This window comes from Artibeus jamaicensis, unplaced genomic scaffold (assembly GCF_021234435.1).
Source record: "Artibeus jamaicensis isolate MK-2021 breed Jamaican fruit bat unplaced genomic scaffold, CSHL_Jam_final contig_1028, whole genome shotgun sequence".
NCBI classification, from domain to species: domain Eukaryota; kingdom Metazoa; phylum Chordata; class Mammalia; order Chiroptera; family Phyllostomidae; genus Artibeus; species Artibeus jamaicensis.
Window position 1 is genome coordinate 5083854 of NW_026521201.1, and position 286743 is coordinate 5370596.

The following is a 286743-nucleotide window of genomic DNA, read 5'->3' on the forward strand; positions in this document are numbered from 1 at the left end:
TCTTCAGAAATGTGTTCTCAAGCTGTTGAAGTCCCTCTGGGTGAAGACTGATTTTCCACACATGTCCTGCCCTTACCAAGGGTATTTAAGGGACAGAACTCTCATTCATTGACCCTCAGGAATGACTGTTGGTAGAAATGTTTCATCTGTCTGGATCCAGCTAGAAGAGATGCATATAGCTCCCTTCAAACTATGCCATATAATCAATCCAGAGCTCCTCTCACTTCCTAGCAATCCAGGCTGCTCTCTCTGGTCCTGCCAATGGACAGTCATTCAGGCTTGCACGTGAGTGGTGCAGAAAGAGGGGGTGTGGTCTGGGCCCATCTTGATGTGGGAAGGGTACCTGTGTTGTCTGTACTACAAAATCAAAGTCCAAAATCATATTAGTTTTATCACGTTGTTTAGTATAATTTCCATTCCTTTAATAAATTTTGTTTTTCCAACCTCTATGGTCATAGTTAAACAAATTATCCAGTATATGATACTGTGTTAATCAAGTGCAACCACATCTGTGTAATGAAATTCTTTCTTTTTTTTAAGATTTTATTTATTTATTTATCTTTAGAGGGGAAGGAGAGAGGGAGAGAAACATCAATGTATGGTTGTCTTTCGTGCATCCCCTGCTGGGAACTGGCCTGCAGGGAACGGGTCTGCAACCCAGGAATATGCCCTGACTCGGAATCAAACCACGATCCTCTGGTTTGCAGGCCTGTGCTCAGTCCACTGAGCTACACCAGCCAGGGCTTGTGTAATGAAATTATTTACAGCTGTCAATAACAAGATGTTTTTTAATAAACCAAACATTCATGCTATAATAAGTGGGAAAGTGGATTTTATTTGATTATTGTTATTATTTTAATTTTCTGACCACAAGTTTATTCACCACAAAATAACCCCTCCAACTTTACTGAGGTGGTTGACGCAGCCCTGGCTTGGGCTTCAGGGTCTGCACCAGGGGGCACAGCACTCCATCTGTAAATGTCTCTGTCAGCTTTCCCTTGTATGAGTCTTGCAGGTCACTTGTTCTCCAGACATGTGGGCTTTGGCCTGCCAATCTCAGGGCATCTGCAGTGCACGATCTTAGGGGGCAGGGAGAAGTAAACACGGAGATACTGGATGCCCTTGTTAGTAAGGTACCAGTAGAAATGCCTCTAGGTAAACTGTTCCATCACGTCGTGATTTGAGAGACTGCATGGCCTTCATAACGTGAAGATTAGGCACATTCTTGTCTGCCAGCTCAGGGTATTTAGCCATGTGCACATCCTTCTTAACTACCATCACTCCCTCCTTAAAAAGTTCATAAACGACAATCTGGTTCTTGGGCATCAACATCACTGTGGCGGCTGCATCTGGGGCCAGAGCTGGAAAGGAAGAGGGGAAAGTGAATTTTAAAAACAGCATATATAGGATGATCTGTTTTTGGAAAATAAGTTGAAAACATTTTTAAAGGTTTTATTTATTCATTTCTAGAGAGAGGGGTAGGGAAAGAGAAAGAGAGAGACATCCATCGGATCAGTTGCCTCTCACACACCCCCAACAGGGGACCTGGCTTGTAACCCAGGCATGTGTCCTGACTGGAATCAAACAGTGACCTTTTGGTTCACAGGTTGGCGCTCAACCCACTGACCCACACCAGCCAGGGTGAAAAATATTTTAGAACACTTATCTCTGACAGCTTGAAGATAAAGGATTTATTTATCTCATTTTTATTCTTTATTTTCTGTAACAAATGTGTCCTTGTTTCTTAATGAGAGGACAAAAGATGACTAGAACCATATGTCTAAGCTTTCTGTAACTTTTCCACAGGGTAATTTTTAAAAAGCCCTATAACTTAATAGCCTAGGTAAAAGTTGACAAGGACAGAGTCAAGGAAAAATTGTTTCCTAGTCTTCTGGGAAAAGGCAAATCTGCGTTTGAGACATTCCCAAGCACGCCCCGCCCCACCTTCAAAAGCATGTGCCAGCTGCTGTGGTCAACTAGTGTTCTGCTGCCTTTCCTTGTTTAATCTCTCCACACAGTATTTCCAGGTGTTTTTTCCTTAAGAAGGATCTTTACTCCATCATAGCTGAACTGAATCTTGTGTTTTAAAGGACAGATTTTTATTAAAGTTTAGAGTCTTTTTCCCCCTCTATAGAATAAAAGCAGTCTGTAATTTGATAAACACAATATTAGTTGTTATCTCTTCATCAAAGAAGAATGTGAGATGCAAATTAAAACCACAATGAGATACCACCTTACACCTACCAAAATGACTACCATCAATAAATCAACAAACGAGTGTTGGAGAGGATGTGGAGAAAAGTGAATCCTGATAACTGTTGGTGGGAATGCAGACTAGTGCAGCCACTGTGGGAAAACAGTATGGAATTTCCTCAGAAAATTAAAAATGAAACTACCTTTGACCCACTTCTGGGAATATATCCTAAAAATCCCAAATACCAATTTGAAAGGATATATGTACCACTAAGTTCATAGCGATGTTAATTTAAATAGCCAAGATCTGGAAGTAGCCCAAGTGCTCAACAGTAGACAAGTGGATAAAAACTTGTGGTACATTCACACAATGGAATTCTAGATGGCAGTAAAAAAAGAAAAAAGAAAATCTTACTTTTGCAACAGCATGGATAGACCTGGAGATTATTATGCTAAGTGAAATAAGCCAGTCAGAGAAAGACAAATACTATATGACCTCATGTGGAATCTAGTGAACAAAATAAACTGACAAACAAAATAGAAATGGAGGCATGGACACATGGAACAGACTGACAGCTGTCAGAGGGGAGAGGAGACTGGATGAAAGGTAAAGGGATTAGCCAAAGAACATACATGCATAACTCATAGACACAGACAATGCTGTGGTGATGACCTGAGGGAAGTGGGGACAGGGGCTGGGTGGAGGGGGGCAAAGAGGGGAGGGGAATGGGGACATCTGTAATAGTATCACTAAAAAGAGTGAAATAAGTAAATAAAATTCTAAAAACGTGTGAAAGACTCTAAAGGGCTTATCTGTGTCCCCCTCCCAAATTCAAGTTGAAGTGCTAATACCCAGTACGTTGGAATGCTGGAATTCCACTAGATTTGGAGATAATGTCTTTAGAGAGAGAAGTTAAAATCAGATCTTTCACGCCCTAATTCAATCTGACTGGTGCCCCTTTAAGCTTTAAGAAGAGGAAATTAAGATACAGACAACTCCCAGGGGACTCCGAGGACAAACCATGTGCAGACACAGGGAGAAGAGGGCCATCTATAAGCCCAGGAGAGAGACTTCAGAATAAAACCAAACTTGCCAACACCTTCATTTTGGACTTCTAGCCTCCAGAACGTGAGAACTAAATTTTTGTTAAAGCCACCCAATGTGTGGTATTTTGTTGTAGGAGCTCTAGCAAACTAATACAGTGTATTTCCACACTGAAATAAAACTATTGGTTTCCAGAGCCCAGTGGTTGAAGCCTTCTCCATATAACCTCAGAGTTTCTCTGAGATTCCCAGAGTATCTTTTGGATCAGGTATCTAGGATCTTCCTTTAAAAAATCAAAAGGAAGAAAAAAGGCTTATTCAGTTAAATACTCATTTTCAGTAACTCTGATACAGTATTTTAAAAATGAAAGTTAACGTAGTCATGTCCTGTGACCTTACCGGGGAATTAATCTCAGGTCTAATGACAGCTTGGCCACATACTAATTAGGACCTTGGGCACACTTATATTATGAGCCTCGGGTTCTTCGTCACTGTTTTTCATTCCAAACCCACTGAACATGTATGATGTCCTTGGCACTGTGCTCAGGTAGGCAGTACGGATAAATAGCAATGCCACAATCCCTGCCTCTCAAGCTAACAAGATAATGAGGGAACTAGACAAGTAACAACTTCCAGTTGGGAGAATTGTTGAGAAGACAGTTAAGATCTGAAAACCTAAAGGTGAGGTTTCTGTGGACCAATGCTCCAAAGAGAACTTTCTAAAATAACAAATGTTCTTTATCTGCCTGTCCAACACGGTAGTCAGTAGCCACATGTGCCTATTGAGAACTTGCACATAGCTAGTATAACTGAAGAACTGAACTGTGTTTTACTTTATTTAAATAGCTACACATGACTAATAGCTATGGCGTTGGACGGCACAGCTGTGTAGCATCCAAAAGATGTTGAGCAGGCAGGTAACACTTGCAGAACTAGGAAAAGAATCCAGACTGTGGCAGACATCAAGTTTAAAGGTGTAATGTGAGAGTTATTGAGCATAAAGAGTGAAAAAGATTAAAGTAAATAATGGGTCCCTGGAACACTGTATATACTCAAAACCTGGTGCTAAAATATCTTAATGTGCAAATTGTCTTTGTATAGGAGACCAGTTAAAAGCACTGTGGTACTTCCTATGATGAAATAATGTGGAGCACAGACAAGTATGAGGAAGGGCTATATTTATGGACATGGGAATATCTCCAAGATATATCAACTGAGAAAAACAAGCTACTGAACTGAGAGTATCATATGCTACTGTTTGTGCACAAAGGGTGGGAAATTACAAATACATTTTTTTTGCATAAAGAAACTGGAAATAAATTAAACATGGTTAACTGTACATAAGAATATGACAGGGCAAGGGAAACAAGGACACACGTGGAAGGAGGTTTTAATTATATACAGTCTTTAAACTTTTTCAAAAACCATATAAAATTGTTACTATTTAAAATTTGTACCTATATATCCAATGTATAAGACTACCAAAGGCAAAATCAGGATATTTTTCAGGTCATTGTTTTTTTGGTCCTCACCCAAGTATACATTTACTGGTTTTAGAGACAGGAGGGAGCAGAGAGAACATCAACTGGCTGCCTGACATCCAGGCATGTGCCCTGACTGGGAGTCAAACCCTCAACCTTTTTGGTGTATGGGATGCAGCTCTAACCAACTGAACTATCTGGCCAGGGCTTAAGGTCATTAAAAAAAAAAAAGAAAAAAAAAGAAAAAAAAAAAAAAAAAAAATTTTCATCTTACATTGATGTAATTTGTCCTGAACATGCCTTAGTACTCTAGAAATTCCATTTAGACCCCACTTCTAAAATATTGATCTAACTCCTGGCCCTGGTCTGTGTGAACCCCTCCTTTCCTCTCTGACCATTCTTCCTTCCTCACCTTCCTGCCCCCAGGCTACAGAAGAGCGGAAACTACTGGATTTTTACTCTCAGAATCCTTAAAAATCATAAGAGACAGAATCTGGGTAGATAGTTAAAATAACCTGAACTTGAGAACCACTACATTAAGCCAAAATGTGTAACAAAAGGTACCTGGAGCACTCCCACTGCCACTCCCTGCCAGCTTCACCCTCTGTGCACTTTCCACTCCTGGGCCACAGCCAGGCTAGAAGTCAATGTGCAAAGAAGCTTGCTCGGGCCCGATGGACCAAAAGACTAGGCACAGCCAGAACAAATCAGAGACGCCCATTTCATATTTTTAAAAACTTCCATTGACATAATATCAAGACTGTTTTTGGCCTGGGCTGTTCCTTCAAATAGAAACAGAGAGATGGGTACAAAATAAGGAATGTGAGGTAGGACTGGGATGAGGATTGAACATGGATGTTTAGTTACCCAGAAAAACAATGCTATTTTTTCTTTCTTTTCAACACAGTCCCTGGAAAACCATCCAAAATGGCTTTATATGGCCCTGGCTGGGTAGCTCAGTTGGTTAGAGCGACATCCTGATACACCAAGGTTGCAGGTTCAATCCCCATCAGGGCACATACAAGAATCAACCAATGAGTACATAAATAGGGGGTGGGCTGGGATGGGAGTAAAAGAAAACGATACTTGAAAAATAAATTAATTAAAAGAAAAGATGCTTAAAAAAGAATACATAAATAAGTGGAACAACAAATTGATGCTTCTCTCCCTTCCTCTCTAAAAATCAATCAAAAAACATTTTTTAAATATCCTTAAAATTGCTTTATGAGCATTTAACAACTACTTTGTATAACTGCATGGCTTAAAAAGTCAACTAGGATTCATTGTTTTAATGTTTTTTAAAAAAGAGATTTTCATTTATTTTGAGAGAGGGGGGAAGGGAGGGAGAAAGGGAGAGAAACACAGATGTGATGTGCAAGAAATACATTAATTTGGTTGCCCCTTGCATACCCCCAGCTGGGGACCTGGCCCTGCAACCCAGGCATATTCTCCGACTGGGAATTGAACCAGTGACCTTTTTGTTTCAGAGGCTGGCACTCAATCATTTAGCCACAGCTCCTCAGGCTGCATTGTTTTATTTTAAAAGAACGTTCATGAATATGATATTTGCCATTACTAAATGTTTACAATGCCAGACCCCAGGCATTTTACCTGGACTATCTCAATTAGTTTCTAAGCTCCAGAAATACTACTCTCCTCAGTCCTTCAGAAGAGTCATGCCATAGCACAACTTTACTGGATAGATTACAAGGTCCACTTGTTGAAATCATCCTGAGCCCTTTGTGACTCCCTCATCTGGATGTCGCAATCTGTGCTATTCATTTTAAAGTTTGTAATGTGCACCACTGGTCAGTAGATGGTGCCAGGAAACCATCTGTGGCATAATTAGGGGTTGCCAAAAGTTCTGACAGCACCGAAGACAAATCCTGCATTCACTATGGCATCCTTAGGTTTTTGTGAATGAGAGGAGTTATGTGTTGGCTGATAAAGTAGACTGTAAGACTTTTGAATATACACTGACTATGATAACTAGGAGACCTAAGTGGGTAGAGGAAGCAAAATAACATTCAGTTGGTCAACAACACGTCTGAGTAGTGGGACAGAATCTGGTCAGTCCTTGGCAAGCCCCTAGCAGGGGTCCAAGTGAGGAACTTTGAGAGGGCTACAGACTGGAAAGAAGCAGATCTTAGACATATGGCCTGAGGACACAGGCCCTTTCTATCCAGAGGAGAAGCTGGAGGCTCAGAAGGGCAGCTTGCAACACCTGATTTTCTCCGCAAAGCAAGATATCCCTAGTTATTGGGGGAAAGCAGCTTTAAGGTTATGCGCTTCTTTGGTGTGAGATTCTAGTTACCTATTTTGTGCACTTCTGCCACTCCAGAATGTCCCCTCTAGTTCCTTAGCTCAGGCCCCTAGGGTCTTTTCCTGAGGTCTGTGTTGTCCTCCCAGCACTATCTTCAGCCACAAACAACCCTTATCTATCCAAAAGGTAGCCAGAGAGTTCAGTTCAAGACATTTATGGGAATTCCAAATTATTGCCAGCATGAGTGGGGAGAATCATGTAATTCAAAAATTAAAGATGGTTGTATAATAGAAAATCAATCAACAGATGAGGAAAGAGGCATATGACAAATCACTAGCAGAAAAAGGGCCAGAACCCAGGGATTTTTCCCTCAGTTGACCCACTGCTTTTTTTCTGCACCCATCATGCTATGTAAAGGAAATGAACTGATGCTAGTTTGTTTCTTTTATGATCTACTAAACTTATAATCAAGAAGAGCCTTTTGCAGGTCTGTTTTAGATTTTTAAATTAACACTTGCTGATAGCTTGCATGTCAATAATCACTGATATTATTCCTGGTCACTGAAAAGTATATGAAACTGGTCATAAATAACCTCTTTGGCCACACATGCACCTTAGCCAAAAAGAATTGTGTGAGAAGCTGTAAAAATTAGACTTTGATTCTAGCTCTCATCCTGATTTTTAGGCTCTTCCTGCTGCTTTCCTGGGACTCACCAATATGACACTGATGAGGGCAGCAGTCTGGTACAGACTTGTGAACATACTTTTCTAAACTTGTCCACATAAGGTAGCTTTAAAATGTGAACACTTAAAGGAAAGAGATGCAGTCTATTTCACTATTAGATATTTGTTTTGCTGCTGAATCAGTAAGCAGTACAACAAAGATGATCTAGGAGAAGGACCAGTGCAGGTGTCCAGAATGAGATAAAACCCACCCTTCTGTGAGCCCCTCTAGGCCTGGCTCTCAGCTCCATTATCTATGCAGGAACTCTTGGTGACATTGTATGATGAGGCTACAGTCTCTGGAATGCAAACTTTGCAGTCTGCAGGCTCCCACATGACCCTGGTTTGAGTTTATGGTGTCCTTGAAGATTAGTTCACTGTTGCCAAGTGGTGACAGTAGGAACTATGTAAGAAATGGGGCTTTATGGCCTGGCTCCTGTGGCTCAGTAGATTGAGCTGGCCTATGAACCAAAGGGTTGCTGGTTCGATTCCCAGCTAGAGTGCCTAGGTTGCACGCCAGGTCCCCGTTTGGGAGTGTGTAAGAGGCAATCAATCTATGTTTCTCTCTCACATTAATGTTTTTCTTTCTTCCATCTCTCCCCTCTCTCTAAAAGTAAATAAATAAAATCTTTAAAAAAAAGAAATGGGGCTTTGAAAAGAACAATGGCAACACTTCCACTTTTATATAAAGTATTTATTTTTGTGGCATACAAAAAGTATAAATATGATTTACATAAAACCAATCACCTGCACATTCAAGCAGCAAATACATGAAGCAAGAAAATAAATGTCTCTGAGCCAGAGGAAGCAGAAAGGAACAGGATTAGAGCTGGTCAGCCCAGGAGGCTCCCCTTCTCCAGATGCTGTCAATTATTACAACCAGACATAGTGATCAGCTTTGTTTTCAAGGAGGACAGCTCACCTGACAGTACTTGAGGAAGGTGGTGCCAGAGGTCTGAAGGGCTTTGGGCACTTCTATGAAGGAGGCACTTGATGGAAGCATGCCTGAGATGGAAACCAATCATGACAAAACACATCACATAGGACTTTCAAGTGGGGAGAAGCCAAAGGACTTTTCATCTCACAGACCGCCTTCTGTCACAATGCTTTTTGATATGGAGCATGGAACAACAGGAAGCAGAGGCAAAAAGAGAGTCCACAGAAGGGAAACAAAATGGAACAATGACCACTGATATCTTGCCCCACACTGGCAAACAGCTCAATGCACAAAGGCTTGGGTGTTGAGCATTGCTGAATGCAGCACTCACAAAATTACTGGATTCTCAAGATTCAGGTACACTCTGAGACAGGTGAGCTGACAGCAGAGTCACATTATCAGCAGAGGTGCTAATAATCTGAACAACTTAGCAAAACTCATGATCTATGAGGAAGACAGGAGCTTCATCTGTACCAATGAACCAGGCTTTAGGGAGCTGATAATATTTATTTCAAGAAGAAAGGCCCCAAGTTCTGCCCAGTAAGGTCTGCAGAGCTCAGGAGTTAGCTGGTTGCCACCAAGCCTCTCCCGCCACCACTTTTGATAATGACAGAGTTTCAACACATAATAATCTCTTACTTCTTACATGGTCTACAGGTGTGTGTGTCCCTTTGAACCATCGCTCCATATTAATACAGCTGGGGAGGCACTCCTGGGTTGAAAATGAAGGCATCTGTCAAATTACTCTCAGTCTTAAGTAGACTAAGTCACCTCTGGAGTTTTTAGTCTGAACTGAAATTAAGACAATTATATAAAATTCTCACATCACCAGTCACAAATGTGGCCATAGGCTCTTTGACTGAACTTGGTGCCAGCCAATCTGCTCTGAGGAAAGAGGGGGACTGACATCAGTACCTTCCAAGCACCATGGGGACACCAAGCTAGCTCTAAGAAACAAATACTATACTCCCTGTTGTTAAAACAATACAATTCTAGATTTGTTTCCTAGTGAGCGCAAGTTCTTTTCTTGGGGAAGGTAAAGTGGCTGGCATTGTCTTCTCCTATAGGTGTGTCAGGCAGGTTAGGGGAATTAAGCCACCTGTGTGGACTCAAAATGATCGTGGACCTTGGAGTTTTCCAGTTCTGATGATGAACAATACTCTAGAAACCATCGTCACCAAAACAAGGTAGTGCTTTGTTAACAGTGAATGCAGCTGAGCACCTCTCTGGATCCAATCTGTAGGACTTCTCCATTTCCCACTCATACCGTTGCATAATAGGAGCCTCTTCTGGAAACGCCCAAGTCCAGAGAGTATAAAGATATACCTGAAGCAGAGGTTGGCAAACTATGGCCCACAGGCCAAATCTGGCTACTGCCTGGTTTTATAAAGTTTCACCAGAATAAGGCCACCCTCATCCATATATGAACTGGCCATGGCTACTTCTGCACTACAATGACAGAACTGAGTAGTTCTGAGAGAGACCATCTGGCCCTTGAGGGGAAAAAGTTTGCAGACCTAAAGTTAGAGACTAAAGTCAATTTAGGGAACTGTTCCTCTCTGAAAATGTCTTCAAAAAAGACACCCAAGTATTTAATTAGAACCTGATTCTAGCTACAAGTTTCCAAGGAAATCTGACTCTTGCACAGAATCTATAAGAGGCAATAACCTCAAGGGCTATCATTGTGCTCTGGACAAAAGCCTTCCTCTGCTTTTAATTAATAATTTCTCACGTATGTTAACCTATAGTCCTTGACCAGGTCTGTGAAATCCAGAGAAGTGGGGTGTGTGTGTCTACATGTGTATACATAACACATACATGTATGTATATACACATATACACACACATACATTCAGGGATTATTCCAAAAGGTGCAGATTGTCTCTCTTCATGTCCTGGGCCAAGAGCAAGGTAGGCAACTACCTGCTCCTGAAAGCTCTGTAGTGAGAAAGTCCAGCTCTGTGTGTGCTTTCCGTCTCATTCACACGCTAGCTTGCTGTCAAAGCTAGAAAGCCCAATGGCGAAGGCCTGAAGTGCACACAGTGGGTAGTTGTAATCCAGGGTGAACACGTCGTCTGCCACACGTCCAAACTGCATGACTATATAGTCAGCTGGAAACACAGAAAATATGATATTAGAAGATAATGTGGCTGTACTAGAAAAAAGCCTGTTAACATACAAAAAAAACAAATCCTCCAAATAGGGTAGGTAATCAGCAGATCTCAACCACAGAGATGAGACTACTCCTGACCAGCATGAAAGGGAAAGAAGAGAGATGAGTTAAGAGTAGCTTGCTGGGCACAGCACAAGTTTCACGAGCTAGAGTTGCCAAGGAACCTGTACCGAGTGAGCATCACTTGCATTTGCTTCTCAAACAGCCTCAGGCTTTTTAGTCCCCCTCAAAACATTGGTTCGGAAGTTTTACTGTAAAACTGTTGTTTTGTCTTTCCAAAGAAATCATTTCTTTCTGAGACAATTCTCTCCTGAATATAGCTTCCTATCAGTGATAGGAAATGTTCATTCCCCCACTGTGTAAGGACATCCTTCCTCCTGCGCCCATCCAGCCCTTCCTGTGGCTTACGGTCATTTTCGTGTACTATCTGAAAGTTCTTCACAGAAGCCTGAGTGACCCGGCCATGGAAGTTCAGGACATAGGACTGAGTGTCATCATTCCAGACTGGGGCCTTGTTGTGCAGCTCAATCAAGTTCTCCATGGTTTTGTTTTGCCATTTTGAAAGCAAGCTCTCATGGTCCTGTTTGAAAGGAAAATCACTGCTTTGTAAGAGAACCATAAGAAACCATTCATTCTCAACTCTGTGAGGGAGAAAGTAGAGTAGGGGAATATTTTCTCCATTTCAGAAAGGGTAAAAGAGAAGCAAAGTTATCAATTAAGCTGGGTTTTTTTATTCTTACAGATTGTTTAGCATTTGTCTTTGCAGACTGGTTGCAAATCAAGCACTCTAGCAACTAGTCTGTAATTGTACTTATCCTGAGGTTCTGGAGTGATGGATCTCCTAAATTGAAAGATGATGAGCAATACTCCAGTTTGGGGTTTTGGGTTGATGTTTTCTGTACTATATGCTTGTCTTTTAGAGTCCTTTACTGATTCAATATGTTCTTACGTTTCGTGGCCAAAATGGGATCCGTTGATGATTCATATTCATCCCTGGAATGATCACAGACATTTTCCTAGGACCTTTAAATCCAAGTACATTTGTTTCCTGGAAGACAGGTAAATAAGACAGAACTTGGAAACAGAAAGGAAAACAAGACCACCTTCCTTTTTTCTTTTCTATTACAGAGAGCAAGGGGTAGAGACAGAAACATTGATTTGTTATTCCACTTACTTATGCACTCATTAGTTGATCCTTGTAGTGCCCTGACCAGGGATCAAACCTTTAATCTTGACATGCAAGGACAATGCTGTAACCAAATGGCCAGGGCCAAGACCATATTCTTGACATAACACTTACCTGAGCCCTAAGAGCTATTTTATTATTACTATAGTTAAAGAGAGAGAGAGAATCAAGACCAGGAAAGTAATTATCCATCTCCCTCTTTTTAAACCTAATTGGAACACCTGAATTTAAACAGACTTATTGGTTTAAAATTTTACTCTTACTACTTAAATGAACTTTGAGACAACTGTGAGCAAACTGTCCAGTTCTTGTCATCAGTAAGTATTTATTCCTAGCCCTGGCCAGGTAGCTCAGTTAGTTGGAGCATCATCCCATATACCAAAAGACTGAGAGTTTGATCCCTGGTCAGGGCACATACCGAGGTTATAGGATTGATCCCCAGCCAGGGTGCATATGGGAGGCAATTGATTAATGTTTCTTTCGTCACCACCCCACTCCCCCCACTTTCTCTCTATCTAAAATTAGTAAAGATAATCCTTGGGTGAGGATTAAAATCTCAGAAATAAATCAATCAATCTTTATCTCCCAAAGAGAGTACAGCACTGTATGATCTACAGTGAAAATTACAGTGTAAATTAAATGGGGCCTGTATCAGGAGGTAAAAAACTCAAACGCCTCTCAAGCCAGGCAGATTATATATGAATAAAATAAGTACATTAAATATGAGGAAAGACCCAAAGACCCCATAATTATCTTGTTTATCTTGTTGAGGGTGGGCTCCTTATAGTTCAGGCTTCCCCCTTCCCCCATTAGGTTAGTGTTCTAGGAACACATCTGTATCAGTGTATCAGCTGGTGGTGTTGTGAGATGCTACATTCGGCTTCAGTGAATTTTTCCTAAGACTCTTTCTAGCATTTGCCCATTTCATCCTGGGTGATTTATGAGCATACTGACCCACACTGAGCTGAGTGTTCAGCAGGGGGTTTTTTTTTTTGTATTTTTTAAAAATATTTTATTTATTTATTTTTTGAGAGAGGGGAAGGGAAGGAGAAAGTGGGAGAGAAAGATCAATGTATGGTTGCCTCTCACGCGTCCCCTGCTGGGAACTGGCCTGCAACCCCAGGCATGTGCCCTGACTTGGGAATCGAACCGCGATACTCTGGTTCGCAGGCCCGCGCTCAATCCACTGAGCTATGCCAGCCAGGGCGTGTTCAGCAGTTTTTGACCCAAAAGTTCATGAACCTCATACCCTACCCTCCCTATTTACCCACTCTTGTCCCAAGTAACTTTTTTTTTGTTTCCCTGGGTAAAAGGAAACATTTGCCGATGTGGAAGAGGTGAAACAAAAAACAGCAGAAGCACTAAAAGGCACTAAAAGTGATTAGTTCAAAAACTGTTCTGAGCGGTGAAATAAAGGTTTCAGTAGGTATATTGCACCAAATGGAGAGTACTTTGAAGGGGACTAAAGTTCAAACACGTCAGAATACACAGTTTTTTTGTAAATAAATTCTGGGTTTTGGGGTCGCCCCTTGTATGTGGACGTGTGTGTGTTTACATACATATCCACATGCACACAAATGACAGTCATGCACAGTTAAAATGTTAAGACTTTGGGGAAAAAATGTTGAGGCTTTGAGATCAAGGAACAGCTGAGTTGGGTTAATACCTTCCTGCTTTCTTTTTTTTTACTTAACAATTCTGAGAGGAAGCAGTGGGTGTATACAGAAGAATGTCAACCATGTCTAGCGGTCAGGAAAGACTCCTCTGATGATGTCGGCTGATACGCAAAGGGCAAGAAGGGAAACTAGGGAAGGTTCTCAAGACAAGGATGATCTTAAGGTAGAACAAAGGATAACAGGAGGGAGGGCTGCTGTGGCCAGAATGATAGGAAAGGACAGGGAGAGTGCTGCTAGAACTGTCTGCAAGGAAATTTCAGATTTTATTCTGTACATAATGGGTAGTCTAAAAGATTTGAAGCAGGAGAACAATAAGATCAACTGGAATTCTGTTTTAGGAAGATTTGTCTGGCAGCAGTACAGAATAAACAGAAAAAGACTACAAGCAAAGAGATCAGTTTGTAATTTATTGTAGCCTCTGGCCAATGGGTTTAGAGGTAATAAAGGTCTATGTTAATCCAATGGCATTAGGAAAAGAGAAGAGCAGATAAGGCAAGACATCCTAAAACAGTAAAAAAATAAATGAACTTGGCAATTCATAAATACTTAGAACTCAAACATATACAGAAAATGATTCCAGCAACAGAAAAGGGGGATCAGTAAATAGAAACAAGCCCGGGAGGGAAGATAGTAAGTTTAGTGTAAGATGTCAGCAGGGAATCCAGGAAGTGAAGGAAGAGGTACTTCCAAGGACAGCACTTACGTAGCAGATGGCTGCCAGCTCCTGCCGGGTATAGGCCTTTTCTACCAGACCTTGAGCTTTGGCGGGGCTGACACCATGGTCATAAACTGTAAACTTGGTCCCCATGAGGTTGGATCTAGAATCAAAAGAAAAAGTCACCATAATGGTCTATATTTTTTCTCTTACACAAACACAGTCTAGGAGAGGTACGTAACAGAACGGAAGGCTACCTGCCTATTTTCCAAATGTCTAAGTGTTCCTCATCACTTTTTCAAAGATCTCTCATTAAAACAAAGAAAGGACTTAGATTTTCTTTTAACTTCTTTGTCTTTAGATTACAATATTAATAGATTATAACTTACAAAAGCTGATTGTAAAAAAGATATGGGTTGTCCTAAAACTACACTGTCAACCTAAAAATAAAAGGCCAAAGTGAGAGGCAACAAGCATTTATTTGAGATCAAAAAAAAAAGAATAGCTATTCAGAAAGCACTGATTCAGAGGCAGAAACCCAAACAGTATTCTGATTAGGAGACAAAGGCAAGAGTTACTTATGAGAAAGGGAAAAGGAACTTATTACCTCAGTACAAGTAAGGCACTGCTAATTGGTGCAGATAAGCTAACATAGTGACACAAGTTCTAAATAATGGTTTTAATTTTTAATCCTATGGTCATCAGTCTTATAGTCATAATATCTGCTTTCTTGTTATCTTTGCACAATACATTTTTCAGCCCAGTCCAAAGATTATTCTGTCCAGTTTTAACATTCCAAAGGTTTGAGGCATAAGACGATGCAAATCAATTGCTCTGGGATGGCAGCTCCAACTCCTCCTTTTTTTATCCTCACCCAAACACATGTTTTTTTCATTGCTTTTAGAAGGAAAAGTAAAGAGAGAGAGACATCAATGTGAGAGAAAACATCTATTGGTTGCCTTCTCGTATGCGCCCTGAGCAGGGATTGAACTTGCAACCTGCCCTGACCGGAAATCAATCCACGACTTTTCCGTCTATGGGACAACGCTCCAACAGCTCAGTCATACTGGCCAGGACCCTGACTTCATTTTTAAAGTGATTCCACTTATATTATTTTTTACAACAGGAATAAAAGTATAAGAAAGAATAGGACAGTGATACAGGGATGCTATCACCTGAGTTTGCCAATATAACTTTCTCCTTCACGAGATAAATCTGTTGGATCAGTAGAGATAAGGTAATTGGATGTTTTGCTCTTTTTTCGCTTTCTACCTGCAAGAAGAAATATCTGGGGGGAAAAAAAGTCAGTCAATAATGAAGTCAGAAGAATCACTATGGTTTATTTTGTCTACTTATTTAGTAAATGTTTAGCAATGGCTATCCCAGTATCAAGCAGTCAAATCTTTGGTTTTTTGTTTATTATTGTTAAAGAGGCTTAAGTCACTTTAATTTTTCTTGTATGGACTATGTAGTGGCCACAGCTGGCCCCTGGGTCCTGTGCATGGAGACTCTGGTCTGGGTCTTTACAAGATGGCGAACTCCTGCTGGGGAGACTTGGTGAACACAGTCTCTTTTCCAGAGGCTGGGGGTGAGACAGCAGTGGATCTTGGAGCCGGCATCAAAGCTGGCCTTTTCAAAGTTGCCTAGGGTGACAGTGTAGCCCTGCCCGAGGTATAGCAGTCCTCAATGCTGCCCAGAAGCTGAGACAATGCCAGCATCCCTGACAGTGGGGATGAGGCCACCAACACAGAGCAACACTGGCCAGGCACCTTGCAAGGGACAGTGTGAGGCTTGCCAACCTTGTTTCCCCAGTAGCCTCACCATACAAGGACTATGGAGAGTTTTGCCAGCATGAAGGCCCCATGAATGGCAGTGGCTACTTCCTTCTAACATGTAATACATAGACTGACATGGCTGTTCTAATTCCCAATGGCAATAAATGTCTTGAACCTGGTCTGTATTACACAGACATAATCTTCAAACCTCATTCTTGAGGGATGGCCCAGAAAACCCAACATTCTGATTCCTTGATGGACAGGCAGAAGAGAGAGATCCCCTTCAGAGAGCCGATCATGTCTGTGACCAGAGGACCAAGCTTAGTGAAGGGTATCCACTGCTTGTCCTTGGCCTTGCCTCACAAACTCCATGGTCTTGATCCCCAGCTTCGAAAGAAGCCACCAAGTCCTCCCATTCCAGGGCCCCCAGGATCTCACCCTGTCTTGGCACCAGTGTCGTCACCATCTGGTGTTTTCTCAGAGAAGACCGATCTGTGTGGGTCTTTAACCCTTTTCATAATAGCCCTCATAATGCTTCTAAGAATTCACAAGCAGTGTCTCCCAACTGCGCAACTTTTCTAAGTTTGCTAGCTTTATTCTCTACATAACTATTTACAACTTTATCCCTGAAACCTCCAGTGACTTTTAAAAAAAGCTTCATCCAATTCCATAAAAAAGAGAAACTTTCCAACTTAAGGAGAGACAGGATCCTAAATACCTACCCTTCCCATTCTTTACTACAACTGCATTCCTAATACTCCTTTTGGTATTTTGTTGGGGCGGGAGTTGTATTTTTTAAACTTTTGTGACTTCAGTGGTATGAACAGCCTCATATTTATGCTTCCTTGCTAAACCCTACTGGACTTGGGCCATAATGGGAAGCAGAAGAGTGCTAGTATACACTAAAAGAAGACTTTGGAATAAAAAACATGTGGGTTTGAATCTGGTTCTGCCACTTAGTGGTATGACCTGGGACAGGATATCACTTCCTAAACCATAAAGCAGGGATATAAATCTCATCTTACCAGGTTGTCATAAGGATTGTAAGTGATAATGAAGCATTTAGCACATGCCTGGTACATCATAAAAACTCACTAAACAGTGGTCATAATAACAATGATATCTATTATCATAATCTAATTTCTAGGATCCTTAAATCATCCACTTAGACCTGTTAATAATACAAAATATACTGTTTAGTAGCAAATATTAAACTGTCTCAAACTTAGGTACAAAAGTAAATTAGAATTTCTAGGGTAGAAACAAGACTTTTCACTTGTATATTCTTTTATATTTTCAATTTATCCTATTCCCTAAAACTTGTTCTTTCTTCCACAATGTCATTTTCTACCATAATAAAAGTAAAAACCAAAGAGCACACGGTAACAGCCCCCATCCCAAAAAAGGAACAGAAGTAAAAATAATTACATTCAAATATTCTCTTCCATTTTCTTACATTCAGAATAAAACTCTTTTTTTGGTGTGGAGGGAGATTTTTGCCTATTGGATTATGAGCTCTTTGAAAATAGTGAGAACATAGCAGCTGGCAATTAATAAATATAATCTATTACCTCTAGCTGCCTTGGTATAATACCAGTGTTATTCCCCTATCACAAGACCCATCAACAATCTATTCTCACATTTTTCCCCTCTCTCTCAAGATTTGTCTTAAAAATCAATTCTCAGGTTCTAACTAGGTAGGTCAGCTGGTTGACCTACCTAGGCAGCTCTACTAGGTAGAGCAATGTCCCAACAGGCTGATTGTGGATTTGATCCCTGGTCACGTACAAGAATCAATCAATGAACACATTCAAAAGTGCAACAGCAAATCGACGTTTCTCTTGCTCTCAAATCAATAAGTACAAATTTAAAATAAACAGAATCAATTCTCATACCTTCCGATTTTCATCCTTTTCCAAGTGCATATAGTAAGTGGGAAAGAGACCCCCATCCATTCCTTTTTTATCTCTGGTTATCCGACACTTGACTGTGATGCCTCGAGGGGCAGGACTATAAGCAAAGTCCTCTAAATTCTCCACTTCTCCCAGCTGGTTATCATTTTGTTGGGCTGAAATACCAGAAGCTCCTGTATCCTGAAAGAACAGCCGTATATAAGCAAGAGGCAGGGTTAGAAACACCTCCTATTCTCTCTGAGAAACACTTCGTGGATAAAATAACATTGATTTATCCCTGTGTCTTCAGTCTTCTGACAAAATAATAGAAAACTGAGAAGTTAAGTAAGTATATGGATGTTTGGAATAATGAAGGAGCTTAAGTACAAAAATGGGATATAGCTTCACAATAGCTGGCTTGAGACACAAGAAATTTAGAGAGGTTATGAACTTTAAATTTGCGTTTAAATCTTTTGAAGCAACACTCACTCCATAATGGTATTTAAACACTGAAGATATATTTAGGAAATAGTTAAATTACCTCCAAAGGAAGAAATTTCAGAACTACATACTGTGGTTGACTTCTGGCTGGATGAAGAACTAGATCTTTCTGCCCCTGAACGTGGTGAATGAGATCTTAATTTTTCTCCTTCTTCTTCCCCATCAGTCTCCTCATCAAAGTTCAAACTACCTGAGATACCTAGAGGAAAAGGAAGAACTGTCAACAAAACTGGTTTAAAAAAGAAACCTTTGAACCAAAGAGAATTTTAATTTTCTTGCTTAAAACATTGTAAGCTATTCTGACTGAAAACACAGCGACTTTATCCAAATTTTGACAATTCTTTCTTCATATTCTCACTCAAATGTACCCCTTTGTCTTTTTTTCCCACTGTTGCCACCCTAATTTAGCTCTTTAAGACATTATGTGTGTGGGAAAAATATTTGCAAATCATGTATCTGATGAAGGATTAATATCTAGGATAAACAAAGAACTCCTATAACTCAACAACAACAAACAACCCAATTCAAAAATGGGTAAAGGACTTGAATAAACATTTCTCTAAAGAAGATTCGTAAATGGCTGACAAGCACCTGAAAAAGATGCACATCACTAATCATTACAGAAATGCAAATCAAAATCACAATGAGATACTACTTCACAAGAATCAGGATGGCTGTTTTTTGTTGTGAACAAAAAACAGGCACTGGCCAGGTAGGTCAGATGGTTAGAGCCAAGGCTGCAAGTTCAATCCCCACTCAGGGCACGTCCAAGAATCGACCAATAAATTTTATAAGTGGAACAACAAATCAATGTCTGTCTGTCTCTCTCTCAAAAAAAAAACAATAAAAAATACATAAAAGTTTCTTTTTTTAAACTAAGTGTTGGTGAGGATGTGGAGAAATTGGAACCTCGTGCACTGCTGGTGGCAATGTAAAATTAGGCAGCCACTGTGGAAAACATGGTGGTTCCTAAAAAAATTAAATATAGATTTGCCACATGATCCAGCAATTCCATTTCTGAGTATATAATCAAAAGAACTGAAAACAGAGACTCAAACAGATACTTGTACACCAATGTTCATAGCAGCAGTCACAATATTCAGAAGGTGAAAACAACCTGAATATGGATCAACTGATGAACAGATAAGCTGTGGTATATACATAAAGGTACTATTACGCAGCCATAAAAAGGAATGAGGTACTGATACCTGCTACAACATGATGAACCTTGAAAACTTTACGTTGAGTGAAAGAAGCCAATCATAAAGGACCACATAGTGTATGATTCTATTTATATGAAATGTCAAGAATAGAGCCCTGGCTGGTGTGGCTCAGTGGACTGAGCACTGGACTGCGGACCAAAGGGTTGTTGGTTTGATTCCCAGTCAGGACACATGCCTGAGCTGTAGGCCAGGTCGGGCCCCTAGTAGGGGGTAAGAGAGAGGCAACCACACTGATATTTCTCTCCCTCTCTTTTTCCTTCCCTTCGAAATAAATAAAAATAAATATTTTTTTAAATGTCAGGAATAGGCAAATCGAGAGGTAGAAGTAGACTGGTAGTTGCCTGGGGTTGTAGGGGTTGGAGAGAAATACATAGTGATTGCTAATAGGTACAAGGTTTCTTTTGGGAATCACGAATATATTCTAAAATTGAGTGTAATGATGTTTGCAGACTTCTGTGAATATACTAGAAACCAATGAATCTGTTCACTTTAAATGGGTGAATTGTGTGTTATGTGAATTATATCTCAATAAGCTATTGTAAAAAAAATTATCTGCCTTGGCCAGATGGCTCAGTTGCTTGGAATGTCGTCCAGTACACCAAAAGATTGCAGGTTCAATTCCCAGTCGGGAACATACCTAGGTTGAGGATTCGATCCCCAGTTAGGGTGTGAAGAGGAGGCAACTGATCCATGTTTCTCTCTTACATCAATGTTTTTCTCTCTCTCTCCCCCTGCCCCCTTCCTCTCTCAATAAAATAAATAAACAGGAAGCAGCCCTTGGCCATCAGCAGATGAGTGGATAAAACAACTATGGGACATTTGCATAATGGAATACTACTCAGCTGTAAAAAATAAAGAAGTTTTACCCTTTACAACAGTTTTATGAACCTAGAGAACATTATGCTAAATGAAATAAGCCAGGCAGAGAAAGACAAATACCATATGATTTTACTCAGATGTGAAATCTAATGAAGAAACAGAACTAACTAGGAGAATAGAGACAGACTCATAGAGAGCAAGCAGGATGACAGCTAAGGGAGAGGAGAACAGGGAGTGGAGGGATTGAGCAAAAAGGAAGAACTACTCATGGACATGGACCACAGTGTTTACAGGGGAGGGCGGGAGGAAGTATACAGGGATTATTGAAAATTAAAAGTATAACAAAATGACTTCTGGCCAAGATGGAGGCATAGGTAGATACACTTTGCCTCCATGCGCAACCAAAAGAAGGACAACAACAAATTTAAAAACAAAAAATAACCACAAATGCCAGAAAATGGAACTGTATGGAAGTCCTATAATCAAGGAATTAAAAAAGAAACATTCATCCAGACCGGTAGGAAGGGCAGAGACAGGCAGCTGGGCAGAGTGGGCGGTCCCACTTGTGTGCAGATAAACTGGGAGAAACAACTGGGGAGTGAGACAGACCACACAACCCAGGGTTCCAACACAGGAAAATGAAGCCTCAAAACCTCTGGCTGAAAAAACCTTTGGGAGTTGAGATGGCAAGAAAAACTCCTAGCCTCACAGGAGTTCCTTGAAGAGACCCACAGAGTCCTAGAACGTAGACCAACCCACCCACCCAGGAATCAGCACCAGAAGGGCCCAATTTGCTTGTGTGTACCGGGGGAAGTGACTGAAAGCCAGCAGGAGAGCTGAGCAAGCAGCATTGTTCCCTCTCCGACCCCTCCCTCCCGCAGAGCACCAAAATGGAGCAACATGGGTTGCCCCGCCCTGGTGAACACCGAAGGCTCCACCCCTTACTACATAATAGGTGTGCCAAGACAAAGAAATAGGGCCCAAATGAAAGAATTGATCAAAGCTCCAAAAATACAACTAAGTGATGAAGAGATAGCTAACCTATCAGATGCAGAGTTCAAAACACTGGTAATCAGGATGCTCACAGAAATGGTTGAGTATGGTAGCAAAATAAAGGAAAATGTGAAGGCTATTCAAAGTGAAATAAAAGAAAATGTACACAGAACCAACAGTAAAGGGAAGGAAACCAGGACTCAAATCAACAATTTGGATGAGAAAAAAGGAAGAAACCTTCAACCAGAAAAGAATGAAGAAACAAGAACTCAAAAAAACAAGGAAAGGCTTAGGAACCTCCTGGAAAACTTTAAACATTCCAACACCAGAATCATAGGGGTGCCAGAATAAGAGGAAGAACGAGAAATTGAAAACTTATTTGAAAACATAATGAAAGGGAACTTCCCCAATTTGGCAAAGAAAATAGACTTCCAGGAAGTCCAGGAAGCTCAGAAAAGAAGAAGTCCAAAGAAGTTGGACCCAAGGAAGCACACACCAAGGCACATCATAATTATATTACCCAAGATGAAAGATAAGGAGAGAATCTTAAAAGCAACAAGAGAAAAGGAGACAGTTACCTACAAAGGAGTCCCATAAAGACTGTCAGCTGATTTCTCAAAAGAAACCTTACAGGAAAGAAGGGGTTGGAAAGAACTATTCCAAGTCACGAAAGGCAAGGACCTACATCCAATATGACTCTATCTAGCAAAGCTTTATTTAGAATGGAATGGCAGTTACAGTGCTTCCCAGACAAGGTCAAGTTCAAGGAGTTCATCATCACCAAGCCCTTATTATATGAAATGTTAAAGGGACTTATCTAAGAAAAAGATAAAAAATATGAACAGTAAAATGACAACAAACTCACAGGTATCAACAACTGAACCTAAAAAATAAGGAAAACTAAGCAAACAACTAGAACAGGAACTAGAATCACAGAAATGGAGATCACATGGAGGGTTCTCAGCAGGGAGGGGGAGGGAGGAGAATGGAGGAAAATGTACAGGGAATAAGAAGCATAAATGGTAAGTACAAAACAGACGGGGAGATTAAGAACAGTATAGGAGGGACTTCAGCCAAGATGGAGACGTAGATGGAGGATCCACCTCGCCTCTGTGCACAACCAAATCTAAGAACAACTATTTTTAACAGCAGTCACAACCAAGCCACACGGAAAATCGACAATACGGAGTCCAAAGGACAACTAGATACTCGGCTGGACCGGTACGAGGAGCGAGGCCAGCAGCGGAGCAGGTTAGCAAGAAAAAATTCCCGGGGCGGTGCGCGGTGCGCGCAGGCAACCGAGGGCGCTGATCGCCAGCGAGCTGGCTGCCGGAGCGCATAGTGAAGAGGCGTGGTGGGTCGGTCAGTCGCGCACATTTACGTGCGGAGAAACCAATGAGAAGGGAAAACCGCGCGGTGCAGCAGGCTCGCACAATTAGGATCGGATAAGCAAGCCCGAGGCGTGTGAGTGACTGGATGCGCTGGGCTAGCGGAGAGGAACGCCATTGCTCCCTCTCTGACCCCGCCCCCACACACAGCGTCACAAACCAGCGACCTGGGTCGCCCCGTCCTGGTAAACAACTAAGGCTTCGCTCCGCTCACTTAACAGCACGAATAGACCAAAAATGGCTCTAGGACAACTCAGAGCCCCAGAACCGATAGACCTAAGTGATGAAGAAATAGCCAGTCTTTCAGATGCACAGTTCAAAACACTGGTTATAAGGATCCTTACAGAACTGGTTGACTTTAGTCACAAATTAGAGAAACATATGGAAGCTAAATTAATTGAAATGAATGCGGATACAAAAGATACCAATAGTAATGGAAAGAAAATTGGGACTCAAATCAAGGGAGAGAACCAGAAGGAAGAAAAAAATGATCAAACAGAAAGGAATGAAGAAATAAGAATTCAGAAAAATGAGGAGATGCTTAGGAACCTCCAGGACATCTTTAAACGTTCCAACATCTGAATTATAGGGGTACCAGAAGGGGGAAAGGCACAACCACCAGTTGAAAAATTATTTGAACAAATAATAAAGGAGAATTTCCCCAAGATGGCAAAGGAAATAGACTTCCAAGAAATCCAGGAAACTCAGAGAGTCCCAAACAAGTTGGACTCAAGAAGGAACACACCAAGGCACATCATAATTACATTAGCCAAGATTAAAATGAAGGAGAGAATCCTAGAAGCAGCAAGAGCTAAGGGGACAGTCACCTACAAAGGACTTCCCATCAGACTGTCAGCTGATTTCTCAAAAGAGACCTTACAGGCAAGAAGGGGCTGGAAAGAGGTATTCCAAGTCATGAAAACCAAAGATCTACAACCAAGATTGCTCTACCCAGCAAAACTTTCATTTAGAATGGAAGGACAGATAAAGTGCTTCTCAGATAAGATCAAATTCAAGGAGTTCATCATCACCAAGCCCTTATTATATGAAATGTTAAAGGGACTTACCTAAGAAAAAGAAGATAAAAAAGATGAACAGTGAAAGGACAGCAAACTCACAGTTATTAGAACCACACCTAAAACAAAAGCAAACTAAGAGGATAGCTAGATCAGGAGCAGAACCATAGAAATGAAGATCTCATGGAGGGTTAGCAACAGGGGAGTGGGAGGAGGGGAAGGGGGGAGAAGGTACAGAAAATAAGTAGCATAGACAGTAGATAGAAAATACATAGGGGGGAGGGTAAGAATAGTAGGGGAAATACAGAATCTAAAGAATTTGAGACACATGTTCATGAACTAAAGGGGGAAATGGTGGGGGAGGGGTATGCAGGGTGGAGGGGAAGGGAGGGGGGAATAGAGGAAATGTAATGGCATAATCAATAAAAAAAATAAATTTAAAAAAAAAAAAAAGAACAGTATAGGAAATGGAGAAGCCAAAGAACTTATATGCACGACCCATGGACATGAACTAAGGTGGGAGAATGATATTGGGAGGTCGGATGCAAGACAGAAGGGAACAAAGGGGAAAAAAAAATGAGACAAATGTAATAGCATAATCAATAAAATATATATTTTAAACAGATAAATAAAAGTCATTCTAAGACCAAAATAAAATAAATAAAACATATACTTAGGTGAGGATTAAAAAAAGAAAAAATTATTTGGTTTGTAAAGGACATTTTTCTAAAATTTTGTGGGGGGGGGGAGTTGGTAGCAAAAAGGTATAAAACTCTTAATTAATGAGCATGCCCTTGGATGAGGATAAAAAAGAAAAAGATGGAGAGCAAATATTTCTCCCAAACTTGTAAGACAAGCAGACTGGGTCCAAGCAGATTGGATCCACTTAAGGGATATAATCTGCCAAACTGACACTTCTTAGATCCTAATCAAGAGTGCATTTAATGGGTTACTGTAACACACAAACTGTTGAGACAGGAAAAGGCACTGTATCTGGCACTGAGAGGCCAATTCTGAGAAAGAACACAGCGGTCACTTAGTAGGGCAGTGGAGAACAAAGAATTAGATAGGAAGAGAGAAAGAACTAGACTAAGGATCAGAAAGTCTAGGTCTACCACTACTCAGCTAGATAACTTGGAGTAATTTACCTTTTGGTTAAACTGTAAAGTTCTCTTTGCTCTTCTCTTCTTGTAATAATAGTGGTTGTAAAGTAATCAGGAAGTGCAATGATCACACTCATATTACAGACAGGGAAACTGAGGTAGAGAAAAGTTGTTTTTCCCCTTTGCCAGTCAGATGTGGCAGAGTTGAGATTCTAAACCAAGCAAGCTGGCTCTAGCGTTATGTTGTAATCCATTTCACTACACTGCCTTTACCTCACCCACACTCTAGTCATCAGTCCCAGTCTGCACAAACATCTTGTTTTTATAGCCAATGCCTTTGCACATGTTATTTCTTCTGCCCAAGTTTGCCACCCAAACTATCAGTGTGATCTTGGACAAATTACTTAGCCTCTTTCTTAGAACAAATTTTCTTTTTTTAATATATATCTTATTCATTTATCTTTAGAAGGGAAGGGAAGGACAGAGGGAGAGAAATATCAATGTATGGTTGCCTCTCATGCATCCCCTGCTGGGAACTGGCCTGCAACCCAGGCATGTGCCCTGACTGGGAATCGAACTGTGATCCCTTAGTTCGCAGGCAAACACTCAATCCACTGAGCTACACCAGCCAGGGCAGAACAAATTTTCTTACATGTAACATGAAGAGTCTAATATAAACTCCTCAAAGTACCATTACAAATATTAAAATAATTGAGGTAATGTATGTCAAATGCCCAGCATACAAAAGACATTCAGAAGTGTCAGTCTTCAGCTGCAGCACAGGTGATACCGCACTCAGGAGGATGTGTGTCCCCCACGGCTCAGTTAACCATCACTCTTCTGGGATGTCTTTCTTGCCCCCTTTTCACAAACCACCTCCTAAGCAATTTTCCTGCTTTCCAGACCTGCCCCACTTCCAATTTATTCTTTATAGTACTGAGTAGTTTTTCTACAGCCCAAATCTGATATGAATTCTCAGCTTCAAATCCCTTGTTGGTTCCTATTACTCTTCAGATAAAGCCCAAATTCCAAATACGGCCTATAATGTCATATATCATCAGAGCCCATTTACCTCTCCGGACTCATCGCTCCACATTCCCCTTCTAAAACCTCATCACATCACACTCAGCTACAGCCATTTTGAACTTGCCAGCTCCTTTTCCTGAATCAGGCTCTAGCTTAGACATCACTTTTTCTGAAAAGCTTTCTAAATCCTCAACTCTGGGTTAGACACCCCTTTCCATGCTCTCTTTGCTATTTAAGGGCATGAAGTCTCAATCAGAATAAATGCTCCATGGGGGCAGAACCATGTTTACTATTGTATCCTAAGTGCTTAGAACAATGGCTGATACATAGTATTTATATACTCAGTACATGTTTCCTAAATGAATGAATGTGTGAACTTGTGTGAATATACATCTATTCTAAAATTCTGTGGTATAATCTTCTCATTCATACAGCCCAGGACCTAGCAATGACTACCTATTAGAAAGTAAGCATCCAATAAATATTAATTCATTACTGGGCTTCAGTCTCCTCATCTGAAAAGTAGGCACTTAATTACTTCTCTTACATAATTATTTTTCTAAGAAGGAAAGAAGATTAAAAGGGATCTCCGAAATGCAAAGGAATATTTATGGAAGTGTTAACCTCAACTGGAAGAAAGTAGGTTCTAGTCAAAAAAAGTATTAGCTTACACTTGACAGCTGTCTCAAGTATTTAAAGAGTTGTCACTGGAAACAGTGACTGAAATTGTAGGTTATTTTTAATTTTCGTAAAAACAAACCAGCATTATAAGATAAAGTGTTAGCTTAAATACATTTTGATCTGATATGTGTTTCCATTAAGCTGGCTATTTATCTTTCCCCTTATCACTAGATCAATATAAACTGTGAAATGGAAGCACAGTATGGGACTGAGTGGCAACCTTGTCAACGGAACAGGGTAGGAACTAAACATAAAATATCAAAAAGAAATAGTCATATATAGTAGCTAATGCTGATGATTTGTCACATTTGATTTAATTATCTTATTTTTCTTAGGCAATAGGATAAATACTAACTACTATCGCTGACAATGACCAATTAGTTCTCAGACGTCAGAGATGCCTAACACTGTCACCTCTGCAAAGCCCTAAGCCACATTACAAGCAAGCTGAGTCATCTAAACCATTCATTGAAAAGGAAGTAAAAGACTATAAATGGCTAAGACAATTAAACTACCTTAAAATCATGACCAACCCTCACCATGTTTTTGGAGAATCTCCTGAAGATCTGGCTTAGACTCAGTATCCAAAGTGCTTTCCCCATCAACACTTCCTTCAGTATCCTCTTCTGTAGCAGAAGAGCCAACTGAGAGAACGTGAAATTTGGTTTCCACATCTTGAGCATCTGGCTTCAGGAAGGCAGCTGGACCATCAATGCCTAGGGTTCAAAAGGGGGGAAAAAAAGAGAATGCATAATCCACTATTGAGCTGTGTGGGTTTGGTATAAGTAAGCAGAATTAAGAACCACCAAATCATTTCACTTCTCTTTTCTAAATATCCCTGAGGACATTTGTTAACAGAGTAATTCTGGACTGGTGTTCATTTTACTAACATGCTGACTCTTACTAAAGTAAAATGTACTTGATGTTGCCTTGAGAAACTTAAGAATGAGACTCTGGAAACAAACTAGGTCCACCAAAGTTCAGATCCCAAACAATTCAGTAGCTCAGGGGGGCTTTATTTCGAAGCTCTTAATCCTGTTCTCCCTTCTTCCTCTCATCATCTCAGATGATCCTTTGAGTCTATCTATTGGAAGAACAGAAGCTCTCTACATACTCCTGGCTTCAAATTTAACTCTGCTCCTCAAATAGACTAGTTTGGACTAATTCATTTGGCATCTAAAAATATCAATTCTAGGGTGGACATTAACTTTACAGTATCTTCTACTGATTAGACCACTGCTTTTATTCTAACTCAAAGACCCAGAATTTGATTATAAAAATGTATGAAGGTACCCAATGACAATGCTAATATTATTCCTTTGATCCACCTAAGAATCCTCCTGCCTTCCTCTGGGTTATAAAACTGTACCCTAAAAGAAAGAGATGCCGCCTAAATACACACCATGTAGGATGACATTGTTGTGAGGGGTGTGAGGTTCCACCAAAGGAGTTTGCTCCTCACAACCTCTTGGCTTTGACCGACGTAGCCTGGCTTCTGGATTTGGCTGTACCATGAGTGGCTCCAGGCGCTTTTTTCTCTGTTTCTTCTCCAGGAGTGCTCGCTATGAAAAAATGTTGATGTTATAGCCAGGAGAGCTGTGATAAGGCCTATCTACTTTGAACATTTATAGTGTTTCACTGATTCTCACACAAAATCCTTGTGAATTAATTTTCCCACTTATGAGAACACTGAGGCACAAAAAAGGACAAGGATTTATTCATTTAATAAATATTTAGTAGACCTAAAAGACTGCATACTGTGTTTATCTTCCCAGGCATTGGTATTTTATCCTTATTTTAATTTTCTGTATTTCTTTCACTATTTTACTATTATTTTATTGTGTAAACTTCTTTGTGGAATAACATTGAGTAAAAATGTGATATTCTAAGGTCTGCAGTAAATGAAGGGCTGGCAGGTGGGAGCCAATGAAGAGAAATATGATTTTCTATTCTTTGGATTCAAAGGACTACTGAATTCTTACTTATAATAGCTCCAGATTAGAAATAGCCCAAATATCCATCAAGAGGAGAGTTAATAAATTGTGCTATCACCATATGAATGGAATTTTACACATCAACAAAGAGATCAAACTAATGATACATACTACAACATGGAAAGACTGTCCCCCCCTCCCCCACAGATACTTGCTGAGTAGAAGAAGCCAGACACAAAAAGAGTACATACTGGATGATTCCATTCATATTAAGTCCAAAAACAGGCAAAGCAAACAAACGAACTGAAGGTGATGGAAGTCATAGAGTAACTGTTGTGGGGCAGAGGCAATTTCCTGGGAAGTGGCAAGAAGAAACTTTGTAGGGTCCTAGAAATGTTCTGTACCATGAACTGAGCTGTTGATATTGAGTGTATGCACATGTAAAAAATCATCCAGGTGTAGATTTAGGATTAGTACACTAAATTTAGTGTACTAATTTAGGATTAGAACAACTTCTTGTGTGTATAAACCCGCCCCCAAAAGAGAACGGCTAATAATATGGAAATAATAATATTTTATTGAGCACCTATATTAATAATACATAAATGCATTCCATGATACAAATCTACTTAAAATATATATAGTAAGTATAATATCAACACATGTTTAAACTATATAAACATATAAGCATGGGTAAAAAATAAAACAACACGAAAAAAATATTCTCTGGGTTGTAGAATTAAATAATTAATTTCCTTTTTCTTCCTTTTTTAAAAATCTTCACCTGAAGATATGTTTACTGATTTTAGAGAGAGGGTGACAGGGACATTGACGTGAGTGAGAAACACTGATCAGCTGCCTCCCGTGTACACCTGGAACCGAGGCGCGTGCCCTGACCAGCAAACCCACAACGTTTGGTGCACGGGACAACGCTCCAACCAACTGGGCCACCTGGCCAGCACGTTCTGGTTTTCTGTATTTTTAATTTCTCTTACCTTGTTTTAATCCATGTTTTAATTAGCAAAAGAACAATAATTTTTGCTTTCTTGTTCATTTATTAATCAAACAAATTAGGGCAAAGGGCAAAAAGAAAAAATAGCAGTTGGAACTTTACAAATAGAAAGCATTCAATTTATGGATAGAAGATAAGGAACATGGTAGAAAGAAAAGTCAGGAAAAAAACATATGAGACTATGAGAAAAATACCCAACAAGATGGAAAGGAAGGTGCTGGTACATACATTATTTTTAAGCTTTGGCAAATAAGGCTTTATAATACATAGAAATTGTTATGGTTGTGGAATATCTCAGAATAGGAAAGTACCAAGTCTCAAGCTAAAAAATTAAGCCATTATTTAAAAGCAAAGATATTATAACCTACTTTATTGTTTCTTTGGCAAAAAGCTATCTACTTACTTTTCTTCATTAATACTGCTTTTAAAAAGTGCCACTAACAAGAAGAATTGCTCCAAGAGGTGGGACCCTCTATGGGAAAGGAAATATGCTTTTCCTGAACTGGCCAGATGAAAATCTGCAGGTAAATTCAGAAGACACAGAAGAAATAGGACTATTTTTACCCAGCTTTGTTTACAGCAGGTCCTCAAACAACATCATTTCATTATAATGTTGAAGGGATGCAGAGGAACTTAACTCTTATTTGTATCAATTAGCCTATGATAAAACTGGTTTTGCTATACGCCGTTTTGCTTAAAGTTGCAGAACCTAGACTTCCAGCCAAGATGGAGGCGTAGGTGGAAACACTGTACCTCACTGCACAACCAAGTTTAAAGACAACAAAGTTTTAGTAACAAAAACGCAACCAAAACACAGAAAATTGAACTGTACGCAAGTCCAACAACAACAAATCATTCGGCCAGACCGGTAAGAGGGGCAGAATCAGCGGCTGGCAGAGCAGGGTTACGCAAGAAAAAGTGGACGGACTGACGACCCAGAAGCACAGGCAGCGGGTTGGCAGATCCCAAGTGCAGGGTGGCAACAGGCGGACCCAGTGAGGGTGCAAGGCAGCTGGCTGACCGTGGTCACACATTCACACTCAGATAAACCAGGTGAAGGAGTGAACAGTGAGACAGACCACACAAGCTAGGGCCCCAGCGACGGAAATTAAAGCCTAAAAGCACCAATTGGAAAAACTTTCTGGGTGAAGGTGCCGGGAGAAGCTCCCAGGCTCAGAGAGAGTTTGTTGGAGAGACCCACAGGGTCCTCGAGGATACACAGGCCCACATACCCATGAGCCAGCACCTGGGGGGCCCAGTTTGCTTGTGGGAAGCAGCAGAGGGAACCGCAATCCAAGAAAGAACATGGAGCAAGCGCCACTGTCCTTCACTGACCCTGTCCCCACATAGAGCATCACAACCCAGTGACTGGGTCGCCCCACCCTGGTGAACACCTAAAGCTTCGCCCCTCATACATAATAGGTACGAACAGACCAAAACATTATGGCTCAAGAAGAGCTCAAAGCCCCAGAGCCAATACTTCTAAGTGACCGAGAGATAGCCAACCTATCAGATGCACAGTTCAAAACACTGGTGATCAGGATGCTCACGGAACTGGTTGATTTTAGTCACAAATTAGAGGAACAAATGAAGGCTAAACTAATTGAAATGAAATGCATAGGAAACCAATAGTGATGGAAAGGAAACTGGGACTAAAATCAAGGGAGTGGACCAGAAGGAAGAAAAAAATGACCAAACAGAAAAATATGAAGAAACAAGAATTCAAAAACATGAGAAGAGGCTTAGGAACCTACAAGACATCTTTAAACATTCCAACATCCAACTAGGGGTACCAGAAGGGGAAGAGGAAGAGCAGCCAAGTGGAAAACTTATTTGAACAAATAATAAAGGAGAATTTCCCCAATCTAGCAAAGGAAATGGACTTCCAGGAAATCCAGGAGCTCCGAGAGTCCCAAAGAAGGTGGACCCAAGGAAGAACACACCAAGGCACATCATAATTATATAAGCCAAGATTAAAATGAAGGAGAGAATCCTAGAAGCAGCAAGAGATAAGGGGACAGTACCTACAAAGGACTTCCCATCAGACTGTCAGCAGATTTCTCAAAAGAAGGGGCTGGGAAGAAATATTCCAAGTCATGAAATCCAAAGACCTACATCCAAGATTGCTCTATCCAGCAAAGCTTTCATTTAGAATGGAAGGACAGATAAAGTGCTTCTCAGATAAGATCAAATTCAAGGAGTTCATCATCACCAAGCTCTTATTATATGAAATGTTAAAGGGACTTATCTAAGAAAAAGAAGATAAAAAAGATGAACAGTGAAAGGACAGCAAACTCACAATTATTAACAACCACACCTAAAACAAAAGCAAACTAAGAGGATAGCTAGATCAGGAGCAGAACCACAGAAATGGAGATCACATGGAGGGTTAGCAACAGTGGAGTGGGAGGAGGAGAAGGGGGAGAAGGTACAGAGAATAAGTAGCATAGATGGTAGATAGAAAATAGACAGGGGGAGGGCAAGAACAGTATGGGAAATATAGAATCTAAAGAACTTGTGACACATGGACATAAACAAAAAGGGGGGGGGAATGGTGGGGGAGGGGGAGTGCAGGGTGGAGGGGAATGAAAGGGGACAATGGGACAACTGTAATGGCATAATCAATAAAATATATTTTAAAACGTTGCAGAACCTATTGAGGACATTAAGTGAGGACTTGCTGTATAAGAAAAAGAATAAATAGAGAATTTAGAGCAAAATGGAAGGAATAATTGGGGTTTTTGAGATTATTGAGAATCATGAATTAATATGAATAGATGGACCTTAATGTACCAGGAACACTAAATACATAGGAGATTATAATGCAGTCCTCCTCATGGAATCTACTGATAAGGTTCTTCTAGCATCTGAGAAGTCTTGTATAATGGATGGAAAGTAACCTGCCTGAAGATATGGTAACTATGAAGTATAAAGACAGGAGAAATTGTCACATCTTACCTATACAGCCACAGCCGTTTAGTGTCATGCAGTCTCCTAATTGTGAAACAATGGGTGAAACTGAAACACAAGCAACAGCTACTCCTATTAACATATATAAAGAAAAAAATGTCCTATAGGAGTATTCACTGTTTGTGGTCTAGAAAAGGGAAACCAAAGAGCTAGAATTTGACAAGAGTTTTTTATCCAGCCTGCCCAAGAAAGAGAAATACTAAACTTGGTAGACAAGAATATTTTCTTTACTGGAAGAGCGTACTCATTTTAAGCACAAGAAACTATAAAAGGCCTTGATGATCTAACTATCCCTCAGTATGATTTAATTTCATTTCCTCTGATCCCTTGCTTTCCAATCAGCCTTCTAATTTTCAGTTTAAATTCTAAAGCATCAAATCCCCAGTAACAGAGAATCACATACAGCAGAGTTGAATCCACAGTGGAAGAGTTAAGAGTTCTCACTGCAGATTAATGAAGTGATGTCTGCTTTCAGAACTGACCGGTTTAAGTTTTAACTAGTGTGTTTGTGATGTAAAAAAGGGAAGCCAAAGAGCTAGGTGTCACACGTTACATCTAGAGTCACTGAAAAAACCACATTCTTAGACCTGAAAAGGGCTAACTACACTCCTGATAAGATAGCTTATCAAGGTGCCTGGTGAAACCTTTCTTTGTCACACTTAAACTCACTTATATCAACAACTCAAGGGGGAAAAAACAAGTGCTCTCTTTTTCTTAAGTATGCCTGTGGCTCCCCCCAACCCTGTTCTTTCCCCCAGCATGTTTTTTGAGAGTCTGAACAAATCTTTAGCTGGATAAATGAGTCTGAACTTGTTCGGCTCTGAAGATAATGGGCACTTCCTTCCTCTAGCTCAAATCTCAAGTACTCTTACAAAACTAAGAATCTGTGTGGAGATGTCAAAGGGTATCTCACAGGATATGCAGGATAGGGAATCCCAATAATTGACTCGGCCAGAGACGTGCACAAACAGGCTGGTCACCTAGCTGTCTGAGTCCTCATGGTTGCATTAGACAGCCAGGAAGAGAACTGGGACACAGAGGACTGAGATGATTCGGGAGGTAAAAGCCCCTTGGAGCTCAACCCATAAGCAGCACACTTCAACCCACTACACAATATCCCTAGAAATTTTGTTCAGACACTTCAGATGTCAAAATAAAACTAAAATTAGTTTGTTAAAAAAATGTAGATTCAAACTGTGAACTTCACAGCCACAACTACTATATTACAGAACTGAATATATCCTATTATTGTCCAAGTTTGTAAATAGGAAAAAAACTCACAAAATATCTACTATGAAAATTAACAAACACAAACTTCATTCAAATGAAGTCAGGAGGGTGGAAGAGAACTCCCACACATCACTCAATGCACACCACTGACCCTAACAGAGGAGTTGGTAGGTACCTTGCATCTCTGACAGAGGTGATACTTCCCTACCTCAGCAGGAAGAAGAATCCTCCTTGTCTAGTAAGAGTTCAGCCAATGGGAGACTGCCATAACTCAGCCAGTGAAAACTCACTATACTTCCAACTTTCGGTGTCCTCCTAGGGAATCTTCATTTTTCCTTTGCGAATCCATAAAAGAGTGGTTCTTTCCTTTATTTCTCTGTACTTGCCCATGGTTTGCCATTAGACCAAATGTCCCAAACTGCAATTCCTTGTTGTTTCCTAGTAAACCCATTTGGCTGGAGACGTATCTGGCTATTCGTTTAAGGTAAACATTATGTATGGGCAAACTGCCACTTGGTAAAAACTGTCACCCGATTTAGCTTTTTTTTTTTTCAGGTTCACCTACAGAAACCTTGTTATGAATTTTCCTTCCTCTTGATAGTCAAGTTCCACCATCTTCTCAGTGCTCTGCCAAGGCCATGGACCAACCCTGGGTGATCCAAGGATCTCACCAAACCATCCAATCGGTAGCAGCAACAGGCAGTGTGTACGAAGGGCAGGGACTTAATCAACACAAGCTTATGACCCCCATGTACTGGAAATTCCTCATTCGTGGGGAATAACTGTAAGCCCTGATCCCCATAACGAATGGAGTTCATCAGGTTATCCTTGCCTGCTTGTGTAGGGCAGGCACAGGCTGAGCCCATCAGTGTACCAGCGCATGCAGCCCCAGACATCTGCGGGCATCACGGACCTGTTATTGCTCGACACCGCTTGTCCTTCTAAGAAGTTGGAATGATTCAACATTCTAATCATCCTCTCAGAGTGTGGAAGGGGGAGAAGAGAAGTGCTAACTGAGTTTTAATGTAACAATGTCAACTCCTATTTCTTTTGTTTTTTTTTAATCCTCACCTGAGGATATGTTTACTGATTTTATAGAGGAAGGGAGAGAGAGAGAACTATGGATATGAGGAAAACATCAATTGCTTGCCCCCCATATGTGCTGTGACCGGAGACAAACTGGCAGCTTTTTTTTTTTTTGGTAATGGGCCAACACTTGAACCAACTGAGCCACCAGGCCAGAGAACATTTGTTTTACCTCCCCTAAGAAGCTAAGGATGCTTTAAAGGCTGTATACACAGCCTTCCTACAAAGGAGTCAGGAAGAGAACCAAAGGTTCAATGCCCTTTATGCAATTAAAATATGCTGCCTTCAGGACTAAGTGCTATATAATCTTAAATGTCCCAATTCCCTTGGAAACTGGACAGTAACTCAAAGGATCCATTTTCTCCAGAATCTAATGGTATGCTCTACTCTATTTTCCCCGGGGTGGGGGGGGATATCAAATGGTGATTGATGGAGAAATAAATAAAGAAATAAAGGAGATGAGATGGAAGAAGGGGATATTTCCATCAAAGGGCTTAACTCAGGAAAATAATAAAGCTTACATAACCCTCAAATTAATGACAGCTTAATGTCACTGATTCTCAATTTTCCAAAGACTCCCTAGAGATGATGGGCTGGTTACATTATGGCAGTCTTGGACTAAACTGGCTGATCACAAGGTACAACCAACAAGTTCAGTATGGTTGCCTGATATCTATCAGTTTGGTTAAAAATAATTAGCTTCCCTGGCACAAAAAGTGAGATCATAGGAAGAAAAAAACTAAAAGTTCTAAATCAAACTTTTTAAAATACCAATTCAATGCACTAATGACTGCCTCTCCTTTAAGGGTGTGTACAAATAAGAGAGGCAACCTGGCCTAAAGAGCCTGTGTTACACTCAGATGCATCGTCCACCAGATGGCACAAATGTTCTCTACCTCATGTGTATCCAGGTCTCAGTAACATCACTAGAAGGGTCTGGAAATTTTTATATTCTGTAGGCAACTAAGGTGTCCACATACCTTAAAAATACAAACACCGTAGCAAAACTAGTAAAAATAAAAGCAAAATATATTCCATGGGAAAGAGAGCTTTTCAATAAATGGTGGTGGGACAGCTGGATAGCTACATGCAAAAGAATGAAGTTGGACCCTCATCTCACATCACATATAACAATAAACTCAAAACAAATCAGAAAAAGTGTAAAACTATTAGGAGAAAATAAAGTAGCAAGTCTTTGTAACCTTAGGCAAACAATGGTTTCTTACATATGACACTAAAAATACACATGACAAAAGAAACAGTAGATAAATTAAACTTTTGTGTTGAAGATGATACCCTCAAGAGAGTAAAAAGACAACCCATGGAGTTCGAGAAAAAAATATCTACAAATATTTCTAATAAAGAACTTGGGTTTAGAATATATGAAGATTTGCTTAAAATGTTCCCAGTATCTTTACAGGAAGCCAGGTGGAGGGAGGCTGCAGCTGGTATATTAACCTCAGCAGTGGTTTCAAACCATAAAACCACCATGGCTGGGCCCCCCCAGGGACTGTTCACCTGCACTGGGGTCCCCCACCTTGGACATCAGTCAGCTCATTCTGAAGGATCCCTAAGCCTAGAAGTGTATTTTACTGATCAATCCGGAGCTGGACATATGTAGAGATGGAGACAACCAAATGGTGGGATGGGACTGGCCCTCAAGTTATAGAAGGTAGGGTGGCTAGGCACTCCTGCAGCCTGGAGCAGGGGAGGTCTGCCCTATGCACGCCACCAGGTGTGGGGAGAGCTCAGAACACCAGCTGCAGGTCCTTGTCTACACGGGCTTGGCTGAGCCACATGGCTTATGAACTTCCACAGCATTGCTGTCATTATCCAGGCCCTTTAGGCCACAGGGTGGGACCACCAAGGCTCGAGGCTCACTACTCTCCACACACTTCATGATGCGGTAGGTGAAGAAAGCCCTGGCAAGCAGGCTTCTGGGGCAGCAGGGACTGGAGGTGATCGCTGTGGCCCTGAAGTGTAAGGTCTCCTATGGTGGCACAGGCTAGCACACAAGATCCCTGAAGACCAATGGGCACCTACTCCACCATCTGGGAGCCTGAAGGGCAGAAGGATGTGATGACAGTCTCCAGGGCAGTGCCACTGTCATGAAGGGTCTGGAAGGTGCCCTGCAAAGAAGGCCATGCTCAAGCACAAGCAGAAGTACCAGTGCGGTTTCAGGGACCAGGGTGGCATTCCCATCTGCATCTCCACTTCGCCCTGCTGTGGAGGGCTGCTCCACACATCCCTGCATGCTCTGCTGAGACCTCTTTCCTAGTTCTTTATGACTCTACCTTTAATTTATTATGCTAAATCCCACTTTTAATCCCAAAACCAACATAAAGAAGCAAGACAAAACTTCAGAGGTCTTTTTAGTTACCTATGGAGTTGAGACACTTTGATTGTTAATGGTCCTACATAGGTGGACTAGAGCTATAGAATTTTCTGAATTAAAAAACATTCATATGAAGTAGCAAATATTCTATGTTGGATATACGTTTTAGGCTGACTAATCACGATAATCAGACCATGTAAAAATACAAAACTCTGTTCATTTATTCCTTCCTTCACTCAAATATTTAATGAAGAATTATCATGTGCCCAGCACTATGCTATGAGCTTCTGACATAACAGTTATCATAGAAAAACTTGCTTCCTGTTCTCATGGAACTTAGTCTAGTGGAGGAAACAAATGTAAATGAAATCACTGCCCCCCCCCCAAATTTAATGTATAGCTAAAATTGGGACCAGTGCTGTGAAGAAAATTATTCTGCACATAATAGAAGTTTTTAAATGCAGCAGGATGGATAAGGGTAAGAAAAAAAAGTTGTAGTTAAATGAAATTACAGTGTACAGAGGTACTTAAGGACCAGATAAGCACATAATATTACAATGTTAACATTCTTCTAATTCTTTTGAAAGGTGCCCAGGGATTTTCAGTGATTACAAATTCAAGGCCAGTTTTATTGCTGATGTCCTCAAATCACTTTGGTCTTCCCATAGTACAGGGCCTTGGTTCAATAGCTACTAAGTCCAGACAATACTTAGTAACATCAAAGTCTTTTACTTTCAAGTCTTCTTTCTACGACCCTACCAAGACTTCAGAGTCAAGACCATCAGCATCAGGGCCAATACAGATCTTCACTTATTTCAAAAAAGCATACTGTGCTCACCTGATTATCTAGTTTCAGCTGTCGAAGCTTCATGGTCTCATCTTCAAAGGCACTGTTTAAAAAATATGAAAAGCAAGCATGTAATGAAAAAAATCCTTTTAAAACCATGTCGATTTCATCTTTTCCATGTATTACTCCTTTGGGCTATTTGGAACCAATGAATTTTGCCTTTGGTAGGACAGCAGTTTCTAGATGCTGCCCACACTGACCTCAGGAGGACTCGTCATCCTTAATGCCACATTTGTTTCACAAAGGACTTGATGAGATTGAAATACCCAAAGGACAAGAAAAAGATGTAGAACACAGACTCCACATGAGCAGGGATTTGTAAAAGCTTTTAAATCATACATCAATATAATGAATACACTCATTATATTCAGAAGCACTGCTAAATATTTTAATGCGTTGTTTCAGTTATTCCCCCAAAACAACCTTATAACTCAGATACTGTTATTTTTCACACTTTGAAGATAAAGTAACAAAAGACATGGAGAGCCAAGCATAAGACTGAACAGTAGAAACAGACCCTAACCCTGCTCTGTTTTCAGAGTCTAATTTTCACCTGAGACCAAATACACTTTTTATTTTTATTTTTATTTTTATTTTTGGAGCTAGTTCTAAAAAAGGAAGAATTAGATTGTGTATAACATCTCACTATATACCACTGGTTCTAGGTTTACTCTTCAAGTTTGCCATTAATGAAGCCTGCCAGTCACTGGAGACTATAAATATGGATGAACAGACTAGATCTAATACCAGTAGGGGACAGAAAAACAAAACAAAAAATAGAATGAATTACTGTCTTCAATTGACAAGCCAAACCTTTTGAACTTTTATTTTTTAATTTTTTTATTGATTATGCCATTACAGTTGTTCTATTCCCCCCCTTCATTGTGCTTCACCCTATCCCCCATCCCTACCATTGCCCCCTCTATAGTTTGTGACCATATGTCTCAAGTTGTTTAGATTCTATATTTCCCATACTATTCTTGCCCTCCCCCATCTATTTTCTATCTACTGTCTATGCTACTTATTTTCTGTACCTTCTCCCCCTTCTCCTCCGCCCACTCCCCTGTAGCTAACCCTCCATGAGATCTTCATTTCTATGTTTCCACTCCTGATCTAGCTGTCCTTTTAGTTTGCTTTTGTTTTAGGTGTGGTTGTTAATAACTGTGAGTTTGCTGTCCTTTCACTGTTCATCTTTTTTTATCTTCTTTTTCTTAGATAAGTCCCTTTAACATTTCATATAATAAGGGCTTGGTGATGATGAACTCCTTGAATTTGATCTTATCTGAGAAGCACTTTATCTGTCCTTCCATTCTAAATGAAAGCTTTGCTGGATAGAGCAATCTTGGTTGTAGGTCTTTGGATTTCCTGACTTGGAATACCTCTTTGCAGCCCCTTCTTGCCTGTAAGGTCTCTTTTGAGAAATGCGCTGATAGTCTGATGGGAACTCCTTTGCAGGTACTGTCCCCTTACCTCTTGCTGCTTCTAGGATTCTCTCCTTCATTTGAATCTTGGCTAATGTAATGATGATGTGCCTTGGTGTGTTCCTTCTTGGGTCCAACTTCTTTGGGACTCTCTGAGCTTCCTGGATTTCCTGGAAGTCTATTTCCTTTGCCAGATTGGGGAAATTCTCCTTTATTATTTGTTCAAATAAGTTTTCCACTGGTGGCTGTTCCTTTCCCCCTTCTGGTACCCCTAGAATTCAAATGTTGGAGCGTTTAAAGATGTCCTGGAGGTTCCTAAGACTCTCCTCATTTTTTTTGAATTCTTGTTTCTTCATCCTTTTCTGTTTGGCCATTATTTGCTTTCTTCTGGTCCACTCCATTGATTTGAGTCCCAGTTTCCTTTTCATCGCTATTGGTTTCCTATGCAATTCCATTCATTTCAATTAGTTTCACCTTCATATGTTTGTCTAATTTGTGGCTATAATCAACCAGTTCAGTGAGGATCCTGATCACCAGCGTTTTAAACTGTGCGTCTGAGAGTTTTGCTATTTCTTCATCGCTTAGATTTATAGGCTCTGGGTCTCTGAGATCTTCTTGAGCCATTTTTGGTCTGTTTGTGCCTGTTAAGTATGAGGAGCAGAGCCTTGGACTCCCAGGTCGCTGGGTTGTGACGCTGTATATGGGGGCGTAGTCAGAGCAGGGAAATGGCGACCCCCTCTGCTGTTTCGCGCGGTCAGGCTGAAGAATTTGTTGTTATCAGACTTCCGAAAAGTTCAATTTTCTGTGTTCTGGCTGTGTTTTCTGTTGCTAATATTTAGTTGTCTCTAAACTTGGTTGTGTGAGAAAGCATGGCATCTCCACCTATGCCTCCATCTTGGTGGAAGTCCCCTTTTGAATTTTTTAAAAATTCTCTCTGAAGCCCTTTCCTAACTGCAAGAGGTTTTAAATATTTTGTTTTAGATTTTATTTACTTATTTCTTTTTAGAGAGAGGAGAAAGAGGGAGAAAGAAATGGTGAGAAACATCACTGTGTGGTTGTCTCTTTCACACCCCCAACTGGGGACCTGGCCCACAACCCAGGCATGTGCCCTGACTGGGGATCGAACCGGCAACATTTTGGTTCACAGGCCAGCGCTCAATCCACTGAGCCACACCAGCCAGAGCTCCTACTTGAAGACTTTATTTTGTGACCCAGCATTCTTGGAAAGAATAAACTGTGAAACAAGGCAGAAATGATTCTCAATTACTTCTATTAAAAATGTTTACTAGCAGCTTACTGTGAGGAAAAAAAAACTATAAAAACAAGGTCCTACTGAAGAAGAAAATTGCCATGGCTGCAAAGGAAAGCATGGCTTTTCCTGCACTTGGAGTAAACACACAGCAGTATCTATCCATGGTGGAATGGTTTTCCATTACATTCCTACACTGTAGAAGGTTTTATTCATTTTAGTAATGCCTAGCAACTTGGAATGTGAATACTACCTCCAAGAATCTTCCTGTATATTAACCCTTTAACTATAGATGTGGAGGAGAATTCTGATTCTCTGACAATCTCCTCTATTAATTCCCTTATATCCTTTATGTTTAAAAAAACATTGGGTATTCAAAATAAACCATCTCCATTTTCCCTGCTCAAAAGAAAGACAAACCAATAAATAAAAAATACCAGAGAGCAACCCACTTGACTGCTACTTAACAGCAAGACAGATGCACTGACTATAAAAATTTAATTACCAGAGGACTTCCAACCAAGATGGAGGTGTAGGTAGACATACTGTGCCTCCTTGCACAACCAAAATAAGGACAAAAATTTAGAAACAAAATAACAACCAGAACTGATAGAAAATTGAACTGTATGGAAGTCTGACAACCAAGGAGTTATTTTAACTCCTCTACATACATTCATCCAGACCGGTAGGAGAGATGGAGTCAAGCAGCCAGGTGGAGCGGGTCACGGCAAAAAAAAAAAAGCCGTGACACGGGTCAAACAAGACAGCAGCAGGCGGACCCTCAGTGTGCAGGCAGAAGCTGTCAGACCCCGGGCGCAGGGTGGCAACAGGCAGATCCAGCGAGGCTGCAATTGTGAAGCAGGGTACTGTGCGCAAGGCAGCTGGCTGCCCAGGCAGTCCCACATTCGCTCGCAGATAAACCAGGTGAAACTGGGGAGCGAGACAGACTGCACAACCCATGGTACCAGCACCGGAAAATAAAACCTTAAAACACCAACTGAAAACACCTGTGGGGGTTGAGGTGCCGGGAGAGACTCCCAGCCTCACAGGAGAGTTTGTTAGAGAGATTCACAGGGTTCTAGAAGGTACACAAGCCCACCCACCTGGGAATCAGCACCAGAAGAACACAGGTTGCTTGGGGGAAGCAGCAGAAGTGACTGAAATCTGATAGCAGAGAGTGGAACAAGCACCATTGCGCCCTCTCAGACCCCTCCCCCACATACAGCATCAGTGCCCCACCCTGGTGAATACCGAAGGCTCCACCTCTTATACAGAATGGGTAGGTGAAGATGAAAAAAATGGCCTGAACAAAAGAACAGATCAAAGCTCCAGAAATAATACAACTAAGTGGTAAAGAGATAGCCAACCTATCAGATGTGCAGTTCAAAGCACTGGTGATCAGTATGCTAACAAAATTGGTTGAATCTGGTCGCAAACTACATGAAAAAATGAAGCTACACTAAGTGAAATGAAGGGAAATGCACAGGGAACCAATAGTGATGAGAAGGAAACTGGGACTCAAATCAATGGAGTGGACCAGAAGGAAGAAAGAAACAACCAAACAGAAAAGAATGAAGAAACAAGAATTCAAAAAAATGAGGAGAGGCTTAGGAACCTCCAGGACACCTTTAAATGTTCCAACATCTGAATTATAGGGGTACCAGAAGGGGAAGAAGAAGAAAAGTTATTTGAACAAATAATAAAGAAGAAATTCCCCAATCTGGCAAAGGAAATAGACTTCCGGGAAGTCCAGGAAGTTCAGAGAGTCCCAAAGAAGTTGGACCCAAAGAGGAAAACACCAAGGCACATCATCATTAAGTTACCGAAGATTAAAATGAAGGAGAGAATCCTGGAAGCAGCAAGAGAAAAGAACACAGTTACCTACAAAGGAGTTCCCATAAGACTGTCAGCTGATTTCTCAAGAGATCTCGCAGGAAAGAAGGGGCTGGAAAGAAGTATTCCAAGTCATGAAAGGCAAGGACCTACATCCAAGATGACTCTACCCAGCAAAACTTTCATTTAGACTGAAAGGGCAGATAAAGTGCTTCCCAGATAAGGTCAAGTTCAAGGAGTTCATCATCACCAAGCCCTTATTTGCTGAAATGTTAAAGGGACTTACCTAAGAAAAAGAAGATAAAAAACATGTATAGTAAAATGACAGCAAACTTACAATTATTAACAACCACACCTAAAATAAAAACAAAAGCAAACAACTAGAACAGGTACAGAACCACAGAAATGGAGATCACATGGAGGGTTAGCAACAGGGGAGTCGGAGGAGGAGAGAGGGGGAAAAGGTACAGAAATGAGTAGCATAGATGGTAGGTAGAAAATAGACAGGGGAAGGGCAAAAGTAGCGTGGGAAAAGCAGAAGCTAAAGAACTTATGACACATGGACATTAACTAAAGAGGAAAAGTGGGGGTAGGAGAGGGTGTGCAGGATAGAGGGGAATGAAGGGGGGGAAATGGGAAAACCGTAATGGCATAATCAATAAAATATATTTTTAAAAAATGCCAGATGAAATTCTGGCCTCAATTCTGTGGGTGTTGAGTTTCTCCTATATACGTTCCTGTTTTCCTTAATGTTGTCTATCCTCACTCACATATTTTATAACTTTAGTTTTATGAATATAGTGCTAGAATATTAGCATTCAGAAAATATTAGTATAAATCTGAAAAAGTTCTATGTGAAACAACTATGACAAAAAAATTGTGAATATTACATAGAAAAGGATATCTTGAAAAAAATCCACTGTTATGAACTAGTATTTTCAACAACTACTGCTATGATTCTGCTTTTCTTCCAACTCACTCTGCCCTCAGCTCTAAACCACATTTGCAAAACCCTCTGGCATGTAAAAAAAAAAAAAAAAATCCTATTATCCCCTCCTTCAAATGCTACAATAAAGCTAAATTCTGACAAATGACTAAAGTCCTTAAACATTTCTCAAGGCCTCTAATAGTGAGGAAACCAGGTGCATCTTCAATGCCTGGTCTTGATACCACTTACTCTTTCATCAAGCCTGGCAAGCTGAGCAATATAACTAAACAGGGTATAATCAAAGCATTTAACCTGAAGCTATGTAACTGTAATATTTAGATGCCTCTTATACATCAAAAGCTATACTTTTTCTCTGAGTTCTAGTGTTAAATTATAACTTAGCAAAAATAATAAAGATATTTTACATACTTATATTAAATCTGAACTAGAATTTCTAGTATAAACTGGAATACGATCTTACTAAAAACTTTCCTACTTTCCTTTAATATTCTCTTTTCTTCATTGCAAACTAAGCTGTTGAATAGCAAGCCTAACTAAACCTGGTTAGTAAATCAATACAAAACATGGAAGCTAATAGGAGGGGTGGAGATGTGCAATAAGCTCATCCCATAACCACATGTGGTAGATAAAAACTGGGAGGGATATTTCAGCTTGAAGGCCCTCCCTGAGGAGTGAGGGGTTTGAGCCCCAACCAGGCCCCCAAGCAGAGGGTTCTGATGCCAGGAAGAGAAGTCCCTATAACTTATGGCTATAAAAACCAGCAGGGACCCAGGCTGAGAAAGATGCAGTCCTTCTGGAGTGACAAGCAGTTCCTTTAAAAGGGCCTGCACAGACTTAAACCAACTTATTCCCTCTGAGCTCCAGTACTGGGCAGCAGCTCAAAAGGCCCCAAGGACTTAGGGGAGGAACTGAAGGGTCTTGTATCAGGATGGGAGGGGGAGGGGCAGCTTTCTCCCAGAGAGAAGTGCTGGCAGGGGCCATTGTTCCTCTGATGAGCCCTCCCCCCGACAAAGCTGGCAGGTGGATGCCATATCTTCAAGCATCTGGCTAATGCTGGCCCTGCCCTGGTGATTCTGATGCCCCACCCAATTTGTGGGCCCACCCAAGCCATCTCCAGTGGTTTTTCCACATGAAAGGCCTGTCTTGGCTCATGTGTCAGACTTTCCTAAAATCTCTCAACAAGCAGCATCTGGCCTCAGTGTACCCTACATCTCTCACTAAGTGGCCGCAGGTCCAGCCTTAGCAGCAGTCAGCCTTGGTAACGGTCAGCCTTGGTTCACAGCTTGGCTCTCCTGGGCATCTCCATGCCCAGCACAAGTAGCAGTCATCTGCAGATCACTTTGTAGCTCATGCCCAATGACTCTAGACAGAACACAGGTGGTGGCTGACTCTGGCCTTCACCTTTCCGAAGGCCCCACCCAGAGGCACCTAAAAGATTTCAGCCTTAGCTGTAGTTAATAAGCTTAAGTAATCAATGCACATGGAAAGCAGTTATACCAAGAACTGGAATGCTTGATTTAGGAGGCTGACAAACAATTTAACCATTGTGCCTCAGAGGTCTGCAAGTGATGGAAATAGTGTGTTTCAGGGAGGGACACAGATGAAGAATTGACAGATAAACAACTGGTAATCAACAGATAAAGTACTAGGGAAATCACAGCTGAACTGCAACTTTTTTCAGATTAACCTCCCCCCCCAAACCCCTTACCTACCCTATTTTCTTATAAAAAAGTCAGTTTGAGAGGACTTCTGCCAAGATGGAGGCGTAGGTGGAAACACTGCATCCTCACACAACCAGATCTAAAAACAACAAAGTTTCAACAACAATAAACGCAACCAAACCACACAGAAAATCAAACAATACGGAGTCCGAAAACAACGAACCACTCAGCTAAACCGGTGAGAGGGGCGAAGTCAGCAGTGGAGCGGGTCAGGCATAAAAGATCCCTTGACCCGGGCGGCACGCAGGCAGCCGAGGGTGCAGATCCCAGGTGCGGGCTAGCTACGGGTAAACCCAGGGAAGAGGCACGGCTGGCTGTCTGTGGTCGGTCGCACATTTGCGCACGGATAAACCAGTGAAGAGGTGAGCATTGAGACAGATCACGCAGGCTCCAATGGCCCGGGGCAGCAGGCTCGCACATTTGTACTCAGATAAACAGGCAAGCACGAGCAGTGACGTGGACTGGGCGAGCGAAGAGGACCACCATTGCTCCCTCTCTGACCCCACCCCGACAGACAGCCTCACAACCCAGCAACCTGGGTAAGCCTGCCCTGGTGAACACCTAAGGCGCCTCTCCTCATACATAACAGGCACAAACAGATCAAAACATGGCTCAAGAACAACTCAGAGCCCCAGAGCCAATAAATCTAAGTGATGAAGAAATAGCCAAACTTTCAGACGCACAATTCAAAACACTGGTGATCAGGATGCTCACGGAACTGGTTGATTTTGGTTGCAAATTAGAAGAACATATGAAAGCTAAACTAATTGAAATGAAGGGAAATGCACAGGAAACCAATAGTAATGGAAAGGAAACTGGGACTCAAATCAAGGGAGTAGACCAGAAAGAAGGAAAAAATGACCAAACAGAAAAATATGAAGAAACAAGAATTCAAAAAAATGAGGAGAGGCCTAGGAACCTTCAGGACATCTTTAAACGCTCCAACATCCGAATTATAGGGGTACCAGAAGGGGAAGAGGAACAGTCACGAGTGGAACATTTATTTGAACAAATAATAAAAGGGAACTTCCCCATACTGGCAAAGGAAATAGACATCCAAGAAATCCAGGAAGCTCAGAGTCCCAAAGAAGTTGGACCCAAGAAGGAACACACCAAGGCACATCATCATTGCATTAGCCAAGATTAAAATGAAGGAGAGAATCCTAGAAGCAGCAAGAGATAAGGGGACAGTCACCTACAAAGGAATTCCCATCAGACTGTCAGTGCATTTCTCAAAAGAGAACTTATAGGCAAGAAGGGGCTAAAAGAAGTATTCCAAGTCATGAAATCCAAAGACCTACAACCAAGATTGCTCTATCCAGCAAAACTTTCATTTAGAATGGAAGGACAGATAAAGTGCTTCTCAGATAAGATCAAATTCAAGGAGTTCATCATCACCAAGCTCTTATTCAAGAGACTTACCTAAGTCTCTTGAATGGAGAGGGACTTCAAGGGAAGTCCCTTGAAGGGACTTATCTAAGGGACTTACCTAAGAAAAAGAAGATTAAAAAAGATGAACAATGAAAGGACAGCAAACTCACAGTTATTAACAACCATACCTAAAACAAAAGCAAATTAAGAGGACAGCTAGATCAGGAGCGGAACCATAGAAATGGAGATCACATGGAGGGTTAGCAACAGGGGAGTGGGAGGAGAAGGGGGGAGAAGGTACAGAAATTAAGTAGCACAGACAGTAGACAGAAAATAGATAGGGGGAGGGTAAGAATAGTAGGGGAAATACAGAATCTAAAGAATTTGAGACACGTGTTCATGAACTAAAGGGGGAAATGGTGGGGGAGGGGTGTGCAGGGTGGAGGGGAACAGAGGGGGGAAATAGAACAAATGTAATGGCATAATCAAGAAAATAAAAATATATTTTAAAAAAGTCAGCTTGAAATGAGACACTAAGATGGTTTTTGAGGGTCCATAACCTGCCATCTTCTCAGATTGATACAGATCACTGGGGAGGAGTAGGAAGGGGCCATAGGAGTTATGTACTCTCTTGTGCCTGGCTGATTTGGTCAGGAAAATATTTTTGAGTTTTATTCACATCATTATACTTTTTAGATTTATTTATGTTATATTTATACAACTGTGCATAAATATAACATAAGCCAGTAAGGCAGGACAAATGGAAAAGGGAAACTAAGTAGACTATTAATTGGCCAAGCAGTTTACAGCCATTTAGTAAATGACAAAATCCTACCTTCTCTAAACCAAGGATCAATAAGAGTAAGTGGTTTACACTGCTCCTCTCCAACCACAGGGTAAATACCTTAAATCTTTCTGCTCAGGGAAATAGATAGTTGAAATCCAATTTGTGCTAACCACATCCAAAGATGAAAGACCTGGAAGACTCAAGTCCCTGAACATCAGCTAGCTGAACAATGGACTGGTACCAATCGTGTCCTGTTGACATCACATTCTTCCTTAAAGCTGATGGTAATCAAACCCTGGATCCACCAGATAAAGCAGGCACTGCCTGAGGAGGACAAAGACCCTACTGCTATGGTTGATGCTGAAAGGGAAAGCTGGACCTGCACTCCTGAAGGAGATTTGAAATTCCTCTTCTGGAAAAGGATAGTAACCCCCAATACAGGGTGGCAATGTTTCTTTTACTTTATTTCATATGCTTATAAAGCTAGGGACTTTTAGCTGTCAGATAAGACTTTGAGTATGGTCCTTCCCAGTGTGGAAAAGAACAAAAATTGAGAGTGAGTTATGGCTAAATCTGAATGAGTAAAGGCATATAGAAAGGTTGTGGATCTCTGGCCAAGATGGAGGCATAAGTAGACACACTGTGCCTCCTCACACAACCAAAAGAAAAAAAACAACAATTTAAAAACAAAAAACAACCAGAACTGACAGAAAATCAAACTATATGGAAGTTCGACAACCAAGGAGTTAAAGAAGAAGCAATCATCCAGACCAGTAGGCGGAGCAGGGACAGACAGCTTGGCAGAGAGGACACGTGGCTGGCCCGCCAGGCGGTTGCTTATGGACTGGGTGATCCCACATTCGAGTGCACATAAACCGGGAGGAACAACTTGGGAGTGAGAAAGACCACACAACCCAGGGCTCCAATGCAGGGTAATAAAGCCTCAAACCTCTGACTGAAAAAGACTGTGGCAGTTGAGGCAGCAGGAGAAACTCCCAACCTCACTGGAGAGATCCACAGGGTCCTAGAAAGTACACAAACCCACCTACCTGGGAATCAGCACCAGAAGGGCCCAATTTGCTTGTGTGTGGCATGGGAAGTGATTGAAAATGGGCAGAGAGCAGAGCAAGCAGCACTGTTCCTTCTCGGACCCCGCCCCCACATACAGCTTCACAACCCAGCGTGGGTTGTCCCACCCTGGTGAACACCTAAGGCTCCGCCCCTCACTATGTAACAGGTATGCCTAAACGGAAAAAGAAAAAAAGAAAGGCCCAAAGGAAAAAACAGATCAAACTCCAGCAGAAATACAACTAAGCGAGGAAGAGATAGCCAACCTATCTGATGCACAGTTCAAAACACTGGTAACCAGGATGCTCACAGTACTAACTGAGCTGGATCACAAAATGAAGGAACAAATGAAGACTACCCAAAATGAAATAAAGCAAAATATATAGGGAACCAACTTTGAAGGGAAGGAAAGTGGAGCTCAAATCAATAGTTTAGACCAGAAAAAAGAAATAAACATTCAACCAGAAAAGAATGAAGAAACAAGAATTCGAAAAAATGAGGAGAAGCCTAGGAACCTCCAGGACATCTTTAAATGCTCCAACATCCGAATCATAGGGGTGCCAGAAGGAGAAGAGGAAAAGCAAGAAACTGAAAACTTATTTGAACAAATAATAAAGGAGAACTTCCCCAATCTGGCAAAGAAAACGGACTTCCAGGAAATCCAGGAAGCTCAGAGAGTCCCAAACAAGTTGGACCCAAGAAAGAACACACCAAGGCACATCATCATTACATTAGCCAAGATTAAAATGAAGGAGAGAATCCTAGAAGGAGCAAGAGATAAGGGGATAGTCACCTACAAAGGAATTCCCATCAGACTGTCAGCACATTTCTCAAAAGAGACCTTACAGGCAAGAAGGGGCTGCAAAGAAATAAGTATTCCAAGTCATGAAATCCAAAGACCTACAACCAAGATTGATCTATCCAGCAAAGTTTTCATTTAGAATGGCAGGACAGATAAAGTGCTTCTCAGATAAGATCAAATTCAAGGAGTTCATCAACACCAAGCCATTATTATATGAAATGTTAAAGGGACTTACCTAAGAAAAAGAAGATAAAAAAGATGAACAGTGAAAGGACAGCACACTCACAGTTATTAACAACCACACCTAAAACAAAAACAAAAGCAAACAACTAGAACAGGAACAGAATCACGGAAATGGAGATCACATGGAGGTTTATCAGCAGGGGAGTGAGAGGAGGGGGGAAGGTACAGAAAATAAGTAGCATAAATGGTAAGTAGAAAATAGGAGGATGTTAAGAATAGTATAGGAAATATACGAGCCAAAGAACTTATATCTACGACCCATGGACATCAACTAAGATGGGGGAATGTGGGATGGGAGGGGATATGTAGGGCAGAGAATACAGGGGGGGAACGGGACAACTGTAATAGTATAATCAATAAAATGTATTTTAAAAAATAAATTATTTTTTTTAAATGTTGCAAAAGTTTTAAACCTGTAGGAAAGGAATCCTCCCTCTGGGATACAGTTATTCTTTAGAATAGTTAAACCAGTTGCTTGTTTCTTTGCTTGTTTTCTGATCTTATGGGAATGTGGTTCAAATTTTATTGTTTTGGGTACATCAGGAATGCTCTCTGTTGTTTGGCCATTGGTACCTAGGAGAGGTTATCTATGAAGCTGGTTGGAATGAATGCCTTTGCCATTTGGGACCTAGGAAGGGTCATTTAGTGCCAGTGGAATCTGGCTTGGGGCAAGAGAGCATGTCTCTGCCATGAAACTGGGTGGGAAACGTCATGTCTCTGCCAAGAGACCAGTGGATGCACTGGTAGGTGAAAGAGCACCTCTACCATTCAGGCTGTGTGCCATGGAATGTTGGTTGATGTACCAGCTGGGGCTGAGAGAGCAGTGGACACACTAGTGAGCGAATGCCTCTACCAGTGAGGCTTTGGGTCATTTGGGACCTAGGAAAGCTCACCTGTGTGACCACTTAGTGGGGCCAGTTGGGTATGAAACAAGATTCTAAGACCGATTCTAGCTGACCCTCTTGTGGAACTCTGTCTTTGCTTTGGATTTTGCTTCATTTCTGCTGTAGAAGAAAATTGAGATTTCCTAGAAAGAGTTAAAACTTCGTATCAAGTGGTAAAGGAAACTGGGAAGGTATTAGGCATGGAGATGCAATTTTAGTAGACATTAGGACAAGGATTTTCCTTCAGGCCTTACATTTTTCTCCCTACTTGATCACTCCAGAATTCAGCATTCTGAAGGAGTGTGCGATGACATAAGGTTTCTTTGCATAAAACCCATAAGACCAGTTTCTAATGGTGGTTTTATTAACCAAAACTTTGATTGGAATGTCATGCCTGAAGGTGGCCTGCCTGGACTCTGGTTGTTACCAGAAAGCCTGAGATTGACTTTCAAAACTAGTGAAAGCCCACTGAAGAAAAGGCCCGACACCTTGGTTGGTTGTGTGGTTCATGGCAAACCTCCAGGGAAGGAATGAAGGTTGCTTTCCTGAAAAATGGCAAGAAGGAACCTTATGACGTGATGGAAACCTCAAGGACTTGAAGGAAACAGGTACAGCAGACAAAGCAAGACAGCAGATGTGTGACTTGGTTTATGTGCCCTAAAGGATCATGCCCTTAAGACTGACATAAAAGAGTCAATCTAAAGGTTCCTTGTGTGAGGTCCAGCAAAGCAGACTTAAAGAGTGATCAATTGTTGCTCTTGTTGTGTTTATGCAAATGAACAGAAAAAAATTACAAGTGGACTTAATACAGTCCCTTTGAGGACAATGAGGGTGATTTTAAGGAGAATAGTGTTACAAAAAAATCACAATGCTCAGTGGTGGACACTGGTCTAATGTATCTGTCTCTAAAGTTTTGTTTTCACTTAGAAGTTAAACTGGGTTTGTGACATCATCACAGAGATGTTCAGAAAGAATCTGTCAGAATGTCACTTTTTAAAATCATTCCAGCAAAGGCCCTGCAACTGAATGTCTTCTCATAAGACAGTCTTGTGGAGTCAGAGACTGGTTTGTGATTTGATGTGTGAATTAACCTACATGTTCTCACTTCTGTTTTCATAGTGAATGATCTCATTATCTGGGTTATTATTTACACAGTACAGGCATCATTTGAGGAGACTAATCTGCACTGCTGCCTCCTGAGACTTAACAGTTTCGCTACACTGAGTGGTTGAGTCGGTGAAATATGGGGTAATTGGTCAGCTCACTTAAAACTGCTTTCCTTTTCTGTTCTAATGGTTTGACCAGAAAGGGTCCAGAAATGTTAAAAGAGGGAATCCTAGAATGTTTCCCCTCAACCTGAGTTAAGCATAATGGGAAAAAGGGCTTTGGACAGGTGTGATACACTTTGCACACCTTCCTCCAAGGAAGTCACTTTCTTAATCGGAGACACTGTAGAACTGGTCCCTACCTTTGTCAGTTAGTGGTAATGGTTCTGATTGTGCCTTCTAACACTCTTGCCCAATCTGTCACCTCCAGAGTAAGACAAGGATGTCAACTTGTCCAGTACTGCTATCCTTCAGATATTGCACATGCTGCTTCTCAGGGACAGCCAAAACTGACCTGGACTTTGCAGAGTTCTCCCCTTCTGGTGAAGGCCTCCCTCCACTCCAGGTCCCTTTTCTGTAAGGCATCTCTGGACCAGGGAATAGTAGGACTACTGCCCTGGACAACAGAAAGTTGCTACAGAAGAATGAGACCTTCGCCCATTTGCCTTAGGAAGATTACAAAGGTTCAGTAGTGTTCAAGGGGAGAAGTGATACAGAGATCTGATCAGATCTTTAGGGAGGAGTAGTAGGAGGTTGCCTGAGGCAATGGTAAACAGTCTAGGGTGGGACTAGCAGAGGAGCTGAATGCCTCCAGGGCACATGGAATACACTAGGCAGAGACTGGCTCTCTTCCTCAAGGACGCCTGGATGATCGTGCTGCAGCTGACTGCATTTCCCAAAGGATGGTATTTTGGATGGATGTTGAAAGGAAGAGAAAACTCTGGGTCTTGGCTAGGATGAGGCTGGCCTGGCAGAGGGTGGAAAGGTTATTATTCTTCTTTACCTGTTCTAGAGGGAACAACCTCTGAGGTAGAAGCCTGCCATTCTCCCAAAATTATGTAGATTTTGTATCTTATATTGTTTCAGTTTGTAACCGAACCCTATAAAAATATAATTAAAAACTAACAGGGGAAACCAAAAAATCATGGCTCAAATGGAAGAACAAATCAAAGCCATAGAGCCAATACTTTTAAGCGACCAAGAGATAGCCAACCTATCAGATGCACAGTTCAAAACACTGGTGATCAGGATGCTCACAGAATTGGTTGATTTTAGTCACATATTAGATGAACAAATAAAGGCTACACTAAGTGAAATGAAGGGAAAAGCACAGGGAACCAATAGTAATGGGAAGGAAATTGGTACTCAAATCAATGGAGTAGACCAGAAGGAAGAAAGAAACAACCAAACAGAAAAGAATGAAGAAACAAGAATTCAAAAACATAAGGAGAGGCTTAGGAACCTCCAGGACATCTTTAAACATTCCAACATCCGATTTATTGGGGTACCGGAAGGAGAAGAGGAAAAGCAAGAAACTGAAAACTTATTTGAACAAATAATAAAGGAGAATTTCCCCAATCTGGCAAAGGAAACGGACTTCCAGGAAGTCCAGGAAGCTCAGAGGGTCCCAAACAAGTTGGACCCAAGAAGGAACACACCAAGGAACATCATAATTACATCAGCCAAGATTAAAATGAAGGAGAGAATCCTAGAAGCAGCAAGAGATAAGGGGATAGTCACCTACAAAGGAATTCCCATCAGACTGTCAGCGCATTTCTCAAAAGAGACCTTGCAGGCAAGAAGGGGCTGGAAAGAAGTATTCCAAGTCACGACATGCAAGGAGCTACATACAAGACTGCTCTATCCAGCAAAGCTTTCATTTAGAATGGAAAGACACATAAAGTGCTTCCTAGATAAGGTCAAGTTAAAGGAGTTCATCATCACCCAGCCCTTATTATATTAAATGTTAAAGGGACTTATCTAAGAAATTAAAGATCAAAAACTATGAACAATAAAATGACAATGCATAACTATCAACAACTGAATCTAAAAAAAAACAATGAAAACAAATACTAAGCAAACAATAGAACAGAAACAGAATCAGAGAAATGACGATCGCATGGAGGGTTTTCAGTGGGGAGGGAGAGGGGAAGAATGGGGGGAAGAAATATAATTGGTAGACATAAAATAGACTGCAGAGGTTAAGAATGGTATAGGAAACAGAACTCAAAGAACTTGTATGTATAACTCATGAACATGAACTAAGGGGGGCAATGCTGGAAGGTTGTGGAGGCAGGGCAGAGGGGGTGTAAGAGGGGGAAATTGGGAAAACTGTAATAGCATAATCAATAAAATATACTTTAAAAAATAAAATAGAAATCAAATCACTAGTAGTGAAATTAAGCAATTAATTATACTGTATAATTGCAACCATATGGCATTCTGGAAGAGGCAATACCATAGAGAATGTAAAAAGATAAATGGAGGGATAAATAGGTGAAACACCGGATTTGAGAGCAGTGAAACTATTTTGTATGCTACTGTATGTATACTGGTATGCTACTATTTAACGGTATATATATACATGCCATTATACCTTTGTCAAAACACACAGAATGAACAACACAAACTCACTGACGAACTATGGACTTCAGTTAAGGATAATGTATTACTACAGGTGATCAAGTAACAATGAATCATCCTGGCGATACTGTATTCTCATCTATAACAGTCAGCCGCTCAAGCCTATTATTTTAGCAATATGAAAACTCACAGATACCAACAAGCAGTTTATTATGAATTATCTTCAGGAAAATGATTTCCCAAACATTAAACTGATTTTTCTCTTCCTGAGTTTTTTAAAATTTGATATATATTTCAAACAGCGAAATTTGTAGATACCAATGAGGAATTGTAGGGGAAAAAAATCAAACTCTTGGAATCAAACACTTAGAGGAAAGTTAAAGTAGTTATTGATAATCAGGAGTATATGGAACACAGAATTTGCAGATTCAAAGTTTAGCTTTTGGTTTCATTACTTACAAGTTGTGATTTGGGAAAGCTGCTTAACCTGACTTCATGTTTATTTAAAAAATAAAGGTGTTTTTTGAGGGTCAAATGATGTCTTTGAAAGTCTCGAGAAATACTTGTCTTTTTTTTTTTTTTTTAAACTTTTTTTATTGATTATGCCATTACATTTGCTCTATTCCCCCCTCCATTCCCCTCCACCCTGCATACCCCTCCCCCACCATTTCCCCCTTTAGTTCATGAACACGTGTCTCAAATTCTTTAGGTTCTGTATTTCCCCTACTATTCTTACCCTCCCCCCTATCTATTTTCTATTTACTGTCTATGCTACTTATTTTCTGTACCTTCTCCCCCCTTCCCCTCCTCCCACTCCCCTGTTGCTAACCCTCCATGAGATCTTCATTTCTATGGTTCTGCTCCTGATCTAGCTGTCCTCTTAGTTTGCTTTTGTTTTAGGTGTGGTTCTTAATAACTGTGAGTTTGCTGTCCTTTCACTGTTCACCTTTTTTATCTTTTTTTTCTTAGGTAAGTCCCTTTAACATTTCATATAATAAGGGCTTGGTGATGATGAACTTCTTGAATTTGATCTTATCTGAGAAGCACTTTATCTGTCCTTCCATTCTAAATGAAAACTTTGCTGGGTAGAGCAATCTTGGTTGTAGGTCTTTGGTTTTCATGACTTGGAATACCTCTTTCCAGCCCCTTCTTGCCTGTAAGGTCTCTTTTGAGAAATCAGCTGACAGTCTGATGGGAACTCCTTTGTAGGTGACTGTCCCCTTATCTCTTGCTGCTTCTAGGATGCTCTCCTTCATTTGAATCTTGGCTAATGTAATGATGATGTGCCTTGGTGTGTTCCTTCTTGGGTCCAACTTCTTTGGTACTCTCTGAGCTTCCTGGATTTCCTGGAAGTCTATTTCCTTTGCCAGGTTGGGGAAATTCTCCTTTATTATTTGTTCAAATAAGTTTTCCACTGGTGGCTGTGCCTTTCCCCCTTCTGGTACCCCTATAATTCGGACGTTGGAACGTTTAAAGATGTCCTGGAGGTTCCCAAGCTTCTCCTCATTTTTCCGAATTCTTATTTCTTCATTCTTTTCTGTTTGATCATTTTTTTCTTCCTTCTGGTCCACTCCCTTGATTTGAGTCCCAATTTTCTTTCCATTACTATTGGTTTTCTTTGTATTACCATTCATTTCAATTAGTTTAGCTTCCATATGTTTCTCTAATTTGTGACTAAAATCAACTAGTTCTGTAAGGATCCTGATAACCAGTGTTTTGAACTGTGCATCTGAAAGACTGGCTATTTCTTCATCGCTTAGATCTATCGGTTCTGGGGCTCTGAGTTGTCCTAGAGCCATTTTTGGTCTATTCATGCTGTTAAGTAAGCGGAGCGAAGCCTTAGTTGTTTACCAGGACGGGGCCACCCAGGTCGCTGGTTTGTGACACTGTGTGTGGGGGCGTGGTCAGAGAGGGAGCAATGGCGGTCCTATCCGCTAGCCCAGCCCGTCCAGTCACACCACTCGCCCTGGGCTTGTTTATCCGATCGGGAATTGTGCGAGTCTGCTGCCCCGCGCAGGCTTCCCTTCTCACTGGTTTCTCCACACGCAGATGCGCGACCTATGGACCACAGACAGCCCGCCACGCCTCTTCCCTGTGCACTCCCGTAGCTAGCTCCCGATCAGCGCCTTTGGCTGCTTGCGCACCACGCACCACCCGGGAATTTTTCCTTGCTAACCTGCTCCGCCGCTGGCTTCGCTTCTCATACCGGTTTACCTGAGCATTTAGTTGTCTTTGGGCTCCGTATTGTCGATTTTCCGTGTGGCTTGGTTGTGATTGTTGTTAAAAATAGTTGTTCTTAGATTTGGTTGTGCACAGAGGCATGGTGGTTCCTCCACCTACCTCTCCATCTTGGCGGAAGTCGAGAAATACTTGTCTTATTTATTTATGAATTTTTACTCACCTTTTTTAAAAAATATATTTTATTGATTATGCCATTACAGTTGTCCTATTTTCCCCCTTCATTCCCGTCCACCCTGCACACCCCTCCCCCACCATTCCCCCCCTTTAGTTTATGACCACGTGTCTCAAGTTCTTTAGATTCTATATTTCCCCTACTTTTCTTGCCCTCCCCCTATTTTCTACCTACCATCTATGCTACTTATTTCTGTACCTTCTCCCCCCTTCTCCTCCTCCCACTCGCCTGTTGCTAACCCTCCATGAGATCTTCATTTCTATGTTTCTGCTCCTGATCTAGCTGTCCTTTTAGTTTGCTTTTGTTTTAGGTGTGGTTGTTAATAACTCAGTTGGCTGTGTTTTCACTGCTCATCTTTTTTATCTTCTTTTTCTTAGATAAGTCCCTTAAACATTTCATATAATAAGAGCTTGGTGATGATGAACTCCTTGAATTTGATCTTATCTGAGAAGCATTTTATCTGTCCTTCCATTCTAAAAGAAAGCTTTGCTGGATAGATCAATCTTGGATGTAAGTCTTTGGATTTCATGACTTGGAATACTTCTTTCCAGCCCCTTTTTGCCTGTAAGGTCTCTTTTGAGAAATGCGCTGATAGTCTGATGGGAAGTCCTTTATAGGTGACTGTCCCCTTATCTCTTGCTTCTTCTAGAATTCTCTCTTTCATTTTAATCTTGGCTAATATAATGATGATGTGCCTTGGTGTGTTCCTTCTTTGGTCCAACTTCTTTGGGACTCTCTGAGCTTCCTGGATTTCCTGGAAGTCTATTTCCTTTGCCAGATTGGGGAAATTCTCCTTTATTATTTGTTCAAATAAGTTTTCCACTGGTGGCTGTTCCTTTTCCCCTTCTGGTACCCCTATAATTTGGATGTTGGAACATTTAAAGATGTCCTGGAGGTTCCTAGGCCTCTCTTCATTTTTTTTGAATTCTTGTTTCTTCATCCTTTTCTGTTTGGTCATTTTTTTCCTCTTTTTGGTCCAGTCCTTTGATCTGAATCTCAGTTTCCTTTCCATCACTATTGGCTTCCTATGCATTTCCATTCATTTCAATTATTTTAGCCTTCATATGTTCCTCTAATTTGTGACTATAATCAACCAGTTCTGTGAGCATCCTGATCACCAGTGTTTTGAACTGTGCATCTGAAAGTCTAGCTATTTCTTCATAGCTTAGATTTATCAGCTCTGGGGCTCTGAGTTGTTCTTGAACCATGTTTTGATCTGTTCGTGCCTGTTACATAAGTACGAGGAGGTGTTGACCAGGACAGCGCTACCCAGGTCGCTGGTTTGTGACTCTGTATGTGGGGGCGGGGTCAGAGAGGGACAATGGTGGTCCCCTCTGCCACTTTCCGCCACTGGGACCTGCACGGTCTGTCTCACTGCTTCGCTCCTTCACCAGTTTATCTGCGCTCGAATGTGTGACTGTGGTCAGCCCTCAGTGAGTCCACCGCCTTGCGCCCTGAGTGGGTCCGCCCGCTACTCCACACCTGGGATTCGCCTATGGCTGCTAGTGCGCACCTGGGTTTCACGCCTGGGTTGGTCCAGTGGATCTTTCCTGCCTGACTCCACTCTGCTGCTGGCTCTGCCCCTCTTACCGGTTTGGCTGAAGGGTTCGTTGTTGTCAGACTTCCGTGTAGTTCAATTTTCTGTAGTTTGGCTGCATTTTGTTGCCAAAACTTTGTTGTTTTTAAACTGGGTTGTGTGAGAAGGTACAGTGCTTCCACCTACATCTCCATCTTGGCGGAAGCCGATTTTTACTTATCTTAAAGAGAGAAAGAGGAAAGGAGAGACCAACATGGACATGAAAGAGAAAACATCAATTGGTTGTCTCCAGTACTCACCCCTCCCAGGTATCAAACGGCAACCTAGATATGTGCACTGACCAGGAATCAAACACACAGCCTTTTGGTGTATGGGATGATGCTTCAACCAACAGCCAACCGGCCATGGTGACAAGTACATATTTTATTAGCAGATAAGACATGTAGTATTTAGTGGGAAAAGTGGTGGCAGGTGCTATGCTTCCATAAACCCAGTGAAGTATCTGGTAAAGGACTGGTACAGGGAAAAGTACTTTTCCAGTACTTTACCAGTATCTGTACTTTTACCAGTACAGATACGGGTAAAGTATCTGGTACAGGGAACTTCAGATTTCATGAAGACGCTGCCCTCTCCCTCCAGAGTGTGACTGACTTTTGACTTATTCTTGTCCAAGGTCACAAGGATGGTTAGTAGCAGCCAGAATAAGGTCTCCTGATTCTAATCACCTGGTTTTCCTACTGCACCACAGTCATTCATTATTCATTCACTCATTAAAAACATTCTTAAAGAGGATAATTAAGTGCAAAGCACTGTGCTAGGTGCTGTGGGCAATACTGATTTATCAGACACAGGTCCTTCCTTCAAGGAACAAAGGGCCTGATGGGATAAGACTAAACCAAGGTTTAATAAACTGTTATGTGACTTGGTGAGGGTAAATGGAGACTTGGTGAAAGAGGTGACAATTCAGATGTGATCCAAATGGCAGAACAGATTTGTCACAGGGTTTAAAGTAGGTAGTTCAAGGTTAAGTACCAGCATTTTAAATATATATATTAACTGTAACATGTGTGCCACACTAATGCAAGGTGTTACTAATTGGGAAAACTGGGGAGATGGAGTAAGGGCATATATGGGAACTGTGTACTTTGTGTTCATGTTTTTATAAACCTGAAACTTCTCTAAAAATAAAATTTTTATTAATAAAAAAAAAGATAGTGTCAATAGTGTACTTAAAAGCACCTTCCGAGGTTTCTGGTGGACCCAGACAACCCCCTATCTCTGACAAGACTGGATCTCCAGGCCATGTCTTCATTTATTACACACAGTCCTGTTTCTATGGCCATAAACTGACAGACTGAAGTAGACACCTGACCCACACTGAAGTAATCAGACTCTCCTGGGATTTTTAATTGGATCTGAGATATCTGAGACCTGAGTTGGTAATTTAGCTAAGTAAAGTAATTCAACCTTTATCACTATGATACAGCTGAGGAAACTAAGGCACAGCTCAGTGACAGGACCCACAATCAGTGAACAATCAGCCAGGACTCAAACTCTGGCAGTCTAGTTCTAAAACCTGTGCTCTCAAGCACTATATTAAAAATAGTGTACTTCATATTTTATTTGTACCCAAAAATACTAAGATACCTACTAAAAAGCTAATGACACAAATTCATAGTACAGCTGCAACTGCCATCTCTAACTCTAAACAGAAAGGACAAAGAGTTGGGAGCTAAGAAAAAAATACATGAAGATACATAACTCCCCAGGAGAACAGAAAAACTAACTACATCATCAACCAATGCAAAGCAATATATTTTACTTCATTTTTTAAAGACATTTTCAAGATATAACTTTTTAAAATTTTCCTTTAGAGCTCTTCTGAAGTATCTAAATTTTCCATCTGCCATTCAAATTAATACAGCTAGTACTTTACTATATTCCCAATCACTGAGTCATGATATATTGTTACATTGTGATATCATGCACTTCCTCACTTCTCACTGTCAAGGAATTTTGCCACGTGTGCCTGTGAGATTACATACAGCATATGCAACGAAGAAATCAGAGTAACTCTGTAAGCTACATATAAGCTAGTTTCACTGCTTTATAAACATACAATAAACATTTATAAACTTGACTATGGGTACAAATTAATAAATAAAGTGCTGAAAAGCTGCAGATAAATGAAACAACAAAGTCTGAGCAACAAAAATGCAGCCAAACCACAAAAAATTGAACTACAGAGAAGTCCTACAACAAGGAACCCTTCAGCCAAACCGGTAAGAGGGGCAGAGCCAGCAGCAGAGCGGAGTCAGGCAGGAAAGATCTACCGGACTGACCTGGAAGGTGTGACCCAGGTGCACCAGCAGCCATGGGTGGATCCCAGGTGTGAATCGGGTGGACCCACTGAGGGCTGACCGAGGTCACACATTCACACGCAGATAAACTGGTGAAGGAGCTAGCAGTCAGATGGACCTCGCAGGCCCCAGTGGCAGAAAGTGGCAGAGGGGACCACCATTGTCCCTCTCTGACCCCACCCCCACATACAGTGTCACAAACCAGCGACCTGGGTCGCCCCGCCCTGGTGAACGCCTCCTCGCACGTATGTAACAGGCACGAACAGAGCCAAACATGGCTCAAGAACAACCCAGAGTCCCTGAGCTGATAAATCTAAGCGATGAAGAAATAGCTAGACTTTCAGATGCACAATTCAAAACACTGGTGATCAGGATGCTCACAGAACTGGTTGATTATAGTCACAAATTAGAGGAACATATGAAGGCTAAAATAATTGAAATGAATGGAAATGCATAGGAAGCCAATAGTGATGGAAAGGAAACTGGGACTCAGATCAAAGGACTGGACCAAAAAGAGGAAAAAAAATGACCAAACAGAAAAGGATGAAGAAACAAGAATTCAAAAAAATGAAGAGAGACTTAGGAACCTCCAGGACATCTTTAAATGTTCCAACATCCAAATTATAGGGGTACCAGAAGGGGAAAAGGAACAGCCACCAGTGGAAAACTTATTTGAACAAATAATAAAGGAGAACTTCCCCAACCTGGCAAAGAAATAGACTTCCAGGAAATCCAGGAAGCTCAGAGAGTCCCAAAGAAGTTGGACCCAAGAAGGAACACACCAAGGCACATCATCATTACATTAGCCAAGATTAAAATGAAAGAGAGAATTCTAGAAGAAGCAAGAGATAAGGGGACAGTCACCTATAAAGGACTTCCCATCAGACTATCAGCGCATTTCTCAAAAGAGACCTTACAGGCAAGAAGGGGCTGCAAAGAGGTATTCCAAGTCATGAAATGCAAGGACCTACAACCAAGATTGCTCTATCCAGCAAAACTTTCATTTAGAATGGCAGGGCAGATAAAGTGCTTCTCAGATAAGATCAAATTCAAGGAGTTCATCATCACCAAGCCCTTATTATATGAAATGTTAAAGGGACTTACCTAAGAAAAAGAAGATAAAAAAGATGAACAGTGAAAGGACAGCACACTCACAGTTATTAAGAACCACACCTAAAACAAAAACGAACTAAGAGGACAGCTAGAACAGGAGCAGAACCATAGAAATGAAGATCACATAGAGGGTTAGCAACAGGGGAGTGGGAGAAGGAGAAGGGGGGAGAAGGTACAGAGAATAAGTAGCATAGATGGTAGGTAGGAAATAGATGGGGGGAGGGCAAGAATAGTAAGGGAAATGTAGAATCTAAAGAACTTGTGACCCATGGACATAAACTAAAGGGGGAGGGTGGGGGAGAGGTGTGCAGGGTAGAGGGGCATGAAGGGGGTGAAATGGGACAACTGTAATGGCATAATCAATAAAATATATTTTTTAAAAAAGTAAATGTCTTAGAGGTGCAATCAGTCCATACATTGATGTTTCTCTCCCTGTCTCTTTCTCTTCCCCTCTAAACATAAATAAATAAAATCTATAAAAAAAAAGAAGGAACTCTTCCTGCCAGTGGGACTGGAAATTGGTACAGCCACAATGGAAAACAGTATGGAGGTTCTTCAAAAAGTTAAGAATAAAGTTATTACATGACCCAGCAATCCATCTTCTGGGTATCTACATGCAATTTCTGAAAAAGTTTATTCAAAGAATATATGTACCCCTGTGTTCACTGCAGCATTACATACATGATAGCTAAGACATGGAGACAAGCTATATATCCTTTGATGGATGATTAGATAAAGAAGATGCGAGACACACACACGGTGGAATATTACTCAGCCATAAAAGAAGAATGAAATACTGCCAGTTACATCATGGATGGATCTTGAGTATCATGCTAAGCAAAGTCAGTCAGATAGAAAAGAACAAGAAGAATTACATGATTTTGTAATCAACAAATGAAACAAGTAACAAGTAACAAATGAAGAAAGCAACAAATGAACAAACAAAACAAACAAACAAACTGGTAGGCACAGGCTACAGAAGGTGGTTACCAGAAGGGAGGGGAGTGAGGGGAAGATGAAGAGGGCAAAGGGGAACCAAATGCATGGTGACAGAGGGAGAAGAGACTTGGGGGGTGAGCACGCAATGCAATATAACAGTGATGTATCACAGAATTGTACACTTGGAACTCACATGTTATTAACCAGTGTCACCCCAGTAAAGTTAATTTAAAAAGAAGATAGACAATAAGAAGCGTTGGTGAGGATACAGAAATTTGGAACCCTCACACACTGCGGTGGGGAATGTAAAATGTCACAGCCATTTTGGAAAAGAGTCTGACAATTCCTCAAACTGTGAAACATGGACTAATCATATGACCCAACAACTCCATTTGGGTATATATGCAATAGAAATGAAAATTTATGTCCTGGAAAAAACATACAATAACAATAGTTAATTTTAATGAAAAAGATATATATATGTCCACACAGACGCAGACACTAACATTCACAGCAGCATTATTCACAGTAGCCAAAAAGCAAAAACAATTCAAATGCCCATCAAGTAATGAATGAATGGATACACAAAACATGGTAGAGCCAGTCATACAAGACAGACTACTACTATTCAGCAATAAAAAGGAGAGAAGTAGTGATATGTGCAACATATAGCAGGAATGAACCTCAAAAACATTTTGCTAAGTCAAGAAAGGCAATTACAAAAATATCACATATCACGATTCCATTTATATGAAATGTTCAGAATAGGCAAATCTACAGATACTTAAAGTAGATTAGTAGTTGCCTTGGACTAGGAGTGGGGAAGTGGGGAGAGGGAACAACTGTAAGTAGGCAGGACTCTTTGGGAGGGAGGTGATGCCAATGTTCTAAGATTAGATTTTGATAACAGTTACAAAACTCTGCAAATTTGCTAAGCACTACTGAATTACACATTTAAAATGTCACGTTACCGGTTGCAGTACTGCTCCATTTAGTGCCTGTTGTGTGCCAGAAACTACATTATATACTTTACATATCATTTCATCTAATTCTCGAAATAAACCTACAATCCCATTTTACAGAGGTACCTGAAACTCAAAGATGAAGCTACCTGCTGAAGGTCACACAGCTGATCAGTGAATGATCAAGAATTAAATCACAAATCTCATTCACCATCTCAGCATACTAACCTGCACCTCTGACCACCTATATTCAAATGGCCAGCAGAGAGTCTGGAATTTCACTGTTATCCTATTTCAAAATGTCTGACAAGAAATCTTTTCTGTAAAAGTGCCAGTTCATCTGGTATTTTTAGGTAGCAGAATTTCCAGGCCAGTAAATGGATTCTGAAGTAGCCCTTGGGAGCAACCTAGTGCAGTAAATATACTGAAAAAGGAGTCATCAGATTTCACTGTGTCCCTTGGGGCAATGGCTCTTCATAAAGTTAACTGTCTCTAAGTTCATTCAGAAATAGATTCATCTTGTCCAAATCCTAAATAAGACACCTAGAACACATCTGGCTGGAACAAAACATTCCTCCTGGGGAAAAGCACTCAAAGATCAAATTAGAACTGCCAGAAAAAGACTCCTTTGGAATCCATCCTTCCTCATCTGAGGAGAAATGTTAGTATTCTAGGCTCATCTGTCTTCTACTTGAATGACTCTGCAACCTGGAACTGAGGTCAGAGAATGAAAATCCATTTCCTAAGAGACCCATTTAGTAGAGGCAATCTCTTGGGGAGAGACAGGTGAGAAGGAAAAGTTGGCAAAAGATTAGACTGATTAGATCATTCATCTGATCCTAAAGAATGCAGCAAGGAAAAGTACTTTAAAGTGAACCCCTCTTCTTTTTACATGTCCCACATAGCTTATGTTTCTCAGTCAAACACTTCTCTCTGTTTTGCCTCTAGCTTGTATGACATACCAAATCACCATAACAAAATTATACTAGGTTTCAACAGGGAAACAAGTCAATTATTACACTTGTTTCATTCTAAAACCCAACATTAAAAGCAAACTATAGATTTATTGAAGTTTCTTGCTGCAAAGTTAAATAGAATGATTTATTTTTCCAGAAGTCCATCTGAAAAAAAATAATTCTTGTTCTCTTCTTACAGTCCTATTTTCTACACACTAATTATCATAGGAAATAATTAAAACTTGCGGCAACAATAGTTCATTTTCTAAAATCAGATCTTGCCCAGCATAAATGTAGATATTAGAGTTAAGAATATTATATTCTACCCTAAAACTCAAAGTCATCAAATTTTTAAGTCTGGAAAGGATTATTTAACACACATAATATTTGTGGAAGGCTTCCCTAAGAAACCTACCGATGAATGAACTAGGTGAAACAGAGACAATAAGACACATTTTTCACTTAATAACCTTTTGTACCTTTTGAAATTTGAGCCATGTGCAGCTCAGATGTATGTATTTGTTACTGTATTAATTCATTATAAATCACTGAGGGAACCTGAAGAACCCCTCACTTCCCAGAGGAGATAACTGAAGCTCCAGGAGATGAGCTGCTCAAGCTCACACGGCTAAGGAGAGAGGAAAAGCTGGGACTAGAACTCAGCAATGCAGGAGAAGCTCCCAGCATTTCCCGCCTCACCACAGAGTCATGTGTTAAAACAGCAAGTGCCATCTTGCTGTTTTCTATACAAAATAAAAGTCATCCTACAAGCCTTTTCAGAACTGTGATCCTCCAGAGGCCCAATGGCTCAAGATACAGTGCTCATCATGAATGTTCCCACAGAAGTTCTAAGGCAAAGGGCCAGAGATTCATACCAAATATTTGAGTGAATAAAAACACATCAATCAGCATGCAAATACTGTGTCTTCTCTTAGGCACAGTGAATTTAAACTTAGCCAGGCCAGGAAATGTTGCAGCTTTCATTCTTACTAATTAGTAAGGATGTCTGATGAGGCAGAATAGAGTTAGTAGTACAAAGAGCTTATTCCTAGTGAATTGACTCAGAAGAAATAAAGGAAAAGCGGAAGACAGGAAATTCGAACTTGAAAGAAGCCTTATTTAATTCCACTGTGGAATTACTCTCAAATAGGAAAACTAAGGGAATCGCCAATGCCCCTTCTAGTCGTTAAAACCTCAAACACAAAAAAGCAAGACAGTTTCAACTCCTCCTCTGAGCAATTCAAGTGTACTTTTCCTCTTGGTAAGAAAAAACAACTTTTTCTTTCAATGAGCACAAATGCAGGGAAACAGCAGAGTTCCCATAGTTAGGAATACGAGAAGCCAGAACTGAAAACTATTCCAAAAATGTCTGTCTGCATAAACAGAAGGATCTTGAAAGGAAATTTATTCTTTCCTTTACAGGTCTGTAGGTAATCTTCACAACTGGAGAAATACATACACGTTAGACATTATTAGGCCTTTACTCTACCTTTTGATATTTGCCAAACATACTGTAGTCGTGTATTAGTTAATCTAAGTATTTTAAAGCACTGGGTAGGTCTGTTTGCCAACAATCAGTTGATCTGGGGGGAGGGGGTATAAGGGGACTAAGTGATAATGGGAAAAAAAATTTTTAATTACGTTATCTTATGAAACATTTAAAAAAGGAAGAACATGATAACATGTCCTAAAAAAGGAAGACAGGATAACAAGCCTGGCCAAGATGTAACATCCAGCCACTTCTACTGCTCATATTTTTTAAAGAGAAATCAAGGCATATGGAAAAACCACAGATGAAGACATTCTTAGTCAATTATGGGTCATAAGGTCACACAACCCTGAGAAGTCTCTCTCACCTAGAGTCTTCAATTCTAGATCAGGAACAAAAGGCCAAAGAGGGCTCAAATTCTAGCACTAGCCAATCACTGTCATCTCTAGGGAATCTATAATATCAAATGCCTAGCCTCCTCAAAAGTTCTCAGCTCCAATTTGCGCTAAATATTTCAGACACAGGAAAAATATTTGAAATTTGTTAATTTTTCTACTTTGTTGAAAATAAATCCACCTCATAGTAAAACCGTCACAGAATTCAAAAAAGAAAAAATTACAGGAAATGTAAAGGTCAGATGTTACACTTCACACTGAAAGGTATTAATGCCATCCCTGCCTGGTGTGATTCAATTGGTTGGATGTCTCCACAAAATGAAAGGTTGTCAGTTGGATTCCCTAGGTTGCAGGTTTGGCCTGGTCAGGGTGTATATGAGAGGCAACCATAGATGTTTCTCTCTCTCTTTCCCCTCTCCCTCTCAGAAGGAAGGAAGGAAGGAAGGAAGGAAGGAAGGAAGGAAGGAAGGAAGGAAGGAAGGGAGGGAGGGAGGGAGGGAGGGAGGGAGGGAGGGAGGGAGGGAGGGAGGGAGGGAAGGGAAAAGGGAAAAGAGAAAAGGGAAAGGGCAAAGGCAAGGGAAAGGAAGGCATTAATGCCAAAAACTTGCCTTGGCTGGGTGGCTCGGGTGGCTCAGGTGGTTCCATTGGTTGGATAATCGGCCCATGCAACAAAAGGTTGCAGGTTCACTCCCTGTTAGGGCACACACCTAGGTTGTGAGTTACCCTGGCTGTGGTGTGGCGGGTATTGGTAAGCCATGAATTGATGTTTCTTTTTCTCCCCCTCCTTCACTCTCCCCTTTCTCTCTCCCTCCCTTTCTCTTTCTAAAATCAGTGAACATATTTTTATTCAGATGAGAATTTTTTTTGAATTTTTTAAAACCTTCTATCCATGTTTTTTATGAAAAACATTCAACTCACAACCTATAGCCAAAAAAAAAACCCAAGTCACATTCCACTCCCTCTCAACAACAAATGAGTTAAACAGTAATAGAGGATGCACTAACATTACCTAAGACAGGAGAAACATTTGGTGACTCATATATTCCCCTTTGATGTAAATTTCAAAATTAAAGAGCTAGTTTCTTTGGGGAAAAAAGGAGAGGAGAACTTTAAACTTGTCCTTTCAAACTTTAGATACAATAAATTAACCATTCTCAGTTTCAAAGTCAATTCCATTTCCCCCCCAAAATCATGAGTTATATCAAACATCTGATATCCATGAAATTTACTGCCTTAAATTCATTCAATTAAGACTTATTGAGTTCCCATTACCGAACAAATAACCATCTGAATTTAACAAAAACGCTCAATTTTAACTTTACCTCTCCTAGCCCCTCGATATTTGTATGTGTAAATATTTTTATATGTGTATATTATTTTTCTGTCGACTTGCAGAAAAAGTGCAGTGAGCAAAATTCACAGAGCACAGTCATCACACAAAGAAACCCTAATGAAAGCGGAAAATGGGTACCTCCTTCTGACAACGTTTTTAAATGGTTTAGAATTGTTTATATCTCTACTAGTCGACATATCAGACTAAATCATACTCTAAATGTTTATTTGCCTTGGTATGGAATAAAAATTGGGAAATGCAGTTGGCGTGTATGATTAAAATTTTCAGACAATGCCAGTTTTAAGTGGATGATTTTATGCCGCTCCTCATTAACTTTTCATTAACTGGGCAAACAAGAAATCGACATGCTGAGATTTCAGGTGTTTTATTTCTGGCAGAGGCAGATAAAGGGACGTGAGCGAGAAAGAGGAGCACAAAAAAGCGGTATGGTTAATGTTGCAAATAAGACAGCCAGTCCTGAATAAGAGACAATTACTACAAAGCGGATAGGAGCAAAAGAATACTTTTGCATTTTCAGCCCTTGGATTCTGCTCTAGAATTCAGCACTGCCTAGTAAAAGCAATGGCATTAGAGCAAATTATTAGATATTGCCCAACCTTCCACTTCGACGTCCTGAAGAAAAACTTCATCTAATGATGAAGTTCATCTGTTATGACACTCCAGGGCCATGAGTGAAGAGCAGGGCTAACGGGTTTTGGAAAAGCGAGGCCCACAGAGGGCAAGGAGAGCTCACAACAAAAATTCCAAGAGTTTCCCAAGCAGGGACTGAACACCAAGTCCCTCTAGCCGGTGCAGAAAGCGTGGCCGCCGCTCCCCACCGCCACCCCGGGCAAAGGGAGCCCTCCGCCGCGGAGGAATTAGGAGGCTCCAGATCAGCCCCTCCCACCCCGACCTGAGCCCACCGCCCTCTCCTTCAGAGATCGTCGAGTGGACTGCACTGTCCAGCTTCGGCCCTCCGCCCCGCTGCAGAACGAGACCAGCCTCCAACCCTCTCTGACCTGCCTCCGAGCGGTCCGAGTCGGCAGCGCGACGCCTCCATTCCCGCAGCTCAGAAAATACCCAACGAGACTCGACCCCAGTCACCGCTGCCAGAGCGGCAAGTCTGCCAGTACGCCGGGCCCCGCCCCCTAGCAACCGCACCCCACACTATCGCCACCATCTATTGGCCCACGGACCAGCCGCTCCTCTATCATTGGCTCTCGCCGCCTCCCGGCGTTGCGGAAGGGCTTCCAAGGGACGGAAGAACCCAGTTAGAGGCGCTTGCCCTGAGGCTGGTGTGCCGGGCCTGGGCTGGATGCCAGGACCACGAGCAGACACACAGGCCGGGGATGTGTCTCCAGCAGCGGTGTGGCCTCCCAGCCGTTGGGAAGCGAGTCCATTAGAGGATCCGCCCAGTCCCCACTAACCGCACAAACTGAGTGGGCTTCCCGCACTCAAACCGTTTGTACAGAGACCACCCAGAGCGCTTCCCGAGTCTGTACTGTTAATTAGGACTTACAGACCTCTGCTGGCTCCCTCACAGCCCGGGCCTTCCGAGGAACCACACTTGTTGCCTCTTCCAGCAGTTATTCCCAGTGAAGTGCATTTGCTCTCGCACTGGGACCACAAAGAACTCCCTTCAGCCTCCCCAGACTCCAGCCCAAAATGAGCATACCTAGACCTGCTGTACAAACTCTTAAGAATCTTTACCATTTACCTCACTCTACAGCCCACAGACCATCTCCAGACATCTAAATACCTTAAGGAAATCTGCTATATAAATCTTTACTCTCGTTTCCAATAAATCTTGTCCCCAACCATCAGGTCCCTTCTCACCACCAACTTACATTATAACACCTAGAAAAGTGCTGAAAAAAGTTATTGCAGTCAGTTTAGCTTATAGGATTCCAGGGTCAAAGTTGTTTCCACATTGGGCTTACATTTCTACTTCTTTTTTTTTTTTTTTTTTTAATCTTCATCTGAGGAGTTTTCCTTTGCTTTTAGAAAGGGAAACATCAATGTGAAAGAGAAGCATGGATTACTTGCCTCCCATAAGCACCTGGGCAGGGGATGGAACTTGCAACCTAGGCATGTGCCCTGGCCAGGAGTCAAACCTTCAACCCTTCAGCTACAGGCTGATGATCCAACTGAGCCACACCAGGTAGGACTGGTTTTGAAGTTCTAAGAGGCCTAGAACTTGACCCAAGCTAGGAGAGCAGAGCATTGCACTGGCTAGGTCAGCCTCCACAGTGTGACCCTAAACATGGCTCATTATCTGTGCTACAAATCCCCATCTATAAAATAAACAGAATAATTTTTGCTTGTCTAGCTTGGCCTGAACCTGACACAGAATTAGGTTCTTAAATTTAAGGGAATGGAGTTGAATGAGATGCTGTTTGCACTGGTGAAAGGACAATGGAGATATTTTGTTGACTGGGCAGTCCTACATTACATTAAGTAGTTTCTCTGAAAAGTTTCCACATTTATTTACATAAATTTTAAAGTTACTCCAAGAAATCATTTTGCTGTACTATTTAATATTTACAGATTTCTTTGGTTGGAAATAAAAAAAATCAAAACAGCAAACCTAAGCAACTTACCCACGGCCCCTTTACCTCCTGGATTCTACTGTAGTCACTAAAACAGGGCTTGCTGCCCTTTCTTCCTCTTGCCTTTCAGCTGAAGAGCCAAGGTTGCACAGATGGCAGTTCAACTATAAAGTCAAAGTTTGCTTTGCTTTTTTCCCAACTATTGAGTCATAGAGGAAGCTGCCACTGAGCCTGCCAGAGTTGGCACTCAAAAATTTAGAATGCATTAGTTTGAACATGGTGATTAAAGGATTAATGACTACTGGTTAAAGCATGCAATTAAGAAAGAACTTTAGTGGAGGTGGCAATGTTGCCTCATTATTGGCAAGAAGAGTTCTCTAAAAACTTTCTGCAACCATTTATTTATATACATCTTAAACAGTTACTACAGGATATTTTAAAAATGTTAACGGTTCATACAAGAAAAATATAAAGTGAACTGTCTGTAACACTAAAAACTGTATTTTAAAAAGCAAATCTGGGAACTGAATTCCCTTATGACTCCAAGGCTCTGGCTAAAATGCCTTTTTTCTATTGATATTATTAGTGTTATTTTTACTTTGTTCTATTGATGTACTCTTCTGACTCAGAAAAAAATGACTTTACCAACTCTATGAAGACCAGCAATCAATTTCTTGAGATTACTGATGTCTGAGAAATCCCATCAGTATTTCACAAGGAACTGACTTTTGTTCAGCTTCCCTCTCTCCCTGAGATAAGTAAACAGGTGCTTTCGTCTCCTCCAAGTGACCTTTACACCATACTTCTCTTCAGGAGTGTCTTTAACCAGAACTGCCCCAGGCTCTGGGCTTTCAGGAGTGCTAGTGTGAGGGGAGCAGCCTGGCAGGCTGTTTTCCCTCTGATCTGGGGGAACAGGCACCTGCTTCACAGAAGATGACTCTGGGGTCTGGATATCAGGTACAATAAACATATAAGGTAAGTTTTGAAGTGCATGTGCTGACAGTTCCTCACAGCTTTGAGGACTCAGGATTGGAGCTAAGGCCCTTCTGGAAGTATCCTTTTCTGAATGATTGGGACAGTCCTGGACTAAGGGGCTTCCAAGTGTGGTTGAACTGGAAGAAGGCTGTGGACTCTCAAATGTTAGATGTGCAAACTTGGAGGTGGTAGATTTTCGACTTGCATGTCTTGACTGGTCTTGATGATGATGTTTCCATCTCCTGTTGGGTGGGAACCAGCTATCTACTATTGTATCAAACTGTGGTAATACCTAAGGATTTAAAAAAAAAGAAAAGGTGAGAAGAGCCACATATCAAGTCCAAACCTAAAGGAAGAAGCTATTGGGTTGGCCAAAAAGTCTGTTTAGTTTTTTCCATAAAATAAAAGACAGTTTTCATTTTCACCAATAACTTTATTGATTTGGATATTTTGAGTATGTCAGCTCTCTCCCCCATGGTATAACACTGATTGTTCTCAACTAATGTCTCGATTTGCTCACTATCAACTTCAATTGGTCTTCCCAACCATGGAGCATCGCCCAGCAAGAAATCTCGATCATGAAACTTCACAAACCATTTTTAACACATTCAATCAGTCACAGCACCTCCTCCATACACTGAACAATCTCTCTTTGCATTTCAGTTGTGTTTTTACCTTTCTTGAAATAATAAAGCGTAATATGCTGAAAATGTTGCATATTTTCTTCAATTTTCAATATTAAAAAGGTCATACAAAAATTTGCCAATTTTGATAACTTTTTAAAAGAATGCACACTGACATGACAGCTGTCACAATACAATCTAACAAAAATGTTTCAAATGAAGTTAGAGACAACTAAGTGCTACTAGAGCCATCTTATGGAAAAAAACTAGATGAACTTTTTAGCCAACCAAAAATATACAATGACCAGATACTAGAATCCTAAATGGGACCCACTATTATAAGGGATACAAAACAAAAATACCTGTCTAATGGGGCATTAACAGAAAGCAATATGAGCTTTGGGCAATCTGTGCAATGTCTCTGGCTTTCAGTTTTCTCCTACGTAAGAAAGGGGATAATGCCTCTTTTTATTACACCATACAGCTGCAACTTGTATATCTTTAAACTTTGAGGGCAGAGACAAGCAGTCTTACTTACCACTGACTCCAGCACCTAGCAGAAGGCCTGCACAAAGTCCCCCCATTAAGACTGAATGCAAGAATAGGGAGATTGTGGATAGAAAGCAAGTAGCACAGGACCTGGCGTATGATGAGTTCTCAGTAAATGTTTATTCCTCTTCTCATCCACAGGAGCTTAACATTTAAGTTTCTTCACAACTATGAAACAAGTATTATGGTTCTCCTCAGCAATCCTGAACAAATTATATTTATGAAGCACTCCTAAGCAGATTTTATGCTTTTGTCTGGTCCTTTTACTATACTACTTCCCAGACATGTAGTGGCTATATTCTCTTCCCAGCGCTTTTAAACTGTTAAAACATGAATATACTATTTGGGGGGGGGGGGGGGGGGGGGGGGGGGTTGCAGGGTTTCGAGGTTCAATCTATCAAACAGTAAAGAGTACTTAGCTAAATACTTCTTCCATGAAGCTCAGGAAACAATCTAATTTTTTACTAGTTCTGCCATTTATCTGGCTGTCTCACCCAGCTACTGGATAATGAAACTTTTATACTAAACACTTTCATATGAATGTGGGATGTGGGGGTGGGGGGCAAGACTCCAGTTCCAACCAACTCGAGTTGGACTTTTCTTACTTTTCAGCTTGAACTTGGAGACATACCAGAAGAGATGGCTGACAACAGACAGAAAGAGTATATTGCCTCCTTATCTGTGGGGCCATGAATCTTATCCTTTGGAGGCCCTGGTTCATGGGGCAGACAAGTCAATGATCTGAGTTGCCTAACAGAGTAACAGTCAAAGTAAGAATCCCATAGCCTACCCAGGAAGTGATGGTGGTGTGATCAATGGGCTTGCTGGGCACCTGTCTAGTGTGGGTGATGGGAAGCTGCGGAGATCCATATTGGTGTTTGGAGCCCTCCAGTGGCTGTTGGTGAAACTGCAGTTGGGCTTTCCGGGACGTTTGGCGGCATTTTTTTCTGGGAGGCATCAATAGGTGAGTGAAGAGCAGTTAGTAACCACATGGTGTTGTTTGTAGTCAAGTACAGGGAGAGGCTCCAATTCCAACCCATACCTGCAGAAGAGAAACAAAAACTCTTTTTCATATTCTGTTAGCCAGTGCTACTCTCAACTTACCACTCTACCAAAAGCTCTGGGGAGTGCACCTTCCTAACCTACACCAAGTTAAAACATAGTAGTTTATTCAACAGTTGTTCAATGAACACTTTTTGAGTGAGCATGTGCTCGGAATTTAGTCTACAACATCATTTACTGAGTGCGAAGCACTTGTAGAGACACAGAGGTCAGACTGTCTCTGTTTCCAAGAGCTGAGGGTCTAGCAGCAGGAGACTATTACAATAACGGGACCAACGCCTGCACTCCAGGGGAGGCATTCTAGAGGAATTGACACCTATCCGAGCTAAGAAGGGCAAGAGAATGCCGAAAAGCAGGGAGGAGGGCACTCCAGGCTAAGGAGTAACACAAACAAAGCACAGTGACATGAAGGAGCATATGAATTCAGGGAATCACAGACCACATGTAGCTGGACACAGGGTATGAAAAGATGAATTACAAAAATGAGACTGGACATAAGGTCAGGGTTAGTTCAGAAAAACCAGGTGTACCAGATCAGTTTGGATTTTAGCCTAAGTAGTCAGTGAAGAATTTCAAACAAAATGATACAATCACACTTGGATTTTTTTCTTTTTTTTTGTTATTTTATTTTCACTTTTTTAAGTTTATTTTTATTGATTATGCCATTATAGTCGTTCTATTGCCCCCTTCATTTTCCTCCACCCTGCACACCCCTCCCCAACCATTCCCCCTTTAGTTTATGACCATGTGTCTCAAGTTCTTTAGATTCTGTATTTCCCATACTATTCTTGCCCCCCCATCAATTTTCTATCTACTGTCTATGCTACTTATTTTCTGTACCTTCTCCCCCCTTCTCCTCCTCCCACTCCCCCTGTTGCTAACCCTCCTTGAGACCTTCATTTCTATGTTTCCACTCCTGATCTAGCTGTCCTTTTAGTTTGCTTTTGTTTTAGGTGTGGTTGTTAATAACTGTGAGTTTGCTGTCCTTTCACTGTTCATCTTTTTTTATCTTCTTTTTCTTAGGTAAGTCCCCTTAACATTTCATATAATAAGGGGTTAGTGATGACGAACTCCTTGAATTTGATCTTATCTGATAAGCACTTTATCTGTCCTTCCATTCTAAATGAAAGTTTTGCTGGTTAGAGCAATCTTGGTTGTAGGTCTTTGGATTTCATGACTTGGAATACCTCTTTCCAGCCCCTTCTTGTCTGTAAGGTCTCTTTTGAGAAATCAGGTGACAGTCTGATGGGAACTCCTTTGTAGGTGACTGTCCCCTTATGTCTTGCTGCTTCTAGGATTCTCTCCATTTTAATCTTGGCTGATGTAATGATGATGTGCCTTGGTGTGTTCCTTCTTGCGTCCAACTTCTTTGGTACTCTCTGAGCTTCCTGGATTTCCTGGAAGTCTATTTGCCAGATTGGGGAAATCCTCCTTTATTATTTGTTCAAATAAGTTTTCCACTGGTGGCTGTTCCTTTCCCCCTTCTGGTACCCCTAGAATTCAAATGTTGGAGCGTTTAAAGATGTCCTGGAGGTTCCTAAGACTCTCCTCATTTTTTTGAATTCTTGCTTCTTGACTCTTTTCTGTTTGGCCATTATTTGCTTTCTTCTGGTCCACTCCATTGATTTAAGTCCCAGTTTCCTTTTCATTGCTATTGGTTTCCTGTGCAATTCCATTCATTTCAATTAGTTTCACCTTCATATGTTTGTCTAATTTGTGGCTATAATCAACCAGTTCTGTGAGGATCCTGATCACCAGTGTTTTAAACTGTGCGTCTGAGAGTTTTGCTATTTCTTCATCGCTTAGATTTATAGGCTCTGGGGCTTTGAGGTCTTCTTGAGCCATTTTGGTCTGTTTGTGCCCATTAAGTATGAGGAGCGGAGCCTAGGACTCCCAGGTCGCTGGGTTGTGACGCTATATGTGGAGGCGGGGTCAGAGTGGGGAAATGGCGGCGCCCTCTGCTGACGCTCCCGTGGGGCCTGCTCAGTCCCGTGGGGCCTGCTCAGTCCCGTAGTCTCACCGCCCACTCCCTCGCTTGTCTATCTGCGCACGAATGCGAAGCAACAGTCAACCCGCAGCCCTGCTCCCTCGCTGTTTCCCCGCAGTCGCTTGCTGTGTCGCTTACTAGGTCCAACCCTGCACCTGGGTTCCTGGAGCCTGAGTTTGTCTGACCGAGTTTTCCTGTGCAACCCCGCTCCCACAGCTGCTGGTTTCGCCCCTCTTACCGGTCAGGCTGAAGAATTTGTTGTTATCATACTTCCAAAAAGTTCAATTTTCTGTGTTCTGGCTGTGTTTTCTGTTGCTAATATTTAGTTGTCTGTAAACTTGGTTGTGTGAGAAAGCACAACGTCTCCACCTATGCCTCCATCTTGGCGGAAGTCTTAAGGAATGTCCACACTTGGATTTTTTTAACTTTTCACCCAGATGATTTTGAACATACACAAAAATAGACTAAATAATATGAGCCTACCTACCTCCCAGATCCAACAACGATCAACACATGGCCAATCCTGACCCATCCACACCCTCTACCTCTGTATTATTTGAATATAACATTCCCAGTCATTACATCATTACCATTAACACAACATATATATGTATATATACATATTCTTTAATATTATGAAACATTCAGAAATGTTCAAATTTTCAATTGTCTCATATATACCATAATTGGTTTTTGTTTGCTTTTTGTCTTTTGGACAGATCATCCTGGCAACAGTGTGAAAAGAGAAAACAAGTACCCTGGAAGTAGGAGGGCCAGTTTTAGGAAGGGCCTGTGTAACCTAAGTGAAAAATGATGAGGCCTGAACCTGGGCCATCAGTGGAGATGGGAGGCTGGAGACAGAGGCAGGGACAACAGGACCCAGAAAGTAATAAAAAGTCAGAAAAAGTACCCACTGAATTGAGTAACCAGATCAACTTTATGAACAGGTTCATCATCGTGAGGGTGGGACAGAAGCCCCACGAATGTGATAGGTAGAGAGGTAAATCGGAGGTGCAGCTGAGCATGCTAGACCTAGAAAGTCACATAACGGGGTAGATTGGTTCCACTCTACCTTCATGATTCTTTCTTTTGGTCAACAGCAACAGCAAAAATAACATCCTCTGACTTATGTCACTAGGTGGATACAGGTACGGAAAAAAAGAAAAAGTCTCTACACTCAAGAAACTAACATTTTAGGAAAGCCCTGGCTGGTGTAGCTCAGTGGATTGAGCATGGGCTAGGAACCAAAAGGGTCACCAGTTCAATTCCCAGTCAGGGCACATGCCTGAGTTGCAGGCCAGGGGCCCAGTGGGGGGCGCACAAGAGGCAACCACACATTGATGTTTCTCTCCCTCTCTTTCTCCTTCCCTTCCCTTCTCTCTAAAGATAAATAAATAAAATCTTTAAAAAAAAAAAAACAAAACCTGACCCCTATGTTAGACAGGATTGTCAGGGAAAGCCTATCTGAAAAAGTGATATTTGAGCAAAGACATGAATGAAGAGAGGAAGACAAGCAAACAGTAGAAAGATGTGAGCAAAGAATAGTCCAGGCTGAGAGAATGATAAGTGCAAAGATCACAAGGTGGGGTTATGTCTGACTCTTCAAGAAACAGTAACGTCAGCAGAGCTGCACTGGAGAGTACTGAGAGACAAGGAGCAATCCATGTGACACTGGGCTTCATCAGTAAGGTTAAGGACTCTGGATTTGATTATTCCTAATGTGACAGGAAGCCACTGAAAGGTTCTGGACAGAGGAGTAACATAATCTGATTTACACTTTGAAAAGTTAACTTGAGCACTGGCCATGTGGCTCAACTGGTTGGAGCATTGTTCCGTGCTCCAAAAAGGTTGCAGGTTTGATTTCCAGTCGGGGCACATACATAGGTTGCAGATTCAATCCCCGGTCCAGGCACATACAGGAGGCAACCAATGATGCTTCTCTCTCACATCAATAGTTCTCTCTCCCTTCTTCTCTCTCTTAAAAGCAATGAAAAGATGTCCTCAGGTGAGGATTTTTAAAAATTAAAATAAATATATTCTTGGGTGAGAATTTTAAAAAAAGAGTTTATTGGAGGCACTTTGTAAGAAAAGGGGGGGTTGGGAGGAGGGGTGAGGAAGGAAGCAAGAGCCCAGTGAGAAGGCTGTACTGCAGGGGTGATAGTGGTGGCAATGACTCCAGTGAGAAGTGCTAAAACTAACTAGCCTCAAGTGGACACTATGTTGAGCAACAATTCTACTGTTTATGCAGGAACTCGTTTTCCACAAAGATTACCTGGCAAGTTTTCCACTCTCTTAAAACTTTAGAACTCTCCTTCTCTCTCAACAAATGACCTATTTCCTACTGCACAAAGATTACAGGAGAGACATCAAGGTTAATACACTTTCCAGAAATCATGCAAATCTGCATATATCTGCATCCATCCTCTTTCTTCTGTAATTAGAGATCAAGTTCCCTTTGTTTTCTAAGGCCTTTCCCTCTGGCTGTGCTCTGGAGCCTTCCTCACACTCTACACCTTCTTTAGGCAATCAACTGCTCCCATTTCAATAACCACTTAGATGGAGATGACTTAAGTATTTATATATTCCGTTTAAATTCTCCACACTTGGGACCCATATACCCCACTGCCTATTTGATAGCAACTAGATGTCTCAAATGCACTTCAAACTTAACATGTTTAAAACTGTATTCATGATCATTTCCCCTGTACCTCCACCACAAAAGTGACTATCTTCCAGGGGAATGGTATCATTCATCCAGTTACGCATCCAGAAACCCTGGTATTTCCCCTTCCCCTCTCCCATCAGACCCAGCACTTCTTAAATGTGTCTTCAATAAGACCGCTTTTCCCCCTTTCTGTCTCTCTCCCTGTCTCTCCTCATCACCCTTCAGTTCTGACAATTCTGGCTTGTATAAATGTGATAATAGCCTAACTGCTCTATTCTAATTACTCTGGCACCCTCTGCAGAGACCTTTCAAAAATGCACATCTGGTTCAACCTTAGCACCATCTTAGAAACTGCACCATTACAGCCAAGTAGAGGAAGAAGTGAATGCGCCAGCTGAGGCGCAAAAGAGGCAGAGGTCCAAGTAAACCGCTAGCTTATGCACCCATGAAAGCCACAGGAGCAGAAATAAGTGAGGCCAGAGGCCAGGGACACTGGCACAAAATGCTGGACTGCAGGCCTGCTATCGACAACTTCTCAATAAATCTAGAAAATACAAGTAGTCTGATCACTGTGACAACCTTTTGAGAGACCCACCCTGCTCTTACAAAACCAGTCCCTAGTGGTCCTTTGTCCTGGACCTGTGACATTCTGAACTGGTTCTATTCTCAGTTGTGGATGAATGTAACGTGTACAATAAATCATCTCTTCTGTCTTAGCTGAAGAAAAAAAACGCACGTCTGATATTGACTCACTTATGCTTAAAATTTTTGAGTTTTGCATAAGGACCAACTCCTTAGTTTGGACTAAGGTCCTGCTTCCTGCAGACCTCCCTTCATCTCACACCACATTCATTCAGGTCTCAGTTCAAGCTCCTCAGAGGTTCTTCAGACTCCTACTCACCACACTCCCTCTTGCCACATAGCTTTCACACCTTAATCCCTTTGCTTTGAGGGTTTCCTTCTCTTTTTTTGCATAAAGATATCAGATCTTACCAAGATTTAGTTCCTGAGAAAAGGCTTTCGTGGCCTACCTACAGCAAGATCTTATTGGGGTACTCAGTTACCACTGACCTCTAATTTCTCACTTCGCAGCTATAACCCTCCACTAGCTTTTTTGATTCTTGGAAAACCTTTGTCCTGCCTCTTTTCTCCTCTACGATGGCGTCCTAGCAGGGCCTGGCACCTACTAGTAGGTGCTCAATAAAATTTGTTGAATAAGTTAACAAAGTACTTTAGTGTATATAGAAAATTGACTTTGGTCGGGGGCGGGGGTGGATGAGACAGATCAGTATTTGAAGATTTGGAGCTGAGGTAAGGTGTGCAATTCTTAAAAAGCTGTTGGAAACTTTAGTAAGATTATATACTGCCCTCAGAGACCCTCAATCTGGTCGGAGGAATTAGACGATCTTCGGTCGTTTGGTACATGGTATACAAGTTTCCCCAGGAAGGAAATCAACCAGGGTAGACATCGAAAAGGTAGAAAGATCTCCAGGGAGGCGAGGAGGAGGGTCTCTGGAGTGATCAAGGAAGCGAGAGCACTGCACGAGAGACAGCGGGCCCCAGCCGCCGCCGTTTCCCGAGGTCCCCGCTGACCCACCCTTGCCGGAGACCCGCGGGCATCAGGCCCGCGCCCTCCCAGACTCCCACCGCTGCTCCCTACCCACAAGCCGGCCCAGCCGCCTTACCAGCCTTGCAGCGTCTTGGCGGCTGGCTGCTACAGGGGCCGAGCCGAGTTCGACGCCGGAACCCGGAGACAAGGGCCGGCGCCGATTGGCGACGCTCCCTCACGTGACAGCAACGCTCCGCCGGCGCCAATTTCAAACAGCGGAACAAACTGAAAGCTCCGGTGCTCGACCCCACCCCTGGCCCCCGGCCCCGGGCCTGGGACCCCTCCCCTCCAGGGATCCCCCGGGATTCCCCACCCCTCCCGCATCTCCGGGGACCCGGCAGGCCTGGCGCGAGTCCCTGTCCGACACCCTGGCTCGGCCCCCAGGTCTGAGGAGCCCGGAGCCCACCCTAGGAGCCACAGTCCAGCAGCGATCGCGACTGCAGTCCGGAGGTGAGTGGGAACCGAGGTATGGAGGCTGAGGCCGGGTCCTGGCGCAGGCAGGGAGCAAGGTCTCGGGTGCCTCGGTCAGGGGGTCTAGCAGCAGGGCGCGGGACAAGAGTGGAGGTTTGAGGCCACTCAATAAGACGGTCTGAGCGAGGGTGCAAATATTTCCTGCATCCAACCCCCTAGCCTGTCATTTCTTTCTCAAAGCACCCCTTGACTTTACCTGGATACTTGACCTCTGCACCCTGCCTGCAGCCTGGAGAGGGCTGAGGTGGCCTACTTTCCTCCTAGGCAGACTGTGGCTGTGATGAAGGCCGAGCTGACTCTGCTTTAAGCCAAAGACAGACCTGCCTGCACAGTCCTCTGCCTCCAGATGCTCTCACCATTAAACCACACTGCCTCCACTCCAGCCTCTTAAAGGACCCTTCTGGTTTTTGAGAACCCTGGTCAGGATGGGGGTGGGTCAGAGGAGTCATTCCAGAAGTTTCCTGGGCTAAAGTGTTGGCAATGATAGGAAGATGCTGGTCAGAGATTAGAAGGGAGAATTAAGCCTTAGAAGATATCTTTGGGGGGGGGGGGATAATAGTATCTACTATTGATGAGGGAGAGAGAGAGTCTTGGTGAGATGGGAGATGGACGTAAAACTGAGATTTGAAGGTAAAGGACACCTAGATATAAAGGAAAGGGAGAAGTCAAGAGTGATAAGGGCCTGAGAACTTGAAGCAGTTGGCAAATGTCATGAGTGTGACAGTCATTTTTAGGGTGATATCAGATGTCCTAAAAAAAGGACAACCTGTTCCTTTGTCAAAGTATCTCTAAATAAGATTACACAATTTTACATAGTGGTAGAGTATAGTATATATCTATTAAAATCAACAAAGCACAGCCCTGGCTGGTATCGCTCAGTGGATTGAGTGCTGGCCTATGAAACCAAGAGTCTCCAGTCTGATTCCCAGTCAGGGCACATGCCTGCGTTTGCCATTTGGGGGTGTGTGAGAGGCTCTGGCACACTGATGTTTCTCTCCCTCTCTTTCTCCCTCCCTTCCCCACTCTCTAAAAATAAATAAATAAAATATTTTTTTTAATCAACAAAGCACAAATTGTTAGATAAAACTATTTTTTAACATTACACAACCACCTTAGCACATTGTTGGCAGCACATTGCAAGTATAACAGCCTGTGAAACGAATGGGACTCCCTTCTGTTACGCAGTGTACCATCTGCTCAGCTTCGCCTTGACGTGAGCAGCTTCTCTTTTACCCTGTGGGCTCCCGCTCCTGGTCATAGGAAGAGGAATACTTCTCTCTAACAGAACTTCCTTATCCTAACATTTCTCTTTCTGCTGTTCCTTGCACTTTCCAGGGTCCATGCTTGTGATTCTCAATGGAGAGTGAGAGCACAGATTCACAATGAAAACCAGCCCCCATCGGCCACTGATTCTTAAAAGACGGAGGCTGCCCCTTCCTGGTCAAAATGGCCCAGGTGAAACAGCGGAGGAGGAGCCTAAGAGGCCCCCTGCCCAAAAAGAGCCTAGTCAAGCACAGGCCTCCAAGGAGCTGGCACAGTCCTCCTCTTGCAAGTTTCCAGCCGGGATAAAGATTATTAACCACCCCACCATGCCCAACACCCAAGTGGTGGTGATCCCCAACAATGCCAATATCCAGAGCATCATCACAGCATTGACTGCCAAAGGAAAAGAGAGTGGCAGCAATGGGCCCAACAAATTCATCCTCATCAGCTGTGGAGGAGCCCCCACTCACCCTCCAGACCCCCAGCCTCAAACCCAAACCAGCAATGATCACAAGAGTACAGAAGTGGTCACTGAGACCCTGGGACCGAAACCTGCCTCTACAGATATGAATCTTCCTAGACCACCAGGAGCCCTTCTCGGGCAGAGATGGGAGAACTGTGGTATGTGGTCTGCAAGGCAAAGGTTTGAGGAGCTTAGCCTTTCCCCTTTGGTGGCAAGGTAGCCATAGTAGTCATGTTGATGCCTACAATAGATGGGCATGTATCCTGAACCAGAGGAAAGTCATTCTGAAACCTTGACCCAGATCCTTTGGGCAATGTCCAAAGGTTTGTAATTATTATTTAGGGCTCCTAATTGCCTTCTTTAAGATATTGGAAAAAGGTTTCTTTATTGTTTCTGTTTATCCTTCTAATTGACTGTGTAAAGAAGTAGGAATTTTTCTCCATCTTAATAAAAGAGAACACTGAATGAAGCATGAGGAGGAAAAGTGGTTTTCTCTGTGTAGATACTGAATAACTCTTTTCTAAGGTTGCTTTGACTGATCTCTAAGGCTCAATGTGGTCCAGATTGAAATGCACCTTAAACTATGCCCCTGAATTTCTCCTGAGATCCATAGTGGCATGGAGTACCTGAGGGCCACAGCATGTATTCCCTTGTCTCTGAAGGTAGAGCACTTGGAGAGGTGGTTCCTGAAGCACCAATCTCAGTGGGCCCATGGGGCATCAGCCTAGACAGCTAAATGACATCTTGGATTATTTCCCCTCTAGCTGGCGGTGAGGCAACAGGCTGCACTCTTAACAACAGCTTGACCAACATCCAGTGGCTTGGAAAGATGAGTTCTGACGGACTGGGTCCCTGCAACATCAAGCAAGAGATGGAGGAAAAGGAGAATCTGCACTTGGAGGAGAGTCAGGACAAGGTGAACTGTTCTGTCACTCACTAGGGAAATCAGAGCCCCTGCAGGGAACTTCTAAGAAGGGAAGTGGATCGAGTGGCCTGTGCAGCAGAACTTCCAAGTGCTGCTATTAGCACTCAGCACAATTCTGTATAACTTTTGAGCTACAATTCTGCTGGAGATCTTTCTCTTCAGTCTGGGAAATTTGCTTGAGGGCGGATTCCTCTGGCTCTCTCTGTTCCATTAGCACTGAGTCTAGTACTCCACCCTTAGTAGGTATTCAGGAAATGGTGAGGAGCTCTTAGTTTGGAAAGCCACTTAAACTTTAAAAGAGCAACTCAACAATATGAACGGAATACAGCATTTTTAACCAGATAGTTTTCTTAGAAGTTATACTAATAGAAAATAAAGTGCGTTAGATGTGAATTTTAAATTTTTCTGCAGCAATCTAAATTGATTTGACCCAATTATGTAGCCTGAGGTGGTTTTTCACAGTTGCTGCATACCTAGATTCTATTGTATAGTCCTTTTAATCATTCATTCCACAGACTTTTTTTTTTTTTTAAGATTTTATTTAGAGAGAGGGGAAGGGAAAGAGAAAGAGAGGGAAAGAGACATCAGTGTGTGGTTTCCCTTCATGTGTCCCCAACTGGGGACATGGCCCACAACCCAGGCATGTGCCCCAACTGGGAATTGAACAGGCAACCCTTTGGTTAGCAAGCCCACGCTCAATCCACTGAGCTACACCAGCCAGGGTTCATTTCACAGACTTTAAAAGTGAATGTTTACATGGATATACACATTCATAAAAATTGAGCTGTTCACTTAAAACTTATGTACTTTATAAAGTTATTTATATAAATATATAAATACAAACCTTATATACATATATTAGTAAATACACAAACTTATAAATATAAGAAAGCTCAATATTTTATTTACTTTTAAAGCTTAATATTTTAAAATATGAATAAATATTCACATTAACAATATTTTATTTTTATTTTTAAAAATATTTTATTTATTTATTTTTAGACAGAGGGGAAGGGAGCGTCTCATATGGCCCATGCCAGGGAACCTGGCCCGAAACCCAGGGGTGTTCCCCGACAGGGAATTGAACCTGCGACCCTTTGGTTCACAGGCTAGCATTCAAGCCACTGAGCTGTACCAGCCAGGGCTTAACATTAGTATTTTAAAATGTGAATCAGATACTTGCCTAAGATGTAGTCAAATGTATCCTTTGCAGACATTTTTTTCTCCTGTACTCAAAAATATTTCTGTCACACAAACATTGAAAGAAGATGGGTTTACTCACATCACATCAGGAGAAAGGATTGAACTAAGACCTTGGCCCCCAAGGTCTGGAAAATGGGTGTGGTTTTAGGTAAAATCATTGTTTTAAAAATCATAACATATACCCAAACTTTTCTGAGAGGTTTCAACTACCTCTTTGGACAATATCTTCAACAAAATGAATGAAGACAGAAAATTGGGACTGGACTGGACCATCTCTAAGATGCTTTCTAATTCTAAGCTTTTATTCCATGGAGTATTGATCTCAGATGAGTTTGTTTCTAGTGTGATTTTTATGGGATAAGAGGTTTCTCTAGGGAATGTTCTTCAAGGTGGGCTAGAGGAGGTCTGCGAACTCTTTCTGTCATTCCCTTTCTCCTCCCCTCGGGTTTCTCACAACCCTCCTCAGGTTGAGGAGCCCCCAGGACCACCGACACCCTGGCAGGACTCTGTGTCTGAGCGACCCCCATACTCTTACATGGCCATGATACAGTTCGCCATCAACAGCACCGAGAGGAAGCGCATGACCTTGAAAGACATCTACACTTGGATCGAGGACCACTTCCCCTATTTTAAGCACATGGCCAAACCAGGCTGGAAGGTACCGTGTTCCAAAACAATCCAGGTTCAGGTCGCTTTAGCCTGACAGTTGGTCTCCACAGACGTGCAGCAATTGGTGTCTGGTGTGAGGGAGTGCTGAGTGCAAAGGGTGCTAAAACTGTACACAGTCATACCTTTCGGATTAGGACTTAATCCTGCTGAGTCCCACAAAATCGTCATCGTCAATGAGAACACTGCAGCCACTTCATCTGTCACTACCTAAGGTTTACCATTGACTCCTCAGTGTAGTGCCAAGCCCGCTTTTGTGCTACATTGAAGAGCAGTGGGAATGACTAAGTAGCTTTATGAAAAGAGCTTTTAAAAACAGTGCTGCCTTTGAGCCTCTAATGTCAGGTAATATTTCTATAAGGCAGGGGATTTATCTTCATCTTATACATGGGAACACAGAGGTGCCTGGGAGTCCCTGTGGCTCTCGATGTCAGAGCCGCAGCTCAGGTCCTCTGACAGATACTCAACTCCGAGCCAAAAGTTTCTTGTTCTGTTCTCCCCACAGAGAGCCTTTCACTTCAGCCCCTTACCTCAACTAAATTTCCTAGTTTCTTAATTTCTTTACTCACCTATCTTGCTATTGATTATTGCTTCATAGTCTCAGTCCTCTTTCCAGGCCATTGACAGCTATCCAGGTCTTTTCTGTAACCTCCACCTAAGAAATGGCAATGGCCTTTATCCCCACAGGACAGAGAGGTTATGGCTGAGGCTGGTGGCGCTACAGCTCGGAGGTCAGGGAGAGAGTCGGACACTGGTCAGAGCCTGTACTGGCTACAGCGGATGAAATCTGAGGCTGGTTTCCCCTTAGGAAACTTCAATGGTGGTGTTTCTGAATCTAAAGTAGTTGATTACTTGTTGTCTCTTCTTTCAGAATTCCATTCGCCATAACCTTTCTCTCCATGACATGTTCGTTCGAGAGACATCTGCCAATGGCAAGGTATCCTTCTGGACCATTCACCCCAGTGCCAATCGCTACTTGACCTTGGATCAGGTGTTTAAGGTGAGTGTCCTGATTTCATCTAAATGGAGCCAGAGTTGGAGGTTGCAAATCCACCTCAGGAGGAAACAATTGGTCCTCAGGATGATCTTAGCTGATCTGGGAAAAGTTAGAAGGCAGCCAGCTCGTGGGTGATTTGCATAAATCTCACTGAATTGAGTACAGTTGACAAATATCAGATGCTACACTTCAGTGCCAGACCAGGCCGTGGAGAGGACCGCTTGCATCCAAGTAAGAGGACTTCTTGGGGCAGTGTTTCCCTACCTGCCCTGTGGGGAAGGACGGCCTGGGATGCTTGTTAAAACACAACTTCTCAAGCCCCTGTTGTGGGGCTTTTGATTTAGTGGGCCTGGGATGGGCCTAGAATTATGTGTGTTTAACAAGCATCTCAGGTGATTATTATGAAATCTAAGAAAACTTGTTTGTTTTTAAGAGAAAAAAAACAAAACCCTTCTATAGGCTGGAGACCAGAAACTGAGCCAGCAGAACAACTCTTCAGAAGCGATTGTTTTGGGATTTCAGAGTGCCCATAACTGTTCTGCTGGGAGGGACAGTTGTCCAGCATGGTCCTCAGCATCAGGCAGGAATAGATGTTTTTCCCAGTGTGGTCAGACTGGTTGGCCATGCTGGTTGTAACTTCATCTCATTTCTCTCCCACAATGCCTGACCGCCACAGCCACTGGACCCAGGGTCTCCACAATCGCCCGAGCACTTGGAATCAGTAAGAGTCTTTCCCTCTGGCTCGGGGCTTGGCCTTGTTTTCCTTTCACTGCTTGGCATGGCTTTAGTGGAGAGGGACAAGACTCAGCAGGGGAAGGGAGCCTGTGGCCTTGTGACTGCCAACCCTAAACGCAGAGCACCCGAGCTTCTGGGAGTGAGGAAGTCTGTGATTGTCTTCTCATCTCCCCAGAAGAGGGCTCATGCCCACTTCTCCCCCCTCACACAGCATGATAAAGGTACGCTCAGCAGAGTGGGCATAGCAAGAGGACATGCCACAAGTTTGGTGCAAGCAGCATCCACAGCACATGGCTTAGGCCTAGCAGGAGGCCATATTTCTTTTCATTTTCTTTGCCACTCATAGAGCTACATGCTTCAGCATCCCATGGGGGTGGTGAGGTCACATGGATGTGATGTTGGGACCTGCCACTGTACATCTGCATGCTGTCCACCTTTCCCACTAACCAGACCTCGGTGGCAGCGCTCACCTGCATCCTCCCAGAACGGCTTTGCTTTCTGGGCTGTCAGGGAGCTCAGCGCATGGTACCAGAGCAGCCAGTGGGTTCTCCTGCCTTCTCCCCCCTTATTAATCCAGGTTTCTTTCTCTTCCTATCTGCCACACACAGCAGCAGAAACGACCCAATCCTGAGCTCCGCCGGAATGTGACCATCAAAACTGAACTCCCACTGGGCGCACGTTAGTATGGGAGAGTGGGCCTCAGGCCTAATCCTTGTTCTGGGGGCATATCTTTAGAGGATCAGACTCCAGGATTCTATACCTAGCTCAAAGGGATCTGAATCCAAAGGAGACCACAGCTCTTGGGACTCAGAAGGGACATGTCCCTGGACCCCTACCCCTTATCTCTCCTATTTCCTTCTAGGGAGGAAGATGAAGCCATTGCTACCCCGGGTCAGCTCCTACCTGGTACCCATTCAGTTCCCAGTGAACCAGCCACTGGTGTTACAACCCTCAGTAAGGGTGCCATTGCCCCTAGCAGCTTCACTCATGAGCTCAGAGCTTGCCCGCCACAGCAAGCGAGTCCGTATTGCCCCCAAGGTGAGTGGCTTCTGTTTTCCCTGGAGGATTAAGTGCATTGTGCCTATGTCTTGCAGCTGTACTCTACTAAGTGGTTCTGGAGAAGCTCATAAATTTAGCTGGGTAGATAAGGCATAAAAACAAAGGAAAATGTAATACCATTATGAAATCTAAAAAGGAATCTGGGTTACAACGTAAGTATTGTCAGAAAGCCCATTACATACTGATGAGTTTATAAGAATTCAGACAAGGTCATTATGATAGATGGGCTGGGTGGTTCAGGAAGTGTTTTCAAAGGAAGTGGTTTTTACAAACAAGTGGATTTGGGTAAATAGACAAGAGGGGAGAGAGTATGGAGGCAGGAAGTGCCAGTTTGTACCCAGTAATAGTGGAGTGAACCTGTCAGTCCAGCTCGGAGTTTCTCAGCCTTGAGAAAAATTTATTTTTCTCAGCTGGACACTTATGCCAGCACCATATTAGATGCTCTCTCTTTTCCCCTGTAATTGAATTACCACCTTCATCGTACTATTGACATTTAGGGCTGGATAATTCTTTGCTTGGGGTGAAGTGCCCTGAAGGATGTTTACTGACATCTCTTGTCTCTCCCAACTTGATGCCGGGAGCACCTCCCCACCAACCAATGTAAAAATTAAATGAAAATGTCTCCACATGTTGCCAAAGGCCCCTGGGGGCAGGGTTGTCCAGGTTAATAAGCATCATTGGTCTAGTGTGAGAGGAAGGTGAAGAAGGTAAGTTAAGTCTGTACTTAGATGGGCTACCAAATCCGGACCTAGCCTTCTAGAGTAGTTTTTGTGAGCAGGAGCTGACCTGTAAAAAAGTAGGGAAAAGGCTCCACCCCTTTCACTGAGTTGGAAACAGAATGGGCTCTGGAGTTTAGAGACTTGAGTTTGCTGGGGGTTTTTTTAATTATTTTAAAAATATACATAAAATTATACATAACACCACACATAATTGTACATACATACAGTATTGTGACTGTAGCATGTGTATCATTTTGTTTTCGTTAAGTCCTTACCCCCTTATTTTTGCTTCCCCTCCACTTCCCCTCCCCCAACTTCACCTACATTACCCCTGCTCCTCAAGATAACCCACATTGGCACTTTACTATGCCGTCTTACATATTTTATCCATACTTAGTGTAGCAGACATACATCCATAGCCACAGCCATTGTATCTGTACACACATAACACACAGAACAATGAAAATGGGATTATATTGCAGATACTTTCCTACCTCATGGAAATTCTTCCAAGTCACTTGGCATAGCTCCACCTCATTGTCTTTTGATGGGCACGCAGTATTCCACGGTGTGGCTGGGCCATAATTTTTCTAACCCTTTCACTTTTATGGGCATGTTTTGTTTCTAGTGTTTTATCCCTATGAACAACATTGCAATAAATATCTTTGCAAGTATTTTCTTACCAGTGCTTTTATTTCTGTGGGGTAAAGTCCCAGACATGAGATTGCTAAGTAAAGAGGCATTTTGAATTTTACTAAATATTATTAGATTGCTTTCCAGAAAATCTGTGATAACTTACATTTCCACCAGCAATATACGACAAGACCAGTGTCTTTGCTAGCAATTGATGTTATTAATCTTTTCAATATTTGCCCGTCTAATGCACATACAATTATTTCATATTTCTTTGTTTATCAGTTAAGTGTGAGCACCTTCTCGTTATGTTTGGTCGCTTGGGATTGTTCACTGTGGGGTGCTTGTTCATGGACATTGCCTAGTTTTCATAGGGCTTTGTTAATGATTTGTAAGAGTTCTTTGTTATTAAAATGTTAACCTTTTCTTTTATGTTTAAGATTTTTATTTTACTTCTATTGTTTGTTTCCTAAATTGGTTTGTAGTTTCTCTTGCCACAGTAAGATTTTAAAATTTTATATAGTCAAATACGTCTCTCTTTTCTCTTACAGCTTCTGGGTTTCCAGTCTTGGTTAAGAAGGTCACCCCACCCTCAGATTGTACATATAGTCTCCTAGATTCTTTCAGGATTTGTATGATTTTAATTTTTCTTTTGTCTTTGTATGTGGTATAAAATAGGCACCAAACTTTAGTTTTCTCAGCTAGAGACTTATGCCAGCACCGTATTAGATGCTCTCTCTTTTCCCCTGTAATTGAATTACCACCTTCATCATATATTCTCATATACAATAGTTTTTATGACTTGAAAAAGAGGATTGGTAGCAGCATGTCATTTATTTCAGCCATCATCTCATGTCCTGCCTGGTGACTGGGTTCACCCAGTGAATTCCAAGGCTTCAAGAGCTCCCTTTCACCTTGTCCCTGCTTCCTTTTCAGGTGCTGCTAGCTGATGAGGGGATAGCCCCTCTGCCCACGGCAGGGCCAGTGAAAGAGGAGAAGCTCCTGCTTGGGGAAGGGCTGTCTCCTCTACTTCCAGTTCAGTCCGTCAAGGAGGAGGAAATCCAGCCCAGAGAGGATGCGCCACACTTAGGGAGGCCTGTGAAGGTGGAGAGCCCGCCCCTGATAGAGTGGCCCTCACCATGCCCATCTGTCAAAGAGGACCTGTCTCAATCCTGGGATGACTTGTCCCACTCTCCCACTCCAAGGCCCAAGAAGTCCTACAGTGGGCTCAGGTCCCCAGCCCACTGTGTCTCTGAAATGCTCATGATTAAACGGAGGGAGAGGAGGGAGATGAGCCGGTCTCGGAGGAAGCAGCACCTACTGCCTCCCTGTGTGGATGAGCCTGAGCTGCTGTTCTCAGAGGCCCCCGGGACTTCAAGACGAGCCACAGAGCTCGCTGTTCCCTCAGAGCCCTCTGTGCCTTTCTCCCAGTTTGACTACTCTCAGGAGGAGGGAGGACCTTTTAAGACACCCATTAAGGAGACTCTGCCCATCTCCTCTACCCCAAGCAAATCTGTCCTCCCCTTGACACCCGAATCCTGGAGGCTTACACCTCCAGCCAAAGTCGAGGGGCTAGATTTCAGCCCAGTGCGAATCCCCCAGGGTGCCTTTGGACCGCTACCTGATTCCCTGGGGCTGACGGATCTCAGTGCCACCCCACTGAAAAGTATCCCCCTCTTTGACTCACCCCGAGAACTCCTCAATTCTGAACCCTTTGACCTCAACTCTGGCCCCTTCAGCAGCTGTTCACCCTCAGATAGGGAAGTCCCCAAGCCAGGCTCCCCCGAGCCACAGGTTGCCAGTCTTTCAGCCAACCGCTCCCTGACAGAGGGCCTGGTTCTGGACACAATGAATGACAGCCTGAGCAAGATTCTGCTGGACATCAGCTTCCCTGGCCCGGAGGAAGACCCCCTGGGCCCTGACAGCGTCCGCTGGGCTCAGTTCACTCCTGAACTGCGGTAGAGACCTGACCTGACCCTTGCTGTTCAAGCTGTCCACTCTTCTGGGCACTCCTGTGGCTGGGCCATCCTTGGCCTCTGAGTGAGGACAGCAAGCAGAGACTGTCCATCTGCACCTCTAGCCCCTGGCTATGCCAAGGCTGACATCATGCCACAGCTTCCATTGGGCCCTCTGCAAACCTCGAGGCCCTGGTGACTAGACTCTGTGCCACCCTACGCTCTGCTAGAGAAAATGGTTCCTCACTCTCCCTGCAAGAGCTGAAGGGTGGACATAGCAGAAACAGGGGTGAAAAGAGATTAGGAACTCCCAAAACTTTGCATTCTGCGCCCAGCAGTCTTGTCTCCCTTGCTCCTTGGAGGGTGCCCTTGTAAATAGTACATATCCTCCAAGCTATCCTCTAATTTTAAATGCAAGCTTATTTCCTTAGATCATTATCTACAGACAACCAGAAGGTGGGTAGGGTGACAGAAATTTCAGTTTGCCTCTGTTCCTGGCTTTCCTTTCCTAGAGAAGGGGGGACCTGCAGTGCACGGTTTCTTCCAGGCCCAAGGCACCTGCCTCGAGTCCTTTACTGTAAGCACGCAGACAAGTAGATCCCTTGCCAGGGCCCCTGTTATTGCCCCTCCCTCCCAACTCCCCATCTTTCCAAGTCAGCTTTCCTGCAACTAGAAATCCTGGTAAAAATGTCCTTTGTAATAAATACATCAAGAGTTGGATTCGGAGTGGGGGATGGATACATCTGAAGCAGAGTGTGCAGGCCCTGATGTGCACCCATGGACATTTCTCTGATACTGTCCTTAATTATGCCAGAGAGACTAGCACTGATGGGAACTTGGCCCAAGCCCTCAGAAAGCTAAAAGGGCCCTGGCCAGCCTGGCTTCTTTAGCATACACTGTAGCTTTGCAGAGAGCCACCCGAGGCCCCAGCTGATCACATGCATGTGAGCCAGCTCAAGAAACACTACTGTAACTACTATTCAATAAAATCCAGGGTGGAAATGTCAGTCTCTGGTGTGTTGGTGTCTGGTCCCAATGGCATAAGGAGGGATTGGAAAAGAATGTGGGTGATGATTAAGATGGTAGAGCAAGGCCTAAAGCCAACATGAAGCACTTGAGTGCAAAGGGCTTTGGTGTGGATCATCCCCCACACCCTGCACAGGCACACAGCCTTTCTAGCACAGAAATCTGCAGCTTTTCCATTACTGTTCTTGTAGTCAGTCCCCCAAAAGGGAAAGGAGGACATGCGGGCATACCTCCCAGAATATTAAGAGAGGATGGGTCCGGTTACAGTTACCTCATGACCACTTCTACTCCCACCCCAAGTCCTAAAAGCCTGCCCTGCTTTTCTTCCCAGGCCTCCCTAAGCAAGTCCCGCCCCAGAAGAGCTCTCATTACCATCTCTCCAAGTCAGAACTTGTTTCTTCCCCAGCTGTCTCACTTGAGACAGCCAGGGGCCAAGGGCCTAATGAGCCCTCCTCCCTTCATCACCACCCAGGAAACATCACCATAGCAACCCCAACAGCAAACAATGCTGCTAGTAAAGTCTTCCCTACAAATCTGCCTCTCCTGGCAATCGCCAGAAGCACAATGGCCTCTAGGCCAGGAAGATCAGCTAGAGGGCGGGGTGATGCATCCCTTGTCAGAGAACCCTTCCTGCAGGTAGGGAGTAGGGCCCCATCTCTGAGGCCTACTTTTTTGTACCCGCATTGGGCTAGTGACTCTCCCCCTGGTCAGGTAGGGCATACTTTCTCCAGGGAAGCCGATCTTCCAGCCCATGAACTCTACTGTCTTCCTCTCTTGGTCCTACACTACTGTGAACACAGCTCAGAACAGAGGAGAGGAGATGCCTGGTTATTACATCTCCTGGACCGACCCACTGGGTGATCACATAGAAATGATTTAGCAGGCTGGCCCCAAGAAACAGGTGAGTTTTTAGAACAAGAAAAGTCCTAGGAGTGGACAGGAGGGAGAGGCATTTTCAAAGAGCACAGTTCACGATCAGTGCAGACAGATGACCAAGGTTCCAGCTCTGCTGGTCACTCACTTGGTACTTTGGGTGAGTTATTCAGTCCATTTTGCTTTTTGCATCTTTGAGATGAGGACCATACATAACACCTGCTCATAGGGTTGTGAAAATTAAATGAGATGTGGATACATATTTAGCACAGTGCCTACATATTTGCTACTATTTATTTCATAGGGGTTGGGGCACAGAAAAGGTAAGAAACCAACAATCTAGATGCTTTCTATACTTGCTTGTATTTTAATGAGAAGCACAATGTACCAATGACAGCAAAACAAGTAATAGGAGGAGTCCAGGTGGGAAAGCGCCCAGGCTCCATCCTCTGGAGAAAGATTTCCCTTCAAAACTTGGCTTGGTCTGAGGCAGTTTGTCCTCAGGGTTTCCTCAGGCCTGATGTGCCCTGCTAGGAGCACAAGTTCCTCGGCAGGGATGTGGGGGCACCAAATGAAGAGGAGGGTTGAAGAGTGGGAAAATTCAAGTTGAAGGTAGGGGCGGGAATGAAAACCCAAATCTGGTAAAATGGAAAGAGAACAGAAGCTGAAAGGCCCATGAGAATAATATGGAGCTGTGGTAACTATTGGTGGTCAGGGCAAGAGCAGAGACCTGGCTCCCTGCCAGGCCATCAGTGTCCTGAACAGAGTCCTGGGTCTGGAGGAGGCGGGCAGCTTGTTTCCTCTGGGGCTGCCCCTGCGAAGGAGAGCAGAGTGCCCCCAGGCTCCCTTTGTCTCTCTCCAGATGGTCCAGGTGAGTGAGCCTCTCCGGACCCCCTGCATGCGGGCACAGCGTGAGTTTCTCCTCCCCGATGAGCCCTGGGAGTTGCCCGGCTTCACTCCACAAGTCTACCACCAGCTGGCCCTGAAGCTGCCACCCTGCACAGACATGAAGTCCAAGGTGCGCCACCGACTAATCCACCCTTGGAAGAATGAAGCTGAGCACACCTGGGGCTTTCACACATGGCTTGACGTGGGACAGTTGCCCGCAACCTTTCCCACCAGGCCCGACAGGCCCTATGACAGCAATGTCTGGCGCTGGCTGACAGACTCCAGGGCCCACCGCCGGCTCCCAGCAGAGCCCTGCATCCCCCCTCCCTCCTGGATGGGCCAAAACAGCCTTCTAACTTTCATCAGCTGTAATCCTATCTTCTTGGACATGAAAAGGAAGAACCGGGTGATTCTCAGGACAGTGAAGGAGCTAAGAGAGGTGGAGAAACTCAAGCTGAGGAGTGAAGCAAGGGCACCTCCACTCGACACCAATGGGAACATCCTGCCACCAAAGGACTTCAAGAAGTAAGAGGCACTCCTTCCTCAGAGAGCTCACACACTGTCCACCTGCAGGTGACCCCTCCCTCTCTGATTCCTGTTTCTCTAACCTTCCCACCTCTAGTCATCTAAAAACTAAACTTTGGAGGGAAGGGATGGAGGCAAGGGAAGGACAGCCAAGGAAGGGGCTCAATTATTTAGCTAACAATAAGGAAATACAACTATGTTCTTAACACCTGCTATAGACCCTGGGGATACAGAGAAAGTCATTCAATCCCTGCCCTTGAGGAGCTTGCAAAAGGCAGACACCGACACACATGCAAGGAAAGACAGCTGTCAATGCAAGCTCACACATGCTAAGAGCTTAGTGTGAGGCAGAGTGGATGTTGTAAGGATGTCAGTCATTAGTGGAAAGAGCTGAGAGCTGGAGTCAGAAGCTTGGATTGTTTAGCTTTTCTGACTCAGTTCCATCATTGATAACACAGGGATGGTAAATACCATGCCTTCCTAAACAGGTGAATATAAAATGGGTTAATGAATGTACAAAAGCACTAAACAAAATATAGATGTTATAACAGAAATTCAGAAGAGGGAGGGAGGGATTGCTGTAGGCTGTAGCATCCCCCTCAGGAAGGCATCGTGGGTGGGAAGCCTTCAGAAAGTGGAAAGGAGGGGTGGAGGGCCGACTGCAGTGAGCAGGGACAGGAATGCAGAATCGAAAGGAACCACTGGAGAACCCTGCAGCTCCCTTCCCACCCCCAGCCCCCACCCGCCCCTGCCGTCATGGGAATTCACTTAGCATGAGTGCCAGGAAAGGGGGAGATGAATAAGAATAGAACGTCTCAAATTCCAATCCCAAGGGCATTAAGAGAAGCATTGAGGGGTTAGGGGGTTGGCTGTGGAGATGTGTAAACTTAGAAAAACTGCCAATGACTGATGATTTTGAGAGAAGATTATTTAGGACCTTGGACTTCTCTCTACTGTCCCTGCAATGAAGATTACTGATGGCTAATGTGTATCAATACCAGGCAGACAATTGTGCAGGAGACTTAGATCACTCCTCAAAACTTGGTCAAATGACAGGGTCAGATGTTCTGTCATCCCTTTTAAACAGCTCTGCGAGGGGTTAAAATAAGTTGTTAAAGTGGCTCTACATCCATGAAAGAGCACATTCTGGGCACGAGAAACCTAGAGTATTTTAGACATCAAGATAGTTTTGATCTTGCTGGGAAATAAAACATTTACATGCAGACCCAGCCATTCTCAACTCTGGTAGTGCCTGACAATCATCTCAATCATCTCGGCCTCTGTAGAAAAATGTTGAGGTTGGAGCCCCTCCTGGGAGACTCTAACTAACTTAGCCTGGGGCAGCCTGCGGCATGGTATTTTTTTAAAAGCTCCTGAGGATGTTTCTGATGTGCAGCCAAGCCTGAGAACCTCTTATGTAACCAAAGATAGCAAACAGGGCCCATCTTCTGAACCAGGTGCAAAGCATGTTGAGCCACAGGAAATATGCCACTACTCAACCATGGTTTTTACAGAGCCAATTTCTCACTGTCAGCTCTAACACTGCAGACCTGTCCAAGAGGGAGCTGTCAGACCAGGTGTCAGAAGGCAGCAGTGCAGAGCAGGAAGGGCTCTTGGGTAGCAGTATCACATTAACCAGTGACGAGGGGAGCATGTGTGCTGCATTCATCTGCCTCTCATGAGCCCTGTGTCAGTGAAGGAGGTGAGACTTGAAGAGTGGTTAGAATCTGGATAATGATACGACAATCAATATGGCAAAAGGATGGAAGATTGACCAGCCAAACACAATTATTCCAGCCCAATGCAAAACACATGCAGGGTACAGGCCATTTGGAATAGATCAACATCCAATTAGGAGATGGAAGAGATTCCCTACAGGTCCATTGCTCATAGCTTATGAAGAGCTGCCTCCTGCTCTCCCATCTCACCCCTTACACCATTCCTGATCTCCCCTTTGACCTCCCTGTTCTCTCCACACCCTTGCTCCCCAACAGGTACCAGCATATCTCAGCTGGTGGAAGGTTAGAACCCCTCGGCCTCCAGCTCCTACCCAACCCACTTCCCAATGATTTTGCCAGGAGCTGGCCCTGCCCGAACCCTGTGCCTCATTACCAGGAGAAGGCGCTAAAGCTGGCCTTGCTGCCAAGGGCGCCCCTGACACAAGACCTCGTGAGGAATTACCAAACCCTGATAGAGGACCGCATTGCCTTGCCCCTCCACTATCTCTCCAAGGCACAGCCCAGCAAAACTTTCTCAAGGAAGAGAAAGAGAAGATCTGGACATACCTAGAAAATCCTCGATGGATGGGGAGCATGGTGGGCTCCAGTGTTCTCAACCAATGTTCCTTAAGCAAGAAGGCTTTGAGGTGGCTGGACTCTGGCTTCTGCAAAACAGACTCTCTCCACCAACCCCTCCAACTTCAAGCCATCTTTGTAGTCCAGACTCCTTGAGATGCTATTGAAACTCTAAATTGTTATGTCTTCCTTGGAGGACTCTCATAGCAAGTGGGAGGAATGGGGGAGGGGAGTGGGGAGAGCAGAGTGGGGATCCCATTCCTAGGGACAGAATGAGGAATGGGCAGGAAGAAGGTGTGTGGTTGGGGAGGGTTGGAGGGAAGAGACACTCTAAGAAGTGTGGGTAAGAAGTTACCTCCACTCCCATAGCCCACTGGAACAAGACTGGGATTGGTCAGAGTACAGGAAGGTTTTGAGGCAAAAATAACTTCAATTCCACCTTTCCATGGACAATTTGATGTCTGGACAAAGACTGGAAGCAACCCTGTTGGGTTGCAGGTCCTACACAGGATTTGGGGGAGCAGGGGTCAGGCCAAGGCTGGTGCTAGAGGATGGCAGAGTCAAGTCTGAGGAAGGCTGACCAGGTCTCCTGTAAGGGACAGGAGAGAAACAAGGTAAAGGTCAGACTGATTCCCCTGGAGCATCACGTTAGGGCCTTGGGCCTGTGCTGCAGGTGACCCAGATTCCTCAACTTTTCCAATGTGGTGTCAGGGACAAGTGGCCTAAAATGGGAGCAGGCAAACTATACCAGTCAGAGAGGTGCTGCCCCGAGTTGGGTGGAGATTAGGTAGGAGAGGGCCTGCAGGAGACCTGGTGGAGGTGGCAGTGGGGAGGCAGCTGGGAGGCCTCTGAAGAGAAAGCCACCTCACCTCTTCTTGTCCCCATCAAACCCCAAATATTCCCCAGTGGGGCTTCTCTTGGCCTCCTTCCCACTGCCTCTTTGGCTCTACTTTTCTCAAGCCCTGCAGGCACTTGGGAATCAAAACACCACAGGGCTCCAGTCCTGGTTAACCATCTGCTAACCAACTATGTGACCTTTGGGAAGGTCATTGGTCCCCTCAGATTTTCAGTTTTTTCATGTGCATCCAACAGCCACTAGGGTATAAATTGGTGGAATAAGTAAAATCACATAAATGAGGTCCCTGCAAAGTGTCTGGCACATTGTAGACCCTCTGTAAATAAAGCTATGAACCATTGCCCCTAGAATAAAAGTAAAAAATAAATGTATTACATATTCATAAAAAGGAATGAAGTACTGATTCATGCTACAATGTAAATGAACCTTGAAAACATTGTACTGCAACGAAGAAGCCAGAAAAGGCCACCTATTGTATGAATCTATTTATATGAACTCCATGTATTTGAGCAGGCAAATCCATAGAGACAAAAGGTAAACTGATAGTTGCCAGGCGCTGGGAAAGGAGAAGATGAGAATTGACTGCTTAATGGGTTTGGAGTTTGGGAATGATGAAACTAGGTAGAAGGAGTGGTTATACAACAACACAAGTGAGTGAAATGCAACTGAATTGTTTTCCTTAAGTGGTCAATTTGATGTATATTTCATCTCAGTTAAAAATAATTTTATGCCCCAGCTGGTATGCTCAGAGGATTGAGTGCCAGCCTATGAACCAAAGGGTTGCAGGTTTGATTTCCAGTCAGGGCACGTGCCTGGGTTGTGGGCCAGGTCCCCAGTAAGGAGAGCTTGAGAGGCAATTACACAATGATGTTTTTCTCCCTCCCTTCTCCTCTCTCTAAAAATAAATAAAATCTTTTTTTTTAATTTTAAAGAATTTAATAGTGTGTGTATACAGAGTTTCCAAACTTCCTTATGGTCCCAAATCTATGACTCTATTCAACAGTCCTTTTCTTTGCCACCTTTCTCCGTGGTATGTGTATGGGGTAGATACAGAGGAGTCAGGGGGGAAGGAGAATTTCCTGAGTACTCTGGGGAGGTGCAGGGAAGTACTCTGGGAATAGACCCATTCTCCCAAACTTTGGATTGGGAGTGATGGTAGAAAGAATGAGGTCCCTTTACCTAGGATCCTACTATGTCAGAGCTGGTAGGCAATTAGAAAACAACTTCTCACTGGCTAGAGGCCAAATCAAGGCCCATTGGAGAAGTGACTAGCTCCAGGCCACAACCACAGGCAGTCCCTGGCCCCCTGGTCGTAGGATAGGAAGCATAGGGCTGTGCTCCAGGAGGACTACAGGGCCTGTGTTCCCATCCTGCTTCTCAGGCTACTTGGCCAGGGTTTTGTCATTTCCACAGTGACAGGCCTGTGGATATTTAGAGGATTAATATGAAGACTCAGGAGGTGGAAGGAAGGAGGCTATCAGAATTCTTCAGAGAAAGCTGTCCACTCTCTGACCTACAGCTAGTGGAGAGCACAGAGGTAAGCTGCACTTGTATAGACTCAGGCCTTGGCACAGCCCAACCACTCAGCAGCTGCCAGCCTCACATCAGCAGGACTTCCAGGCCCCACCCCCCCAATCACTTTTTCACTCTCCTCTCCAGACAGCAGCCTCCTTCCTGCTGGCAGGTGGACTCCAACATTTCAGGGACCCACTCGTCTAGCAGCCAACCAGATATGTGAAAGCAAGGATCCTGAAATCCCTGACCACCAGTGGGCCACGCAGATCATGGGGGACAAGAATAACATCCATCCATACGTTGTCCTGGGCCTGAGAATTTTTGTAAGGCAATCCCCAGCTCAGCCAACCAGCAACTGTGAGCACTACCCTCTGCCCCCCCCCCACATACCCTAATGAATACGGAGTTCTTGAAAGCCTTTGGTAGGGTGGAGTTGGGGAACCCTATAACTTGAGTCTGCCTTAAAGACCTGTTCACTCATTGCAACTTTTCAGAGTATATCTAAGAGGGTGGTGGGGATGGACCTCTGCAGAACATGCTGTGTTCTGCTGAATGCCACCAGCTTCACAGACCCTAATTAATCCCAGCACGGAGGCTTTCAAAGCCACTTCTGGGTCAACGCCTCCCCTTCTGCAACCTCACCTTCCCTATGCCCAGGAATAGTCTCATGAGCTGGGTTGCTGAGGTCAGTTCAGGTTCCCAAGCTGCTGGAGGCCTGAGGAATGGTTGGGGGTCAGCAACCGTTAGAACTTGTGGGGGCTAGGAACCCCTGGGAGAGATGCAGGGCCAGCCACTTGGCCAATCATGATCTTTGGTCTTCAGCTGTCTGTCTCCCATCTGAATGCCATGCCTCAAAAATCCCCATCACTGCTCCCTGAGATGACAAATCAGAGCCAAGATCCTCTCTTCAGCCTTCCCCAGCCTCACTTCCACCCTCCCCAGGACACTCTGGCCTCTTGTTTCTACTCATCACTGGCTTGCTTGCTTAAGCCCTTTGTCTTCATGCTTCTCTTCCACCTTTGAGCTCTTTCCTAGTTGTACTGTCCAATGAGCCACATACATTTACTCTTTTCATCACCCCATGGAAGTAATTGCTACTCCCTATTGCTGTATTTAGTGGTTCTGTGTTTCAAAAGAGTTGGGCAACTTTGCCAGATTCTCTGAGGGCAACTGCCAGATGAAGATTAGGGTACAGGGCCCAGGGGCTGGCAAATAATCCCCATGGGTGGGAGGGAAGGGGGATGAGTAGGAAGGGTGATTGCCTTTCATTGAATGCCTGTGGCATCAGCTGGATTCTGTGACTTCAAAAATCGGATGAAGAACACAACAGGCTGTTCCAGTGTCTCATCATCTCAGTAGCTACAGAGACAACAGCCTGTTTCCTCCTGCTCTCCTGGAGTCCTGCTGAACAATTCATCAACAAATTTTGGGTAAGAAGAGAGAGAAGACACACACACACGCACACACACACACACACACACACACACACACCCTACCCTGATAAGGCCGAGGATCTGGTGGGAAGATGGACAAATAAACAATTAAAATAGGGTGAGAAATAATGTACTAGACACCCAATTCGGTTGTCCTATGAGAGCAAAGGGGAGAGGCCTGTGTGTGTGCATGTCCGTGCAAGCACAAGTATGCATATGTATGGTTCCCAAATAACAGCCAGTGTCTATTCGCACTTACTGTGTCTTATATAACATGGTGAGAGCTTTTCACATGTCACTCCATTTTGATCCTCACAACACAGTGAGGTGGGTGCCACTATAATCTCCATTTTGGAGATGGGTAAACTGAGGCATGAGAGGCATTTTGCTTCTGCTTCTTATTTACATTTCACAGCAGTTCTACAATCCCATGTTATTTCAGTTTTATAGATGAGCACATGGATTCCAAAAGATTAAGCACTTCACCCAAAGTCACCCAGTTAGTAAATGACTGAGTTGGAATACTTGACCAAGCTTGTCTGAGTTCATTTCAATATCTTCTGTTTGGTCTGCTTTCATCAGTAAATACAAATACTTGGCCTTGTTTTGCCATCTGTAAACTTGGAGAAAAACATCTTAGTGTCAAATATAAAAATTTTCCTTAGCCTGAAATCTTCAGAAAATCTACCTTTGGGCGTAGAGGTAAGGTGATAAATTTTCAAAATTGGCACAGACCTTCTGAACAGGAGAATTCTGGAAAACAGCTTCATTCCTATCAGCAGATCTGACAGGGCCCAGAGGAGAAAGAGAAACAGAACTGGGGCCAGGTTGAAATAGAACTGGCTGCCCTTCACCTCCATGGGCTCAAGGGAGCTGTTAGTGTGGCTCTGAATAACCCATTCCATGAAGAATATGCTGGGAATTTCCTTATGTGGCAGGGTATTTGACTGAATGATTTCACTGTGCCAAATGAACTCTCCTTCCCATCCTACAACCAGAGATAAGAATTGGCACTGTTTAGCCTTGAGGATGAACATTAAAAAGAAAAGGTATAAAGACATTTAAAGGCATAAAAGGTTATCATGAAGAATGTGGGAACCAATTTTCTTCTGTCTCTACTGTGGTTTGGACAAAAAGGAGAGATTTTGAATACAGTTATAGAGATTTAGATTAGCTGTGAAGAACTTCCCAATACAATGGAGAGATGCTAGAGTAGATTATATCATGTTTTTAAAATATATTTTATTGATTATGCTATTACAGTTGTCCCAATTTTTCCCCCTTAGCCACCCAGCACCCCCTATTCCCTCCAGCAATCTGCTCCCCTTAGTTCACGTCCATGGGTCATTCATATAAGTTCTTTGGTTTCCCCATTTCCTATACTGTACTTAACATCTCCCTGTCTATTCTGTACCTACCAGTTTGTACTTCATAATTCCTGTACCTTTTCCCTCATTCTCCCCCTTTTGCCTCCCAACTGATAACCCTCCAAATGATCTCCACATCTATGATTTTGTTGCTGTTCTACTTGTTTGCTTTGTTTGTTTTTTAGCTTTGATTATTGTTAATAGTGAATTTATTGCCATTTTAATGTCCATGGTTTTGTTCTTGTTTTTCTTAAATAAGTCCCTTTAATATTTCCTATAATAATGACTTGGTGATGATGAACTCCTTTAGTTTTTTCTTGTCTGGGACACTCTTTATCTGCCCTTTGATTCTAAATGATATCTTTGCTGGGTAGAGCAATCTTGGCTGTTTAGTCCCTGGTTTCATGACTTTGAATATTTCTTGCCAGTCCTTTCTAGCCTGCAAAGTTTCTTTTGAGAACTCAGCTGACAGTTTACAGCCATACAACCCTGAATGTACCCACTCTCATCTGATCTCAGAAGCTAAGCGGGGTCAGGCCTGGTTAGTACTTGAATTGGAGAAATCAGCTGATGATGTTATGGAAACTCCTTTGTAGGTAAGTCTCTGCTTTTCTCTGCTTTTAAGATTCTCTTTATCTTTAACCTTTGACATTTTAATTATGCTATGTCTTGGTGTGGGCCTCTTTGGGTACAACTTGTTTGGGATTCTCTGTGTTTGGGATTCTCTGTGCTTCCTGAACTTGTATGTCTACTTCCTTCACCAAATTAGGAAAGTTTTCTTTTATTATTTTTTCAAATAAGTTTTCAATTTCTTGTTCTTCCTCTTCTCTTTCTGGTACCCCTATGATTCAAATGTTAGTATGTTTGAAGATGTCCCCGAGGCTCCTTAGCCTATCCTCACTTTTTTTTTTTGGATTCTTTTTTCTTCTTGCTGTTCTTTTTTTTTTTTTTAATTTACTTATCTTTAGAGGGGAAGGGAAGGAGACAGGGAGAGAAATATCAATGTATGGTTGCCTCTCGTGTGTTCCCTGCTGGGAACTGGCCTGCAACCCAGGCATGTGCCCTGACTGGGAATCGAACCACAGTCCTCTAGTATGCAGGCCCGCACTCAATCCACTGAGCTACACTAGCCAGGGCTCTTCTTGCTGTTCTGATTGAATGTTTGTTTCTTCCTTATGTTCCAAATCATTGATTTGATTCTTGGCTTGATCCCCTCTGCCATGTCCTCTTCCAACCATGTTGTCTGACAAGGTCTGGACATGGAGGATTTGAGTTCAAGGAATTCGTCTCCCTGGAAGAGAATGTGGCATCCAAAATGGGTTAACAATTGATTGTTTTATTTTAATTATTATACTCTTGCTACTGCATATAGGCATTGTACTGTACTTACTTATTCCTGTGAAAATCACCCAAGAGGAAGGGACAGTTCAGGGGAAAACATTAGTATTCCCCACGAAACTGCCTGAAAGGATGGAAAAATCCCCACAGATTCCCCTCTCCCTTTTATACAGGGGTGTACGCCAGCCAGGGTAATTTAATTGTTAACCATAAGGGAAAACATGTCGAGTTGTATAAATTACCCTGGTTTGAGCAACTTAAAGTGATCAGGACAGCCATGGTGTACCAGAAATAAGAAAAACAAGTTCGATCTCTTAAATCAACAGATAAGGCCAGTTAATAAAGAACCAGGTTATTGTTGCAAACACAAGTTGTGCTGCCAACAGTTGAGGCAATGGAAGAACAGATTAGAAAGACTTTCCCACGACTGTTCCTTACCCACAGATACAAAGGGTCTTCCAAGAAATAAGTAAAAACTATATAGACCCCGACCCACAGTCCAGGGATATGGTCAGGACGGTTGAGATGCATCTGCAAGGCAGAGGCAACTGTGGCTGGATTTCCTGTCTAGTTCTCTGTACATGTTTGTTTGGGTGATCAAAAGGTGGTGGGATTGTTAGACACTTGTATTTCAGGTTCATTGATTCGCATAATTCCAATGAAGTGGTACAAAATAATTTCTTGACCAGAGAACAAAGTCCCTGTATGTCTAAAAGTTGTTGGAGTAACAGCCCCTCCTTTACTTTGAATAGAAATATATATCAATTAGACAGGCAAAGAAATAAGAAAAGCTGGTTAGCTATTACAAACTAAGTATGTAGAAACAGTTACTAGGGAGTCAGAGTTTGTAGTACACAGAGAAACATTTTAGATAGAAAAGGCTAGATAGCTAAGTTAGACATCACAAAGGCCTTATAATAAATTTCCTATTACCTCTACTCAATCTAGCATATCCTTTTGCCCATGACAAATTCTGAGAACTTTAATATACAATAAGACATTCAAATTCTGTACATACAGCTACTTCTAATTGCCTGATTTATGGTTCTCCTGGTCAAAATAATCTTTGTTTAATATAACTGAATCTATGGGAACTTTTGTACTTTTCCTGGTTACCTTTGTATTGATTTTTTTCTGCTTAACTGATCATGCTATGCACCTGCAAATGTTAATCACTACCTAAAATGAAAATATAAAAACCTGCTTGTGCTTGCAATAAACAGAACAGAGCTTCACTGTTTTTTGAGGCATGTTGTCATCTGTTACCCATTGCCGACGCCTTACCCACCTTTCAGAAACCCCTGGACCCTGCTGTGGCTGGACTGTGGCACCCCTCCACTGTTGGTTCCCTGTAATTTTTTCTTTATTTCACTTAGTGTAAACTTCATTTCTGCCTGGGTCTTTTTTATGCTGTTGAAGTACCCAATGAGTTCCTTGATCATCCTAATAACCAGTGTTTTGAACTCTGCATCTGGTAGATTGCCTATCTCCATTTTGTTTAGTTCTTTTTCTAGAGTTTTGTTCTGTTCTTTGATTTGGGCTCTATTTCTTTGCCTCTTAATTTTGGCAACCTCCCTGTGTTTGTTCCTGTGTATTAGGTAGAGCTGCTTTGACTCCCTGTCTTAGTAGTGTGGCCTATTGTAGAAAAGCTCCCTGTTAAGTGAATGGGGGAAACTTGATGTAATTGACAGGGTAGGGCAACCCATGGGGCGCTTCTGTGGCTCTGTATGGGGGAGGGCTCAAAAAGGGGACAATGCTGCTGCCTGGCCTCTGTAGTTTTGTCCAGGAGGAAGTTGTCTCGTGGTACTCACCCTGATGCTAGACACTTCACTTTCTCCCTGTATGCCACTGGTGCCCTTCTAGCCACTGCCCTGGTTGCTAAAGCCCAGAGGATGTGAGTCTGAGTAAGTCCTAAGTCCACTGCAGTCCCTTTAAAAAAAGACTCAGGAGAATCCTTCAGTTTCTTTGGCCACCCCAATCCCCACTGGTCTTTACAGACAGCAGTTATGGGGACTTATCTTCCTGGTGCTAGAACCCTGGGGTGGGTGGTCTGGTGTGGTGCTGGGAATCCCTCATTCCCAAGGTATCCCTCCTGATTTTTATCCATCACACATGGGTGTGGGACTGCCTATTCCACTTCTCCACACCTCTCTGCACTTCTCCACGTGTCTCACATCTCCATGCCTCCTACCTGTCTAATGAATGTGGCTTCCTTAATTCCTTGATTGTTGGGCTTCCATACAGCTTGATTTTCTGGTGATTCTGAGTGATATTTGTTTTGTGGTCTAGTTGTAATTTTTGCTGTGGTTGTGCAAGGAGGTGAGTCATGTTTACCTATGCATCCATCTTGACCAGAATTCAGATTATATCAGGTTTAAGGAAATGAGCTGTGAATATATTTAGAACAGTGCTGGCCAACAGAAATATTGTGGAGCCATATATATAACTTTAATTTTTTAGTGGCCATCTTAAAAAAGTAAGAAGAAACAGGTTAAATTTCATTTTATTATATATTTTATTTAACCCAATAGATCCAAAATATTGGCAACAAAATAATGTAACCAATGTAAAAGTAACTAATGAGATATTTCACATTTTTTCAGATTGTTTTCAAAATCCAGTGTACTTTACACTTATAACAGATCTCAACACAGACTAGCCACATGTCAAGTACTTAGTAACTATATGTGGCTTGTGGCCATTGTATTGATCAGCACAAGTCTAGAATTGCTAATGACAGACAACCAATGGCAAATACAAGGTATTGTCTGGTCTTATCTAAATACAGAAAGTTCTCTAGAATGACTGAGGGCTTATGTGGGTAAAGGCCAAGAAAACCTTACCTTTTTGGAGGCTTTCTCAGCCTTCCTCATTGCTAGAAATATGAAGGCACATCGCCCACCAGCAATTTTTGGAACCTACTTGGCAGTGCTCTATGCTCTTCTTCAGGTCTGTCAGAATCAGTGTTTGGGGAAGGTTAACCCAGGTGGGAGGAGCACTGGGCCCAGAAGATCAAGGAAACAGTTTCATCCTGGGAGAGACAGGTAGCTCTGTTCTCTTCTTACCCCGCCTTTCTGTCTTACTCGTGTGAATAACTGCTCACAGGAGGAGCCAGCTCAGACAGAGAGGATGGACAGGATGAAATCTGGCTTGGGGTGCAGTGTGCAACATAAGTCCTGTCCTGGCCTATCCTGCACTGTTTCAAGTTCTCTGTCTACAATACCCCTTCTCCATGTACCTGCATGACTCTCCCTCACCTTGTTCTTATCCCTGCACAGTGTCATCTGCTCTAAAAGAGCCACCCCCAAGCCCCATCCCATCACGCTCTCCTCTCACCCAGCTTTACTTTTCTTCAGCTCTTACCACTACCTGTCATTATGATTTTAGTTGTTCACTATCTGCTTTTCTCATGAGAATGTGAGCTCCAGGAGGGTAGGGACTTCATCTGGTTTACTACTACATGCCAAGGGTCTACCTCGGTGTCTGACACATAGTAGGTGCTCAATACATATTTTTTGACAATTCATTTTGAAAAGAAAACTTGTTATAATTCAAAGGAGAACCAGTGTAGTGAGGGAGTCATATAGCACATTCCCATTTTTTTCTCATAGTATTTCTGAATTTGGGTCCATTCACTTCTATGTAAACCACAAGATGAAATAAATAAGAGCAATCATAGATAGCTTCCAATCATCTTGGAAAGGAAAAACCTCTGCTTCTTTACAATTTAGAATGGTCTAATTCTCCTTCACAGTATTCTTGTAATTCTGTCTCATCATTAGAGTTCAATGGATAAAAAATGAGAGGAAGGATCCAAGATGAATTACTGGTAAAGGTACAGACAACCCAGCTGAGGTTACAGACTTGCTATAGTACATTCCCTGGTACTCTCCACCATCCTACCAAAAAAAAATGTCTTTAGCCCTTGATAAAAAAAAGAGCTCAGAATATTGTATTGCAAGAACATTCCTGTTCACCCTGCAACTTTGGGTAAAGAACAAATTTGCAAAGGAAGAAACCAAGGGACACAAAAAGTTAAAAGAGCATCTCCCTACTTCTGAGTCCCACCCCAAGATGGTGAGATAGATAATGAGTGAGGTAGTCCTAGTTTGCAGAACATGCAAAATTCAGGGTAACTTAGCTACATTCCAGAAAATGGCATTTCCTGAGCAAACATGTTTCCTAGGGCCAGGCAACAAAGGCTTTATCAGACCCACTGCAGAAGAGAAACTGATGTCCCCAACCTCACCCCATCCAAAGGCACATTTAATCTTCCCTGGAATGCAGTCTGCAGACTGAAGTGCACCTGAGTACACAGACATCTCATCCATGTTACCAGGCTGGCCCAAGGCAACCCTGCTAAGCACCTGGAGTCATCTCACTCTTGTTCATTGAGAGTGTTACTCCTCCAAAATTGAATTAATAAAGGACTCTTGAAGATTTTGAAGAATTTTCAAACCTAAGAAATGAATTGCTGAGAACAAAGTTGGAGGAGATACCTTTCAGTGTTGGGGTCTGCACAGCATCACAGTATGCAGGTTACTCACTGACCTGTCAATGCACACCATTAATCCCTTGGAAACCACCACCAGAAACCAGCTCAACATGTCAGTGGATCCTCTTCCACTTCTGTTCCAGGCAAATGTGTGGCATTGATGGATATCAAAGGCATGAGAGAGAACTGAAATATTCCACTAAAACTGAGTTTAATTGAAGCCAGGATCTGGTGGGCCGGAGCTTGATAAATGGAATCATACCATACTTTGGTCTTCATTCCATGCTTATCATTTCTGTCAGTATTCTCCTTTTGGCATAATGGAAACTGAGCAAGACCTGGTTTGGTACCTAGCTCTGCCCTATAATAACCGAGTCTTGGGCAAGTTTTCTAAATCTTAGTGTATAAGTTTCCTGGGGCTGCCATAACAAAACACCAGAAACAGGCTGGCTTCCAGAAGAGAAATGTATTGTCTCACAACTGTAGAGGTTAGAAGTCCAAGATCAACGTGTTGGCCAGGTTGGTTCCTCCTGAGAGCTATGAGGAAGGATCTGTTTCATGTACGTGTCTTAGCTTCTGGTGGTTTGCTGGCAATCCTTGGCATTCCTTAGCTTGGAGATGAATTACCCATTCTCAGACTTTTTACACAGAGGTATTCTTCCTCTGTGTCTCTGTGTTCAAATTTCCCCTTTTAATAAAGACATAGTCGTATTGGATTAGGACCCACCTTACTGATCTCATTTTAACTTGATTACCTCTTGTAACAACCCTATCTCCAAACAAGATCACCTTCTGAGGTACTGGAGGTTAGGACTTTAACATTTGAACTGGGTGGGACACAAATCAAAGCATAACACATAGCTAGTTCCCTCATCTGTAAATGGGGATCATGATACAACTCTCTCTCATACTGTTGTAGTGGTTGTGAAAGTGCCTCAAAAAGGCTTGGTCCATAGAAGACCAGTGGGCATCTGGTTTGTCTGAATGTGCATGTGCCGTGGTGCTGCCTGCACCAGACTATGTGCCTAAGGAGCAGGGCTTTGGTGGGGTACTCATCCTGTGAGTGCCCAATATATGTGAGCAGGTGCTTGACCAAAGCATTTTGATGATGGTGAAGACAAAAGGCTGGAAGAGAAAAATCTGAAGACAGATGAGCCAGGGTTATAAAAAGTCCAATGTAAGTGCTGGCGAGGAAGTGAAGCCCCAGAATCCCCTTTGCTACTGACTGGAATGTACACTGGTATAAATACTTTGGAAGGCAATTTGGAATTATGCATAAATAGGGAAACAATTCCACTCCTTAGGTATATACTCTAGAGAAATGCTTATACATGTCCCCAGGAGAGATGTGCAAATGTTCACAGCAGCACTGGTTGCAAGAAAAAGAATGAAAACCTAAATTTCCTAAATATGCTGTCTTCGTATAGAGGGATACTGTATAGCAGTTAAAGTGAATGAACTAGAGCTATGCATACATACATCATGGATGAATCTCACTAATAAAATATTGAACAAAAAAGGACAAGTTGCAGAAGAATAAACACAGTAGGTTAGGCAACACTAAATGCTCTGTCGCTCAGGACACACACAGATGTATGTGCAAGAAGAGAATAAAGACAGGTGTGGGAATGACAGTTGTCAAATTCAGGAAAGACAGGTGGGGAGAAGGGAAGGTGTAAGCAGAAATTCAGCTATATTTGTAGCAGTTTATTATTTTTTAGGAGGCTCCCAAGTAAAGGTTATTGGTTCTTCTTTGTAACTTTATGCATGTTTGAATTACAGCAGTTTTTTTAGAGCCATGACTGGAGGAGCCTTACATAAGACAGAGGAGAGACTGGGCCTGCTTGTGGGGAGACTCAGAGCTGCTCTTGCCACCCCTGGAACTGAGACCCCACAGTAAATAAAATAAAGATGACACAGGCCACACTGAAAGGCTAAGACTAGAAAGGTCTCTTATTGAGGGGGAGGAAAGGAGGGAAGGACATTTTCATGCTGCCCCCTCCTCCCCACCCCCTTCCCCCCCCCTCCGGCACCGTCTGGTTCCGAGCCTAGTGATTGGCCGGTACTCTAACCCCTGGGCTGCAAGAACCCTGTGTGGAGGGAGGGGTGGTGGCTGCCAAGCCTGCATATCCCACTCACACCAGGCACATCCACACAGGCTGCCACCCCCACGCGACACACACCGCCTTTCAAACAACCTGGCATGGGCATCCTGACAGTCCACAGCACTTTTACAGCCCCTCACACACGCACACACACGCACACTCCGCCTTCCACCACCTACCCTGGCCAGGCCCCCAGAACCGGAAACGCTGCAGAGCCCGCCAGTTGCAGGCCCTGCTGCCCTCTCTTTAGTGCTGGTTTTTTTCCAGCGGAGCCTCACTCCCTCTGCTGAGCTCTGTGAGAATTGGTGTCTGACGCGTTGCTCCTGAACTTTATTTATTTATTTATTTATTTATTTATTTATTTATTTATTTATTTATTTATTTCCTCCTCCTCCCTCTGAGACCCTCGAGCCAGGAGAGCTGCGGCTGGGGACAGAAACAGGAACCACAGGGACACAGGAGGCAGAGAGGACAGAGGGGAGGAAGCCTCAGAAGCTCCCACCCGGCTCATCAAGCTCAAAAAGCCTGGCAGGGGCCATGAGCACCAGGCAGGAGGCCAGGAGAGAAGGGGGAGACTCCAGCAGGAGGGGACAAGAGGCAGAGTTTCGGGACCGAGCCCACCTGAGCCAGCAGCGCAGGCTCAAACAGGCCACCCAGTTCCTGCACAAGGACTCCGCTGACCTGCTGCCCCTGGACAGCCTCAAGAGGCTGGGCACCTCCAAGGACTTGGTGAGGCAACCCTCTCCCCATCCCACCCTGGAGAACTCCTCTGGCCCTTTCTCTCCATCTCCCCGCCCCCTACCCTGAGGGTGAGGGTAAGGACCCTTAAGCACAGACCCTGAGCCTTCAGATTCCCCTCCCTCACTGAGAGTGGGAGACAGGCAGTCCCCCCAACCCAAGGGGCTCCCTTTGGCCATTCTCAGCTCTTCACTGGGATATTTCCCGGACTTGGTGGCTAAGAGACCCCATTCTCATTGCTCAGCTTCCCCTCTCAAATCCAGGGTTTATGTTGGAGTGAGCTCCGCTGTTTAGGAGTAGAGGTTTTTAGGCACACAGGAGCCTCTGGAGCGGTCATTTACAGCTGAGAGGGCCGCAGGATTGGCCAGTCTAGGGCTGTGATTGCCTTACTCTCCCTAAACCGTACTCCCTCATACCCCGGGCTGGCCACTCATTTGCCTTTTCCCCTCTGAATGAAGCATTGAAGTCTTCCATCCTTGCCAAGGCATCAGGATTCCCTACAGCTCCTGTGAGGCCACCCAGCTTCCTTGGGTGTCCCTTTCCTCCCCCCAAACCTCCCTCTAGGCTCCTTTCCTTCCATTCCCTACAGCAATTTTGGCCTCCAGAAGGAGTGGGGTGGAGCAGTGACAGTGAAGGGGTGAGTGGGTCAGGGGACAACTGCATGTATATGTTTCCCTGGGCTTTGAAAGCCATGTTGCTTGGATTCAGGTCCTGCTCTGACACTAACTGAGGCAAGTTACTTTATGTCTCTGACTCAATTTCTTTGTTTATTAAATGAGGATAAAAGTAATAGTATCTACCTCATAGGGTTGTTGCAAGAGTTGCATGAGCTAATACCCATAAAGAACATAGAATAGTGCCTGACTGAGAGAAAGCACTATCCAAATGCTGTTATTCATTCAGCTACTATTTCATTTAGCCTGAGAAAGGAAGCTCTGTAGGGTCCAGAGAACATAAAATCATATCTAGCTTCTTGTTTATAGAAGAAAGATTTTTGTACTAAGGTTTGGGAGCATTCTGTTCACTCACCCATCTCCTCATTAGAGGAGCTGAGAGGAGAGTGGAAACTCCTGCAACCTGATGGGTACAAAGCCATTTCTGGGGGCCTCGGGCCACTCCAGCAGCCCCTGCCACCTGGAAACCTAGAGGTAATCACCGGCCCTCACTACCCACTGTGCCCTAGCCCTTTCACCTTCCTCCTAATTGAATGTGTCCCCTCCTGGAACGCTGCCCAGAGGCTAGGAATCTCCCAGCCTTATCCCAGCAGCCCCCCAAAGGGAAAAGCGATCAGACTGAGATTTCAATTTAGAGAAACTCCAGGGGCTGTTCCTCCTTGCAAGCATAGTAAGCACAGCTGAGAAACGAGGGAACAGGGAAAGCAGGTTCTCTGGCTCCCAGTGGCTAGAATCTTATAGCCCCTATTCTTTGGGGACCATCCAATATGATTTCTGGAGAAGGGTCATTCCCATGGGAAAGGTGGGAGGAGAGCTGAAAACTGCAGGGCCGCTCTTTCTGGCCAGTCCCAGAGCTCGCTGCCCTTTTCCCAGAGTTGGGTCTCCTGCTGGCAGCCTTGCTCATGGGAGCAGCCTCAAGGGCCTCATTAGGCCGTGGGTGGAAAAACAATCTCAGGCTCCCACAGAGAGAGGGCAGGTGGAGAACCATGCATGGAGGCTGGCAGGATACATTATTCTTCAGCAAGCATTTGTCGAGTAACTACTGTACACCGAACTAAGCCTTGGAATATAAAAATGTATAAGATACAGACATGATCTCAAGGGCTCTCTAAGTTAACGGGGGAGATCCACAAATGACATCTGTGAGAAACGTGACTAAGGGAGCTACCCTAGCCTTGTGTGTGGAGGGAAGAGCACAAAGTCAGAGAGGGCTTCCTGGAGGAGATAAACCTGCACTAATTACCAGATGCACATGGAATCCCAGCACCCTCTCTGGAATAGTTAGTTCCTAAACAAAGATTGTTGAGCTAACTATCCAGTCTCAGGAATAGGGGAGAGGAGAAGCAGGGATGGAAAAACAGCCTGGTGCAAGCAGTAAAAGCAGGGTGGCTGGGGCAGGTGAGCCAAACAGTGTGTGATGGGAAAGGGGAGAAGAGGAAGATTTGGGCAGTTACCAGGTTATCTGAGCTGTGGATTGCCTTAAAAAGTTTGAGCTCTACCATGTAAGCAATGGGGAGAAGGGTGCTTTCATGGATTTTAAACCTGGGAGTAACATGGTTAGCTTTGTTTTATTTGGGTGCTTCTCAAACTCTAATGTGCACAGGAATCATCTGGGGATCTTGTTAAAATGAAGCTTCTGATTCAGTAGCTTTTCTGAATTTCTAACAAGCTTCCAAGTGATGTGAAAGCTGCTGGTGTGAGGACCACACTTTGAATAACAAGGGTTTTAGATAACCATTGACTTGGAGCAGGTGTACCTGAGAGGTGACAGTACTGGAGGCAGGTTCTTATGAACATAAGGAGGCACCCCAGTGATCCAGGAGAGCTGAGGTGAGTCTGAAATAAAGGCAGTAATAGAAAGTAGGGATGTACTATGAACACAGGAGGCAAAACTGGTAGAATTTAGGAAGTGATTGGAAGGGTGTGGGGGTTACGGGTGAAGGAGAGTCAAAGGATGACTTCCAGCATTCTAGTTTTAAGGATTTTAACTTTATCCTTTTTTGTTGTTGCTTTCACTTCTTTTCATTGCACCATTAACCCTAGGACCTGCAACCCATTGAAGAATGAGCTCAAAGGGGGAAACATGTCCCCCCAAAAAATAGCTTGTTGTAGATCTGAAAGAGAATTTCTCCCAAGCATAATATTAGTTCCTGAAATGTCCTATGAGCTGATATTAATCAGTCTAAACTAGATGGACTGTTCTCTTTCCATTTCTTCATCACTGAGCAATCCACTGGGGGCTTAGAAAAATGGCAAAGTTTGATACTGGGGTTCACTCTGCTTTGATGCTCTGGCTGCTGGGAGCCTCCGGTAATGGGCTTCTGCCCATTTCTTACTCCTTTGAGACTCAGGATGGGGCGGGGTTGGAGACAGCACCCTGGGATATCTGAGGTGGGGGAACCGAGCAGCCTGGATATTTGGCTTTAGACCTATCTACCTTCATTGTTCTGTGATGGAGCCAGCAGCCACACAGTGTGATCCAAAGACGCCTGGTAGAGAGAAACCAGAGCTGGAGTCAGGGGGAGTCTCCCCTGGAGCAGGCCCTGATTCATGGCCAGGAGAACAGGAGGAAGACTAGCACACCAGAGATTCCAGCTCTTCTAGTCAATTGCAAGGTGAGAACCTCCCAGGCCACTGGCTTTCATGAACTATCCTGCCTGCGACTGGCTCACTCCACCCACTCCTTTCTGCCCTGGGTGGTGAGGGAAGGTGGAAGGAGAAAAGGAACCTCTCCCCTAAGCCTGGAAAAAAAATGGGATCCCCTATCTCCTTTATTCTCTGCCTCCGACCATCTCCCCTCTGCAATTTCAGAGCACCACCATGATTCCCCTTTCCTTTATCAAAGTACGGTCTCTGCGTGTGATGTGTGATGCCCTACAGAGTGCTCTGCATAACGAACCACGCATGTGTGCGTGGATAGAAAATGCAATCATCCTGCAAAAGCTTATGTGAGGGCCTCGTTATCTCTGGAGCCGTTTGACCACCAACCAGCATCGAACTTTCCTAATAAATTAATAAATGTGCACTGCTCTTATGCCATGGTGTTTGCTCAGCATTTCCTCTGCCTGCTTTGCAATCATTTTATATCCACATTCTACAGTCTTTTAAGCTCAAAGGTTACCTCCTCCTTGGAACCTTTTGATTTCCCCAGTAGGAAATAGCCTTTCCTCCTTCTCACTGTTTTGGGCACTTTACTGGCAACCCTTTCTACCATACGGTAGTTCTGTTTCACTTCCCCTAGATTCCAAAAGAATAGTATTCATTGCTGTGCCTTCCAGCAACATCTGTGTATAGTATATGCCCACTAAATGATTGGAATGAGAAAACTACATGTTTGTGATACCCAAGCATAACCCGAAATGTCTGTATAAATCCAAAAGAAAACGAACGTGTCTCCCTTTGCTTCCCATGGTTGATGCCTCTCTTTCCCACATTTGAATTTCCTAATAAGGTGCCCCAGTCTCCACACTGCTCCTCTACTCCCAACTAGATTCTCTAACTGCATGGCCCTCAGCCTACCAAGAATTCCTCTAAACAAACAGATTTCCATTCCTTATCAAATTGTTTCCAAACAGATGGACTCACCACAAAGTGCAGCTCATTTAATTTTTTTTTTGGATCCCCTTATTTGAGCCAATTTTGCCTCAATTGTATGAGTCCCACAAAAGCCTCTTAAAGATTCAGTTCATTCCCTTTACTGGTTTCTGCAAGGGAACCACCCAAGGCTAGGAAGTTGAAGGTCCCAGTCTATTCTCCTGGGACTAAATCCCCACAACCCTCTTTCTCAGTGCCAGGACCAGGTGCTTAGGGTGGCCGTGGACACAGGCACCTACTACAACCAGATCTCCACTGGATGCCTCACCCGCCTGGGGTAAGAGTATGGCCCAAAATAGTAAATGGGGGATGGGGCTTTTTTTTAGGAGTGATGATATTCTTTTTTTTCCAACCTTTTATCTTATTTTTTTTTATTTTATTGATTATGCCATTACAGTTGTTCTATTCCCCCCTTCATTCCCCTCCACCCTGCACCCCCCGCCCCCACCATTCCCCCCCTTTAGTTTATGACCATGTGTCTCAAGTTCTTTAGATTCTATATTTCCCATACTATTCTCACCCTCCCCCCTATTTTCTACCTACCATCTATGCTACTTATTTTCTGTACCTTCTCCCCACTTCTCCTTCTCCCACTCCCCTGTTGCTAACCCTCCATGTGATCTTCATTTTTATGGTTCACTCCTGATCTACCTGTCCTCTTAGTTTGCTTTTGTTTTAGGTGTGGTTGTTAATAACTGTGAATTTGCTGTCCTTTCACTGTTCATATTTTTATCTTCTTTTTCTTAGATAAGTCCCTTTAACGTTTCATATAATAAGGGCTTGGTGATGATGAACTTCTTGAATTTGATCTTATCTGAGAAGCACTTTATCTGTCCTTCCATTCTAAATGAAAGCTTTGCTGGATAGAGCAATCTTGGTTGTAGGTCTTTGGATTTCCTGACTTGGAATACCTCTTTGCAGCCCCTTCTTGCCTGTAAGGTCTCTTTTGAGAAAGGCACTGACAGTCTGATGGGAAGTCCTTTGTAGGTGACTGTCCCCTTGTCTCTTGCTGCTTCTAGGATTCTCTCCTTCATTTTAATCTTGGCTAATGTAATTATGATGTGCCTTGGTGTGTTTTTTCTTGGGTCCAACTTCTTTGGGACTGTCTGAGCTTCCTGGATTTCCTGGAAGTCTATTTCCTTTGCCAGATTGAGGGAGTTCTCCTTTATTATTTGTTCAAATAAGTTTTCCACTTGTGGTCATTCCTCTTCCCCTTCTGGTACCCCTATAATTCAAGTTGGAGTGTTTAAAGATGTCCTAGAGGTTCCTAAGTCTCTCCTCATTTTTTTGAATTCTTGTTTCTTCATATTTTCCTGTTTGGTCATTTTTCCCTTCCTTCTGGTTCACTCCCTTGATTTGAGTCCCCGTTTCCTTTTCATCACTATTTGTTTCCTGTGCAATTCCCTTCATTTCAATTAGTTTAGCCTTCATATGTTCCTCTAATTTGTGACCAAAATCAGCCAGTTCTGTGAGCATCCTGATCATCAGTGTTTTGAACTGTGCATCTGAAAGTTTTGCTATTTCTCGGTCGCTTAGAGTTATGGGCTCTGGGGCTTTGAGATCTTCTTGAGCCATTTTTGGTCTGTTCGCACCCGTCAAGTATGAGGAGCCGAGTCTTAGGTGTTCACCAGAGTAGGGCTGCTCAGGTCCCTGGGTTGTGACGGGGTCAGGCTGAAGAATTCATTGTTATCAAACTTCTGAAAAGTTCAATTTTCTGTGTTCTACCTGTGTTTTCTGTTGCTAATATTTTGTTGTCTCTAAACTTGGTTGTGTGAGAAAGCACAGCAACTCCACCTATGCCTCCATCTTGGTGGAAGTGGGAGTGATAATATTCTGAAATTAGGTAGTAGTGAGTATACTCTGAACATACTAAAATCCACTTGATTGTACATTTTAAAAGAGTGACTCATGGTATATGAACTGTATCTAATAAAGATGTTATTTACCAAAGTGTTGATGGGGCTCTGGCAGAGAAAACAAGGATTTAGACCCTGTGTGGAGCCAGGGATTTTATGAGAACCCAAATTGTGGTGGGGAGGGAGGGACATTAGCTGACAAAAGGGATGGGCGTAGGATTGTAGTGGCCATAACCTTGCTTACCAACCATACAGGTTAGGGAAGAAGGTCCTAAAAGCCTCAGGGGGGGACCTGGCCCCTGAACCCCCAACCCAAGTGGAACAGCTGGAGCTACAGCTAGGTCAGCAGACTGTGGCATGCTCAGCCCAGGTAGTGGGTAAGTCCTCCCTTCATCAACAGCCCCACTTTTCATCTCTCCTTTCTCTCCTGGGTGAGGCAAAGGCAGCCTTCAGCCCTGCCAGCACCAGACAAGTTGTCCCCTGACTATCCCCAATATCTGTGCCAAAATTCTCAGACCTGGGATGGGGGGAAAGGCAAAGAAGAGGTATGTCCTGACAGGAGGGCAGCAGTGTCCTCCAGGTATTCTCCAGAACCTTCTGTTTTCAAATGGCTCCTGCAGATGTTGAGAGTCCTGAATTATCTCTTGGACTGCAGACTCTGCTTTCTCTCAAGGTAAGGAGGATGCTAGCACTTTGGGGCCTGACAAAGGGCTGGGAAAGAAAGGAGAGAGGTGTGGGTCAGGTTTTGATGATAAAGATGCAACTGCACCTTTGCTTCTTTAGAGGCTCCTGATCTGCCTGCCCACAAGTGAAAAATGTGGAGAACGGGATCCCTCACTGACAGGGGCCCAGGAGAATGGACACAGGGGGAAGCAAGGAGCAGGGGAAAGCTGTGGGAAGTGGGAGGAGAAACAAAAAGAGGGGGCTGGGAGGGAGGTTACCTGCTGGTGCAAGCTCACATTTCCTGTCCACACCCCACAGTGCTGTATCGACCTGGAGCACGGAGTGCTGCGGCTGCAAGCCCCCTTCCCAGAACTGCCCTTCCTGCCTTTGTACCAAGAGCCTCGCCAGTGACTGCTGTCCCAGTCAGTCCCCAAAAGGAAGCACTGTAACTTAAGGGAACAACCATGTGAGGAATGAGGACATTACTACAGCCAGGTAGCTGGGGACTACTTTGTGCCTTTGTCACCACCCTGACCCTGCTGTTCCATTGCCCTGAGTTGGCCACATTCCTCCCTGCTTTTTGGCAACTTCCCTATCCCCCAGGAGTTTTCCCGGAGCCGGCCCAGGAGCTCAGGGCTCTGCTTTCCCTGTTTTCTCTCATTGCCCTTCCAAGAAGAGCAAAGCCAAATCAGGACTGCAGAAAATGACACAAGCAAAATGGGGTTCCAGGTGGGACCCCTGGCATGGTAGAAGCCGGCCAAGTCAAGGATTGTAGCCTACTGTTGTCCTCCACCTGTGCCCCAGCTCCCGCCAAACCTTCTCCACTGCCTTCACTCCCACATCTCTCACTCCACCTCTGGGCTATCTTTCACAACTAGACACTGCACCTCACCAACCGGTTCCCTGGTCTGGCTGGTGCCTACCTTTCTGATTCTGCACACATGTGCTCACAGTTCAGTGGGGTAAGAAACACTGAACACAGTAATTCAATACAGTAGGAGTGTGGTTTGGTAGAGGAATGCCAGCTCACAGGACTAGGAGCTCTGTTAGTTACCTTTTCTGAGCTTGCAAATGTCTGAAGTCAGTTACTGCTTGATTACCCAGTGCGAGCCCTTGGATATACCTCTAATATCTGCCCCAGATATTCATCCACTGGGCCCCTGAACTTTGGGGTATGTGTACAAGAGCCCTATAAAGAGCTGGCCCCAAAGGTAGTTGGGATAGTAGACTTGTCAGTACTCAGACTTTACCTAACCCATATTCCTTATTTCTAGAACTATCCACCCCATTAGATCTTCCTTCTGCCCCTCATCTCTGGCTTCCATAGGTGGAGCTTGTCTTGTTTTGGAATCAATGGCTTTCTATCCCCTACAGGTCTAAGCCATAGCAAAGAGACAAGGAGGCTCTTCTGACATTACTGTGAAGAGAGGAACTCAAACTGTAAGAAGCCAGACCCAAGTGTCTTCCTGGCTGGTTTGAGCCTCTTGAATCATGGATGTGGGCTTGAGGAAGAAAGTGGTGTAACTAACCTGAACTAGGGAACTAGGACCTCAGGCTGGAAACAAAATCTTGAGCATGGGATAGGTTAGAGAAGAACCAGGATGTAAGAAGCTGCTCTGTGACACCTGGCCTTACCTTTCTCCGTCAAGTCTCCTGCCCTCACAAGGAAAGGAGAGGAACTCACTGTCACATGTGTCATAGATAGTGCCCTGGTCCTTCGCTGCCTTGCTCCATGACCTCTGCCTTCTTGATCTCACCCTGTTCCTTTCCCTTCTGCCTCCTGCTGCTTCTGTAGGTGCAGACCATAGACCCCCAGGCCCTATGGTAGACTCTCAGCTCAGCTGCTCACCCACTTGAATAAACATGTTTCTCCACGGTAATGTGCTTCTTTGGTCTTCCCTCATGCCCACGAGAGGCTGATAACTCTACCCTATTCCCTTCACAAAGCAAATGTGGATGTGGACCCTTCCCCAGGTTGATCCATTAGGCCAGAGTCAATATAATTGAGAACAATGGCTTTCAAACTCTTTTGAACATAATTCAAAGCAGGAAATATGAAATATATTTTATATTATACTCAGTAAACACATACAATTAAAGCGAAACATTTCCCTATATTGAGAGCTATATATGTTCAATTCTATTGTATTGTATTTCATTTATTCAAAAAATGCTGATTGCAACCTACAATTTGAAAGACACTGATTTAAAGCACACAGAATTAAGAACAGAAAAAATATAAATGGACAAAATATAATTCTGATTATGGTCTGGATCATAAACCTGCACTAGATTTTAAATGTCTATTGTCTGAGAGAATAGGCATTTGGGGGAAATGAGTGGGTGAGAAAAGGAGCAAGGCTTATGAAGCTGCACATATTGAAGAATATGGCAAAATGAGAGTGCTGGCCCAGTTTTTTCAGAAAATAGAGCAAAATCATCTCAGGATTGCTGGGGACACAGAAAAACAAGACTGTCAATTGTCTTGAAAGGCCCCTCGGGAAAACCCCAAACAATCTCCCATTCCTGTAATAATCACTCCTGTCGATGATCTGGAATTGTGATGTGGAAAATGGTGCTTGGGGTTGGTGAGAGCCCCTACCTCACTGCTCCACTGGCGCCAAAGCCTAGTTCCTTCCAAATGTTGGGGCCACAAGCAAGTCTCTTTTCCATATAAGAGTGGGTTAGCTCTGGGGAGGAAGCAGTCCCAGGTGGTGTGGAATAAGGCCAGGGTCCTACAGACCCGCTGATGTGATGGGTAAGGTACACAAGCAAACAGGCAGAGGGTCAAGTAGTCTCTTCTTTCACCAAGAAGACATGAGATCTATAGTTCACAGTCACCCTGGGGTTGCTGCCTCTGTCCATGTACCTCTGTAATGTGTATTCCCTGTCCTGCCAATACTATGGATACCTTGGGGGTAGGGAGGTTCAGGAGGATCCTTCCTCAGCTAAGAGGGAAAGTCCAACTAGGTGGTATCCTGGAGGCTCGCAGGAGCACATTGTGGTGGCTGGTCAGGATGGTAGAGGGTTCGGTGAACCAGAGTGCGGACTGCTGGGAGGTCATCAGGATCTGAGGGCAAGAAAGGGGCTGGTAAGAGGCTGTGGCTTTCCTGGGCCCCTGATTGTCCAGCGCTGCAGCTTGCTGGGCCTCACCTGTGCCCAGCTCCTGCAGCAGGCTCTGGTACTCTGGCTCGGCCTCCAGCAACTTCAGCAGATTGGTAGACTCCATCCGCTCGAGTTGCACCTCCCAGTACACATAGATCTTCTGGTTGAAGGTGACATACACGAGGCAGGGGCTGTTGCGGCCCTCTTTGCAGGCATATAGGCCTGTGAGATGTGGGTGGTGAGACAAAGGTCAAGAAGTTTCGTCCGGTGGTGGGAGGTGAGAATGAGATAGGGGCTCTAGAGTCAGTGGTTCTGGCCCTCCCACAGATGTCAAGCAAAAAACTAATGGCTCTCTTTCTAGGTCTACTCTGTTGGAAACTCGGTAAAACAATAAACAACTTTGCCCATTCCAGATATAGAAAGACTATAGAAACAAAACTCAGGCAGAAGAGCACCCAAAGATGTGATGCCTGATTTTGTCATCATAGTGATGGCCCTGGAGTAACGACTAGTCTTGCTAGCCCAAGGGGTAGATCACAAACTGAAGCTTCTCTGAGGGCAGCCCCTCTGCAAAGGCACAGGGTTTGCTTGACCTGACCTACCTCTCAGGTCCCTGGACTGCGTGGGCTAGAACACTGTTCAATTCTCTTCATTTCAGTGACCACAGATCTCTCCATGCCACCCCAAAGGGTGAGTGCTGGCTTCCAAGGTCCTGATTTGGAACTAATGGGAACGCTCTAGGACAGCAGTTTTCAATCAGTGTGCTGAGGCCAGCACACTAGCGTGCTACAAGAATTTTTAAAACATGCAATTCCTGTCTATTTAGTCAGGGGCGCTGATCTCTTTTCCCTTAAGACTGTCAAATTAAAAAAAAAAAAATGACTTACCCAACATAACAACAGCCTTCCAGTGTGAATAAATCAAAATTATACCTATTTTTATCAGATCGGTAAAGATCTATGTTTTGGTGTGCTACAGAATTTTAGTAATTAGCTTATGTGTGCCATGAGATGAAAAAGGCTGAAAATCACTGCTCTAGGAGAATGTTCTTCACAGAGTTCCAATATACTCAGATGGGAAAGAGCTTTCTGATGTCTTCACACAGGTAGATGATAAGATCTCATTCCATTCTTTGAAATATTCAGAAGTGGAGATCTCACTATCTTTTACCTTTCCTTATTTAAAACTGTAAAGATGGCAATTTAGTATCCACTCATCACACTCTAATGAAAAAGCTGAAGAACACAACTGTGCAGACTTCCACAAGGGGACATGCTGAGAATAATAGTAGGAGGCAGATGAGTGTGGTCAGTGGGGGCCAGGGGCAGGGGCCCACCTGCACAGAAGGCTCGGACATTCTCATCCACTTGGAAGCGGACAACTGTGCGGTTGTGATCGATGATGTATGTCTGTCCATCCCAGGCACAGGCAACAACCTCCTCATGCCCATTGCCCTGAAAAAGGTCAGAGACAAGATTGCAAGGGTGTCCAGGAACCATTTTAAAAAGGGATCTAGCCATGGAGCTGGATTAAATACAAAGAAGCTGTAGACTTTGCTCTGGGACCAATAGCTGGCTGAGAAAGAAAACAACCATATGTCTCTTACTGAACTTCTCCCATGTGCCAGGCACCAAAGGGGCTGCTGTCCAATGAGCCACCTCACATAGTACTCACAACAACCCTGTGAAGTAGTCAGTATTATTCCCAATTTGATACTAAGGGAACTTCAGCTTGTAGAAATAAAATCATGCACCCAAGGTCACTCAGCTGGGAGATGGTAGAATCGGGCTTCCAGCCCAGGCCTGGCCTACCTGACCTCACAGCCTTGTGCCTCCTCTCCTATGTTTTCGAGCATGTGTGATAGCAGCACAGAGGCAGCCCCCATCTGCCTCATTCAGCAGCAGACTCAGGGGCCACAGCCTCAGTAAAGACAGACTCACATGGGACAAGAAAAAAACTTCATATGCATCTGGAGTTGGGACTGAGGACAAACTTCTGGACCCTAGTAATTACTTGGTTCTCTTTGGAGCTTTTTCTGCTGCTGAATGGTGCTGAAGTGTGAGGTCCCCCAGAGCACAGACAATAGTGCTGAGCACTGTAAAATGGGAACAACTCATTTCAAAGGGAGTTAGACCTGGCTAAACAGGGCCTTAAGATAAAGGTTCAGAAGATGTAGGTGTAGGTGAAAACACTGTGCCTTCTCGCACAACCAAGTTTAAAAACAACAAAGTTTTAGCAACAAAAACGCAGCCAAACCACAGAAAATTGAACTTCACAGAAGTCTGACAACAACGAACCCTTCAGCCAAACCAGTAAGAGGGGCAGAGCCAGCAGCAGAGCAGGGTTGGGCAGGAAAGATCCACAGACCAACCCGGGCTTGCGACCGAGGCTTGCAGGCAGCTGTGGGCGGATCCCAGGTGTGGAGTAGCAGTGGGCAGACCCACTGAGGGCACAAGGCGGCTGGCTGACCACGGTCACACATTCAGCACAGATAAACCAGTAAAGGAGCAAGCAGTGAGATGGACCTCCCAGGCCCCAGCGGTGGGAAGCAGCAGAGGGGACCACTGTTGTCCCTCTCTGACCCTGGCCCCACATACAGCCTCACAACCCAGCAACCTGGGTGGCCCCACCCTGGTGAACACCTATGGCTCTGCTCCTCATACTAATAGGGCAAACAGATCAAAACATTATGGCTCAAGAAGAACTCAAAGCCCCAGAGCCCATAACTGTAAACGACCAAGAAATAGCAAAACTTTCAGATGCACAGTTCAAAACACTGGTGATCAGAATGCTCACAGAACTGGTTGATTTTAGTCACAAATTAGAGAAGCATATGAAGGCTAAACTAATTGAAATAAAGGGAAATGTACAGGAAACAACTAGTAATGGAAAGGAAACTGGGACTCAGATCAAAGGACTAGACCATAAAGAGGAAAAAAATGACCAAACAGAAAAGAATGTAGTAACAAGAATTCAAAAAAAATGAGGAGAGGCCTAGGAACCTCCAGGACATCTTTAAACGTTCCAACATCCGCATTATAGAAGTACCAGAAGGGGAAGAGGAAGAGCCACAAGTGGAAAACTTATTTGAACAAATAATAAAGGAGAATTTTCCCAATCTGGCAAAGGAAATAGACTTCCAGGAAATCCAGGAAGCTCAGAGAGTCCCAAAGAAGTTGGACCCAAGAAGGAACACACCAAGGCACATCATAATTACATTAGCCAAGATTAAAATGAAGGAGAGAATTCTAGAAGCAGCAAGAGATAAGGGACAGTCACCTACAAAGGAGTTCCCATCAGACTGTCAGCTGAGTTCTCCAAAGAGACCTTACAGGCAAGAAGGGGCTGGAAAGAAGTATTCCAAGTTATGAAATCCAAAGACCTACAACCAAGATTGCTCTATCCAGCAAAACTTTCATTTAGAATGGAAGGACAGATAAAGTGCTTCTCAGATAAGATCAAATTGAAGGAGTTCATCATCACCAAGCCCTTATTATATGAAATGTTAAAGGGACTTACCTAAGAAAAAGAAGATAAAAAATATGAACAGTGAAAGGACAGCAAACTCACAGTTATTAAGAACCACACCTAAAACAAAAGCAAACTAAGAGGACAGCTAGATCAGGAGCGAACCATAGAAATGGAGATCACATGGAGGGTTAGCAACAGGAGAATGGGAGAAGGAGAAGTGGGGAGAAGGTACAGAAAATAAGTAGCATAGACAGTAGGTAGAAAATAGATAGGGGGGAGGGCAAGAATAGTATGGGAAATATAGAATCTAAAGAACTTGAGACACGTGGTCATAAACTAAAGGGGGGAGTAATGGGGGAGGGGGCGTACGGGGTGGAGGGGAATGAAGGGGGGGAATAGAACAACTGTAATGGCATAATCAATAAAATATATATTAAAAAAAGATAAAGGTTCAGAGTTTAACTATGAAGTCATAATGGCCTCACTGAAACCTTGTACCTCCATGTAAAGAAGGTGAGAATGTTGTTCTCCGCCAGGTTTTCTACCCACCGTGACATCCAGTTTCTCTAGGGCGAAAAGCTGGTGATCCACCTGCACGGACCACAACAGCTTGTCTGCTTCCTCCATAAGCTTCAGTGTCCCTGCAGGGGGAGAGGCAGGTTGGGATGGGGAGAACAAGACTCCCAAGCAGACCCCTCCAGCACACAACCTCCCACTGCAGCAGGGCCCTGTAGCTGACCCAGGGAACTCACCATCCAAGGTGCAGAGCGCAAAGAGGCCAGAGCCACCACTCTCGGGGATGTGGCCTGTAGGTGGGACAGAAGGACCAGAAGAAGAAAATGTGAAGGTCAAGGCAAGATCAGAGCATACAGGGTGAGGAATGGCCAAGGGCAGGGAGGGAAAGAGGGACAGGACTAGAAATGAGAGAAGGTCCCACATCTCTTCCAAAAGTAATGTTTGCCCTCAGCAACCTGCCTCATCCTGTAACCCCCTCACCTCGTTTGATGTTGCCAATGAGGTGAGTAGACACATTCTTGTTGTGGATGCGGCCGGACATCTGGTGCAGCACGACATCTCGGGCAGCCAGGGTCTCCCTGTGGGCAGGAGACTGGGGGACTAAGTGGGAGACCAAGTGAGCTTAGTTCTCTGGCACATTTGTGGCCCCATCTCCATAAGAGCTGCCGAGATGTGAATCAGCTACAAACCTATAGCTGTCCCTTGTGTGGCAAGTTGGAAAGAGAGGGACAGAGCTACCAGGCTGGAATCTTATAACCTCTTCCAGATGCTACAACATTAGATCCAGGACTCCCTGGCTCCCAAAACATAGGTCTTCCCTTACTAGGGCAGAGGTGCTTGTGCTGAAGCTAGCTGAAGCAGCTCTGTCAACTGCAGACCCATCCACTGCCATGTATATCCAAGACCCCATCTTGCTCCCATGTACCTACCCCACACCATCCACAGGCCTGCATCCCTTACCTATTGCTTTCTGTGGTCCCCTGAGAGGTAGCAGAGTGCCCAGTGTCCTTGTTCCATGTACACAGTAGAACTGCATAAGCACAGCCTGGCTGCGATACCATCAGCTCAGGAACACCCAGTGATCCTGGAGTCACCGAGAGACTGTCTACCTGCACCAGGGAACAAAGGCTTAAATGGGGCTGGAGAGAGAGGAAGTGGGACTCTGCAAAAAACAGGGAAGAGAATCAGAGTAGGGGCCCTGGAGGCAGCCCCCCAGGCTTCAAGGGCAGCAGCAGTAGGAATTCCAGAGTTCACAGGGCTCCTGCCCAGGGCCATCCTCTCCAACTATGCCATCTGCTTTCCTCCGTGCTGTCCTCTGCGAGATCCAGATCCTGACACGGACATCATGCCCACCCTCAATCCCAATTCCTAGCTCTCAGTTGCCTCCTATTTGCCATGACTAGCAACTTGCCCTAAGACTCTGATTTGAAATGATCTTTGGATCTCTCTCAGCAAGATGATTTTCCCTTCTTCCCACCCTGTATCATGGCCCACAACTGTTCTCCCACAACCCCCCTTCAGGATGCCTTCCTCCTTGCTCTCTGAGCTCTGGGGTCCCTCTACTCAACTTCTCACCTGACCTTCCAGTGTCCATTTCTGGAGTGACACCAGCTGCCCTGTCAGATGTTCAGTGCCCTCGCCCAGATCTTCCCAGCGGAAGGCTCGTACCACACGGTCTGTGTACCCTACCACCAGCTCACAGCACCCATCTCCATCTGTGGTCCAGAAAATAAGACAAGCTTGGAGCCAAAGCTGCATTCGTCAGCTTGAACCCTACAAGCATCCCATCCCTACTCCTCTATTAACATCACTGTTGGGATTTTGACTTCAAGCCCAACCTGTTGTGGAGCCATCTCCCCTGCTCTGAGTCCGGCGCGCCTTCTGCCCTTCCTGTACTGACAGCACCTCCCTGTCCCTTGGCTCTACCTACCCACCTGCTCCACAGGCCCTGCCACTGCTTCCCTCAGATATGCACCTCAGGGTGTCCAAATGCATCCAATACACACACCACCAACTTTGAGACAGCTTCTGGCCAAAATATCAGCACAGTATCTATATAGCTCACTTCCTCACCATCTTCAATTTTTGATCAAATGTCACCTTCTCAGCAAGAACTTCCCTGACACTCCATGTAGAATTGCTACCTCTACCTCTACACTCTCTGGGTCCTTTCTGTGATTTACTTTCTCCATAGCGATTGCACAAATGAATACTGACCCCCCACCCCCACTGAATCCCTTGAGATCTGCTCTGTTATCCACTGACTCTTATTGCCCCAACTGCCTGCAAAGATAGCCATGCCCACCGATGTCGCTGATCAGCATGACCTTGGTGTTGGCAGGGATGTGCTGCTTAAAGACTGGACGCTGCTCCTCTCTCATTAGGGTCTCATGGTGCCAAGAAGCATCCAGGGTCCTGGCAGGAGTCAGGTCACACAAGTGAAACCAGCCCTCAGCACTCACGGCCACTACCAGGTTCTGCAAGAGATAGAGATAGGGGAGAGGTGGACTAGGGAGGGAAGTTTGAGCACACACTGATCATTAGAACACAGAAGGTAGGGCTAAGGCCATTAACTCTCAACTGGTTTCCACCTTGAGACAGAGATCCATCCAGCTAAGGCCTTGGAGTTACACTCAAGTCCCAAGACCCCTGGAAGTTCTTACCTTTCCTTTATTACATATATCTCCAACTCCAACACAAGTCAGCTGCAAAAGAAGAAAGGGAGGCTCAGGGTGACCCAGGGGGAGACTACTACTTCCTCATCTCCATGAAGCAGGAAGGAGCAGGTTTTCTCATTACTAGCATGTTCTAGAAACTGGTGCCATAGGACCTGTGTGATGGTCTGCATTAACCGAGCTACTGTGCTATAGGTTTGGTTCAGTTTACACACACAGTAATATGAAGACCTGAAGTAAAGGCCATTTGGGCTCAAAACAAAATCTCTACAAAACAAAACTCCAATTTAGCAAGACTATCATGTCTAGACTTATTCAAATACTACCCTCATTATCTATTATACTCTATGAGACCAGACAACCTAAGCAGTTTTCCTAAAGTATTTAGGGAGTCTCGTGTGTGTGTGTGTGTGTGTGTGTGTGTACATGCAAGTGCTGCCTGGGAGCTTCCCTCACTGAATCAAGTGACCCCCAAACCAGTGGCTAAGCTGAGTAGCCGTTGAGTGAGGACACACTAGTGAGCTCCTGTGTGGGTCTCAGCCTTGACAGTTCCTGAACAGAAAAAAAATCCCTTCCCCCGCCTTCAGACCCAGGTAGTTGAATACTGACCATTCCCTGGCAGGAACAGGTGAGCCATGGCCGGCTGTCATCATTCTTATACACAGACAGCTTCCCACTGGTGTCTCCCACCACCAGTTCATTCAACTTCAGATGGAGAAAGAGGAATATTAGCATAGGTCCTGCTGACCCACCTCAAACTCTTCTCTACTGCGCCCATCCTGGGGAAATCACAGGACATCTACTTGAATCTTCATCAAATGTATTAAAAATCTTTTGTGACCAACACAGCCATGGTATTCCAGGTTTCTTTATTTCCATGGGGAAGGGGTGGTGGTGTATATGTGCGTGTGCATGTGTGTGTCAGGGACAGGGAAGGCCAGAGGAATGGATGAACACGGACTCCATCCTGGAGAAGTTTGACATTTGAACAGCTCAATGGCCCCCATGCTTGACTTTGGCTCTGATTCGTCCATTATAAATAGGACATACAGGGAGGGGCAAAAAGTAGGTTTACAGTTGTTCCTATGGAAAGTAAGACAATAATTAATAAATAATATAGGAATAAACTCTCTGTTCTGCATACTAACAACTATAAACTTTCTTTTGCCCCACCTTGTATTTTGGAAACAACCCAAAATATTCAACTTTTGGGGAATTTAACTCCAAACCTCATATTCTATTAGGGCCAGGGGGGAAAAAAGGCAGTTCTGGGGGCCCTCCCTCCTTTAGCAAGAACATTTGATCTTGGTGTCCTAGGAATGAATAGAGAGGGATGGAGGTGCCAGAGTGGGGCACAGCAGGAAGGGGCTGCTGGGTGTCAGCATCATAGAGTTCTGGGCCTCTGGTGCCCCTAAGTGGTGGCTAAGCTCTCAGATGGCAGGCTCCCTGCATGAAGCCTCTTCACAACTATTGGTATCTGAATGCTCCACTTCCCAGGTGGTAACAATGATGATAAGGTTGCTACAAACCCTATTTCTACTAACAGCTTCAGGATTTCCCGCTGTGGGGACATCCAACACTCCCTTCCTTTCCTCAAACTAGGGTGAATATTAGAATCCCAGAAGATTTAATTTTAAAGGCAACAAAGACAAAAGGAAAACAGAAATGAAAAATGAACAATGAATTGGAATTTATCAATAATGATTTACTTGATTTGAATCTTACATTAACTATTTTTTAATAGTTATTGGAATTACTTATGGGAATATTAGATCATAGAAGCATAAAGCAAATTTATTTACATTAAACCCTCTACACCTGATGTTTCTATTACAGAAATGGACATTTCTATTCCATCCTCAGAGAACTTTGGCAGGTGCATAGGAGAGAAGCTGCATGGCACAGAGGTTCAGAGGGCAGCTGCCTGCATTGGATTCCAGTTCTCTATGCCTATATTTCAATTGTAAAATGAGGATCATGCCCTGATCAGTGTGGCTTAGTTGGGTGGGCCTCGTCCTGCAAGGTGAAGGGTCACCCATTGGTTTTCCTGGCAGGGTGGATGCCTGGGTTGTGGGTTTGGTCCCCGGTCAGGGAACATGCAAGAGGCAACCAATGGATTGTTTTTCTCTCACACTGATGATTCTCTCCCTCTCTCTCTCCTCCCTTCCCATCTCTCTAAAAGTAAATAAATATTATCTTTAAAATTCTTCTTAAAAAATGAGAATCATAAGAATAGCTACCTCATAAGGTTGTTGCAAGAATTGAGCTAACAGAAGAAAGTATTTAGAAGTGATTAGCATACAGTGAGTACTAATATCAGGTGGTTTTCAGCCTCTAGTTAAAACACCTGCAAAGCTAGGGATCTTAGCATCTTTCATACAATCCATTCTTTTTCTTATACATTCATTCAACAGATGAGTCTATAGTAGTCCTCGATAAAATGGTTACTTAATAGACAAACACCAAAAAAGATTGTTTTAAGACACAAAGAAAAATCAGAATGAAAGAGAATGTGCAGTCAGCCCTTGAGTTTTCAGGTAAAGCCGGGCAACCAGTGAGGGATACAAAGATAAAATGTCACAGACTCCCTGCTGAGAAGGATCTCACAATTTAATAAGGGCATAGACACAGGAATAAATCACAAAACAGTGTGGAAGGTGCAGTGAGCCAGGCAGAGAGAGAGGCAATGGCACTGGAGGAGGACATTCCCAGGACAGCCTATCTGCTCTCTGGCGGCCACCGTCATCCCCCCTTATCCGTGGGGATACATTCCAAGATACCAGTGGATGCTTGAAACTGAAGAGTATACTGAACCTCATACAGGGGTGGGCAAAAGTAGGTTTATTCTGCCATTGTGACATTCTTTTGAGTTAATAAAGCTGTAATAATAATCATAACCTGCATGTCTTTTTCCATATGAACAACTGTAAACTTACTTTTGCCCACCCCTGAACATAATGTTTTTTTCCTATATATACACACTATGGTAGAGTTTAATTTATAAGGCATAGTAAGAGATTAACAACAACTACTACTAAAATAGAATAATTATAACAGTATACAGTACTATCATAAAAGTTATGTAAATGTGGTCACCCATTTCAGGGGGTCTCTTGTTAAAGTCTTCACATAGTCTCAATGCTTTCTGGTATGACATGTTGCCATCAACTGACATGTATTTTCTGCTCAGGTCTCCTACCCACAAATTCAATGCCTTTTCTACCTATCACACACTGTGTCCATCACTTTTGCAATTTCAAGTGTGACAGCAAAACAAGCACAAATTTCTTTTTCAATTACATTTTACATTTCTTGCTCTTCCTTTTCTTCTGGCCCCATGATTCAGATGTTGGAATGCTTAAAGTGTCCCTAAGTCTTTCCTCTTTTTTTTTTTTTTTTGAATTCTTGTTTCTTCATTCTGTTCTGGGTGAATGTTTATCTCTTCTTTCTGGTCCAAATCGTTGATTTGAGTTCCGGTTTTCTTCCCTTCACTGTTGGTTCCCTGTACATTTTCCTTTATTTCACTTTGCATAGCCTTCACTTTTTCCTCTATTTTGGGACCATACTCAACCTGTGAGCATCCTGATTACCGGTGTTTTGAACTATGCATCTGATATGTTGGCTATTTCTTCAACACATAGTTCTATTTTTGGAGTTTTGATCTGTTCTTTCATTTGGGCCCTATTTCTTTGTATCAGTGCACCTGTTACATAGTAAGGGGTGGAGCCTTAGGTATTCCCCAGGGTGGGGCAACCTGCGTTGTGGCACTGTATGTGGAGGAAGGGTCAGAGAGGGAACAATGCCGCTTGTTCAGTTCTTCAAAGGCTTTCAGTCACTTCCCCCACTACCCACAAATAAATTGTGCCCTTCTGGTGCTGATTCCTGGGTGGGTGGGTTTGTGTACATTTTAGGACTCCATGGGTCTCTCCAATGAACTCTCCTGTGAGGCTGAGAGTCTCTCCCACTGCCACAACCCCACAGATTTTTATAACCAGAGGTTTTGCGGCTTTATTTCCCCATGTGGGAACCCTGGGTTATGCAGTCTGTCTTACTCCCTGGTTGTTCCTTCCAGTTTATCCACATACAAATGTGGGACCACCAGCTGCTGTCTTGCCCAACCGGTCCTCCAGCTGCCACCCTGCTGTGCATATTCTCTGCCCTGGTTGCTCATCTCTGCCCCTCCTACCAGTCTGGATGAGTGTTTGATCTTTAACTCCTTGGTTGTTGGACTTCCTCACAGTTCGATTTTCTGGCAGTTCTGGTTATTTTTTGTTTTTGAATTTGTTGTTGTCCTTCTGTTGGTTGTGTGAGGAGGCAAAGTGTATCTACCTATGCCTCCATCTTGGCTGGAAGTCCTATTTTTTTTTATTGTTTGTTTTCAATATAAGTCTTTTTCTTGCCCCAAATCTCCAAATGCTTGCCTGGGGGACCAATAACAAAATTTCTATGCATACTTATGCAGGCTGAGTGTACCATACTTAACTACTAGCCAACCATCTCAACTACTTGTCCTTCTTTCCATTATATTTATTAATAACAGGCAGAGCCCTTCAAATTGCTTTGAGATACATAATCACATTTGCTTTTCATAACAATCCGAATTTATTCAACATTTACTCATTTACTGAGTGCCTACTATGTGCCAGGCACTATTCTGTGTTGGGAATATAGCAGTAAAAACAAAACAAAACAAAACAGCAGCAACAACAAAAAAAGATAAAAAATTCCTACCCTAATGGGAAAAAATATAAATATTCCTAATATTGCATAATTGAGTGTATAACAGTGTAATTCACTTAGAAAAGTACAATTTCCAAAAAAGCTGGTGCTATGAAGCTATAAAAAAATGCATGAATTTTTTTCTTGTAAAAAAGAAAACAAACAGATCAAAAGGAAAATGATGCACATCTAAAGTCATTCTGTCAATTTACTATTTAAAAATGCCTCCCTTGATTTTCTCATAAAAATTGTACTGCTTGGCATATGAAGAAATATGAAAGCCCAGAAAACATAATACAAACTGATGAAAATAACATTTTCCTCCCCAGAGAGGGTAGAGCCAAAGGCAGCCTCACTAAATACCTCTCCATCACAGCACAAAGAAGTCTGGAAAAAAGGGAAGGATGTTTTAGTCCCCCCCTTTTTTTTTCAGGGAAAAGATAGCACAGAACAGCAGGGAGGCAGACTAGGAAGATGGGACAGAGGATAGGAGAGAAAGGTAATAAGGTGTTGTGTATTAAAAATATTAAATAGAGATAAGGAATGAAAAGATAAAGTCTGGGGGAAAAGATTGTTTCACATTATCAGTAGCCCCTGTTCCCTTTGATGCTCCACTCTAGACTATTTTACATATTTTAATCAAAGCACCTCCTTACTATCATTCCACCTGGTTATGAGCTACCTGAGGGCTGGGGCTGTCTTGCTCATTTTTGAATGTAGCAGAGTCCTTGACACATAATGGACAGTTTAATAAGTATTTGCATTAAAATAGAATCAAATACTAACAACAGGCTAACACTGACTGAGCTGTAACAGCGTGCCAGGTATGATGCTTCCTGCTTTACCTGTATTAATTCATTCAAATAAGGAATGACTATGGTAGATGAAAATTATTTTTGTCACTTAATCAAGGTGTAGCACTTGAAAGTTTCCAGACATCTGCAGGTAGTATGGAGCAGGTACCACAGTAAGACATTAAGATTGGGTTGGTGAGAACATCTGTTGCCTCAGGGAGGAGCATATTCTACCAGTTGGAAGGTGAGGCAGATAGAGCAATGTATTCCAGGGTCACCAAGGGCCAAATGTAAGAGCAGAAGAGGGGCTTTTTTTTTGGAGGGGGGGGCAGTTAATCCTCACCATAGGATATGTTTATTAATTTGAGAGAGGGAGAGTGAGAGTGAGAAACAACGATGTGATCGATTGCCTACCGTATAGGCCCGGACCAAGGATCCAACCAGCAACCTAGGTACCTGCCTTGACCAGGACGAACTACAACCTCTAATGTACGGGATGACCCTCCAATCAACTTAGCGACCCCGCCAGGGCAGCAGAGGTACTTTTAAAGCCTATTTTGAAACTTTGAAAGGTAAAGTGAGGAAGCCTAATAACAGAACCAGTGAACCTGGAAATCTGGCCACCAAAGTTTACTAGGCTCTTTCGGTGAATAAGTTCCTTAATTAGACAAAGAGAAAGTTACCCATGCTCCTAAAAGAGTACTAGACCCGTGCACCAGGCAAGCTCGGTCAGGATGACCGAGACAGGGACACCTCGGTCAGGTGTCCCACTGAAACATCTGTAAAGTTCTTCCCTAGGCCTGCCACGCAAGCTCTATTTCGCAAGCGTCACTCGCGCCTTTGCCTCCTTCCACTTTCCTGGACCCGCCCCAGCCAAGCCCTGCGCAAACCTGGGCTGCGTCTCTTGCAGTGCGCATGCACTAACCGTGTCATTGTCGACGTCTCCAAGGCAAATTGCGTGCGGGAACAAGCTTCCGCTGAACTCTAGGGCTACGCGCTGCACATAACTAACGGACCTCATCGCACTACTAAGAGCTAGGGAGGTCGAGAAGCCCCGCTAAGTGTTTCCCGAGCCTCTCCCGGCACCTGCCACAGCAGATGGCCACCGACAGCGGGAAGTTACGTCACCACCAGAGCTTCCAATCCTTGCATTCCTCGCTTAATCTTAGCAAGGAGGTGGGTCTTCCGATACCTCTAGGCTTGGGGCGGGCTTGCCCAGTTACTAACGTGAGTGACGGGGGCGTAGGCCACTCCTTTTCACGTTAGAGTTACAGCGTTTGGGTAGACCAACCCTAACCGGACTCATCTATTCTCTGGGCAGTAGGACTCTCAAAGGCTTGACCTAGTAACCTTGACCCCTTCCTTTGTTGTCCTAGCAATCAGAGTACCCCTGAGAATCATAATAATCGTAATAACTGACAGTTCTGTGCTTTTCAGCAGTGTTTTTTTTAGCAATTACCCGTTAGGAATTGTGAAAACGATGTAGTGAACTAGCATTTAAAAACATGAAGAGGATAGAATAGAAAATATCAAGTGATCCATGTTGTTCTTATGAAACCTTTGTTTCAATTGTATATTATTTATATGTGTATATAATGGCTAATGTATATTAGAAAAAAAATTTAACGGTGTGTGTGCTCTGGTCAGTAGTTTGAAAACCACTTGATGCAAAGCACATTTCACATATGTTACTTCATGTAATTAACACAACAAACCTGTGAGCTTGTATTTTTATTCCAGTTTTGTGGATGAGGAAAATAGGTTCAGTACGATTAAGTAACAAGGCCGAAAATGGTAGAGGTGGAGCTCAGACCAGGATTATTTGATCCCAAGCTTCAGATCTGTCCTATCATTTGTTTATGTCATAGTTCCTAGAAAAGTCCTGAGGCTGCAAGTCAGGGTTGCTTAGATGCTGGATCTGCCCTGCCCTGTGGCCCCACCACAAAGCTCTTGCCTCCCTCCCTCAGTGACCTCACTCTGTAGTGTAAATGGGACTCCACCATCATGGTTGGCCTCTTAGGGAAACTTTTCATATGGGGGGGGTGCATGCTACCTCAACTTGCCATACCACATCTTTATTGTCTCATCCTAACTCAAACACCAAGCTTCTTCTGAGGTTTTAAGGGATGGAAAAACAAAAGCCAGTTTTAAAATATTAACCTCTAGATGTCAAGTTAGTTTGAATTATGTTTCTTTTCACTAATATTTCTACATTGTTTTTTCTTTTTCCAACCTATGAATGAAATTGTAAAACAAACAAACAAAAAAAGTAATTCAGCACAAAGTAGATGAGAATCACCCTGCTTCTCACCATGTGCCCTGGCCTGACCCAGTTCTCTGAAATCATACTCTGATCCAGCTCTCCACTGCCTTAGTTTTATCTTCCTCATCACTTGGCCTCTTGTTCTTGACCTTTCTGTGCCTGGTGGGTACCTATTTTTGTTTGTTCGGTTTTTGCCACGAAGGTCATGTCATTATGATCACAACTTGGATACCCTGCCTTTTGGCTTTTGCTAAGAGAGCCAAATAAAGTTAGAAAGGGAGGAGAGTTGAGTTTCCAGATACATAAGGCATGAATCAAGTCTTTTCACTTTTATGCCACTCCCACCTTGTATCAATTACTTTAACTGCATGGGGTGTTAAATTCATAGTAAGTGGATTACAAGACTAGGCATTGCAGAGTCATGTAGACAGATCCCTGGCTCTCTGAGGAGCACTCTTGTTTATGGCTCTCTCTAGTGGGATGGTTGGTCAGTCTCCATGTGTACTATCTACTGCCCATCTTGTTTCAGCCAAGCAATCTTTCAGCATGGGTTTTGGCTTATTCCCCAGAACTGCCTAACCAGGCTATCTTCCTGGTTAGATGACATGCATACAGTTGTGTGGGTGATATATATATATATATATATTTTTTTTTAAGATTTCTTATTTATTTATTTTTAGAGAGGAAGGGAGGGAGGGAAACATCAATGCGTGGTTGCCTCTTGAGGGCCCCCTACTGGGGACCTGGCCCACAAGCCAGGCATGTGCCCCAACTGGGAATAAATGACTTTGGATCGCAGGCTGGCACTCAGTCCACTGAGCTACACCAGCCAGAGCGGGTAGCATATTCTTTACAAATCAACCAAACAATAGCTTCAGTAGAAACCTGCTATGGGAGGGGAGGCATTAAATGGGAAATATTTCTAGGGAGATTCTTTGTCCTCTTATTCCTCCAAGAGTTGTTAGAGGGGGAAAATCTGTCTGCTCTGGATGCCGAGGTAGGAAATGGGACCTTTACAGCTTTTTCTACAGGTGAGGCCCAGAGCATTCACTATCCTGGGGGCAAGACCTAGGGCTTTTCTAATGGACTCAGTTTGAGAACTCCTTCATTCCTTTTCCCCCTCTAGTTCACAGTGTACCTTAGCATACTGAATATTGTGAGAACTCATGAAGTACAGAAACCTGATTCTCAAACTTACTTGACCTAAAAATTAGGCAGAATAGTGTGGCCAACCCTCTGAGTGAAATGCTGTAATTCAGAGCTTTACTTCAAGTCCCATTTATTGCAAGTTTGGCCCTATCAGAAAGGACTGACACTGGAAAGCTTTGATCCTAGAATCTATCAGGTTTGTTGTCTGTTCAAAACTCTGTTGGCCATTAACTGAAGGATGATAAGTAGTTTTATTTTGTTTTAAGGTTTTATTTATTTTTGGAGAGAGAGGACGAGAGTGAGAGAAACATCAGTGTAAGAGAGAAACATCGGCTGCCTCTAATTACGTGCCCCAGCTGGGAACCAAACCTGCAACCTGGGCATGTGCCCTGACCAGGCAATAAACAGGTGACGTTTTACTTTGCAAGAAGATGCCCAACCAACTGAACCACACTTGTCAGGGCAATAAGTAGTTCTTCATTGTCACTGAAGAACATGAAGAAATAAGTTTAAAACAGAGAATGATGAACATGTTTTAGAACTACATTGGGTGTACAACATTGTAATTGGATTAAGTGCTGCTGAATTTAAAATGGTTAATTTTTTGTTATGTAAATTTCACCTCAATAAAAATAAAATCACTACCATTTTATGTGTGAAGCACTTCTAACCGTGGAACAGGCAATTCTAAGAATCATACATGTTTTGGGTGTTGGTAATAGGGTATGGCCGGTCTCTTCTAGCCAAAGAACTCAAATTTTGTGAAGGCATTGCTTTTTCTTGATCATTCCCCTTCAGAAACACTTTCTGAATCTCATTCTTACTTTATTTCTCAAGGCATATTTAGTGTTCATTATATGATAGTAAGATTTTATTATGATTCTTAGATTTAATGAGGATAGTTGGTGTGTTCAAGTTATCTGAGGTCGACAAGCAGCTGGGGAACTATAGCCACAGTCAGCAATAATACTTTCCTGAAAGAGGACAAGTTTTTCTTAGAATGCCTTCCAAGTCTTACATTGTCTTTGTTCAGCACCGCCTTTAGCCGATTGTCATTTCAACTTAAGGGTTACAAGGCCCTGAGGTGTTCTGCATTTGCCAAGGGAAGACTGGTCATTGAGACAGAAGGAATAAGGTATGAAAGTTTCCAGTTTTTCTTTTTTCTAAATGAGCCAGTTGTTTATTTTATGTCATATGCTACCAACAGTATTATCTGTCTGGATGTTCTTTCATGAATAAATTGAGAAGTAGATGATGAATTGATGACAAGTGAATTGACATTTGGATAAACAGACTAGATGGATGGTTTACAATTTCACCCAAAGTGTATGAGGCTTCCCTTTTCTCAACACCCTTGCCAACATTTATTACTTATTGACTTTTTGATAACAACCATCCTGACAGATGTGAGGTGATAGCTCATTGTGGCTTTCCAATGTGTAATTCTCAATTTTCCAGTATGTTTTCTAAAAAGGTACTATTTTTTAAGAGATTTTATTTACTTTGAGAGGAGAAGGGAGGGAGAAAGAGAAGGAGAGAAGCATCAGTCAGTTGCCTCTTGCACATCCCCAACTGGGGTTCTGGCCTGCAACCCAGGCATGTGCCCTGATGGGGAGTGACCCTTTGGTTTGCAGGCTGGCACTCAATCCACTGAGCCAACACCAGCCAGGGCAAAAGGTACTATTTTTTACTAGTCCCACCGATAATGTCTTTTACAGATTATTTCTCCAAGATAATACAATTCACCCTTAAACTCACTCTCAGGATGGTGTAGCTGATAGAGAGTGGAGTCCAATGTGAATTATGTGAGTAAGGTAGGTTAGGCCACACCTTAAAGGGGTTTGTGGCCCGTGATAGATTCAGATCTTATGCATAAATGGGATGGGAAATCACTGACAGTGTGTTAAGCAGTTGGAAGTATATAATTTGAATGCTGTGCAGAGTGAAATGTAGGTGGGCCACGAGGGGATGCAATATAAGTATTGTAGGACACAAGAGCAGGCTGGAGGTGCAGTGATATTTGGGAGGGACTTTATAGGATGGAGAGCCTGGAAATACAGTACTTGGGAGATAAACTTCGTAGAACTTGATGATTTAACTAGCACTAGAAAGATAAACCTTATTTAGACTTTTCCAGAAACAACCTGAAAATTTGCACAAACAGCTGAAAGTACTGGTTGCTATTAGTTTTCCTCATTCGAGCACATCCTCTCCATATGGAAAGATTTAAGGGTTGGTGAGGAAAGTGCAACTACCTGGGAAATGAATTTGAGCATTGACCCAGAGCAGTTGAGTATCTTTAACCTTAGACTTCTGGCCAGTTTAATGAAACAGCCTCACAAGACAGTTAGAATGTCACATAAACCAAGACTTGTCCAGCTACAGGGTGCTACACAAGTGGTGGTTTTATTTTTTTATTAAAATTTTTTTTTACTTATTGCCTTGACTGGTGTAGCTCAGTGGATTGAGCATGGGCCTGCGAACCAATCACAGTTCGATTCCCAATCAGGGCACATGCCTGGGTTGCAGGCCAGTTCCCAGCAGGGGACACAGGACAGGCAACCATACATTGATATTTCTCTCCCTCTCTCCTTCCCTTCCCCTCTAAACATAAATAAAATCTTCTTAAAAAATTCACTAAATTTTCTTTTTTACTTATTGATGTTACAGAGAGGGAGAAATATCCATTCGCTCCACTTATTTATGCATTCACTGGTTGACTCCTTTATGTGCCCCGAGCTGGGATCAAACTCACAACCTCAGTATATCACGATGATGCTCTGAGCTACCCAGGTAGGGCACAAGTGATTGTTTTAAATTCCTGGACTCCTATAGAAGCACTCCAAGCTGGGAGGAACCTCACGAGCCCTTTGTCCGTTTCCCTATTTTTGCAGTTGACTCAACTTGCCCAAGGTTACAGGAATCTCATGGCTGACTTTGGATTTGCTTGAGATCTCACATTCCAGGAAGACCTTTCCAGTAACTTCTCAGCCTTGGTTTCCTCATCTGTAAAATGGGGCGATACATCCTTTGTAGGATGGTTTGCAAGGATGTGAATCTGCATGAGGCTCTTCACCTAGTGCTAGGCTTATACCATGCTTAATGAGGGCTAGCTGTTATCGTTGGTTTCAGGGCCACATCTAACTTTGGAATAACACAAAGACACAAGTGCCAAGCCCAGGATGATGATGTGAATCCATCAAAAGAGAAAGTGAGGACACCGGCAAAACAGAACCCCCAAATTTTAGTTCTTGCTCCAGCACCAGCCATGCTGTATGAATCGGCAAACGTAAGTTCATCTTCCATAGTCAAAGTATGAAGGAAATTCTTCCGGAAGGAACTCTGCAGGCATGTGGGTAGGCATGCTATCTGTCACTGTGTAGGAATTTAACAGCCCACACAGGATAGGGGCATGGATGTCACTCTGGCCTGCTGCCTGTGCTCCTTGGCTTCTCCCCAGGACCCCATGCTATAGGGGTGAAGGGTCAAAACAACAACAACAAAAAAACCATTACGTTTTTTCCTGTTAGGGCCCAGAAAGAAGTTGGAAAGTGGCCCTAAGCACCTGTGTTCCCTGGCTCGAGGACTTCTTCCTGCTTCATCTTCATCATGAAAAGGTCTCAGACAGGAGGTGTTAGTGACTTTTGGGATTTTAAAGAAGCCAAGGATGCTTGTGCTTTCTGCTCAGTCAGGCAGAAACAGACAAATCTAACCTCAAAAATAATTACAAGTAGCCCCCATATTTTAGATGTTCACGTGTTCCTCTTTGTGTTTGGAAAGATGACCAAGTGGCAACATTTCCGGGCTGCTGGGGGCAGTGCTGGAAGCGATGGCCAGGCCTCAGCAAAGGCACTGACTGCAGCCCATGTGGGGCCCAAAAGGCCAACTACAGCTTCTCTACCAGGTGCTGCATTTGAGCAGGACTGGGGATGTGTATGGTGGGTAACTCCCTTAATTTTATCCCCAGTATGGCCACCAATGCCCACCCTCTGAGGCCCAAACAAAAAGGGATGCCTGACACAGGTTTTATTGTTTCCACTTTATTGCTCAAGTGCAGAACTTGAGATGGGCCTGGACCTTCAGCAACGTGCAGAGAGGCTGAGGTGGTAAGGAGGGTGGGGGGACATGACCTGGCTGAGAAGGCAAACAGGTCTGAGAGGAAATACTGGGAGGGAATAGAGGGGGTGGTCATCATGACACCAGAAGACATCAACCACACCATCAGGGTAAAGAAGGGAACAGAGAGGTAATGGGCACAACAATGGTTTTTCCCATGCCCCTGGCACCCACATGGAGGCCACGTGTTTTGAAATGGACAGGAAGGAGGAAAATGGCTGCCCAGGAGGTTTCCCTCTACACCCTGGTTTCACATCTGACCCCACATCCATACCACTAACCCCCTTCTACCATTTGACAAATTGACAAGCCAAAAAGCGGAAGCAAAATAAATTAACATCCTTATGAGTATGTGTGGATGGACATTGGTTCATGTGTAATGGGGGAAGGGGGGGAAAGGGGGAGGGGAAGAAGGGGTAAAACACCTAAAATGATCCCCTACCTCAATCCCCCAGCCTGCTCCTTTCCCCCTTCCCCCAAAGCCACCATCCAACCAGATAGAAAAATAAAGGTCTAATTCACTGAAAATTCTTCAGTTTTTTACAAAACGAACAGGGTGGAGCAGAATAAGGAGCAGGGGAAGCAGGCAGCTGCAGGAACAGGGCTGGAGGGAGGCTATGCTTCTGTTTCCACTTGAGACTGGCTCCCTGCCACATCCTTCTGCTCATCCTTCATCTCTGCATCAGCATGGTCCCCTGCTGCCTTGGCCTGTGAGAAGAAAGAGGATGAATTCCAGTTCTCATTTGGTCCAGTCACCTGATGAGAAAGGTGACTTTTATTCCATGCCCCCACTCTTGCCTGCCTGCACTCAGCCCATCTGATGACACATACCTAGCACCCTGACACCACATATATATAGTGTGTACCAACGCATACTCATTCCCAAGTAAAAAAAAAAAAAATACACATTGTCCTCGCTGGTGTTGCTCAGTGGACTGAGCACCAGTCTGCAAACCAAATGGTCACCTGTTCGATTCCCACTCAGGGCACATGCCTGGGTTGCAGGCTAGGCCAGGTTCCCAGTTGGGGAATGTGTGAGAGGCAACCACAAACTGATGTTTTTCTCCCTTTCTTTTTCCCTCCCTTCCCTGTTTAAAATAAAACCTAAACAAACAACCAAAAACAACAACAAAATATACCCCCCAAAATGTACATATTAACTTCTAGCAGGATTACACAGACACAGCAATTTTCGAGATGTGTCATGAAGATACATTTGCACATGTTTAAAACTATGAATTTATAAAATGATTTCTTACAATACGGTTTAGAACTGTACTTGTCCACCATGGTAGTTACGTGTGGCTACTGACCACTTTAAATATGGCTAGTTCACACCCTGGCTGGTGTGGCTCAGTGGACTGAGTGCCGGCCTGTGATTCAAAGGGTCACTGGTTTGATTCCCAGTCAGGGCCCAGATCCCCAGTGGGAGGCGTGCGAGAGGCAACCACACATTAGTGTTTCTTTTTCTCTTTTTCCCTCCTTTCCTCTCTCTAAAACATGAAAAAGAAATCTTTAAAAATTTTTAAAAAATATGGCTAGCTCAAATGGATATGTTTTAAGTATAAAACAAGCATTGAATTTTGATGACTTAGTCTAAAACACATGAACTCAATTTAAAAGAATTACACATTGCAATATTTAGATGCCCTGAGTCAGCTAGAAAGTATTAAAATTAATTTCGGCCCTGGCTGGTGTGACTCAGTGGGTTGAGTGTTGGCCTGTGAACCAAAAGGATGCCAGTTCGATTCCCAGTCAGGGCACATGCCTGGGTTGTGGGCCAGGTCCCGGTTTGAGGGTGTGTGAGAGGGAGTCAATTGATGTTTTTTCTCTCTCCCTATCCCTCTATCTAAAAATAATAAAATCTTAAAAAATTTAATTTCACCTGTTTCTTTTTCTTTAGTACAGCTACTAGAAAATTTAACATTATGTATGTGGTTTGCATTTTATTTCCATTGGACAGTGCTGGTTTAGGACACTGACTAGAAACAGGGCACTGGGTAAATGAGGTGTGATGTTGTCTGTACAATCAAATACTAACTACATAAGCATAAGGAAGTGAAAGCTCTTTTGGTTACTGATGTAAAATAAGCACCCAAGTATGATACCAAGAAAGCATGGTATAAAAAACAGGTAGAGCATGTTGCCTTTTATTAGGGAGAAGGGAGTAAACATCAATGTGTCTGCTTATAAATGTGTTCAATATCCTGAAATGATACAAAACTGGTAACATCAGTTGCTTTTGAGCAGTGGTAGACTTTTTCCTACACATTCTTTTTTTTAAAAAAAAAAATATTTTAGTGATTATGCTCTACACATTATTTTTGTACAATTTGAATTTAGCTATGTAACTGCATTACTATTTTAAAAAGGGACTGAGAACACACGTTGGGAAGCACAATGGGCAACTGACTCCAGACCTCTAGGACTTGCAAGTGGTTTCCTGCCCTGACCACCAAGGAATGCTAGCTCTGACAGCAGGGGTTTTTACTCAGAGAGAACATCCATGCCACTGCTCCAGGGATGAGGGCAACTTCTGGTTTCCAGAACTGGCATAAACAACCACAGGGACGAAGAGCCCACACCAGCTATATTGGGCTCGGGACAAGGAGATGCACAGAAGAGACATTACCTTGTCCCTACACTTGTCTAAATCCTTACCTTGCTCTCCTCCTCAGCCAGCCTCTCAAACATATTGGCATAGAGCTTCTTCTCCCGTGCAAGCTGCTTTCGGATTCGCTGCTGGCAGACAGCCAGCTGGGCCTTGGCAGCTTTGTTGCTGGGGTAGAGCTGCAGGACCTTCTGGAAGTCAGCCCGTGCCAAGTCAAAGTCATTCACTGCCAGGTGGGCCTCTCCCCGGCGGAAAAGGCCCTTCTCATTGTTGCTGTCCAGCTCTAGGGCCTAATAATGGAGGAGGAATCAGCAGTGAGACCTCAGCTCCTGTAGCTCACCTGGCCAAGACTGGGTTTCCAAGGTACCCTCAGCAGGATGGTGGGGAATGCAAATGGCTGGCTCCACCCGTAAAAGAATGAGTCTTGGGACATTAAATGGACAAGACCAAGGCCTACAAAGGAATCTCTTCCAGTCCAAGAGGAGGCAGAGAGGGAAGACAGGTCTTCAGATGGAGAAGAACCTCTGAATTCTTTAGAATAAGGCAGGTGTGTAAGAGGGAGAGGCTAAGAACCAGGGTGAAGCAAACACTTAAGTAGCTCTTCCCATCCAGTGTGTCCTTCTAGCTCTGGGCCACCTGCCTCCTTCCACTGAAGTGCTTACTTTTTTTTTTTTTTTTAATTTATTTAGTTATTTTTCAAGTACAGTTTTTTGTCTACTTGTCCCATCCCAGCCCCCCCCATCCCGTGCTCCCCACCTCCCTCCCATTTCCACCCCCCTTAGTTCTCGTCCCTGTGTCCTTGATATTTGTTCCTCCAAATCCCTCCCCTTTTCCCCTTAAAATTCCCTTCCCTCTCCCCTCTGGTCACTGTCCCCTTGTTCTCTATTTCAGTGTCTTTGTTTTTATTCTGCTTGCTTGTTTGTTTTGTTGTTTAGCTTCCTATTAAAGGTGAGATCATATGGTATTTGTCTTTCAACACCTGGCCTATTTCACTCAGCATAATGCTTTCCAGTTCCATCCAAGTTGTTGCAAAAGGTAGTAGCTCCTTCTTTCTCTCTGCTGCATAGAATTCCTGAAGTGCTTACTTCTCATCCCCTGCCTCTGGGTCCTGAATCGCTGAGCTCCCAATGGTCCATCCTGATTATTCCTGCCTTAGTCACTGAGGGCAACTTTTAGACATGCCGGCAGCTCGCCCCCAATCTTGCCTGTGAAAGTTGCTCCAATGTGTCTTTAAAGGGGCCTCACCTTGTTACAGCTCTCAATGGCAGCTGAGAAGGCCTGAAGCTTCAGATGACACATGGCCAAGTTAAGATGGGAAGCTAGCCGAAGGGCCCATGCCTTCTGTGCGTCCTCATCAGAGAAACTTGACTCATATTCCAACCAGGACACAATCTTCTTGTACTGCAGTAAAGCCTGCTTGTACTTGCCTTCCTAGAATGGGAATGAGGCTCAGTGGCACCAGGCTGTCATACCTCGCAGTCAACACAGACCCGTGGTCGAGTCCTGCCCACCCCAATGCCCCCAGGCAACACCAGCTGTCTTGTACTAAGTGAAGACTACAGGTGCCACTTGTCCACTCCCTGGCAGAAACTGACCTCAGCCACCAGTGGGCAAAGGTGGGCCCAGAGGAGCCCTCCCTGGGTGTGTCCTCAGGACCACTGCTGCTGGCTCACCTTGAAGTACACAGTGCCCTGCTCTTTCACTATGGAGCTCTGCTCCAGCTTCTCCTCCGAATTCATCTCCCAAGACTCCTTGGCCTGCCCAAGGGAGAAACACAACCGTCAGTGACCCCAGGGAGTCACCTCCAGGGTGGGAGGTGACTTCAGGATGGGGAGGACTTTGAGCCAACTCACCTTCTCAAAACTCTGGAGGTGGATTTCATATTTCAGGTCAGCGTTTGGTGGGATTTGGAACTTTTCCTTCCCAATACTGCCAAAAGCATAGCTGTGGGGTCAGAAAAAGCCTCTAAGCCATCTCATCAGCAGTTAACCTGCTCTACACTGAAAAGACTTTCTGTTTCCCAAGAAGTACCTCCATGTCCTATGTGGCAGAATCTTCCCTGACCTCCGAACCAATTAGTTATTCTCTCAGTATCTTACACATCCCTGTGACAGCTCCTGCTGTACATACACTGGCATGATTACTAACTGAACTGGCATCTCGCTGAAAAATGAGTCAGTAGGTGGCAGGAACAATGTCTGAGAAACTAGACATTGTCAGCACCATGCATGGCACAGAGTAAGTGTGCTTCCATAAAAGTCACCAATGAGTGAGTGAACCAATGGAGCACGAAATCCTTGATGTCGGTGAAGGAGAGAGTCTGCAGCAGCAATGACTGAAAAGATTATGCTTTGATTCAAGGAGATGTGGACAGTTGTGGCCATGCTCCTAAATACAGCGAAGAGACCATAACGGCCTATGTTTGGTGTACCCAGAGGCACAGTGAGCACGAATGAGGCTGTGGGGGCAGTGAACACGTACTGAGAAGAGGATACACATGGCCAGCCATTTAACTCACTGGGAACATGTAGATCTCTGACCTTGATTCACCCACGGGCTCTACCAAGCCCACTCCTTACCTGGGCTTGAGGTACACAATGGAATGTTCTCCTTTTTCCATGTGCTGAATGGCTTTCTCCAGCCCACTAGGCAGATCCAGACTCTCCCCCTCGCCGATCTCAAAGCGGAGCTCCCGCTGGTCGAATATCTGGTCCTTGTAGTGCCCTTCCAGTGCGACTGGCATGCAGGAAAGGCAATGGACCAAGTGCATGAGTGGGGGGGGGGGGACTGAAGAAGGACGCCATCAGCATCCCTCTATGGTCTCATCACTTCCTGCCCCCAAGACGCCCTGGTGTTCTCACCTTCCACCACAGCACCCTCATTGGGCCTGGCATAGCCTTCGCCCCGAGTCCGTATTCTCCGGATGATTCCTCCATCTTCTTCCTCTGTTAGGTCCTCCCCCTTGAACTCGCACAACTCTACCTGTGAAACAAGGTAGGGCAACAAGTCCTGTCAGCACTAACTTGTCAACAGTGAGACACAACTTCTCTCTCATTTAGAAAAGTCCCTCCTAACTGCCAGACCAGGTCTGACCAGGAGGGCAGCCACACTAGGAGCGAACGAAGTGGCACTTTTGCCAAGTTCTCAGGATTTTCCCCGGTATCAACTTTGGTAGATTTCAGGTAACCTCAGGAGATCAATCTATGTGCTACCTGCTCTGCACAGTAAGGACAGGTTCTAGTCCATCCTGACTCAGCTACTTGAGAAGCCCAGTCAGTGTTAGAAATGACCCAACATCTTTCAGCAGTCTTCTGAACATCCTCCAAGTCGTAGGTGGTGATTAGGGCTCAACTACTTGCAAAATGACCAGTGTCAAGTCCCACCTCCTCAGAGGAAACTTTCCTCACCTCCCTGACCCACAGGGGGCGGCATCTCCCCCCTCCTCTTATCTCTAGGCGCCAACATTCTACACTGTCATTTGTAACTGCAAACACATTCTGAACTCCTGGCTCCTTTCAAATTATACCCCATCTCCTCTGAGCACCACTCTTGAGATAAACGTGTCTCTGCCTATACAGCCTTGACTCTGAAGAGGGATTCATGGGCATCTCTTCCCACCTGAAACCTCCATCGTAGCCTCAGTTCTGGCAACAGCAAGCTGTGGGCACAGCAAAGCCAACTGCCAACTGCCCTGGCCCTTTCTCTGACCCTTAAGGCCAGACCCTTAGCTTTGGCTACATTGTCTCCAAGCTGTAGGAAGGACTGGAGGGCAGCCAGGCCCTGAGCTCAGGTAAAGCTGGCTCTATGCCTTGCTCCCTGGCTGGGCACTTACCTCAAACACAAGAGTGGCATTGGAAGGGATTTTTGGAGGGCTGCCTGCCAAACCGTAGGCATATTCTGGCTTGCAAGTGATGCGGCATATTTCTCCCACCTTCATGGTTGCTACAGCAATGTCCCAAGCCTTGATGACCTCCCCTGTAGGTACAGAAAGGAAACAGGTCCTTCCTCCTTGGCAGGGAACTGACTGGGCTTGGTGGCCCTAGAGTATGATGCCTGAGGGGAAGCTGGACACTCTTTAGAAATAGGACCAGAAAGGTAGAAACATGTGGCTGCAATCAGTGCTGTCATCTCAGACCCCCTAAAAACCAAACTGCTCAACTCTGGAACAAAGATATTCAAGAAACAAGGCAGTCCCTTCTGAACAGGAAGTGAGGTACTCAGAGTGATCAGAGCAAGGAGAGGAATTAGTGGAGTTACTGAACAGTGCGAGAAAAAGGAGCAACAGCAGCAGCGAAAGCAGCAGTTTGCACTAAACCATTCCTCCTCAAGCTTCTGAAAACATGGTCCCTGCTTGTGACCGCTTACATCCTCCCTGAAACCTAGCTACCAAGCCTAGGTTTGGCCTACCTTTTCCCAGATCAAAGGAGAATTTGTCTTTTCGGTCCAGACTGGAGTCAAACTTGGTGCCATCTAACAACCAGCCAGTGTAGTGAACTAGGACTCGGTCCCCAGTCATGGGCATCTCTGTGCCTGTGCCCTCTCGCTTGATGACCTGGGAGGAAAGGGGAGAAGGTGAGTACCCAGGGATGGGGATGGGGACAGAAAGAGGCACAAAACAGCCTGCATGTTTCTGACAGGTACATAGAGGGAGTCTCCTGCCTCCTTGTAAATAGAGTCAGGGGACCAATGTCAAAGGATTCTGATACAAAGCTTGGCTAGAAGCCAAATGACCTCCCATCTTTCTTGAGGTGTAACATGACTTGCTTTGAAAAGATGCAGACAAGCCCTGGCCACACAGTGCAGTCAGTTAGACTGTCGTCTCGACCAAGGTTGCAGATTTGATCTCCAGTTGGGGCACATACACAAGCAGCACCCAATTAAGTGGAACAACAAATAGGTCTCCCTCTTAAAAACAAACAAAACAACAACAAAGAAAACAAACCCAGGAGACAAAAGACTCAAGTTCAAGTTTTTGCTGTATGATCTCGGACAGTCACTCAAACTCTCTCTACCTTATTTGGAGTAATGACCATCTCTGTCAGAGTTGTTGAAGGACTCAATTGGTAAAGTTTATCAGCAGCAAAGGAAGAAAATATTTACGCTCTATGTTCTCACTCCTCTTAAATGCCAGTGACCCTCTGATCAGAGTCGGGTTTGGAGATGAGGAGAGGAATGTGAGTAATGAAGCCTGTGAAAGAGGGAATCTGCCACATTATGGACCAGCACTGGGGTTCCCAATCTGGCCCTTAACTCAGACTCTGGACACAGCATTCCTGACTGGTAGGATAGTTCGAGTCCTTTATTTTGGGGCTAAGAGTATTTCCCAGGAATTCACAAGACGAGGCTTCTCTTTCTTAGCATTTATCAAAGGTCCCTCCATGGGCCATCTGGTAGGTGTGTCATGCCCTCTAAGGAAAGGTTCCACGATAGAACAGACAGGGGATTGAGTAGAAAAATTAAGGGAAAGGAATGGAGGATAAAAGGGACCTGGAATAAACACTTGGTAGAAATCACTAGGACCCTAGAGAGAGAAGGGAAAGCCACATGCCCACCGGCAGAGCAGACTAAGATTCCAAGATCTTGGGGGAAAAGTCACATGCATTTGTGGAGCAGATAGGGACTGCAGGAGGTTTGCCTATCTCACGCACAGCAGCAGGCTCCCAAGCAAAGCACCTCCTTTAGGTCCCAAATCAGGGAGGTGGGGGACGGTCCGAGGTGCAAGGAGGAACTACAGGTCCCGGCATGCACCGCTCCCTCGGTTTCCCAGGGTTGGGGGAGGGGATACAGCAAAGCCGTGCGGGTGACCTAGCTAAGCCCCAGCCTTTAAAAAAGGACTACCTAAAGGATGGAGGGTACCAGAACCTTCCTCGAGGCCAGGTCCGGGGAACAAGTTGCACAGAAGGCTCTGGGTGAGGAAATTACTCTTGTGACCGCTTCTGGTCCTAGCTAATATTTAATCGCCAAGGGTTGGCAAGCTCTCGCGCCACCAACGGTGAAGGCGGCCCGGGCCTTCCAGGCTGCGGCTGGCAAGGATGGAGCTTGCAGTTTGGTCTCAGCTGCGGGGTCGCAGCAGGCCTCGCACCGGGTGCACGCTGCCCAAGGGACCTAGCTACCTCTCGGCGTGCACCGGCGAGCCCGTCCCTCCCCTACTCCCCCGCCTCACTGCACCGGGAACGCCGCAGTAGGCGCTGCTGAGCTGGGGGCCTAGGTCCGGACCACCGGCCTCCAAGGGGGCTGGAATAACGGCCAAAAGTAGGTCCGCGCACCTAGGCTACCCCCTTCAGAGCCTGAGGCCGTCCTCAACTCCCAAACTATACAGCCTAGTTCAGAAAGGCAACGCAACTGGCCGCCGGCTGCACGAGCACTCCACGACCGGCCCGGAGCCAGCAGAGGCGGCCATCCCCGCCCCGTGTCTCGGCCAGGGGCTTCCAGACTCGGCGGGAAAGCGGCTGCGATGGACGCTCCGGGCTCGGCCGCCCCCAGCTGGCTCCGTGCTCCCCCGGCGTCCCCGCCCTTACCTTCAGCACGCCTTCATCCTGCTTGGGACTGATGTCCACTCCCTCGATTCCGAGGGGCGCCGGCTGCACCCCACTTTCGGCCGCCTTCATCTCCTCGGCGGTCATGGCCGCTCCGAGCGCCGTTTACTCTGGGAGCTGGGCAGAGGGCGCGAGACAAAAGCCCTCTCAGCCGCCGGCCGGTCTGCACCTGGGTGCGAGCGCCGGCTTCTCAGCCTCCGACCTTCGAACTAACTGGTCCAAGGCTCGAGCCCCTCAGGTTCCCCGCGCGCTCGCCGCCCGCTGCAGAGGAGGCTGTGGAGGTGCAGGAGGCGGGTTCTGAGCCGCACAGGGAGTGATTGGTCCCACCCGCAGCGGGGGGAGGGGCTGGGAGGAGCCGGAGCTGGAGCGCGGGACCGAGGGGGTGGGGGTGAAGACGTTTCTCGAGACGCCGGAGGCTAAGGGGGTTAGGACTATAATGATGTGGGGGCTAAAGTGAAATTTTCTGTTTGTGGTTCATTCCTCCAGCTGGCTGCCTGGCCCTCCTCCCCCCACTCTAGGGCTCCTCGGAATCTGAGGACCGCCCTTCCCACCCCCCGACACCACGCTCTCCTGGGCTCTTCCGCTTCCCGATCTAACCGGATTCTTCCAGATCCTTCTCCAAGCCCCTCCGTCATCACTCCAGTACTTAGCCTGCCAAGCCAGGTTCTCCCCGTACTCGGCAACCTGCTTCGTGGTTTGCACAGAGAGTGGTTTGCGGGACGTCACTGGCAGCGCGTCCGTCTCCCTTGGGACCCCAGATGAGCGTATTTATAAATGCCGACAGTAAATACAGTCGGTCGGCCTCCCCGCGTTCGCTCGGCAAGGACACTTAACGATTGGGGAGGAAGACCGGAAGGGTACAGGAACTGGGGAACTGGTGCAGGCGCAGTGAGTGAGGAGCGCTTACCCCAGTGCACAGAATTGGACGAGAACAGCGTCAATTTTCCCAGAGCCGGGAAGATGTACCTCCTTCAGCTCTTTGAAGAGCAGTCAGTCGATTTGCACGAAATGACTCGCTGAGCTAAGGATTCTTATACGGGGCACGTATTGGATGATCCGTCCCTGACAATAATTAAACTGCTCATTAGGTTAATATTTAAAAACAAAAAATTGTTTCAAGTTGTGAAAGTCGTTCCATTTTACTAAAGGCTGTGGCAAGGTGTATTTTCTTATTATTTGGTTACCAACTGTTTATGGATCTGTGGAGGGTAGAGTGCCAGTGTGGTGGGTCAAAGCTCTGCAGCACCTAGTTACTCAATTGCTTTTTTTTTTTTTAAGATTTTATTTACTTTTAGAGAGTGGGGAAAGGGGAGAAAGAGAGGAAGAGAAACATCAATGTGTGGTTGCCTCTTGCACACCCCATACTTGGGGCCTGGCCTGCAACCCAGGCATGGGTCCTGATTGGGAATTGAGCTGGCGACCCTTTGATTCGCAACCCGTGCTCAATCCACTGAGCTACACCAGCCAGGGCTCAAACAATTGCTTTTTGACGAAAAGATTCTTGTAGAGAGGATCTTGATTTTGGTAAGCACTTAACCTCAATTTAGCATAGTGCCTGGTTAGTGGTATCAAATAATAATTGGCTATATGAATTTTATTACAATAATACATTTTTTGAGCACTGGCTATGGGCCCGGCACTGTGCTATTGTAGGCAAACTGTCCCATTTAGGTTAGGTAACCAAAAGGGCCGTTTACACGTGCACTTTCAGTACCTTAACATAATGTGGTAATTCAATTCATCATTATCCTCTCTGAAACTTTACTGAAAGGAGATGCAGAAGAAGTAAAACGGGTGCCTCCAGCAATTTACAGCAAGTGAATTTAGCCACAACTAAGACATTTCTCTTTCCTTAAAAAATTTTTTTTGTTTACTAATTTTTTTTAGAGAAAGGGAATGGGAAGGGGAAAGAAAGGGAGAGAAAAATGGATGTGAGAGAAACATCGGTAGGTTGCCTTTCGCTGATCCCCCAATCTGGGACTTGGCCCGCCACCCAGTCATGTGCCCTGATAAGGAATCAAACCCGCAGCCTTTGGCTTTGCAGGACGACCATCAATAAGCCACTGAGCTACATCAATCAGGTCAAGACATTTCTTCTTAGATGACTGGGGATATCATCGAAGGATATGGTATTAAAACCCTCCAAACTTCCAGGTGGTAGGGATGGAGGGTAGGCTGCTGGCTCGCAGGTGTGGCAGTGATCTTACTGTTATCTCATGCACCTGCTTAGTCTCAGCATGTGCTAGTTTTTAATGCTAGGGCCATTGTGTATTATTCAGCAGAAAAGACTGGAATGGAAGAGACAACTTCACCTTTAGAGTAATGCTTTTCTGCACCTTTTTTTTTATTGGGAGCAAACAGCATAAGTCCATGTCTTTTTGATTCCTGTCAGCAGATATTAATTGAGCACTTAAGATGAGTCTGTCATTGCATAAATGGGTAACTTAATAGCAGTAGAAAGAACACCTGCATGGGAGTAAGCACAGACTCGGGTTGCCCATGTACTAACCGTTTGATCTGGGGCAGGTTATTGGGGCAGTAACATTGCTAATGAGGGCAGTTGTGATGGTTAAAGAAGAGACAGTGTATGTCAGCTCTCTGGCATGGTGCCCACCTTCAAGCAGGTGGACAATACATAAGGCTCCTCACCCTAACGTGATCAGTGCAGTGGTGGCAATTGGGACAAAGTGATAAAAATATGGAGGCCTATAAGAGAAGGGAAAATTAGGGTAGAAGGGAAAGGGGAAGGACAAGAAGGAAAAGTTTTCAGCAAGAAGGCTCTTCACCCACTCAGTGAGTGGCTATGGGGGCTGGAAGATGGGAGGGAGTGGGGAGTATGGGGAGGGAGTAGGCACTGGGTGCTTGAAATTCAGAGCAGGATTCTAGTTATTTACATTACATTCTTCTGATTGTAATACTTACACATTCTTCTGACTGAAAACTTACGCATATTCAGTATAGAAGTGCACGGGTGTTTGGTTTTTGCTCCTGTTCCTTACCCCTTTCCTAGCTCGTTTCAATTAGTGGTCTCGTCAGAGATATTTAACAGTCTAGTTATTTTCAATGGTATCATGCAATCATTCACAATCCTTCTGAAATTTTCCCCTTTTTGCCAGAGAGAGAGAGAGAACATACTTAAAAAAAAATCATCCACTGTACCCTGTAGATGAGTCATGCTAAGGTCAGAAGTTTTGTCATTGCCAAAACAAGCCATCCTGAGCTCATCTGGGTCATCTCTCTAATGCTAGGCTCATCCTTCACACATGAGGACACCTTGTTTTTTAAAGGCGCTATTTGTTCTTCACAGATTGTCAGTGCTCTTAAACATTTAAAAAATATTTAGTATTTGGATCACTCAGAAGAATGCGAGATGAGTGTGTGCGCAGATATGTGTGTGTGTACATTAGATAACACAGAATGTAATGAAACTTGGCAGGAGAGCACCGAACTGAAGAATTAGAACCTTACCAGCATGACTTGTGTCAAAACTGTAATACCAAACATGGTAAGGACGCTTCCATAATTTCTTGCTATGTTTGTTCTCTGTCGACTGAGAAAACACAAACTATACCACTGGTAAAAAGCGCTACTATACATTTCATGAAACATTTATGGATTTGCGTATTTTAGTGGTGGCAGCTCTGTTTCACACATTTGAAAGATAGTAGACCTCTATGTGAGGCCTGCACATAATGGAGATCTTCATGGTACAAAAGATAAGCTCATGGACACTGGATTGGGTTTACCAGAGTTCAAATCTCAACTTTGTCACTGAACACATCATGAGTCCTTGGGGATGTCCAGTTGTTCTACCACTATTTGTTGACTCTACCTAATACATAGAAACAAACACAGGGAGGCTGCCAAAATGAGCAGAGAAACACAGCCTTCATCAGAATTTTATCTTTTCCTCATATAGGTCTTGTACATATGTTGTTAGATTTATATCTAAGTATTTCAGTTATTGGGGCTGGTGCTAGTGTGAATGGTATATTCTTCATTTCAGATTTCAATGGTCCATTTCACTTTTTCCAAGCTGGTGTTTGGAAAAGCAATGAACTTTTGTATGTAAACCTATATCCTGCAGCCTCGCTATAATAGAATTACATATTAGTTTTATTAGGATTTTTGGTGGTTGTTGATTATTTTTGGATTTTCTACATGGATGATCATGTCATCTGAGAAGAAAGATATTGACTTTTTATGTGTCTTGTTTAAAAAAATCTGTCTATTCCTTGTTTAATAGCATACCATTCAGCCTCCATGGTTTTGGGTGCTTTGAGTTTTTTCCTTTGGGGTTGGTTTCCAATTTCAGTCTCTTGTGGTCAGAGAAAATGCTTGGTATGATTTCAATTTTCTTGAATTTTTTGAGGCTCGTTTTGTGTCCTATCATGTGGTCTATTTTTGAAAATGTTCCATGTGCATTTGAAAAGAATGTGTATTTAGCTTCTTTGGGATGAAGGGCTCTATATATATCAGTTAAGTCCATTTCATCTAGGGTGTTGTTTAATGCCGCAGTATCTTTGTTGATGTTTTGTTTGGAAGACCTGTCCATTTTTGATAGTGGGGTGTTAAAATCCCTTACTATAATTGTGTTGCTGAGTATCTTTTTTGAAGTCCTCTAACATTTTCTTGATATATTTGGGTGCCCCTATGTTTGGTGCATATATATTTATGATGTTAATGTCTTCTTGGTGGATTCTTCTCTTGAGTATAATGAAGTGACCTTCTGGGTCTCTCTTTATGGCCCTTTTTTTGAAGTCTATTTTGTCCGATATCAGAATTGCTACCCCAGCTTTTTTTTCTTGTTCGTTTGCTTGGAAAACTTGTTTCCAGCCTGTCACTTTTAGTCTGTGATGGTCTTTTGTCCTGAGGTGGGTCTCTTGTAGGCAGCATATGTGTGGGTCATGCTTTCTTAGCTATTCAGCTATTCTGTGTCTTTTGATTGGAGCATTTAATCCATTTACTTTTAAGATTATTATTGATAGGTACTTATTCACTGCCATTTTTGTACCTGTATTCCTCTCTGTCTCCGTCTTTTCCTTCCTTCCCTTAAAGTAGTCTTTTTAGTATTTCTTGTAGGGCTGGTTTGGCGTATTCTTTTAGACTTCTTTTGTCTTGGAAGCTCTTTATTTGTCCTTCTATCTTGATTGAGAGCCTTGCTGGGTAAAGTAGCCTTGGTTGTAGGGCTCTGGTTCTCATTACTTGGAATATTTCTTGCCATTCTCTTCTTGCTTGGAGTGTTTCCATTGAGAAGTCAGTAGCGAACCTTATTGGGGCTCCCTTGTATGTTATATCCTTTTTCTCCCTTGCTGCCTTTAAGATTCTCTCTTTGTCTTGGAATTTTGCCATCTTAATGATAATGTGTCTTGAAGTGGGCCTCTTTGGATTCCTCTTGATTGGGACTCTCTGTGATTCCTGGATTTGTGTGACTTTTTCTGTCAACAAATTAGGGAAATTTTTTCTCATTACTCTTTCAAATAGGTTTCTATCCCTTGTTCTTCTTCTTCTCCGTCTGGTATTCCTATGAGAAAGAAGAACAAAGTAGGAGGAATCACAATATCTGATATCAAATTGTATTACAAGGCCACTGTAATCAAAACAGCCTGGTACTGGCATAAAAACAGGCACATAGACCAATGGAACAGAACGGAGAGCCCAGAAATAAACCCAACTCTCTACAGTCAATTAATATTCAACAAAGGGGGCAATAACATAAAATGGAGTAAAGATAGCCTCTTCAACAAATGGTGTTGGGAGAACTGGACAGCTACGTGCAAAAAAATGAAACTCGAGCACCAACTTACACCATACACCAAAATAAATTCAAGGTGGATAAAAGACTTAAATATAAGCCATTAAAGTCCATTAAAGTCCCAGAGGAGAACATCGGTAGGAAAATCTCAGATATTTCACGCAGCAACTTTTTTACTGATAAGACCCCTAGAGCAAGGAATATAAAGGAAAGAATAAACAAATGGGATCTCATCAAAATAAAAAGCTTCTGCATGGCTAAAGAAAACAGTATTAAATTAGCAAGACAACCAACTGTATGGGAAAACATATTTGCCAATGATACCTCAGACGAAGGTTTAATCTCCAAAATATACAAAGAACTTACATGACTCCACTCTAAGAAGACACCCAGCCCAATTAAAAAATGGGAAAAGGACTTGAACAGACACTTCTCCAAAGAGGACATACAGAACATCCAGAGACACATGAAGAGATGCTCAATATCATTAGCTATCAGAGAGATGCAAATTAAAACCACAGTGAGATACCACTTTACACCAGTCAGGATGGCTATCATAAACAAAGCAACAAACAACAAATGTTGGAGAGGTTGTGGGGAAAAGGGGTCCTTAGTCCACTGTTGGTGGGATTGCAGACTGGTACAACCATTATGGAAAACAGTATGGAATTTTCTCAGAAAAATAAAAATCAACCTGCCTTTTGACCCAACAATTCCACTGCTAGGATTATATCCTAAGAATCCTAAAACATCAATATCAAAGAACCTGTGCACCACAATGTTCATAGCAGCACAATTTACAATAGCCAAGAGTTGGAAGCAACCTAGGTGCCCATCAGTAAATGAATGGATCCAAAAATCGTGGTACATATACACAATGGAATTCTATGCTGCAGAGAGAAAGAAGGAGCTACTACCTTTTGCAACAACATGGATGGAACTGGAAAGCATTATGCTGAGTGAACTAGGCCAGGTGCTGAAAGACAAATACCATATGATCTCACCTTTAACAGGAAGCTAAACAACAAAACAAACAAGCAAGAAGAAAAAAAAATCACAAAGACACTGAAATAGAGAACAAGGGGACAGTGAGCAGAGGGGAGAGGGGAGGGAATTTAAGGGGAAAAAATGGGAGGGATTTAGAGAAACAAGTATAAAGTACACATGGACAAAAACTAGGGGGTGGAAATGGGAGGGAGGTGGGGTGCATTGGGTGGGGTGGGCTGGGATGGGAGAAATAAACTATACTTGAAAAATAACTAAATAAAAATTTTAAAAAATGAAAAAAAATCTGTCTATTCCATGGTTGTGAAGATAGTCTCCTTTTTGTTTTTTAAATTCTAGAAACCTTTTTTAAAAAAACTTTTTTTTATCAGTGTATGGTTGCCTCTTGTGTGTCCCCTGCCAGGAACTGGCCCGCAACCCAGGCTTGTGCCCTGACTGGGAATCGAACCGTGATACTCTGGTTCGCAGGCCTGCGCTCAATCCACTGAGCTACACCAGCCAGGGCTTAGAAACTTTTTTTTTAATCTTTTACAGTTAGGTCTGTGATCCTTCTCAGATTAATTTTTACATGTGGCGTGTGAGGTGGAGTCAGGTTTATTGTTCTTACATATGGATGTACAGTTGATCAGGTCCCATTTATTGAGAGATGACTGTCCCTCAGTGAACTGTGATGGCTCCTTTGCGGTCCATCAGGTGTGACCATGTATTTGTGTCTGTTGGCAGACTTTCCGTTGTTCCAGAGGTCTGTTCCTCTATCCCTGTGCCACATGGTATCTTAGTTGCTGTAGCTTTAAAATGAGTTTTGACATCTGGTAGTGTAAGTCCTCCAGCTTTGTTCTTCTATTGTTAGGATCACCTTGTAGATTCAACACATTTTGTTCAACATTTTGTAGGTTCAACACATTTTTTTGTACACATTAGAATCATTTTGTCAGTGTCTAAAAAAGTGCTGGTGTTCTGGTTGAGATTCTATTGAATTTATACATCAAGTCAGGGAGATTTGGCATCTTAAATACTTCTAAGTCTTTTAATCCAAGAATATTATATGTGCCTCCATTTATTTAGATATTCTTTATTTATTGTCAGCATTGTTTTAATATTTTACATTTTTCAGCATAGAGGCCTTGCACATCTTTTGTTAGATTTGTTCCTATGTATTTTTGGTTTGGGTGCTATTGTAAATGCTATTTTATAAAGTTAATTTTCTAATTGTTTGTTGCCAGTATATGGCTTACAATTTGATTGTGGTAAAATATATATAACATGAAACTTACCATTTTAACCATTTTTAGGTGTGTAGTGTTGTGGTACTAAGTACATTCACATTGTTGTACAAATAATTTATGCAAATAAATTATCTAAGATAATTTGCAAATAATTTCTTTTAGTAAAAGTTTTACTGAGATATAATTCAGACACTGTATAATTCACACATTTGAAGTACACAATTGGGTGCCTCTTAGTATATACACAGGGTGGTGCAGCCATCACCATAATCAAATATAGAACATTTTCATCACCCCAGGAAGAAATCCTGTGCCCTTTAGAATTCACTGCCCAACCTTCCCCAGCTCTTAGCCTCTGGCAACCAGCAATCTATTTTTGGTTCATCTGTTCCCTTCTTAGTTTGCAGGTATTTAAGAGGTTTGAGAGCATGACTGGTGCTTCATCATCATGCATGCGCAAAGCTTGAAGAATCCCACAGACAGCTTTAGCTGTTCCTGCACTTCCACCAGCCTTTTAGACACTCACATTGTTTTGTTTGCTTATCTCCCTGGGTCTTAGCTTTCTTTTTCTTTCTCGTTTTCTGTTTCTTCTAATGAAAGAAAGGGGTGTATCTATTTTTATTTTCTGAGAGAGAGAAAGAGAAAAAGGTAGACAGAGAGGGAGAGAGGGGAAGAGTGGAGGGGAGAAAGAGAGAGAGAGAAAGAAGGAGAAACATCAATTTGTTGTTTGACTTATTTATGCATTCACCAGTTGAGTCTTACATATGCCCTGACTGGGGATCTAACCCACAACCTTGGTGCATAGGGACAGTGTTCCAACCAACTGAGCTACCCAGTCACGGCCAAAAGAGGTGTATTTCTCACATTTGACACACACACTCTCTCTGAACATGGAGGCAAAAAATCCCACTCTTCCTTGGTGGGTTATTCCAACCCTGAACCACCATATGCGTTCATGTGGCTTGCTTCTCCCTAGTTCATTCTGCTGCTGCTTGAAAACATTTATTTTTCTCCATTTTTACTGAACAAGTTTTCTTTCTCTCATGCCATTGATTTTTAAAGCCAGTTTTACTGAGGTCTGATTTACATGTGCTAAATTGACCAATGTTAAGTGTATAGGTGAGTGAGTTTTGATAAATGCACACAGCCATGCAGCCACTGCAACCACCACAGTACAGAGTCTTTGCTCCCCACCCAGAGTTCACTCGTGACCCTCACAGTCAGACCCACTAGACCTCCTCCCTGGGCCCTGGTAGCCAGTAACCTGCTTTCTCGTACAGCTTAGTCTATTGGAGAACTTTATGTGAGAGAATTTTGCAGAATGTATCCCTTGTGTCTGGCTTCTTTCACTTAGCGTAAGCTTTTGAGATTTACCTATGTTGTTGTGTGTATTTGTAATTTGTTTTTCTTTTTAAATTCCTGAGTAGTATTTCATTGTATGGATATGCCACAGTTTGCTTATCTGTTCACCAGCTGAAGGACTTTTGGGTTGCATCTAACCGGTGGCTTCTGGGAATGCGCTGCTGCAACATCCTTGTAAAATCTTTGTTTGGAAATATGTTTTTATTTTTCTTCATGTCCTCATGAGGAGCAGGCTTTGCTAGGCTATATGGTAAGTACATATTTAACTTTATAAAGAACTGCTCAACTGTTTTCTGAATTGGCTGTACCATTTTGTATTTCCAGCAGCAGTGCATGAGAGTTACATTTGCTCTGCATCCTTGCCAGTTCTGAAGTCTTTTTACCATTCTAGTGGGAATGCAGTGAAAAGCCTAGTGAGTTGGTAAGTCTCATTTCCCTAGTGAATAATAATGTTGAGCATCTTTTTGTGTACTTTGCCATTTTGTCTCTCATTTTTGGTGAAGAGCCCCTTCATATCTTTTACCTATTAAAATCAGATTTCTTTAAAGTATATTTTATCGATTGTGCTATTTATTATACTTGTCTCATATTTTTTCTTCCCTTTATTCCCCTCTGTCCTACACATTGCCTCCCACCAGCATTAACTCACCTTCCCCTTATTTCATGTCCATGTGTGGTACATACTAAGTTATTTGGCTTCTCCATTTTCTGTATTATTCTTAACCTCCCCCTGTCTATTTTGTACCTACCATTTATGCTTCTTATTCCCTGTACCTTTTCCCCCATTCTCCTCCCATCCCTCCCCCACTGATAACCCTCTATGTGATCTGCATTTCTGTGATTCTATTACTAGGTTACTGTGATTAATATTACTGTGATTCTAGTTGTTTGCTTCTTTTTTTTATGTTTACTTGTTGATAGTTGTGAGATTGCTGTCATTTTACTGTTCATGGTTTTGATCTTCTCTTTTTTCTTGGATAAGTCCCTTTCACATTTCATATAATGGTTTAGCGATGATGAACTCCTTTAACTTGACCTTATCTGGGAAGCACTTGATCTGCCGTTTCATTCTAAATGATAGCTTTGCTGGATAGAGTAATCTTGGATGTAAGTCCTTGCCTTTCATGACTTTGAATACTTCTTTCCAGCCCCTTATTGCCTGCAAGGTTTCTTTTGAGAAATTAGCTGATAAGTCTTATGGGAACTCCTTTGTAGGTAAAACTGTCTCCTTTTCTCTAATGCTTATAAGATTCTCTCCTTATCTTTAATCTTGGGTAATGTAATTATGATGTGCCTTGGTGTGTGTTTTCTTGTATCCAACTTCTTTGGGACTCTCTGAGCTTCCTGGACTTACCAGAAGTCTATTTCCTTTGCCACATTGGGGAAGTTCTTGTGTATTATTTTTTCAAATAAGTTTTCACTTTCTTGCTCCTCATCTTCTACTGGCACCCCTATGGTTTGAATGTTGGAACGTTTAAAGTTGTCCCAGAGGTTCCTAAGTGTCTCATTTTCTTGAATTCTTATTTCTTCATTCTGTTCTGATTGAATGTTTTTTATTTCCTCCTGGTCCAAACTGTTGATTTAAGTCTCAGATTCTTTCCCTTCACTGTTGGATTCCTGTATATTTTTCTTTCTTTCTTTAAAAAAATTTTTTATTGTTGTTTAATTACAGTTGTCCCCATTCCTCTGCATTGGTCTCTCTGCCCTCTCCACCCAATAATTCTTTTTAAAAATATATATTTTATTATTATACCATTACAGTTGTCCCATTTTCCCCTCTTCACTCCCCTCTGCCCTGCACACCCCCTCTCCCCCATTCCCCCCCTTTAGTTCATGTCCATGTGTAATAAGTTCTTTAGCTTCTACATTTCTCACACTACTCTTGCCCTCCCCCTGTCTATTTTCTCCCCACCATCTATGCTACTTATTCTCTGTACCTTTTCCCCCTCTCTCCTCCTCCCACTCCACTGTTGCTAACCCTCCATGTGATCTCCATTTATGTGGCTCTGCTCCTAATCTAGCTGTCCTCTTAGATTGCTTTTGTTTTAGGTGTGGTTCTTAATAACTGTGAGTTTGCTGTCCTTTCTTTTCTTTTTTTTAAAATTTTATTTCTTTATCTTTAGAAGGGAAGGGAAAGAGAGAAACATCAATGTATGGTTGTTTCTGGTGCATCCCCTGCTGGGAACTGGCCCCTGCTGGGAACTTGCCTGCAACCCAGGCATGTGCCCTGACTGGGAATCGAACCACGATCTTTTGGTTCCCAGGTCCATGCTCAATTCACTGAGCTACACCAGCCAGGGCTGCTGTCCTTTCACTGTTCATCTTTTTTATCTTCTTTTTCTTAGATAAGTCCCTTTAACATTTCATATAATAAGGGCTTGGTGATGATGAACTCCTTCAATGTGACCTTATCTGAGAAGCACTTTTTATATGCCCTTCTATTCTAAATGAAAGCTTTGCTAGACAGAGCAACCTTGGATGTAGGTCCTTGCCTTTCTTGACTTGGAATGCTTCTTTCCAGCCCCTTCTTGCCTGTAAGGTCTTTTTTGAGGAATCTGCTGACAGTCTGATGGGAACTCCTTTGTAGGTGACTGTCCCCTTATCTCTTGCTGCTTTTAGGATTCTCTCCTTCATTTTAATCTTGGCTAATGTAATGATGATGTGCCTTGGTGTGTTCCTTCTTGGGTCCAACTTGTTTGGGACTCTCTGAGCTTCCTGGACTTCCTGGAAGTCCATTTCTTTTGCCAGATTGGGGAAGTTCTCCTTTATTATTTGTTCAAATGAGTTTTCCACTGGTGGCTGTTCCTTTCCCCCTTCTGGTACCCATAGAATTTGGATTTTGGAATGTTAAAGATGTCCTGGAAGTTCCTAAGCCTCTCCTCATGTTTTTGAATTCTTGTTTCTTCATTCTTTTCTGTTTGGTTGTTTCTTTCTTCCTTCTGGTCCACTTGATTGATTTGAGTCCCAGTTTTGCTTCCATCACTATTGGTTCCCTGTGCATTTCCCTTCATTTCACTTAGTGTAGCCTTCATTTTTTCATCTAATTTGCGACCAAAATCAACCAGTTCTGTGAGCATCCTGATCACCAGTGTTTTGAACTGTGCATCTGATAGGCTGGTTATTTCTTGGTTGCTTAGAAGTATTGGCTCTATGGCTTTGATTTGTTCTTTCATTTGAGCCATAATTTTTGGTCTGTTTGCACCTGTTATGTATGAGAGTGGTAGAGCCTTAGGTGTTCACCAGGGCAGGGCAACCCAGTTGCTGGGTTGTGATGCTATATGTGGGGGCGTGGTCAGAGAAGGAACAAGGGCACTTGCTCTGCTCTCTCTTGGATTTCAGTCCTCTCTGCTGCTTCCCACAAGCAAATCGAGCCCTTCTGGTGCTGGTTCCCGGGTGGGTGGGCTTGTGTGTGTTCTAGGGTCCTGTGGGTCTCTTCAATGAACTGTCCTGTGCGGCTGGGAGTTTTTCCTGGGACCTCAACCCCCACAAGGGTTTTCAATTATGCTTCTAGGCTTTATTTTCCAGCGCTTAGGGCCCTGGGTTGTGCAGACTGTCTTGCTGCCCATTTTTGCCTGGTTTATCTGCATGAGAATGTGTGTCTGTGGTCAGCCAACCACCTTGCACACCTCAGTGGTTCTGCTAGCCCCATGCTGTCTATGCACCCGAGTCTGCCAACCACCACTTTTGCCTACTGCACGACCCCTCTTCAGCGGCTGCCGACTCCATCCCTCTTACTGGTCTAGGCAAATGGTTTGTTGTCGGACTTCTGTACATGTCAGTTTTCTCTCTGTTCTGGTTGTGTTTTTTTTTTTAAATATATATTTTATTGATTATGCCATTACAGTTGTCCTATTTCCCCCCATCATTCCCCTCCACCCTGCACACCCCTCCCCCATTCCCCCCTTTAGTTTATGTCCATGTGTCACAAGTTCTTTAGATTCTATATTTCCCATACTATTCTTGCCCTCCCCCCTATCTATTTTCTACCTACTGTTTATGCTACTTATTCTCTGTACCTTCTCCCCCCTTCTCCTTCTCCCATTCCCGTTGCTGACCCTCCATGTGATCTCCATTTCTATGGTTCAGCTCCTGATCTAGCTGTCCTCTTAGTTTGCTTTTGTTTTAGGTGTGGTTCTTAATATCTGTGAGTTTGCTGTCCTTTCACTGTTCATCTTTTTTATCTTCTTTTTCTTAGGTAAGTCCCTTTAACATTTCATATAATAAGGGCTTAGTGATGATGAACTCCTTCAATTTGATCTTATCTGAGAAGCACTTTATCTGTCCTTCCATTCTAAATGAAAGCTTTGCTGGATAGATCAATCTTGGATGTAGGTCTCTGGATTTCATGACTTGGAATACTCCTTTCCAGCCCCTTCTTGCCTGTAAGGTCTCTTTTGAGAAATCAGCTGACAGTCTGATAGGGACTCCTTTGTAGGTGACTGTCCCCTTATCTCTTGCTGCTTTTAGGATTCTCTCCTTCATTTTAATCTTGGCTAATGTAATGATGATGTGCCTTGGTGTGTTCCTTCTTGGGTCCAACTTGTTTGGGACTCTCTGAGCTTCCTGGACTTCCTGGAAGTCCGTTTTCTTTGCCAGATTGAGGAAGTTCTCCTTTATTATTTGTTCAAATGAGTTTCCCACTGGTGGCTGTTTCTTTCCCCCTTCTGGTACCCATAGAATTTGGATGTTGGAATGTTTAAAGATGTTTTGTAGGTTCCTAAGCCTCTCCTCATGTTTTTGAATTCTTGTTTCTTCATATTTTTCTGTTTGGTCATTTTTTCCTTCCTTCTGGTCCACTCCCTTGATTTGAGTCCCAGTTTCCTTTCCATTACTATTGGTTTCCTGTGCATTTCCCTTCATTTCAATTAGTTTAGACTTCATTTGTTCCTCTAATTTGTGACTAAAATCAACCAGTTCTGTGAGCATCCTGATCACCAGTGTTTTGAACTGTGCATCTGATAGGTTGGCTATCTCTTGGTTGCTTAGAATTATTGGCTCTGGGGCTTTGAGCTGTTCCTGAGCCATAATGTTTTGGTCTTTCTTGCCTGTTATGTATGAGGGGCGGGGCGTTAGGTGTTCACCAGGGCAGAACGACCCAGATGGCTGGGTTGTGATGCTGTATGTGGGGGCGGGGTCAGAGAGGAGCAATGGTGTTTGTTCTGCTCTCGCTTGGATTTCGGTCCCCTCTGCTTCTTCCCACAAGCAAATTGGGCCCTTCTGGTGCTGGTTCCCAGGTGTGTGGGCTTGTGCACGTTCCAGGACCCTGTGGATCTCTCCAACAAACTCTCTGTGAGCCTGGGAGCTTCTCCCAGCACCTCAACCCCAAACGTTTTTCCAATTGGTGCTTTTAGGCTTTAATTCCTGTCGCTGGGGCCCTAGCCTGCATGGTCTGTCTCTTTGCTCAGTCCTTCACCTGGATTATCTGAGTTTGAATGTGTGAACATGGTCAGCCCGCTGCCTTGCGCTCTTACTGGGTCCGCCTGTTGCCACCCCACACCTGGGATCTGCCAATTGCCGCCTGCACTCCTAGTTCAGTCCAGCTGATTTTTTCTGCCAGACCCCACTCTGCCAGCCACTGACTCCATCCATCTCACCGGTCTGAATGATTCTTTGTTGTCGGACTTCCATACAGTTTCAATTTTCTGTGTTTTGGTTGTGTTTTTGTTTCTAAATCTTTGTTGTCCTTAAATCTGGCTATGTGAGGAGGCACAGTGTTTCTACCTACGCCTCCATCTTGGCCAGCTGTATATTTTTCTTTATTTCATTTTGTATAGCCTTCACTTTTTCCTCTATTTTGAAACCATACTCAACCATTTCTGTGAGCATCCTGATTACCAGTGTTTTGAACTCTGCATCGGATAGGTTGTCTGTCTCTTCATTGCTTAGTTGTATTTTTGCCGTTTTGATCTGTTCTTTTATTTGGGCCCTATTTCTTTGTCTCAGTACACCTGTTACACAGTAAGGAGTGGAGCTTTAGGTATTTCCCAGGACGGGACAAACTGCATTGTCATCGCTGTATTGTGGCACTGTATGGGGGGGGGTGCGTGTCAGAGAGGGAACAATGCTGCTTGCTCGGCTCTGGGCAGGCTTTCAGTCACTTCCCCCACTACCCACAAGCAAATTGGGACTTTCTGGTGCTGATTCCTGGGTAGGTGGTTTTGTGTATGTTCTAGGATCCTGTGGGTCTCTCCAATAAACTCTCCTGTGAAGCTGGGAGTTCCTCCCGCCACCACAGCCCCCAGAGTTTTTACAGTCAGAGGGTTTGAGGCTTTATTTTCCTGTACTGGAACCCTGGGTTGTGTGGTCTGTGTCACTCCCCAGTTATTCCTCCCAGTTTATCTGCAGGCAAATGTGGAACTTCCTGGTTCTCTAGCCACCACCTTGCTGCATGTCCTCTCTGCCCTGGCTGCCTGTCTCTGCCCCTGCTACCAATCTAAATGAATGTTTCTTCTTTAACTCCTTAGTTGTTGGACTTCCACATAGTTTGATTTTCTGGCAGATCTGTTTTTTTTTGTGCTTGAATTTGTTGTTTTTCTTTTGGTTGTGTGAGGAGGCAAAGTGCTATGTACGCCTCCAACTTCAAGAAAATTAGATTGCTTTGTTATTGACTTGTGAGAGGAAAATGCGTGTGCTTGCATGTGCATGGCACAGTGCTAAGCTGAATAATGGCCCTCTGGAGAGATGTCCATGTCCCAATCCCCAGAATCTATGAGTATGTGACCTTGGATCTTGAAACGGGGAGATCCAATGGATCCAATGTGGTCACAGCAGCCTTTGTGACAAAGGGAGGAGGGTCAGCCTCAGAGGTGGAGATGTGACAATGGAAGCAGAAGTCAATGTGCCGTGAGGCTGTGAGCCAGGAAATGCAAGCAGTGTTTGGAATCTGGAAACAGTGAGGAAGCAGACTTTCCCTGGAGCTCTGGAAGGAACGCAGTCCAGCTGACACCTTGATTTTACCTTAGTGAGACTGATCTTGAACTTCTGACCTCAATTATTATAAACCAGGGGTGTCCAAGCTTTTGGCATCTCTGGGCCACACTAGAAGAAGAGTTGTTTTGGGCCATGCATTAAATACATTGTGACAAGTAATCACAAAAAAACTCATGTTTGAAGTAAATTAATGACTTTGTGTTGGACTGCATTAATTCATAGCCATCCTGAGCCATGAGTGGCCCGCGGGCCACAGGTTGGACACCCCTGCTGGGAACTCATGAAGTTAAATGACTTTAAGCCACAAAGGTTGTGGTAATATGTTATATCAGAAATGTAGGGGCACTCAGTGTTTATGGAATGATTTGAAGCTAGTTTCTTTGCTTCTAAGTCCACTGTCATTTTGTTTCTACCCTCTTGTTCTGGGTGGAGGGAGCAGGATCTTTCAGGTGGTGCAAACAGTTCAAGAAAGCACCCCCCAAGCAGGACCTGAGCATCCAGGGCACAGAGAGTAGAGGAGCCTTAGGTGGTGGAGTGTGTTGGAACTTGGGAGAGGAGATGATTGGGTGGAGAGTACTAGATTTTGAAGGCAGAGGACTTTGGGCTTGAGATGCTCAGAAACCACTTAGAGGCTGGAGTATTTAGGCTTTTCATCAGAACTGTGGGCATAGGGGCGGGGGCTGGACCAGTGTGAAATAAGCATTGAGAGAAAAGGCTCTCCAGCCCCTTTCACTCTGTTCTGAGGGGCTGGCAAACCTGGCCTGCTCTTTGTTGTGATCTTAGAGCAGCGCTGCACAGTTCTACAGCCCAAGCTGATTCTGTGAATGTGGGGAAGGGAGTCAGGTAGGTCACAGCCACCTTCTTCCTTTGGGCCCCTCAGGTTTATTGGATGGCCCAGCATGCCCCACCCATCACCTCCTCCAAACTGGCAAAGACCTCACTGATGACATTGAGATGACACTGTCATACTGGTCAGCACTTTCTCTTTCTGCATGGCCATGGGGTTTCCTGTGGGGTGGGTGAGAGGAGGGGGAGGGAAGCCCTGGCAAAGGTGGCCAAAGTATACTGTGATCTGGGAGCTGTTTTCTTTGCTGCTTCTGCCCTGGTGGCACAGATCTCACTAGGGACATGGGGGCAGGTAGGTTGACTCCCCTTTACACCATGTCTCCCCACTCTAGGAGCTCTGATGACATCCCTGTCCCTGGATCTCATGATGCTCCCATTCTTCTTCCTACTTATGCTTAGCTTAGGACAGTTCAGACCCAGGCTCCTCCCCGATTGCTCCCATAACTGAAATCACCTCTTTGACACACATTTTCAGTGCCTGGTGTCTGTCAGTTTCCTATTTCATTGTGTCTTACATGGTTCTCTAATCATCCTGGAGAAGTCAGTGCCGAAGGATATGGTGTCTTCCACTGAGATCCCAGACTTCCTGGGGATGGAAGCAATCTTTCTGCACCTGTGCTGTGTCTCACTGAACACACTGTCAAACACTGGGGGGGCAGCTATTGCTTTACTGAAGGTGACGTTCATGGGGCTGTTGAGATTGTTGTTCAGAGAACTCTTCAGGGAAAGGATAAGTGGACAGGAACTAAGTGAGAGGAAAGGAGGACTTTGAAGCTCAGGAGAGATTATTTGTTAATTGAAAAAGATATTTCAGTGCTCGCTTCGGCAGCACAAATTGGAACGATACAGAGAAGATTAGCATGGCCCCTGCGCAAGGATGACACACAAATTCGTGAAGCGTTCCATATTTTTGCAGTAATCAAAAAATTCCCATCACACAAAAGCCCTGGACCAGATGGGTTCACAGGATAATTCTACAAAGCATTTAAGGAAGAGCTAACCCCTATTCTCCAGAGACTATTCCAAAAAATCCAGAAGGATGGAAAACTCCCAAATTCTTTTTATGAAGCCAGCATCATCTTAATTCCAAAACCAGAGAGAGACACAACAAAGAAATAAAACTTCAGGCCAATATCGCTGATGAACATAGATGCTAAAATCCTCAACAAAATATTGGCAAATCGCATCCAACAATATATCAAAAAGATCATACACCAAGACCAAGTGGGATTCATCCCAGGGATGCAAGGAGGGTTCAATATTCGCAAATCAATAAATGTAATACAGCACATAAACAAAAGCAAAGACAAAAACCACATGATCATATCAATAGATGTGGAAAAAGCTTTTGATAAGGTACAACACCCATTTATGATAAAAACACTCAGCAAAGTGGGAATACAGGGAGCATTTCTCAAAATAATAAAGGCCATATATGAAAGACCTACAGCCAATATCATACTCAATGGGAAAAAACTAAAAGCTTTTCCATTAAGATCAGGAACAAGACAAGGATGTCCACTTTCACCACTTCTATTCAATATAGTATTGGAAGTTTTAGCCACAGCGATCAGACAAGAAAAGGAAATAAAAGGCATCCAAATAGGAAAGGAGGAAGCAAAACTGTCACTGTTTGCAGATGACATGATAGTGTACATGGAAAATCCTATAGACTCTACCCAAAAACTGCTCGAACTAATTAATGAATTTGGCAAAACAGCTGGTTACAAAGTCAATATCCAGAAATCAAAGGTATTTTTGTATACCAACAATGAATGAGCAGAAGCAGAAATCAAGGAAAAAATCCCATTCGATATAGCAAAAACAAAAATAAAATATCTGAGAATAAACCTAACTAAGGAGGTAAAAAACCTGTATGCAGAAAACTATACACCCCTGAAGAAACAAATCAAGGAAGACACAAACAAATGGAAACATATACCTTGTCCATGGATTGGAAGAATTAACATCATCAAAATGTCCATACTACCCAAAGCAATATACACATTCAATGCAATACCTATTAAAGTACCAATGGCATATTTCACAGACATAGAACAAACACTTCAAAAATTTATATGGAACCATAAACGACCCAGAACAGCAGCTGCACTTTTGAGAAAGAAAAACAAAGTAGGAGGGATCACAATACCTGATATCAAACTGTATTACAAGGCCACTGTAATCAAAACAGCCTGGTACTGGCATAAAAACAGGCACATAGACCAATGGAACAGAACAGAGAGCCCAGAAATCAACCCAACTCTCTATAGTCAATTAATATTCGACAAAGGGGGCAGTAACATAAAATGGAGTAAAGATAGCCTCTTCAACAAATGGTGTTGGGAGAACTGGACAGCTACGTGCAAAAAAATGAAACTTGAGCACAGACTTACACCATACACCAAAATAAATTCAAGGTGGATAAAAGACTTAAATATAAGCCATTAAAGTCCATTAAAGTCACCATTAAAGGTGACTTTAAAGGACACCATTAAAGTCCTAGAGGAGAACATCAGCAAGAAAATCTCAGATATTTCACGCAGCAACTTTTTTACTGATAAGTCCTCTAGAGCAAGGAATATAAAGGAAAGAATAAACAAATGAGATCTCAATCAAAATAAAAAGCTTCTGCATGGCTAAAGAAAACAGTATTAAGTTAGCAAGACAACCAACTGTATGGGAAAGCGTATTTGCCAATGTTACCTCAGACAAAGGATAATCTCCAAAATATACAAAGAACTTACATGACTCCACTCTAAGAAGACACCCAACCCAATTAAAAAATGGGAAAAGGACTTGAACAGACACTTCTCCAAGGAGGACATACAGAACATCCAGAGACACATGAAGAGATGCTCAATATCGTTAGCTATCAGAGAGATGCAAATTAAAACCACAATGAGATACCACTTTACACCAGTCAGGATGGCTATCATAAACAAAGCAACAAACAACAAATGTTGGAGAGGGTGTGGGGAAAAGGGGTCCTTAGTCCACTGTTGGTGGGATTGCAGACTGGTACAACCATTATGGAAAACAGTATGGAATTTTCTCAGAAAAATAAAAATCGACCTGCCTTTTGACCCAACAATTCCACTGCTAGGATTATATCCTAAGAATCCTAAAACATCAATATCAAAGAACCTGTGCACCACAATGTTCATAGCAGCACAATTTACAATAGCCAAGAGTTGGAAGCAACCTAGGTGCCCATCAGTAAATGAATGGATCCAAAAATCGTGGTACATATACACAATGGAATTCTATGCTGCAGAGAGAAAGAAGGAGCTACTACCTTTTGCAACAACATGGATGGAACTGGAAAGCATTATGCTGAGTGAAATAGGCCAGGTGCTGAAAGACAAATACCATATGATCTCACCTTTAACAGGAAGCTAAACAACAAAACAAACAAGCAAGCAGAAAAAAAAAACAACAAAGACACTGAAATAGAGAACAAGGGGACAGTGACCAGAGGGGAGAGGGAGGGAAGTTAAGGGGAAAAAGGGGGAGGGATTTGGAGAAACAAATAGAAAGGACACAAGGACGAGAACTAAGGGGGGTGGAAATGGGAGGGAGGTGGGGAGCAAGGGGCGGGGGAGGCTGGGATGGGAAAAATAGACAAAAAAACTGTACTTGAAAAATAACTAAATAAAATTTTAAAAAAAGAGAAAGTGTTAGAAGAAAAAAATAAGTTCATCAAAATAAAAAATAAATAAAACTAAAAAAAAAAAGATATTTCATGTTAAAGGTGAGATCATGTGGTATTTGTCTTTCACCGCCTGGCTTATTTCACTTAGCATGATGCTATCCAGTTCCATCCATGCTGTCATGAAGAGTAGGAGCTCCTTCTTTCTTTTTGCTGTATGACATTCCATTGTATAAATGTACCATAGTTTTTTGATTCATTAATTTACTGATGGGCACCTAGGTTGGTTCCAGCACTTGGCTATTATAAATTGTGTTGCTATGAACATTGGGGTGCATAGGTTCTTTTGGATTGGTGTTTCAGGGTTCTTAGGATACTAATCATCAAAACAAACAAGCAAAATATAACCAAAGACACTGAAATTGAGAACAGGCTAACAGTGACCTAAGGGGAGAGGGGAGGGAATTGCAGGGGAAAAGGGTTGAGGGTTTACAGGAACAAGTATAAAGGACACATGGACAATAACAAGGAGGGGGATGGAAACAGGAGGGAGGTGGAGAGGCCTGGTGGGATGGGGTGGGGTGGGGGAAAAGGCAGAAAACTGTACTTGAACAATAAAATAGAAATTAAAAAGAAAAAGATATTTCCTTTCTATAGGGATGGATTCCAAAATTGAGGGCAACCCTATCAGGCAGCTCTAATTTTCTACACTAGAAAAAGACAAGCCTCTGGTTCCTAGCCCCTTTTGCTTTCTTCCTGTGTTCCCCTCTCAGTTTTTCAAGTTATCAGGTGTTTATTGAGCACTTTGTGTGATAAACACTGAGGACTGAAACCAAGATGAACAGTAGGTGATCTTTGCCTGCAGATGGTTGTCTTAGCTGCTCTGAGCCTTTAACTCTACACATTACTCCCAAACTTCTGTCTCCTCTCCCAAACTCCTCCCCCAAATCCATGTCCCATATTATGTTAGACAATTTTCCAGATTTCAAAGTACACTCAGACCTGCAGCCCCAACAGGAGCAGAGATAGTGCTTCTCTTTGTGGGGCTGAGGGAGGGTGGGGGAGGGCAGGGGGAGGGTTGGTGCATTATGTCACATGACTCGCTGAAGCCATGGGAAGGAGTGGATGTAGAGGCATCCTAACTGGTGTTTGGATTTGGGGGAAAAGTCAAGAAACCCAGAGCATCAGAGACAACTTCCTACCAATATGAAGCTGAGTTAAAATCAAGAGAAGTGAGCAGTCAGTTCAGAGTGTTTATATTCAGGATGGGGCAAAAGTAGCTTTATAGTTGTGAGTATGCAAAACACATTTTCACTCTTGTATTATTATGATTAATTTTCATATTGTTCTCCATACAAATAACTAAACCTACTTTGCCCCATCTTATACAAGAACAAAACAAATGCTTTACAATGGAGGAACAATTAGCAATCACAAACTAAAATAAACAAAAGCAGCAGTAATAGTGACAAGACAAAGACAACAAGCCAGAAGGAGAAACAAGTAAGATACCATCCGAAGAGTTTACAGTTTGTGGGGGAGGACAGGCTCCCTCCAAGGATGCGCCCCTCCTTCTGGAGCACTGACTGGCTCGTGCACCCTGGCTTTCACATATGGGAGCTGACAAATGTACCACTCCAACACCTGAATGGAATTTCTTTCTTTTTTTTACATTTTTGGGAGTATGTTCATTAAAGCTGGGGGCAGTGAAACAAGGCTGGGCTTAGAATAGAAGAAGCAACAGGAAAGAGCCTGGGCAGGTCTGTGTTGGCTCACTGAGGGTCAGACAAAAGGGGGCCTTGGAGACAGGCTCAGGGAGTTAGCCTGGGACAAGCTGCCACTGCCCACTGTTCCCCTGGTTGCAAGTCTCATGGGGACTTCTAGAGTTTAGGAGAAGCTTTCCCAAGAGGGAAGAAAGGTGTGGGCATGCTTCTGGGAGGCAGAACACCATCCAATTAGTCCCTTTTGACGGTTCATCAGTTCCCCCATTCTGCATCAGCTCCTTTTTCTGCTTTTCCTTCCACAGCTACTTTCGTGGGAGGGGCGGGATGTCTGGGAACAAAGGGCAGGAAAGGGTGATGTCTGTGGTTCGGCTGATTCCTCATGTTGCCAGGAGAGGGCAGCAGATCATTTCCTCTACCACACTGCCATAACCTCAGTTCTGTCTAGGTTCTGGTCACTTTTTTCAGTGGTCACTGAGGTGCACTTTGTACCAGTCTCTGTGCTGGGCACTGGGGAATGCCACACTGACTGAGCTATGAGCCCTGGCTCCAGAGGAGCTCGTGGTCTGTGAGAATGAGACAGCCATGGACACACAGAGCACCAAACAGTGGGCTCTTCAGGGGACTGCGAAAGGGGGAAGGAGGGGCATCCAATGAGCCTCATAAGAGGAGAAGTTTGAACTGGGTCTTTTTTTTAAAATTTTTTTATTGATTATGCTGTTACAGTTGTTCTATTCCCCCCCTTCATTCCCCTCCACCCTACCCCCCCGTCCCCACCATTACCCCCCTTTAGTTTATCTAAAGGACATGTGCCTCAAGTCCTTTAGATTCTATATTTCCCATGCTATTCTTGCCCCCCTATCTATTTTCTATTTACTGTCTATGCTACTTATTTTCTGTACCTTCTCCCCCCTTCTCCTCCTCCCACTCCCCTGTTGCTAACCCTCCTTGAGATCTTCATTTCTATGTTTCCACTCCTGATCTAGCTGTCCTTTTAGTTTGCTTTCGTTTTAGGTGTGGTTCTTAATAACTGTGAGTTTGTTGTCCTTTCACTGCATTTTCTTTAACTTCTTTTTCTTAGATAAGTCCCTTTAACATTTCATATAATAAGGGCTTGGTGATGATGAACTCCTTGAATTTGATCTTATCTGAGAAGCACCTTATCTGTCCTTCCATTCTAAATGAAAGTTTTGCTGGATAGAGCAATCTTGGTTGTAGGTCTTTGGATTTCATGACTTGGAATACCTCTTTCCAGCCCCTTCTTGCCTGTAAGGTCTCTTTTGAGAAATGAGCTGACAGTCTGATGGGAACTCCTTTGTGGTGACTGTCCCCTTATCTCTTGCTGCTTCTAGGATTCTCTCCTTCATTTTAATCCTGGCTAATGTAATGATGATGTGCCTTGGTGTGTTCCTTCTTGGGTCCAACTTCTTTGGGACTCTCTGAGCTTCCTGGATTTCCTGGAAGTCTATTTCCTTTGCCAGATTGGGGAAATTCTCCTTTATTATTTGTTCAAATAAGTTTTCCACTGGTGGCTGTTCCTTTCCCCCTTCTGGTACGCCAATAATTCGGATGTTGGAACATTCAAAGATGTCCTGGAGGTTCCTAAGACTCTCCTCATTTCTTTGAATTCTTGCTTCTTGACTCTTTTCTGTTTGGCCATTATTTGCTTTCTTCTGGTCCACTCCATTGATTTGAGTCCCAGTTTCCTTTTCATTGCTATTGGTGTCCCGTGCAATTCCATTCATTTCAATTAGTTTCGCCTTCATATATTTGTCTAATTTGTGGCTGTAATCAACCAGTTCTGTGAGGATCCTGATCACCAATGTTTTAAACTGTGCGTCTGAGAGTTTTGCTATTTCTTCATCGCTTAGATTTATAGGCTCTGGGGCTTTGAGATCTTCTTGAGCCATTTTTGGTCTGTTCTGGCCCTTTAAGTGTGAGGAGCGGAGCCTTGGACTCCCAGGTCACTGGGTTGTGAAGCTGTATGTGGGGGTGTGGTCAGAGCAGGGAAATGGCAGCCCCCTCTGCAGTTTTGTGCCACTGGGAAGGAGCAGAGCCTTAAGTGGTTCTCCAGGGCCGGGCCACTCAGAGTCGCTGGGTTATGACGCTATATGTGGAGGTGGGGTCAGAGCAGGGAAATGGCGGCGCCCTCCCTGCCGTGTGCCACAGGGACCGGCTGGGTCTTGGTCCAATCGCCCACTCCCTTGCTTGTCTATCAGCGCACCAATGTGCAACCACAGTCAACCCGCAGCCCTGCTCCCCCGCTGTTTCCCAGTGGTTGCTCGCTTGGTCGCTTGGTGGGTCGCTCACTAGGTCCAGCCCTGCGCCTGGATTCCGTGGGCCTGAGTCTGTCTGGCCGAGTTTTCCTGTGCAACGCCACTCCACCAGCTGCTGGTTTCGCCCCTTACCGGTCAGGCTGAAGAATTTGTTGTTAACAGACTTCCGAAAAGTTCAATTTTCTGTTTTCTGTTGCTAATATTTAGTTGTCTCCAAACTTGGTTGTGTGAGAAGGTACGGCTTATCCACCTATGCCTCTATCTTGGCGGAAGTCCTGAACTGGGCCTTGAAAAATGTTTTTTTTTTTTTTTGCAGTGTACACAGTCAGGGAGGGTAACCAGGGCAAGCATGAAGTACATGGCACAGGGTGGTAGGGAGGGGACTGGAGATGCAACTTGGGGAGTTGGTGGATCATGGAGGGCTGCCATGCTGAGGAGCTTGGACTAAAACCATGAAGGAAATGGGAGGCCATCGTGGAGGTTTATTATAAGTATAACACAACCAGAATTCCACTTCTAAGACATTCGCTATTCTAGCTGTGGGGATGATGGCCAGAGGAGGGATGTAGGAAGGTCAGGCCTGAAGGCTGATGGCCAGCTAAGATTTGCCTGAAATGAGTAGAGTGAGAGATGGTGGTGGTCTGAACATAGGTGGTAGCAGTGGGACAGAGAGGAGGGACTGGACAGGAGATAGAAAGGATAAATTTTGGTCTGTGATTAGATGGAGCAGAGTGAGGGTGGAGGTCTCCTACATTTCTGGCTTCAGTAGCTGTGGTAGATGCTGGTGACAGCTGAGGAGATGGAGAACAGAGGGGTGGGGGAGAAATCTGGGGAGAAAGATTACGAGTCATTGACAAATATGGGGTATCATGTCCTGTGCTCCATTTGATTCCCACCATACCCCCCAGTCTAGAGCCTTCCTACTTCTTGCTGGTTCTGCAAGAACAGCTACTTGAGGGATTTTACAGTGTTTAGTCTGTTTCGATTGGAATAGCTTATGAATGCTTTCCTTTAATACATATTTATTGACAGCCTATTATGTGCAGGCACTGGGACAGGTGCTTTCACCCCCAAGAGCTTATGCTCTAGTGCAGAAACATCAATCTCTTACCTCCCAAATGCACCCTGTTCAGGGACTGAACCCCTAACCTAGGTGTGTGCCTTGATGCAGAATAGAACCCGCAACCTTTTGGTGTATTGGAGGATGCTTCAATGAGCTGAGCCACCTGGCCAGGACTGTGCAGGTACTTTGAAGATGTTATAAGAAAGCATTTCTCTTCAGGATTCATAATGGGGGAGGGGCCCTCCATTCCACCTAAAGTTTTTTAGAATAGGAGCTGGTTGGTTAATTACAGGTTGAACATTCTAGGCTTGGTTGCTAAGATGGGAATATTTCTCAACAGTTGGGGAGCATTCTCAGGAGACACTGTGTCATCTGACTTCTTCCTCATAGTACTGTTTGTCCATCTGGTGTTGGTGAGAAAAGTAGAAATAGACTGAGGCCTAGAGTCGAGGTCAGTGTGAACGTGGGGGAGGAGCTTGGATAGTGGTCTTGTGAGGACTGGAAAGGGATGGTTTCATAAGTAGAATTCTGTGTCCTGGGAGGGCTGTGGGTGGTGTGTGAAAGGAGTTAAAGATGACCAAAAGCTTTAGCACACCCTGGTCTCAGTGCTATAATCAGTCCAATATGGGAATGATTGTCAGAAATGAGGAAGTCTGAAATATAGGGATGAGGGTTTGCATCTCCAACAAGACCCGAGAGATACAGGTTTTGTTGCTCTAAGCAATATTGTGTTCATTCTGACTATATTTTCTTTTTTTGTTCTTCTTCTTTTTTTTTTTTTGCAGGGTCAAAAGGCAGATCCATTTTTATTTATGTTTAAATATATTTTATTGATTATGCCATTACAGTTCTCCCATTCGCCCCCTTCATTCCCCTCCACCCTGCCCCCCGCCCCCACCATCCCCCCCTTTAGTTTATGTCCATGTGTCACAAGTTCTTTAGATTCTATATTTCCCATACTATTCTTGCCCTTCCTCCTGTCTATTTTCTACCTACCGTCTATGCTACTTATTCTCTGTACCTTCTCCCCCCTTCTCCTTCTCCCACTCCCGTTGCTGACCCTACATGTAATCTCCATTTCTATGGTTCAGCTCCTGATCTAGCTGTCCTCTTAGTTTGCTTTTGTTTTAGGTGTGGTTGTTAATAACTGTGAGTTTGCTGTCCTTTCACTGTTCATCTTTTTTATCTTCTTTTTCTTAGGTAAGTCCCTTTAACATTTCATATAATAAGGGCTTGTTGATGATGAACTCCTTCAATTTGACCTTATCTGGGAAGCACTTTATCTGTCCTTCCATTCTAAATGAAAGCTTTGCTGGATAGAGCAATCTTGGTTGTAGGTCTTTGGATTTCCTGACTTGGAATACCTCTTTCCAGTCCCTTCTTGCCTGTAAGGTCTCTTTTGAGAAATCAGCTGACAGTCTAATGGGAAGTCCTTTGTAGGTGACTGTCCTCTTATCTCTTGATGCTTCTAGGATTCTCTCCATTTTTTAAAAAGTTTTAACAACTTTTTAAAAAAAGATTTTATTTATTTATCTTTAGAGGGGAAGAGAAGGAGAGAAGGAGAGAAATAATCAATGTATGGTTGCCTGTCATGAGTCCCCTGATGGGAACTGGCCTGCAACCCAGGCGTGTGCCCTGACTGGGAATCGAACCGTGATTGTGTGGTTTGCAGGCCCAAGCTCAATCTATTGAGCTACACCAGCCAGGGCTCTCTCCTTCATTTTAATCTTGGCTAATGTAATGATGATGTGCCTTGGTGTGTTCCTTCTTGGGTCCAACTTGTTTGGGACTCTCTGAGCTTCCTGTACTTCCTGGAAGTCCATTTCCTTTGCCAGATTGAGGAAGTTCTCCTTTATTATTTATTCAGATAAGTTTTCTACTTGTTGCTCTTCCTCTTCCCCTTCTGGTACCCCTAGAATTCAGATGTTGGAATGTTTAAAGCTGTTCTGTAGGTTCCTAAGCCTCTCCTCATTTTTTTGAATTCTTGTTTCTTTATTCTTTTGTTTGGTCATTTTTTTTCCCTTTTTCTGGTCCACTCAATTGATTTTAGTCCCAGTTTTGTTTCCATCACTATTGGTTCCCTGTGCATTTCCCTTCATTTCAATTAGTTTAGCCTTCATATGTTCCTCTAATTTGTGACTAAAATCAACCAGTTCTGTGAACTTCCTGATCACAGTGTTTTGAACTGTTCATCTGATAGGTTAGCTATCTCTTGGTTGCTTAGAGGTATTGGCTCTGGGGCTTTGATTTATTCTTTTGTTTGAGCCATAATTTTTGGTCTGTTTGCACCTGTTATGTATGAGTGGCAGAGCCTTAGATGTTCACCAGGGCAGGGCAACCCAGTTGCTGGGGGCAGGGTCAGAGAGGGGCAATGGCATTTGCTCTGCTCTCTCTCAGACCTTGTTCCCCTCCACTGCTTCCCGTAAGCAAATTGTGCCCTTCTGGTGCTGGTTCTGAGGTGTGTGGGCTTGTGCACCCTCCAGGACCCTGTGGGTCTCTCCAACAAACTCTCTGTGAGCCTGGGAGCCTCTCCTGGCACCTTGACCCCCACAAGTTTTTCCAATTGGTGCTTTTAGGCTTTAATTCCCATCTCTGGGGCCCTGGTTTGCGTAGTCTGTCTCACTGCTCACTCCTTTGCCTAGTTTATCTGGATGTGAATGCGTGACTGTGGTCAGCCAGCCACCTTGCACCTCACTGGCTCTGCCCATTGCCATCCCATGCCTGAGATATGCTAACTGTTGCCTGCACACCTGGGTTGGGTCTGGCTACTTTTTCCTGTGTGACCCCTCTCCACCAGCCGCTGACTCTGCCCCTCTTACTGGTCTGACTGAATGGTTTGTTGTTGTCTGACTTCCATACAGTTCAATTTTCTGTTTGTTTTGGTTGCGTTTTTGTTACTAAATCTTTGTTTTCTTTAAACTTGGTTGTGCGAGGAGGCACAGTATTTTCACCTAGGCCTCCATCTTGGCAGGAAGTCCTATATTTTTGTAGCAAAGTTTACATTTTATCAATTCTCTGTATTCATTTGAAACAAGCTAAGGGTCTCAATCCCTTGATTGCCCTGGAATCGCACCTTCTCATCTTGTCTGTTGTGTTGGCTACTGTTGTACTTCCATCATGAGTTTAAGTCCCTCAAATTAGGGGTGATTATTGCTGTATTTTAAGAGTTAAGAATTATTTAGATTTGCCAATTTCATTGTTTGGCTTCTACATGAAAGCAAATTACATACTCAAATAAGGATAATTCCAGGAGAGATTAATCAATAAACTAATTAATTAATTACTTATAACAGCTCTTTCTAATGGGTATACATGGGTTAGAGGTTTAGAAAGTCACAAGAGGCAGCTTAATGGGCCAGAGCTAGTAACCACAAGAGTTTAGCACTGCTAGGCCTGAGGGGATTTAGGAATGGAGCTGTCCTGGAAAGCTGAAAGCAGAGATGTGCACCCGGGGTTATTCTGAGAGAAGCAGTGACCTCAGAGGTATACACCCGCACCAAGGATCATCATGTAGGAGAACAGGAGACTCTGTACTCTGACCGCACCATCCTCCCTTACTAGGATGTCCTACTAGGGCTCTCCATTGCAAAACCCAATTGCCAGCCAGAGAGCAAGGGAGCTTGTTTGGTGTGGGCCATCCTGGCTAGCCTCCAAGAACTTGCCAGGCGTGGAGAAGGGTGTAGGGCTGATCTGGAGAGCCAACAGAAAATATTCAGGATACCATGTGTTTGGCTAAGTCTTTAATACATAATTTCTTGCTTCCTAATCCTCCTTTCCAGGGTTATTTTATTACTTTTCTTCTTTTTTTTTAATTTTTATTTTATTGATTATGCCATTACAGTTGTCCTATTTCCCCCCTTCATTCCCCTCCACCCTGCATCCCCCTACCCCCACCATTCCCCCCCTTTAGTTTATGACCATGTGTCTCAAGTTCTTTAGATTCTATATTTCCCATACTATTCTAGCCCTCCCCCTATCTATGCTACTTATTTTCTGTACCTTCTCCTCTCTTCTCTTCCTCCCTCTCCCCTGTTGCTAACCCACCATGAGATCTTCATTTCTATGTTTCTGCTCCTGATCTAGCTGTCCTCTTAGTTTGCTTTTGTTTTAGGTATGGTTGTTAATATCTGTGAGTTTGCTGTCCTTTCACTGTTCATATTTTTTATCTTCTTTTTCTTAGATAAGTCCCTTTAACGTTTCATATAATAAGGGCTTGGTGATGATGAACTCCTTCAATTCGATCTTATCTGAAAAGCACTTTATCTTTCCTTCCATTCTAAATGAAAGTTTTGCTGGATAGAGCAATCTTGGTTGTAGGTCTTTGGATTTCCTGACTTGGAATACCTCTTTGCAGCCCCTTCTTGCCTGGAAGGTCTCTTTTGAGAAATCAGCTGACAGTCTGATGGGAACTCCTTTGTAGGTGACTGTCCCCTTATCTCTTGCTGCTTCTAGGATTCTCTCCTTCATTTTAATTTTGGCTAATGTAATGATCATGTGCCTTGTTTCTTCTTGGGTGTTTCTTGGATGTGTTTCTTCTTGGGTCCAACTTCTTTGGGACTCTCTGAGCTTCCTGGATTTCCTGGAAGTCTATTTCCTTTGCCAGATTGGGGAAATCCTCCTTTATTATTTGTTCAAATAAGTTTTTCACTGGTGGCTGTTTCTTTCCCCCTTCTGGTACCCCTATAATTCAGATGTTGGAGCGTGTAAAGATGTCCTGGAGGTTCCTAAGCCTCTCCTCATTTTTTTGAATTCTTGTTTCTTCATATTTTCCTGTGTGGTCATTTTTTCCTTCCTTCTGGTCCACTCCCTTGATTTGAGTCCCAGTTTCCTTTTCATCACTATTGGTTTCCTGTGCAATCCCCTTCATTTCAATTAGTTTAGCCTTCATATGTTCCTCTAATTTGTGACTAAAATCAACCAGTTCTGTGAGCATCCTGATTACCAGTGTTTTGAACTGTGCATCTGAAAGTTTCGCTATTTCTTTGTCGCTTAGAGTTATGGGCTCTGGGGCTTTGAGATCTTCCTGAGCCATTTTTGGTCTGTTTGTGTTCATTAAGTATGAGGAGCAGAGCCTTAGATGTTCATCAGGGTAGGGCCGCTCAGGTCGCTGGGTTGTGACACTGTATGTGGGGGCGGGGCCAGAGCAGGGAAATGGTGGCCTCCTCTGCTGCCTCCCACTGCTGAGGCCTGCTCGGTCCTGTCTCACTGCCCACTCCCTCACTGGTCTATCTGCGCAGGAATGCACAACCACAGTCAACCCACTGCCCTGCACCCTTACTGGGTCACCGGTGGCTCACTGGGTTGCTCACTGGGTCTGCCAGTTGCAACCGCACGCCTGGGATTCATGCGCCTGAGTCTGTCTGACCGAGTTTTCCTGTGCAACCCTGCTCCGCCAGCTGCTGGCTTCGCCCCTCTTATGGGTCAGGCTGAAGCATTCGTTGTTATCAGACTTCCAAAAAGTTCAATTTTCTGTGTTCTGGCTGTGTTTTCTGTTGCTAACATTTTGTTGTCTCTAAACTTGGTTATATGAGAAAGCATGGCGTATCCATCTTGGTGGAGGTCTGGGTTATTTTATTACTTGCTGAAGGAAGTATATCCTTGTTTCTCTCAATGAGGGCTTATGAATAATACATTTCTTAGTATATCTGAAAATTTCTTCATTTTGCTATTACTCTAGAATAAACTGACTGATATAGCAAGTATAAATTTCAAGATAGATAGATATTTTCTTCAAAACTTGGAAGCTATTTTTTCCACTGTCTCACCTACTGTTACTGATGAGAAGTCTGCTGTTGGTCTGGTAGTCTGTCTTGAAGTTGATCTTCTTTGTCAGAACTTTTTATGATTCTCTCACTTTTCTTGATATTTTATTTTATTGCAGTGGATATAGATATTAATTTTTTTCTCCTGTGAAAGACTTGGTGTGCTTTTTCAATTTCAGGATTCATATCTTTTTTTAATTCTGAAACATTCCCAGCCATTATCACCATTAACTCCTGCCCACACTATTTTTCTTGGAACTCCCATCAAGAATATATTGGAGTTTTTCATGCTGTCCTCCATCTCTTTAAACACATATTTTCTTCATCTCTTTTTTTGCATCTATTCATGTTATTTACATGTATATTTGTACTTGTGCTCATTGACATTTATAGTATTTCCCCCTCAAGCAGTCATGACAGCCTTCAAGGCAGACCAAGGCCTGTGACATTGAGGTGGTATTTTTTTTTAATTCAGAATTTTTTTCATTTTTGTTCAACTACAATTGTCCCTATTTCTCCCCATATCTGTGCTGTATTCTCAGTCACTTTAGCCTGTGTTCCAACTCACTTATTCTCTACTCAGCTAGGCTACTCTGAAATCTTTCTACTGAGTTGTTTACTCAGTCATTTTTCCTTTCTGCATCTATCTGTTTTATGAATATATAGTTCCTTATTCATTTAATGTAAAATCCTGCATTTGCCTTATTTGTCCTTAAAAATTCCTTTGCTGTTAAATTGCATGAACCAAGTACATAGACCTCAGTGATTCCTCACTGATCAGATACATGTCTGTGTCACCAGCATCCAGGTAAAAAAGTGACATCACCAGCACCCTAGAACTTTCTATTGTGACCCTTTTTGGTCACTACTCCCAGGTTAAGCCATGAAACCTTTATAAAAATCACTCCCTTGCTTTTCTCTAAAGTTTTACTACCTAAGTTGGCATTCCTAAACACAGTAGTTTATATTTGACTGTTTTCAGCTTTTTATAGACATGGTAATGAAGTATGTATTATTTGGTGTCTGGATTTTTTCCCTCATTGTATAATTATTAGATTTGTACATATTGTTGCACAAGATTATAGTTTGTTTCATTTTCACTGCTGTATAGTATTCCACAAGATGAGTGATATATACATATATAAAATTGCTTTATCTATTATGAACATGTTAGAAATTTGAGATGCAGTTCGGGGCTATTATGTATAATGGCACTCTGAACAGTCACATGTGTCTGTTGCTGTAAGCAAGCATGCATTTCTGCCAGGTATGTACCTAGAAAGGGATCATAAAGTAGATAATACCAAATTGTTTTCCATAGTGGCTGTGTTATTTTACATCCCCACCAATAGTATAAGGAAATTTCCTTGTTCCATATCTTTGGAACACATGTCACTGTAAACCTTTTAAATGAAGGCATTCTGGTGAGTGTGTAGTGATGCATTTTTGCTGCTTTAATTTTCATTTTCCTAATATCTAGTGAGGTTGAGCCAAACTTTTTTTTTTAAAGATTTTATTTATTTATCTTTAGAGGGGAAGGGAAGGAGAGAGGGAGAGGAATATCAGTGTGTGGTTGCCTCTCATGCGTCCCCTGCTGGGAACTGGCTTGCAACCCAGGTATGTACCCTGACTGGGAATGGAACTGTGATTCTTTGGTTTACAGGACTGCAGTCAATCCACTGAGCTACACCAGCCAGGGCCAAGCCAAACTTTTTTTTTTTTTATTGATTATGCTGTTACAGTTGTTCTATTCCCCCTTTATTCCCCTCCACCCTACCCCCCCATCCCCACCATCACCCCCCCTTTAGTTTATGACCATGTGTCTCAAGTCCTTTAGATTCTATATTTCCCATGCTATTCTTGCCCCCCCCCCCATCTATTTTCTATCTACTGTCTATGCTACTTATTTTCTGTACCTTCTCCCCCCTTCTCCTCCTCCCACTCCCCTGTTGCTAACCCTCCTTGAGATCTTCATTTCTATGTTTCCACTCCTGATCTAGCTGTCCTTTTAGTTTGCTTTCGTTTTAGGTGTGGTTGTTAATAACTGTGAGTTTGTTGTCCTTTCACTATTCATGTTTCTTTAACTTCTTTTTCTTAGATAAGTCCCTTTAACATTTCATATAATAAGGGCTTGGTGATGATGAACTCCTTGAATTTGATCTTATCTGAGAAGCACCTTATCTGTCCTTCCATTTTAAATGAAAGTTTTGCTGGATAGAGCAATCTTGGTTGTAGGTCTTTAGATTTCATGACTTGGAATACCTCTTTCCAGCCCCTTCTTGCCTGTAAGGTCTCTTTTGAGAAATGAGCTGACAGTCTGATGGGGACTCCTTTGTAGGTGACTGTCCCCTTAGCTCTTGCTGCTTCTAGGATTCTCTCCTTCATTTTAATCTTGGCTAATGTAATTACGATGTGCCTTGGTGTGTTCCTTCTTGGGTCCAATGTCTTTGGTACTCTCTGAGCTTCCTGGATTTCCTGGAAGTCTATTTCCTTTGCCAGATTGGGGAAATTCTCCTTTATTATTTGTTCAAATAAGTTTTCCACTGGTGGCTGTGCCTTTCCTCCTTCTGGTACCCCTATAATTTGGATGTTGGAGCATTTAAAAATGTCCTGGAGGTTCCTAAGACTCTCCTCATTTCTTTGAATTCTTGCTTCTTGACTCTTTTCTGTTTGGCCATTATTTGCTTTCTTCTGGTCCACTCCATTGATTTGAGTCCCAGTTTCCTTTTCATTGCTATTGGTGTCCTGTGCAATTCCATTCATTTCAATTAGTTTCGCCTTCATATATTTGTCTAATTTGTCGGTATAATCAACCAGTTCTGTGAGGATCCTGATCACCAATGTTTTAAACTGTGCGTCTGAGAGTTTTGCTATTTCTTCATCGCTTAGATTTATTGGCTCTGGGGCTCTGAGATCCTCATGCGCCATTCTTGGTCTGTTCAGGCCCTTTAAATGTGAGAAGCGGCGCCTTGGATTCCCAGGTCGCTGGGTTGTGAGGTTGTATGTGGGGGCGTGGCCAGAGCGGGGAAGTGGCGACCCCCTCTGCCGCTTCTCACAGCTGGGTGCGGAGGAGCAGTGCCTTAGGTGGTTCACCTGGGCCAGGCCACTCAGAGTCGCTGGGTTATGACGCTGTGTTGGAGGTGGGGTCAGAGCAGGGCAATGGCAGCGCCCTCCACTGCCGCTTGCCGTGGGGACCTGCCGGCCCGGTCCGACCGCCCACTCCCTCGCCCGTCCACCCTCGCACAAATGCGCGACCTCAGTCAACACGCAGCCCCGGGCCCGGGTGTCCCCCCCTCGGTCGCTCGCCTGGTTGCTCACTGGGTCGCTCACTAGGTCTGACCCTGCGCCTGGATTCCGCGGGCCTGAGTGTGTCTGGCCGAGTCCTCCTGTGCAACCCTGCTCCGCCAGCCGCTGGTTTCGCCCCTTACCAGTCAGGCTGAAGAATTTGTTGTTAACGGACTTCCAGAAAGTTCAATTTTCCGTGTTCTGGCTGTGTTTTCTGTTGCTAATATTTAGTTTTCTCTAATCTTGGTTGTGTGAGAAGGCACGGCACATCCACCTATGCCTCCATCTTGGCAGAAGTCCAAGCCAAACTTTTTAATGTGTTTATGGACCATTTGTATATTCTCCTTTATGAGTTTCTCACAAGTCTCTTACCCATTTTTCTACTTGTATTTTTCTTGGATTTTCAGGAAATTGGTATATATTTTGGATATGAACCCTTTGTGGATTTTTGGGTGACATTTATTTTCTTTCATGGTGTAATTTGCCATTTTTACTCACCTATTGGTGACTTTTTGATGACTCGTGGGTTTCCATTGCTCTCCTGACTTTTTATTTGAAAAAATACCAAACCTGTAGGAAAGTTGAAAGAACAGTACAATGAGCACCTATTATTCTTCAACTTATAGTCATCCATTTGCTGAAATATTTTTCTATATTTGTGCTCTGTCTCTTTTCATCAATCTCTCTCTCTTCACACATACTAACAGATATGAATCATCTCAAAGTAAGTTCAACTTTATATTTTGTTACTATAAATATTCCAGGATGTATCCCCTTTGAAAGAAATAAATGCCAATAGCATTATTATACTCCAGGAACTTGACATTGATACAGTAACACTGTCATTATAATATAGTGTATGGTCAAATTTCCCAAGTATCCTCAAAATGTTTATAGCTGTCTTTTCCCCCACTAAGTTCCAATCGGAGATCAGGAATTGCATTCTTCCTTTATCTAAAATACTCCACCAATTTTTTGTCTTTCCTTGTCTTGTAGACTGTCCCATAATCTGGATTTGACTGTTTCCTCATTATAGACTCAGGTAAATATGTTGGGCAAAAATATTACATGGGTGATGTTATATATATTTCATTTGCATCATCAGGAGGCTCATGATACCAGTTAGTTTCATTATCAGTGTTCCTAGTTTGATCACTTCCTGCAGGTGGTGTTCATCAGCTCTTTTCATGTAAAAGTACCTTTGTTTTCCTTTTGCAATTAATTAGTAATATGCATGGTGATAGGTATGGTGAGGCCATGTGAATCTCTTGTTTCATTGATGCTTCTTGCCTGCATCAATGATTTCATTTGTAGTAGTAATTCTCTTGTTTCTTCTATATTTATTAGCTGAGTTTTTTTGAAGTAGAATCACCCACCCCAACCTTCATGTATTTTTGGTTATAATTTGGACTCATGTGTGGTTTTTTCATTCAGTGGGCCTTAATCCATCATCCTCATTATTCTTTTTGATGTTCAAATTGTTCCCCACTTGGCCAGTGGAAGAATCTTTTTAGCTGGACCTCTGTTCTTTTAAAGTATACCCATTAGTTTATGAGCAGTTACTGTTCCTGGCATTAAAAGATGCTCATATTGAACTTTTTCTACTCCCAACCAGTAATCAACTATTTCTCCAAGGAGCCCTTTCTTTTTAAAGAGTGTGGCATGAATGATATACTAAAAAAAGTAGGATTTGGGTAGTAGGTGTATTCTTTGCTACTGGAGTGTCATTGCTTGCCTCGGCCCGCGAGGCAGTCAACGGGGTCCGCCGATGTACCTGTAACGGATGAAGGGGGATGGGACAGGAGGCGCGAAGAATGGCAGCAAGACAAAGGATTCTGATCAAGCTGCAAATTTTATTTCAAAATGGAGGGAGTTATATAGAGGAGGGCAGTGGAGGAAGTGCAGTGGATGGGTGGCTTCAGAGCGTGCTCTAGCCTGCAATTGGCCGGGGGGTGCATGGCGGGCGCGTGATCAAGGCTCTGATTGGTGTGCCACCCGCGTGTCCAGGAGGGGGGAGTTCCATGGCTCCTAACCGCAGCATCCTGTTATTCAGGCGCAACCTTCAGGTCGGATTGTATCAGCCTGTTTCAGGCTTATCCCAGCCCCCAACATCTCCTCCCTTATTTTTATTTTTAAGGTGAGGAGTGGACTTTAACCGGCTAGGGGAGGCAGAGGTCTGGCTCCTCCTGAGCTCGTCCCGAGCTCTGAAGCACCCTTTTCGGAGGAGAGGGTTGGGGTGCTGACCTCTATGCAAGCCGACTTGCCTTTTTATTGCTTTGAGGACGAGGAGAATGTAGATAGGGTAGACTTTAACCGGCTGGGGGAGGCAGAGGCCAGACTCCTCCTGGGCTCATTCTGAGCTTTTGGGTACCTTTTGGGAGGAGAGGAGTTGGGTACCAACCTCTTTGCAAGTCAGCTTACCTCTCAGGAGACTCGAAGTGGCCGTATGTACAGGCCTCTCCTTGCAGTGCTTTGCCTTGCACCCAGCGGTGTCTATCACAGCTACTTGGCTGTGAAGCATATCTTCGAGGGTTATGCTGCTCCCGCAGGAGGGGAACCTGGCAGGAATCGTGGGCTAGCACCCCAGCAGCTGTACAGCTCAGAGTCCGCTCCATGTTCTAGCATTTCTAATTGTTGATAGTGTACCTGAATAGGTCTTCCTAGTACACTGTTAAGTTGGTCTTTGATTAAGTTGGCTATACGTCTAAGAATCCAGGGAGCAAAGGAGAGGATGAGGGTGATAGAAACTAAAGGTCCTAAGAGGGGAAGGGGGTAGGGGAGAATTCCGTTAAGTCCACCCCAAAGGGTGTGTTCGGAAAGTTCTTTTCCTTTACAGACGCAGGGTTGTCCAAATAGGGCGAGGCAGGGGTTTTGGGGTGGTCCTTCTCGTCCTCCGTCTGTCTTTAGGTATGGGAGTGTTCCGAGTAGTATAATGATGTTTATTCGGTGCGTTCTGTTTCCTGTAATAGAAAGGAGAGAGAAGTCCCTCAGGGAGTATGGCTTATCCCTGGGCTTGATTAGATGCCGGAGCAGAGGCGAACATAGTCACAGAGCTCTCCTTGGCGATAGGGGCGGATGGCATTTTGGCAAGCGGGGTTGGCATTTTATAAGCTAAGTGTTTAACGAAAGCGTTTTTACTTTCGCCCGCGCCAAAGAGCCTCTCAGCTAATTCCTGTAAACGACTTATAAAATCACTGTATGGCTCATCTGGGCCTTGTCTTATTTTTGCAAGAGAAGTGGTTGCGGTACCTTTTTGTGGAAGGCGCCTCTATGCTTTAAGACCCGCGGACTGGATTTGGGTTAAAAGTCCGGGGGAAATTGAGCTTGTCTCTCATTGCTTTGATAGGGGGCGGAGCCAAGAAACTTAAGGATGGTCCAATTTTTAGAGGAGGATTTTCGCATATTGCGCTGGACAAACTGTTTAGCGGTGTCTTCATATTCGCTTTTCTAAAGAATAAAGTCACCTCCGCTCAGCGCTGCCTTTGCTAGAAAGAACTAATCATTGGGCGTGAGCCAGCGCTCACTAAGATTTTCAATTAGGGCAAGGGAAAAGGGAGCTGTGGGCCCGTAGTGTGTTACAGCAGCTTTGACTTTTTCTAGTGTTTTAAGACTAAGTTTTTTATACGTGTGAAAATAAGCTTGGGGGGTCGTAGTGTCTCTTATACTGGGCTGTGCTTCGTCTATATCAGAAGGGGAGCTGTCAGAGTCTTCCGGGTCATCACTGTCAGGAAGGGGGGTAGCTGCAGCCGCAGCTGAACTATCTACGTTCTCGGTCTTATCTGGGCGAGTCTGGGATCTAGTAACAGGGAATGCTAAGGTTTCGTGGGGAGGGGGGACTGATCGTAAGAGCGGAGAGTTCATTGGCAATGGTTTTGATATCTCGGATGAAAGAGAGGGTTTCCTGAAGGAAAGGCTTTGGAAACGGAGTGAGTGCGGCGGTGGCCGCCAGCGGCAAAGCAGTGGGTGCCTTGCATGCCGCGGGCGGAATGGCGGAAGCGCCATGCACCGGAGGCGAAATGGCAGCGGCGGGTGCGTGACAGGTACTATAAGGAGGCGGTTTGAATGGTGGAAGGACTGCCGCTACGAGCGGCGGCCAGTCGGGATTATTGTAGCGAGCGGCCTCGTACTCTAACTCTGCCTGTTCAGAGGGGTCTAACTGGTTGCCGGGGTCCTGGGAATTGGGGGGTGGAGCAGAGGAATAGAACTCCTGAAGGGGAGGGTACAGAGAAGGGACTTGAGGGTCTGCATCTATTCGGATGGAAACAGAAGGACAGTTTGAAGGCGCTCGTGAGGGGGGTCGCGAAAGCGAGTCAGCATGAACGTGGGGAAGGCCGTGGACTGAGGGGGCTTTGGAGGGGGCCGGGGAGTGACTGCCGAGAATTTCTTGCCCTTCCTTGCAAAGGCGCTGTATGTCAGGGGAATTATTGTGGTTTTTAAGGATGTCTGTTATGAGGTTATAATAGTCAAAGGCAGTTATAGGGATAGTCTCGGGGCCAAAAACCTTATAATAGTCATTTAGACAGTTGCCTACACGGCGCCAGACGCGGGAGTCAATGCTACCCTCCTGAGGAAACCATGGGCAGATTTTAAAAACGAAAGTGAAAAAGGAATTCAAATCTTTTTTACGAACTCTTATCTTGCGCACCTTGAGAGACTCTTTTAATTGAGCGACGAACGAATCATGTTGTGAGCATGCCTGTCCCATGGCTGGGTCTTACCTTTTGAAATGCCGCTGTCGGGGGAACGGGGGTCTTCAGGGAATGCCGGCGCGCGGTCGAGTGGTCGCGGTGAGCCGGGCGAAACGCTGCGATCGAGGGGGACAGCGGTCCGCACAGGGCGATCAGCGGGGCCCCACGTTGGGCGCCAGTTGCCTCGGCCCGCGAGGCAGTCAACGGGGTCCGCCGATGTACCTGTAACGGATGAAGGGGGGATGGGACAGGAGGCGCGAAGAATGGCAGCAAGACAAAGGATTCTGATCAAGCTGCAAATTTTATTTCAAAATGGAGGGAGTTATATAGAGGAGGGCAGTGGAGGAAGTGCAGTGGATGGGTGGCTTCAGAGCGTGCTCTAGCCTGCAATTGGCCGGGGGGTGCATGGCGGGCGCGTGATCAAGGCACTGATTGGTGTGCCACCCGCGTGTCCAGGAGGGGGAGTTCCATGGCTCCTAACCGCAGCATCCTGTTATTCAGGCGCAACCTTCAGGTCGGATTGTATCAGCCTGTTTCAGGCTTATCCCAGCCCCCAACAATTGCTTCCAGGCCTTTTCATTGAACAGAGATACCTGAAATGATGAATTCTTATTTATATTTCCAATTCAAATTGGAACATCATAGAGCTTCTATTACATATTTTCATTTCCCACCTTCCAAGGTAAGAATCCTTCCCAAAAAGCATCATTATATTTAGGACAATATACAGAATAGTTGCAGTATTCCTACTCCAATAACACTTCCAATAACAAACTCATTATGTAAAGTTCAGGTTTCTGGGCAGGTATTTTTACCACTAGAAACATCACTCTGACTTCTGGTCAAGATGGAGGCATAGGTAAAAACAGCTCATGGCCTTGCACAACCACATCAAAATTACAACTAAAATATAGAACAACCATTACTCAGAACCAACTCAGAAATTGAGTTGAATGGGACTTTGACAACTATGGAGTTCATGAAACCACATGCATCCAGACTGGTGGGAGGGACAGACATGAAACAGGCTGGTCCCACATGCCCATGTGGTGGATAAAAACTTGGGAGGGGTATCTCAGAGGTGAGGGTTCCAGCTACACACCAAGCTAATCAGGCCAGGTTTCTAGTGCCAGGCAGATAAGTATCCATAACTTGTGGCTGCAAAACCCAGCGCGCATTGAGTCAGTAGAAGAAACTTGTGGAGTCCCGAGAAGTTTGCCTTAAAGATCCCATACAAGGACTTGCTGAGACTCATTCCCTCTGAGCTCCAGCACCAGGGTAGCAGCTTGAAAGGCAAGAGTGGCATACAGGGAGAAACTGAAGGGTCTGGATCCAAGGTAAGCACTAGGGGACAACTTCCTCCCAGAAAGAGAGGTGGGCAGAGGCATTGTCTTTTTTCCGACCCCTCCTCTAACAGAGCCACAGAGGCAGCAGGCAAGTGCTATATGTGAGACTCCATCAACCTGGCTAACACTGTTTGCCCCACCCTGATAGCACTGTGTCTCACCCAACTTATGGGTCCACCCAAACTGTAAACTGTGACTTTTCCATATAACTGGCTGGTCTTGGCTCCTGCTTCACAACTTTCTAAATCCTATCAAACAAGCAATAGCTGACCTCAGTAATCTCAAGCCCCTGTAACTCTTGCTCAGGGCCCCAGGCCAAGTACTAGCAGCAGCCAGCCTGGATTCATAGCTTGGCTTCAGTTGGGCATCTCCAAGACCAGCACAAGTGGCAGTCTACTCAGATTGCTGTATAGCTCAGGCAGGGTGACTCCAGGCAGAACACAGGTTGGAGCTGACCTTGGCCTGCACCACCCAGGAAACCCCAGAGCTCGTGTACCCAGTGGGCAGTTACAGACCATGTTGGAATACCACCACCCTGCCCCTGCACAGCAGAACCTCCACAGCAAATCCCCCACAGAGGGAAGAGGTTGGGGTCAGTGGTCACAGCTAGTTCTTGCTGCTGACTGGCCTGGGTAAATCCCTCCCATTGACCTGCTAACAAAATCAAGGCTCAACTACAAGAAGAGAGTGTACCCAGTCCACACAAATGGTGCACTACAACTACCCAGCTTGGGTGATAGGGGAGGCTGGGCCACTGGAACCTATAGGACACCTACTGTATTAGGCCACATTACCAAGACAGGGAGCCATGGCATCTCTACTTAATACATAGAAACAAACACAGGGAGGCAGCAAAAATGAGCAGAGAAGGAAACATGGCCCAGATGATAGAACAGATCAAAACTCCAGAAAAAGAACTAAATAAAATGCAAATAAACAATCTATGAGATGCAGATTTCAAAACACTGGTTATAAGGATGCTCAAGAAACTTAGTGAGGACCTCAACAGCATTTTAAAAAGTCAGAAATGAAGGATACATGAATTCAAATAAATTACAACTTACAGGGATACAACAGTAGAGCAGAGGAAACTGAGAATCAAGCCAATGATTTGGAATGTAAGGGAGCAAAAAACAACCAGATCAGAACAAGAAAAATAAGAACCCCCAAAGGGTAGTGGAAGCAGCCTCTGAAAATTTGAAGAGGTCCAACATTTCCATCATAGGGGTGCTAGAAGGAAAAGAGAAAGAATAAGAAATTGGAAATCTCTTTGAAAAAATAATGAAAGAAAACTTCCCTGATTTGGTGAAAGGAATAGACATGCAAGTCCAAGAAGCACAGAATCCCAAATAAGACAGATACAAAAAGGCCTACTCCAAGACACATCATAATTAAAATACCAAAGGTTAAAGATAAAGAAAAAATCTTCAAAGCAGCAAGAGAAAAGTAGTTAGTTACCTACAGGGAGGTCCCATAGGCCTGTCAGCTGATTTCTGAAAAGAAACTTTGCAGGCTAGAAGGGATTAACAAGAAGTCTTCCAAGTCATGAAAATCAGGAACCTCCCACCAAGATTGCTCTCCCTTGCAAAGCTATCATTTAGAATCAAAGGCCAGATAAAGATCTCCCCAGACAAGAAAAAAGTAAAGGATTTTATCACCACCAAACCATTATTACCTGGAGTCTTAAAGGGACTCTTTTAAGAAAAAGATCAAAACTAGGAGCAAAAAAATGCCAAAAATGCATATCTATGAACAATTGAATCTGAAAAACAAACTAAGCAAACTAAAAGAACAGAGACAGAATCATGGATATGGAGAGTGTTTTGGTAGTTACTAGATATGAGAGAGGGGTATAGGATAATGGGTGAAAATGTGAGGGGATTAAGAAGTACAAGTAGGTAGTAACAGAATAGCCATGGGGATATAAAGTACAGTATTGGAAGTGGAGTAGCTAAAGAAGTTTTACTCATGAACCTTGGACATGAACAATGGTGTGCTGATTGCCTGAAGGGGTGGGGGCTGCAGTGTGGAGGGTGCTAAGGGGAAATATTGGGACAACTGTAGTAAGATAATCAATCAAATAGAATTAAAATGTCTTAAAGAATACATCACACTAATGGTATATAGTTAGAATTTTGTGTTTTAAATACTTCAATTATTTTTTCTACCTAGCTATGTAATCAGGTTTGTTTGCAGTTAGATTCATTATATGTGTTGTATTTAGTTTTAGGGTTTGCTCCTTTTGATCCCCTTGGTTTTTTTATTTTTGAATATGTAAAGCATTAGTGTGATTGAAAAGTCAAAATTTTATGATGAGGTAAAGCCAGAGGATTCTTAATCCCATCATTATCCATTCTCTTCTCCCCAACACCACAATGTTAATCATTTTCATTAGTTTCTGGGTTATCTTTTCTGTGTTTCTTTTTCACAAAAATTAAACAAAACTATACATCTCTATAGGAATATGTATATGTTCCCAAATATATACTTATTCTTATTTTATTTATTACTTTAAAGGTAAATTTATTTATCTATCTAAATTTATTTATTATGCTAATGGTAGCATAATTCCTTGTCTTTTCATAGACATCTTTCCTATACATTAGCTGCCTAATACCATGCTAGGGATTGTGCCATAGCTTATTCATCCAGTCTCCAATTCATAGGCATTTAGGTTGTTTCCAGTATTTTGCTGTTACAAGTAATACTAAAATGAGTAACTTTGTCCACATATTGTTTCATATTTGTGGAGGAGAATTTACAGGGTAAATTCTAGAAATGAAAGTTTCCTAAAAAGAGTAAACATTAGGATAATTCTCTCCAGGGCCATGCCTGTTTGCACTGTTACCAGTCATACCCGGCAAAGCTTGTTTTCCCCAGGTTTTCATGTTTTTTAACATTTCGTCAATCAGGAAAGGAGAACAGGAATCTTGGTGTGGTTAAATAGTTTCTTTTTCATAGAACTTGTAATGAATTATTATTTTGTTGTTGGATTTAGGTTAATTTTTTTCTTTTTTAGAGGGGAAGGGAGGAAAAAAGAGGGAGAAACAATGATGTGAGAGAGATAAACATTGATCCCTGGCTTCTTGAGTGTGCTCCAACCAGGGACCCAGTTTGCAACAAGGCACCTGCCCTGACTCAATTGAACCACCCACCTTTCGATTCACAGGATGAAGCCCAACCAACTGAGCCACACCAGTGAGGGCTTTAGTTTCTTTTCTTTTTTTGGGGTAAGATTTATTTATTTATTTATTTTAGAGAGATGGGGAAGTGAGGGAGAAAGAGAGGGAGTGAAATGTCAATGTATGGTTGCCTCTAGCACACCCCACACTGAGAATATGGCCTGCAACCCAGGCATGTGCCCTGACTGGGAATCAAACTGGCGATGCTTTGTTTTGCAAGCCTGAGCTCAATCCACTGAGCTACACCAGTCAGGAAGGCTTTAGTTTCTTATTTTGAAAAAAGATATTCACACCTATAGCCATGAAAAAGATTGGCCTTTTCTTTCCTTTCTTGAACTGTGTGTTTAAAGTTTTAGTATAAAGATCATGCTAAGCTCAATAAATGGATTGAGGCATATATTCTTCCCTCTTTTTCTATTTTCTAGAAGTGTTTGTATATAATTGGCATTTATTCTTTCTTTAAATGTTTAGCAGAGTTTATTAATGAAGCTGTTCAGGACTAAAACTTCTTTGTAGGGAGGGTATTAATCATTGATTCAGTGTTTTGTAGCATTAGGACTATTGTGATTTTTCCACTTATGTCTATTTTAACAGATCATCCTTTCTCTAGGAATTTGTCTAACTTACCTGAAGTCTGCACATTTATTGTCATAAAATAGTAACCTTTTGGGAAAAACTTTTTCACTCAGCACAGTTTCTTCAAGATCCATCCAGGTTGTTGCATGTATCAATAGTTTGCTTCTTTTTCATTGCTGAGTAGTACTCCATGGTGTGGTTATACAGTAGTCCCCCCTTACCCATGGACACTATGTTTCAAGACCCACAGTGGATGCCTGAAACTTCAGAAAATATCGAACCCTATATATACTATGTTTTTTAATATACATATATCTTTGGTAAAGAATAATTTATGTTAGGCACAGTAAGAGGTTAAAAACAAGAACTAATAATAAAGTAGAACAGTTATAACAATATACTAGAATAAATGTTATGTGAATGTGGTCTCTCTTTCAAAATACCTTATTGCGCTGTACTCACATCTTTACTTAAAGGAAGCACTTCATGGCTTCTCTTTAGCATGTCTGAATTGCTAGCATCACTGCTTTTGCACTTTGGGACTTGAAAGCATGACTTGAACTTGAGCTCTAGGGTACTGTGACAGTCGACCTGACACCCTGAACAGCTACCAAGTGACTCACAGGTGGAAGCTGTCCAGCATAGATGTGCTGGACAAAGGGATGATTCACATTCTAGGCAGGACAGAGAAGGATGGTTTGATATTTCATTATCCTCCTCAAAAAGGCACCCCAATTTAAAACTTATGAATTGCTTCTTTCTGGAGTTTTCCATTTAATATTTCCAGACCTCAGTTCACGGTGGGTAACTGAAATGGTGGAAAGGGAAACCACAGGGAAGGTGGGGCTGCTGTACTACGATTTCTTCAGCCATTCTCCTCTTGAAGGATAATTGGTTGTCTCAGCTTTTGTCTGTTGCAAATAAAGCTCCTACGAACATTGGTTTTGCTGGGTAGCTGGCAGGCCAAGGATGGTATCAAGGAACCACAGGGCTGGGTCTACCAAGAAAACTAACTCGGTGGTGGGTACCACTGTGTGTCTCCCACAAAGAACTGAAGGACATCCTTCAGTTTTTCTCCAGCTCCCTCTGCTGATAAAGCTTAACAATGTGTCAATTGGCAAAGAAGGAATGTTTCAGGGTGGAGTTTCAGCATTACAAAACAAAGCACTAAAGGGTAGATTTGGAGCTAAGAGACAATAATGGATCATTTAGAACACCGAGTTTTACTTCTTTGAATTAAAAAAAACCAACTTATGTCTCTTATTTTCCTTAAGCTAAAAATATTCAAAGTACATATGGCATATTCAGTATAATATACCAATGTTATTACTAACATTGAGACTACGAATGCAACTTAAGACTTTCTTGAGGTTTTTTTTTCTTTTTGTTTGTTTTGCATATTTACTGTTAGGATTATGCAAATGAAATACTGTATTTTTAGTCACTTGAAATAATTTCTCTCCTGATCTTTTCTCTCTGATTTTGCTAACAATATACAATGAGGCTTGTTTTTTATTTTCCCCTTTGACTTGTAATTTGTACTTATACAAAGTATTTACCTAACTCCAAATTGATATATGTATTTAATGCTATAAATTCAGCTTTAGATGCATCTCAGCAATGTTGATATGTAGCATTTTTATCATCCATTTGAAATAGTTTCTGATTTCCACTAAGAATTCTTCTTTTTTCCATCATTATTCATAAATACATTCCTTAATTTTTAAAACATATGAAGATTTGAAAAGATATATTTTCATTATTTCTAGCTTGGTTACATGTGGACAGGAAAGATGTTCTGTATGAATTCAGGTGTTTGAAATCTGTTGAGACTTGTTGCCCAGCGTGAGAATGGTTCTTATGTGTTCTGTGTGTGCTTTGAGTGGAATACTTATTCCACAGTGTGCAATGCAAGTCCATTACATCAGTTTTGTGAATCATATTTTTCAGATCTGTATCCCTACTGATTTTCTTTTTGTTCTGTCAGTTCTGAGAGAGGCGAATAGATTTATCAATTTCTGCTTTTTGTTCTATCAATTTTTGCTTCAAGTATTTTGAGGTTATGTTATTAGATTCACACAATTTAAGAATTAGTATATCTCCCTGGTGAATTAAGTCTTTTATTGATATGAAATGCTTTTCTTTAGTAATGGTTTTTGCCTTAAGGTCTATATTTGTCTGCTACTGATGTAGCTATGCTAGCCTTTGTGGGATTATCATGGTACTTGCATGGTATATCTTTACCCTTCCTTTTCTGTCAATCTTCCTGCATCCTTTTGTTTCAGATGTGTCTTGTAAATAGAATAAAGTGGGTGTTTAATTTTTAATACAGTCTAACACTTTTTCTTTTAACTGGTACATGTAATCAATTTACATTGAATGTAATTGCTGACATATTTGGCTTAAATCTACCTTCTTTTAAAAGTACTTTCTGAGTTTATTTTTTTGTATGATGTTAAGTTCTTGATTGAGTTTCATTTTTTTGCATGTAGCTGTCCATATCTCCCAACCACTTGTTAAGGTGGCTCATTTTACTCCATTTTATGCTTCTGCCCCCTTTGTCAAATATTAATTGACTAGAAACATGGGTTTATTTCTGGGCTCTCTCTTCTGTCCCATTGATCTATGTGCATGCTTTTATGCCAGTACCAGACTGTTTTGACTACAGGGGCCTTGTATTATAGTTTGATGTTAGGTATTGTGATCCCTCCTGCTGTGTTCTTCTTTCTCAAAATTGCTGCAGCTATTTGGGGTCATTCATGGTTCCATACAAATTTTTGAAATGTTCGTTCTATATCTGTGACATATGTCATTGGTATTTTAACAAGGATTGCATTGAATCTATCGATTGCTTTGAGTAGTATGCACATTTTAATAATGTTAATACTTCCAATCCATGAACACAGTACATGCTTCCATTCATTTGTGTCTTAATTTCTTTCTTCAGTTTTGTGTAGTTTTCTGAGTACAGGTCTTTACCTCCTTGGTTAAGTTTATTCCTAAGTTTTTTTTTCTTTTTGCTATAGCAAGTAGAATTTTTCCCCGTCATTTATTTTTCTGATATTTTGTTGTTGGTATACAAAAGTGCCTTTGATTTCTGAATATTGACTTTGTATCCCGTTGTTTTGGTGAATTCATTTATTAGGTCAAGTAGTTTTTTTTTTGGTGGATTCCATAAAATGTTCTGTATACACTATCATGTCACCTGCAAAGAGTGACAGCTTTACTTCCTCCTTTCCAGTTTGGACACCTTTATTTCTTTTTCTTGTCTGATCACTGTGGCTAGAACTCTCAATTCTATGTTGAATAGAAGTGGTGAAAGTGGACATTCTTGTCTTGTGCATGATCTTAGGGGGAAAGCTTTTAGTTTTTGCCCATTGAGTATGGTGTTGGCTGTAGGTTTCTTGTATATGACCCTTATTATGTTGAGGTATGGTCAACTACTCTCACATTGCTGAGTGTTTTTATCATAAATGAGTGCTGTACCTTTTCAAATGCTTTTTCCACATCTATTGATATGATCATATATTTTCTGTTTTTACTTTTGTTTATGTGATGTATTATATTTATTGATTTGCATATATTGTACCATCCTTGAATCCCTGGGATGACTCCCTCTTGATCATGGTGTATGATCTTTTTACTGTATTGTTGCATGTGGTTTGCCAATATTTTGTGGAGCATTTTAGTATCTATCTTCATCAGCAATATTGGCCTTTAGTTTTCTTCCTTTTTTGTGTCTTGATCTGGTTTTAGGATTAGGATGTGGTTGGCATCATCAAAAGACTTTGGCAGTCTTCCTTCTTCTTAAATATTTTTGGAATAGTCTGAGATGGAAAGGGTTTGGCTTCTCCTTAAAGGTTTTGTAAAATTCTCCTTTGAAAGTATCCAGTCTAGGGCTCTTGTGTACTGGAAGTTTTCTATTACTGCTTCAATTTCATAGCTCATATCTGTTGGTTCCATCTTTGTGCTTCTTCATTCAGTTTTGGAAGATTATATTTTTCTACAAATTTGTCTATTTAACCAACTTACACTCTGTACAAACATAAACTCAAGATGGAAAAAAGACTTAAATATAAAAGTTGTGACACCATAAAAGTCCTAGAGGAGAATATAGGCAGGAAAATCTCAGATATTCCATGCAGCAATATTTTAGCTGATATGTCCCCTAGAGCAAGGGACATAAAGGAAAGAAGAAACAAATGGGACTACATTAAATTAAAAAATCATGACTGAAGAAATACCAGCAAAATAAAAAGGGAAACAACTATATGGGAAAACATGTTTCCAAAGACAATTTGGACAAGAGTATGAGCTTCAAAATATATTTAAAAAATCATGATTCCACTCCAGGAAGACAAAGAATTCAATTAAAAATGGACAAGGGACCTGAACAAACACTTCTCCAAGGAGGACATATTGAGGGACAAGAGGCATATGAAAGGATGCTCAGCATCAGTTGCCACCAGAGAGATGGAAATTAAAACCACAATGAGGTACCACTTCACACCAGTCAGAATGGCCATCATAAACAAATCAACAAAATACACATGTTGGTGAGGTTGTGGAGAAAAGGGAACCCTACTGCACTGTTGGTGGGAATGCAGACTGGTGCAGCCACTGTGGAAAACAGCATGAAATTTCCTCAAAAATTCAAAATGGAACTGCTTTTTGACCTGGCAATTCTGCTGCTGGGATTATACCTGCAAAATCCCGAAACACCAGTTCAAAAGTACCTATGCACCCCAATGTTCACAGCAGCACAATTTACAAAGAGAAGTGCTGGAAGCAGCCTAGGTGCCCATCAGTAAATGAATGGATCAAAAAACTGTGGTACATTTACACAATGGAATGCTATGCAGCAGAAAGAAAGAAGGAGCTCCTACTCTTCCTGATTGAAATGGAAAACATTATGCTAAGTGAAATAAGCCAGGTGGAGAAAGACAAATACCATATGACTTCATCTATAAGGGGAACCTAATCAAGAAAAGAAACAAGCAAGCAAAATATAATCAGAGATATTGAAATAAAGAATAATCTGCCAGTAAGCAGCCAGGCAGGGGGAGGGGGATAATGCTGGAAAGAAGGGAAATAATCATTTTGGGACATATTAAAGGACTCACAGACAAAACTAAAGGAAGGTAGGATTGAGGATGGGAGATCATGTGGGTGACATGGGGGAGTTTGGTGGGGGGAAAATGGAAACAACTTTACTTGAGGAACAAATTTAAGAAAATTACTTTCTGAATATGCCATGTCTTCTGTTTGCCTGATGTCTCTATTTTTTTTTTTTTGCCTTTCTTTGGATTGAGCTATTTTTTTCAAATATTTCTATTTTCTCCTTCTATAACTTTAGTAGTTATACATTCTTTTATACTTCCTGTAGTGGTTACTTTAGACTCTATAGAAAGCACAGCATATATCATGCTATTTCTTTATTATCTTCTGGCGCTTGTTGATGTAGAGAAATTAGGTGTCAGGAAGATTGTTATTACTGTGTAGGTCATTTGTATTTTAGTGTAGTGGCTCTAGAATTTTTATTTTTATCCTTCCCTTAATATTCTGAAGTTTCACTAAAGCATCATTTTATCTTTATCCTGTTGAGATCTTAGGGCCCACTGTCCATATGAGGATTCTTGTCTTTTTCTGAATTCTGGAAAATTTCAATTATCTATATTACCTCACCTCCATTCTTCTAGAACTTTTCTAAGTCTATATGACATTACTATTAATTGTTCTTTTATTAAAAATTATTTTATTTTTCTGTACTGCATACTAGGTGAATTCCTCAGAACTATTTTCTAATTTATTAATTCTCTCTTTAAGTGTATTCTGTCTTGACTATCTCCTATTTGTTGAGATTTGAAAGTTTAATGCTTATATTTTTAATTTATAAGTTTTGTAATTGTTTCATCTTTATATCTTCCTATAAATTCTCATTTCATTCTGTTTTTAGTTTGTAGTTTAAAGTATTCAGTTTTTATAGTCCTGCTGCCCACCACCCTGTGCCCCCATCTTTCTATCCAACCATAGGAAACAATTGTTCTCTCAACAGAAAGAATGTGATTCAGAAGGCAGGATGAGATCCTAAAAGTTGGTACCTGATAGCACATATCTCATGTTTGAGGAATCTCATATTAATTTTTGTTATACTAATTTTTCATATGAAGAAATAGACTTTACCGGAGTTAAATGAATTGGCAGAGGATATATTGCTAATGAGAGGCAAAGAAATACTTAGAGTCAAGCTCCTCTCTTCTGGTTTTTCACTATTTTCTGCATGTTTTCATCATCTCCAGAAGGGTCTGGAGATATAGACCCTTCTCCAGCAACAGAGAAACAGCTTCCCCCAATCACCCTGTTTATTCCTTACAGAGATATTTAGACATAAGGCAAGTTCCTCAAAGACTGCCAAGGAGAGGTAAAAAAAGTATGTTGCAAGCAGAAACATCAGGGACTTGATAGAAGTAATCCAACATGCTGATCAGGTGAGGACATCTCAGACGTCTTCCTGGCTCCAGCCAAGGTAGAACCACCTACATAGAGGCAGCTGGTTGGGTGTAGAGCCATTGTGCCAGGACAGTGGGAACAATTTCCAGTCATCAGAGCACTATAGCTCTAGGTCAGGTTCCCATGTCCTTAGTTTCACCCAGATCTTCACCCACCTCAACTCTGGGTCCAGCTTTAATTCTCTCTAGATTCACTCCTCCTCTTCCCTTCTCTACAAGGATCATTATTCTCTTTTAAAAAAATATCCCTCCTTCAACCTTCCTTTTTTTTTTGAGTCCCTTCTCTCCTATAGTTCCCAGAAGAAGAAATATTTTACCTTCTCCAGTTACTTAATAACAAGATTATCGAAGAATCCATAGAATATGAACTATGCCTGGAGCTGGTAGATGTCATCATCAACTACCTGTGTACAATGGTGAGGAGCCCATGCCTCTGGGTTGGGGACTATTCGGGAAGAAAGGATCTCAGGTCTAAACCCAGGAGTTCCTTTCTGGTGAATGATGACATTTGGAAACTAAGTGGTGTCGGGGATATGAGTACCTAAAGTTTCTACACAATTTACTAGAGCTTATATCTGGTATCACAAATGTATCTCAAGAAATGTGACATAGAAGGTGAAGTAATGAAGTAAAGGGGTAAGGTGGGAGAAATGGGATGCAAAGGGGCAGGGAAGGTTTAGGCTTTTGGCTTCAAAGCCTGACCTTTTTCTCCTGTTGTGTCCTAAACCTGGTCCTGGGATATCTTAGGCCAGGGGTGTCAAACTCATTTTCACCTGGGCCCACATCAGCCTTGTGGCTGTCTTCAAAGGGCCAAATGTAATTTCATCTCCTTAACAGTTAAGGAGTAGTTACATTTATACAGCCCTAAAATTATTTTGGCCCTTTGAAGGCAACTGCAAGGCTGATGTGGCCCCTGGTGGAAATGAGTTTGACATCCCTGCTGGGATATCTTTGGCAGTCACCCTTGTTACTGCAACTCAATTAGTCATCTCAATCTCTTTACTCAGTGACTTAAATCTAACCACTTGACTACTAGCCCAACTTCTGACTGAACATTCATAACCTCTACCTATTCATCTATCCACATACTTTTGTACTTAATATTCCTGGCACTGGGTAAATCTGGTTTCTTATTTTCTTGGTTAACTGCCTATATACAAGGTGTCTTCCAGTTTCTCAGACTTCCTTGGCTTGCCGGCTTTCTGATCAAGACCCCGGACATACCAGAGACTTTTCAAATTGGCCTCCACCATCTAACCGCCTTTCTGATGGTTCACTTCTTGCTGCAGGGAAACTCTGTGCTCTGGATATGCCAATTCCTGTTCCCACCCCAACACACAAGCCAGAGATTTTGCCCTTTCCCTCTGTCATGGGGAAGGTGTATGTTGAATGAAGGTATCTTCCCTCTAGACAGAGGTAAGTCACTTATTTACCAAAGCTTATTTTCAGAAATGAGGGACTCATGTTGGATATTAACCTTGGAATAGTTAAGTCTTTCTCTTTCCAGAAGCCAGGAGAAAAAGTGGAGAATTTGTGCAGTACTTCCTTAAAGGCTCTAGGGTCCAAGAACCCACAAATGGTCTCCAGGAAGCTGTGGGAGGGAAAATATGATCACTGTCTGTCCCCAAGGAGTCTCCTTGTTACAGTTGGGGAGCTCAGCCATTCCCTAGGTATTGCTCCCTATAGTGGAAGAGTCAGTCTGAGAGGAGAACGGGGGCATCAGGCAGTGGGGTGCTGCATGGAGTTTAGAGTCTAGCTTTATCCTCCAGTCATGAGTGTGTGTGTACAGGGGATGGTGGCAAAGTAGGATTCCTGTAGGGCTGACAGGAACTCAGGAGGGAGTTCCTGGAGACTGGGAATGGCACAGGAGGGCATATTAGAGTGTGAGAGACTGTGGGACTGGAGATTAGTCTTGGGAAGAAAGATGGAGGGAGAAGGTTAAATAGAAAGCTCCCATTCGAAAGTGGTGGGTAGGGACAAAAGAGAAGTGAGGAGTGCTTTGCTTGGGGGGTCCTGAAGTTTTAAAAATGATTAGAGGTTTGGGAGGTAATAGTGTACTAGGATAAGGCAGAGAATCACCATACGATCTCCATCTTGGTGGCTGTTGGTGACAGACAACATTGGCTCTCTTATCCTTTCCACTCCCCTCCCTCAGTCACAAAGTGTGAAAAAATTAAGTTACCAGGCAAATGACACTACCTGCCCTTTCTTTACCACTTGGAGTTGCATCCTGAGAGAGGTTGTGGGAAGCCAGCTGACCTGGGCATTAGGTTCAAAATGACAAGGCTTATGGGTTGGGCTGCATAGCAAGCTTAGAGGACACCGTGACAGAAGCTGGAAATGTGTCTCTCACCCTAACCAGGCCAAATGTTCTCACATCAGAACAGTGAGCAGAGCTTTAGGCAGCACAGCTCTTTATTCCCTTAAGGGTCCCTGGAAGGGAGTATGCCTGTGTAGGGTGTGTTACTACCTTGCATTTTTATGCAGTGCTAACATCCATCATTGATCTTTATTTCCCCAGTAGCTCTGTGAGGTGGTCTTGTTAGGAAGGGTAGTCCTATTTAGCAGCTGAGGAAGCTGAAAGGATAAATTCAGTACCTTGTTCCGGGTTGTCCAGACTCTCTGGAGGCAGAGTTAAGATCAGAATCCAAGCTTCTTGTCCCCTAATCAACAAGGTTTTCTACAGTAAGTCTGGGCAGCTCCTCTCCTTGGGATAGGGACATTTTTCTTGTACTCTTTCTCTCAGATTCTGCTCTCTTAATTGGACGCACATGGCAATGTATCGTGTTACTTGTGAGGATGGCCCCAAGTGGAATACATGTTGGTGTTTTGCCATGGTGAGGACGAGGAGAATTCTGGGAAGGCTTTGTTAGAATCAGGAAGGGTGGAGAGAAGGTCTGGAAGAGTTTGGGTCCCTTTGCATGTGGATCCCAGAAGGCTATGGAAGGTGCAGGTGATGGCTGAGAGCAAATGCTTTTCTTCATCTGACCTTTCTCTGCCTGCTTTGGGCAGGGGCAAGCTTGATAGAGATGCTGTTGGTGTTGACAGCCTTTCTCTTTCACTTTCCCTGCCCATGCTGGGTGGACTAAGTATGGTCTGAAAGGTAGTTGGGGAGGTGGTAGATGGGTTGGTCTTTCTCAGCACCACACCCTGGAAGCCCTGTTAGGGCTGAGAAGGAAAGGAAGGTACTTACAGATGTATATGCTTCCCTTTGTGGGAAAGGAAAGGTGCTGGGGCTCTAACTCCCTGCTCCCCTTACAGCACTCTATGGATTGGTCACCAGTGCCCAGGAATATCTGCACACTGGGCATGAGAATGTGATGGCCATCTTTGAAAATGATTTGTCCTTCAGGGCTGAACTCACTTTCCAAGTTATCTTCCACCAATGGTCTTTGAAGAATAAGGACAAGGTGGGAGTGGGAGATAGCAAGGGTTGGGTGGTTGGGCTGAAGGAGGAAGCCTTGAGCCAAAGGTAGAGCAGGACAGTGTTTGTCCACTTGCCGGTGGAAAGCTGACTCACCAGGCTCTTCCAGAAGAGCAGGGTGGTTCTCCTCAGGCTCCTTTACCATTTTCCAGAAAAGGATAGGGTCAAAATATACTTCATTGTCCATTCACTTATCTGTTAAATGTGCAGTTTACATCTCCTGATCACTCTTATTTGCCAGGCCCTGTGCTAGGCCTTGGTAATATAAAGATGAATAAGGCAATATCCCTGAGGGCTTGTCCTGCTTTCATCCTTTTGCTGAGGCAAGTTTGTTGTGTCTTCTTGAGCACAGGTGATAGAGCAAATTCTGGTTATATTTGGCAGTGTGTTCTATCTTATGTCACCATCCACACTCAAGAACCAAGTGAAATGCTTAACTCAATGGTTAATGACTTTGATGTTGACAAATGTGACACCTTTCTACATTTCCCAGGTGATTGGGGTGGGGGTAAGAAGGAAGTTTAACTAGTTCATGCATTTCCTATCTATTGAGGAGTTAATACTGGAGTTGGCAAAGCATGGCCCACAGGCCAAATCTAGCCTGAAGCTTGTTCCTTAACTAAGGTTTTACTAGAACTCATCTATGCCCGTTTGTTGAATTCACCTCATTTTTTGAAAGTCTCCAACTTCTGTACAGATACAGAAACTCTGTATCTGACCTCTAGAGTTTCAAGGGCTCATGAGATTGGACCAAACCCACTTGGATAATCTCCTGATTTCAAAGTCATCTGGTATGGGATCTTAGTTACACCAGCAAAACCCCCCTCACATCGACACCTAGATTAGTGCTTGATTGAAAAACTGGGAGAAGGTGGGTGCACACCAGGGACCTGGAATTTTGAGGGCCATATCAGAATTCTGCCTATGAGAGGAATGGTATAGAAACATTAGATACTTTCATGAGCAGAGGACCCAGAACTAGAACACAAATTTTTCTGATTGTTTTTTCAGCCCTCCTTCCAATTCAGTGGCATTTCTTTTTTTTTTTAACTTTTTTATTGATTATGCCATTACATTTGCTCTATTCCCCCCCTCCATTCCCCTCCACCCTGCATACCCCTCCCCCACCATTTCCCCCTTTAGTTCATGAACACGTGTCTCAAATTCTTTAGATTCTGTATTTCCCCTACTATTCTTACCCTCCCCCTATCTATTTTCTATCTACCGTCTATGCTACTTATTTTCTGTACCTTCTCCCCTCTTCCCCTCCTCCCACTCCCCTGTTGCTAACCCTCCTTGAGATCTTCATTTCTATGGTTCTGCTTCTGATCTAGCTGTCCTCTTAGTTTGCTTTTGTTTTAGGTGTGGTTGTTAATAACTGTGAGTTTGCTGTCCTTTCACTGTTCATCTTTTTTATCTTCTTTTTCTTAGGTAAGTCCCTTTAACATTTCATATAATAAGGGCTTGGTGATGATGAACTCCTTGAATTTGGTCTTATCTGAGAAGCACTTTATCTGTCCTTCCATTCTAAATGAAAACTTTGCTGGATAGAGCAATCTTGGTTGTAGATCTTTGGTTTTCATGACTTGGAATACCTCTTTCCAGTCCCTTCTTGCCTGTAAGGTCTCTTTTGAGAAATGAGCTGACAGTCTGATGGGAAGTCCTTTGTAGGTGACTGTCCCCCTTAGCTCTTGCTGCTTCTAGGATTCTCTCCTTCATTTTAATCTTGGCTAATGTAATGATGATGTGCCTTGGTGTGTTCCTTCTTGGGTCCAACTTTTTTGGGACTCTCTGAGCTTCCTGGATTTCTTGGAAGTCTATTTCCTTTGCCAGCTTGGGGAAATTCTCCTTTATTATTTGTTCAAATAAGTTTTCCACTGGTGGCTGTGCCTTTCCCCCTTCTGGTACCCCTATAATTCGGATGTTGGAACGTTTAAAGATGTCCTGGAGGTTCCTAAGCTTCTCTTCATTTTTCTGAATTCTTATTTCTTCATTCTTTTCTGTTTGATCATTTTTTTCTTCCTTCTGGTCCACTCCCTTGGTTTGAGTCCCAATTTTCTTTCCATTACTATTGGTTTCCTGTGTATTTCCCTTCATTTCAATTAGTTTAGCTTCCATATGTTTCTCTAATTTGTGACTAAAATCAACCAGTTCTGTAAGGATCCTGATAACCAGTGTTTTGAACTGTGCATCTGAAAGACTGGCTATTTCTTCATTGCTTAGATCTATCGGTTCTGGGGCTCTGAGGTGTCCTAGAGCCATTTTTGGTCTATTCGTGCTGTTAAGTAAGCAGAGCGAAGCCTTAGTTGTTTACCAGGACGGGGAGACCCAGGTCGCTGGTTTGTGAGGCTGTGTGTGGGGGCGTGGTCAGAGAGGGAGCAATGGCGGTCCTCTCCGCTAGCCCAGCCCGCCTCAGTCACACCACACTCCTGGGGCTTGTTTATCCCATTGGAATTGTGCGAGCCTGCTGCCCCGAGCAGGCTTCCCTTCTCACTGGTTTCTCCGCACGCAGATGCGCACGACCGACCGAGACAGCCCTCCGCGTCTCTTCCCTGTGCGCTCCCGTAGCTAGCTCGCTTTCGATCAGCGCTTTCGGCTGCTCGCGCACTCACCGCGCACCGCCCGGGAATTTTTTCTTGCTAACTTGTTCCGCTGCTGGCTTCGCTCCTCATACCAGTCCAGCTGAGTATCTAGTTGTCCTTTGGACTCCGTATTGTCGATTTTCCGTGTGGCTTGGTTGTGACTGCTGTTAAAAATAGTTGTTCTTAGATTTGGTTGTGCACAGAGGCAAGGTGGTTCCTCCACCTACGTCTTAATCTTGGCGGAAGTCCTCAGTGGCATTTCTTAAACCAAGTTCCCCCAACTTCTAATGGCTATTTCACAGAGATGGTGTGTTATTTAGTACAATGGGTGTAAAATGCTTAGTTTAAAATCAGACAAATTTCTTAACTGGGGGACTTCTCAGAGCCTTCAGTATATGGTTTAGTCTAATCTTCTAAAAACCAAATACTTACAGGGAATTCAGGTACAAGAAGTTTATTGGAGGGAACACCTGTGAGTAACAACAGGGAAGGAGGCAGAGGAGGCTGGGAGAGTCATAAGAGTTAATCCAGGTCTGACCCTTGAGAAGAAGGGGAAGGAAGGAAGAATTGTGAGGAGGGAAGAGGAGAGCAAAGTCTTAGATTCTAGTGCAGTTCTAAGAAAGTTTCAACAATGCCAACAGGGAGTCATTGGGCCAGTGTCACCCATCAGAAGAGTCCCACATCTTGCCTGAATAGTCCTGCCTCAGTGGACCTTCCATACTCAGTTATTGGCTGGGAGAAACCTGTGGTAATGTAGCCTCAGATTTTTAAAAATTTTACTTTAAACATTTGTTTATTGTTAGTCTATTTCAGTTGTCCCATCTTCCCCCCCTTTGCTCTCTTCCACCTATAGCCTCAGTTTTGACACAGTGATGGATTTTAGAGTACAGAAGCTGAAGATGTTGGTCAATTATGTCCTCAAGAGTAGGCATCTAAGGGGCACATTGTTCATGGTTGCTCAACAAGTTCATATGTATTTGCAAATTTCCAAGAGGATAATTTTTTACTTAGTGCAGCACTCATTAGCATCAAGTTTCCAGGGATCACAGTTTGTGGTCTACCATTGCTCTACTACCTCAAATGCACTGTCCTTGGTATGTGAAGACTTGACCTTTCTCATGTATGTGCTCTGAGTTTTCTCTGGTAGTAGACCAGCCAGTATCTTGTTTACTTGCTCTCCTGTCACATATCTACATGTCACCTAGGGGTAAGGTCTATGAATCTGGAACAGAGGTTTGCTCTGTATCATCAATTAGCCAGTTGGAGGATGAAATTTATAACCTAACTGCTAGTCTGCAGATTGGTCCAGTAGAGATTCTACCATACATTTTGAAAGACAGTGGAAATGTTTTGGCTACTTCTTTCTTCTCTCTTCCTCCTTTTCTCTCCTCCTTCTCTATTGCTCCAGGGGATAGTGATTAAAAAGTGAGACATTTGTCAGTCTGTAGCACTAGCCAGTTGTGCTTAGGGAAGCTGGCCCAATTTAGGAGTTCATCGGGCAAACCAAAGTGGAAGAAATGTTAAATATTCAAAATCCAGTGGAGGGATTTCTGTTCTGGCAAAGGTGGAGAACTGAGGCTAGAGTTAGTCCCATCTATGAAACAACTAGAGCACCAGGGAAACTATATGAGATAATGTTTCTCAAGACATTGAACATCAAGCAACAAAGAACAATGATCTCTGAGAGACAGGAAAGACATCATTAAGCTCTATAATTGCTCAGGCTTACTTTCTTAATAGAATTTCCAGGTAGTGGCTGAGGGAAAGGAAACTCAGTCAGAGTCTGATGGATTTCCTGAGTTGAGGACATAGCGATGCCAGTCCAGGGAGAACAAGGTAGCTAGAGTTTGCAGGGTGGAATACTAAACAATGCATGTGTGTGGGGAAATGGTCCCAAATAAGGAAAAGGACCAAGCCTTGAAAGAACGGTAGACAGAACTCACACTGGGCCAAGAGTAATACCTGTTCCCATGACCCAGCTTTAAAACCTCATGACTTACAGGGCATTTCGGTGTAGTACTTGGAGGGGTAGGAATAAAAATTCACAGCAGACTGAATGCTCTTCCAGTCCTGCCTAACAAATCATAAAAGCAAGAGCCAAAAGGATCAATTTATTTCCAGGTAACTTTAACTTGTTCCAGAAAAACCCAAGAATATTTATAGGAGTTCAAAACTATCCAGCACCAAATAAGGTAACTTAAAATGAGTGGCAATAAATTTAAAAAATCACCAGGCATGCAGAGAAACAGGAAAGTATGGCCTGTCATTAGGAGAAAAATCAATGAAAACTGACCTGGAACTCCCACAGATGTTATAATTAGCAGATAAGGACAATAAAACAGATAATATAATGCATCCTATTGGCTTAAAAGTAGTGGAAATATTAAGTAAATAAGTAGAAAATGGTAAAAAAATTTTTTCAAGATCTGAATTGAACTTCTAGACATAAAATACTAGAATATCTGTGATGAAAAAAACACTACATATGATTAATGAGAAATCATCTGATCTCTCATTACATTGCAAAATAAAAAAATTGGTTAACTTGAAGACATAGCAATAGAAACTAAACAAGATGGAAGACCAAAAAGATAAAAAAAAATAAATGAAGAAGAAAGCCTCAATGAGGCATGGGACAACTTCAAGTATCTATACAAAATTTTTTCCAATTTTCACAAATTTGCAATCAAGTTTTGAGAGTTCTTTATATATTCTGGATATATATATATATATATATATATATATATATATATATATATATATAATTTGCAAATATTTTCTTTCAGTCTTCTACTTGCTTTCCTTTGCTCTTAACAGCTTTGAAAGAACAGAAATTATTCATTTACCAGGGGTGGTGGGCAGGATGCTGGGTGAAAGGGTGGAGGAATTGAGCAAAAAAAAAAAAAAAAAAAAAGAGAACAAACTCACGGACATGGACAACATGGTGGTGATTGCTGTGGGGTGGAGAGAGATGGGCACTTTAAGTTCCCTTATAAAGGGAAGAGAGAGAAAATGTATTTGAAGAAATAGAGGTTGAAAAATTACCAAGTGTGAAGAAAAGGATAAAGCCACTCATCCAAGACACTAAATGAACCCCAAACACAATAACTATTAAAAAAGCCACCAAGTCACATCCTAATCGAATTTCTCAAAACCAGTGAAAAAGAGAAAATCTGAACAGCACAGCAAATGAAAACAGGACAGCAAATGAAAAAGAAAACATATGGAGGAATAAAGATAACAGCAGATTTCTCAATGAAAACAATGTAAGTGAGAAGATAGAATAACACCTTTGAAATACTGAAAGAACACTATCAGCCATGAATAAGAATGAAATTTTGCCGTCTGCAACTACATGGATGGACCTAGAGGGTATTACGCTGTGTGAAATAAGTCAGTCAGAGAAAGGCAAATATGATATGATTTCACTTATTTGTGGAATCCAAAAAACAGAATAAATGAACAAGCAGAAGTGAAACAGGCTCATAGATACAGAGGACATTTTGATGGTTGCCAGATAAGAGGAGTGGGGGGTGGGTGAAAAAGGTGAAGGGATTGAGAAGTACAAATTGGTAGTTACAGAAAAATTCTGGGGATGGAAAGTACAGCCTAGGGAATATAGTCAGTAATATTCTAATCACTATGTATGGTGTCAGATGGGTACTAGATTTATCAGGGTGATCATTTTGTAAGTTACTTGAATGTCTAATCACCAGGTTGTACACCTGAAACTAATACAATATTGTATGTGAATGTAATGGGGCACAGAGCAATTCCCCTGATAAAAGGGAATACCCTCACAATCCTTAGGGCAGGATTCAGGGGCAGGGAAGAGCAGAAGGTACAGTGTTGAAGACACGTTACCTAACAAAGGCAAATTGATAGCCCTGCCTTCTTGAAGGGAAGAAGGCTGCTGCCCAGGGCAAATTGTGTACATGACTATAAGAACATGCAGTGACTCATAAGGTAACCTAGAGGGTGGGGGCTCTTCCAGGATGCCTGTGCATCATCAGTGGGAACTCTTGCCCTGACTAAAGATGGCAGCCAAAACAGGGTCAAAGATACAGGGTGGCTGGTCAAAATGGCGAACTCTAATGCACCTTTGGAAGAGCCAGATTTGAGGACACACAGGAAGTTCCAAGGTGAGCATTCAAGTTTGGGTGCACTGAATGTCAGTCAGAGAGACACAAGGAGGAGGTCTGCAGAGAAGGCAGCCCTGAGGTCTGCTAGGAGGTCTGCCTAGAGAAGATGGCGGCAGTGTTGATGGAGCTGCAGGGACCCTCCAGGCCAAGTACACACATGTGAGAGGTGCCTTGAGCTGAACTGTGACCAGGAATGCTAAGCTTCAGACTTCTGCTTCTCTGGAGGATGTAGGAGAAGTTGCACTCTTGGTATGGAGACTCTTGGCACAGGACTTTAGGGCTTGATGTAAGCTTTCTCCCTCTGTAGTTATTTTGTTGTTTTGCATTTGGACATTCTGGGCCTGTGGTCCTACTCCCCACATTAACAGGAGCACTTGTGGGACCAGGAGAGGCAGAGCTCACAGTGGCTTAGACCATGCAGAGGGTGAGAGCCCACTCCTGGAGCCAGGGTCCCATGCTGAGACAGTGTAACCCAGCACATGGTTTCCCAAACTGCTACGTGGAGGCTGAGAACAGTGTACCCCAGATCCTAAATGAGAAACTTGCTGCAAGAGGGTTGCAACTCTGAAACCCACAAGTGTATGTTCCAGAGAGGATGGAGACCTGTTTGCATGACTGGCTGATGGATAGATAAGAATATGGGGACCTTTTGGGCATGGTTTTAGCATGTGGCCTTTTGGGAAGCCAGGGAAGTTCTGGGTCTCACAGGAAAGTAGGGCTCTGAGCAGGAGTGCTCTCACCCCTCAGAGTGGAACCCTGTTAATAAAAACCTGTTTCCTTCAACACTAACTGTTGGCTCATGTAGAGCCAAGGTGCCAAGTGGCTGAGCCCCAGTTTGCAGGGTTACATGAACCATAACAGAAATAAAACACAATTTTAAAAATGGATAAGTTTGACTTCATCAAAGTGAATAATTTCTTTTAAAAATATTTAAATTTATTTTCTTTTTAATTTTAATTGTTCAAGTACAGTTTTCTGCCTTTTACCCCCATCCCAGCCCACCCCCCTAGCCTTCCCCACTGCCCTCTCTTTTTCACCCCCCCTTGTTATTGTCCCTGTGTCCTTTATACTTGTTCCTGCAAACCCTTCCCCTTTTCCCCTAAAATTCCCTCCCCTCTCCCCCCGGTCACTGTCAGCCTGTTCTCAATTTCAGTGTCTTTGGTTATATTTTGCTTGTTTGTTTTGTTGATTAGATTCCTGTTAAAGGTGAGATCATATGGTATTTGTCCCTTACCGCCTGGCTTATTTCACTTAGCATAATACTTTCCAGTTCCATCCATGCTGTCACAAACGGCAGAAGCTCCTTCTCTCTTTTTGCTGCATAGAATTCCATTATGTAAATGCACCATAGTTTTTTTGATCCATTCATTTACTGTTTAAATTTATTTTAAATTTAATTTTATTTTTCCTTTGTATTGAATTTATTGGGATGGCACTGGCTAACAAAATTGTACAGGTTTTGGGTGCACAGTTGTACAACACATCATCTGTAACCTGTAATCCAAATTCATCCCAAGTCAAGTCTCTGGCCATCACCATTTATCCCCCCTATTCCCATCTTCACCTCTCACCTCACTCTCATGTGATCACCACATTGTTGCCCATGTCCATGAGTTTGTACTCTTTTTAATTTTTTCTCAACTCCTCTATCCCTTCACCCAGCATCACCCCAAAAGTTGTATATATATATATATATATATATATATATATATATACATATATATATGTATATATATATACATATATATATATATACACACACACACACACATGCATATATATGGAATATATAAACAACTGTCAAAGCTCAATTTGAACGTTTAAAAAATTGGAATAAATACTTCATCAGAGAAGATATTAGAATGGCTACTAAGCTCAGGAAAAGTTGCTAAACATCATTTAGATATTAAGAAATTTAAAATTACAGTGAGATGTCACTACCCATTTGTTAGAAGGTAAATTGGCACAACCATTTTGGAAAACTTAAAAAGTTTTTTATGTGACAGACCTGTAGTGACGGAAAGCAGATCAGTGGTTACCTGGGGAAAGGAAAGGTATTGGGAGGGGAGGAGAGGAGGATTACAAAGAGATGAGGAAACTTTGGGTGGTGATGGATATGTTTATTATCTTCATTACAGAGATGGTTTCAAGGCTATTTACATTTATCAAAACTTATTTTATTATATATATATTTTAATATGTGCAGTTTATTGTATATCAATTAGACATCAATAAAGGTATTTTTAAAATAAAGTAAATGGAATACTAATGCATTTGAAAACTAAGGTATTTGTAGCACTCTCATACAAGTGCTATGAACTTCCCATAAAATAGTACAATCTACTAGGTAAAGGGCAGATATTTAGACGTTTAAACTTGGTCCTCTGAATTTTGAGAGTCAGACTTTCGACCCAGTTCTTGCTTTGGCCATGGTTACTTTATCCTCTTTCTTTGAAGTCAGCCAATACCTGCAACGTCAACCTGCCCTAAAAGTTTCTATGGAGTAATGAGTTTCTTTGAAAGTAAGTTTCACTCCCTGGGTAAGGGGGAAGATCAGGTCATGGCTCTATTTGGCTATGGAAAAACTAGTCTCTCCCTGGGCCTTTCTTGAGAAAGTGCAAGGGGGAAGTGTGAAACTATGATCGCTTGGGTCATCTTCTACAAGACAATGTGAAGACAGAGGCTTTCCTTGATGCTGTGGCAAGGGATAGAGGTGCCAACTCTGTCCTTACACACAGTACATTTGGCGACTTGTGGATGCTCTGGCTCTCAGAGTCTGTGGAGGCGTGAACTTGGAATCCCAGCTGGAAAACATCACAGGAATGCTGTTTGACAAGGTGAGTGCTGGGGGGCTGGACATATCCTGGCTTTGCTCTTCCTCTCTTTTTTGGAGGTGATATTTACCCTAGCCTAGGCCACAACCTCTACACGGCTCAGGGGTATTTTTCATGGTGACCTTAACTGCACACATCTGGGCTTCTCTGGAACATGTAAAGGCCTGGATTCTGGTCATGGAGTGGATATTCTCTATGAGGTAAATTGGATACATTCTGTACGTTTCTCAGGGTGGAGGCCTCTGTTGCTCCCCCTAATTTGGCAAAGGGCAGAATGTTCACACTGCTCCATTATGCCTGTGGAAAATGGCAGGCCTTCTCTAGAGAAGAAAAAGGAAAATTGTATATTTAGCAAAAAGGTATTGCCTTCCATATATTCAATTTGTTGGCCACTGTGTTCCTTCCTTTGTTGGAGCTGTGTATATGGTTCCTGGATTCTATTTTCATGTTCTCCTTATGGCCAAGTGCCACACTTTTCATGGCTGCATGCCTCAGTTTCTTTATCCATGTCCAGAGCCCCTGGTTCTTTGGTGCTCTCAGGTCTGATGGCCTTGGTCTCTCCACAGCTGAACAAAAAAGTCATTAGACCCTAAATCTTTAGAGAACCACAGCCTTGCCCTGAGAGCTTTCTTAATCTTGGGTAAGTCAACCTTTTCTTAGCCCCAGTATGTGTGTGTGTGGTAGTGGTGGTGGGGTACTCAGGACCTTGTCTCTCCCAGAAGTGGAGTGGGGGCCTCAACCCCTACCTGGGGCTTCCATCTTGCAGAAAAGAGGCAAAATAATCCTTGTAAACTATGTCCAAAATTCAATGAATCTCAAAGGGCATAGACGTTGTCCCACTCCTACCCCTTTTGTCCCCACTCCCTTCACCTGGGGTTGGCTTCTCTCTCTCCTTTGGTGATCCCCAGCTCAGAAAGGTGATAATGGTGTTTACAGCACTGATGGTCATGAAAGGCATTCTGACCTATGGGAGGCACCATGGCAGGGCAGGGGAGGGACAGGCCTTGCTCAGGAACAGCATCTGCTGCCATATGTGGCACATGGTAAATGCTGGACAACCACGGGCTTGCTTTCTTTCTCCTTCTTTTCTCTAACCTAATGGACCCTAACTTATCCAGCCCTTGGCATCAGTGGTTGCTGTGAGCATGATTTACTTCTACTTACCACCTGCCACTTGAACATTACTCTGACCATCTTGTATTCATGCCCTTTGATAGGCAAGTTGTGCCAGGATAAGCAGGTATCATTGATAATGAGGACCATAGAGTCCTTCGATCCAGTCAAGATTGCATTAGCCCTTTAAGTTTTTATACATGTGTTCCAGGAAGGTGAGTGGGGAATGAGCTTGTTCCTTGGGATCTTTTCTCATGAGATCCCATTTCTCTGGAGACAGTCCCATATAGTAGTTAAAAGCACATTTATAAACTCACTGGGTTCAAATCTTGGCTTTTATTCTTAGCTATGCAAACTTGGGCAGATTGCATTTAGTCTGTACCTTTATGTCCTTGTTTGGAAAACGGAGGTGACATTAATACCTACCTTTAGGCATTTTCAGGGAGAATTAAATGAGAAAGCGTATGTGAGGTACTTTCAGTCCAGTGCCCACTGTGCAGTCTGTTTTATAGTGGTTCAGTGTGTGATTATCTGAGAGTGCAGGCTTCAACTCCAATCAAGTGTTCACACCTCCACTGTGTGCCCAGCACATTGGAGGGACAGAAAATACGCACAACTGTCAGGCATGGTCCCTGCTCTCAAGGAGCTCACTATTAAGTGAGGGAGATGAGGCTATTCACACAGCAAAATAATACAAGGTAATGTGTGATGAGTTACTTAAATGTCAGTGTGGTGATGGGCAAAAAAGGATGCAGACTAGATGTCAGTCAGGGGAGATGGAGTAGGCTCTGTGCAGGAGCTGCACAGAGGGCAGGAAGGAGATTGTGAGTTAGAGGGCGCTCACACAAAAGAAGAGCAGTGCTTGTAGCTCTAAAGATTGAGACATGCAGAGGGTGAGGAGAACAGCTCAGCTGACAAGGTGGATTTGTGAGGGCAGTCTTGGGAGAGTGGCAAGAGCTGAGGATCCAGTGCCAGCTTGATGAAAATATTGTTTTAGGTCACTCTTTACCCTGGTTTGAGGCAGACAGGTGGGGGGATTACCTCTGGAGTTTGACCCGACCTTTGAACTTCAGGACTGTCCCTAGAATTCCTCCTACCTGTCTTGTCCTGCTGCACCCCCCCCCCCCCCCCCCCCGTCCGAAGCAACAAAGAAGAGGAAGGGAACTGATCTCCTGTGGCATATGTATCTTTTCTCTAGTGCCCCAGACAGGGAAGCTGCAGCATGAGGTGATGAACTCAACCATTTTGGTAATTCAGGAGGACCTCAAACCAGTGAGTAGAAAGGCAGAATGTTTGGGCCAGGAGGATAATTGCTGTTTTGAGACCTTGAGGTCTGGTAAAGTGGAGAAGGAAAGGTTTGGAGGTGATGAGGAGAAAGGTAAGGCACACTTGCCAGGCTCCTTCTGGCCTCAGGTTGCTGCCCATGAGTTACATTTGAACCTCTTCTGTGGGCAGCACTGTGGTGAGCCCAGTGGGGACATGGAGCTCTAAAAGATATTAGTTCTGCCGCCTGAGAATTCAGTTTGCTTGGGGAGAGAAACATCCTCAAACATCTCATCTGGCATGGGGTCTGAGAGGCCATATGTATATATTTTAATTCTTATTTTTATTTTTTTGCATTTTTAATAACATTTGACACCCATTATTGTATTTGTCTGAGGAGTACAACCCAGTGATTAGATACTTGTTTATACAGCTTATGAAGTGATCACCCCGATAAATCTAGTACCCACCGAGCACTGTGCATAGTTATCACAATATTATTGACTATATTCTCTATGCTGTCCTTTACATCCCACGAGTATTCTGTAACTACCAATTTGTACTTCTTACTCCCTTCACCTTTTTCACCCACACCCCTACTCTTCTTCCATCCGTCAACAGTCAAAATGTTCTCTGTGTCTCTGAGTCTGTCAGTTCTGCTTGTTCATTTATTTTGCTTTTTACATTCCACAGATAAGTGAAATCTTATGACATTTGTCTTTTTCTGTCTGACTTATTTCACTTAGTATAACACTTTCTAAGTCCATCTATGTTGGTTTAGATGGCAAGATTTCATTCTCTTTTGTGGCTGAGCCAAAATCCACTGTGTGTATATACCACTTCTTCTTCATCCACTCATCTCTTGATGGACACTTAGGTTGCTTTCACATCTTCACTATTGTAATTAATGCTGCAGTGAACATATGGATACAGAAATCTTTTGAATTTAATGTTTTGGGTTTCTTAAGGCAAATACCCAGATATGGAATTGCTGTGTTCTTGTCTCTCCTCAGAGCCTTTGTTTTAAAGTCTATTTTGTTTGGTATAGGTATTGCTACTTCAAATTCTTTTTGTTTCAGTTTCCATGAAACAGCTTTTCATGACTCTGTTGTGTCTTCGGATCTGAAGTGAATCTCTTATAGGCAGCATATGAAAAGGCCTTGTTTACTTAGCCATTTAGCCACCCTGTATGTTTTGATTGGGGCATTTCTCCATTTATATTAAAAGTAGTTATTGGTAGATATGTAGTTTATGTCATTTTATTATTCATATTTTTCTTTTTTATATTTTATTGGTGATTCTATTACAGTTCTTCAAACTGTTCCCCCTTGACTTCCCTCCACATAGCACTCCCCACACCCTCAGGCAGTCTGCACACCATTGTTCATGTCCGAGGGTCAGGTGTACAAGTTCTTTGGCTACTCCATTTCCCATATTGTACTTTACATCCCCATGGGCATTGTATATCTACCTATTTGTAGTGATTAATCCCCCCACCTCTTCACCTATTCCCCCACCTCCCCTCCCACCTGGCAACCATCAAAATGCTGTCCATATCCATGATTCTGTCTGTTGCCTTTTTCTTTGCTCAGTATTTTAGATTCAGTTGTTGATAAATACATATTATTGCCATTTTATTGTTCATAGTTTGGGTCTTCTTTTTCTTAAAACAGTTCCTTCAACATTTCATAGAGTAACATATTGGTGATGATCAAATCCTTTTAGATTTTCTTGTCTGGGAAGCTGTATACTTGCCCTTTGATTCTAGATCATAGCTTTGCTGGGTAGAGCAATCTTGGCTATAGGTCCCTGCTTTTCTTGACTGAATATTTCTCGCCAATCTTCTCTAGCCTGCAAAATTTCTTTCCAGAAATTAGCTGACAGTCTTACAGGAACTCCACCTCAGGTGACTAACTGCTTTTCTCTTGCTGCTTTGAAGATTCTCTATCTTTAAACTTTGGCATTTTAATTATGATGTGTCTTGGAGTGGGCCTCTTTGAATCCTTCTTGTTTGGGACTCTCTATGCTTCCTGTTCTTGCATGTCTATTTCCTTCACTTAATTAGGGAAGTTTTCTTCCATTCTTTTTCAAAAAGATTTCCAATTTCTTGCTCTTTCTTTTCACCTCTGGCACCCCTAAGATACAAATGTTGGACCTCTTCAAGTTGTCCCAGAGGCTGCTATACTAATCTCGTTTTTTAGGTATTTTTTTCCTTCTTGTTCTGATTGATTGTTTTTGCCTCCTTATGTTCCAAATCATTAACTTGTGATTCTAGGTTTCATCTGCTCTATTATTATTTCCCTGTAAATTGTTCTTTATTTCAATTAGTGTATCCTTCATTTCTGATGGGATTGTTTTTTATGTTTTTGAGGCCCTCACTAACTTCCCTGAGCATCCTTATAAGCAGTGTTTGGAACTCTACATGTAATAGATAGCTGCATTTTGTTTAGTTCTTTTTCTGGAGCTTTGATTTCTTCTTTTATTTGGGCCATATTTCTTGGTCTGCTTATTTTGGCAGCCTCCCTGTGTTTGTTTCTTTGTATTAAGAGAGCTGCCATGACTCCATGTCTTGGTAGTGTGGCCTCATGTAGTAGGTGTCCTGTAGTGTCCAGTGGCCCAGCCTCCCCTATCTGCCAAGCTGAGTACTTCACCTACACCCTTGATGTGTGCTGAGTATACCCTCCTCTTGTAGTTGGGTCTGGTTGGTTGGCAGGTCAATGGGAGGGATTTACCCAGGCCAGTCAGCAGCCAAGACTGGCTGAAATTACTGACCACCAACCTCTGCCCTCTGTGGAGAATGAGGTGTGAGGATGGTAGTGCTCTGACATGGTCTGTAGCTGTTCACTGTGTGCATAGGCTCTGTGGTTTCCTGGGTGCTATAGTCCAAGATAAGCCCACACTGTGTTCTATCCGGAGCCACCCTGCCTCAGCTACAAAACATTCTGAGATGGCTGCTACTTGTGCTGTTCTTGGAGATGTCCAGGCAAAGCCAAGCTGTGAATCTATGCTGGCTGGGACTCTGGGAGTTTTTCCCTGTGATGCAATCCCTGATGTTTTTTTGCAGCCAGAAGTTTTGGGGACTTATCTTCCTGGCACTGGAACTCTGTACTGGGGAGCCTGGTTGTTGGGCTGGGACTTCTTGCTCCTTTGATATTCCTCCCAAATTCATATTCACCACATGTGGATGTGGGTGCAGCCCCTTCCATGTCTGTGCCCCTACTACCAGTGTGAATGTATGTGGGTCCTTTAATCCATAGTTGTCAGATGTCCATTCAGCTTGATTTCTAATGGTTCTTATCAATGGTGGGTCCATAATTTAGTTGGATGTGGTTGTGCCAGGAGGCAAGCCATGTTTACCTATGCCTCAGTCTGGACCTGAAGTTATTATTATTTATATTTTATATCTTCTTTTCTTCCTCTTATTCTTAAAGGAAACCCCTTAACATTTTTAATCCTTCCCTGAGGGCATTTTAATTTTTCCCCAAGGGCAAGCTTATTGATTTGGGAGGGGGAAAGGAGAGAGAGAGAGAGGGAGAGAAACATTGACGTGGACACATCAAACAGTTGTCTCTCATATTTGCTGTGACTGGGGACCAAACCCACAACCTAGGCAGGTGCCCTAAATGGAAGTGAACCAGTGACCTTTCAGTTTACAGGAAGACACTCCAACCACTGAGTCACCAGTCAGGGCAGCATTTCTTGCAAAACTGTTTTGACAGTGATGAACTCCTTTAGCTCTTTCTTGTCTGTGAAATTCTTTATCTGTCCTCTGATTTTAAACCAGGGTAGTTTTCCAGGGTAGAGTAATCTTGGTTGTAGGTCCTTCCTTTTCATCACTTTGACTATATTTTGCTAATCACTTCTGGCCTGCAACATTTCTGTTAAGATATGAGCTGACTGTCTTATGGGTGCTCCCTTGTAGGTAAGTAACTGCTTTTATCTTACTGCTCCTAAAATTCTTTCTTTGCCTTTAGCCTTTGGCATTTTATTTTTCATTTTTTCTATTTATGTAATTATTGTTCAAGTACAGTTTTCTGTCTTTTACTCCCATCCAAGCTCACTCCCCCCCAGTGCTCCCCACCTCCCTCCCATTTCCACTATCCTTAGTTTTTGTCCATGTGTCCTTTATACTTGTTCCTGTGAATCCTTCCCCCTTTCCCCTAAAATTCCCTCCCCTCTCCCCTCTGGTCACTGGCAGCCTATTCTCTATTTCAGTGTTTTTGTTTATATTTTGCTTGCTTGTTTGTTTTGTTGTTTAGGTTCCTGTTAGAGGTAGGATCATATGGTATTTGATCCTACCCACCTGGCTTATTTCACTCAGCATAATGCTTTCCAGTTCCCTCCATGCTGTTGCAAAAGGTAGTAGCTCCTTCTTTCTTTCTGCTGCATAGAATTCCATTGTGTATATGTACCATAGTTTTTTTTGATCCATTCATTTACTGATGGGCACCTAGGTTGCTTCCAACTCTTGGCTATTGTAAATTGTGCTGCTATAAACATTGGGGTGCATAGGTTCTTTTGGATTGGTGTTTTAGGGTTCTTAGGATATACTCCTAACAGTGGAATTGCTGGGTCAAAAGGCATATTCATTTTTAGTTTTCTTAGAAAATTCCATATTGTTTTCCATAGTGGTTACACCAGTCTACAATCCCACCAACGGTGAACTAGGGTCCTCTTTTCCCCATAACCTCTCCACACTTGTTGTTTATTGCTTTGTTTACGATGGCCATTCTGACTGGTGTAAAGTGGTATCTCATTGTGGTTTTAATTTGCATCTCTCTGATAGCTAGCAATATTGAGCATCTTTTCATGTGTCTCTGGACCCTCTGTATGTCCTTCTTGGAGAAATATCTGTAAAGTCCTTTGCCCAGTTTTTAATTGGGTTTCTTGTCTTCTTAGAGTGGAGTTGTGTAAGTTCCTTGTATATTTTGGAGATTAAACCCTTGTCTGAGAGGTGTCATTGACAAATATGTTTTTCCATACAGTTGGTTCTCTTTTTATTTTAATACTGTTTCTTTTTTTAGCTGTGCAGAAGTTTTTAATTTTGATGAGATCCCATTTGTTTATTCTTTCCTTTATGTCCCTTGCTCTAGGGGACATATCAGTAAAAATGTTGCTGCGTGAAATATTTGAGATTTTCCTGCCAACGTTCTCCTCTAGGATTTTAATGGTGTCATGGCTTATACTTAAGTCTTTTATCCACCTTGAATTTATTTTGGTGTATGGTGTAAGTTGGTGCTGGAGTTCCTTTTTTTGCACATAGCTGTCCAGTGCTCCCAACACCATTTGTTGAAGAGGCTATTTTTACTCCATTTTATGTTACTGCCCTCTTTGTTGAATATTAGTTACCTGTAGAGACTTGGGTTTATTTCTGGGCTCTCTGTTCTGTTCCATTGGTCTATGTGCCTGTTTTTATACCAGTACCAGGTTGTTTTGATTACAGTGGCCTTGTAATACAGTTTGGTATTGGATATTGTGATGCTTCCTACTTTGTTCTTCTTTCTCAAAATTGCAGCTGCGATTCAGGTCGTTTATGGTTCCATATAAATTTTTGAAGTGTTTCTTCTATGTCTGTGAAATATGTCATTGGCACTTTAATAGGTATTGTATTGAATCTGTAAATTCCTTTGGGTAGTATGGACATTTTGATGATGTTAATTCTTCCAATCCATGAACAAGGTATATGTTTCCATTTGTTTGTGTCTTCCTTGATTTCTTTCTTCAGTTTTGTGTAGTTTTCTGTATACAGGTCTTTTACCTCCTTGGTTAGGTTTATTCCCAGATATTTTATTTTTGTTTTTGGTATATCAAATGGGATTTTTTTCTTGATTTCTGCTTCTGCTGTTTCATTGTTAGTATACAAAAATTTGGCAAAATGGCAGGAGCCTTTGGCATTTTAATTATGATATGTCTTAGTGTGGGCCTCTTTGGGTTCATCTTGTTTGGGATGAACTGGACTCTGCACTTCCTGGAGTTGTATGTTTATTTTCTTTACTGGTTTGAGGAAATTTTCCATCATTATTTTTTCAAAGAGGTTTTCAATTCCTTGTGCCCTTTTCTCCTTCCAGTACCCCAGGATGTGAATATTCATATGCTTGAAGTTGTCCCAGAGTCCCCTTAAACTATGTTCATTTTTTTTGGATTCTGTTTTCTTTTTGCTGTTGTGATTGTGTGTTTTCTGCCATCTTATCTTCCAAATCAGTGATTTAGTGCCTGGTGAGAAACCATATTTTAACATACTCTGCAGGCAGGGTTGGAGACAGCAGAGACTGCTTCCAGCTCAGGATCACATGGGACAGGGGGACAGGGGAGCAGTGCTTTGGGTGCCAAATGGAAAACAATGGCATCACCTCTAAAGAAAAAGTCTAAATCCTCAGGAGTTTAATGGAGATCCTGAAATCCTGAGGCCTGGCCTTCTGGACTTCTGGGATTGATCCCCGGCTTTTCCTAGGAAAGCCAGAATATGGGACCTTTCCTGCATTTGGATTCTCCCCCTACCCAACATTCCCATTAATTTCCATATTCCTCTAGCAAAATAAGGTGTGGGCAAACTAAGTGCTTAGAGTTTGCCAGGAAAGTGGCAGGAAGTGGTTTAGAACTTCAGGGCAAAGTACAGAAGTGGTCATGTTCAGTGTCTGATAATCTGTCACTACCTGAAGCCCACTGAAGAGTCTCACTGGGCTTAGAGTCAGGAGATCTGAGCCCCTCACCTGCTTTGCTTCTCTGTGCTCTCTGCGTCCTCACCTGGAAGATGAAGGGTCATACTGGCAGTCACTGACATGCCTTCCTGTCTTGTCTTGTAATGGTTTGTAACCCAACAGGTACCAAAGGTTCTATTAGAATTCATCAAGTTGACTTCTGCCAAGATGGAGGCATAGGTGGATGTGCCGTGCCTTCTCACACAACCAAGTTTAGAGACAACTAAATATTAGCAATAGAAAACACAGCCAGAACACAGAAAATTGAACTTTTTGGAAGTCCGTTAACAAATTCTTCAGCCTGACCGGTAAGAGGCGAAACCAGCAGCTGGTGAAGCAGGGTTGCACAGGAAAACTCGGTCAGACAGACTCAGGCGCGGAATCCAGACACGCGGAATCCAGGCGCAGGGTTGGACCTAGTGAGTGACCGAGCAAGCGACCAGGTGAGCTACTGCGAGGGAGACAGCAGAGGAGCAGTGCTGCGTGTTGACTGCGGTCGCGCATTTGTGCGCGGGTGGACAGGCAAGGGAGTGGGCGGTTGGACCGGGGCCAAGCAGGTCCCCGTGGAGAGCGGCAGTGGAGGGCGCCGCCATTTCCCTGCTCTGACCCCACCTCCACATACAGTGTCATAACCCAGCGACTCTGAGTGGCCCGGCCCAGGTGAACCACCTAAGGCGCTCATCCTCACCCAGGTGTGAGAAACAGCAGAGGGGGTCGCCACTTCCCCGCTCTGACCACGGCCCCACAGACAGCGTCACAACCCAGTGACCTGGGAGTCCAAGGCGCCGCTTCTCACACTTAAAGGGCGCGAACAGACCAAAAATATCGCAATATCTCAAAGCCCCAGAGCCCATAGATCTAAGTGATGAAGAAATAGCAAAACTCTCAGACGCACAGTTTAAAACACTGGTCATCAGGATCCTCACAGAACTGGTTGATTATACCGACAAATTAGACAAATATATGAAGGTGAAACTAATTGAAATGAAGGGAATTGCACAGGACATCAATAGCAATGAAAAGGAAACTGGAACTCAAATCAATGGAGTGGACCAGAAGAAAGCAAATAATGGCCAAACAGAAAAGAGTCAAGAAGCAAGAATTCAAAGAAATCAGGAGAGTCTTAGGAACCTCCAGGACATCTTTAAACGCTCCAACATCCGAATTATTGGGGTACCAGAAGGGGGAAAGGCACGGCCACCAGTAGAAAACTTATTTGAACAAATAATAAAGGAGAATTTCCCCAATCTGGCAAAGGAAATAGACTTCCAGGAAATCCAGGAAGCTCAGAGAGTCCCAAAGAAGTTGGACCCAAGAAGAAACACACCAAGGCACATCATCATTACATTAGCCAAGATTAAAATGAAGGAGAGAATCCTTGAAGCAGCAAGAGCTAAGGGGACAGTCACCTGCAAAGAAGTCCCCATCAGACTGTCAGCGGATTTCTCAAAAGAGACCTTCCAGGCAAGAAGGGGCTGCAAAGAGGTATTCCAAGTCATGAAATCCAAAGACCTACAACCAAGATTGCTCTATCCAGCAAAACTTTCATTTAGAATGGAAGGACAGATAAGGTGCTTCTCAGATAAGATCAAATTCAAGGAGTTCATCATCACCAAGCCCTTATTATATGAAATGTTAAAGGGACTTATCTAAGAAAAAGAAGTTAAAGAAACATGAACAGTGAAAGGACAACAAACTCACAGTTATTAACTACCACACCTAAAACGAAAGCAAACTAAAAGGACAGCTAGGTCAGGTGGAAACATAGAAATGAAGATCTCAAGGAGGGTTAGCAACAGGGGAGTGGGAGGAGGAGAAGGGGGGAGAAGGTACAGAAAATAAGTAGCATAGACAGTAGATAGAAAATAGATGGGGGGGGGCAAGAATAGCATGGGAAATATAGAATCTAAAGGACTTGAGACACATGGTCATAAACTAAAGGGGGGGTAATGGTGGGGATGGGGGGGTAGGGTGGAGGGGAATGAAAGGGGGAATAGAACAACTGTAACAGCATAATCAATAAAAAAATTAAAAAAAAAAAAGAATTCATCAAGTGGCTAAGCCAGCATAACTACCTCTCCCAGCCAGAGGGAAACTCCATCATCTATTACATTGCCCAGCTCAGCGAGCCTGACTCTACAGTGAGCAGGGGCTGGACAGAGAGGGGACCAAGGATTGGGGGCAGGTCTCAGGGGAGGGAAGAAGTGAAAGGCAAGGTTGTAAGCATAAAGGCAAGTAGAGGGTAGCCTAGCATATGGGAAGGGCCTTTGGCCTCTAAAACCCTGTGCAGTGAGCCAGGAGAAGCCTTGAAGCCAGAGACTTAGCTAGAATTAGTTTCAGATTTAAATCTTTCCTTTTCTTATTCCAGAATGAAGAGAACATTCAAACAATCTGTTCAAACATTCTGCAAATGGTTCAAACATCTAGGATCAAACTGACCTCTCCTTTTTCTCCTTCCCTGGCTCCCAGATCACTATCCTGGCCCTCAGACCACAATCTACATGACCCTCCCCACCTCCATCTAATCCCTTGTTCTGTCTCTTCCACCTTCTCCACCTCAGTTTGGTTCCACTCAAGTGCCTGGGTGCCTTTGAGAGGTAGTCAGTGCAACAAAAGAGGGCCATTGGGTGGTGGAACTGGAAGTCTGAGCTTCAGTCCTGCTCAGCCAGCTTCTAGCTGTAAAATCTTGAGTATTTTGTTGTCTTAGCTTCAGTGTCTTCTTTTGTAAAAGAGGGGGGTGATTATATTTCCTGCCTGTAATTAGCAACCTCTAGGGATTCCTGAAGGCTCATATGAGCAGATTTGCTCCATAGCTGAGTAAAGGGCCATGGTAAGAAAAGAACATAAGGTTTACTCTCCCTCCCAGTAAGCTTTTCCTCTTGAGCTTCAGCATGTTTCTGTCCCTGGAAGGTTCCCCTGAAGCTGATTATAAGTCATACATTCCAAATTTCAAGAAGCCCCATCTATCTAATCAAGTCCTGCATAGTATAATTTTAATCCATACCTTGGCTCTATTTTTACCAATATGGAAAGGGAAGGAAGTGGGGGAAGAGGGAGGGAGGGAGGGAGGCAGACATGGAGGGTGATGGAGAGAGAGAAAATGAATGTAAATGGGTTAGGGGTGCTTTGTATACAGGTTCAAATGCCCCTCCAGGGATAAAATACAAGGTCATGGGGTTGGAGAACTTACAACTGGGATTGATTTGAGGCTTGGCACTGACGTTCTTGCCAGGTACCCTTGCCCAAACTGATCACTTTGGCATGTTACCCTAGCAACATCTTGGCCATTGTGCCCCTGAATAAGGCAGCCACAGAAAAGGCTCTGAAGGTCCGCTCCCTGGGCGAGCTTCCCAACCTCAGCAACTTTCACCTCATGCATAAGTCCAAGAGCAGCACTACTTGGGGACAGGTGCTTGCTGTGGAAACTCAGACTGTTGTGAGCATGAAGGGCTGGGGTGGGAGGCTGGCTGAGACATTGCAGGGGTGGTGGGTAGGTACATGGGAGAGGGTCCAGATTTTGAGGGAAGGCTGCAGGACCCAAGCCTGGGCGATGATGGGAGGAGTAAGGCAAAGGGTTAAGGCAACAACCTAGGGCCATTTGGCCGTATGGATGAAAGGGCATACCTCTGAAAGACACAGTTCCTTCTTGCCTTTTCTTCTCATTTTTAAACACTGGAGTCGAGATGTGTGAACATTGTTAATCACAAAGTAATGAATAGGCAGACATTCCTGACCCTTAGTTCTTCCTTTCCCCCATTCTGAGCCATACTCTGGGCTCACCTCATCTCTGACCTCTAATCCCACAGGGAGTCAGGGGTGGAGTTCAGGTGTCTGATCAGCACATTACTTGGTGTGTGTATGGTTTGTATGTATTTCATAGGCCAAAATGTAATGCTTTGTTTTTAGGCTGAGTCAAAATGTCACAAGCCCCCATGGTGCTGACAACTGAGGTTCCCTATCTACTTTGCTCTTCCTCCTCCTCTGAAGTACTGTTGTGGAACTGCCAGTGAAGTCTGGAGGCTGAGCATCCTGGAGTGAGTACTGACTCTTTCTCTTCTTTTATCCTCTCTTTAACTTAGCCACCAAGGTCATCTTACCACAGAGACTCCTCACTCAACTTGTGGTGATACCGGGATGAACACTACATCACCATCCATCCATTCTTTCATCTAGCCATCCATCTACCCATCCATTCATCTGTCTATACACTCATCCCACAAAGAGATGGATACTGCTCTATTTCAGATATTATGCTAGATGTGGACCTAGGATCATGGGGGCCAACGTCCTTGGGGGAGGGAACTGGGATCATAGTGGTGGAGTCTGGAGGTGGGGAAGGAGTAGGGGATGAGAAAAGCTCAGCCTATCTCTTATGTGGCCTTATTGTGAGCTACTGTCTGTTGACCTCAGACAAGTCTATATGCCTTTCTGGATCTCTGTTTGCCCAGACATTATGTGCTAGACAGTTTGACATGGAGACATCACTCCAAGTGTTCAAAATGTCCAGCACATAGAGTGATTAAAGGTAGCCCTATCTTTGAGCTGTACAGTCTTAGTGGGAAGACAAGCCTTGGAATAACCATCTATAATCCAGTGTGATTAATGTACTAATAGACAAATACACAGGGTGCAATGGGATCTTTGAAGGACAATGAGCTGATATGGGGTCCAGAAGTCAGGAAGGGATCACAGAAGAGGTGATGTTTCAAAAGCATCTTGGAGGATGTACGGTTCAACAGGTGGAAAAAGAAAGCTCCAGCTCTACCATTCTGTTGGTTTGTTCTAATTTTCTTCCTTTTCTTCCCTACAATTCTTTCCCCTGCTTGCTTTTCTTCTCAGCTGTTTTCTGAGAAGACTTACAGGGTAAAGGAGCTGGGTGCAAGCCTTCTAAGGCTACCTCATGCCCTGCACCCCATTATCCACTCCAGTGTGGACCAGCTGTGGAACCAGGAGGTCCCACAGATGTTGAAGATACCAGAAGGTAAGGGATTGCTGAGGAGTAGGTAGGAATGTAGCTGGAACATTGGTCAGACTCCAGAAGAGGGGAAGTATCAAGGTGCAGGATGGACCTTGCTTGGGATGAGGAACACTGGGATCAGCCTCTCTGTCCCTCTGAGATGCTGTTGAATGGGTCTGCTTATTTGGGTGATGCTGGGCACTGAGAAGATACGCAGTCCAGCATTCTGTGTCTCCAGAGTTTCCAGAATGATTCCTGCCCCTTCTAATGGGCAGAGGATCAAGGAAGAGTGTGGGTTTTGGAGATGGACAGACTAGTTTTGTTTCCTTGCGCAGACTCTGGCCAGCTGTGTCTGTTTGACCTTTGCAAAGTCATTCACGTTTGAGAGTCCTGTGAAGTGAGAGATCAGTTATCCTGTAGACTCAGTGCTGCATGGTTTTCAAGTGTTTTTTTCCCCTGGCTGGAGCCTTGTGGTTGGGTGGATCCCATGCTCTTTTCTGTATTAGATCACTCTGAGGAGAACCTGAGTCAGAAGAAATGAGAGGACAGGCTGCTGCAAGTAAGCAGTCCCCAAGAGCTACCTCCCTCCACACTTGCCTCCTTTTCACTCTTCAGGATTCTGAGGGAGGGGAGCCTGAGGCCCCCTAGGATGTAGGCTCAGGGAAGCTCTTTCTGTGGTCCCTTGCCTCCTGGCCCCTGCCTCAGCCCCTGACTCTATCCTAATCCTTGACTCACCTTTCACACCCTCAAGGCTTTATATATCAGGGGAGTAAGGGGAAGGGCCCTAGCTGTGTGTCCTTGGGCCAGTTACTTAGCATTTGCATGCCTCAGGTTCTTCATTTGTAAAATGCAAGTTCCTCTCATCCTCCAGAATTAAATAGGATGACATCGGAGCGGGCCTTGTAAATTGAAAAAGGCCCCACACATGTGACTGGCATTGCCATCATTGTCAAATATTATCATTCTCTAGTCCTGACAGCCCCCACCTGTAGTTCACCCCTTTTTCCACATGTACAGACCATGACCCCCATCTCTTGCTTCATCTTGACCCTGCTTCTTTGGGACAGAGAAGCAGTGCCACTGTCCTTTGTGGTCCTTGTCCCTTTCTCTTCCTCAGTTTTTAAGTCAGTCTTTAGTGGCTGTCGATGAAGAGAACTAGCTGCAGCAGCTCACCAGACTCATCTTGAAGATAACTTACTTCAGTGATAATGGAGACAGATTTGAGAAGGTGTGTTTGGGTGTGTGGTGGTTGCAAGGGAGGAGGTTGGGGTGGAGGCTGCTGGTGGAGGAGCCTGGTGGTCACACAGGGGGATGTAGAAATGTGCGTGGAGTACAGGCCATGGGGAAAGAGCAAGTCAGTTTTCCTGTGTCCTGGGAATTGAGGGGTGGAGAGGGCCAGGAGCTGATGGTCCCACTGGCACTTCAGACACATCAAAGTGCCTTATATTTGCTTAGTGTCTGAGGCTTTTTTAAGAGCTTAGCCCTCTGATGTCTTCATTGTACCTCCAGGTTTTCTGTAACAGAACAGATTTGGTACTTGGGTGCAGTGGAAAGATTATTGATTTTAGAGTCAGATTTATTCAAGTTAATCTAAGTAATATGGAGGGCACAACATAGACCAGGGACAGTGCTTTGTGTTGGGGATGCAGAGCTTAGGAGGAAGTAGAGGCTTCCTTGCTCACAGAGCACAAGGTCTGTGGTGGCGAAGGCCTGGGGTCCTGCCCTGGCTTTTCCGTGTGCTCCTGGGTTAGCGTACATGATGTTTCAGTGGCCTCATTTGGGAAGCAGCAAAAGTAGTTTTTGTATCACAGGAGAGTGAACAAGGGAAGCTGTGTATGTGCTTTATTAACTCAAAAGCCTAACAACCTGGTAGCTGTTGCCTCCTGGCCCCCTGGCCCCTGCCTCAGCCCCTGCATCACTCCTACATTGCAGATGAAGAAACACAATCCAAGAAAGAGTTAGAGTCTTAAGCAAATTGTTGGTAATGCTGGCACCTGAATCCAGGTCTCCTGATTTGATCCTTATTTTCCCGTCATCAAGCAACAATTTTTTGGGTTCTGGGGGTTTCCAGGAAAGAAGCTTTATTTCCAACGCTATTTGCTCTTTAAGTATTAACAAATATTTATGTTTCTATGACAGCAGCTAGAGGGGAGGGGAAAGGAGGGCCATGGTGGAAAGAAAGGGAAGGGACTAGTCAAAGCACATGTATGAGCGACCCATGGATATGGACAATGGTGTGGGGACTGACTGTAGGAGCAAAGGGTAGGCTCAGCAGAGGAGGGCAAAGGGGGAACAATTGGGAAAACTGTAATAGAATAAACAAGAATAAAAAAAGATATTTGGTGGTTTTTAATCCTTCAAGCTCTTGTTCTGTTTACACTGGGACATAGGAAATAATTTAACTGGGGGGTAAAGACTGTGGGGTCCCCTGTTGTCAGTGTAATTGGAATGTGCAAATGTCTAAGTTAAAGTTTGTTTTGATATCTCAAGAAAACCACCAAACAAATGTTTATGAAGTATCTAGTGTATGTGCATCTTCGTGGTTGGTAGGGATACAAAACAAACCAAGCAGGAATTCTGATCTTATGGAGTTATTAACATGTGTACTAAATACCTGCAGCAGAGCAGACACTGGACTGGGCACAGGGTCTTCATATGTAAAAGACCAGACCCTGCCTGCCTTCAGGGAACCACTGCCTGCCTGAGTGAATGGACAAGGAAACAGGCAGTCATTCTAAGTGTTGTGTTGGGGTGGAAAAATGCACTGTGTGCTTGGGAGCACAGAGGAGGCCTGCGGGGGCTGGACAGAGAAGCTTTCTCAGAGTGTTCCACCGTGTAGGTTTGCTCAAGAAGATTGTAATTTTAGCACTGAAAGTTGGGTACCAGGGGGAACTGCCTTCATCCTAGGCAAATAGGAAGGTGAGTCTCCTGCAGAAGAGTATGTCTGGGAAGATGAGTAGTGATTTGCCAGCTGCACAGAAAAGTAGGTGCCTTAGGTCAGGTGAGAATTCTTATCAAATGATTTAGCAAGGAAGTAGAGGGGGGAGGAGAGGCTAAGCAAGGCTGTGGCCTGATCCCCTGGGAGCCCTGGATGGACACTGCTCTGCACGGTCTCTCCTTCCTGGAGATAAGAGAGGGGGCTTTTGTAGCTGGCCCCCCACTTTACTCTGTCACTGGCTTCAAGTTCCCAAGGTTGGTTAGTCAGGGCAGGGACAAGAGGCAGAACAATGTTGTAAGCAAAGAAGCCCAATGTAGCTCCCATTCTCCCAGGGCAAGGAGGTCCCTCCTCCCACCCAGCTCACCTCAGGGCAGGTCTCTCTCTGAAGGCTGCAGATTGCAGCTGTTCACAAAAGTGCCTGCAACCAGTTGAAGGGAAGGAACCCTAGGGTCTGAAGGACAAACCATGAGCATCTCCCAAAGGAGGAAAGATGCCCTTGGAGGGGCTGTTTGGGAGTGCATTAAGATACTGCACAGCTGTAGGTCCTGTTTGCTTGCTGTGTCTGGCACTGTTAGCACTGGGGGCAGAGCGATGAACCAGATAGACTCTGCTCCTGAACTTCGTACTCACCTGAGACATGGTGAGCTGGATGGAGGTCAGGAAAGGCTCACTGAAGTGAGATCCTACAGATGGGAATGAGACATTTTGAAGAGGCCAGGGAAGAAGGTTCTAGACAGAGAAATAAGAAGTGTAGAGACCCTGAGGTAGGGAGTGTGTGAGTCCACAATGACTGGTATTACAAGGTTGGCTGGGCAAGGTGCAGTAAGCAAGGACAAAGCCATTAAAACTCAGAGTAGGGAGACAGAAGGACTACCTAAGAGTACCTTTCCAATTATGCAATTTTGATTTTAAAATTATGCAAATTTAAGTAACTGTCTTTTATTTCCTAGGTGGAAGTGGGACGTATGTGCAGGAGGGAAGGTTTGTGAAGGATGATCCCTAAGATGCTGAGAAATTAGGAATGCAGCTTTCTTTTCGCTTTCCCCCCTGCTCAGTAGGATTGCTGCCTTATCCAGATGCCTCAGAGAACAAGAGGGCTGGGTGGAGGATAGGGCTGTGGGTGGAGGTGGTGGCTAGTGTTGGAAATGCCTGTCTTAACCTTACTCCAAGCTATGCATGGCTCTGTCCCATATCTGTCCTAGGCTTTCCTGTATAAATTCTTTGGCTTCTCTCTGTGGACTTCAAGGAATGAGCAAGTGATCAAGATGATGCTCTTCACCATGCTCCAAACTTCCCATGAGGAGCTGCAGGAGAGGGAGGTAAGACAGAGTGCACTGGAAGAGAAGGAGCACTTTTAGTTTGAGAGGCAGGCTGGCAAGGTGGCTAGAGGCTCGAACCTGGCAGAGGAGACCACCTGGGTTGGAATCCCAGCCCTGTCACCTATTAGCTGTGTGCCCTTGAGCAAGTTACTGAACCTCTCTGTGCCTCAGCATCTTCCTCTATAAGATGGGGCTATGGTACCTATAGAATAGTTCCTTAAAAGGTTTTTCTTTATTTTGAAATCATTTTATACTTAAAGAAAAGTTGCAAAAACAAAATCCAAATAACTTCTGTTTATTCTTCTCCCAAGAAATTTTCTCTGCAAAATCTTAATGTTTTTCTAGTTTGCTTTATCATCTCCCATATAATTTATGTAATTTATTTATTTATAAGTCATTATTATTGCATCTTCTGAACCTGAAATGGATGCTGCAGTCATGGTGCTCATTTACCCCTAAATACTTCAGTGTGTATTATCTAAAAATAAGGATATTCTCTTACATAAGCACAGTTCAGTAACCAAAATCAGGAAATTAATGTTGCTTCAGCACTATTATCTCATTTATAGACCCAATTTGAAAATCACCAGTTGTCCGAACAATGTGTTTTATTTTATTTATTTTTATTTATTTTTTAATGCATTTATTTTTTTATTGATTATGCCATTACAGTTGTTCTATTCCCCCCTTCATTCCCCTCCACCCTATCTCCCCGTCCCCATTACCCCCCCTTTAGTTTATGACCATGTGTCTCAAGTTCTTTAGAATCTATATTTCCCATACTGTTCTTGCCCCCCCCATCTATTTTCTATCTACCGTCTATGCTACTTATTTTCTATACCTTCTCCCCCTTCTCCTCCTCCCGTCCCCTGTTGCTAACCCTCCTTGAGATCTTCATTTCCAGCTGTCCTGATCTAGCTGTCCTTTTAGTTTGCTTTTGTTTTAGGTGTGGTTGTTAATAACTGTGAGTTTGCTGTCCTTTCACTGTTCATGTTTCTTTAACTTCTTTTTCTTAGATAAGTCCCTTTAACATTTCATATAATAAGGGCTTGGTGATGATGAACTCCTTAAATTTGATCTTATCTGAGAAGCACTTTATCTGTCCTATTCTAAATGAAAATTTTGCTGGATAGAGCAATCTTGGTTGTAGGTCTTTGGATTTCATGACTTGGAATACCTCTTTGCAGCCCCTTCTTGCCTGTAAGGTCTCTTTTGAGAAATCTGCTGACAGTCTGATGGGGACTTCTTTGTAGGTGACTGTCCCCTTATCTCTTACTGCTTCTAGGATTCTCTCCTTCATTTTAATCTTGGCTAATGTAATGATGATGTGCCTTGGTGTGTTTCTTCTTGCGTCCAACTTCTTTGGGACTCTCTGAGCTTCCTGGATTTCCTGGAAGTCTATTTCCTTTGCCAGATTGGGGAAATTCTCCTTTATTATTTGTTCAAATAAGTTTTCCACTGGTGGCCGTTCCTCTTCCCCTTCTGTTACCCCTATAATTCAGATGTTGGAGTGTTTAAAGATGTCCTGGAGGTTCCTAAGCCTCTCCTCATTTTTTTGAGTTCTTGTTTCTTCATATTTTCCTGTGTGGTCATTTTTTTCTTCCTTCTGGTTCACTCCCTTGATTTGAGTCCCAGTTTCCTTTCCATTACTATTGGTTTCCTGTGCATTTCCCTTCATTTCAATTAGTTTCACCTTCATATGTTTGTCTAATTTGTGGCTATAATCAACCAGTTCTGTGAGGATCCTGATCACCAGTGTTTTAAACTGTGCATCTGAGAGTTTTGCTATTTCTTCTTCGCTTAGATTTATAGGCTCTGGGGCTTTGAGATCTTCTTGAGCCATTTTTGGTCTGTTTGTGCCCTTTAAGTGTGAGGAGCAGAGCCCTGGACTCCCAGGTCACTGGGTTGTGACGCTGTATGTGGGGGCATGGTCAGAGCGGGGAAATGGCGGCACCCTCTGCTGTTTCTTGCCGCTGGGTGAGGAGCAGAGGCTTAGGTGGTTCTCCAGGGCCGGGCCACTCAGAGTCGCTGGGTTATGATGCTGTATGTGGAGGTGGGGTCAGAGTGGGGAAATGGCAGCGCCCTCCGCTGCCGCTTGTGGGCTTGCTGTGGGGACCCGCTGGGTCCTGGTCCAATCACCCACTCCCTCGCTTGTCTATCCCTATCCGCGCACAAATGCATGACCACAGTCAACCCGCAGTCCTGCTCCCTCACTGTTTCCCCACGGTCGCTCGCTCGGTCTCTCACTACGTCCAACCCTGCGCCTGGATTCCGCGCCTGAGTCCGTCTGACCGAGTTTTCCTGTGCAACCCCGCTTCTCCAGCTGCTGGTTTCGCCCCTTACTGGTCAGGCTGAAGAATTTGTTGTTAACAGACTTCCGAAAAGTTCAATTTTCTGTGTTCTGGCTGTGTTTTCTGTTGCTAATATTTAGTTGTCTCTAAACTTGGTTGTGTGAGAAGGCACGGCGTCTCCACCTATGCCTCCATCTTGGCGGAAGTCGAACAATGTGTTTTAGAACAAAAGAAAAACATTCTTTTCCGTGGACCAGAGTCCAAATCAGAATCAAACAGTGCATTCAATTGTCATTTCCTTTATTGTTCTTTAGTCTGGAACAAGTTCCTCATCTTTATTTTTCATGACCTTGACATTTTAAAGATTTCATTTCTTTATTTTTCAGGTAGAAAGAGGGGAAGGGAAGTAGATAGAAGGGGAAAGGAACATCAACATGTGGGAAGAATATTGATTGGTTGCCTCTTCCATAAGTCCCAACTGGGACCCAAACTCGCAACCCAGGCTTGTGCCCTGACCAGAATCAAATATGGGACATTTTGCCTTTTGGGACACACCCAATCCACAGAGCCACATCAGTCGCAGCCATGATCTTGACATCTTTTTTTTTTTTTTTTTTAAATTTTAGAGAGGACCATTGTTTTTTTTTAAAAATATTTTATTTATTTATCTTTAGAGGGGAAGGAAAGGAGAGAGGGAGAGAAACATCAATGTATGGTTGCCTTTCGTGGGTCCCCTGCTGGGAACTGGCCTGCAGGGAACTGGTCTGCAACCCAGGCATGTGCCCTGACTGGGAATTGAACCGCGATTGTCTGGTTCGCAGGCCCACGCTCAATCCACTGAGTTACATTAGCCAGGGCTGATCTTGACATTTTAAAAGCATACAGACCACTAATTTTGCAGAATGTGCCTAGGTTTTGGTCTGTTTCATATTTCCTCCTGATTAGATTCAAATTGTGCAGTTTTGGTGGAATCCCACAGAAGCAATGTGTGTTATAAGATGGTTTTGAGGATAAAATGTAAAAAAGCACTGGGAAGAACATCTGGCACCCAAGCACTCTCCATGTGTTGATGAGTTGTACTTTGGTGTCCACACTCTGAGGCCTTCCCTTTCCAAGGACTTTCCACTGCCAGATTCTCAGAGCACCATCACCATTGTGGGCAGCAGCAGTGACTCTCCAAGCCCAAGGTGCAAACAGTATCAATGGGGAGATGACACATACAGGAAGGAGATAGCCAACTACACAGAATGGCCTGCTAAATGCTATGTGAACTGTCGCTGAGAATAGTGACTGTGTGGGCTGCCTGGGACTTGGGCTGGTTGAGGCCAGTTTCAAAGAAGAAGGGAGGCAGTCATTCCCACTTGACATGACACTGTGAGTCAATACTCTGGATCAGGAGCTTTGGGGGCCCATTTAGAGAATAGTCAGGGGTCTAGTGGGACTGGAATGTAGAGTTCTTTGACAAGGAAGTAAAAATGAACTCTACTAGCACCTGGGGCAGACTAGATACAGAAGAGAAAGACAAGAGGGAGAGGACATTTAGGATGGTTCCTGGGTTTCTGGCATCTTGGTGGGAAAAGAAGATATCCTTCACTGAGACCAGGAACCCAGGACCAAAGGGGGAGGAAGATGGTGCATTCAGTTTTTGACCATCAGGGGTTGGGGGTGCCAGGTAGAGATGTCCAGTAGCCATGTAGATTTGGGACTCTGATCTGGGCTGGGTGTCTGGATTTGGGAAACATGTGTTCCCCCTCTGTGGAACAGTGTTTCTCAGAGCATTAGTGTAAGGATACATGAAATGACATGTATAAGGCTGCTGCAAACTAAACACTAATATTCTGATGATATCAATTAGGATGATGATAATGATAATGACGATGACCAGGATGAGTGGAAACCATGGCTAAGGGGGATGTAGAAGAGGGACAGAATAGAACAAACACCCTTCTTTTTTAAAATTAATTTATTTTTATTGTATATTTTCACCACCATTTAGTCTTCTTATACCTCTGCCCCCACAATCACCACACTGTTTTTCATGTCCATGAGTCCTTTTTTCTTTTTGTTCAATCTCTCCACCCCCTGAACACCCCCCTCCCCATAGCTGTTGGTCTGCTCTTTATGAGTCTGTTGCTATGTTGCCTGTTATTTCAGTTTGTTCTTTAGATTCCGCATATATGTGAAATCACTTGGTATTTGTCTTTATCTGGCTTATTGCATTTGGCATAATGTTGTTGAGATCCATTACTACTGTTGCAAAGGGAGAAATTTTCCTTTTACGACTCAGTAGTATTCCATTGTGTAAATGTTCCATTGTTGTTTTATCTGCTCACCTACGGATGGACACTTGGGCTGCTTCTATATCTTGGTGATTGTCAATAATGCTGCAATGAGCATATGGGTGCTTATGTTCTATCAAATTAGTGTTTTGGGTTCCTTCGGATATATTCCCAGAAGTGGGATCACTATATTGAAAGGCAGATCCATTTTTAATTTTTTGAGGTATCGCCATACTGCTTTATGGAGATACCTCAAAATAACTGGCAAAATAATTGTAGAGCACAAGGGAGCCATCTTCATATATTTAGATGACATCCTGGCCTTGGTCCTGCAGCACTACCACAACTGCATTGTGGAGAAGGTACTTCCTGCTCACTCTGCTTCTCCAGCATCCTTTCTCTGCCATCTCTTTGCCTGCCCCTTCAGAAAAATGCCTGGCCTTGAATGGGATTCAGGGGGTGGGGCTAGTACAGTTACTTCTCCCACATTTCAATCCTTTCACCTAATCCTGCTGGAGTCTCTAACTGGCCAAGCAGGGACCATAAGAACTGAGTCTGTTAAAAATCGTCTCCTTCCGTGGTAGCAGGCTACATAATGTGCCTTTGGGCCCTGCACTGCCTTCTCTGATGAAGGGATGAGTAAATCCCCTGAAGGGATGAGTAAAGCTTAAATCCCCTGATAGTCATAGGAGGGAGGATTAAGGGAAGGTGAAGGAGCCTCATACTATTCTTTTGCCTTTGCTGTTTGTCCACAGGGTGGATCTCCACGGCTAGAGATGAATCCCTTTCCATTCCCAGCTAAACATAGTTCAGAAGAACATATCCATGGGAAAGACAGTATCTTGAGAGACAAGGAAGCTAGATCTATCCTAATAGAGGAATTCTATGAGGGGAACTCAGGAAGGGGGTCGGTGAACAGGCTGGCTCCATCCCCAATAGACATGTCCCAGGCTATCCTCACAGGGAAGATGCGGAGTGTCAGTCTGAGGAAGGCTACAGAAAGCTTAGCTCCTCATCCTCCAGACTTGCTGTAGGTAGTGTGCCCTGGACCCAGGGTCATGCTCACCTCGGAGGTCTATGAGCTTCCTGGTTCATTCAGGACAAGACCCTGCAGTGGGATTACCTGGATGCCCTGACCATCCTGACACATGTCCTGAGCAGCCAGCAGCCCTTGGCCTGTGGATTCAGTTTCCCCCAGAAACTGTCATTAATAAACCTCATGGTGGTAAGTACCTCTCAGGAGGATGGAGGTGGGAAGCAGACAGGAGAAAGGATGGGTCTTATGGGAATCATTGGTAGCACTCCTAGGCTAGACCTGATGGTAGGAGTCCAGACTTTCCAGTGTCCTTTTCCTGCCTCAGTATTCCCTTTCCCATCCTCAAGGGAGGGGTGAATGCTGGGGGAGGGTGTGGTTGGAAGTCAGAGAGGGGTGCTGTGCTCAGAGTCTTTGGAAGTTCCCAGAAATTCTAGATTCCACCTTCTGATGAACATAGCCTGGAGCAGGGGGATACAGAGGCAGACAGAAAAAACATGTAAACATGTTTGCCACCCTCTTGGGTGTATGTGTGTATGTGTGTGTGTGTGGTGTGTGTGTGATGGGAGCTAATCAGCAAGGAGCCATTGGACTCCATTTCCAGCCCCACTAGACAGAAGGCAATGAACATCATCACTAACTTCAGGTAACAACATGCCATCCACTCTGTCTTCTCTGCCCTGGTTCTATGTCAACTCTTTATTCCCTAGTCGATCCCCAACGCTTATTTCCTGCCTCTGCTTCTAGCATAAGGGAGTAGTAGCAATTTACTGGACAATGTCTGCTACTTTTTTGCCAGGATTTTTTGGATGGGGTTTTCAAAACACCTGGCAGAGACAACCTGGAGATAGGACTTGCTGTCACTCCTTCCCAGGCTTTCCTTTTCTTTCAGAGCTGCCCCAGCTAGGTACCTCCATCTCCATCACTGATGCTCCTTCTCTGAAAACCTCTGGGGAACCAAAGAGTAATATATCCTACCAAATTAGCAGTACCCTTCCTGTGAGAGTCATGCCTCACCTCTTCCCCTTAGTTGCCTTCATTCCACCTTCCTGGATCCTTTCAACTTTTCTTACTGTTTCCTCCATTTCCTCTTATTATACTTTCTTCTGATATCTTTCTCTTCCTTGTTCCCACCTACCCCTCTGTCTTTAGCATCCCTTTCTTTAACGTACTCAGCATTTATTACCAACCGCCATGGTCTGGTTACACTTCTTTTTCCTGTTTCTTAGGATGCTGGGGCCCCTATTAAAGGTAGAAGAAGAAGTAGAACTACTCCAAATTGTGCTTCAAGAGTGTGTTCTGCCTGCCACCCACAGATATGTTGCAAAAGGATGCATCTAGTCCTGAGGAAGCCCAGGCCAGTGTGGTAAGTAACTCTTTATTTTTTAAATTTATTTTTATTGTTTAAAAATATTTTATTGATTATGCCATTACAGTTGCTCTATTTCCCCCTTCATTCCCCTCCACCCTGCACACCCCCTCCCCCCACCTTCCCCCCTTTAGTTCCTGTCCATGTGTCACAAGTTCTTTAGATTCTACATTTCCCATACTATTCTTTCCCTCCCCCCTATTTTCTACCTGCCATCTATGCTACTTATTTTATGTACCTTTTCCCCCCTTCTCCTCCTCCTACTCCCCTGTTGCTAACCTTTCATGTGATCTCCATTTCTATGGTTCCATTCCTGATCTAGCTGTCCTCTCAGATTGCTTTTGTTTTAGACATGGTTGTTAATAACTGTGAGTTTGCTGTCCTTTCACTGTTCATCTTTTTTATCTTCTTTTTCTTAGGTAAGTCCCTTTAACATTTCATATAATAAGGGCTTGGTGATGATGAACTCCTTGAACTTGACCTTATCTGAGAAGTACTTTATCTGCCCTTCCATTCTAAATGAAAGTTTTGCTGGATAGAGCAATCTTGGTTGTAGGTCTTTGGATTTCCTGACTTGGAGTACTTCTTTGCAGCCCCTTCTTGCCTGTAAGGTCTCTTTTGAGAAATGCGCTGACAGTCTGATGGGAAGTCCTTTGTAGGTGACTATCCCCTTATCTCTTGCTGCTTCTAGGATTCTCTCCTTCATTTTAATCTTGGCTAATGTAATGATGATGTGCCTTGGTGTGTTCCTTCTTGGGTCCAACTTCTTGGGACTCTCTGAACTTCCTGGATTTCCTGGAAGTCTATTTCCTTTACCAGATTGGGGAAGTTCTCCTTTATTATTTGTTCAAATAAGTGTTCCACTTGTGGCTGTTCCTGTTCCCCTCTGGTACCACTATAATTCGGATGTTGGAACATTCAAAGATGTCCTGGAGGTTCCTAAGCCTTTCCTCATTTTTTTGAATTCTTGTTTCTTCATATTTTTCTGTTTGGTCATTTTTTTCTTCCTTCTGGTCCACTCCCTTGATTTGAGTCCCAGTTTCCTTTCCATCACTATTGGTTTCCTGTGCATTTCTCTTCATTTCAATTAGTTTAGCCTTCATATGTTCCTCTAATTTGTGACTAAAATCAACCAGTTCTGTGAGCATCCTGATCATCAGTGTTTTGAACTGTGCATCTGAAAGTTTGGCTATTTCTTCATCACTTAGATTTATCAGCTCTGGGGCTCTGAGTTGTTCTTGAGCCATGTTTTGATCTGTTTGTGCCTGTTATGTATGAGGAGTGGAGCCTTAGGTGTTCACCAGGGCAGGGTGACCCAGGTGGCTGGGATGTGAGGCTGTATATGGGGGCGGGGTCACAGGGGGACAATGGTGGTTCCCTCTGTCGCTTCTTGCCACTGGGGCCTGTGTGGTCCATCTCACTATTTGCTCCTTCACCGATTTATCTGCGAGTGAATGTGTGACCGCGATCAGCCCTCAGTGGGTCCACCACCTTGTGCCCTCAGTGGGTCCACCTGCTTCTCCACACCTGGGATCCACCACGGCTGCTGGCACACCTGAGTCACGCACCTGGATAGGTCCAATGGATCTTTCTTGCCAGACCCTGCTCTGCTGCTGGCTCTGCCCCTCTTACCGGTCTGGTTGAAGGGTTCATTATTGTCAGACTTCCGTGTAGTTCAATTTTCTGTGGTTTGGCTGCGTTTTTGTTGCAAAAACTTTGTTGTTTTTAAACTCAATTGTGCGAGAAGGCACAGTGCTTCCACCTATGCCTCCATCTTGGCAGAAGTCGGTTTTACTACTTTATTATATGTGTGCTGCTTGTTCCCACTCATTTCTGTTCCTCAATTTCCTCTCCTTTTAGATCCTCTGGTTTATTTCCACATTTTAATGTTATGTTTTAGCTTATTTATTGTGGTTTGGAAAATATCTCTTTGCATAATTTTTATAGCAGTGGCTATAGGGATTACAATATACATACTGTTCACAACCCATTCTACTTAAAATCACTATTTTACCACTCTAGGTAGAATTTAGACTCTTTATTATCACATAGACTTCTGTATTCTCCACCCTCTTTATGTTATATTTGTCTTCACATTATATTTACATATATTAAAAACCCCATGAGACAAGTTTCTATTTGGTTCGAGCCATCCAAAATCTTTTTCAGATCTCAGCAGAAGAATAGTCTGTTCCCTGGCCAGTGTGGCTGTCATGGTTGGAGTATCATCCTGTCAACTAAAAGGTTGTGGGTTCTATTCTGGTCAGGACACCTGCCTAGGTAAGGGTTCAATCCCTTGTCAGGGTGTGAACCAGAGATCTCTGCTCTGGGGTGCATAGGAAAGACATTGATTGACATTTCTCTCCCTCTCTCCCCCTCTCCTTTCCCCTGTCTCAAAAATCAATAAGCATGTCCTAGGATGATGATTAAAAAAATAAAAGAATAGTCTGTTATATTTACTGAGATGTTAACCATTTGTGTTCAATCCTTATGTTCCAACTTTACTTTGGTTATCATTTTTCTTCCCTTTGTTCCAGCCTCTCAGCTCCAACAGAAATAATTGCCCCTCTTTCTGACCCCAGCATGTTATCCCTCTCTTGACAAATCAATTTCAACTCAAATACAGATACTGGGTCTTCTCTTCCCTCAGGGGCAAGCTGTCTATTTTTGTTATCCTCACCTGGCAGAGAGCCCAGCATACAACAGATCTTAATACAGATTGAGTAAGTGAATTAGTGTTTGCTTGGAAAGATTACATGTATCCCCCCACTCCGTGTCTGAGTACACTTGACTACTACTGCAGAGAAAAGATATAATGTCTTGAGATTTTCTCAACAGAATGTCAGCATAAAGCTCAAATGAGATGGCAAGTTGAAGAAAGTGTGATACAGCTTTGATTGTAGAATTTTTTCTCTGAAATAAGAAGCACACTATGTTAGGAGTAAAGAAGATGCTGTCGACTATCTTTGAGGTTTGTGTGTACTCTCTAACCAGGATTCATGGCCAGGGAAACAAAATACCCTCTTTGCCTGTATAATTTTACTCCCTTCCTTAATCACTTTCAATAGGCGAGATGTGGTTTGCATGCCTTTCACCACTAATGTTTGTTTTGTGTTGTTGAACAGAAATAACTTGCCCTTCATGTTGCTCCTAAAGATTGTTAATATTGCTCTCAAAGGTTGTTAAAGATCTCCTTCCCCTTACACATTCCACTTATTTGTAATCAGGGTTTTGAAGGTTGCTAATGGAGGCTCCTTCCATCCCCTATCTTCTGTGATGAATATTCTTAGGTGGTGGGTCTAGTTACATTTAACACTTTTTAGCCTTACAGTGAGGATCCTAAAGCTGGAAGGATTATCTGTGTGTATAATTGCTCTAGACAAGGATGTGCAGCAACATCCCGAGAACGTAAAGATCATCTGTCACCATCACCACTGGAAGGTAAGAATCGCTGTTACAGTTTACATGTCTTTTTTTCTGGGTATTCTCCCTCTTAATCAGTAACAGCATCCAGCAGGATAGGTTACTGCCTCGAACACAACTGGAAATGTTAAATGGCTCCTCCTAGAGCATGCAGGTTTGGCAGAGCCAAGATTAAATGTAAATCCAATGCCTTTGCCTCCATACTTTGGTAAAGGTCCACTAGTGTTTTATGGAAGTCCATCTTCTTGGCAATGTGGAGAAAAAGCAACTATAACCTTCCTTGACATTCTTACCTAACTCACAATCTTCAGCCCAGAAGAAATCTTCCAACAGTCCAAGACAGATAGGTACACATGCATATCTGTAAATGTACACATTCGCCAATCAACCATAACCTTAAATCTGAAGCCAGAAACCAGAAAGAAATTCTCAGGGTAACAGTTATGATCTGGGTTTTTCTCCATCCTCCTAGATGTGTCTGATTTTACCATAACCAAACCCTGAATCCTAGGGCCTTCCTTCTGCTAATTTCACTCTTTGCATACAGAGCCTCCAGGAACTTCCACTGCTCACCACCCTCCAATAGATACTGATCACTAAACTTGTGCAGCAATTCGTGCTTTCCAAGTCTCTTCCACTTGCACTAGCTGGGTCTGTCTAGCAAATACATTTCTGTGACTTCACTGGTTTCTACCATTTCAGTCCAAAAAGTTACAGTACTTTTTGATGCTTGTTGCAGCCAGGGGACAGTTAATCCCCACCCCCCAAGGGCTTTAATTACTTTGCACACCCTTTTCTTGACTTCTGTCTGATCCTGGCAGCAGCTCTTCACAGACACTCATTATGATATTGAAACAGATAGTGGAATGAGAATGAAGAACAAGCCTCAGCTGCCTTCTTGGTTTGCAACTTAGACTGCACTTGAGAGGACTTCCTGCTCCAAGACAGGAGGGAGGTGGTATCCGAGGAAAGAGGTTCTGCCTGATGAAGTCGGGGCAGGGCCATTGGCAGCTTCCATTAGTTCTACTGGGATAGGCCAGTAGCACTTGGCAGTTAGTTCTAAATCTGAGCTGAGGATGCTGGGATAGATTTTCAAATGCCTAGATTTTCCATCATGAGCCTAGTTTGTGCTCAGGGGAGCAGAATAGTAGAAAGAAGAGATATTCACAAGTAATGCCATAACCTCTTGTTAGTTTTGGGCTTCCATATGCTTCCCAAACACTTTAGCCAAAGTGCTAAGCAACCCAACTTTCCATCTCTTCCCCGTTTCTTCACGGTAGAGGTTCTTGCTGATAAAGCAGTAGCTGAAAAGTAGGAAAGATAAAGGGTTATAAAAACTGTCCTAGCACCCTGGCTGGTGTAGCTCAGTGGATTGAGCATGGGCCTGTGAAGCAAAGGATCGTGGTTCGATTCCCAGTCAGGGCACATGCCTGCCTAGGCTAGTTCCCAGTGGGAGACACATGAGAGGCAACCATACATTGATATTTCTCTACCTCTCTTACTCCTTCCCTTCCCCTCTTTCTGAAAATAAATAAATAAAAAACAAACAAACAAACAAAAAAAGTGTCCTAGCTATTCCACAAAAAGCTTTGTTGGAATTAGGTTATAAACTCTGAATCTCAGCTAGGTTGGTTGGGTCAGTGACCTTGCTAACTCATTGGCTCAAGAATGGGTAGAAGAGGTATTTATAAATGCTTGATGCTTGTTGGATGGATAAACAAACAGCTAAATGAAATTTTGTCTGACAGAAAAAAATCGCCTTTACCAGCACAAAAGTTAAGAAAGCCCCAGCATCCTCAAGCCACACATGCTGGAAAAAGGCCAGTGTGTCAGCCCCAGGGAAAAGTGGGCAAAATGAAGCAAGTCCTAAACAAGCCTACTGCAGGGAATTTCCCTCCTTCTTTGTTGCTCTTGCTTCTACTGTGCTAAAAATCCCATCAAGGCCAGTCATCAAAAGAGCAACAGCAGGAGATAGAAGAATTACTCTTTGCTGTGGCCACTTAGAGGTTTCCTGGAAACCTGGATGATTGCCCCAACACCATCGTTCCATGAGCGTAGTGGAGACAAGCTTTGCCTCTGAAATCAGTGAACCCAAAACTTGAATCCAGGGTCCTCTTACTAGATGTGAGACTTTGGAAAAATTACTTAACCTCACTGAACCTTAATTTCCTCAATCTGTAAAATGGGGTAATGCTGAGTAAAGAAAGCACTGAGCATGACATCAGGAATATCAGTAGCACTCAAGGACTAGTTTTATTACCCCCATTCTGTTATTTCTTTCTTTCTCTCCCTTGCCATAACTTATCACACCTTTGCATGTGAGTAGTCAGAGAGGAGAGTGATCAGAAAAACTAGGTTTTTAGACAGCCAAGGACTTAGTCTAAGAACAACCACTGCAGCCTGACCAATGGCCTGGTCTTTTGAAAAGCACAATTAGAAGCTGGTGATATCCCTAAGCCTACATAGGTTCCTAAGAATGACAGAGGAGTGTGTGTATATTCATAAAGAACTCATGGCCCTTTAAGAGAGAAGGTCTGTTTTATTTTTTGTTTCCAGAACATTTCACGTGGCACCTAGATTGTCATGAGCCTGACACTATTAACTCAGTGATGTCACCTGGAGAGCTGTGTGCCAGATTGTGTCTAGGTCTGTGAAGTAGGACTTTACTTCAACAGAACACCATAACCCAGTGCCCAAGACAGGTCCTGATAGCTGAGGCTTGGTTGTGAGCATCAGGCCAGCTCCTGAAGGTCAGGAACTATTCTTCTCTTTCTTATATAGTGTATACCAATTCTTTCGTACTGCCACCGGGCTCAAAACAGAGAATAGCTGTGAGAGGATTTGTAAAAATATACTGCAAAATGGAAGTGAACTATTTTGTATATTCACACTCTCATTATCCGTGACCCACTTATATCCAAAGACTTGACCATTGAGAAAACAGCCAAGGAATTGGCAGTAAGTAGGAAACACTTCTGAGCACCTCAAATGAAAGTCTCCAAACACCCCACATTTTATAAGAACTCAGTTTTACACAATATTGATCCACTTCATTTTGCATACATTTCAAACATGTTTTGCAAAAAAGTGTTTTTTTGCTTTGTGATTGCCAGCAGTGGGCAAAGAGGTGAAGAAGGGGATAGGGGGGACAAATGGTGATGGACAGAGACTTGACTTGGGGTGAATATGGATTATAGGGTACAGATGATGTGTTGTAGAACTCTGTGCCCAAAACCTGTTTAATTTTGTTGCCCAGTGTCATCTCACTAAATTCAATAAAAATAAAAATTAAAATAAATTAGAAATAATTTTAATTTGGCAAAACAGCTGGTTACAAAGTCAATATCCAGAAATAAAAGGCATTTTTGTATACCAACAGTGAATCAGCAGAAGCAGGAATCAAGGAAAAAAATCCCATTCGATATAGCAAAAAGAAAAATAAAATACCCGGGAATAAACCTAACTAAGGAGGTAAAAAACCTGTATGCAGAACACTACACAGCCCTGAAGAAAGAAATCAAGGAAGACACAAACAAATGGAAACATATACCTTGTCCATGGATTGGAAGAATTAACATCATCAAAATGTCCATACTACCCAAAGCAATATACAGATTCAATGCAATACCTATTAAAGTACCAATGGCATATTTCACAGACATAGAACAAACACTTCGAAAATTTATGCGGAACCATAAACGAGCCCGAATAGCAGCTGCTCTTTTGAGAAAGAAGAACAAAGTAGGAGGGATCACAATACCTGATATCAAACTGTATTACAAGGCCACTGTAATCAAAACAGCCTGGTACTGGCATAAAAACAGGCACATAGACCAATGGAACAGAACAGGGAGCCCAGAAATCAACCCAACTGTCTACAGTCAATTAATATTTGACAAAGGGGGCAGTAACATAAAATGGAGTAAAGATAGCCTCTTCAACAAATGGTGTTGGGAGAACTGGACAGCTACGTGCAAAAAAAATGAAACTTGAGCACAGACTTATATCATACACCAAAATAAATTCAAGGTGGATAAAAGACTTAAATGTAAGCCGTGACACCATTAAAGTCCTAGAGGAGAACATTGGCAAGAAAATCTCAGATATTTCACGCAGCAACTTTTTTACTGATATGTCCCCTAGAGCAAGGGACATAAAGGAAAGAATAAACAAATGGGATCTCATCAAAATAAAAAGCTTCTGCTTGGCTAAAGAAAACAGTATTAAATTAGCAAGACAACCAACTGTATGGGAAAACATATTTGCCAATGATACCTCAGACAAAGGTTTGATTTCCAAAATATACAAAGAACTTACATGACTCCACTCTAAGAAGACACCCAACCCAATTAAAAAATGGGAAAAGGACTTGAACAAACACTTCTCCAAGGAGGACATACAGAACATCCAGAGACACATGAAGAGATGCTCAATATCGTTAGCTATCAGAGAGATGCAAATTAAAACCACAATGAGATACCACTTTACACCAGTCAGGATGGCTATCATAAACAAAGCAACAAGCAACAAATGTTGGAGAGGTTGTGGGGAAAAGGGGGTCCTTAGTTCACTGTTGGTGGGATTGCAGACTGGTACAACCATTATGGAAAACAGTATGGAATTTTCTCAGAAAAATAAAAATCGACCTACCTTTTGACCCAGCAATTCCACTGCTGGGATTATATCCTAAGAATCCTAAAACATCAATATCAAAGAACCTATGTACCACAATGTTCATAGCAGCACAATTTACAATAGCCAAGAGTTGGAAGCAACCTAGGTGCCCATCAGTAAATGAATGGATCCAAAAATCGTGGTACATATACACAATGGAATTCTATGCTGCAGAGAGAAAGAAGGAGCTACTACCTTTTGCAACAACATGGATGGAACTGGAAAGCATTATGCTGAGTGAACTAGGCCAGGTGCTGAAAGACAAATACCATATGATCTCACCTTTAACAGGAAGCTAAACAACAAAACAAACAAGCGAGCAGAAAAAAAAAATACACTGAAATAGAGAACAAGGGGACAGTGACCAGAGGGGAGAAGGAAGGGAAGTTAAGGGGAAAAAGGGGGAGGGATTTGGAGGAACAAATAGGAAGGACACAGGGACGAGAACTAAGGGGGGTGGAAATGGGAGGGAGGTGGGGAGCAAGGGGTGGGGAGGCCAGGATGGGAGAAATAGACAAAAAACTGTACTTGAAAAATAACTAAATAAAATTAATTAAAAATTTTTAAAAAGACTAAAAAAATAAAGCTAATTGAATGGTAAAAAAAATTATTTTAAAAATTAAAAAGGAAATTGTTCACTTTAATGAAGTCAAACTTATTTATCCATTTTTTAAAATTGTGTTTTATTGCTCAATTACAGTTCATGTAACCTTGCAAACTGGGGCTTGGTCACTTGACCTCTTGGATCTACATGACTCAACAATTTGTGTTAAAGAAAACAGGATTTTATTAATAGGGTTCCAACGGGGGGGGGGGAGGCGGTGCTGAGAGCACTTCTGCTCTTATCTCTCATCAGAGAAGGCAGTGCAGAGCCCAAAAGCACATTATGTAGCATGATAGCAGGGAAGGAGACACTTTTTAACAGACTCAAAATTCCTGTCCATTTAGTCTCAAGTAGGATTAAGTGAAAGGATTGAAATGTGGGCGAAGTAACTGCACTAGTTCCAACCCCTGATTCCCATTCAAGGCCAGGTATTTTTCTGGGAGTGGAGAAAAGATGGCAGAGAAGGGATGCTAGAGAAGCAGAGTAAGCAGGAAGTACCTTTTCTGCAATGCACTTGTGGTAGTGTTGCAGGACCAAGGCCAAGATGTAATCTAAATGCATGAAGATGGCTCCCTTGCTCTATAGAATAATGGTATTATAACTTAAATAGATGGTATTACAGACCATCCTCCCATTCCCTTTGCTGATGTTCCTGTAGGGGAAGGGGAAAACTTGTCTCCTCCTCACCTTACCATCCTTGCCTGATGGGGAAATGGAGGTTCAGTGAGGAAAAGTTGGACCCGAGGGTGTGGGAGGGCAGATGAGGCAGTGGAATGGTGATCAGATGGGAGAAGAGGGCATGTAGCTGGTGATACCAGGCCCTAAAGTGTGGACAGGAGGAAGCAAGAGAAAAGGAGGGGTAGGGAAATCTTTCCCACATTTGATCAGAGGGAAAGAGAAGCCCTTATAGGTGCGTCACAAAGCCTCAGGAAAGTGGGAGGCTGGGGTGATGGGGATACTTTGAAGGTCTCTGTGTGGGAGGTGGATAGAGCCCTCTAGGAATGGTATCACCTTCAGTTTCGGGATGGGTAATGAGTCCTTGTCAGTGAGGACAGTACAATATAGATCTAGTTGTCCCAGGACTACTTTCAGATGCTGACAGGTTGGGAAACTAGCCTGACCCTTTCATCCCAGACTGCTTTTCATTATTTTTGTGAGGGTGGGGGTAAACGGGTGAAGGTCTGTCTTTTGGAACTTCTCTTCCAGCTGGGAAGAGAAGCAGTTCTATGAGTTGTGCTTGTGCTTGCTCTCGTTGATGATGTTGCAGGACAAGTACTGCCTAATTTGTGTTTTGAACTGCTTCAGCCTGGAAGGTACAAATGTTACAAAAAGGTTAAAGGCACATGATCTGAGCATAAGGAGCAGGAGTATTAAGAGGAGGGGGTCTCATGAAAGACAGTAGCCAGGTTATGCCTGAGAGCCAAGAGCTAGGATTTATTGAGGGACTCAGATTTTTTATTTTAGATACAGACTCCTATATACCCTGGATATTTTGGTGGACCTGGCCTGATTTGTTAATATTGAGAAACAGTACTCTTGTTTGAGATACAGATATGTCACCCCTTCTGATGCTATGAGTAGGTCTAGGGCGCTTGGTTTTGAAGGGCTACCCTTGTTAGGGTGTCTAGCTGTTCCTGGCATGCAGGAACAAGATAGGGTTTCCCCCATCTTGGTCAGAGTTTCCATTGTTTCTAGAGATAATTGGCACTGAATACCTTGGAAGGTGCCACCCACCACAGCCCTAGCCAGAAGGAGGATTACTAACAGTGCTACCATGGGGAATCAATGGGCTGCCTCTTTTCAATTAAGTGTTCCTGTCCCCTAAAGGGACAGGGGAGTAAGGCACTTTCCCATGTGGCTGATATGTCAGGAAGAATCTATTCCAGGGAGCAGATCCCTGTCCAATTTGGGAACAAGGTCTAATAGGCCCATGATCCACAAATCCAATATACCCCCATAGAGTGGTGGATTTCTGCAGAAAGTTTGTATTCTGTCAGCAGTGCCGCGGACCAGCCTCGTCAGGAGAGGGGAGGGGGCGGAAATGAGTCAAGGATGCAGGGAGTCAGGTTGGAGAGGTCTCAGCATCCCGCTGAGCCCCGAACTCCGTTTATTCAAGGCTTTTATTACAATTATGGGGAATAAGCAGGAGGGGGCTGCACCCAAGCTAGTTTCTTTGTCCTTTCTGCAAAGCTACTCTACGGAACAACAGGGGAACACAGGGTGCTATCAAAACTTCCCTGTTTATCAAGCACCGGTGCATGACCTACCCTTCTACAGGGAAACAGGCTCCCTAGCTTTCTTGGGAGACCTATTGTCTAGCCACAGCAGGTTCCAGGCAGGGAGCCAAGCAAGGTGGAGAGGAACTGTGCCACGGGCAGCAGCGGCCTTGCCAGCTGGCCCTAGCCCCCCGGCTTTGCCAAGGGGGGCTTGCGGCGCGTCTCCACGAGCAGTAGCTATGCCGGCCTGACTCCCTGGCTTTACCATGGGGGGCTAGTGGCGCCCACATCTCCCCCTTTTTGTTTTCTAAGCTGAAAGGTCACCACGGGCAGCGGCTTTGCCAGCTGGTCCTGGCCCCCCGGCTTTGCCAAGGGGGGCTTGTGGCGCCCGCATCTCCTCTAGATGGTATCTGAACTGTTGGAGCTGCAGGGATTGCCACTGTTTGCAGGAGTATCGGAGGAGGGCTGGAAAACAAAAAAGGAAGCAAATAAACAACTCAACTATTGCCGCCCTTCTAACCACTCGAGTCCACCAGTCATCGTTCCCCCAAGCGTCTCGCAGGCTGTTCAGAATGTCCTGAGTTGTGTCTGCAGCACTCAGGTCCAGGTGGGCCTTGGACATCCGCTGAATCTGCGCATGCAGTGCTGAGCAGTGAGGACAGCCACCATGGCCAATAACAGCGTGCTGGGACAGCTGGGAAGCCCGGCATGGGCCACGGCGGCTTGCGCCTCTCCGGTGAGGCGCTTGATCTGCCCCCAAGTGACAGGCAGCGACTCTCGCGTGGCCCGCGAGGGGGGTCGCACGCGGCCTCTATTCGGGCAAGGAGGCGGGCCCTGTGCCTCAGGAGGCATCTGAAGCAGAGGATAGAGACGGTGGCCGACTAGGAGCTCGGGGTCCTCCTCCCCGAGCGACAACTTCTTCAAACGGAAGGGAAGATTTCTCTCCTCTTTGTTCTGCTTCTTCATTCTGGGGACGAGCAAGTCGTTCGGGAATCCAAAGGGGGGCTGGCGCGTTCCTAGGGAAAACACACACATGTCCCCGCCTCCCCCCTTTTGTTTTTTAAGCAAAAGCTTAAGTGATTGATGTGTGCGCTCCACGAGTGCTTGTCTCTGCGGATTATAAGGAATGCCCGTCACATGGGCAATAGTGAAAGTAGCACAGAAGCGGCGAAAGTTGTCGCTGGTATAAGTAGGGGCATTATCAGTTTTAATTTGGCGGGGCAGCCCAAGAAGAGAAAAGGACTGTAGGCAATGATCCCGGACATGGCGGAACGCCTCACCGGCCTGCGCCGTAGCAAAAATGAAACCAGAATGCGTATCGATCGTGACGTGCACATAGCGCTGACGCCCAAAAGAGGCGACATGAGTCATGTCCATCTGCCAAATATGTCCGGGCAGTAGCCCTCGGGGATTAACCCCAAGATGAGGGGCTGGCAAATGCGGGAGGCAGTCGGGGCACTGTTTGGCAATCTGACGTGCCATTTCGCGGGTGAGCCCAAATTGCCGACGCAAGGCGGCAGCGTTCTGATGAAATTGAGCATGGGCTAGTTTGGCCTGATCGAAAGCGGTGGCTACTCCTACCACGGGAGGGGAGCGCGTAAGATTATCAGCAGTTGCGTTTCCATCCGCTAATGGTCCAGGCAAATTGCTGTGGGCGCGAATGTGCCCTATGAAGCAAGGTTGAGTGCGTGTGCGAAGCAAATGTTGAAGGCGCAAAAGAGAAGGCATAACGGGAGAAGCCTCCGGTCCAGGCAACACAGCAGTCTCCAGGTGAGGAAAGAGAGATACAATATATTGAGCGTCAGAATATAAATTAAAGCGGCGGTTAGATAGTTGTTTAAAGACATTGATAACTGCAGCGAGTTCAACGTGTTGAGCAGAAGATTCTCCTGTCTGCAAAACATAAGGGGTGTTATCAATAACCCAGGCGGCTGTGCCGTTGCTGGAGCCATCCGTAAATGCCAGTGAAGCATTGGTGAGAGGGCGTGGAGAGCATACTTTAGGGAAAACAAAGGGATGAGCCGTCCAAAAGTTAAGTAAGGGATGTTTGGGGAGATGATATGTGAGTTGGCCAGGGAATCCTGCGAGAGCCGTCTCCCAGTTTTCATCATTCTGGAACAATCGTTGCACCAGGTCCTTTCGGAGGGGGAGGACAATACGAAGTGGCTCCCGGCCGAAAAGCTCCAGGGCCCGGGAGCGCCCTTTCTGGATTACAGTGGCTATAGCCTGATGGTATGGATAAATCACCTTACGCCGCTGGCTGGGCAAATGCAGCCATTCTAGGGGCCCCTCCTGCCAGAGGAGGCCCGTCGGCAAGTAAGGGGTGTCTAGAATTAACAAAGAAAAAGGTTGATTAGGAGACACTCTTAGAATTTGTTGCTGGCTCAAAGCTTGATCTATTAAAGCGAGCGCGTCCTCAGCTTCAGGCGTGAGGGCACGCGGGGACGTGGGGTCAGGATCCCCACGCAAAATGTTGAACAAGGGCAGCAGCTGTTCCGTGGTGAGGCCAATGGAGGGTCTGAGCCAGTTAACATCACCTAGTAATGTTTGAAAATCATTGAGTGTCTGTAAACAATCTCTCTTGTCTCAAAGATAATTGCAAGGGGGTAAGGGCTCCCCGATTACGGGGGTTTACAGCCGGCCGGGGACCTGCTCGTAACGCCGCCGCCACAGCCGGAGCGGCGGCAGGCCGACACTCTTCTCTTAACTTCTGGAGTTGGCACTGAGTTTTCTTTCATTCTTTGCTGGCGGCTTAACTCTTTAGTACCTGCCAGCTGCCTCAGCAACTGCAGAGTATCCGCCAGTCTGGCAAAAGCTCTAGGATTCAAGATAGCATCTTCATCTTCCCCCTCCTCTTCTTCTGCAGTAACCTCTACCTGGTCACCTAAGACGGGGAACACTTGAGGGTCTCTTTTTACTTCATACGCTATTGCTGCTTCTTCTAAGTCTTCTTGATCAGAGAGGGATAACATCTCCTCGTCTATAGGAGGAGCAGAGGCAAAAGGGCTCAGAGGAGGCGGGGGCCCTGGAGGGGCCAGCAACGTGGCATCCACTGGGGGCTTGGTATAAGAATGCTCAGACTTCACTGTCTGGGTATCTAGCCGATCTTCTCTGGTGGATACTGCTAGACTACGGGTCATTCTCTCAATTTCTTGTACTGGATCAAGGCTGTCACGGACCAAGTTCCAAAGGGAAAAGACATCAGTGGGAATCCTCTCGGGCCCGCGGGCTAGATAAGCGTCACGGAGCCTTTCTCCTATTCGCTCCCAGGTATGTAGGGAGACTGTCCCCTCCTCGGGAAACTAGGGACATATCTCCTCTACAAATTTGAAAAACCTTTCCATCTGTTTCTCTCCAACCTTGGTCCCTCGTCCACGGAGCAACATTTTCAGCAATTGCACGTACATGTTCCGCTCCTTTGATTTTGAAGTGCCCATAACGGCACTTCCTATTAAATCCCCCCGCTTTTTGCTACGGGCCCCCCGGGGGTTTCTCACCAAATCCCTCGTACCTCTTCGGGCCCCACGTTGGGCGCCACCTGCCGCGGACCAGCCTCGTCAGGAGAGGGGAGGGGGCGGAAATGAGTTAAGGAGGCAGGGAGTCAGGTTGGAGAGGTCTCAGCATCCTGCTGAGCCCCGAACTCCGTTTATTCAAGGCTTTTATTACAATTATGGGGAATAAGCAGGAGGGGGCTGCACCCAAGCTAGTTTCTTTGTCCTTTCTGCAAAGCTACTCTACGGAACAACAGGGGAACACAGGGTGCTATCAAAACTTCCCTGTTTATCAAGCACCGGTGCATGACCTACCCTTCTACAGGGAAACAGGCTCCCTAGCTTTCTTGGGAGACCTATTGTCTAGCCACAGCAGGTTCCAGGCAGGGAGCCAAGCAAGGTGGAGAAGAACTGTGCCACGGGCAGCAGCGGCCTTGCCAGCTGACCCTGGCCCCCGGCTTTGCCGAGGGGGGCTTGCGGCGCGTCTCCACGAGCAGTAGCTATGCCGGCCTGACCCCCTGGCTTTACCATGGGGGGCTAGTGGCGCCCACACAGCAGGATGGGCTGGGTTTCTACTGAGATATATTTGCCATTAACAAGTGTTTTAAAGTCTCATGCTCTACCAACTAAGCTAGCCAGGCACCTACCATTAACATATGTTTTAGTCCTAGGGTATTTGGTGCCTCAGTATTCATGTCCTTGTGACTGAGAGGCATATGGATCAGATGTTGACCCTGCCATCATGGGGTGAGTGTCCAGGCTCTTAGAGATGAGGAGAGTGATACAAAAATAATTCAAATCCAAGGTTCAAAAACTAAAAAGTTATAGATGCCAGCAGAAGCACTCTAAGAAAGCATTTCTGATGTCCAGTCCCCTCAGCTCAAAAATTTCATGTTCTTTAAGGAGGACATGATATGGGCAGAATAGGTACTGGTCTGGGAAGTTCAGGTTTCTGAGCCTTTGGGTTCTTGCAACCAGGCTCCTAGCATTCTAGGGTCCTTGTGTTGTTTGGAAGGAGGCTAGAAGTCATGAGCTCTCTCCACACTCTTCAAGTCTGTAGGAGAAAATCCTGGGAGTCACAACCAATTTCATATCAGTATCACTTTTTTTCCTTCAGTGGCTCCTCAGGGAACTAGGGTAAGAGAGGAGTGGATGAGTGTGTGCTGGGCACATCTGTATATAATAGGGGCCTGAATTTGGGGCCTGTCCAATGCACTGCTTCGAGTAGCCACATCTCCTTTTTCCTGCCCCTCAGTGATTTCAGCCTTCACCACAGTCCCATAACCCTGCCCCAGAATCTTTAATTCAGCTTGAACAGTTCATCTGCAACTTCAGCCCCCATTGTTCCCGTCTACTCCCAGGGACTTAGGCCCATACATCATTGATGAGTGGATGCAGCTGCTCGGCAATGCCATCAAAGACCAGCTTGATGTCTTTTCTGTTCCCATTGTAGATGATATTTTGTAGGGCCTTCACCATCTGGACCCTCACTCATGACTCATCCTTCAGGAAGTCTTTTAAGAAGGGGACCAGGGTCTTTAAAGACTCTGATTATTTGGTAGAAGGCACAGATCACCTACCATGTGGAGATCATGCAGTACTTCAGGGACAGGGATTTATGTGAGAAAAGAGATGGTGCCTAAGGAAACAAACACAGGGTATCAAGGAGCTGCATGCACTGAGGACGTGGAGGGCTGGTACTCAGGTGTGTGGGAGGCCTGATGGCCAGACTGTGTAAGTCTACAGACTGGATGCTGTGCTGCCCTAGAATAAGGGGTGGGGAATGAACTAAACCCTTAGTAACTAAGAGATCCAAGGGAGTTAAGTGGTTCAAAGACTGACACTCGATTCCCATTCAGTTCCCCCATTCTTTTCCTGGGTGCAGTGCTATGTTACTGACCCCATGGAGCACATTTTCCTTGATGACAAGGTCAGGCTCCTTGATCCAGCTGGTTAGATTGTCCAGAAAGTCTTGCCCTGGAGTCTTAGCCACTGATCAGTGCCAGAGGAGCTGAGGTAGCAAGGAGAGAAAAGGTCATGGGTACCCCAAGTTCTCTCAGCCCTCCTCCGGGCCCCACATGCAGGTAAGGCTCTAACCAGTTGAGAGCAGGGGCATATTTGTACACAGGAGGTAGAGACTAAGGCCATGGAAGATGATGCTCATAAAGTCTGCACTTCAGGCCAGATGCTGGAATCCAAGGATCACTCTGGGGGCACTAGAGCTGCTGACCTCCTCCCCAGGCTTTCCTTGCCTTTTTTAACTAGGCTCCTGGAGTGACAGACAAGAAAACCCCACTTTACATGGCTGATTCTATTCTTTCTATTTTATGGGGAAAGTTATTTAACATTTCTGTTAAATGTTTCTCAGCTTTAGGAAATGAAAGGCAGGGGCTGGGTCCTCTCCTCAGGCTTTCACCTCTGCATAGAATCTCCTGGCCAGAATGTTCTGATGATTATTCAGACTGTAGAGGAGGTTCTCAGCAAGGTATAGACCTTGGTGTAGAATGGCTGGTTCACAGTTCTTCAGAATGTCACTGGGGTGGGAGAGGGTAAATCAAGAATTGCCTGATGGGGGTAGGGAGTGAGTGGTAGGAGCTTGAAGAGGGGGCAAGGGTACAGTGTGCACAGAACGGGGGAAACATGAATGCTGAGGTCTGGGGATGAGGAAGGGAATGTTGAAGCCTGCTGTATTCAAGTGCTTGGCCCTGCACATTTGAGGTTAGGGGGTGAGAGTGGTATGAGACTTGCTGGGGAAATGGTTCCGCCTTGTTAGTTCCATGATCCCTAAGTGTTGTAGACAACAGATGGGTCGATACACGCTCTCGGAGACGAAAATTGGTTTAAAGAATTTTAGTTTTATTAATCACAAAATAATGGTCCAAATGTGAATTTAGTGGCCAAGTTTTTACCTGCGCAGGGGCGAACTTCCCAGATAGTGACCGAAGCCACGTAGCTACCCAGAGCTAACAGATGGAAGCCGCACGTGGCTTACAGACTACGGGGTTTTTATAGGGCAGAGCAAGCAAGCGCGGGCTTACAGAAGCAGATGTGGCGGTTAGCTATTAGCTAGGTTGCTAAGTTGAAAACGGCGAAAGTCCCTAATTGGTGGGTGTTGCTGCTGGCGGACCTCTTCTGGCGGGCCCTGGTTAGTTACCTTATTTGGCTAGAATTTTGAACCCAACTGTTCCCGGAGGTTTATTTATTACCCAGTCTCAGGAACTGCAGATGCCTAACGGCTGTCTGTATGTTTCCACTACTAATGGCCATTACATAAGTAGTAAAGTTGGGGCAGGATGGAAGTTTCCAACACTTATGCTGATCTTCACAGATGAACACTCCACCACATGCAGCTGTCAACAGCAAATTCACCACCTCCAAGGCATAACTGAAGGCCAGTCATCATGGGGTTTGGGAAAAGAAAGGGACAGACAGATGGATAAGGTGTTATGCTGTAGTTTGCATCCTTATGATGGCAAGGCAGGAGACAGTTCCAGAAACTGGCACCTGGGTGGTTCTGCTTTCCAATGCTGAAAATCCACAGCTCTCTGAAACCTATCTGTAGTCGCTAACCTACTCAGCACTTCAACCTCAGTGCTCACTTAACCACAGAGTCTTACAGAAGAGGTGACAGAAGTGTTCAAGAGCCATGGTGTTTGCATTCTGCTCTCCATGGCATAGAAAGGTTAGGATATGTCTTCACCTCCACAGCCACCCAATCAGAATGTCTCTGCTGACTCCTTTGATTTGTTTTTACTTTTTATGTAAGGCTGTACTTGAATCGAATACCCTGAGGCATTAGAAAGAATTAAGCCAACCACTTATTTAGGAGCCCAACCCCCACTTTACTGCAGAAAACTGCAGTAGTGACTTGCACAAGAAGGCACAGCTAGTGACAAAGCTCAGCCAGAGGTTTCCCAGATTTGAATGGCCACAATCTCATGGATAGAATGACACAGGGTTAGTCTTGTCTTGTCATTCCCCATCTAATTGAAACTTTTCACATGCAGAGTTACAAACATAGATGTGAACAGCTGAGTGAATCAGGAGAACAGCACATGAAAGAAAAGGAGGAAAGAGAAACTTGAAAATATGTGAGAACATTCCAGCATGTGATGCTGCAGCACCCATACCAATAAGCAGAGATAGAATATCAGTGTGGGGTTTTTGGTTTTCAGCCTCTTCAAAGCCATGGCCTTAGTTAAATATGTTCTGTACTTGTGGCTGAGGTCTGCAACTGCTTTTTACTGCCTATGACTAGGTAGATAAGTCTGAATACTTCAGTAACTGTTAGCAAGTCCACTTGTTTGCACATCATTCATTTAGCTTTCATTAGAAATAAGCTAATATTTCTTTTAAAAAAATATCGGCGTGGAAGCCGCAGCATCTCCTTCTCAGCATCCCTAGGGGATCAGCATCCAGTTGCCCAGGGCCCTCTGGGGTTAAGTAGTCTCATTCCTCCATCACATGGTGTTAGGCTTACCCAGCTGGGTTGAGACCTTGCTCTCCTTCCCTGGGCTCTGATTCTCCATGAAGACAACCTCCAGGGAAGGACAACTGTCAATCACCCAGTGGAGATGACACAGCACAGCCAGCAAGAGCCGTAGGAAGAGTTCATGAATGGAGTCCTGGCACAGGAACCCAGACAGCATCTCATACAAGGCACAGGCCACCTGGGGAAGACATGTGGGAAGGAGGGAAGCAGAACTGAGTAGGTCTGATGCAGACAAAATGGTCCTGTGATCCCACACACTGAATCTAGCTGTGTCCCCACTTGTTACTGACCAAAGGGCACCCAAAGATGAAAAACCCACAGATCATCCCTGGGAAAATGAGGAGCTATGCACATGTAATCTGCTCTCTCTTCATTCCCCAACATATAAACAAAAAGGGAAGCAACTCTAAATTTTCAGCAGAAAATGATTTGGGGCATAATTTGTCCAACTCAATTTCAGGTCATCAAACCTTCTCCTCTGCCACTCCCTCCTTCCCCCAGCCAGGCTTCATGAAAATGAGTGTGTGCCCCCAGACCAAGAGATAAAAAGGCTGATTAACTCCAAACATTAGTTTCTCTGTCCATGAAATGGGGCTGATCTTCACCCTTTCTACATTGTGCAGTCCCTGGACATCCACGTTCATGTACGTGCAGTATTAGGAAGACCAGTGTTAACCCTCTCCTCTGCTCCTCCTTGACACCTGCTCCCATATTGTAGGTACCCTTTGATCTTCAGATCTGCTCCCAAGTCCCAGTGATTTCTCAGCACCCCCCTCCCTCGTGCTGACGAACACACGCTGGGAGGCTGCTATTTCTTTAGTTTCCCCTGTGCGGTGCTATTCCAGAATGCCTGTGAGCAGCTGCAGAATGTTGATGGTGATCTCTCAGCAGGTGCCAGACACCTTCCATGAGGCCAGAATGGTTCTGTAAGACCCAGAAACAGCTCTGTCGTGGGCCCTGGGGACCATGTTCCTAGGACTAGTCTAGTCTCTGGCCTATGAAAGGCCAATTCTCAGGTGCTAGAGGGAGGGGGGGTCCCAAAAAGGACTTGGTCAGAGAACATGAAGTTTGACTGGCAGCAGGAAAAAGCATGCTTGTGCAGAGATTTTTGTCATAGGCTTGGAGCAGAGGGTTCATTGGGATGGAGAATGAGCTTCTGGGCAGTGGGAGAGGTACTAATCCCAAGGGAGGAGCTTGTTGAACAGCAGGAGCACCATGATGTGGGTGTTGTTGCCAGCCAACAAGCACATGGCCCGAAGGGTCTCCTCCTTTGTGCTGGGCTCCAGCTGGGATTTGAGCCATTCCAGGATGCCCTCCACAATCTCCTCAACCTACGGGGTAGAGCCAGAAGAATCTCAGTTGTTCTTTCTTTACTTCTTTCCCTCCTCTTTCCTGTCTACCAACTCTTCAAGCTCAAGGGGGCCTAGTTGAAATTCTGTCAGTGACTCTTCTCAAGGCAGAGTTCTGAGGTACCAGAGGCCAGACCAACAGGGGCCACGAAAGCAATTCCAGAAGCTCATGTCCACACCCCCTATAGCCAATGACTGCCCATAGCACTGAAGTCCAAAGATAAGCTCCCAGGTTTCTCTAGAGACACAAGACTCCCCACAAGGAAGGCAAAAGCTCTGGAGACACTTCAGGGCTTTCCCTCCCAGTTGAGATCAATGTCCACTCACAAAATTGCAGTCATGGTGGTATTGGATGTGGAAGGACCACAGGGCTCTCACCTGGCCCTCCAATCTCTAGTTTATGGACCTCTGTGAAGCCCATTTCATTCTAATTCCTCAAGGACACCCTCATGGTGTCCTTCGATTTCTGGTATCTAGGCCAGGCAAGTCACATATAAGTAGAATGGTGGCCACTCAAGAGAGTTGCCCTACATGACCCCACTTTGAAGGTTCTTTTTTCAGTGAAGTAGGAAATGTAGATTTTTAAATGCTAAACCTTCTCATTTTCATATGTTAGCCTAATAGAAAATTTATGCAAAGGTCAGATATTCCATGAGCTTGCTTGTTTCCAGTCCACAGCCTTTCCTTTCACTGGGGTCTAGGCCCCCTGACACTCCAGGGAATCAGGGTGAATCCCCCAACAATGCCTGCACTCCTGCACATTATTGTCATTAACCGAGGAATTGGCTACCCAGATGGGAGACAGTGCAGTTACAAGCTTAGAATTACAACATTAGGGTTCCCTGTGACCAGAGAGAAAATTTAGCTCAAGCCTAGATTTTAGGGGTCAATGAATTAAAGCCAGCTGAGGAGAGGGACTTGGCCAAAGCTTTCTGGCTGCTTGGTGACAGAGCCAGGAGAAGAGCCCAGGGCTCCTGACTTTAGGGTAAAGCTCTTGCTGCAGCACCACGCTACCTTCCCCATGTCTGTGCCTCTCTCTTGGATGACAGTGCTCATCAACTGGGCTGAAGCCAGAGAGAACTGGGTCCTGCTGCTGCTCAGTTCCTCCACAGTCATCAGTACTAGTTTGGTGAGCTGGGGCTGGAGGAAGTACTGTAAAAATGCCTGTAACAGGGTGGGATTAGGCTGGACACACAGGTCCCCTGTCTGAGACAGCCTGTGCCATTCCTCCTGGATACGGAGGGCTTCTCTTGGGAAGATGGTGTGCTTTTTGTCTCAGGCTTATGCTGTCTGCCTAAATCCAGAAGACACTTTTACTGGCAACAGAGATTTTGGGGACCTCAGATGCAGTGTGGGGCTCAGAGGACAGTGCTTGCAGAGGCAGAGCATGGGGAGAGGAGGGCTGGGGCTCAGAGGCTCAGTGACATCTCTTTGAGGCATGGGCGGTGTCTACACATTGCTCACAAAGCATCATTAGCATAAAGCCACAGCTTCTGGGGAGACAGATCAGGAAGGATTAGGACTCACGATGCCCAAGGGGAACAAATGATAGCATGTTGTAGAAAAATTTTCCCAAAGGGAAAAGTTCCCATGCAGTAATGGAATGGGAAACGAGATGGGATCAACATCTAACAGGAGTGTCTAATATCCGGTCAATGAGAGCCTCAGGCTCTCCCCATTTTATTTCTGGTCCTGCCCCCTCACCTTGCCAATTCCAATGGTGTTTCTATGGAACAAGTGCCATTCACTCTTGCTCTCTTCTTGCTGCAAGTCCTGTTTTTGCTTTTCCATCTCTGAAACAAAGACACCCAGCCACACCCCTCAGACACTTTGAAGGCATCTTAGGCTCCCCACTTTCCTACTTTCTAGGTCAAACTCCTACTGCCCTAAGTCAGCTGGGGGCTATGTGTGTCCTGTGGGGCTGGGAGTAGAGGAATAGATATGGAGAACAGGAATGGATCTCAGAGGAGCCCCTGTGCTGCCTGCCTTGGAGCAGAAGTAGAATTGGGTAACATTATGGGGCTCCGCAGGAGGAGGAGAAACTAATTCAAAAGAACTACTTCCTGTGTGGGTATTTTGGCCCAAGAGATTAACTGTAGATATTTGGGGGCAGATTTGTAAATGGCAATGAGGTGCTCACTTAACTTCTTGGGTCTCAGTCTTCCTGGACAGATTGTGGGAGGATGGACTGCCCAAGTGGGAGGCTGCGGGGTGGGGGAGTGATGAGAAGCTTCCTTATATGCTTTTTCCCTGAGAGGATACAGTAGAGGTTGTAGGCAGCCTGGGATGACCGAGAGCAGGTGTTGTCCACTGGGGCCTGGCAGCACATGGCCAGCAGGTTTACCAAGGGTAAAATTTTCTTGGGAAAACATCAACAAAATAAAAAGACAACTCACAGAATGGGGGAACATGTTTGCCAATACATCTGATAAGAGGTTAATATCCAAAATTTATAAAGAACTTACAAAACTCAACAAACAACCCAATTAAAAGTGGGCAAAAGGCCCTGGCTGGTGTGGCTCAGTGGATTGGGTGCTGGCCCACAAACAAAAGGGTCACCAGTTAGTTTCCCGGGCATGTTCCTGCCTGTGTGTGTCTTCTGCTTATTTTTTTCTATTCTTTTTTGTTGTTGTTCAAGTACAGTTGTCTCCATTTTCACCCCACCAGGCCCCCTGCCCCACCCATCCCCACCTGCTACCCTCAAACCTACCCCCATTGGCTTTGTCCATGTGTCTTTATACATGTTCCTTGATGACGCTTCTCCTTCTTTCCCCCACTATCTCTCTCTCCCATCCCCTCTGGTTACTGTCAGTTTGTTCTTTATTTCAGTGTCTCTAGTTCTATTTTGCTTGTTGTTTGTTTTGTTGATTAGGTTCCACTTAGAGGTGAGATCACATAGTATTTGTTTTTACTGCCGATTGTTGACAGGACTCTTCTCAGCATGTCCTTCCTTACTTTTCTGTTTTGATTCCCTATGGTCTTCTACCACTTAAGAAAAAAAACAAAACTCTTGTGTTTTTCTTCTATTTTAACTGCTGCTATAAATTTAACTGATTTTTAAATTTAATTTTATTGTTGTTCAAGTACAGTTTTCTTTCTTTTACTCCCATCCCAGCCTATTCCACACCCCCCACCCCCGCAAATTTAACTGATTCTTAACAAAATAATACTGATACAGGGTGCAGCCGGGGGGGGGGGTGGTGCAAAAAGGAAGATTTAGAAAGGTGTTCAGAATTCAAAGTGTATAGAAATATTAGAGAGACATATAAGATGTCCTCACCGCCCGCCCCCCCCCCCCAGGGGGAAGAGATGAATGGAGCCAGGCCATTGAGAGCTATTTTGCATAGCAATAATTTTGCAGCTAACCTCTGGAATGATTATTTAACATATCTATAACCTTTAACTGGTTTCATAGATATGTTAAATAGGAGTGGCCAAGTTTGGAGCCAAGGAGAAGGTAGTGGACTGGAACTAGGAGGACTCAAGATGGAAACTAGGAGCTGCTCTCCTGAGTGAGAAGGGTTTGGACTCAAAATGGGAATGAGGGGCTGTGCTCCTGAGTGAGGTGCGTGGGTGAGAGCTTAGAAAAGACTGGCTACAGGACATGAGGGGAGAACTGCCCAGGTGAAGGGAGAGCCACGCGGTTTCAGCAGAGTGAGAACCCCCTCTTGGTGAGGTGAAAGAGGGAGCCACGTGGTTTTGGCAGGGTGCGGACCCCCTCTTTCCCAGGTGAAAGGGAAAAAACCACGCAGCTTTGCCAGAATGGAGATCCCTGCAGCCAGGTGAAGAAGAAAGCCACATGCTTTTGGTGGAGTGCGGACTCCTGCAGCTTTGATAGAAGAGGCCCACGCGGCTTTGGGGTGCCCCCTTTGGCCGTGGGGCCTGAAAAAGCAAGAGAGACTTTGACTGGAACTGGGTACAAAGGACTCTTGCCAGTGGACCATGAGAGGGTACCACAGTACTTTGGATTAACTCGAGATCCTGCACAGTGACACAGCTGACGGTGCCAGCAGCCTGCAATACAGACATGTGCTCTTTTCCTGATTTACGGTACCCGGAGTTGGGACAGTGGGAGAAGGGAGCGCTGTGTGGGTGTAGGTGTATACATAAAGGACTTTGATATTTTAGTGGTGGCATTTAGGCCTGAATAGCATTAAATAAACATTTTGTTTCCTTTTCACAAATCTCTGGCATTAAGAGATGTCTTTCCAATTGGCGGTGGACAGAAGGGCCCAGTAGATTTTAGTATTTTGTTCTTGGGAGGGGCCCCTGTTATACAACAGTTTTGGGCATCCCTAGGTGGGCCAAATATTGTATTACCCCTCCCTCGGACCTCTTGTTCGGTAACAATACTTCTTTAATCACTTAAGAAGACAGATTTCCTTCCATAGGTTCCTTATGGGTCTTAAGTTTCCCTGATTTTTGGGAACCACCCTGCCTGGTTTCAGAAACTGTAACCCCTAAGGCTGAATAAAAAGACCTTGGGACCATAAGCCACTTAGAAGACAAAGCTCGTCTTCCTTGTAGGGACACTGCCTTTGCCCCCTTTCTCTTCACACTGCTTGGCCCTGGGTGAATGACTGGTTAGCCAATGATGGATAAGATTCCTCAAAGGAGGGATGACCTAAGACAAGCATGACCATGAAGGGGCCTCAGGGAAGGACTTGGGGGGCTATAGAAAAAGGGGGTGATGGACCCTTACCCCTCAGCTTTTACATACCCTCAGTCCTCATTCTGTATGCAAGAAGTCTCCTAATCTTTTGGCTGCCTTACTTCCCCTGCCCAATTTAAGCCTGAAACAATGCTGGAGGTGGGTGTGGCCCTGTGCTGGAAAGGGCAGGTTCCCTGGGGTGATCAGGCCTAAAAAAGAATGCATAAAATCCTATGAAACCTATTTTGCTAACACCCTTAATTTAAATGCTAAGGGTCCAAGCAGGAAGTGAGTTTGTTCCCCAAAGTTTTATGGCCCTTTAGCTATCTGACTCTGACTCAGAATAAGCCCTCAGGGTTCTTTGAATTTTACCATTGTTTAATCATTTCTGCCTGACAATGATTGATGAGCTTTACATGTACACCCTGATGTACACCCATGTACACCCTGTATTCTGATGCAAATTTAAACCCAGTAAAAGCCCATTGAGGAACAGGTTCCTGGCCCTTCTCCTTTGAAAGATCAACCACCTTTCCTCCCCAAGCAGATCACGACTTGGTAGAATTATTCTTATCCATGGCAGCGGGGGGGGGGGGGGGATGGCGGGGCCCTGCGGGCAGAGTTCCCCCACACCTCATAATTCCAAACTTGAGTTTTAAAAAATGAGCCTTGACCCCACTTTAGCAAGCTGTTTCTGCTGAATTGTTATAACCCTATCAGTAGAACCTAGTCCACTGAGAGTGGGAGCTGACATGGGGCTCTTCTAGCTACAAGAGTCCATCTGTTCTTGCTTTGCAGGAACCATTTGACTCCCCTCATGGAATGTGCCCACCTCAAGGGACAAAACAGGCTCACTCCTATTGAGCTAAACGGTACCTACCTCTTCTCCCAGTGCAGTCTGTGTCCCACTAGGGGGTTACTTTTTTATTTTTTAGAGAGAGGGAAAGAGAAGGAGAAAAACATGGAGAGAAACATCAATGTGTGGTTGCCTCTCATGAGGCCCCCACCGGGGACCTGGCCTACAACCCAGGCATGTGCCCTGACTGGGAATTGAACCTGCAACCTGTTTGCTTGCAGGCCCATGCTCAATCCACTCAGCTACACCAATCAGGGCGGGGATTACTTCTTATGTGGCTATCAGGCTTACACCCACCTGCCAACACACCCACCTGCCAACACACTAACTGGCCCCCTGTGTATTCAGGATAGCTGTTAGAGACTTCCAGTTCTTCAAATTACCACCCCTGCACAGGGCCACGTTTCCCTGAAAGGCATACTCAGAAACCTCCTAAAGATGCAAGCATAGAGCACTCCATGCCTACTCAGAGCTATGGTTCCCACAGTAGGGATCAGTACAACTAAGAAAGCTAACCCAAACTGGTCTCTGCCCTAGCGAATGTCACAAACAGCAGCTACTTCTGCTCCAGAAACCCAGCAGATTTATTTAAACTTTGTTAGCCAGAGTTGGTTAATCATGGATAATCACATACCCCTGAATTTTTTCTTGGGTAGTCAAAAAGAGAGTTGTATTATAGCAAACATGTCTTACTATCCCTATGTCAACACTACAGGGCAAGTGGAACAGTCTGTGACTAGGCAAAGAGCAAGCTACTTGCATTCAGGGATATGCTTTTATTGTCTGAGTTTTATACCTAGGTCCCTTGGCTTTGAGGCCTGTAAGAAGAACTAGTTATCCTTTTGTTTTTAGATATTGCCTGTGTTGCAGTGGGTGAATATATTCTTTCCAGAGTCTTTGGTGCTACAGTGTAGACATTATCAAGTCACAGGGGCCAACAATTCATCTCACAACAAGGCAAGCGAAGACTGACCCCTAGTCCAACTACACACTGCATTCTCTGGACACCCTCCTAATCCTGATCAGCAAAAACTCAGCAATGAGCAAGATCTGAATGTCAAAGATTAGTGCTCTACAGCTCTGTCTCACTTGGCCAAAAGAGAGAGTCTTTGACTGGAGAGCATTGGCATGTTAATTTATATAGTCTCTCAAAAAGGAAACAAACACTCACAGATGGTAAGTAACGTGCCCAAGTTCACTGCTAACCTACAGCAAGGCCAGAACTCAAATTCAGGTTGTAAGACCTGGCCCGGGATCTGACAAAAGGGCGTTCTATCGAGTTGCCTCTCTCAGTACAGATGACAGAGAAAAGAAACTTAGGGATCAGTAAATTTGCTATGCCAGAGCTCCCTGCAGCCTGGCTTAGTCCCCTAAACCCAAGAAAGTGAGAGCCAAAGGATCTTTAGATACCATACAATGTCTAATCTTACAGGTGACAGATAAGGGAACTCAACCCACAGAAGTACTGCAACTGGCATGGCTGGATGGATCAGATCCTGAGGGAAGGCAATGGGGGATTGAGAAATAAAGAGACAGAGTCAAAGCAGGGTCAGGTGGAGTCCCTTCTCTGGGATGCAGAGGAGGGAATCCTTTATTGGTAAATTCAGGCTGTATATATTGACAAAATGCAAGGTTAGGTACATTTTATTTTTCTAAGGACATTGCCTGCTCTTTCTTGGTACAGTGATGTGGCAGGCGGCCAAGTCATTCTTTTCTTGCAACAATCAATCTTCTGTGGCCTAGGGCAGCTGTGCTGAACCTGAGGCCTGCATTCCAGCTCCCTTGGCACACATTATCCTTCTTGGGTCTCCACAGAGAAGAAAAGTGACTTGTCCAAGGTCACACAGCAAATCAGTGGCAACATCCAGACTTGAGACCAGATCACCAGAGCCTGGTGCACTGCATCCTGCTACCCTCCCCAGCAGCAGTTGCAGTCCTCCTTCCTGGCCACCAGGGCATGTTATTGTGTTCTGCCCGAGGCCCTTCCTTCCTTTTAGGAAGAAACTTCTGCAGACTGGGTGGCTAGTTTTTCCCTTTCAGCCACATGGAATTTCTCTTGTGGCATTTTATTAGGAGCAGCCTCAAGATTTCTTAAGTGTATAAGGCTATCTCAGCCACAGAGATGAGTTATGAAATAATTCAACTCTCCCATGGGTGTAGTTGTCCACACAAGAGAGATGAGAAAGCAGCAAGTACAACACTCCCAGGAGGTCAAGCCAAGATTGCTGTTCCCTTTTGAACCATCTCATGTCATCCTGAGAAGTGAAATTCCAAGTTTCAGGGTCTATTTATAGCTGGATCATCGTGCTACAACCCTGTCAAAACCTTTGATTATTCCCTGTGCCTTCAAAATAAAGTCACAGACCCTTAACTGATTATCTATGGTTCTTCCTCTTCAGGTGCTCAGTCTACCTTCAGCAGCTCAGCTCCAACAGAAATAACTGCCCCTCTTTCTAACCCCCAAACATGTTATCACTCTCTTGACAAATCACTTTTATTTTTACTTTTTTTTTTATTGTAGTTCAGGTACATTTGTCTGCATTTCCCGCTCCACCCTGATCCCACCCCTCCTTGGTTTTGTCCATGTGTCCTTTATAGTTGTTCCTGAAAACCCTTCCCCTTTCCCTTACATTATCCCCTCCCACCTCCCCTCTGGTTACTGTCAGTTTGTTCTAATTTCAGTGTCTTGTGCTATATTTTGCTTGCTTGCTTGTTTTATTCATTAGATTTCACTTACAGCTGAGATTGACAAATCACTTTGAACACAAATACAGATATTGGGTCTTTTCTTCCCTCTGGGGCAACCTATTTTTGTTGTTATCTTACCTAGCAGACAGCCCATCATACAGTAGGTCTTAATACCTATTGTATTAAGTGCTTGCCTATTGTATATCTATTATATTAATACCTATTGAATTAGTGTTTGCTTGGAAAGATTACAGGCATCCTCCACCTCTCTGTCTGGGTGCACTTGACTACCACTGAAGAGAAAAAAAAGTAAGATCTTGAGATTTTCTCAACAGAATGTCAGCATAAAGTTCAAATGAGATGGCAAGTTGAAGAAAGTGTGACACAGCTTTGATTGTAGAATTTTTTTCTCTTAAAGAAGCACACTAAAGAATAAAACACATTACATTAGGCGTAGAGGAGATGCTGTCAACTATCTTTGAGGTTTTTGTGTACTCTTCAACCAAGATGTTTCCCTTCATGGCCAGGGAAACAAAAGACCCTCTTTGCCTACATAATTTTATTCCCTTCCTTTGTTGCTTTAAATAGGCAAGAGGTGGTTTGCATGCCTTTCACCACTAATGTTTGTTTTTTTAATATATTTTATTGATTATGCCATTACAGTTGTTCTATTCCCCCCCTTCATTCCCCTCCACCCTGCACACCCCCTCCCCCACCATTTCCTTCCCTTTAGTTTATGACCATGTGTCTCAAGTTCTTTAGATTCTATATTTCCCCTGCTATTCTTGCCCTCCCCCCTATCTATTTTCTACCTACCGTCTATGCTACTTATTTTCTGTACCTTCTCCCCCCTTCTCCTCCTCCCACTCCCCTGTTGCTAACCCTCCATGTGATCTTCATTTCTATGGTTCTGCTCCTGATCTAGCTGTCCTCTTAGTTTGCTTTTGTTTTAGGTGTGGTTGTTAATAACTGTGAGTTTACTGTCCTTTCACTGTTCATCTTTTTTTATCTTCTTTTTCTTAGGTAAGTCCCTTTAACATTTCCTATAATAAGGGCATGTTGATGATGAACTCCTTGAATTTGATCTTATCTGAGAAGTGCTTTATCTGCCCTTCCATTCTAAATGAAAGCTTGGTGGATAGATCAGTCTTGGATGTAGGTCTTTGGATTTCATGACTTGGAATACTTTTTTCCAGCCCCTTCTTGCCAGTAAGGTCTCTTTTGAGAAATGTGCTGACAGTCTGATGGGAAGTCCTTTGTAGGTGACTGTCCCCTTATCTCTTGCTGCTTCTAGGATTCTCTGCTTCATTTTAATCTTGGCTAATGTAATTATGATGTGCCTTGGTGTGTTCCTTCTTGGGTCCAACTTGTTTAGGACTGTCTGAGCTTCCTGGATTTCCTGGAAGTCTATTTCCTTTGCCAGATTGAGGGAGTTCTCCTTTATTATTTGTTCAAAGAAGTTTTCCACTTATGGCTGTTCCTCTTCCCCTTCTGACACCCCTATAATTCTGATGTTGGAACGTTTAAAGATGTCCTGGAGGTTCCTAAGCCTCTCCTCATTTTTTTGAATTCTTGTTTCTACCTTCTTTTCTGTTTGGTCATTTTTTTTTCCTCTTTCTGGTCCACTCCTTTGATTTGAGTTCCAGTTTCCTTTCCATTACTATTGGTTTCCTGTGCATTTCCATTCATTTCAATTAATTTAGCCTTCATATGTTCCTCTAATTTGTGACTAAAATCAACCAGTTCTGTGAGTATCCTGATCATCAGTGTTTTGAACTGTGCATCTGAAAGTTTGGCTATTTCTTCATCACTTAGATTTATCAGCTCTGGGGCTCTGAGTTGTTCTTGAGCCCTGTTTTGATCTGTTTGTGCCTGTTAGGTATGAGGAGCAGAACCTTAGTTGTTCACCAGGGCAGGGCTACCCAGGTGGCTGGGTTGTGACGCTGTAGGTGGGGGCGGGGTCAGAGAGGGACAATGGCAGTCCCCTCTGCTGCTTCCTGCCACTGGGGCCCACATGGTCCATCTCACCACTCCCTCCTTCACCGGTTTATCTGCACGCAAATGTGTGACCGTGGTCAGCCCTAGTGAGTCCACCGCCTTGCACCCCCAGTGGGTCCGCCCACTTATCCACACCTGGGATCTGCCCACAGCTGGTGGTGTGCCTAGGTTGCGAGCCTGGGTCGGTCTGGTGTATCTTTCCTGCCTGACCCCACTCTGCTGCTGGCTCTGCCCCTCTTACCAGTTTGGCTGAATTGTTCATTGTTGTCAGACTTCTGTGAAGTTCAATTTTCTGTGGTTTTGGCTGCATTTTTGTTGCTAAAACTTTGTTGTTTTTAAACTTGGTTGTGGGAGGAGGCACAGTGCTTCTACCTACGCCTCCATCTTGGCAGAAGTACCACTAATGTTTGTTTTGTGTTCCTGATCAAAAATAAATTGCCCCAAAGGTTGCTCTCTAAGGTTGTTAAAGATCCCCTCCCCCTTACACATTCCACTTATTTGTAATCAGGGTCTTGTTGAGTGTTGCTCATGGAGGCTCCCTCCATCCCCTATCTTCTGTGATAAATATTCTTAGGTGATGAGTCTAGTTATGCTAAATGCCAGTAATATCAGTGTCTTTTAGCCTTACAATGAGGATCCTAAAGCTGGAAGGATTATCTGTGTGTACAATTGCTCCAGACAAGGATGTGCAGCAACAACCCAGGAGTGTAAAGATCATCCGTCACCATCACCACTGGAAGGTAAGAATCGTTCTTACAGTTTACATGTCTTTTTCTCCTCCCTCTTAATCAGTAACAGCATCCAGCAGGATAGGTTACTCCCTAGAGCATAGTCAGAAATGTTAAATGACTCCTCCTGTTACAGGAAAATGAAGCAACCAGACACCGAGGGATTGTGGAGTATGAGGTTTATTAACGTGCATGGGATCAGAGGAGTCAGTCTCCAAATTCTGAGCCCTGAACAAAGGATTCTTGGGGTTTATATAGTCTACGGGGTCTTCCTGTCTACGTAGCAAAGTGGGATACAGAAGCGGAATGCGGAAGTTAGTTCTAGCTACGTGGCAGAAGCAGAGTACAAAGGCTAAATGTGGAAATTAGTTCTAACCACTGGGGTGCTAGTCCTAGCCCTTGTGAATATCCTGTTGTTTGCTTTCCCAAAGGGCCCTATAGTTCTTCCTAGGGTTCTTGGGGTTTGGGTAAACAAAGGTTCTTCAAAGCTTCCCATATCACTCCCAGAGCACGCAGGCTTGGCAGGGCTGGGATTAAAATGTAAATCCAGTGCCTTTGCCTCTACCCTGTTGTTACCCAGTAGAGGTACAAGGGGGGGAGGGGCAATATTTGGCCCTAGTGACACCAAAAACTGTTACAGAACAACAGGGGCCCCTCCCAAGGATGGTATACTAATACCTACTGGACTCGTCTGTCCGCTGCCAAAGGAAAGACATCTCTCAATGCCAGAGATTTGTGAAAAGGAAAGGAAAGGTTTATTCAAAGCTATACAGGCTTAAAGTAGTGACCTGATGTCCCCATAAAAATATCAAAGTCCTTTAGGATAACCACAGATGCCCACAGTGCTTCCTTCTCCCCCTGCCCTAATTCACGGTACCGTATCTCAGGACAAGAAGCACACGTCTGCATTTCAGGTTGCTGACATAATCTGGTGGGTTGCCATCCAGGCAGGATCTCTAATTACTCCAAAGTCATGTGGCACCTTCTCATGGTCCACTGGCAAAGAGTTCTTTCACTCTTCTTCCAGGAAAAGTCTCTCCTACAAAGTCTCACCCCAAAGCCATGTGGGCCTCTTCTACCAAAGCTGCAGGGGTCTGTATTCCATCAAAAGCATGTGGCTTTTTCCTTCACCTGGCTGCAGGGGTCTCCATTCTGGCAAAGCCAAGTGGTACTCCTTTGCATGGCTGCAGGGGTCCCCACTTTGGCAAAACCTTGTGGCTCTCTCTTTCACCTGGGCAAAAGAGGGTCCTAACTTTGCCCAAAACCACATGGCTCTCCATCCTCATGGGCAAGAGGGGGTCCTCACTCTGCCCCTAACTGCATGGCTCCTCAATGGCTGCTGTGTCTGCATTTAAATCCCTGCACCAATCCTTTTTTGTAGCCCCATTTCTGACTCCTCCTACAATCAGTTACACCTGCCAGGACTCCCATACCCTCCCACCTTTACTGGGCTGCCATAGTGAGTCTGGGCAAGTGTGACCCCATGGTTTGAAGCCAATCAACTCCAAGCTCTCACGCAGGCACTGTAACTCAGGGGACCAGCCCCCAGTTATATCTTGGGTAGAAACCACTTTCTTCTCCCTGGCTCAAAGCATGGCCACAGCTATTTAACATATCTATGAAACCAGTTAAAGGTTATAGACACATTAAATGACCATTGCAGAGGTTAGCTGCAAAACTGTTGCTATGCAAAACAACTCTCAATGGCCCTGCTCCATTTGTCCCTTCCCCAACTGACACTTGGTGGGGGGGGGCAGGTAAGAGGTGAGGACATCCTATATGTCTTTCTAATAATTCCTGGACACCTTGAGTTCTGGATCCCATTCCAAATTTGTTTTTTTTGGGGGGGGGCCCTCCTGACTGTGCCCTGTTACACTGTGGTAAACCTCCATAGCATTTTATGGAAGTCGAACTTCTTGGCAGAAAAAGCAACTAGAACCATCCTTTACATTCTAACCTAGCTAACAATCTTCAGCCCAGAGGAAATCTTCCAACAGTTCAAGACAGATAGGTACATGTGACTGTAAATGTACATATTTGCCGATCAACCATAACCTTAAATCTGAAGCCAGAAACCTGAAAGAAACTCTCAGGGTAACATTGTTACAATCTGGGTTTGTCTCCATCTTCCAGATGTTTCTGATTTTACCATAACCAAACCCTGAATCCAAGGCCTTCCTTCTGCTAATTTCACTCTTTGCATACAGAGCCTCCAGGAACTTCCACTGCTCACCACCCTCCAATAGATACTGATCACTAAACTTGTGCAGCAATTCGTGCTTTCCAAGTCTCTTCCACTTGCACTAGCTGGGTCTGCCTAGCAACTACATTTCTGTGACTTCACTGGCTTCTACCATTTCCGTCCAAAAAGTTACAGTGCTTTTTGATTGATTGGTTATGGCCAGGGGACGGTTGACCCTCCCCAAGGGCTTTAATTCCTTTGCACACTTTCTTCTTGGCTTTTAACTGACCCTGCCAGCAGCTCTTCACAGACACTCTAGTTGAAGCACATAGTGGGATGAGAATGCAGGAAAGGCCTCAACTGCCTTCTCGGTATGAAACTTAGATCGCACATGAGGGGACTTCCTCCTCCAAGACATGAGCAAGGTGGTATCCAAGGAAAGAGGTTCTGCCCACTGAGGTCAGAATGGGGCTATTGGCAGCTTCTGTTAGTTCTGCTGGGGCAGGCCAGTGGCAGTTGGCAGTTGGCAGTTGGCAGTTGGCAGTTGGCAGTTAGTTCTGAAGCTGAGCTGAGGATGCTGGGATGGATTTTCAAGTGCCCCTTCCATCGCATGCCTAGTTTGTGCTCAAGAAAGCAGAATAGCAGGGAGAAGATATATTCACAAATACTGCCAACACCTCTTGTTAGTCTTGGTCTTCCATATCTTTAAAAACTTTAGCCAAAGTGCTAAGCAACCCAACTTTCCAACTCTTTCCCATTTCTTCACAGTAGAGATTCTTGCTGGTAAAGCAGTAGCTGAAAAGTGGGAAAGATAAAGGGTTATAAAAACTGTCCTAGCTATTCCACAAAAAGCTTTGTTGGAATTAGGTTATGAGCTCTGAATCTCAGCTAGGTTGGTTGGGTCAGTGACCTTGCTAACTCATTGGCTCAAGAATGGGTAGAGGAGGTATTTAAAATGCTTGATGCTTGTTGGATGGATAAACAAACAGCTAAATGAAATTTTATCTGAGCCCCAAAATTGCCTTTACCAGCACAAAAGTTAAAAAAGCCCCAGCATCCTCAAGCCACACATGCTGGAAAAAGGCCAGTGTGTCAGCCCCAGGGAAAAGTGGGCAAAATGAAGCAAGTCCTAAACAAGCCTACTGCAGGGAATTTTCCTCCTCCTTTGTTGCCCTTGCTTCCACTGTGGCACTAAAAATCCCATCAAGGCCAGTCATCAAAAGAGCAACAGCAGGAGATAGAAAAATCATTCTTTGCTGTGGCCACTTAGAGGTTCCCTGGGAACCTGGCTCTCTGCCAACACATTGCTGCATCAATGTGGTAGAGACAAGCTTGGATTCTGAAATCAGTGAGTCCCAACTTGAGTCCAGGGTCCTCTTACCAAATGTGAGACTTTGAGCAAATTATTTAACCTCAGTAAACCTTATCTATTTCCTCAATCTTAAAATGGGGATAATACTGGGTAAAGCACTAAGCATGATGTTGGGAATATTGGTAGTGCTCAATGAGTGTTTTTATTACTCCTGCATCCCATTCTGTTACTCCTTTCTTTCTCTTCCTTACCATAACTTCTACTCACATCATTGCCTATGGATAGAGAGCAGAGTGATCAGAAAAACTAGGTTTTTAGACAGCCAAGGACTTAATGACAAGTCCAAGAGCAACCACTGCAGCCTGACCAATGGCCTGGTCTTTTGAAAAACACAGTTAGAAGCTGGTGATATCCCTAAGCCCACGTAGATTCCTAAGAATGATAGAGGTGTGTTTGTATTCATAAAGTAACTCATGACCCTTTAAAAGAAAGCTAGCTTGTTTGGTTTTTGTTTTGTTTTGTTTTGCTTCCAGGAAAACACCTCTCATGTGGCACCTAGATTGCCAAGAGCCTGATGCTGTTGACTCAGTGATGTCACCTGGAGAGCTGTGTGCCAGATTGCGTCTAGCTCTGAGAAGTAGGACTTTACTCATTACTGCCTTAGTCCCCTCATGTGTAAAACAAGGGGGTTGCACTAGATACTCCCTAAAGCACCTTCAAGTTTTTTGTTTCTGGGTTTTGGGTTTTTTTTTTTTTACAGTAGGCAGGACTTGATTAGAGAGATGGAGGCTTCTTGAAATTTGGAATGTATGACTTCTAATCACCTTCACTGGGGAAACCTCCATGAAGTTTGAGACCCCTCACTCCTAAGAGTGGACCTTTAGGTGAGATATCCCTCCAGATTCTCAACTGCTGTGTGTGGGTGTGGGGCCAGCCCTTTTCACAATTCAGCTCTTGTTGTCAGTCTCAATATGGCTTCTTCTATGAATCATTGGTTATAAGACCACTATTCAGTTAGTCTTCAGCTGGTTATTCATGTCAATTGTTCTATAATTTAGCTATAATTTTGGTTTGCTCCTGGGAGGAAGTGAGTGTAACTTCCATCTGCCCCACCTGTTTTTTTTAAGGTAAAATACTGCCATTGAATCACCTCTCTGTTTAGCCATTATATGCTCTGTGCAAAAAAATGATAATGTGTATATTCAACTTGTTAAAATGTCTGTTTTTATATCCTACAAATTCAGAAACTGCCTTGTCCTATCATGCTTGTTATTTAGTACTGTGACTAGCTCATGATAGGTGCTTAGTAAATATTTGCTCAATTAATATATAATATACTCTTGAAAATGTACAAAGTGTAGCTGGTTGTGATCATTGTTAACTAACACAAGCTAATATATATTTAATTCACAGCATAACCAGGATAATACTATGTATCTTTTTTAATTTGGCATTCTTGAGGTAAATACCCTGAGAGAATAAAGTTTCAGATTATAAATACAGTTTGTGGTAGAATTGAAATTATAATTTTGGTTTCCTTAGCACTGTGCCTTAACAACTGACTCATTAGCTCTGAGGGGCTAATGAGAATTCCTGAGCTACACAAGTCCTCTTGCCTTTCCAGTATGAACACACAATGGCATTGGTGTCCTCTGGACATGCAGAATGAAATGTGGGGAGTATGGAAGCCAGGTTAGGCAAGGCCAGAAGGAAACCAAAGCCTTCTCACCTCCATTTCACTCTTTGCAACAGGACACAGATGAGGTGAGGATCTCAGCCACCTCTGCCCTGGGCCACATGCTATGTTGAGTTAAAAAATTCTGACCTGGATCTGCCCTCCAAAAAGAGATCTACAGCTTCTTAGTTCCTCTGTTGCTCAGCTTGTGGGACAACACCACTAATGTAATCAAAGTACTGGTGTCCTCTGTACTGCCATGCTCAGCCTGATTCAACCCCTTCCTGCTAGAGTATAGCCCCTTTAGTCCTCTTTCATGAGCCAAGTCTGGGGTCTGCATTCAATGTCCACCCCTTTTGTCCCATCCTCCAGGCTGGATAGGAGCATTTTTACCTTCTCTCGTGTGGATAAGACCATATCACTCTTATTCTGATATGGTCTGCTCCCTGAAGCTGTTTCTTTAAAAATATATTTTATTGATTATGCTATTATAGTTCTCCCATTTTTCCCTTTTATTCCCCTCCTCCATGCACACCCCCTCCCACCCGCATTCCCCCAGTTGAGTTCATATTCATGAGTCATACATATAAGTTCTTTGGCTTCTACATTTTCTGTACTATTCTTAACCTCCCCCTGTCTATTTTCTAGCTATCATTTATGCTACTTATTCTCTGAACCTTTTTTCCCTCATTCCCCCACCCACTCTCCCACTCACTCCCCTACTGATAAACCTCCCTGTGATCTCTATTTCTGTGATTCTATTCCTATTCTAGTTATTTGCTTAGGTTTTTGTTTTGTTTTGTTTTATAGGTTTGGTTAATAGCTGTGAGTTTGTTGTCATTTTACTGTTTGTATTTTTTCTTTTTCTTAGATAAGTCCCTTTAACATTTTATATAATAAGGGCTGGGTAATGATGAACTCCTTTAACTTGACCTTATTTGGGAAGCACTTGGTCAGTTCTTCTATTATAAATATCTTTGCTGGTTAGAGTAATCTTGAATGTAGGTCCTTGCCTTTCATGACTTGGAATACTTCTTTCCAGCCCCTTTTTTCCTGCAAGGTTTCTTTTGAGAAATCAGCTGTTTAGTCTAATGGGAAATCCTTTGTAGATAACTCTCTCCTTTTGACTTGCTGCTTTTAAGATTCTCTCCTTATCTTTAATCTTGGCCAATGTAATGATGATGTGCCTTGGGGTGCTCCTCCTTGGGTCCAACTTCTTTGGGACTCTCTGAGCTTCCTGGTCTTCTTGAAAGTGTATTTCCTTTGCCAGATTGGGAAAGTTCTCCAATATTTTTTCAGATCAGTTTTCAATTTCTTGCTCTTCCTCTTCTCCTTCTGGCACCCTACGTTTTAGATATTGGAACATTTAAAGATGTCCTAGAGGTTCCTAAGCCTCTCCTCATTTTTTTGAATTCTTGTTTTTTCATTCTATTCTGGTTGAATGTTTCTTCCTTCTGCTCTAAATCATTTATTTGAGTACTGGTTTCCTTCCTGTCACTGTTGGTTCCCTGTAGATTTTTCCTTATTTCACATAATGCAACCTTCATTGCCACCTGGGTCTTTTTTATGCTGTTGCAGCACTCAGTGAACTCCTGGAGCATCCTGTTAAGCAGTGTTTTGAACTGCATCTCATGGTTTGGCTCTGTCTTGGCCACTTAGTTGTATTTTTCCTGGAGCTTTGATCTGTTCTTTCATTTGGGATATTTTGTTTTGTTTTGTTTTGTTTTTTTGTTTCAGTGTGCCTGTTATGTTTTAAAGGGCGGAGCCTTAGGTGTTCGCCAGGGTGGGGCAACACACGTCAATTTGATGTGATTCTGTATGTGGGGGAGGGGACTGAGGGAGCAATGCCACTTGCTCTACTCTCTGCTGGTTTTCAGTCACTTCCCCTGCTACCCACAATCAACTGGGCCCTTCTTGTGCTGATTCCTGTGTGGGTGTGCTTGTGTACATTCTAGGACTCTGTGGGTCTCTCCAACGAATTTTCCTGTGAGGCTGGGAGTTTCTCCCACTGCTGCCACTACATGTTTCATCCCACATGTGGGATGCCAGCCCCTGGTCCTCCACATTTGATCCTCCTAGCATCCCAATCTCTGCCTTCAGAGACTAAGGATGTCATGCAAGGGGAGTAGATGGCAATGAGGTAGAGGCTTTCTGCTAAGAGGTGGCAGGAAAAGATAGAGGCAGGAGTCCTCAGGGCTTTAGATCAGTCATCTGGGTTCTGAGGGTATGAAAATAGGTATGAAAATGTTGTTGTGTATTCTGGGAGTGAGTGCTTTTACTTCTTTTTTAAAAAACAATTTGGTCCTGGCTGGTGTAGCTCAGTGGATTGAGTGTGGGACTGCAAATCAGAGGATCGCGGTTCAATTCCCGGTCAGGGCGCATGCCTGGGTTGCAGGCCAGTTCCCAGCAGGAGATGCATGAGAGGCAACCATACACTGATGTTTCTCTACCACTCTCCTTCCCTTCCCTTCTAAAGATAAACAAATAAAATAAAATCTTTAAAAAAAACAATTTGTATTTACTCATTTTCTACAATAAAACAATATTACTTTCACAGTGACAAAAAGCTTCTAAATGAGGTTATATTATAATCTGACATGCAGGGTGGGAAATAAGGGAGTTTGGTTAAACAGTCCTCAGAGAGTGAGAATCTAAGTCACCTCCTTTCTGGTTTTAGCTCTGTAAAGTATGAGAAATGAGCCTCTCAGTCACACAGGATTCAGTCAACACCTTTCCAACATGCTGCAATGCATCTGGCAAGAGAGCACAAAGAGCAAAGAGGCTCTTTAAGTCACAGGAAAGAAATCATTGGCTTCTAGGACTTCTAAATTCACTGTGCAGCTGGTACAGGGGAGGGTAAAAATACTTCACAGTCACAACCACCAAAGTCCAAAAGGCCCCCTGAAGAATCTTGGTCTGTCCAAAACCAAATTGCTCCCGAGTCACTGTGATGATGGAGAAATGGGCACTAGTGCCTTTCCCAGTTCTTTATCCAGATGTCAGTGCTTGACTCCACTGGGGTCTCTCCCACCTTTTGTCCGACTGGATGGCAAACCCAAATAGGCAGTTTTTCTCTTAGAAGATGCAGTATGTTCCTTGTCTTTCTCTCCCCAGGTTAGTTATTGTTGGTGATCAGCATAACATTTGTAAATAAAATTTATTTTCTTACCTTAAAACAAGGTGGCTTCCATCCTCATCTGGGAGGCTAGGGGATAAACCAGAGTGACAGCCACTGCTCTGGATGCATTTCCTTGAATCTTCAGGCAAAGTGTCAAATGACAAAAGGGAGGAGTAGAGTGGGAGAATCACACAGTACCTAGTTTTCCATCTTTTCTCCCCACCTCTGCACAGCTTGCATGGAATCCCCATGCCTCCTGACACATTTCTATGGAGTAATCAGGTTTCAATTCAGAGCCTGAAAGGTGGGCTATGGGCTGCATACAGAGAAACAGCACTAACCCTAACCCTCTGTCACTCAAGAAGGCACATCAGATTGCCACAGAATGACATTATTGTTGAGATGACTTTGAATGCACTTTATTTCATTTAAAAAATTATTCTAAAACTAGTTTTGAATCCTGGCGGCCTCTACCACATAACAGTTATTACTGACCAATTCTTTGTACTGTACTACTTCATTCTCTGTGCTTCATTTCCTTGTACTTGGGTTTCATCTACAAAATGCTATTAACTACAATACCTCCTGTGGTATTGTCCTCCAATACCCATTCTCCCATTTTTCCTTTTCTCTTTAAACTGTGTAGTTATTGGCCTAGAATAAAGAATACGTTGCCGTCCTCTCTTGCCGCCAGCTGTGGCCATATCACTAGGTTCTGATCAAGTGGATGTAAGGGACAGTTCACATGCCTCTTCGGAGACAGGTCCTTGAAGGTCAGGGGCACATGCATGGTTGTCCCTCCTGTCTTCTTGGTGACTAGAATGTAGACATGATGGTTGGAACTAAGCATCTGTCTTGGACCTTTAGAAGTAAGTGATATGTTGAAGAGAGCAGAGCTCCCCTGTGGAGGAGAGGGAGGCCATGGCACCGTGGTCTGCTTCCCTGCTGATGCACATCGAAGGCTTCCTCGCAGCTCTCACCACTGCCAACCAGGACGGCAGGGTCATCCTGAGCCGCCAAAGTAATTCTGGAGCTGGGAGGCCAGAGCATGAAAGGAGTCTGCTTTCAGCCCGGCACCTCCCTGGGTCGGATGAGGAGTCAGGGTGGTGATACTTAGTCTCTTATGGCCTGGGCAGGCTGTGGGTAGTGAGGAGGGATGCTGCTAAGCTGGGATGGTCGGCCACCTCAGGTGAGGGTGTGAGAGAAGCTGTGCAGCCTCGTGGTGAAGTTTGCTTATATGAGTTTGCTTTGAGTCTTGGTTCCATCACCTACCAGCTGTGTGTATTGGACCAGTTTCTTTGTCTCTCAACCTCATATTCCTCACGTGAAAAGGGAGACAGTTGTACTCTCTGCCTTGGAGTGGTCCTGGACAGCAAATGAGGTGTAAACAGAAAGTGCTGTCACTCATGCCTCCTACACAGACCCAGCCAGAGATCCCCTTTGCCTTGGACAGAGAGACGTGTCTGTTGGGCCTGTACCTGCCCCCATCCCTTGTAATAGTCTCTCATTTGTCTTTTTACCAGGCAGCCTCAGCCAGAGCAGCCTCAAATTCTTGCTGTTGAATTCAGCTGTGCCTTTTGCCCAGGTGCTAAAGGAGTGCTGGGCAGTGGTCATTGCTAGGGGCACCATGCAGCTGGTAGGGACACCAGACCCGGCCTCTCGTGCTGGGTCCAGATGGGACAGCGACTGGGGAAGGGTGCACAGTCAGGCCTCTTCACCTCATCATCCCTTGGGTTCCCAACCCAGAAAGGGGTCGGCTTGGGTAGGCCAAGCAATGCCCACCAGGTAGCATTGCTATACTGTCCTATAGCTCAGGCATTTTAGGCCTGGGGATGGTGCACTGCCACACTCCAGTGTGTCCCTAGCAGTGGGATCACACTTGTCCAGAGAACACCCTTCCTCCCTCTCACGAAGTTGCCTCAGTACCTCGGCCTGCCTGTGGCTACCATAGCTGTAACCTTCCCTCTTTTATAAATGTAAATATACTGAATATGCCGTGTACATGGTGCTCCCGTGGATAATGCACACCCATGTTTTTGTGCGCATGGGATTGTTATACTCATGGTATGTAATCATTATTCCCACATACAATGTGCATCCTTATTTCCCCTCAAAAATTTGGGCAGGAATGTGGGCATTATACATGACTATTTTATTTTCAGTTGTGGAAAGCAGAAACAAACAAAAATGGGAAAAAGGATCATAATTTGATGAGCAAAAGATTCATTTTGTTGTGCATATCATTATGATAGTCTTTGCATAACTGTTACAAGTACACATACACATTTAAAAAATAAGAAAGTGGTACAGTATTATCTGTATGTGCTGTTGTTGTCTTTTGCTCTTTCCCCCACTCAGTGACAGAATGCCATACACATTTTTGGTCAGCAAATAAGCATTTATTTTGCCATACCCTAGCTGTACTTTATCCTATTACATGAATATATTTTATGTAACCACTCTTCTTTAGTCAGATATTCAGGTGATTTTTAGTTTTCCTGTGTGAACAAAGGCATGGTAAATGTAACCCATCCCTGCACAGTGGTTATGTCCTTGGGAGGCATATGTCCTAGATCAGGACTTGGTGTTGGGAAAGCCCTTCAACCCTCTCAAGCTGTCTGTGCCAATCTGGGCTGTCTGACCACCCCTGTAGCTTTATTATTTTTTCACTCTTTCTTGTGCATAGACTTGTAGATTTTAATTTATTTGTGTATAAAATAGTTTCTAGTCCTGTGACTTTTGATGCTCAAGTTGTCTCAAACATGGCCTGAAGGAACCCCTTAATGCCTCTGGCCCTCTGGGTGTGACCCCCTTGGCCTTGGAAGGCTTTCCTGCTTTCTGATGCAACAAGAGTATGGTGGGCCACCTGATGCTATTTTTGTCCAGGATCTGGAATCATCCATTTCTCCATGGTGCCCTGGTTTCTTCTACTGAAGATGGGTACTTAGAAACCAAAATCTGGGTGCTGGGGTGTTTGCAGTATTCCTGGGTGATTATTCTTTACAGGCCTTTTCAGTGTAGACCTAGGAAATATATTTGCAGATATCCTGAGTCCATCTTGATATTTCTAAATCAAAATCAATCAATTTATTTGACCATTATGCTGCATCTCTTTTCTCTTGAGCTCAACTTCTAGTTTCTTACAGTCACGTAATTACTTATTTGCTTTATCCCACAATATACTCAAAATAGTATCCAAAATATAATGCCAATATTCTAACAGTAAACTGTTGATTAAAATTTTATTTTTTTGCACTTAGTTTTTGCCCTTAGAGTATATCCTACTAAGGATATATGGTTGCTAAGGATATGAAGTCATGCCCTGGCTGGTGTGGCTCAGCTGATTTGAGTGTCATTCCATAAACTGAAAGGTTGCGGGGTTTGGTCCCTGGTCGGGGCACATATGAAAGGCCACCAATCAATATTTCTCTCTCTCCCTCCCCTGCTTCCCCTCTGTTTAAAAATCAATGAGCAAGTCCTTGGTTGGGGATTTTAAAAAAAGGATATGAAATCACTTGGTATCAGGCTTTCTTTGTTGCAGTTTGTTTTCAGTTTTAGAGTTTGCCTTTTTTTGTTCACTTCATTCTGTTTTTAGAAAATGTAAACATGTGTGTGGTTCCAAAGTTGAAACTGTAGAAGAAGTTTCAGCAAGTCTCGCTTCTACCCCTTTCCAACCTTTTCCACATTCCTGTAGGTGATGAGAATGTTTTATTAGCTGCTGGTCTATCTTCCCATTGTTTCATGTGATGTTTTTGCAAAAAGAAGCAGACGTATGTCCTTATTCTTTTTTACTTACCTCAAAGGCGACAGGACCTGCTTTTCTGTGCCTGTACGTTCTGGCAGTGCCTTCCTACCAGTCCACAGGGGTGGAGGGGCTGCATTCCTTGACTGGGCTGCACAGTTTTCCATTGGGCAGATGTGGCACAGCTCAGGGGACCAGTCCCTGTGGAAAGGCGGCCATGCTCTCACACGTCACTTCACAGGAAATACCCTTGTGCAGGTGGTGTTTGGTTTGTGGAGCTGAGTCTTCAGGGGAGACTCCTGAGTGTGGGATTGCTAGGTTAAAAAGTAACAATGAACCTCACTTGTTAAATATTGTGCAGATGCCCTCTGCCTGGAGCAGCACCACTCTGTAACCCACCCGCAGAGTGAAGATGCCAGTTCCTCCACAGAGTGGTCGAACATTAGGATCATTGCCCATGTGATACGTAAAAAACCCGGATGGAGCTCTTTAAACAAATACAAAAGCCTATTCCTGCCCCTAGCGATTTTTATTCAATAGTTTGGGCTGGGGTCTGGCTGTGTTTGTATGTGTGTCTGTGTGCATATATATGTGTGTGTATGCACACATACATATATATGTATACATGTTTACATTTACATTTTTATATGTAAAATATATGTATATATATTTTAAATTCCCACGCTGATTTTGTTGCAAGTCGAGGACTGGGGCTCACTGACAAATTTGCCTGATTTCCTTTGCCATTGCCACAGTAGTTTAAATGAGACTGCCAACACTGGGGTCATTAAATTGTTTTTTTTGTGTTTGCTAATTTGTTATCAGCCTTTCCTTTGACCTCTCTTCTGTTCCTAGGCACTTGCTGCCTCCTCACCCTGACTTCTGTCTTTCCAAGTGATTCTCTCTTCCCATCCCTGCCAAGGCCCCTGTGTGCTCAGACCCGAGGTCCCTGTCCCTGGACCCCTGGGAGGTCACAGAGCCTTGATGTTGTGGTCTTCAGTGTCTGACTTCCAGGAGCAGCTGCTGGCATGTGCTGGGGTGGCAGCTGAGCATGTGGTGAAATTTTCCTGTGGTGAGGATCTGTGTCCAGGGTGGAGTGGGCTCCACAGTCATGTCATGGGCTGTGTTAGGAATTGAACTATATGCTGTTGGCAGGCCCCAAGGGGCTGAGGGGACCACAGGATGCCAGCTGTCTGTGCTCCCTCCACCTACATGGGAGGAGCCTGAGCATCACTGTTTTACTGTGGAAACAGGATGGGTGGGTGTTTAAAATTGCCACTCCTAGTTTGTAGGACACCAGTCGGGCAGTGCTCCCTGTGGCATCTGCCTTGCAGCAGAGTCTGCACCTCCCATGTTCAGACCCTCCCTGGGCCTCCGCAGATCACATGATCCCTCCAGACAACATCCTGCCCCTCATCATCTGCACTGGGCCTTCCAATCAGCAGCTGAAATTCACACACCTGAAGAAGAAAGCTGCCTCACATGGTCAGTACAGGCCAACCAGCTTCACTACCACCTCTCCTGGGGCTGGAGGGAGATTTCTAGGGTGGGGGGCATGCTGGCTAATCCACGGCTGGCACATGATGAAGAGTATCTAGATGTTTATTGAGGAAGGTTGTTGGGGGCTGGGATAAGCCTGAAACAGGCTGATACAATCCGACCTGAAGGTTGCGCCTGAATAACAGGATGCTGCGGTTAGGAGCCATAGAACTCCCCCTCCTGGACATGCGGGTGGCACACCAATCAGTGCCTTGATCACGCGCCCGCCATGCACCCCCGGCCAATTGCAGGCTAGAGCACGCTTTGAAGCCACCTATCCACTGCACTTCCTCCACTGCCCTCCTCTATATAACTCCCTCCATTCTGAAATAAAATTTGCAGCTTGATCAGAATCCTTTGTCTTGCTGCCATTCTTCGCGCCTCCTGTCCCATCCCCCTTCATCCATTACAGGTATATCGGCGGACCCCATTGACTGCCTCGCGGGCCGAGGCAACTGGCGCCCAATGTGGGGCCCCGCTGATCGCCTGTGCGGACCACTGTCCCCTTCGATCGCAGCGTTTCGCCCGGCTCACCGCGACTACTCAACCGCGCGCCGGCATTCCCTGACGACCCCCGTTCCCCGACAGCGGCATTTCAAAGGTAAGACCCAGCCATGGGACAGGCATGCTCACAACATGATTCGTTCGTCGCTCAATTAAAAGAGTGTCTCAAGGTGCGCAAGATAAGAGTTCGTAAAAAAGATTTGAATTCCTTTTTCACTTTCGTTTTTAAAATCTGCCCATGGTTTCCTCAGGAGGGTAGCATTGACTCCCGCGTCTGGCGCCGTGTAGGCAACTGTCTAAATGACTATTATAAGGTTTTTGGCCCCGAGACTATCCCTATAACTGCCTTTGACTATTATAACCTCATAACAGACATCCTTAAAAACCACAATAATTCCCCTGACATACAGCGCCTTTGCAAAGAAGGGCAAGAAATTCTCCGCAATCAATCCCGGCCCCCTCCAAAGCCCCCTCAGTCCACGGCCTTCCCGACGTTCGTGCTGACTCGCTTTCGCGACCCCCCTCACGAGCGCCTTCAAACTGTCCTTCTGTCTCCATCCGAATAGATACAGACCCTCAAGTCCCTTCTCTGTACCCTCCCCTTCAGGGAGTTCTATTCCTCTGCTCCACCCCCCAATTCCCAGGACCCCGGCGACCAGTTAGACCCCTCTGAACAGGCAGAGTTAGAGTACGAGGCCGCTCGCTACAATAATCCCGACTGGCCGCCGCTCATAGCGGCAGTCCTTCCGCCATTCAAACCGCCTCCTTATAGTACCTCTCACGCACCCGCCGCCGCCATTTCGCCTCCGGTGCATGGCGCTTCCGCCATTCCGCCCGCGGCATGCAAGGCACCCACTGCTTTGCCGCTGGCGGCCACCGCCGCACTCACTCCGTTTCCAAAGCCTTTCCTTCAGGAAACCCTCTCTTTCATCCGAGATATCAAAACCATTGCCAATGAACTCTCCGCTCTTACGATCAGTCCCCCCTCCCCACGAAACCTTAGCATTCCCTGTTACTAGATCCCAGACTCGCCCAGATAAGACCGAGAACGTAGATAGTTCAGCTGCGGCTGCAGCTACCCCCTTCCTGACAGTGATGACCCCGAAGACTCTGACAGCTCCCCTTCTGATATAGATGAAGCACAGCCCAGTATAAGAGACACTACGACCCCCAAGCTTATTTTCACACGTATAAAAAACTTAGTCTTAAAACACTAGAAAAAGTCAAAGCTGCTGTAACACACTATGGGCCCACAGCTCCCTTTTCCCTTGCCCTAATTGAAAATCTTAGTGAGCGCTGGCTCACGCCCAATGATTGGTTCTTTCTAGCAAAGGCAGCGCTGAGCGGAGGTGACTTTATTCTTTGGAAAAGCGAATATGAAGACATCGCTAAACAGTTTGTCCAGCGCAATATGCGAAAATCCTCCCTCTAAAAATTGGACCATCCTTAAGTTTCTTGGCTCTGCCCCCTATCAAAACAATGAGAGACAAGCTCAATTTCCCCCCGGACTTTTAACCCAAATCCAGTCTGCGGGTCTTAAAGCAGGTACCGCAACCACTTCTCTTGCAAAAATAAGACAAGGCCCAGATGAGCCATACAGTGATTTTATAAGTCGTTTACAGGAATTAGCTGAGAGGCTCTTTGGCGCGGGTGAAAGTAAAAACGCTTTCGTTAAACACTTAGCTTATGAAAATGCCAACCCCGCTTGCCAAAATGCCATCCGCCCCTATCGCCAAGGAGAGCTCTGTGACTATGTTCGCCTCTGCTCCGGCATCTAATCAAACCCAGGGATAAGCCATACTCCCTGAGGGACTTCTCTCTCCTTTCTATTACAGGAAACAGAACGCACCGAATAAACATCATTATACTACTCGGAACACTCCCATACCTAAAGACAGACGGAGGACGAGAAGGACCACCCCAAAACCCCTGCCTCGCCCTATTTGGACAACCCTGCGTCTGTAAAGGAAAAGAACTTTCCGAACACACCCTTTGGGGTGGACTTAACGGAATTCTCCCCCTACCCCCTTCCCCTCTTAGGACCTTTAGTTTCTATCACCCTCATCCTCTCCTTTGCCCCCTGGATTCTTAGACGTATAACTAACTTAGTCAAAGACCAACTTAACAGTGTACTAGGAAGACCTATTCAGGTGCACTATCAACAATTAGAAATGCTGGAACATGGAGCGGACTCTGAGCCATACAGCCGCTGGGGTGCTAGCCCACAATTCCTGCCAGGTTCTCCTCCTGCGGGAGCAGCATATCCCTCGAAGATATGCTTCACAGCCAAGTAGCTGTGATAGACACCGCTGGGTGCAAGGCAAAGCACTGCAAGGAGAGGCCTGTACATACGGCCACTTCGAGTCTCCTGAGAGGTAAGCTGACTTGCAAAGAGGTTGGTACCCAACTCCTCTCCTCCCAAAAGGTACCCTAAAGCTCAGAATGAGCCCAGGAGGAGTCAGGCCTCTGCCTCCCCCAGCCAGTTAAAGTCTACCCTATCTACATTCTCCTCGCCCTCAAAGCAATAAAAAGGCAAGTCAGCTTGCATAGAGGTCAGCACCCCAACCCTCTCCTCCGAAAAGGTGCTTCAGAGCTCGGGACGAGCTCAGGAGGAGCCAGACCTCTGCCTCCCCTAGCCGGTTAAAGTCCACTCCTCACCTTAAAAATAAAAATAAGGGAGGAGATGTTGGGGGCTGGGATAAGCCTGAAACAGGCTGATACAATCCGACCTGAAGGTTGCACCTGAATAACAGGATGCTGCGGTTAGGAGCCATAGAACTCCCCCTCCTGGACATGCGGGTGGCACACCAATCAGTGCCTTGATCACGCGCCTGCCATGCATCCCCCCGGCCAATCGCAGGCTAGAGCACGCTTTGAAGCCACCTATCCACTGCACTTCCTCCACTGCCCTCCTCTATATAACTCCCTCCATTCTGAAATAAAATTTGCAGCTTGATCAGAATCCTTTGTCTTGCTGCCATTCTTCGCGCCTCCTGTCCCATCCCCCTTCATCCATTACAGGTATATCGGCGGACCCCATTGACTGCCTCGCGGGCCGAGGCAGAAGGTCTGAGTTTCCCACACCCCTCACCCCTT

The 286743-nt window shown here is 43.8% G+C and overlaps 7 protein-coding genes, 1 long non-coding RNA gene and 1 pseudogene across 18 annotated transcripts; 5 read left to right on the forward strand and 4 right to left on the reverse strand.

Moving 5' to 3' along the window:
- Positions 1-917: 917 nt before the first annotated feature.
- TULP3 (TUB like protein 3) lies at positions 918-68804 on the reverse strand. Of its 3 annotated transcripts, XR_008391051.1 has the most exons (12): positions 68696-68804; positions 38154-38205; positions 28151-28310; positions 27288-27464; positions 18571-18698; positions 18002-18199; positions 15507-15619; positions 14380-14494; positions 11764-11862; positions 11223-11394; positions 8627-10752; positions 918-1361 (listed from the first exon to the last, which is right to left on the reverse strand). XR_008391051.1 is itself a non-coding variant. In XM_037133937.2 (11 exons), exons 1-11 carry the CDS (start codon positions 68734-68736, stop codon positions 10619-10621), a joined length of 1389 nt encoding a protein of 462 aa, XP_036989832.2. In that variant the 5' UTR covers positions 68737-68804; the 3' UTR covers positions 8384-10618. The 3 variants fall into 3 exon arrangements, 2 of the variants coding, with proteins under 2 accessions (XP_036989832.2, XP_053518347.1); XM_037133937.2 differs by lacking the exon at positions 918-1361 and having other exon boundaries at positions 8384-10752; XM_053662372.1 differs by lacking the exon at positions 918-1361 and having other exon boundaries at positions 8384-10752; positions 68700-68799.
- Positions 68805-70016: 1212 nt separating this feature from the next.
- RHNO1 (RAD9-HUS1-RAD1 interacting nuclear orphan 1) lies at positions 70017-79849 on the reverse strand. Of its 3 annotated transcripts, none has more exons than XM_053662399.1 (3): positions 75660-75772; positions 73205-73414; positions 70017-71492 (listed from the first exon to the last, which is right to left on the reverse strand). In XM_053662399.1, the coding sequence occupies exons 2-3, from the start codon at positions 73328-73330 to the stop codon at positions 70929-70931; spliced, it is 690 nt and encodes a 229-aa protein (XP_053518374.1). In that variant the 5' UTR covers positions 73331-73414; positions 75660-75772; the 3' UTR covers positions 70017-70928. The 3 variants fall into 3 exon arrangements, with proteins under 3 accessions (XP_053518374.1, XP_053518367.1, XP_036989845.2); XM_053662392.1 differs by having other exon boundaries at positions 70034-71492; positions 73163-73414; positions 75660-75765; XM_037133950.2 differs by lacking the exon at positions 75660-75772 and adding an exon at positions 79772-79849 and having other exon boundaries at positions 70035-71492; positions 73163-73414.
- A 52-nt stretch (positions 79850-79901) lies between these two features.
- FOXM1 (forkhead box M1) lies at positions 79902-91774 on the forward strand. Of its 2 annotated transcripts, none has more exons than XM_037133946.2 (9): positions 79902-80145; positions 81502-82050; positions 82657-82808; positions 84487-84678; positions 85558-85686; positions 86360-86404; positions 87027-87096; positions 87281-87456; positions 89766-91774. In XM_037133946.2, exons 2-9 carry the CDS (start codon positions 81549-81551, stop codon positions 90789-90791), a joined length of 2292 nt encoding a protein of 763 aa, XP_036989841.2. In that variant the 5' UTR covers positions 79902-80145; positions 81502-81548; the 3' UTR covers positions 90792-91774. The 2 variants fall into 2 exon arrangements, with proteins under 2 accessions (XP_036989841.2, XP_036989842.2); XM_037133947.2 differs by having other exon boundaries at positions 87030-87096.
- A 600-nt stretch (positions 91775-92374) lies between these two features.
- Positions 92375-96385, forward strand: TEX52 (testis expressed 52). The gene is made up of 3 exons (XM_037133922.2): positions 92375-92446; positions 93546-94096; positions 96091-96385. Exons 1-3 carry the CDS (start codon positions 92375-92377, stop codon positions 96383-96385), a joined length of 918 nt encoding a protein of 305 aa, XP_036989817.2.
- Positions 96386-109838: 13453 nt separating this feature from the next.
- NRIP2 (nuclear receptor interacting protein 2) lies at positions 109839-118982 on the forward strand. Its single transcript, XM_037133910.2, has 6 exons — positions 109839-110228; positions 113374-113526; positions 114700-114782; positions 116617-116738; positions 116982-117034; positions 117343-118982. The coding sequence occupies exons 1-6, from the start codon at positions 110037-110039 to the stop codon at positions 117433-117435; spliced, it is 696 nt and encodes a 231-aa protein (XP_036989805.2). The 5' UTR covers positions 109839-110036; the 3' UTR covers positions 117436-118982.
- Positions 118983-119077: 95 nt separating this feature from the next.
- Positions 119078-133418, reverse strand: ITFG2 (integrin alpha FG-GAP repeat containing 2). 5 transcript variants are annotated; one of them, XM_037133931.2, is made up of 12 exons: positions 133230-133418; positions 127401-127496; positions 126780-126821; positions 126422-126593; positions 125692-125831; positions 125077-125225; positions 124597-124694; positions 124353-124406; positions 124150-124241; positions 121466-121583; positions 120178-120351; positions 119078-120094 (listed from the first exon to the last, which is right to left on the reverse strand). In XM_037133931.2, exons 1-12 carry the CDS (start codon positions 133323-133325, stop codon positions 119991-119993), a joined length of 1335 nt encoding a protein of 444 aa, XP_036989826.2. In that variant the 5' UTR covers positions 133326-133418; the 3' UTR covers positions 119078-119990. The 5 variants fall into 5 exon arrangements, with proteins under 5 accessions (XP_036989826.2, XP_036989829.2, XP_053518356.1 ...); XM_037133934.2 differs by having other exon boundaries at positions 133195-133270; XM_053662381.1 differs by lacking the exon at positions 127401-127496.
- Positions 133419-138736: 5318 nt separating this feature from the next.
- Positions 138737-140065, forward strand: LOC128626937 (uncharacterized). Its single transcript, XR_008391062.1, has 2 exons — positions 138737-139005; positions 139247-140065. It is a non-coding gene; the product is annotated as an uncharacterized LOC128626937 (long non-coding RNA).
- Positions 140066-140332: 267 nt separating this feature from the next.
- FKBP4 (FKBP prolyl isomerase 4) lies at positions 140333-149977 on the reverse strand. Of its 2 annotated transcripts, XM_037133930.2 has the most exons (11): positions 149887-149977; positions 148962-149096; positions 146851-146995; positions 146276-146418; positions 145305-145425; positions 145023-145179; positions 144297-144387; positions 144117-144200; positions 143689-143874; positions 142494-142733; positions 140333-140540 (listed from the first exon to the last, which is right to left on the reverse strand). In XM_037133930.2, exons 2-11 carry the CDS (start codon positions 149064-149066, stop codon positions 140448-140450), a joined length of 1365 nt encoding a protein of 454 aa, XP_036989825.2. In that variant the 5' UTR covers positions 149067-149096; positions 149887-149977; the 3' UTR covers positions 140333-140447. The 2 variants fall into 2 exon arrangements, with proteins under 2 accessions (XP_036989825.2, XP_036989824.2); XM_037133929.2 differs by lacking the exon at positions 149887-149977 and having other exon boundaries at positions 148962-149471.
- A 16939-nt stretch (positions 149978-166916) lies between these two features.
- On the forward strand, positions 166917-167015 carry LOC119040838 (uncharacterized; annotated as a pseudogene).
- Positions 167016-286743: the final 119728 nt, after the last annotated feature.

What these genes read in the sequence shown, in the direction of transcription:
- RHNO1 (XM_053662392.1), bottom strand. Translation starts at nt 73,330, where the DNA reads ATGCCTCCCAGAAAAAAATGCCGCCAAACGTCCCGGAAAGCCCAACTG. An exon ending in ACACCACCATCACTTCCTGG is followed by an intron (nt 71,493 to 73,162) that starts GTAGGCTATGGG and finishes TTAAATCCTTAG; the next exon opens with GTATTACCACAGTTTGATAC.
- FKBP4 (XM_037133930.2), bottom strand. Translation starts at nt 149,066, where the DNA reads ATGACCGCCGAGGAGATGAAGGCGGCCGAAAGTGGGGTGCAGCCGGCG. An exon ending in ATGCCACTCTTGTGTTTGAG is followed by an intron (nt 145,426 to 146,275) that starts GTAAGTGCCCAG and finishes CTTGTTTCACAG; the next exon opens with GTAGAGTTGTGCGAGTTCAA. An exon ending in TGAGGGTGCTGTGGTGGAAG is followed by an intron (nt 145,180 to 145,304) that starts GTGAGAACACCA and finishes CCTGCATGCCAG; the next exon opens with TCGCACTGGAAGGGCACTAC.
- TULP3 (XM_037133937.2), bottom strand. Translation starts at nt 68,736, where the DNA reads ATGGAGGCGTCGCGCTGCCGACTCGGACCGCTCGGAGGCAG. An exon ending in CCAGCCAGAAGTCAACCACA is followed by an intron (nt 18,200 to 18,570) that starts GTATGTAGTTCT and finishes CTGTTCTTTCAG; the next exon opens with GATACAGGAGCTTCTGGTAT. An exon ending in AGTTATATTGGCAAACTCAG is followed by an intron (nt 14,495 to 15,506) that starts GTGATAGCATCC and finishes TTTTGATTCTAG; the next exon opens with ATCCAACCTCATGGGGACCA.
- TEX52 (XM_037133922.2), top strand. Translation starts at nt 92,375, where the DNA reads ATGGCCTCTAGGCCAGGAAGATCAGCTAGAGGGCGGGGTGATGCATCC. An exon ending in TCAGAGAACCCTTCCTGCAG is followed by an intron (nt 92,447 to 93,545) that starts GTAGGGAGTAGG and finishes GTCTCTCTCCAG; the next exon opens with ATGGTCCAGGTGAGTGAGCC. An exon ending in CCACCAAAGGACTTCAAGAA is followed by an intron (nt 94,097 to 96,090) that starts GTAAGAGGCACT and finishes GCTCCCCAACAG; the next exon opens with GTACCAGCATATCTCAGCTG.
- FOXM1 (XM_037133946.2), top strand. Translation starts at nt 81,549, where the DNA reads ATGAAAACCAGCCCCCATCGGCCACTGATTCTTAAAAGACGGAGGCTG. An exon ending in GCAGAGATGGGAGAACTGTG is followed by an intron (nt 82,051 to 82,656) that starts GTATGTGGTCTG and finishes TTTCCCCTCTAG; the next exon opens with CTGGCGGTGAGGCAACAGGC. An exon ending in CGCCCGAGCACTTGGAATCA is followed by an intron (nt 86,405 to 87,026) that starts GTAAGAGTCTTT and finishes TGCCACACACAG; the next exon opens with CAGCAGAAACGACCCAATCC.
- NRIP2 (XM_037133910.2), top strand. Translation starts at nt 110,037, where the DNA reads ATGAGCACCAGGCAGGAGGCCAGGAGAGAAGGGGGAGACTCCAGCAGG. An exon ending in GGATGCCTCACCCGCCTGGG is followed by an intron (nt 114,783 to 116,616) that starts GTAAGAGTATGG and finishes CCAACCATACAG; the next exon opens with GTTAGGGAAGAAGGTCCTAA. An exon ending in ATGCTCAGCCCAGGTAGTGG is followed by an intron (nt 116,739 to 116,981) that starts GTAAGTCCTCCC and finishes TGGCTCCTGCAG; the next exon opens with ATGTTGAGAGTCCTGAATTA.
- ITFG2 (XM_037133931.2), bottom strand. Translation starts at nt 133,325, where the DNA reads ATGAGGTCCGTTAGTTATGTGCAGCGCGTAGCCCTAGAGTTCAGCGGA. An exon ending in GAGACGTCGACAATGACACG is followed by an intron (nt 127,497 to 133,229) that starts GTTAGTGCATGC and finishes CTCCATCTGAAG; the next exon opens with TTGAATGAACTGGTGGTGGG. An exon ending in TAGAGAAACTGGATGTCACG is followed by an intron (nt 121,584 to 124,149) that starts GTGGGTAGAAAA and finishes GACCTTTTTCAG; the next exon opens with GGCAATGGGCATGAGGAGGT.